At 45.3% G+C, this 288,358-nt stretch overlaps 1 long non-coding RNA gene across 1 annotated transcript; it reads right to left on the bottom strand.

The window, feature by feature from the left end:
• Positions 1-77,881: 77,881 nt before the first annotated feature.
• Positions 77,882-216,341, bottom strand: LOC138249119 (uncharacterized). The gene is made up of 3 exons (XR_011194728.1): positions 216,258-216,341; positions 188,357-188,403; positions 77,882-77,993 (listed from the first exon to the last, which is right to left on the bottom strand). It is a non-coding gene; the product is annotated as an uncharacterized lncRNA (long non-coding RNA).
• Between the last annotated feature and the right edge of the window lie 72,017 nt (positions 216,342-288,358).

Genomic DNA, 288,358 nt, shown 5'->3' with positions numbered 1-288,358 from the left:
AGTGAGGTGTCATTTTACTTGGGAGACTGAGGGGAACACTGGGGAGTAGGAATTTTGTGCTGGAGCGGTGATCGTACAAACGAAAGTCAGGAAAATATGCTTTTTTAAGCAAATTTTGAGGTTTGCAGAGGAGTCTGGGTAAAGAAAATTGGGGGGATCCACGCAAGCCACACCTCCCTGGACTCCTTGGGGTGTCTAGTTTTAAAAAATGTCTGGGTTTGGTAGGTTTCCCTAGATGAAGGCCGCACCCAGGACCTAAAACATAGGTACCCCCTCCCCCCAAAAACACAGGTAGGTTTGTAATATATCATTTTGATGTGTCCACATACGTCTGTGATGTGGCAAACACTAAAATTGTGAAAAGAAACGCACTTAGGTTATGTGAAAAAGACCCCTCACCCACCAGCCAAGTTGGTGGCATGCTTCATCATTGGGGTCCCACCTGAGACACCTAGCGTGTCACAAGTGTGCTGCGACGCCTGATTACAGCGGAGCAGGATTTTAAATTTTTACCACACATACTGGTTGGATTTGGCACAAGGGTGAGTGATGGTTCAGTAGATCAAATTTTATTAACAAGAGATTTCACAAAAGTGAAATGCACTGGTAATAACTGAAAGGCCAAAAAACGGAACCAATGACTCACAGCTCGTGAGCTGTAAAGCCACGGCAAGGCACCAACCGCTTTACTGTCCATTCACACACCTTTCATACATGACATGCACAAGACCATTCACGCCGCCAGCCACGGGCCCAGCACATTACAACACTCGCATCGACAGACAGCGCCAGTCAAGGGCCCATCACTTTCATACGCCCACATGCCTGATACAGCAATCACATCAGCTGATGACTGTGTGGACTGGCGTTTGGCTGGCACCGCTAACCAAGCGCCACCCCACCCATAACACCAGCCAAGCGCCACCCCATGCACACCGCCAGCCAAGCGCCACCCCAAGCACACCGCCAGCCAAGCGCCACCCAACGCACACCACCTGCCAAGCGCCACCCCAAGCACACCGCCAGCCAAGCGCCACACCACCCATACCGCCAGCCAAGCGCCACCCCATGCACATCGCCAGGCAAGCACCACCCCAAGCACACCGCCAGCCAAGTGCCACCCCACGCACACCGCCAGCCAAGCGCCACCCCACGCACACCGCCAGCCAAGCGCCACCCCACGCACACCGCCATCAAATTTTTTTTTGTTTATAAACAACAAAGAATCACTAACTAATTATAAAATAAGTACAAAACTACAAACACAAAATCTCTAACTAAATACATGACAGTAATGCCAACCATGAAACTGAACATATGAAAATATAAAACAGGCAGCTTACGCTCACATTATTTCCCAAAAATGTTTAACTTCTAAAACAGCCGGGCACACACAGCCCAGGCTTTGAAGGGCATTCGGGGCAGTACATCCGTCTCTCCCTCCGGATTGCTCTCCAGGCACATACTCTACATTTCTTTGTGGGCAGTCTTTTTTGGGAGTGGGAGGAATGTGATCTGGAAAGTGGCGATCTTTCAATCTAGCCACTTCCTCCACCACTTCTACTCTTTGAACTCTTGCCCGTTCCACCACAATAAGGCTCTCTATCACTGACTTCTGAAATTTAACAAATGTCATCCTTGACTCAGGTGAACAATCCTTGAACACAATAAAAGCATAAAAAGTTGCCAAATGAAATAAATGTAGGGCCAACTTTTTATACCACACGTAATACTTACGAAGAGCAGTGTAAGGTTCCAACCTCTGATCTACTCTATCAACACCACCCATGTGCCTATTGTAGTCCAAAATGCACGCAGGTTTGCGCACTTCCGCAACCTGACCCCAAACAGTCACAGGGGAAGTACTCTCATCATGGATGGTAGATAGCATGTACACATCCCTCCTGTCTGAAAATTTCAGAGCTAGTAGCTCATTATTCCGCAAGGCACTGCACTGTCCCCTCTCAAGTTTTTTACAGACAAGCTCCCTTGGATAGCCTTTCAGGTTAGAACGGATTGTGCCACAAGCAACAGTGTCCACTCTAAACAACTCCTTGAACAACTGCACTCCAGTGTAGAAATTATCTACGTACAAATGGTGACCTTTGTTAAACAGTCGTCTACCAAGTTACCACACAACTTTTTCGCTAACTCCAAAAGTGGCCGGACAACCAGGAGGGTCAATACTGGAATCCCTACCAGTGTAGACCCGGAAATTATACGCATATCCTGTACTGCTTTCTGACAGCATATACAATTTAATCTCATACCGTGCCCTCTTACTAGGAATGTACTGCTTAAAAACGAAATGCCCCTTGAAAAGGACTAAAGACTCGTCCACACTTATCTCTTTGCCTGGAAGATAGACCTCTGAAAACCGATCTACAAAATGATCAACGACAGGCCTAATCTTAAAAAGACGGTCACAATCAGGGTGATCTCGTGGCAAGGCTAAAGCATTGTCTACAAAATGCAGCATACGAAGAAGAAGCAAATAGCGATTACGTGTCATAGTTGCAGGAAATATAGCCATTACCATCAAGGGACTAGTAGACCAATAAGAAGCCAGTGACGGCTTCCTGATCAACCCCATCAAAAAAGTCAAACCTAAAAACCTTTTCATCTCTTCCAGATATGTGGGAACCCTCTGAGTAGCTCTAGACTGAGGCCTAAGTCTGGCAGCGTTGTCCCTCAAATATTGCTCTGCATACAAATTAGTCTGCTCCACAATCTCTTCCAAAAATACATCGTCCATAAACAAGTGGAAGAAATGGACAGGCAAAAAGTTTTCCGTATTGACTCTACACCCTGGGAGACCAGTAAATGCAGGTAACTGTGGCTGCTCCATGTTTGGGGCAATCCAGGTGTCAGGTCTTCTAATGGGAAACCCTTCAGCCCCAGGCTGCTGCACTCTTGGCACATCAATGTCCTCCTCTAAAACAGGCCCTTCATCTGCACTGAGAGTAGCTTCCTCATCAGAAGAATACTCTTGGACAGAAAACTCACTGCCAGAATCTCTCACTTCCTCCTCTGCCTCAGATGCAGAGTCAGTCTTGTAATCATGGTCCGGAGACGACTCAAAGAGCATGCCAACAACCTGCTGAGCGGTCACTCTGCGGCTAGCCATGATCCTCACTAACAACAAATGGATTGCCAACAACAACTAGCACTAAAATATGTAATATACAAAGTGTAGCTTTATCACAAAGAGTTATGTACTAAAAAACTATACCACTCACTTGCCTGAAAAAGCTACTCACCAGCAACTACTCTGCACAGACACAGCAATCACCAATGATATCCCACTAAAAAGAAAAAAGAAAATTAGACATATGACAACACAAATATCATTGTGCTCAAATCTAAGGACAATTTCACACACAATACTGCATTTGGTACACCACCTACAAACATGTCATTCATGCATGTCAACAATACTCCTTTGGAGTAAATTGCTTTCACTTACCTAAAACATGCAACTATGCAAACCGCAGGGCAACTACTGCCAAAACCGCAAGGATCCACAGCAAAGGAAGCAAAAGCTTTTTACTAGAACAAAAAGAAGAAATAAACTGTAATAATCACAAATACAAATACTTTGCCAGTTGACAAACACCCGCCACCAAGAACTTAGAAATTGTCCCTGGTGCCTAAGTGGCTTCTGCCCCACTAGGAGGCAGATGGGCCTAAAAACAAATAGGCTGATCTGCCCCCAAGTGGGGCAGAAATGGCCAACAGCTCTGTACTCTGTTTGGGGGGGGCGGCCCTTGCCAAAGGGGGCGAATGGGGTGCCCCAGCACAAAAAAAACAAAGGGAACCACAAAATAAAATCTCTGACATCTTGGTGCCTTCTGCCCCCAGGCCTAAAAAAAACTAAAGGGGGCAAAAGGGGGCACCCCCAGCATTAAACAAAAAAAGGGGAACAAAAAAAAGAATCCCTGCCGTATTGGTGGTTTTTGCCCTCCTTGGGGGCAGATGGGCCTACAAAAATAGGCCCATCTGCCCCCAAGGGGGGCAGAGATGGCCAATACGAAATTCCCCCCCTTTGGGGGGGAGACCCTTGCCCAAGGGGTGCCCCCAAACACACAAAACACACACCACACAATCCCTGGCGCCTAGTGGGTTTCGACCCCCCCGGGAGCCAGATTGGCCAAAAAATGGCCGATCTAGCCCCAGGGGGGACCGAAACATATAAAAAAATGATTGCCCCCGGGGCAGCGACCCTTGCCTAAGGGGTCGCTGCCCAAAAACAAAGAAAATAATTTGCCTGGTGTCTAGTGGTTTTCGGCCCCCCCTGGGGGAAGATCGGATGAAAAATCAGCCTATGTGCCCCCAGGGGGGGCCGCAATAGGAAAAAAAATTAGCCCCCAATGGGAGCGACCCTTGCCCAAGGGGTCGCTCCCAAAAAAACATGGCCAACATAATTTCCCTGGTGTCTAGTGGTTTTCGCCCCCCCCGGGGGCCGAAATAGGAAACAAAATTAGCCCCCAAGGGGAGCGACCCTTGCCCAAGGGGTCTCTCCCAAACAAAATGCCGAAAATAATTTCCCTGGGGTCTAGTGGTTTTCGGCCCCCCCTGGGGGCAGAAATAGGAAGATAATAGCCCCCCATGAGAGCGACCCTTGCCCAAGGGGTCGCTCCCAAAACTAACAAACAAAAGAAATCCCTGGTGCCTAGAGGGGATTCCTGCTCCATGATCGCGGGCCCCGCCCGCGATCGTGGAGCAGGAATCCACTGAAAACAGGCACAGGGGGAAAGGAAAAACCCTTTCCTTTCCCCTTGTGTCTGTTTCCCCCCCCCCCAAACCCCGAAAGAGGGAAGGACTCACCTGCAAGTCCTCTCTCGCCGACGCGCTGGAAGCAAATGGCTTCCAGCGCATCCCTCGGCAATACTTGATGACGTTGGCACGCTGTGAGCGCGCTGACGTCATCGGATTGCGAGGTGGGGGTCGGGGGTGGAAGGGTAAGGGATTCCCCTTCCATCCACGACCGGGCCAGGTGCAGGATAAGGTGATCTCGTCCAAGGCACCTGGGAACCGGTGCCTTGGACGAGATCATCTCGTCCAAGGCACCGTACCGGTTAAGTAGCTCCAATTAACTCTGCCAAACGCCTTTGTCACGTCAACCATTACGACAGCTAAGGGGGCTCGACAAGTGGGAGCTAAGTCGATCGATCCTCCCAGAGCGTGTATCAGTTCATGCATATGTCTCCCTTTTAAAAACCCTTTCTGATCTGTATGTATGAGCTTTCCCATAACATCCCCTAATCTATCTGCCAGAATTTTTGCAAACATTTTATAATCACAGCTTAAAAGTGATATTGGGTGATATGACTCACAATTTCTAGGGTCTTTACCTGGTTATAAAATTATAGTAATAATGGCTTCCCTCCAAGAGGAGGGTAGCCTCCCATTGGCCTCTATGATGTTATTACATAACTGTCTTAAAAAAAATCATAACACTACTTCCCAGTGCTCTATAAACTTCAATGGGTAACCCGTCTGGCCCTGGCGCCTTTCCCAGTTTACCTGATTTCATGGCCTGCTCTACTTCTATCATCTTAATCGGTTCATTAACTACCTTATTTTCATCCTCACTCAGAGCAGCCAACTCGAAAACCCCTAGCCATCTCTTCACTGACTCCAATGGCACTTCTAACTCCTCTGTATATAATTCCTTAAAGAAATTAAAGAAGCTTCCTTCCACCTCCTTCATACTTTTCCTAACCTCTCCTGAAATTCCATCCCGAATTTCTGCCACCCTATTTCTTACTGTATCAGTTTTTATTTTCCAGGCCAACATTTTGCCACTATTTTCACCAGACTCAAAATGGGCCACCCTATTTAGCTCACATCTCAATTTAATCCTTTTATCTATAACCGCTGCCAATTCCGAGCTGGCCTCCTATTCTTGTTTATATAACTGGTCAACTTCTCCCTCCTCGAGGTCCATACATGTCAATCTCTGCTCGACCTGCTGTATCCGATTTTCTAACCTACTTATCTCTTCATTATACATTTTCCTCCTATATGAGGCTATCCTAATCAGCCGCCCCCTCAAAAAAGCTTTAAAAGTGTCCCATACTAATGCTAGCAGGGCTGACCCTTTATTAAGATTAAAGAATTCTTCTGTTTCTGCCTGCAACTTTGCAACTACCTCTTCCTCTAATAATAGCATTCTATCTAAGGTCCACCTTCTCTGCACCTTATTTACCGGCCACCTATGCTTCAAACTAACAGCTGAATGATCAGATAGGTGAGCCCCAATGTGTATTACTTCCTCCACAAACTCTTTTAGGCTACCATCTATTAAAAAATAGTCAATCCTAGACTGATGTCTATATTTTTTATTGTTATAGGTATAACCTCTCTCAAACCCCCTCTTATATCTCCATACATCATATAGTCCCATTTGGGTCATCATTACTCGCACATGAGCTTGCATTTTCTCATTAATTCTCGACCTGCTACACAAGGACCTATCTAACTCATAATTCAATACAACATTGAAATCCCCGCCCATATTATAGGGTCCCAATATTGCAGTAAAAGATGTGACAACTCTCTCAATGGGGCTATTTCATCTCTGTTAGGACCATAATATCCCAGCAATGAGAAGGCACGATCGTAAGCAAGTAATTCCCCCACCACCCATCTCTCAGATTTATCTGTAGGGCCCTCAACAAAGGTGATATTAGTATTATTCTTGATTACAATGGCCACCCCCTTGCTACCTCCCATGCAATTGGAGCTAGCTATCTGCTGTACACATCTGCATGGCTTAAAGACTTCAAAACATTCTTCCTTAGAGAGATGAGTTTCCTGCAAAATCAACACATCAAGTGGCGCATCCTTCAAATATTGCACCAACCTCTTCTGTCTGCTCTTTACCCGCAGGCCATTAATATTCCAACACAGGAGTTTCAGATCTTTTAATGCCATCCTTCCAAATAGGACCCGAGCCTCCCCCTTGCATCTCTTCTTCCCCCAGCAACCTCTCTTTCCACTTCATCAAGGACCTTTTCTTTCTTGTACACAAAGAACTGGGAATGGAGTATCTATCAGAGCAGGTGATTGATTCTGACCTCTTGGCTCTCTGGATCACAATTTGGTCTAATCTGCTCTTGACTCAAATCTGAACATTGTTAAGGATTGTCTGACCCTGGAGAAAGGAGCAGAATACGTTGGTTTCAGCACATAAAAAGCTTGTTCAAGAAACTATGATGCCTGGAGATATATGAGTCTCCAAGCACGCTCACTAACAAAGATTAGAAATGGATGCAAAGGCAGGCTAGTGGCCAATATGGAGTGTGAAGCAGCAGTTAGCCAAACCCTCTGCGGTCCTTTATTGTGCTAAAAAACGGTTCCACCATTGAGCCCTATCTGCTTGGAATCAGGAATCCTTACCATAGATTTTTTTTGACCAGATTCAGGTTAAACCTTCTGCATTGGTGGCTAGCAAAGCCCCAGGGGGTACACAATCTTGAGGAGGTAGGCCCGTGTTTGTGCGATAAACGGTCACTTCAAGATATGCTTCACTTTGTATTAGTGTGTGAACGTTACTGGGACCCTTTGTCAATGGCTCATTGTATCTCTGTTAATGGAGAAGGGGCTCATACAGGCAAGACCAGCTTTGATATACCTCCAGATGTTGCACAGTGTGCGGGAAATGGTCCAGATTGACAGTTTTGTAGTAGCTATGTTGACATGTAGGAGGAGGGCAGGCCCTCAAGATAAATAAGCGGGAAGATAGGTGGATCACACCTTTGGTCAGTAATAGGATGGATGGTTTCAAGATGGTGTAAGATGTATGCAGTTTTAGATATAAATGGATGTTAGAAGCACATGTTTTTAGTTTTTTATATAACTTTAACTTTTTTTACTTATTGTATTTTATGCTTGCTGATGTGGTTTTAATGAACTTAATAAAGCAGTTTTTGACTCTGGGCCTCATTACAAGTTTGATGGAGGGGATTAGTCCATCACAAACGTGACAGATATCCCGTTGCCATATTACAAGTTCCATAGGAGATAATGGAACTTGTAATATGGCAGGCAGGATATCCATCACGTTTGTGACGGTGTAATCCCTTCTGTCAAACTTGTAATGAGGCCCTTTGATTTTTGCTTAGTAAAACCAATTGCTCCCTGCTCTTTTTGGACAGAAAGTCCCGGATCTGGAGATATTTAAAGAATTCTCTCTTGTCAATCCTCTAATTAGGTTGTAACTCCCCAAATTATAGTATTTTATTCCCAACAAAGAAGTCATACATTAGCAGTTAAAACTGAACTACATCCTAATTGTGACTGAAAATCATGTGCACGAACTGTTCTTAACACAATCTTGTTTGAAATCCTTATTATTGTCAGTGAAGTAAGGCTTTTACTTTACTTACAGTCCCACACCTACTGATTTAACCAACCATTTCATCCAGAGCTGTCTTATCTTGATCTTATAACAAGATCCTTTAAAGGTTAATAGGCCAGTACTGTTAATGTATCTGAGCAAGGCCAGCTTTAGCACTGGTGGCGCCCTGTGCGACAGTCTATTTTGGCACCCATATTGCCCACCCCATGACCACCTCCTCGGATTCCCTCACTGCCATCCGGCAAATGTGCCCCTCATCTCGCCATAGCCCCCTTTCGCATACATTCTTTTGTTTAAAGCGCTTTTAGAGGCTGGCTTTACTAATTCACTCAGCTTTCCACATAAAATATAGTTCTTTTATTTGCAGGAGGCATATTAACCCTCTACGCTACTTTATGGCGAGTCAAAACTGCTGATAGCCAAAACTCCCATCTCTCTCCCTAGCAGGAACATTAATCACAAGAGGAATCTTGACATTTTAATTGCTGACTGAAGGCTGGACCCACAAGGATCTTTTCAACAGGTGCTTTTAAGTCGCAAGTTTTATTAGTTATTGCTAAACACAGCGCCCCCCCTAAGGTCAGCACCCCCCAATCCAGGACAGCACCCTGTGCGGCTCCACCGCTCGCACCGCCCTAAAGCCAGCCCTGTATCTGAGCCATGTATTTCATCCAAGACTTTCTTATTTGGAACTTCTTCTGAATCACTGTTACTGTTTTAACATGAAATTCCTATTTTTTTTTCACCACTGGATATATAACTGAGCTTAGTCCTGTCTACCTTTTTAAGGAGCTAAAACTTTGGGGTAGATTTAAGAGTCTCTAGCACCACCGGAGATTCACTTTTCGTGATGCTCTGGTGGCGCTAACCACTGCTCCATATTTACAAGTAGGTGGAACGCCACTTTTTGTGGCATTACGCATCCTTGTAAATATGGGCACCTCCAATGCAGTTTTCTGCGTCTGAGGGGTGTGCAATGGGTGTTGTGGTGGGCATTCCACCGCAACACCCATTGCTTTTGACACTGCCCCAGATTTATGAGAAATTGTAAATCTGTAGCAGCGCCAAAAACAAACGCCACCCCAGGGGTGGGGTTAGCATGGCAAAATGAGGAGGAATGCTTTCATTCATCCTCGTTTCTTGCTCTTTCGATGTGTGCTGCATTCTGCAACACACATAGAAGAAGCAAAATGCCATAGATGATTGTTTATGTGCAGGAAGGTCGCCCTTCCTGCACATGAACAATCATTACAGAATGGGGCTTTGGTAATTCTACGTGTGCTGTATTATGCCTCACACATGGAAGTGCCAAATCGCCAGTATAGATTGTTAATTAATAGATTGTTTATCCCCTCAACGCAGACACTCTTGTACAATGGTGCAAGTATGCCTGCATTGGCGCAGGCAGCTTAGTTCAGCACCAGCGCAGGGGGAAATGCAAGGGTACGGCATATTCCTGTAAAAATGGAGCTTCCCTGCGTTTCAAAAGTGGCGTGGCGCTGCTATTTGTGGCGCAGCACGTGCTGCACCACATTAGCATAAATCAGGGCCTTTGTGTCCAAACTCCTTACTGTTGCATAGGAACACACATGTGCCACCCATGGTGCGCCCCCTTGATGTGAAGTAGCCTAAAGTACTGTGTATCACTATTTTGCATTAATTTAGGCAACTTTCCAAATCAAATCAGGATTTGCTTTGGAAAATAAATCCCAACACAAGATTCTGCACTGTGTTTGCATAACTTTTGTAATACAATCCTAGAGCAAAATGTTAGTAAATTTCCTTCTGTGTCGTATGTTGGCAATGCACATATTATTGTATACACATACTAATTTATTTCTACTAATTATATGAACATTTTATATTTGTTCTTCCATCTAGAATGTCTGACTATTTTACCATTTATGTCCATGTTCTTGTCATTGTGGTCTCATTGTCATAGGCAGTCGCACAGTGACCTGTTCAAGCCACTTCTCTTTTATCATATTTTCAGGAAAATAACGTAAAATGCATTAACTTTCCAATGCTTTCATGTTTTTGTTTTAATACCCTGATCAAGTGGGGTTAAATCAATACGTAATATGAAGGCACATTTTGCTTTACTCAGGTGTGTTTTTGTCTTCTGCTTGAACAATGTGAATGTTATAAACACTGCCCTCAGGTGAAAGTGAGTAATGAACGCACCTGACACCGATACTGTGGGAACAAATTTGTTGTCATTGAAACAGCCTGGCAGAGATGCCAAGGAAGAGTCGATGAAACCCACAGACAAAACGCATGTGAGCGTGCTGTGCGCAAACACATACATCTACACATCTTGCAGGATAGGTCTTAGCAGGGCCAGATTCTGGGTCCCACCTACTATTCTAATCAGCCTCTTCAGGTACTACTGTGACAAAAGATTACCAGACAGTCCTCGTTGGGTCAGCTAGGCCTACACAGATGTGCGCATACACGCAGACACAGCCACACACACAGAAGTGGTATATTTGACATTTTGCCCTATTGTGAAGTATTGGGGAAACCCCATAACAGTACTCCAAATACTAAAAATAACAATTGTTATACTACCAAATCATCATCAATCAATCAATCAGTTTTTGTAAAGCGTGGCTACTCCCCTGTGAGGGTCTTAAGGTGCTGGGGGGGGGGGGAGGAGGGGCCTCATCTGAAGAACAACGTCTTGAGGTTCTTCCTGAAGATGGTGAGTGACGGGCTTTGTCTGAGGCGCAGGGGGAGGTTGTTCCATCTCTTTGCTGCAATGTAGGTGTAGGATCGTCCTCCAGCTGTGGTTTTGTGGATGCGAGGGTTGGTGGCCAGGGTCATCTGGGCAGAGCGGAGGGATCTGCCAGGGGTGTGGAAGGAGATGTGGTGGTTCGGGTAGGCTGGTCCTGCGTTGTGTATGGCCTTGTACATGTGGGTGAGTAGCTTGAAGGTGATTTGCTTCTCGACCGGTAGCCAGTGGAGGGTCCTCAGGTGTTGGGAAATGTGTTCTCGGCGTGGGAGGTCCAGAATGAGTCTGGCGGCAGTGTTCTATATGAGTTGAAGTTTTTTTATGTTTCTAGTTGAGGTGCCGGCGTAGAGGGATTTGCTGTAGTCGAGCTTGCTTGTGACTAAGGCGTGGGTGACTGTCCTGCGACAGTCTGCTGGGATCCATCTGAAGATCCTCTGAAGTTTGCTGGGTGTGTTACACCAGGAGGAGGCGACTGAGTTTACCTGGCGAGTCATGGATGTGAGAGGGGCCATGTAAACATTGAACAGTGTGGGGCTCAGTGAGGATCCTTGGGGGACTCCGCAGTTGACTCCTGTGGGTCTAGATGTGTAGGGCAGGAGTCTGACCTTCTGCACCCTCCCAGAGAGGAAGGAGTGGATTCATTCCAGGGCTCTTCCGTAGATTCCTATGTCGTGGAGTCTGGTGTGCAGGGTGCTGTGGGAAACCGTGTCAAAAGCTGCTGAGAGGTTGAAGAGTATGAGCACTGCAGTGTGGCCGTGATCTAGGAGTAGTCGAATGTCGTTGTGGCTGCCAGGAGGGCTGTCTCCATGCTGTGGTTGCTGCGGAATCCGGATTGGGAGCTGTCCAGAGAATTGTTGGCCTCGATGAAATTCCGTAGTTGTACGTTGATTACTTTCTCCAGTGCTTTGGCGGGGTAGGGTAGCAGCGAGATGGGCCAGAAATTCTTTAGTTCTGATGGGTCAGCCAAAGGTTTCTTCAGAAGAGGGCACATTTCGGCAGGTTTCCAGTCCTTGGGAAAGGTGGCAGTGTTGATGGAGCAGTTGATTGTGTTCCGGGGCTCGGAGCGATGGATGTGCCAGCTCTGATGTATATGTGGTGCGGGCAGGGGTCTGTGAGGGCTCCGGAGTGGGTGCTGTTCATGGATTTTCACCTTTGGAATCTGTACTTAATTTGTAAAACAGTGAGTGCCAGTGCCCAAAGCTGCGGTTGGAAGTCCACGACTTCACTATTAAATGTTAGCGCGCTGAATAGCAAGGCTGCATAATCTTCAGTCCAACTCAGACCTTTTAGATAACTTGCAGACACCCTTTCCCCTTTATCTAACTCTTGAGGTTCCTCTTTTGTCTCTTTGTGATGGTTTAACTGTCTTTCTCTTCCTCCTTTTTTTCTTTGTGTGTCTTTCCCTCTCTTTCACTTGAGAAATGTCCATTCAGTCCAAGTGCCAGTCCCCAAAAATGGGTGCTGGTGGCCCCCACTGGCAAACACCAGCTCAAATTAAGCACTGTTTGGAATGAGGAATTATCTCAGAAATTGGTGTTTGTGCAACGATTTTCAAAGGTTTTCTCTGTAACATTAAACTCTTCCCACATACATTCTATACACATTCCACCAGTGAAACATACTGGAAAACCTCAAAGGCACACTTTTTTTTAAACAATTCAAGGCATCATGGGTAATACAATTTTATTTGGTTATACAAAGATAACCATAATACATAAAATAGAAAACAGTTAAAAAATAAAAACATACAGAAAAGAAAAAAAACATGATTAAAAATACCTTAAATAATTACTAGTTCACAGAATTGCGCCAGCGTAATGCACATTTTAAGGACCCTCCCCCACATCATGCTAATTCAATGGACATCATATGCAGATAATGATAAGCTGGTCGGCATTGTGAAAAACCCTTCCCTTTCAAAATAGGCAATAACCTGCCTAAAAACTCCAAAGTGCATTAAGGTTTGTAGAGAAGCACCATGACAAGGACATATGAGAATGCTCTTTGGATCAAACTAACCTAAAGAAAAACACAAATTGCATCTATTGGAGCCTAAGCGAAATCTAGTAATAAGCATCCTATCCCATACATTTTTGACCTGAGATAAATAAGGCCCAAGCTCTGGGTACATTTTAATCATAACAAACACCCCCACAGTGGGTTTCATCAGTTTGTATGCTTCCCTTCTTACCATCACAAGTTTGTAAAACTCCATCTTGACCCAGTGCTTATCTGATCTTCTTAGTAACTGCGAGGAAGAATATATCTCTGGGCAACCCAAAAGAGATGCAATATTTTTAATATGACATAACCAGGGAATAACCTGTCCCAGGTCACACGACAAACAATCTAAGATCACTTCCCTATTAAGGGAAGCCTGCTCTCTAGTCCAAATAGAGATCCAAAGGAGTAAAGGTGCTTTCTTGATGCTAACCTCTACATAGCCCAAATCAAGCTCCTCATGCATGGAGGAAAACTCAAATGTTGCACCAACTGCAGCATTGAAGCATGCACAATGCTTAGAAATACAGGGGTGCTGAAGTCCTTTATCATCAAAGGTCACACATAAATAAGGATATTTGTGCTACACATACCAAATAATGAGTTTTAGAGATATTCACTTCCAGGTCTAAACCAGTCATGAGCTCCACAAAAGCATTAACTGCTCTGCGTAAGCCATTCATGGTATGCACCATTAAAACCGCATCATCAGCGTATACGAAGAACAGCACACTTTTCCTATTTATCATTGGTGCATCCTTTCACCTTTCCACAAGGAAGTCATGCAATCCATTAATATATAAGAGAAATACCATTGGGGCAAGTTTACAACCCTTCCGCACCCCTCCATGAAGGGTGAAAGAGTTGGTACATTCACCTTTCTGCCCATGCGTTACGGAGACATTAGTTCCGGAATGGAGCATTTGCAAAAGATCTACAATTTAAATCAGCATCCCCTTCTTAGATAAAGACCCAAACAGCTTTGCCCAGTTCACTCTGTCGAAAGCGCTTCTGAGGTGCCTAAAGGCCAAGTAGAAAGTGCCTTTATTGGCAGTCGTATTTTTACCAATATGCAATAACACATTTAAACACTTCTCCTGAATCCCCAACCCTTCCCTGACCCCGTGCTGTACCCAACTCATTAGATCCTGTTCCTCCACCCAATATTAATACACCACAGAATAATGCAGCACAAGATCTTCACCAAGGAATCTAACAAAGAAATAGGACGGTAACATTTAGGGTCACTACGGTTTCCTTTTTTAAACACATCACTATACATGCAGATTTCCACAAGGGGGGAATCCCAAAATTCATTGCATCGTTTAGCACATTGACAATAATATGGGCCCAAAAGTGGACATTCCCTTTATAAAGATCCATGGGAATATTGTCCGGCCCTGGAGCTTCATTGGCAGGACTCTCCTGAACAGCAACAATTACCTCATCTAGGCTGAACCTAATGGCTAAACTATGACAGGGATCACCCAAATTCTCCTGAGATGTCCTGAGAGCCTCATATGAATAAATATACAAAAATGGTAATCCAACTATTAGGTGGGATATTACATCCCATCCCTTCAGAAGGTCCTAGAACAAAACTTCTCCTATTAACAATGCTCCAGAACAACCCTGTATTTTTTAGGCAGCAGGCATGTACTAGATCCCCCCGCATCTGTTCTGTCATCTCCAAATTTCCCGTTTTCAGAGCAAGCTTATACAGGATCCTTGTCATGTTCACTTTGGCTTTATCTCCAGGCAACGATTTTAGCCCCTTGTGCAGAGTATTCCTCGCAGCCAGACATGATTTATCAAACCAGCCACCCTGATGCCTGCTGGGTGGCCCACCAACGGAGTTAATTATAGCTCTAATAGAATCATTCAACCTGATCAAAGCATCCATGACCTCCACCGAAGAAGCGTTTTCTGTCAAAAGTATCCCTAAAAAAGGTTAAAATTACATTTCACCATGGTCTCTAAGACCTGAGGAATATCAGCCTTGCACCAGCCCACCCTTAGACCTTGATCCTTAACTTCCAAGTCTATAGGGCCCAAAATAGAAGACAAATGTCTGCCAGAGGGTAAATCAAAAGTCAACACAAGAGGGTTATGATCACTACAAACCTGCTCCATTTGGACCTCACCTTGTCGGACATATTGGCTCATAGGCGCTGACACAAAAACATAATCAGTAGTAGTACTAGCACCCGCCCACAAAAGTAGAAGCCTGCCTCCCTGAATTATACACCAACTCGGCGGTATTGATCAGACTCAGTTTTAAAAGAACACTATTTAAAGTCTCACCTCTATTATCCTAAGATCTGTTAGCAGAAGAAAAACAGTCCTCCCTTTCAAATGGGTTTCACCAGGTAGGATAGGCACAAATGTTGGCATTAAGGTCCCCTCCCACAATAATGCAAAATTCAGTCGAGATAGTTTCCATTCTGGATTTCAGTTTAGAGAGGGCTGAAAAAAGTGCTTGGATTGGACATCCTAATTCCCACAGTGCATTATACAAATTAACAATCAAAACGTTAGATTTACTGGGAAAAGCTACTCAAACAATTAAAATGCACTGATGTTTACAACCAATATGATATGCCTGATAGATCTTAAAAATATGGATAAGTGTCACTAGCGGGATACCAAGCCCATTCAGCCTCACCCTCTGACCAAGTCTCTTGAAATAAAACGAAGTTAAATGAAGAAATATAACCTACCCATATATCATCCTGAAGCTTGGTATCATACCCTACAATATTCCAACAAATAAGAGTTGACAAAGGCAGGGACAAGATGTATTTTGTTCCCATACATACATTCCGCATGAAGCACATCATGAACTGAGGTTCTAGCAGGTCTCAGAAGTCAATCATTGTCCTCTAGGCTGGATAGGGCAGAGAATCTATTCTCAAGGCTGAGGAGAGGCTGGGCACTATGCGGTCTAGATGCCACACATGAGTGTAAAACCCCTCGCTGGGATATATGACTGTAGAAAACCCCCCAAAGGAACCAACCTAATTGCATCACCCAACACAGAACCTAACGCAGAGGAAGAGAACAAACAGTGGTCCAGCCTTGGGTTTCTGCGATATAATAACAATGCAGTCCTCTTTCAAGTTCTAGCCCACCGGACCCACCCACCCAGTCTGCCTTACAAATTAAAATGTCCTTGAAATCTCTACGACAGAAAACACAGTTTTTACCCAGCCAATATCTGACCTTATTTTTCAGCTGCTCTTTAGACCTTACACCTCATGATAACAGTGGCATATTTGTAAGAATTACAACATAAGGGGCACAATCAGGTGGTAGATCCAGTCTGGGATGGTGAACTAACTGAGTGTTAACAGCCCTAACTACTGGGAGGTCCCCCTGTAATGCCCGACCAATATTATCAGTATTGCAATCGATAGTGCTCTCAATAGGCAGGGACCCAACAGTCCCAGCAACCGGATGGTGTGAAGAACCAATCGCAGAAGTTCCTATGTCCGTATGAGACGGCTGACTGGGCTGACAGGGCAGATCCTCTTGGGGGTGGGGGGACTCGGTTGGTAGTCAAAAGGGTCTCCTTTGCTGAAGAGAGACCAAAAGAACCATTAGAGCACAAAGATTTGGGGTCAGAGCCTTGACCCTGCCCGTCCCCAGTCTGGAAGCAAAAGGGTAATTACCATCTCTAGGGAGTGGAGTTTGTCTTTCAAAGGTGCCAAGCAAGATTCCACCAACTCTTTGATCTGGCCTAAAAGGTTATCTGTGCAGTACAAATAAACCTGATCCTGATGGGGAGCTCCATGCAGACAAGGAAGAACAGCCTGGTCATTATTGTTTGCACAGGAGATGCAGGCTCTACTGTTGTTTTCACATTTCTTTTCAGTGGTCTTTTCCTTTTGGCAGGGGGCTTCCAATGCTGGGAAGTGTAACAATCAAATCAGAGGAGTTGGCCGCACGACACTGAGCCACCCCACCTAACAAGGCATTAGTATTCTCAGCCGGAAGAGGCCTAGATGGACCATACTGGGTTGCAATTGCAGTGGGCTCTCCAACATCAACATTTGGAAGACAATGTTGATGGAGGCTCTTTGACGATCACTCATTTTGAGGGAAAGCCTCCTCTCAGCCAAAACAATCTCCTTAGAGACCACCCCAACAGCTCTAGCCAGGAAAGAGTCAAGAGTAGAACTAATAGGCTCTTTGCTTATGACTGACGGATCTTTAACACTTTGCTGTTTTCTCTTCCCCATCTTGACGGCCAAAGAAATCATAAAATACCGACAGCCCAACTGCACCTCTAGCCCCACCGAACAATTTTGACCAAAAGCTTAGGGACATAAATCACTTACCCCGCAGCCCAGTCCAAAGATGGAAAAAACCTCAAGGGGGGCCCAGCCTCGTCTTGCCATGGACAGGCACAGATGGGCCCGCTCTTCCCCGGGCCAAGTGCGGGCACGTCCCGTGCTGCGAGGGGCGAGGCAGCACTATGTAGGGTGATGGTGAGCACCTCCCCCTGTCAGCAGCTGCGGCAGATTCCTGCAGTGCAAAGTGTCCTGGGACATTGAGTCCCACTAGGGCAGAAAAACACCAGGTGATCCTGGGTATCATTTAAGGGTCGCCAGGGGTCACAGCTGCGACCTCTGACTTGCCCCTGCAACTCCTGGTGTTATCTTTATGATCCCTGACCTCAGAGGTGGCCAAATCAGTGCCAAGAACATAGGGCTGGCTCCGCATTCCTTATTTTCTGCCTGTTTTCATTATACTAATGGTGGACAATATAATATGGAGATTTTTTTTCTCCCTGTGTGGCTGGTGCAGTTTGGCAGCCATGCCCCAATACACACACCCTTGTGCCATAGTGCAAGAGTGTGTGCATTCTCTGAATCACATCTTTTGTATTGGAAAGAGCCCTTTCCAGTACAAAAGCTATGTTTTAATGTTTTTTCTAATTTTCATGTGTGCTGTGCAGATAAGCAAAGTTGGAAATATTGAGGAAAAATGAAAACATTTCTCCTTGTTACGCCTGCCTCGAGGAATCCACGCATGTAACAACCCTTTGATGCAAAATAATGCAGGACAGCTCATAGCCCAATTTTGCGTTACTTTGGGATACTATCCAACAAAAATAAGATTTTATGTTCAATAGTAAATCCCACCCTAACACTCCGCTCTGGGTTTGCGGCACAAAAGTAGCTCAAACACAATGCAAAGCTTTAGTAAACCTGGAATTGAGTGTCAGTAAGTGTGAGTGAGACTAAAAGTGAATACAAGTGAGTGGGTTAGAATGAATAAGGATAAGTGTAAGGGGGTATAAGAGAGTTTGAGTGTGATATTAGAGTCAGGTGATGTCTTCCCAGATAAAATCAGGGTCAAGGGTCATATGGTGTCACTTTCTGTGATGTCATTAAGGTCAAAGGGTTTTATGTTGTCACTTCTGCTACCCCTGCATTTTGGTGAATCAACACCCTTGACATCTCGTAACATTTTCACACACCTCTTGGGGAAAAACCTGAATTTTTGTGAAAATCTGGCTTCACGTGAGGTTTGCAATAAGGTTGTTAACATCATTCACCCCATGCCTGGTGATACAGTACAATGACAACTGTATTGCTTTCGGATTAATCAATATATATTTTTCATCTAAAAAAAGACATTACTGAAACCTCTAATGCATTGAATTATTATCTATACGTTATGTTGAGAGCCTGTTTTTTCCATTTATTTGTTATTGTATTTTGTAAGCACGAACATGGCCAAAAGTAATTTAAGCGCTTTAAAATATAACATAGAAACTGTCAAATTATATCAACATGAAAAGAGGGAAGAGTAAGAATCAGATACTCCAGAATAGTTCTTGAAGCAGTGGAGACATATAAAACCCGAAATTTGCTCAGCTGAATATTCACCAAATCATGTTTAGCTTCAAACCATGGAAAAACCATAAAGTAATTTAGGTGCTGATCAAATGTTGATAGTAATAGAGCGCAATTTAAGTAATGAGAGGATTACGAGTCTTTTAAATTCACATAATTTGCAATAACATGGAATTTCAGAAAAATTAGGAAAAATTATGCATAATTTCCTGAAGTGCAAAACCGACATTTGGCGCTATATTTTTCCACAAAATGTATCCTCATCACTATTTGGGATGCGAGGACAGAGTTTGCAGAAAAAATAGAGTGAAAAACACAAGCGCTACGAACAACAACCACAGTGCGTGTTCACTGATTTTTTGCAGTTAATCCCACATAATTTTTGCTACATGGCATAATAAAATACTTTAAGGAATTCGGCATAACAAGCGTAATGGAAGATTATCGAAATTACGTGAGATTATGCCAGAGTAACACATTTCTTCTGGGTCTATCGGGGTTCCCGTTTCTCTTACTCTAGGTAACAGTAAAAATCTCACAAAATCGTGTTTTTGGTCACTTGTAACTACGAGTAATACATGCAATCTGCGAACAAAAACAAAATCCTGATGGTGTGAATCAGATTCTAAAGCGCACATGACACCTTTGACACATGAAAGGTTAGGATGTAAATGAACCCCAGTTTTTGTGTTATTCCGATCTGAGAATGATTTTAAGTATTAGGTGTTCTGAGGAGAAAGTCTAGAAAGGTCGGGAGTTCTACGTGTTCTGGCAATAAATTTGAGAGCAACGTAGGATATAAGACTTTTGATGCCCTGAGGGTGCTAAACGATAACACACAAAATCAACAATCATTCATAGCAATATGCAGGAACCTCTTACTCTCCATGAGGGTTGAGGGATAGAGTCAATTTTAACAACGCGTTCCTGATTCCTGACAGAACTGACAGAAACTGCTATGTGGGACATAGTGATCTTGTATCAAACAAACAGATGAAAACCTGATAATCAGGGATGTCAACATAGAGCATGTCTTTAGCCCCTTTGCAGCCAGGCCTTTTCCCCTCAGGTGCCAGGCCTTTTTTTGGCTATTTGGGGCAGTTCGCGCTTAGGCCCTCATAACCATTTGTCCACATAAGCTACCCATGCCAAATTTGCGTCCTTTTTTTCCAACATCCTAGGAATTCTAGAGGTAACCAGACTTTGTGGGTTCCCCTGAAGGAGACCAAGAAATAAGCCAAAATACAGTGAAAATTTCGTTTTTGAAAAAAAAAATGGGAAAATGGGCTGCAGAAGAAGGCTTGTGTTTTTTTTCAATGAAATGGGCATCAACAAAGGGTTTGCGGTGCTAAAATCACCAGCTTCCCAGCTTTCAGGAGCAGGCAGACTTGAATCAGAAAACACAATTTTTCAACACAATTTTGGAATTTTACTGGGACATCCCCATTTTGACTATTTTTTGTGCTTTCAGCCTCCTTCCAGTTAGTGACAGAAATGGGTGTGAAACCAATGCTGGATCCCAGAAAGCTAAACATTTCTGAAAAGTAGACAAAATTCTGAATACAGCAAAAGGTAATTTGTGTAGATCCTACAAGGTTTTCCTACAGAAAATAACAGCTGAAATAAAAAAATATCGAAATTGAGGTGAAAAAAACAGCCATTTTGCTCAACGTTTTACTCTGTAACTTTTTCTTGCCATGTCAGATTGTTTAAAGCAATATACCATTACGTTTGCTGGACTCTTCTGGTTGCGGGGATATATGGGGCTTGTAGGTTCATCAAGAACCCTAGATACCCAGAGCCAATAAATGAGCTTCACCTTGCAATGGGTTTTCATTCTATACCGGGTATACAGCAATTCATTTGCTGAAATATAAAGGGTGAAAATTAGGTATCAAGAAAACCTTTGTATTTCCAAAATGGGCACAAGATAAGGTGTTGAGAAGCAGTGGTTATTTGCACATCTCTGAATTCCGGGGTGCCCATACTAGCATGTGAAGTACAGGGCATTTCTCAAATAGACATCTTTTTTACACACTGTCTTACATTTGGAAGGTAAATATGTAGAGAAAGACAAGGGGCAATAACACTTTTTTTGCGCTTCTGTGTTCCCCCAAGTCTCCCGATAAAAATGGTACCTCACTTGCGTGGGTAGGCTTAATGCTCGCAACAGGAAACACAACATGGACACATCACATTTTTACATTGAAATCTCTTTTTTGCAAAGTGCCTAGCTGTAGATTTTGGCCTCTAGCTCAGCCAGCACCTAGGGAAACCTACCAAACCTGTGCATTTTTCAAAACTAGACACGTAGGGGAATCCAAGATGGGGTGACTTGTGGGGCTCTCGCCAGGTTCTGTTACCCAGAATCCTTTGCAAACCTCAAAATTTGGCAAAAAAAACACTTTTTCCTCATATTTTGGTGACAGAAAGTTCTGGAATCTGAGAGGAGCCACAAATTTCCTTCCACCCAGCATTTCCCAAAGTCTCCCGATAAAAATGGTACCTCACTTGTGTGGTTAGGCCTAGCGCCCGCAACAGGAAATGCCCCAAAACACAACATGGACACATCACATTTTCCCAAAGAAAACAGAGCTGTTTTTTGGAAAGTGCCTAGCTGTGGATTTTGGCCTCTAGCTCAGCCGGCACCTAGGGACACCTACCAAACCTGTGCATTTTTGAAAACTAGACACCTAGGGGAATCCAAGACGGAGTGACTTGTGGGGCTCTGACCAGGTTCTGTTACCCAGAATCCTTTGCAAACCTCAAAATTTAGCTAAAAAAACACTTTTTTCCTCACATTTCAGTGACACAAAGTTCTGGAATCTGAGAGGAGCCACAAATTTCCTTCCACCCAGAGTTCCCACAAGTCTCCCGATAAAAATGGTGCCTCACGTGTGTGGGTAGGCCTAGCACCCGTGACAGGAAATGCCCCAAAACACAACGTGTACACATCTCATTCTCCCAAAGAAAACAGACCTGTTTTTTGCAAAGTGACTAGCTGTGGATTTTGGCCTCTAGCTCAGCCGGCACCTAGGGAAACCTACCAAACCTGCACATTTTTGAAAACTAGACACCTAGGGGAATCCAAGATGGGGTGACTTGTGGGCCTCTCACCTGGTTCTGTTACCCAGAATCCTTTGCAAACCTCACAATTTGGCCAAAAAAACACTTTTTCCTCACATTTCGGTGACACAAAGTTCTGGAATCTTAGAGGAGCCACAAATTTCCTTCCACCCAACGTTCCCCCAAGTCTCCCGATAAAAATGGTACCTCACTTGTGTGGGTAGGCCTAGTGCCCGCAAAAGGAAATGCCCCAAAACACTATCTGGACACATCAAAATTATCAAATACAAAACTACCTGTTTTTGTGGGGGGCACCTGCGTTTTTGGTCCTGGTCTCAGCAGCCATCTAGGGAAAACTACCAAACCCAGACATTTCTGAAAACTAGATAGGCGAGGGAGTCCAGGGAGGTGTGACTTTCGTGGATCCCCCAATGTTTTCTTACCCAGAATCCTCAGAAAACCTCAAATTTAGCTAAAAATCAAACTTTTCCCACATTTCTGTTTGGGATCACTGCACCAGGACACATTTCCTACCACTCAACGTTCCCCTTAGTCTCCTGGTAAAAAGGATACCTCACTTGTGTAGGTGGGTCAAGTGCCTGTGACAGGGAAGAGCCAAAAACATGTCAAAATTGAGGGGGAACCAAAACGGGTCCAAAAGGGCAGTTTGGAAAAAAACATTTTTAACTGACAAGTGCAGCAGAATCTTTATCGGTATAGATGAGACAATGCTGGGTGGTAGGAATTTGGTGGATTCCTGCATATTCCGGAAGGTTCCATCAAAAAATGTGGGGAAAATGTGTGATTTCCTGCAAAGTTGGAGGTTTGCAGGGCATTGTGGGTAAGAAAATGGTGTGAAGCACACCACCTTGGAACCACCCAGATGTTTCGTTTTCAGATGTGTCTACCTCTTGTAAATTTTTCTACATGGCAGCGTCCCAAAGTCCAAAAAGTGCAGCCCTCTCCATTCCAAGTGGGACAATTTTTAAAGTTAGCCGAGCTCTCATGGCCCAAATGTTAAACCAAAACTCAAAATAATCAACTGCCCTCTTGCTTGCTGTGGGATAAGATGTTTTAGTGTGCGGGGGAGAGCTGAAAGACCGTCACTCCCTTCAGTTGGGGTGGGGGCATAACCAGGCCCATACTGGTTGATAGGCACCACCCCACTATTTTATATATTTTTTTATTCCCTGGCATCTAGTATGCTTTCTGCCCACCCCCCCGGGAGTGGATCCGGGGTAATTGCCCCATCTTCCCACCGGTGGGCAGAACAACATTGGCCCCATTTATTTGGGGTGGGGGTATGGCCATACTCTTACCCTCTTATTTTGGAAAAAAATCTTCCCTGGTTTCTGTGGGCTTTCTGCCCCCCTTTGGGGCAGATGGGCCTTCCAAAAATAGGCCGATCTGCCCCCGGGGGGGGGGCAGATATGGCCATCAGTAATGTGCCCCCCATGGGGAGTCACCATTGCCCAAGGGGCTGCCCCCCAAACAAAATACACACACAACAATCACTGGTGCCTAAGTGGTTTCTGCCCCCCTGGGGCAGATTGGCCTAATAGAAATAGGCCGATCTGCCCCCAAGGGGAGCAGAAATGGCCTAAAATAAATTTGCCACTCCAGGGGAACGACCCTTGCCTAAAGGGTCACTCCCCTTGCGTGAAATTGGCGCAACAAAAAAAAATCTCTGGTGCCTAGTGGTTTATGCCCCCCTTGCGGGCAGATCGACCTGATAAAAATAGGCCGATCTGCCCCCAAGGGGGGGCAGAAATGGCCTAAAATAAATTTGACCCCCAGGGGAACGACCCTTGCCTAAGGGGTCACTCCCCTTGCGGGAAATTGATGCAAAAAAAAAAAAAAAACTGGTGTCTAGTGGTTTCTGCCCCCTTTGGGGGCAGATGTACCTAACGAAAATAGGCCGATCTGCCCCAAGGGGGGCAGAAATGGCCTAAAGACAATTTGCCCCCCCAGGGGAGCGACCCATGCCTAAGGGGTCGCTCCCCTCACATGAAACTGACAAAAAAAAAATCCCTGGTGTCTAGTGGTTTCTGCCCCCCTTGGGGGCAGATTGGCCTAATAAAAATAGGCTGATCTGCCACCAAGGGGGGCAGAAATGACCTAAATACAATTTGCCCTCCAGGGGAGCGGCCCTTGCCCAAGGGGTCGCTCCCCATATAAAAAAAAGGAAACATAAAAAATATCTCCCTGGTGTCCAGGGGTTTCTGCCCCCAGGGGCTGCTCCCCTTATGTATAAACATAAATAAAAAACAAACTCCCTGGTGTCTAGTGGTTTCTGCCCCCCTTGGGGGCACATTGGCCTAATAAAAATAGGCCGAAGTGCCCCCAAGGGGGGGGGGGGGCAGAAATGGCCTAAAAATAAATTCCCCCCTGAGGAGAAGCCCTTGCCCACAGGGCAGCTCCCCTTATTCAATTGCAAAAAAACAGAAACATTCCCATGCCTCTCTAGCCCCCACTACGTGATCAGAGGAGAAATGCAAAAGCATTTCTCCTCCGAACCGCACTGGAAGGGGCAGCCTCTGATGAGGTCAGCGCGAGATTGTGCGCTGACGTCATCAGACGCCACGGGGGACAGGGGTGGAAGGGAAAGAGATTCCCCTTCCATCCCTGCCCAGGGGAGGGGGGAGCCAGGACCCCGGCCCCTGTCTGGACGTAACAGTTACGGGCACCCGAGGGGTTAAATAAAGGACTTATGTGATTGAGTTAGGGATTAGCATTAATATCTTGTACTGTATATGAATTTGTAACAATAAAAGGAAAAAAACATTTAAAAAAAAATACTTTTCTGAGACATGTCCTACATCATTTGGAGACCAAAACTGATATGAGGGTTACTTTTGTTATTTAAACGGCTGTGATGCCTATGTTATGAGAAGGAGCAGCCTTAATGTGATAATCTCAATTACGTTTGTGATCTTGGGAACACACCTGGTGCTCCACCATATGTGGTGTGTGGCACTGACCTGTGTAACAGTGGCCGCTTACGTACTGAGGGCCAGATGTAATGTAGCACCACTTTACCGCCACCATGTGTGCGCTGTCTTTAAAATACAGTGCACCATGGCGCGGAGTAGGGCGCAAAAGCATCAGAATTTCTGATGCTATTGATGTACTGTTCAGAGTTAGCGCCAGCATTTTGGCGCTTGACGTGAACAGTACATAGGGGCCTATTGTAAACAATGGTGTTTCCCCTTTTAACACCTGCTCTGAGCAGGAGTTAAAAGTGCCCAAAAAAGTGACGCAAAGAAATCTCTTAGATGTTTTGGGCCATATTTTTGGCCCCCCTAACAGGGGAACGCCCCCTTTGCATACAATATGCCTGGCTCAGGCATAATTTAGCGCAAAGGGTTACAAAGTGGCGACACTGTGTAAATATGGCGCGGGGAAAAGGCCATCTTAGCACTGCCTTAGCGTAAAAAAATGGCGCTAAGGTGGAGCTAAAGTGGAGCTCTGCCCTCTTAAATCAGGGCCTGAGTCCAGTGGGGGAGGGGAGAGGTGGTGGTGGTGTTGTGTGTGTGTGTGTGTGTGTATGTGTGTGTGTGGGTATGTGTGCGTATGTGTCTGTGTGTGTGTGCACAGAGAGAGCAAGGATAGGTCCAGGCTGCGTTAGAGGGCGGGAATAGAGGGCGCACAGGTGGTGAAAGAGGTAAGGTGCGGAGCAAGAAGGGCAGGCTGAGAGAGGTGCCGATAGAGGAGGGGGAGTAGGCAAAGCCTAGGAGGATAGCATGGGTGGTTGGTGGGCCTTAGAGGAGAAAAGGGGACAAAGATGGAGTAGGGGGAAGAGCAGGAGTGGGTGGGGTCACAGAGGAAAGGCAGTGCAAGGGATTCAGGGGAGGAAAGGGTCAGAGATGTAGGAGGAGTCTAGGCCACAAAGCAAGTGGGGGTGCAGTATAGTGGAAATAGGAAGCATACTGAAGCGGAGTCAATTGCTGGCAAACAAACAGAGCCCACCCTCTCACACACAAATGGGGTGATTACAAAGGATGGGGTTTTGGTGGGGAACTCCATCATTTTTATGCCCCCCACCCTCTGGGCGATGCGGAGGAAGAGGGGGGGGGTCAACTTCAGGTGAGCATTGTTAAAAGGGTTTTTGGGGAGCATTATTAAAGAGCTGCTAGGAGGCACAAAATGGTGCAGCCTTTGGTTTTTTGTGGGTGCTACCCACATTCTTGTTTATTGCACTCTTTCTTGGGGGCGGGGGTACCCCAAAAGATTAGGGGCAATGGAGGAGGGGAAGACTTTTGGATCAGGTTTGTGACAGTTTCTATTACCACCCAAAAGGATGCCTCGCACAGGCCTACTGTGGTTATGGTATTGAGAGGAGAAACAAGGAACATGTGGTAGGATTCTTTGGGGCGGGGGGATTGTCTCCCCATGATTTCATTGCCCTGTTGCAGGACGTTATAAGGTCTCTTGGGATGTGTTTCTAGGCCTCATAACTCCAAAATACTGCCTGACATTTTGACTGTAAGGACACTTCTAAAGAGTGTGCTATTGATATTCTGGGAAGAGCCTAACCAACTGTGCACATTTATGCACCAAACATAGTAAATCCTTCAACCTTCAAAGCATCATATTGCACATGGAAACTTTGAGATGGTGTAAGTGTATTCATTTTAGGGTGAATATTATTCCATGCTTCTCCCACCTGAGGACTGGGGATCTGTTGTTCTTTCACGTCACTTCAAAGAGACAGATGACACACTCACTTCAACTCTCAGCAAGCATTTATACTTTGACACTTTTATCTTACTGTTTTCCTTCCAAATCTCTCACCTTCACCACAAATACAGGCTAATCATTCCTCAATAGTCATTCACTCAGTCATTGCAGTCCTCCTGTCTATAGGCTCATCAAAAACCAACATGAACAAGAGGTAGTTCAGCAAGCAGATTTAAAACCTCTCTGTGGCCTTATGTTCATACTGCTGCCCTCTAGTAATGCCACATGGCAACTGCAGCATTATAATAGGATTCAGAAAGTGGCTGTCCTATGCAAATAATGTCCTCCCATGCTTACTTCGGTCTGAGACAGTCACTGGCTTCCGCCATGATACGACCTTCAACATATGGTCTGATTTCTAATGTTGCCAAACTGTCTTAGGCTAAGGATTTTTCCACCCGAAGGCTTTCAGATAAGGACCCCAACCTCATTTAGCAGGGTTCAGAATTACCTGCTGTAATCCTCTATTCAGAACCTGCGTTTATGGGCTTATTGTAAAGGCTGCAGGCTGAGACTGGGGTGTTTCAAGTCCCAGTCCCATGGCATGGCATGGCATGGCATGGCAGCACACAGCAAGGCAGCACCCAGCACAGCATACCAGAGCAGGCCGGGCCAGGCCAGGTCATGCCATGTTAGGCCAGCTTCTCTATCCGCACACCTGCATCATTATGCATCTTGAAGATATAGTCAGTCAAAGGCCTGACTTTGTCCTTTCATAGCACTTCAAAAATACAACATGCTAGCTTCTCACTGCAGCTAATAAAGGCTCAATCACCCGCACACAACCTTACCCAGCATTTTATCAGCAAGCTCTCATACTCTGCCTTTATGCCGAGGCATCATCCACCCAATCTCAGAGCTAGGCTCACACCAATAATGAAAAATCAACATCATTCAATCTATTTTGTTATCTGGATGGCACCCTCCTCACATAATAGAGCTTAGTTATGTTCCCCCTTGGGCCATATTTGTGTTCTGCAAAACACAAATTTGAAGGAAAAAAATGAATACATTGGCAAATGAATTTAAGGCTTTTCTCCTATTTTACCTACTTGAGCAAAAGGGGGGGGAGTTGGGAGGGACAAGATTTGTCATTTTGGAGCACTAGTGCAGAAAAAATGGTTACTCAATTTGTTCCTGTATTTTTAAGTAAAAATAATATTTCTAAATGAAAAAAATGAAATGCTGGATATTTTGCCATCAAAATCTATTGTAAGGGCTTTGGTTGAATTCAAACTCCTGTACAGGGGTAGGCTGCTTTACTAAAGGAACTAAACCTTCCCACTGAGCTATAGCTCCGCAATGAACTTTGGCTCTGCAAGTGACACTATCAGCAACACAAAGGGCTTGGGGTCACTGCTTATGGTTTCTACTCCGTAGGATACGTCATAGCCATGATAATAGAAAGATATGACAAGCTACAGACCTGAATGCCAGTCTGGCCCAGTGGGCATGTTCCCGACTTCCAGCCAAACAACCAGAGTTCAAATCTTGGGCTCGGCACCAGGTGACTGATGGCGGCAAAGCAGAGGTAAGTCGGAGATGGCTGCTCAATTGGTAAGTAAAATGGCTGTGTATGTGTGTGGGTGGATAGAGCATGGGTGGAGCTGTGCCTGGATGGTGAATGGTGGATTGCAGAACATTTGGTATTTGGGTGCGTACAGAGAGAGCAAGGATAAGTCCAGGCTGCGTTGGAGGGCAGGAATAGAGAGACAACAGGAGGTGAGGTAGGGGTGTGGAGCAGACTGAGAGAAGTGCAGATGGAGTAGGCAGAGCTTAGGAGGATTGCATTGGTGGTTGGTGGGCCTTAAATGAGAAGGGGGGACTGAGATGGTGTATTGGGGCAGTGCAGGAGTGGGTGGGGTCAAAGAAGAAAGGCATTGCCAGGAATTTAGGAGAAGAAGGGGTCAAATGTGTAGGAGTAGTCTAGGCCACATAGCAAGTGGGGGTGCAGCATAGTGGGAATAGGGAGCATAGTGAAGCAGAGTCAATTGCTGGCAAACAAGTAGAGCTCACCGTTTTGCACACAGATGGGGTGATTACAAAGGATGGGGTTTTGGTGGCAAACCCCATCATTTTTATGTCCCTCAACCCTTTGGGGGGGAGGGAGAGAAGGAGAAGGAAGAAGAGGAGGATGGGGTAGTCAAATTTGGGGGAGCATTGTCAAAAGTGGTGTTGGGGTGCATTATTAAAGGGCGACTAGGAGACATAGAATGAGCAGCCTTTGGTTTTTTGGAGGTGCTACCCACATTCTTGTTTATTGCGCCCTTCCTTGGGGGTGGGGGTACACCAAAAGGTTAGGTGCAATGGAGGAGGGGAGGACTTTGGGATCAGGGGCCAGATGTAGGAAAGGTGTTTCACGTCGCAAACAGCGAATTTCGCTGTTTGCGACATCCAAAGTCCACATTACGATACCCAATTCCCGTTTTGTGAGTCGGTAACTTGGTTACTGACTCGCAAAACGGGACTGCGAGTTGCAATTAGGAAGGGGTGTTCCCCTTCCTAATTGCGAGTCGCAGCGCGATGCTGCATTGCTTTGTGACCGTGAACGCGGTCGCAAAGCAATCACAGTTACCACCAGTGTCACACTGGTGGTAACCCATTCACAAAAGGGAAGGGGTCCCCATGGGACCCCTTCCCCTTTGTGAATGGCATGGAAAACATTTTTTCAGAGCAGGCAGTGGTCCTATGGACCACTGCCCGCTCTGCAAAAATGAAACAAAAACGTTTCATTTTTTCATTTTGTAATGCATCTCTTTTTCCTTTAAGGAAAACGGGCTGCATTAAAAAAAAAAAAAAAACTGCTTTATTTAAAAGCAGTCACAGACATGGTGGTCTGCTGTCTCCAGCAGGTTACCATCCCTGTGAGTGCTGCGAGTCGCAAGGGGGTCGCAAATAGCGACCCACCTCATTAATATTAATGAGGTGGGCCTTTGCGACCCCCTTGCGAGTCGCAATACAGGATTTTCCTACATCTGGCCCCAGGTTTGTGACAGTTTCTATTACGACCCAAAAGGGTGCCTCACACAGGCCTACTGTGGCTATGGCATTGAGAGGAGAAACAAGGAACATGTGTTGGGATTCTTGGGGGGATGGTCTCCCCATGATTTCATTGTCCTGTTGCAGGACATGTGAGAAGGTCTCTTGGGATGATTTTTCTAGCCTCATAACCCAAAATACTGCCTGACATTTCAGCTGTAAGGACACTTCTGAAGAGTCTGCTAAGAGTCACCAACTGTGCACATTCATGCACTAAACATGGCAAATCTTTTAATCTGCAAAGAATCATATCGCACATGGAAGCTTTGAGGTGGTGTAAGTGTATTAATTTTGGGGTGAATATTATTCCATGCTACTTCCACCTGAGGACTGTGGATCTGTTGTTCTTTTTTCAAGTCACTTCAAAGAGACAGATGACATACTCACTTCATCTCTCAGCAAACATTTATACTTCAACACTTTTATCTTACTGTTTTCCTTCCAAATTCCCCTCCTTCGCCACAGATACAGGCCACTCATTCCTCAATACTCATTCACTCAGTCATTGCAGTCCTCCAATCTATATGCTCATCAAATACCAACATGCACAGGAAGTAGTTCAGTAAGCAGATTTAAAGCCTCTCTGTGACCTTATGTTCATACTGCTGCCCTCTAGTAATGCTGCATGGCAACTGTAGCATATTAATAGGATTGAGGAAAAGGATGTCCTCTGCAAATTATGTCCTGCCATGCTTACTTCGGTCTGAGACAGACGCTGGCTTTCGCCGTGATACGACCTTCAAAATATGCTCTTCAGCAGATTTCTGAAGTTGCCAAACTGCCTTTATTCACTTGAAGGCCTTCAGACAAGGACCCCACCCTCATTTAGCAGGGTTCAGAATTACCTGCAGTAATCCTTTATACAGCATCTGGGTGTTTGTAGGCTCGCTGTAAAGGCTGCAGACTGAGACTGGGGTGTTTAAAGTTCCATTCTCACAGCATAACATGATATGGTATGGTAAGGCAGGCACAGCACAGCATGCCAGAGCAGGCCAGGTCACACCGTGATAGGCCAGCTGCTCCATCCCCACAACTGGGTCATTATGCATCTTGAAGACATAGTCAGCCAAAGTCCTGGTTTTGCTGCCATGCGCCAAAGCAGCAACCCTTGCACCATTGTGCAAGGATGGCAGCGTTGCAGGGGAGATTGTTTTTGTGCAGGAAGGAACATCTTTCTACACAAAAACAGTCTTAAATGGGGATTTGCTCTTTCTATGTGTGCTGCAAAATGCAGCACATATAGAAAGAGAAAAAACTGAGGAGAAAGCATTTCTCCTCGTTGAGCCTCGTAAATCTGGGGCAGTGTCAAAATGCAATTGGTGTTGCTGTGGCGTGCCCACAGCAACACCAATTGCACGCTCCTTCCATGCAAAGTGCTGCACGTGAAGGGGCCATACTTACAAGGTGGCGTTAAGCCACCAAAAGTGGCTTAACGCCACCTGGTAAATACGATGCAGTGCATAGTGCCACCGGAGCATCACTAAAAGAGACTCTCCGGTGGTGCTAGGGGCTCTTAAATATGCCCCTTCAATATCCTACTGCTTTTGGCATAGATCACTTTAACACCTTCAGTTTCAGATGTCCCTAATGACACCCAAACCTACCTCCTGATTGAGAAGGGATCTTGAGTGTATATTCTCCTGCAAGAAGAAATGTTTTCAATGCTTGACTGGGTACTAAACATCAGTCTTCCATCAGCTGCCTTTTCCATGTCAGACTTCACTAGACCAGTGGTTCCCAACCCTTGGTCCAGAGACCCCTGCTGGTCCACAAAGCCACATCAGCGGGTTCATGGTTGCTTAGAAAATTAAATAATATTAACAGACTAATTCCTCAGCTTTCAGCAATGACTCAGTGGGGGGGTCTCTGAATTCGAATTATGATTAAGTGGGTTTCCCCAGGTTCCAGTAATGATAAAGTGGAGGTCCACAGAAGTCAAAAGGTTGGGAATCACTGCACTAAACTGTACCCCAAATTCCAAAACAAAAAGTCTAATATTTTATTTTATATTGAAAACTCCTTCATTCCTCTGGTCAACACTGTGGTCCACAGTACAAATTAGTAACTCTCACTGTTGAGAAAAAAATGCCAACTATCCTATCAAAGTACCAAAAGTACATCTTTGCTAGCTTACCCAAATTGTAGATCTACAAATTGCAGTGAATCCTGAAGCAGTCAATCAAAATCTATCTTTTAAAACATAAGCATACCACCAATGCATTGTTATTGTTTTCTGGCTCCCAATACAAGGAGATGTTCAATGCAAGTGTTGTGTAGCATGCACAAAATGTTCTGGAAAAAAAGCCAAACCGCTAGACTCATATTCAGGCACTGAGCTGCTAGTTTCATGAATCTCATTCTGTTTCATGCTACACCCTTCAATATTTTGAGAATGCATACACTATCCTTAAATCAGTTGTCCTTTCACAAAGCTTTAAGGCATCCTAACTGCGAAATACTACTCTTGTTGCTGCAAAGACCTGGTTTTAGTCAACAGAATCTCTGGGTCTCATATACAAGGAAAAACAAACAAGCACTAGCAAAGCCAATAGCTCTGGTGTTGGCTGCCAGTCTTTTCACATTGGATGTTTGGACAAAAAATATTGTGATACAAAAATATTGTTTCAGGAATGTTATGACTGAAAAATATTGGGGACATAAATATCAAAGGTAAGTATATTGTCTATAGACTTGTTCTTAATTTTGCTGTCTGGTCTCGTTTCAGACCCACTCAAGGCACAGAAACTGCTGTCATCACTGCCACAGATGACAACCGCAAGAGTCTGGACAGAGGAGACACTGCAACGCTCAGCCTCCTGGCCCTCTCTACAGCATTTGACACAGCCTTTCACCTCACTCTCATCCAACGCCTTCACAACATCAGAATCCAAGGACACACACTCCGATGGATCTGCTTCTTCCTGACTAGAAGGACCCAGTTCATAAGCCTGGCACTGTCCACCTCAGATGCCCAGTAAGGATCCTCTCTCAGCCCAACTCACTTCAACACATACATGATCCCTCTAGCCAGTATTCTCTCTCACAACATCAATATCATCTCCTACGCAGATTAGGTACAACTCATTTTCTCCATCACAGGCAAGATGCCCAGTACCCGAATCAAGTTCAAATCCTGTATGACTGAAATCACCCACTGGTTGAAGACCAGCTGCCTAAAACTGAACATTGACAATACCAAAATGTGATCTTCGGAAAGAGCACATCACCGTGGGACTCCAACTTGTGGTACCCACAGAGCTAAGACCGACAATGCCAAGAACCTCAGGATCATCATTGACAGCAAACTCGACATGGCTGCCTAAGTCAATGCTATCACCGACTAATGCTTCCAAACCGTGAAGATGCTGAGGACAAGTTTAAAGAACAGCACCTGGAAAACCATCACGCATGCCCTGGCCATAAGCAAGCTATGCTACAAGAACACCCTCTATGCTGGAATCAATAAAAAAATCACCAGAAGGCTGCAGACCATTTAGAACTTGGCAGCCAGAATCACTCTCAACCTCCCATGCCACACCCACATCACACCACACCCAAAGGAGCTTCATTGACTCCTCATTCACAAACAAGCACAATTCAAACTCCTCACCCACACTTTCAAGGCAGTACATAACACTGGCCCACCATACCTCAACAATAGCATCTGCTTTCATAAACCTTCCAGACACCTCTGCTCGTCCAGACTCCTACTTGCACAAATCCCATGCATACAGAAAACCAGATTTAGCGGTCAAGCCCTCTTTTACAATGCTCCTAAAGCATGGAACGACCTGCCACTACACATAAGAGCCTCCTCCTCATGTCTTGAATTCTACAAGAAGCTGAAGACCTGGCCCTTCAAGTACTCCCACTAGGACGTAGGTGTGGCTAAACTCACACCTGCTTAACGTCAGGATACCCTCCTGAGTTATAGTGCACTCTACAAATCTGCATAACGTATGTTATTTAACTAAAATATCTCGTAAATAATGATGTTTTTACAATATTTTTGTTAAAGAGTTGTGGTACTTCTGAAATGTATTATACATATTTAATTTTAAAATAGTTTGATGTTATGCATTTGTGTTTGAAAAAGTTTTTGTAATGCTTATTGTATTTAATATAAAAATGCATTTATTATAAAGTTTTATAATAAAGATATCAGTTTAAAATAATTTTGGTAGCAGGATGTTGGGATTATAGGAAAAAGAGTAGAGAGATTATTAAGGTATATTTATGTAATTTGTTCTGTAAATTAATTTTTTTTATTTTATAACTTAAACATTTTGGAATTCTAAATTTAAAGAAAAATAGATTTTTTTGTTGTTTTTGATAATATTTTAATTTTTTAACATATTTCAGAACAGTTAAAAATTTAAATTCAAAATAGTATCTCTAAATTTCTTCTAATTAATGTTTTTTAAATTTACGGTTATGTAATGGCATTTTATCTAAATTTTATGTTTATGATAATATAATAATAAACAGAAACATTTACAATGTATTAGTTTATTACATATTATTTTAAGATAACATCCATTACAAAATTTCATAACAATTTTAAAATGTATTTACATTTGTTTTGTTATTTAAAAATGTATACTTAATATAAATTTCATAAAACTTTATTTTATGTGTTTATTCTAAATAAAATGATTGATGATATTTTTATTAGCAGGATGTTGGGTTTGTAGGGGAATGAGGTTGAGGGATTTTTGATTTATTTGTTGATAGGTTTATATTATATTTAATACTTTACATTTTTAATTATTGTATTTGTAAGTTTTTTTAAAAAAGTTACATTTTGAAACTTGAGGTTTAATATTGTTATTTTTCAATTGTTAAAATGTAAAATGTAATTCAAATTTTACGAACATTATTAAATCAATTTTAACATTTAAATAATTTTTATCGATGAGTTCATAATGTATTTTAGTTTTGTGCGTATGTCTAGTTATTGTATGTTTATAGTGTATACATTTTGAATAAAAATATGTCATTTTAAAATTGAATATATGTTTTTAAAACATTATTTTTTATTGAATAAAATATATAAATTAAATTAATTAGTTATTACTTTGTACTTTTCTGATATTTATATTGTTATTAAAGTTGCTGTACAATACACAAATGTATTTATAAAAAAAATCAGATAGATAGATAGATAGATAGCTAGATCATTTTATTTAAACAACTTTCAAATGTTGGGTTTTATTGGTTTATAATAGGTGCTCATATTTTTTCCTTAGTTTGTTTTATATTGTTTTATAGTTTTTAGTATGGTTGAAAATCATAATTATTTATTTTAAGTGATATTTCTTTGAGTTTATTGCTGTTCATGATTTAGAAGAGTAATGTACTGTCCTGCACTAATAATAAATGCTACCCCTTTAGCGTCGAACACCTTCCCCTAAATGGTTTAGTGTTTGTGTGGGAACAGTAAATTTAACCCCTCTAGCGCCCAACACCTTCCCCAAAATGGTTTAGTGTTTGTGTGGGAACAGTAAATTTAAGCCAACACCTACCCCAAAATGGTTTGTAGTTTGTACATTTCTAAAGAGTGAAGGCTTTTACAATAATGTCCAATACATATCAAGGTTTTTACATATTTGTTATTTATGTTTTTTATTTACTTTATTAATGTACATTTTAGTTAAAAATACATTGTTTTCATGCTACAGTGGTACAAACGTTTTGTGTAATTTTGTGATAAATGATCACATATAAGGAATCTTTTAACACTCTTTTAAGACATGTTTTTCAACATTTAGCCAAAAATTGTAACTAATTCTTTTTTAGGCGTAGCACTTTGTATTTTAAAAATTTAAAATACATTCTTAGTACATATTAATTAGTACTATTTAATGTAGAGTTATATTCTTATAGTATTATTTAATTTATGCTTTATATACATATTTATGTTTGTTCAATATATTCACATTTTTTAAAAGTGTAAAACTTTTAATACACATATTTTTTACACATATGTTAAAGTAACATTTCTATTGATTTCTTTAGGGAGATCATTTTTTTTATTTTTTATTTAATAGCCATTTATTTAGCGCTACCTCCATTTTGTAATTTCTTACTTTTGGGAATTTTGTTTGTGTTGGTCGCAATTCCCTGTTGCTGTTTGAAAAGACAAGATAAGACCACTTTTAAGTTTTTATTTAAGGTTGTAGGTGTGGGGGGAGTGGGAAGGTATAGGTAATGGGGGGTATGCTGTTAGTTTTACTTGCTAAGGTTGTTTAATGGTAGTTTGTGTTGCATAGTTATATATTATAATTCAGTAGGGCTAACTATAGTTTCGTAATAGTAGTATTTGATATACAAATAGTTATGTGTTGCACTATGTAGAGTTGTAATGTAATTTTTCCATTATATTTGTGATGTATGTATAGTGAGCGTGGGCATGTTATAGTTTAGGAAGTCGAAGTGCAATGTTTGAAGCTATTTTTAATAACGTTTTTTTTTTTTTTTAAGAAAAAGGAAATTTATTTGCTTTAATTGAAACCAACAATATTTTTTAATTTGCTCAGACTTTTTGGATTTCCCAAAACAATTTCAACTTTCAATTTTTGTCTTTTTTATGGTTTCCAAAGAATGTGCAGTACTTTGGTGGATTTAATTTAGAGAATTCTTTTTTGCTTTTTTTAAAACATTTTTTACCTTTTGTTTTGGGATTTTATGTGGAGATGTAAGTGGATCAAGAACTTCATCTACACTACTGTAAGTACGGTATATTTATTTGGAGTTGGCCTCTGGTTCCAGAGTGGTGCAGTCTGCCAACCCAAGTGCCTTCAATGTAGTCCTTTAATGGACTGAGGGCCTAATTACAAGTCTGGCGGTCGGAACACCTGACCGCCACACTCGTGGATGAGGAGACCGCTTCAGAGCTGGTGGTGTCCCCACCAGACCCATTACGAGTTTTCCACTGTGCTGACGGTTGAAACCTTGCTTTCCGCCTGTCAGCCCAATGGAAAACATGCAGCCGAGGCCAATGCCATTGCACAAGGGGGCCGTCCAACACCCTCGGAGTGCACACTGTCTGCAAGCAGGGGACCCCACTGCAATTGTTCTCTGCCAGCCTTTTCATGGTGGTGAAACCACCATGAAAAGGCTGGCGGAGAACAAGGTTGTCATCAGCAAGGTGGCTTTGAGTTCAGCGCTGTTGTGGCTGATTACACCCAAGACAGCCGTTAGCCCGTGGGGAACTGAAATCCTGGCAGAGAAGGCGGTCTTTTGGCCAGTCCGTCTGCTATTCTTTGGCAATCGGACCGCCACAGCCATGGCAGTCCAACCACCACAGGAAGTCTGGCGGTCTTGAGTCTGTTAGACTCGTAATCAGGCCCTTCGTTTTTGTTCTTTTCTTTGGAAAAAAAGAGGATTCTATTAGCATGTTGTAGTGGTTAGCAACATCTGTTGCAGTTATTCATAGGCCAGAGCTAACAATTTTTTTCTAATTTCAAAGGCAAACTAGATGTTTATTACATATTCTACACTTAGAGGCTCATTATGACATTGGCAGTCCCACTACGGGACAGCCAATGTAGCGGGGAGGACGCTGCCACCAAGCTGGTCCCCCCCAGTGTATTTCAATGTTCCTGCCAGGCTGATTGGCGGGAACATTGTATTATGATGTTCTCACCGTGCTCACTGGCAAGAACAGTGCTATGGTATTGGCAGGGAGTCGAGAGCAATAACATAGCACACTAGCACCCTCAGAATGCGCTCACTCTGCAAACAGTGCCCATTCCAATGGTGCTGGACGGGGAAGCCCCTGCACTGTCCATGCCATGGGCAGTAAGGGCCCCCATGGCCCCCGGCATTGGCTTTCTGCCAGCCTTTTCATGGCAGGGGCCCGGCCACGAAAAGTCTGGCAGAAAGTTGAGTTGTAATCAGCACGGTGGCGCTGAGTGCAGAGTTGCCATGGCTGACCACAACTAAGACAACCGTCAGCCCATCGGGAACAATGTTCCTGGTGGGGAAGGCAGTCTTCAGTCAGTCCTGGTCACCTGTATTGTAATGTGGCGGTCAGACAGCCTGGAGTGAGGCAGTCCGACTGTCTCCGCGGGGCTGGCAGTCTCATGACCACCAGCTTCGTAATCAGGTCCTAAGTGAAGATTTTTGCAGATGTTTCCAAATGCTTTGGTTGAACTGGTAATAGCAGTGACTGTGTATGGCTGTAGTTTAAATAGTGTTTGTCTCATTGCCTGCTCAAAGCCTATTACATTTTTGTGTGGAGCGTACTTGTTAGTTTTTACTTTGAATTAGTTTAAAAGGTCATTTTAAGTTGCACTTTGTTAGGCAGCAGTGTATGAATGAGGGGTAGGTCAGTGTTATGATACTCACCATGTATGTTGTATATCTGTGTGTTGGACTTTTGCTTATGCAGGGTCATCCCCAGTCTTTTTGCCTCCTGCCTCCTATTTTTTTCTGACCTGTTGCTGTTGGCTTTTCAACTCTGAGCACTTTACCACTGCTAACCAGTGCTAAAGTGCATATGCTCTCCGTGTAAATTGTATGTAATTGGTTTATCCATGATTGGCATATTTGATTTACTAGTAAGTCCCTAGTAAGGTGCACTAGAGGTGCCAGGGCCTGTAAATCAAATGCTACTAGTGGGCCTGCAGCACTGGTTGTGCCACCCACATAAGTAGCTCTGTAATCATGTCCCAGACCTGCCACTGCAGTGTCTGTGTGTGTATTTTTACTCTGTAAATTCGACTTGGCAAGTGTACCCACTTGCCAGGCCTAAACCTTCCCTTTTCTTACATGTAAGGCACCCCTAAGGTAGACCCTAGGTAGCCCCAAGGGCAGGGTGCAGTGTATGGTTAAGGTAGGACATATAGTAATGTGGTTTATATGTCCTGACAGTGAAATATTGTTAAATTTGTTTTTCACTGTTGCAAGGACTGTCTCTCTCATAGGATAATATGGGGGCTACCTTTAAATATGATTAAAGCGTAGATTCCCCTAGAGAGTAGATGGACATGTGGAGTTTGGGGTCCCTGAACTCACAATTTAAAAATACATCTTTTAGTAAAGTTGATTTTGAGATTGTGCGTTTGAAAATGCCACTTTTAGAAAGTGAGCATTTTCTTGCTTAAACCATTTTGTGACTCTGCCTTGTTTGTGGATTCCCTGTCTGGGTCAGTTTGACAGTTGGGTTGTTTTTCACCTCGCACTAGACAGTGACACAAAGGGGGCTGGGGTGTAACCTGCATTTCCTGATTAGCCATCTCTGCTAGGAGGGAGGGGTGGAGTGGTCACTCTCATCTGAAAGGACTGTGCCTGCCTCTGACAATGCCGGCTCCAACCCCCTGCTGTGTGTCTGATGACTTGCCTGGGCAAGGCAGGATTTCACAAGTAGGTGTGAGTCCCCTTTGAAGAAAGGTGACTTCAAAGACTAAAATGGGTATAAGAAGGGCACCCAAATCTACAGACTTTAGAAACACTTCTGGAACCAAGAGGAACCTCTGCCTGGAGAAGAGCTGATAGCTGAAGAAGACGTGCTGCCCTGCCTGTGACTGTGCTTTGTGGAGCTTTCCTGCAGTGCTGCTTCTGCCAGAGTAAGAGGGCAAAGACTGGACTTTGTGTGCCTTCCATCTTGTGAAGAAATCTCCAAGGGCTTGATTTAGAACTTGCCTCCTGTTGTTTGAAGTCTCAGGGACAGCAAAGACTTCTCTCTGTCAGCACCTGGAGTCTCTGGAGAGACTCCTGCTCTGACAAGTGGTGCCCTATCCAGTCCCTGGGCCCTTGAAAGGAAAGCTGGTGGAAATCCAAGGAAATCGACTTCGGACGACTCCGGACCGATGCCGCTGCTGAATCCGGTAACGCCGCCTGCACCTGACGCCGTGACCTTCGCTGGAACGCGACACTCTTCGCAGGCCCGTCGCTGCAGCAGCCCCCCTGACGTCCGCGACTCCGTGGAAGTCGCCGTACCACGTCGTGACTGATGCCGCTTGAAGTGCACGGATTCAACGTTTCGCACAGACGCCGCGATTCCTGACTTTGCGCCTCAGCTTGTTTTCACCCTTCACCAAAGGTACTGTACTTGGGGGTCTACACGACTCCGTGTCCGGCGCCGCTGGTGTCGGCTTGTTGGGAACGACTCCGTCACGACGCCGTGTTAACATCTCATTGAAGCATTTTTGTTTCTAAGTGATATTTTTGAGTTTAATCTTTAAAAAATCATAACTTGACTTGTGTATTTCGGATATTTGTAGTTTTGGTCTTGTTTTGTTTAGATAAATATTTCCTATTTTTCTAAACCGGTGTTGTGTCATTTTGTAGTGTTTTCATTAAGTTACTGTGTGTGTTGGTACAAATACTTTACACCTAATGCTCTGAGGTTAAGCCTACTGCTCTGCCAAGCTACCAAGGGGGTAAGCAGGGGTTAGCTGAGGGTGATTCTCTTTTACCCTGACTAGAGTGAGGGTCCTTGCTTGAACAGGGGGTAACCTGACTGTCAACCAAAGACCCCATTTCTAACATTGGTGGCAGCGGTCGGGATTTGGACTTGTATTTGTACTTGACATACAGTAATTAAGTGTACACTACTGTTTGAGTTCAGACCACTACGTGACCACATACTACTTGTTTGGTGATCTTCGATTTTTCCTCTTTGGGACTCTTTTTATTCTACTTCCATGATTTTGCTGATCCCTTGACTGATTCTTTTTACGTCATTGGGAACGTATTTTCTGCCTTTGGAACTTTGCACTTGTGACCATCATGTCTCAATCTGGAGATACAATAGCGGGAGCTGTGTTTGAAATGGAGAAACTGAAGGAGTACTCAGTTGCTCAATTGAAACAGTTCCTTAAAGATCTTGACTGTCCCACTGAGAGCTCCACCAGGGAGGGGGAGCTGCAAAAGGCACAGAGGGCCTGGGTGACAATCAAGAAGGCTGGAGGGCACACAGAGGAGGAGAATGTGGGTGGGGAAGTGCAGAGGATACACAGTGGTGTAGTGGAGGTACCTGTTACGCCTGGGGGGAGGGTCCCCAGGAGGGGTAGCAGGGTGTCATCCAAGGGTCTGACTCCTGAAGAGTTACAGGACAGACAGGCAGAGAGGGCTCGCCGGTTCAAGGAGTTGAGGATGCAAAGGGAGAAGGAGTTGGAAGAAAGGAGGAGGGACTTAGAGATCAAAAAGAGGATTTGGGCTTATGAGCTCAAAATGAAGGAGCTGGAAGTCATGAGGGCTGAATCCAGCTGGAATGGTGGCAGCAACAATTTTATATCTAGTGCTGCTGAAGAAGTGCACATGCCCAGAGATTTGGTGCCCTACTTGAAGGAGGGAGTTAACACACACCAGGAGGTTCAGGGGTATGAGGTAGCTCCAGTGATGCACAGGGTCCCTGAGGTGGATTGGGGAACTGGCATGGGGAGTCATATTCCTACTGGTGGGAGGGACACTCTACTGACTCTAGGTGAGAGTGACAGGGAAAGGTGTTCCCCCCAGGTAGAAGTCCTGGTTATGGAGTGTGAAGACATCCCAGAAGAGTGTGGGTTGAGTGTCAGGAACAGTCAGGTACTGTCTCACCAGTCTCAGGAGGGTGATGTGGGGTGCTTTTTCAAAGCAGAGTCACTGGATGGTTGGGTGAAGGGTACTTTGGTTAATTCATGTGAGGGGCTGAGTGATGTAATTGCTGGAGAGCATATGTCTAGTCTTTATTTTCCAGAGCTACGCCAACACCAGGTGGATTGTGAGTTCTCTGACCCCAGGGAGCTTACAATGGAGGCAGACCTCTTGGTGAGTACCAGAGAGTCTGAAGAGGCATTTGGGGGGGCTCCTGAGAGGAGTGGTCTAGGTATTTCCCAACCAGGTGAGGTAGGGAAGGATTGTAGTGTCCCAGGTAGGTCCCAGTGTAGTGGGATGGGTGAGGGACCCCATGTCCAGTCTCTGAGGAGAGGGAATGGGGATGGGCTGAGGTCCAAGGTGCCCGAGATCCGGTCCCAGGTCCTGGAGGGTTCCATGAGGGAACACCAGGAGGGGAGCCTAGCCTGTACCATAGGGCCATCTGTTGAGGGAGATCCCACAGTGTCAGGAGAACTTGGGGGGGCGGCTGTAGCCAGCGTCCCACCAGTTCTGGTGTCTGGCAATACCACTCCTAGTGAGGGGGTGCAGAAGTCCAGACAGAGGGTTGAGAGGAGGTTGCGGACCCCAGTGGAGAACCTGGAGGGTCAGGGGTCAGCTCTGAGAGCAGAGCCCCCCAGGAATGACCTTGGTGAGACCATTTCTGGGTTGGGGGGAATCCAGACTCTGTCAGATGGGCAGAGGTCAGGAGACCGGCGCCAGCCAGGCTCTTGTGTGGCCCTTGGGGACAGTGTGTCCCTTGAGGGGTGTAAGTGTGCCCCCCTGGAAGTCCTGGTGTGCCAGGCAGTGGTTCAACTGTAGGGTGGTGACTCTGGGTTGAATGATCAGGTTCAGGGGGTAAACTCTGACCTGATGGGGAGTAAGTGTGCTCCCAAGGAAGTCCTGGTGCGCCAGGCAGTGGTTCAACCGCAGGGTGGTGACCCTGGGTTGGATGACCAGGTTCAGAGGGTAAACTCTGACCTGGTGGGGGGTAGGTATGCCCCCCAGGAAGTCCTGGGTTGCCAGGCAGTGGTCCAGTCTGTGGGTACAGACCCTGGACTGGAGGATCAGGTGCAGGGGGTAAACCCTGACCTGAAGGGGTGGGCGGTTTGCCCAATCACCCCCCCTGGTGTGGTTTCAAGGGGTACTCTCCCTGAGGGGTGGGTGCAGAACCATGAAAGTAGGGGAAGGGGAGAGAAAGACTCACCCCTGACCCCAGAGCAATCTAAGGGTACAGACCCTGGATTGGAAGGCCAGGTTCAGGGTGTCCCCCCTGACCTGGAGGAAGGGGCTACTGCTAACAGTGCCCATCCCATGTTGTCTTCTGAGGGGACCACTCCTAGTTGGGGGGTGCAGGACCCCAGAAGGGAGGGCAGGGGGAGGGAAGCCTCACCCCTGGCCCTGGTCCAACCTGAAGGTACAGACCCCAGGTTGGCGGACCAGTTGCAGGTTAACAGCCCTGCACTGGTGGAAGAATTGTGCAGGACTGCTTCTACAAGCACCCTGACAGTTTTTGACTCTGGGGGTGCCGCTTCTGCAGGGAGGGTACAGAGCCCCAGAGGGGAGGACCAGGGTCAGGTTGTCATCCCTGACCTGGTGGAAGAGAGAGTGGTCAAAGGGTGCCAGGCACCTGGGGCTACCGCCCCCCACTCTCCGCAGTCACAGTGGTTGGAGAGGCCTGAGGTTGGGCTCTCATCCCTGACAGTTGTCCGGGGCCACCGTGGCTTGCTGTCCTGGTGGACAGAGTTGCCCCTGGGGGGGGGGACGAGAGTCACACCCCGGGGGTGGAGTGGGCAACACCACTTTGTTGGCCCTGGTGGTACTATCTGCCCATTGCAATACATCTGTGAGCAAAGTAAAGTTAGGTGCTGCACAGATGGTGTCTGTAGATGTGGAGAAGGGTTCCCTATGGGTTAGCTTAGTGGGCCCTGAGAGTATGGACAGAGGGATCCAACTGGAGTCAGGAAGGCGTAGAACTGGAACATGCCCCTGCTGTTGTGGGCCTGGGTCCTTGTTCTATCGCCCCAATCAGGGAAGTACATCAAGGTATTGATTGTTCTCCCCTGGCTTTAGGCTGGTAGGGGGTCGTGTTGGACTTTTGCTTATGCAGGGTCATCCCCAGTCTTTTTGCCTCCTGCCTCCTATTTTTTTCTGACCTGTTGCTGTTGGCTTTTCAACTCTGAGCACTTTACCACTGCTAACCAGTGCTAAAGTGCATATGCTCTCCGTGTAAATTGTATGTAATTGGTTTATCCATGATTGGCATATTTGATTTACTAGTAAGTCCCTAGTAAGGTGCACTAGAGGTGCCAGGGCCTGTAAATCAAATGCTACTAGTGGGCCTGCAGCACTGGTTGTGCCACCCACATAAGTAGCTCTGTAATCATGTCCCAGACCTGCCACTGCAGTGTCTGTGTGTGTATTTTTACTCTGTAAATTCAACTTGGCAAGTGTACCCACTTGCCAGGCCTAAACCTTCCCTTTTCTTACATGTAAGGCACCCCTAAGGTAGGCCCTAGGTAGCCCCAAGGGCAGGGTGCAGTGTATGGTTAAGGTAGGACATATAGTAATGTGGTTTATATGTCCTGACAGTGAAATATTGTTAAATTCGTTTTTCACTGTTGCAAGGACTGTCTCTCTCATAGGATAATATGGGGGCTACCTTTAAATATGATTAAAGCGTAGATTCCCCTAGAGAGTAGATGGACATGTGGAGTTTGGGGTCCCTGAACTCACAATTTAAAAATACATCTTTTAGTAAAGTTGATTTTGAGATTGTGCGTTTGAAAATGCCACTTTTAGAAAGTGAGCATTTTCTTGCTTAAACCATTTTGTGACTCTGCCTTGTTTGTGGATTCCCTGTCTGGGTAAGTTTGACAGTTGGGTTGTTTTTCACCTCGCACTAGACAGTGACACAAAGGGGGCTGGGGTGTAACCTGCATTTCCTGATTAGCCATCTCTGCTAGGAGGGAGGGGTGGAGTGGTCACTCTCATCTGAAAGGACTGTGCCTGCCTCTGACAATGCCGGCTCCAACCCCCTGCTGTGTGTCTGATGACTTGCCTGGGCAAGGCAGGATTTCACAAGTAGGTGTGAGTCCCCTTTGAAGAAAGGTGACTTCAAAGACTAAAATGGGTATAAGAAGGGCACCCAAATCTACAGACTTTAGAAACACTTCTGGAACCAAGAGGAACCCCTGCCTGGAGAAGAGCTGATAGCTGAGGAAGACGTGCTGCCCTGCCTGTGACTGTGCTTTGTGGAGCTTTCCTGCAGTGCTGCTTCTGCCAGAGTAAGAGGGCAAAGACTGGACTTTGTGTGCCTTCCATCTTGTGAAGAAATCTCCAAGGGCTTGATTTAGAACTTGCCTCCTGTTGTTTGAAGTCTCAGGGACAGCAAAGACTTCTCTCTGCCAGCACCTGGAGTCTCTGGAGAGACTCCTGCTCTGACAAGTGGTGCCCTATCCAGTCCCTGGGCCCTTGAAAGGAAAGCTGGTGGAAATCCAAGGAAATCGACTTCGGACGACTCCGGACCGATGCCGCTGCTGAATCCGGTAACGCCGCCTGCACCTGACGCCGTGACCTTCGCTGGAACGCGACACTCTTCGCAGGCCCGTCGCTGCAGCAGCCCCCCTGACGTCCGCGACTCCGTGGAAGTCGCCGTACCACGTCGTGACTGACGCCGCTTGAAGTGCACGGATTCAACGTTTCGCACAGACGCCGCGATTCCTGACTTTGCGCCTCAGCTTGTTTTCACTCTTCACCAAAGGTACTGTACTTGGGGGTCTACACGACTCCGTGTCCGGCGCCGCTGGTGTCGGCTTGTTGGGAACGACTCCGTCACGACGCCGTGTTAACATCTCATTGAAGCATTTTTGTTTCTAAGTGATATTTTTGAGTTTAATCTTTAAAAAATCATAACTTGACTTGTTTATGTCGGATATTTGTAGTTTTGGTCTTGTTTTGTTTAGATAAATATTTCCTATTTTTCTAAACCGGTGTTGTGTCATTTTGTAGTGTTTTCATTAAGTTACTGTGTGTGTTGGTACAAATACTTTACACCTAATGCTCTGAGGTTAAGCCTACTGCTCTGCCATGCTACCAAGGGGGTAAGCAGGGGTTAGCTGAGGGTGATTCTCTTTTACCCTGACTAGAGTGAGGGTCCTTGCTTGAACAGGGGGCAACCTGACTGTCAACCAAAGACCCCATTTCTAACACTGTGTGAATGGTGGTGATTACATTTTAAACGTTTCGTCCATCACCCATGTTTCGCTTTGAAAACATTTTTCATGTTTTCATTTTCAGTTACAAATATTATTACTCTTCTGTCGTTATTCTGGTTGTCATGTATGAGGAAGGGTTTTCCATTCAGTGTAGTTATTAGGTGTTTTGGAATTTGCATGTCTTGGTGTGTTAAAGAGGTAGCATAGATTTCCCTTGTGACTTTTGTAATACCATACTAGTCATTTTAAAGTATGTTTTGTTGGTAGCTGATCTGTTATGTGCTTATTCATTTAGAGATGTAAATTTAGTTGTGTGCTCTTGGGAACTAGTGCTTGCCTCTTTTATATCATGAAGTAACATTTTGGGGCTGGTTGGGCTCTCATTGATTGGAATATTGTTTTTGTTATAACTCTCTCATTACAAGCATTTGCATGATATTTAATACATTTCTAATTCACATTCTTTTGCCTTCCTGGCTGTATTTGTATACCATGTGCAAAAGCAATGGTTTGCCTTGCTGTGATACATATGGCACTTTCTTCAATTCTGTCTAAAAGTAGCATCATCTTAAAATTAATGATATTGTTTAGAAAAGTTTCTTTTGTTTGCTAATATAATTTAAACATTCTCTTCAATGTATACTTACGTATGTGCTGGTGCTTTCAGTTCCACCGGATTTTCTTCCATTTCTCTTTGATGTCATTGAGATTGCAGTCAGGTGGGCTTTCCTTTATAGTTGGTGAGAAGTTGTTTGTAGTAATTGTGTGTTAAAGATACAGGTTTGGTAAGTTTTGGGGATGGTGGGGTTTTAGGTTTAAGTTTAAAGCATAGGAGTTCCTTTATTTTTATAACAAGTGTGTGGTTGGAATTTTCAGTATGCAGTGCTTCTTTTTTGTTAAAGTGCTTCTTTGGAATCCACAAATTAATATACATAATAGAAGAGAAACTTAGCAATTTTTTTATAGATTTACATTGTACAACTACGCTAGGTTATTGTAGTTGTTTTAATTTTTTATTTTGAAGCTCACTTTTGAAGGAACCTTATTATTTTCTTAAAGTCTTCCTTCTGAGTTTAGTCATACAATCCAGCAGTGTTGTTTTGTTGCAGTTGTTAGTTTCTTTCCTTTTTGTGTGTTTGATATTGTTACATGTAGATAATTCTGATGGCAATATTTTTGCAATTGATATTTATATTATTTTTTAGTAAATACGGGATGGCAATATTTTTGTAATCAATATTATTTTGACAGCATTTAGGTGAGTCAATATTGTTCCCACAATATTTTGTCATGTAACCTTTAGTCTGGTGTTGCTTGTTTTGTTTTGTTATGGTTGTTGCAAAACTTTATTGTTGGGGAACTGCGCAGGCCTTTATTAATATATAAAAAAAATGGCTAAATGCAAAAATATTCTTGGTCTCAAAAAATTTAACTTTGGCACTGAAGCAACTACTTTGTGTGTAGATGTGCTCCATGTGAAAGAACAGAGGGGGTGATTCTAACCCTGGCGGTCGGTGATAAAGCGGCGGCCAACCCGCCAACAGGCCGGCGGTCGAAAAAATTGAATTCTGACCCTGGCGGGAACCGCCAACACAGCCCGCCACATTAACACTCCGACCGCCGCGGCGGTGCAGACAAACAGCGTGGCGGTCACCGCCAACAGGCAGGCGGCAGACAATGTACCGCCCACACTATCACAACTCACCAATCCGCCACCTTTTCCGGGGCGGGAGCCCCGCCGATAAAAACACGGCGGAAACAGACTACGAACGGGAAAACGCGCACCAAAACACACTCCACGAGGAAGGAGGACAGCATGGAACCCGAATTAAACATCCTACCTGCTCTCGTCTACCTTCTCATCTACCACGAGTACGAACTCCGGCGCAGACGACAACGGTGAGTACTGCACCTACGACACACGGGAGGGGGGAGGAGGGAAGCTTACGGCACACACATATGCGCCCCCCCCAAACTATGTACACACTAATGCAGAGCAACAATGCACAGTGACACCACCCAAACCCCCCTTAAGAATGCAAAGACAGAAATAAATTGGGATGAAAAATTTATATAAAAAATAGACTCTGATATGGAGCGGTCAACTACGCAAAATATCCATAACAAAATGATACTATATACACTGGCATGGAGAGCCGAGGCAATTAGTCCTGTACATGAAAGTTAAATGGAACAGTCCGTGGGCTACAGTGTAGCGACACAAGGGCAAAGCCCACACAGGAGACCTGAGTCCTTTGGAGAGAACACTGCAGGGGCATCTGATGAAAAAATTACAGGCACCTCAGGGGGAAGGGAAGGGGGAGGCACTACAGCCACATGAGTCCACGACGCCAGATCCACGAAAGGGCCACCATGCCCATTGATGTATCCTGGGGAGTGGAAAGCCACAGTCTCTCAAGTCTCCACAGTGGGTGGGTTGCCCACTTCACCATCCTGGGGAGTGCAAAGCCACAGTCTCTCAAGTCTCTACAGTGGGTGGGTTGCCCACTTCACCATCCTGGGGAGTGCAAAGCCACAGTCTCTCAAGTCTCTACAGTGGGTGGGTTGCCCACTTCACCATCCTGGGGAGTGCAAAGCCACAGTCTCTCAAGTCTCCACAGTGGGTGGGTTGCCCACTTCACCATCCTGGGGAGTGCAAAGCCACAGTCTCTCAAGTCTCTACAGTGGGTGGGTTGCCCACTTCACCATCCTGGGGAGTGCAAAGCCACAGTCTCTCAAGTCTCTACAGTGGGTGGCTTGCCCACTTCACCATCCTGGGGAGTGCAAAGCCACAGTCCATCTGGTGGATGACAGTGTCCACTGCTCAAGGAGGAGGCATGGTGGGCACAGTGAACCATAAACAGTGCTTGACAGGAAGGGCCCAGCGGAGCGGTGCTTGACAGGAAGGGCCCAGTGGAGCGGTGCTTGAGACGGCGGGGCCCAGCGGAGCGGTGCTTGACAGGAAGGGCCCAGCGGAGCGGTGCTTGAGACGGCGGGGCCCAGCGGAGCGGTGCATGAGACGGCGGGGCCCAGCGGAGCGGTGCTTGACAGGAAGGGCCCAGCGGAGCGGTGCTTGAGACGGCGGGGCCCAGCGGAGCGGTGCTTGAGACGGCGGGGCCCAGCGGAGCGGTGCTTGAGACGGCGGGGCCCAGCGGAGCGGTGCTTGACAGGAAGGGCCCAGCGGAGCGGTGCTTGAGACGGCGGGGCCCAGCGGAGCGGTGCTTGACAGGAAGGGCCCAGTGGAGCGGTGCTTGAGACGGCGGGGCCCAGCGGAGCGGTGGTCTTCTGCAAGGCGGGGCCCTGTTCAGCGGTGCTCTTCTGCACGGCGGGGCCCTGTTCAGCGGTGCTCTTCTGCCCGGCGGGGCCCTGTTCAGCGGTGCTCTTCTCCACGGCGGGCCCTGTTCAGCGGTGCTCTTCTGCACGGCGGGCCCTGTTCAGCGGTGCTCTTCTGCACAGCGGGGCCCTGTTCAGCGGTGCTCTTTTCCACGGCGGGCCCGGTTCAGCGGTGCTCTTCTCCACGGCGGGCCCTGTTCAGCGGTGCTCTTCTGCACGGCGGGGCCCTGTTCAGCGGTGCTCTTCTGCACGGCGGGCCCTGTTCAGCGGTGCTCTTCTGCACGGCGGGCCCTGTTCAGCGGTGCTCTTCTCCACGGCGGGCCCTGTTCAGCGGTGCTCTTTTGCACGGCGGGGCCCTGTTCAGCGGTGCTCTTTTCCACGGCGGGCCCTGTTCAGCGGTGCTCTTCTGCACGGCAGGGCCCTGTTCAGCGGTGCTCTTCTCCACGGCGGGCCCTGTTCAGCGGTGCTCTTCTCCACGGCGGGCCCGGTTCAGCGGTGCACATCCAGTAGGTCAAGGGAGCCAGACCTGGCCTGGACTCCCTGCTCAGTCACCCTCCGACCGTCATGCTTCTGGACCCTTCGGGGACGGAGTCCTGGGCCCTTTGGTGTCCTCCTTTCCAGCTGGGATGTGGCATGTGGGGCCCACCTGCTCCGCGCTCCTGCTGCCTGACTTCTCCGCCCTGCTGCCCTTACGCTCCTTAGATGGGGCTCTCGGGCCCTTGCCTCCCCTAGATGATGTGGCTGGTGAAGTGGGCGAAGTTTGCTCCTTGGGGGCAGCCGTGTCAGTCCTCGCACGGCGGCCCTTGTGTTTCCTGGTCCTCTTGCCGGGGGGGGCTGGATGTGTCCTTGCTGCTGATGGAGGTGTCACTGCTGGCAAAGGGTGGACTCCAGAACCCATGCACAACAGTGACACCCGAAGCTGGGCTGGTGGTGGCTGTGGTGCTCTTGGGACTCTTTGCAGATGGAGGGGGTAGGTCATCGGAGGGAAAGAGGTTAAGATTAGCCATGAAAACTTTTTTAGGGCCAAGGTAAAGGGTAGGAGAAGTGGTGATGGGAGTGGAGGAAGAGGATGTGGTTGTAGGAGAGTCAGGTGTGCTGTCATTGGGTGAAGGTGCTGGTTCTGTAGGCTGTCGTGAGGTGGATGGCTGTTGGGTGGGTGGCTGCCTGCGTTTGTGTGTCTTGGAAGAGGGGGTGACAGACACAGTGGGAGAGGACACAGGGGACGTGTAAATGGCAGTGGGGGTGGTGACTGCACGCGTGCGGACTGTACAGGAGGGTGTGGTGGTGATGGAAGCACTGGCTGATGTTGGTGTGCATGCAGGTGTGAGTGTAGACGTCACAGGGAGGGAGGAGGGAGACGAGGAGGAGGGGGACACAGGGGTGGCAGTGACTGTTGGAATGTCTGCATCTGGGTGTTGCTTGGGTGAGTGTTTGTGGGATCTGTGGTGCTTGTGTCTGGATGAGCTGCCCTTGGGTGTTGAGGTGTGTGCAGGCTGGTCAGATGGTGTGGATGGGATAGGCTGAGGAACAGGAGACAGAGACAGGCTGGAGGCAGTCAGAAGAGGGAGGCTGGAAACAGGGACAATGGCTGCCGTCAGTGCTGAGGCCAGAGCAGTGAACGATCGTTGATGGGCAGCCTGACCCGAATGAATGCCCTCCAGGTAGGCATTGCTCCGATGCACCTCCCTTTCTACACCCTGGATGGCATTCAAAAGGGTAGTCTGCCCAACAATGAGCGTCCTCACAAGGTCAATGAGCTCCGCACTGAGGGCAGCAGGGGTGACAGGGGCAGGGGCTGAGGTGCCTGGGGCGAAGGAGACGCCCGCCTTCCTGGGCGAGCGGGCACGGAGCGTAGGCTGAGGGGCTGCAGGGAGGGCGGGGCTGGTGCGCTGGGTGGCGGCTGTACCTGTAGAGGCGGGGGTCCCGGATGTTTCCGCCACCGCTAGGGAGCACCCATCCGAGGACGTGTCTGTGTCGCTGCTCTCACCACCGGTCCCCGTTGTGGTGCTCCCCTCGCCCTCCGGATCACTGGTGCCCTCGGTGTCTGTTCCTGGGCCCACCGGGGCCTTGTGACTTGCAGCTCCCTCGTGCTCCGATGCCAAATCTCCTCCGCCTGATGATGCTAATGCACACATGCACAAGAAGATGAAGAAGAAGGGGGGGGGAGAAAAAAGAAGACCAGGTTGAGTGCATGCAATGTCAACACCGTTGGCGGAGAGGACAGACACAGGAGCCTCATGCACTAAGCCACGCATTCGGGGTACACTACTCAGTACTTCTGACTAAGACAACAGGTCAAGAGAGGACAAACGTGCAGATGTGTGAGGCTGGACCATCAATAGCTGTACTTGTCACCCTACAGAGGTGGGGGCCGGGAGCACAGGGCCATGCCTAAGGGAGAGGACTACACTACAGAAAGCGCCCTGGCCTAATGTCACCCACAACCCTCCTCCCCCACCCAGACGCCTCCACTGCGCAGAAAGATAGCAGAATGTGCTGATACTCACCCCCTTGTGTCTGCTGTGATGCTCTCAAGCGCCCATCCAAATCAGGGTAGGCCACCGCCAGGATCCGGGACATCAGGGGGGTCAGAGTACGACTGGCACCCCTCCTAGGTTGGGAGGCCATCCCCAGCAGTGACTCGGCGGTCTTCCTGGTTCCGCGGCGGATGTCCTCCCACCTCTTGCGGCAGTGGGTGCCCCGTCTGACGTGGACCCCCAGGGCCCGGACTTCCTTGGCGATGGCACGCCAAATCTCGACTTTCTGATGGGCGCTGACCTATGTGACATGTACAGGGTGGGAAGGAAACATTCATCAACTTACTGCATGTTAGATGTGATTGGCCCCCCCTCCCCAACCTTGCCATATGGCACATGCTCTCATCTGTCGTGCGTTGCACTCCTCATTCGCCCCCCACCCAACCAACTTACATCCACCCCACTCCACACGGGCATCGCCCATTCCATGTGCACCCGGTGTACTTACCTGTTGGTCTGGAGGACCGTAGAGTAACGCATACTGGGGGAGGACCCCATCCACGAGCTTCTCCAACTCTTCAGACGTGAAGGCAGGGGCCCTTTCCCCAGTCGCAGCAGCCATTGTCACTTCCAGACCGAGGTCACAGCAGCACTTGCAGTATAGGTCCTCTCCTGTGGATAATCAGGTCTCGAGTGATTAGGCAGATAGAAAATGGCGGTCACGCCCGCGGCGGTGCGTACCGCGGCGGTGCGTACCGCTACCGCCAGCGCACATCGTCATTGGCTCCTGAAACCCATAGCATTCAATGTTAACCAATGCGGCTCCGTGTAGCGGTCTTCGACCGCCTACCGCCACGGTGTGCTCCGCCAGCGCATTGACCTCACATCCCATTGTCCCACTTCACAGGTCAGGCAGCCGCCATTTCAAGGGCCCACATGGCATAATTTCTACTGCGACACACAGGCCTAGGCCTTGCATTGCCACACATACACACCTTTCAAAACATAGTTAACCGTGTGCTATGCAAGCTGTGGTGAACGTACCAGTGATTGGCTTGACTCTGTGCTCCATGTTGTCCTTCCTAGGCACCGTCCGCTGGGACTTGCGAGGAGAAGGATGAATCCTCGCGTGTACCGACCACTGGTGGACCTGTCGACAATGGAAGAACGCCACATCATACTACGATACCGACTTGACCGTGCCACTATCCATGAACTGTGTGCCCAGCTGGAGCCAGCCCTGATGTCCCCCATCCGCCAACCCACAGGAATTCCCCCTCTGGTGCAGGTTCTGTCAGTCCTCCATTTTCTTGCAAGTGGCTCATTCCAGACAACAGTGGCCATGTCATCTGGAATGTCTCAGCCTATGTTTTCCAAAGTTTTGTCTAGAGTGTTGTCTGCCCTGACGAAACACATGCGGAGTTACATTATATTCCCTGAGGAGGTTGATTTGGCCACTGTGAAGGGTGATTTTTATGCCCTTGGACATATTCCCAACATCATTGGTGCCATTGATGGGACCCATGTAGCCTTAGTCCCCCCAAAAGACGATGAGCAGGTGTACAGAAACAGGAAAAGTTACCATTCTATGAACGTCCAGGTGGTCTGTTTGGCTGACCAGTACATCTCCCATGTGAATGCCATGTTCCCTGGGTCAGTGCATGACGCGTATGTGATGCGTAATAGCAGCATCCCTTATGTGATGGAACAGCTACAGAGACAACGTGTGTGGCTAATAGGTGACTCTGGTTACCCCAACCTGCCTTGGCTATTGACCCCAGTGAGGAATCCCCGGACCAGGGCTGAGGAACGGTACAATGAGGCCCATGGGCGAACTAGGAGAATCATAGAAAGGACCTTTGGGCTCCTGAAGGCCAGATTTAGGTGCCTGCATATGACAGGGGGATCCCTGATGTACTCACCAAAGAAGGTGTGCCAGATCATCGTGGCCTGCTGTATGCTTCACAATCTGGCATTGCGACGTCAGGTGCCTTTCCTGCAGGAGGATGGTCCAGATGGTGGTGTTGAAGCAGCTGTGGAACCTGCGGAGAGTGAAGAGGAGGAAGACTCAGAGGACGACACAGACAACAGGGACAGAGTTATCCAACAGTATTTTCAGTAGCACACAGGTAAGAATCAACCACGCCATTTTACTTTTCCAGCAAGCCTCCTGCTTCTCAACTTTGTCTATGACCCCCCAGTTCTTTTAAACTGATGTTTGATTTTCCCTTCCCTTTTCAGTGCTGTATGACCCACTCCGTGACTACTGCTTGGTTAGCCCATGGACTAATGCTTATTGATCTCGGTATGTGTTCAGCACAAAGTTAACAGAACATAATTGATCGGTAATGTGTTATACATTTGTAAATAATACAGCCTGACTCCTGTTTGATTTCAGTGCATTGAGTGATTTCTTTTTTGTGCTAGATAATGGTACATGATATAAACACGGTGATGGGTGGGGGTGGAGTAATGGCCATGGCAGAGTCCAGTTCTCAGTCTCACAGGTGCATTTTCCATATGCCTGTGGAAGGATGGAGCAGGGGCAGTTCAAGGTTGGACAGGGTGGCAATGTGGGACAGTGGGATGACTTCAGGGGGTGTCTCATGCTGGCGGGGGTCTTGACATCCTACTCTGTTGATTTTTTTGATCTCAGGCTCCTCTTGCGGGGTGGTTGTTCTTCAGCAGGAGGTGGGGTTCTGGTGGCCTGTCGTTGTGGTGGGGCCTCCTGTCCACTAGCGCCGGCGGAGGTGGTAGGCTGTTCCTGGCTAGTGACAGGGGCCCTGTGTGGTGCCACATGGTCCCGCAACGTGTCTTCTATCCGGTTGAGGGCCTGGACTATGCTCCCCATAGCGGTAGAGATGTTGGTGAGTTGATTGGTGAACCCCATGTAGCGTTCCTCCTGCTGTGCCTGGATCTCCTGGAACCTGGCCAGTACCGTCGCCATCGTCTCTTGGGAGTGGTGGTAGGCTGCCATGATGGTGGTGAGGGCCTCTTGGAGAGTGGGTTCCCTGGGCCTCTCCTCCCCCCCCTGTCGCACAGCAGCCCTCCGAGTTGCCCTGTTTCCCCCGGCCTCTGTCCCCTGGACGGTGTGCCCACTACCACTGCCCCCAGGTCCCTGTTGTTGTTGGGGTGGTGGGTTAGCCTGGGTGCCCTGTAGTGGCAGACACACCGCTGATTGACCTGTCCTAGAGGCAGAGGCATGGGCCCGCTGGGTGGGAGCTGTGCTGTTGTTCCCAGAGGGGGTTGGGTCTGCTGTGGCCTGTGTGTGGGGAACCGACTGTCCAGAGGTCCCCGATGGTCCGGGCTGGTCATCAGGTTCCAGGTCGACAGAGCTGCTGTCATCACTGGGGGCCTCTTCCGGGGGGGGGTGGACATTTCTGGACCCTCCTGGCCGGTGTGTTGGCGTTCGGGTCCTGCATGGGGTAAGAGAGTATGGTTATTGTTTCTGTGTGTGCTATTGCGTGCCATTGATTGGTGCCCTTGTCCCCCAGTGCTGCCATTCTCTTGGGGGAGGTATTGTGGGGGTGTTTTGGGGGGGGTATGTGCAGTGGTCATGCTTGGGTGATGGGTGTCCATAGTTTGTGGGGGCATGCAGGGGTTGGTGTTGGGTGGGTTGTGCTGGAGAGACATTCTCAGGGAGGATGTGTGATGGGGGGTTGGGGGTGAGGGTGGTGGTGGGGGTTAGCATGCTGGGGGGGGGGGTGAAGTAGTTGAGATTGTACTTACCAGAGTCCATTCCTCCGTGTACTCCAGCGAGGCCATCAGGATGCAGGATGTTTAGTACCTCTTGCTCCCATGCTGTGAATTCGTGTGGAGTGGGTGGGGGTCCCCCGCCAGTCTTCTGCACTGCGATGTTGTGTCGCGAGACCATCGAGCGCACCTTTCCCCTTAAGTCGTTCCAGCGTTTGCGGATGTCGTCTCGATTTCTGGGATGCTGTCCCACTGCGTTGACCCTGTCCACGATCTGCTGCCATAGCTCCGCCTTCCTGGCTATAGTGGTGTGCTGCACCTGTGAGCCGAAGAGCTGCGGTTCAACTCTTATGATTTCCTCCACCATGACCCGGAGTTTTTGGTCCGAAAAGCGTGGGTGCCTTTGGGGTGCCATGGGGTGGTGTGGATGAGGTGTGGGGTGGTGTATATGGTGATGAGTGTGTTGGTGTGTGGTGCTTTGTGCTTCTATGTGGTGTGTGTGATGGTGTAGTGTGCCTCTGTGTGATGTAGCTCTCTATTCTGTGATGTGTCTCTCTCTCCTTCGTCTCTGATCTTCGGTCGTAGGGGTTTGTGGGTGATGTGGGTGTGTGTTTTATAGTTGTATGGATGTGTGGGAGTGTTGTTGGTATGTGTGTCAGGTGTGTGTATTTCAAATTGCCCAATGTGGCAGTGTTTTGGAGCTGTGTGTGTATTTTGACCGCGGCGGTGTGTACCGCCAATGGAATACCGCAGTTGAAAGACCGCCGCGTGGATTGGTGGGTCAGAATGGCATGGGCGTGTTTGTGTTGGCGTGGCGGTGGAGGTTTGGTCATCTCCAGTTTTCCGCGGCCCGCTGATGAGGCGGCCTTCCTTGGATGTCGGGTTTTTGGCGGATTCGCAGTTGGTGGTCAGAATGACCGTGGCGGTTTACCGCGTCCGCGGCGGTAGTATGGCGGAGTTCTGACCGGCGGTATGGCCCTTTTACCGCCAAGGTCAGAATGACCCCCAGAATGCCATCACAAGCAGTGAAGTTAGCCAATGGTTCAAATGGAGTGACCCACTGCCCCATGCTGTATGCTGTAGTAGGTAGAAATAAAAAGGCAATGGCACAATAAGGGGCTAATGTATGAAGAGGGCTGGCTGAGAGTCCCTATAATTAAGTATACTATGCACACAATTTAATAAAATTGAAAGGTCTTATCTAACACTGGACCTAAAAAGAGAAAGAAGCAAAGATTTCTTTAAAGGTATTACGTGTGGTGCAACTATTTGAACTAAGGGCCTCATAACGAGTTTGGCAGTCCATGCACCACCATGGCGGTGGTGGCAGGCCGACCGCCATTCGGTTTGCGGTCAGACCACTGTATTACGAGACATAAGGGCCTATTGAGCAAAGACCACTGCAGTTCCGCCGGCACAGCCAGGCAGCGCAGATCTCCGTGGTGATGAGGCAGCAAAAGCAAGCCGGTGGAGCCTGTGTTTTCTGCTGGACACATTAGGAGGTTGCACACTGCCAATGTGACTGTGGCGGTCCAACCACTACGTCCCAGCAGGCAGAAACCGAGAGTATAAAGGGAGCAACTCACCTACAGGCAAGGTTACATGTCCTGTGCCGCAATGGAGCCCATCACACATGTTCTGCCACTGTTATTGCTTATCGAAGGTGCACAAAATCCACACCGCAGTGGTGTCAACCGAGGGTAAGTACACACACCTACCTGTATCATTAGGCTCCACAACTTGTCATTGTGTACATCATTCACAGCGAATGACACATTCACAGCCATTAAACGCCCCCTTTGGTCAGCTCACTCACACTGCACTGCCACACTACACAAAGACACACATCTGCACATCTTAGGGACAGTGAACCGTATACAACATTGCGTCACACAACACCAACAACACAGCAACATCAAATCTACCAATACAAATGACATATATGTATGGATGTGTCATAGATTACAAATACCCCTCCCATGAAACATCCCTGTCATGAACCCACACATATCACCCACATTGCAACACAATGGAAGGACAGTTGGATGCACAATAGTCAGAGAGACAAATATACAAAGCCCACTATGTAAACAATACCTGCACAATAGGGATGGGGGCATCAGGAGCACTCAGGGAATAATGTTGCAATGGAACACATATCACTGCACACGATCCTAAAACATTGTTTGCACAGGAACTGGCCCTACATGTATCTCAGGGACAAACAATGCTAGAGCCAAGTGGCATGCCTATCTGCATAATGTGGAAGTGCAAGTCAAGAAAGCACATACAACAGCAACTGCATGGGACATACATCTAGATGAAGTAACTGCAAGGCACACACAGCAAAATGGACATGTGCACAGTCAAATGCAAAGGAAGCTAGCACAATTGAACACCCTCAATGTCTGCACAAAGAAAACTCAAGCTGCCACACATGAGACGAATATACAATCCATATCAGGGGGACAAGTGTAAGACCATACATGCTGACATTGGATCACTTAAAATGAAATACTTACCATATCAAACAAAATACAATCCAATGGCACCTCAATGGCATTAACAAACACACATCCATAGAGTCAACATCTACCTTTGTCGGGGGTGAAACCAGCACTGCCCATAAAGTCAGATTGTCATAACAACAGCAAATGGATTACCAATCAGGCTGAAACACACACAACTATAGGCAGAGATCACAAATTAATCAGGAACAACAAAAAGGTAGAAAAGGAATTGCATGACAAATGTATAACCAACAAAACAACAACTTGGGATTATTGAACTAGAAATCCTTAATAACAAAGCCCATTGGCCAGTCTGTCTGTAAGTCTCTGCACAGTACTGTGCCCACACTTGACTCCTATCAGTGCCAGGGAATCTCCACAGAAAGGGGCATCAAGTGGGCAGGCAGGCAGGCACCTCAGGGATCATCCTTGGGGGGGTCAGATTTTGGGATGGGTGGGTTTGGGAGGGATGGACTGTTTCTTAGGAGGGGTGGGCTTCTTCTTGGGGGAGGGCTATGGATGCTTGAAGTGGGGGCATGAGTGACAGGGGAGGACTTGGATGCAGAAGGGATGGGTTGGGATGTGGGTCGGGATGTGGGTCAGGGCCTATTGGGTTTGAGAAGGAGGGTGGAGGGAACAGGGAAAAGTGCAAGCTCAAAAAGGAAACTCTCCTTTGGTACGGTCATCAGAAGGGGTTGCGGATTTGAAAGTTGAGGGAGTGGTCATCTGGTGTGTGGGTGTACATGTCCTGGGTGTATGCGTGTGTGAGGTATGCTTCTGTTTGGGTGGTGTCTGTTGCATATGTGAGTGTGGGCATTTGTGTGTCTTGAATGCCTTCCAGGAAATCATTGGTCTGCTGAAGTTGGCTGGCCAACCCCTGGATGGCATTCACAATGGCAGTCTGGCCCACAGAGATGTTCCTCAGGAGATCAATAGCCTCCTCACTCAGGGCAGGAGGGGTAGCAGGGGCTGGGGCAGAGATGCCTGCAGCAAAGGAGACGCCCACCCTGTTGGGTGAGCGGGCACTGCCAACTGGGTGGGGAGCAACAGGAGGGTGGTGATAGAACGATGAGTGGTGGCCCTGATGGGTTCGCCACCACTGGGTGTGGCCACTGGAAGTTGAATCCAATGATGAGGATGTAGATCTGGTATCCCCCGTGGCACTCCTCTCACTTTCTGGTTCACTGGTTCCATCAGTGTCGGTGGTGTCTTGGCCAGATGCTTCCCCACTTGGTTCTGCCCTGTCTCCTTTGCTTGCCTGGGCTGATGCTGAAAATACAAGGAGAAAAATAGTCACTACATGTTCCTGATCGCAGTTGAGGAACAGCTCTGATTAGCAAACTTTACCATGATGTCAAGTAGGCCCCAGCAACAAGCTCCACCAAAGAGGCCCCAACATGTACCATACCATATGCATACATGCCATCTGAACTGTCAAGAGTTGCCCACAGGAAAATCAGGATCTCAGACAACTACAATTGCATGGCTGAAGTTGTGAATCACAGTAACCATTGAACAAGTAGGAGACAACATCACCTTCAATGTTTTGCCTCATGGAGCATACCTCAGATATCTGTTGTCATACAATAGTAGCCCAATGCCAACTTCATTACCACAGATCCCACACAATGTCATGCAGACAACAATGTGAAATGATGCTTCCAGAACATGCCATGTTATTGACAGCAGTACAGTAGCCTGGAGAAGGTGACATGGAATTACTCATGTCACACTGGAAACATATCAACAATGCACACTTCACCAAGTGGAATTTGTTCCAATGGAGTCATAGAGGTGGTACTAATGTTGCTCAGATATGCCACATATTTGGCATGGAAATGTACACTATAGACATACTGTGCAAATTGACAGGGAGATATGTCCCTAAAATCCACAACTCAATGAATCAGCAAGCCCCAGGGAAATCACCACTAATGTCTGGCACCCCTTACAATGACATACTCTGATTGCATCAGCAGATGCCATTAGTCCTTTGTATGCTGTTGGAGGGGTCCAGAGAGGTGCAAGAACTATGGGGGTCATTCTAACATTGGCGGGCGGCGGAGGCCGCCCGCCAATGTTCCCCCTCCAAAATACCGCTCCGCGGTCGCAAGACCGCTGAGGGTATTTTGGGATTTGCCCTGGGCTGGCGGGCGGCCGCCAAAAGGCCGCCCGCCAGCCCAGGGCAAATCAACCTTCCCACTAGGACGCCGGCTCAGAATTGAGCCGGCGGAGTGGGAAGGTGCGACGGGTGCAGTTGCACCCGTCGCGTATTTCAGTGTCTGCAAAGCAGACACTGAAATACTAAGTGGGGCCCTCTTACGGGGGCCCCTGCAGTGCCCATGCCATTGGCATGGGCACTGCAGGGGCCCCCAGGGGCCCCGCGGCACCCCCTACCGCCATCCTGTTCCTGGCGGGAGACCCGCCAGGAACAGGATGGCGGTAGGGGGTGTCAGAATCCCCATGGCGGCGGAGCACGCTCCGCCGCCATGGAGGATTCCCCCGAGCAGCGGAAAGTTGGCGGGAGACCGCCGACTTTCCGTTTCTGACCGCGGCTGAACCGCCGCGGTCAGAATGCTCGAGGGAGCACCGCCAGCCTGTTGGCGGTGCTCCCGTGGTCGGTGACCCTGGCGGTCACCGGCCGCCAGGGTCAGAATGACCCCCTATGTGTAGAAGGACCTCAACATGTTGCCCAGTGGGAAGATACATCACTGTCTCCATTTTGGTCCTGCAAACCCAGATGTCTGTGGATGAATGGTTGTACCCAACCATATGTGATTCCCACATAACTGCAAGTCACATGATGATGCATGCCAACAGTCATGTTACAAACCTTCCCCATTACACATGTGCAGTGCATTTTGCTTCATGATACCAGTCAATGCCATAGAAATGCACATTGTGGCTAAAAAATCAAAAAATCTAGTCATACATGTCTTGTCCCTCATTGCTACTGCAGTTGCTCATGCCAAATGACATGCACTGACGGTTGAGGGTATGTGTCAGTCTGCAATCAATGGTGACACACTCCTGTCTGTGACACCACATGAAATGTAGCCACATTGCAAATGTCCTATTCCACACACAGGTTGGCGTATGTGAGGAAATACAGAAATCATCCCATTAACACAGGCAGACCATGCATGAAACATCAACGTACACATTTTGTCAAAAGAGAAAGGGACACATGCTAACATGTAGATGCAAGTAATGTTGGTAAAGTTGATGCAACATAAATCATGTAAATTGAAATTCCTACTTACCAATGAAAAGTACTGATCTGGAACTGCACCCAAAGAACAATGTATGCTCTGTCACATGTATGGTGACCATCCTTACCTTACAGACAGTAGTGAGGCTGTAGTGGATCCTATTTAGTTTTTATGGGAATCAGGAGTTTGCTTATCCTTCTGGCTTGCAGGCCTGTGCCCCCATCACCCAATGACTTTTAACCTACTTAGCCTACTCTGTTTTAGTGCATTTATTTAATTATTTCTCCCAAGATGGCTGCTATGTTTAAAGTTAGGAAGATGTTTTGATTTCACGTTATCAGTGCCATTCTGTGAAAGAGTCATTATCAGTGTCAAAGACAAGTGTTATAAGTAGGCATTCACATCTTGTCCCTTTCCCACTTACGTGTGACAGGAACATAATGTACTTTTGGAGGGAATTGTTTATATAATTGCTGCGCCGAGCATGTCTCCTTATCTATTGTTTGGGAACATACCTGTGTCAGGGTTCCCACTAGATCTGTATAAATACATCTCACGCAGTCAAGGTTATCAGAGAGATTTCTACCAGATGCCATCAACGCTATCTATGCTGCACGTCACCTTGATGCAGACCCAGCCTTCGTGTCCTCATGAAGTCTGATCTAGAGACCTCATTCAAAGGTAACGAGGGTTGGGGGGCACTTCTCATGGACACGTCACTGGTAGATTAGATTTATTACACCTAGCTCTCTTCAGGTTAGAGATTAGGTTCTCCATGCTAAGGTTTTAGGAATATTTTACATCTCATGTTATTGCAATATGGTGGTGGTCTTTGTATTCACAACTCTCATTGTTACCATTCTGCTTCTTGCATTGTTCATTATCCTCATCATTGCAGCTCATACATTTTACTGTAAATTGCGGTCTTGTTAGTAAAACCTATTGAAAACTTCTCTGGATCTCCTTCATTGCCTGTGTGTGACTGAGACTTGTTGCTCACCTGAGAAAAGGGTAATCTCCATTTAACCATGATTCCACTGAGATGTCACACTCTACAGTCCATGTGTAAGGCTGCCAGAAATCACCTTTTACTGTTTGGGTATATGTTGAGGTACTGCTTGTGAGCCGGGAGGGTTAGGCTGACAGTTGCAACTTGTTGTAGGACTGGCTTAGTCACCTACAAACAAAAGTGCTGGCATCCCTAAACCAGCAGTCTCGCCTAGGAGTGAGTCCAACTACGGCAAGGCACCAGCACCCTTCACACGCTCAAGACAATTAGCCTCTGGGTGGCAGATGCCAATATAATCATTTAACCAGACCCATGGCTGAGGTCAGTGATCCATCACTTCCTAACCTTTGGCCTGTAACACTGAAGAGTAGAGGTCTGTTGCCTAGAATTTGAACCCACTACAAAAACAAACATTACTTGATTGATCAATGTACACAGCCATGTGTTGTCCCTGGAGAGTACATTTTTGTGGGTTGTACACAGTTGTGGCCATGGTCCCTGGGCCAATAGGTAAGGCACATCAGTTTACACCACAAGACATATGTACACGTTTAGTCACTCATCTACTGGGTCACACATGGCTCATCCCTAATGGTCAGGGGGAGATGTCAGACCCTAACACATTAACTTGGCAATGTGACATGCAGAAATATGTCCTGTTCTCACCCCTTGTGGCTGCTGTGCTCCCCTCAAATACCCATCCAGTTCTATGTACACCACTGCCAGAATGCGGGGCATTAGTGGGGGACATTGTCCGATATGCGCCCTGTCCACGTTTGGAGGACAACCCCAGCTGGACCTCCACGATCTTCTGGGCCCAGCGTCTCAGGTCCTTCCACCTCTTGCGACAGTGGCTGCTCCACTGGCTGTTGACCCCCAGGGTCCGCACCTTCCGGGTGATGGCTCTCCATATCTCCTTCTTCTGATGGGCATTGATCTGCATGGATGCAAGAGGAAAAACAAGAGATTGCAATCGCAATTTTTTAAACAAATGGTTGAGTCACACATGTCAGAAACACCAAGCTAGAAATTTTCAATTTGTTAACACACCACAAGTGTAAAGCACATAAGCCAATAAGCACAGGGACATGACTACAGACATTTACATAAATCTGCAGACTAACCCACTACCCTTCTCAATGCCTACAATAACTAAGCAAACCTACTGACATCAGGTAGCCCATGCTCCGGCAACATTTACTGTGATGTGAGCCCCAATGAAACACTACTCACATATGTGGCTTCTGAAGGGTAAACTTGTTATGCCTGAATGGACCAACTCATTCGCACTCTGCAAGATTGACTCACTGCACACAGTCCCTACAGGCAACTTCCATAGTACAGACTTCACCATTACACTTGAGTGACAATGAAGTAACTGGCATGGTGGGTATAGAAAGTGTATTTCATGTGCATGTGTGGGCATGTAGCCTATCAAATGCAGACTCATGCCACCTTAAGGGGGTGGGTTCTGTAGTATGTACCACAGAACACTCCTTTGGACATGTGTCTATCCTACAGCAATGGCATCCAACATACAAAGGTATGTACTGTACAATTTCTGCTATGTGACCAAGGTACTGACTTGCATATCATGGCCTCCCAGGAATCAACACACTGCACTGTGGAACTGGCATTAGTGCAATAAGCCTGGATAGGACAAATATGACTTCTTTGAAGGTGACAAAAGAGCTGTGGGAGTAAGGGACCTGGCATGAGTCAAAGACACACATAGACAATGATGCAAAATGCACATATGGACTAATTCTGGCATGTACCTCAGTACCCATTCTTAATCTAGTCAATGGACTGAGGCATTCAGGGCACGTTTTGCCACTAGATTATCATATTGCCCTAATGCCAGGATCTGCTGGCGCACAGGGAGCGGGCACAATGCCACAGTTGCATAGCCACAGTGACTCTCCCACAGCCTGCGCTAGGTTGCATACTGGGAGATACATCTGGCAGGCCCTGATCTCTGCAGGCTGAGCATACTGGACCTACATGCTACTCACATTTCCATCACTTCTATGAATGACAGTACATCATGTGGCCATCAGAAATTTGGCATGTGGTTTGTGTGGCAACCTGAAAGGCAGAGTGAGTCAGGATGTGGAATCCAGACAACAGTTTGTCAAGGCCAGATGTGGGTTGGGAGATCTGTGGTACTATACACATTGCTTACAAGATCCTCAAATGACTGATACAAGATACATACTCAGCTCATGCTGCCATGCACATACATGCTGTCCAACATTTACAACAATCATGAAGAAAGAGATGTCATCGAATGGCAGTAAAGTCTCCTTACCTAGTTATGTGCATCCAACACAAGGAGAATTTAGGACTTCAAAAACCTTGCACAACACAATGTGACTGAACTTAACATACAGTACTGACCACCAATACCTGAACAATGTACATCCCATTGATGCCACACAGACTGCAACAAAAGGCACACAAGAAGTCTTACTGGTACACAGGGGCACATTGAAGCCTGTGTGGAGGGAAAGGATGGTGTCAAACAGAATCAATTGTGCCTATGCAATTCTTACCTGCTCTTCTGGTGAGCCATAGAGCTGTTCATACAGGGGTAGGACCTCATCAACAAACCTCTCCAGCTCCTCTGGACAGAATGGCAGGGGCCCTATCACTGGCTGGATGTGGCATAATTTTTCCAAGAGGCGGCACACAGCAGCTCAGGTAGTGGAGGTGTTGCTGGCACCAGTATCAGGAGTCAAGTGAGTGAATGTGCACAACATGGTGGTCACGTCTACCATGTATGGGGTCATCACCGCCAGCAGACACAGCAATTAGGCCGCGACTACCACAGGCAACAACGTTAGCCTATGACTGTGTCCACCACATTGGAACCACCTACCGCCCTAATGGCTTCCACCAGTGGTCGCAGGTGGTTCCTAATGTTTAGTGGAGTAGTTCAGACATCCGCCATTTTGGCAGCCTGAAATACTGTATTTGACCTTGTAAACTGCATCACACTTACAATATATGTGTTGTAGCATGAGAAACATCTTTATTCTATCTTGTCATGTAGGGCCTTCTACACAACCACCAGTGTAATGTGCTGCAGGGCACAGATGGTATTTGACGGCGGGGCATGGTCCACCACTGCCGACTGTCATTTTGGTGGATGGAATATACAGTCACATTTCGAGGGGCAATTGTGTAGCACATCTTTGAGTTGTGTCCACATCCATGTTGTGGACACGTGTTGACAACCATGGGGGTCACATGTGACCCTTTTGTATTTGCCAGTTATGATGTATTCTAGATGTCATATCCATCCAGTCAGAAATGCTTTGTCAGATGATAATATTGGCATGCATCTTGTATGTTGCTGTGGACACACTGACTAATGTTACAAATCATGTCTTGTCACACATAGGTACCCTGGGAGAGGGATGATGTCACCACCTTCAGTCTACTGTCCACTGCCAGACCTTCGAACTATGGAGCAACAGTATATTATTATGTTATACTGCCTGGATAGGTAAACAATAGTGGACTTATGCCATCAGTTGGTGCCAGATCTGATGCCAGCTATTAGTTATCCAACCTGCATGCCACCCATTGTGCAGGTCCTGTCAGTATTGCACTTCCTAGCCACAGGGTCCTTCCAACATACAGTGGCCCTATCTGCTGGTATGTCCCAACCTATGTTCAGTCTGTTGTTGAAGAATTTCATCTTGGCAATGTTGAAACACATTGACAGCTATGTCAGGTTCCCCCGACATGAGGATTTAGCCAATGTGAAAGCTGACTTTTATGGTTTTGCCTACCTCCCACATGTGATGGGGGCCATTATTGGCACACATATTGACTTGGTACCACCACAGGCCACTTAACAAGTCTATCACAACTGAAATAACCCTAATTCCATCGCATGCAAGTTGTCTGTTTGGTGGAACTCTTCATCTCACATATGTGTGCCCATAATCCTGGATCAGCCCATGATTCCTTCATAATACAGAACAGCACCATACCCCAGCTTATGTCACAACTGCACCCAGAAAGGGTCTGGCTGGTTGGTAAATCAAGTCTGTCCTGATTGTGTGTGTGCAATGTCAAGTGCTACAATCATGAAGTAAGTGACTCATTGTTGCACTTATGCCTCATTCCTTAACAGGAGTCTCCGCATATCCAAACGGTCCTTGGTTGTTTCCGCCACTGAGGAATCCAACTATGGCAGTGGAAGTCTGCTTCAGTGAGGCACATGGAAGGACACAGCAGCCAGTGGAATCTGTTTCTGGGCTCCTAAAGCCCAGATTTAGGTGTCTAGACTGGGCTGGTGGAGCCCTCCTCTATTCACCCAGGAAACTGTGTCAGATCGCTGTGGCATTCTACATGCTCCACAATATGGTCCTGCAGAGAAATATCTCTTACATATCACAGGAGGGGGGCCTGCAGTGACACCAGGTGAGACTCCTGAAGTACGAGTGAAGATGACAGTGGTGAGGAGGAAGGAGATGGCTTGCGAGAAGATCTCATCAACAGCTACTTTTCATGAGTGTATGTCGTGTGATGTAATAATTGTGACTGTACAATGAACTGTAGTTGTGAGAATGTGTGAAGTTGAGCATTTTGGAAACAGCCAGCGAGCTGATACTCTGCAATATTTAGCCAAATGCCGCTTGATAAGATAGCTTTTGACATATTCCTACCTTAATGATGTTGATTTGTTTGTGTCAGTTTCCTTGCAATGTACTTTGTTTTCCAGTTGCCTGCTATGTGACTTGTATCATGGGTATGGTTTCAATCCTATACTCCTTGTTTTGTTCTTTGTACAGGTATGTTCACCATGACATCTTCATGTGGGCATGTCAGAGTTGTGACATTGGCAGGTATCTGATGCTGTTCTGACATACAAAGTGGACATGGATTGTTTCAGGTAATGTAGGTCACAGAGTTTGGATGTATGAGATCTGTACCAAGACAGTGTGCACAGTGTTTGGGTGGCGGTACAGAAGTGCCATTTGCACTTGTTTTGTGTGTTGTAATGGGTCTGATGTATCATATGCCATCATGTGGTCCAAAAATATGTAGTCCTAGCTTTTGACCAAGTCAATTTTCTTTCACATTGGCTAAACACTTTTTTGTATCACCTGTATATCTGTAGATGTGTTTCATCATTGCAGGCCGTAGTGCCTGTGCCACAACACTGACATATGTTTGTGTCATACAACAATATGCATGGGAATTGGATTATGATGTCCCTGTGATCAGAAACTGTTGTGCTGCCATTTGTCTGTATCTTGGATTATGTGATGTTGGATTACTTTGGTGTGGTATGTGATAAGGCTCAAGCTGCTGACATCAACCACTTTAATGTTTGCCTACAATGTCTGACAAATCACTTCCTCCCGTGCTCTGGCGGTTTGTACCTGTAAATATGTTAATTTACTCAGTATGAGTCACTTATTCTTGATTTTCAATAGTAGAGACATATTGACAGACTATGGCCCTCTTTATGACATTGGCAGGCTTTTTCGAAGACTGCCATGGTGAGGCCACCAACAGACCGCTGCAGAGGTGGTAATCCACCCGCCAGATTATGACACACAAACCCGACAGAAACCAGCCACAACCACAAGTCCGCCAGACCCAACAAAGGCGAAAAACTGTCGGACTCACCACCCTCCCCGCTACGCCAGCAATACACCGCCCTCCAAATTATGACCCACGAATCACCGCAGCGGACATTCATCGGCGGTGCACACTGCCGTGGTGGAATTGGGCACCCAACACCACTAGAAGCCAACATTGGCCAGATCAAAAAACCCACACCTGACACATATGCACACACCCTACACACACCCACCAACATCACTATTAAAACAGATCCCCACATAACCCACAATCCTTTGCAAACACAAAAGACTGCTACACCGTGCCAGGCCAAACCCTTAGAGAACTGCTCACACACACCACATCTACCTATACACCCGTCACTCATCACACACCACACACCCTACCTCAATACCGAAGACCCTCTGCACAACACACACACCACACAATAGGCATGTCCCCACAAAAGCACCCCTGTTTCACTGATGGTGGAAGAAATCATCAGGGTAATGCTACAGCTGTTTGGTACACAGGTCCAGCTGATCTCCATTGCCAGGAAGATGGAGCTTTCGCGGAGGATCGTGGACAGGGTGAACTCCATGGGACAATATCCATGCACAAGGGACGACATTCGAAAGAGATGAAACGACCTACGGGGGAAGGTGCGTTCCACTGCATCAAGGCACCAGGTCGTCATCATGAGGACTAACGGTGGGTCCCCACCTCCTCCTCCTCCACAGTTGACAGCATGGGAGGAGCACGTCTTGGCAATCCTGCATCCTGAGGGCCCCACAGGAATCACTGGAGGGCTGGACACTGGTAAGTCACCATTACTGACCTACGTCCACCGATACCTGCATGTCACTCCCTCACCCTGACTCCCTACACCCCACTCCATCCCATACAATGCACCCCCAATTGTATACCCCTGCATGCCCTACCCACTGCAAGCACACCCCTCCCAGCTCTGCATGCACACACAACAGCAATGCATGGACAGCATGTAGCACTACCAATCCCACAATCCATCACCATACCCTAACCAAAGGTGGGAGGACAACACCAAACCCATAGGGAAAGCCGGAAAAGTGGAATATGTGATGGACAATGACACTAACAAATCACTTACATCGCCACAGGTGCCCCAGCCAATGTCAGCGGCGAGCAGGTGCCACAGCCAACCAGTCCTCCACCAGCTGATGCCTTCAGTGATGACAGCAACTCTGGATGTCCCAAGGTGGATGAACTACCACAGGTCAGTCGGCTTCCACATCCCACACCCAGTCCACCACATGGCACCCCCTCCAACTCCAACACCACAGCAGCCAGTCAACGTCCCCAAACCCCTGTCATCAGGACACATCGATCAATAGTGTGCCCACCTGTACAGGGACTTGAGTCGACACCACACAGGCAAGACAGTGAAGGTCCTGGTGCATGTAGGAGTGGGCACACCATTCAGGGGACACTGTTCATGGGGCAAGGGACAGTGGGAGGTCAGCTGTGCGCCAGGGGGAGGCCAGGCCCAGGGAACCGACTGCCCAGGAGGCACTCACACATGTCCTGGGGGCATACCAAAATCCCAGGACAGGATGGGCCAGGTGATCACCATCATTCAGGAGAACCAGCGACTGCAGAGGGTACACCAACAGGAGGTCATGCAGCAGTTGCAGGGCCTAAATGCCAACATGGACTCCATTGTAGGGGTGTTGGGTGACATGGCCAACACCATGTGGGAGAACAGAGTACACCAGCTCCCCGCTTCCACCAGCCAATCCACTCACCAGCCTTCAACATCTGCTGCAGCTAGTGGGCAGGAGGACCTGCAACATCACCCACAGGCCAACAGAACCCCTCCCCCACAGAAGGTGAACCACCCCGCAAATGTTCCCTGCGACCCAGACAGACATCAGAGACTGTTACGAAGACCAAGACCACTGCCAGGAAATGAGCCCCTCCAGAAGGTCCCCCTTGTGTGCCACTGAGTCACCTAGTTCACTTTGGACTGCCAATGCTCCTTTTCCTATGGCCCCATGGACATTGGACCTCTGCTACAAACCAACTGGGCCATTACACTGAAGTTTTTGTCCACCATCATCCCACTCTATTGCACTATCCCTTCCTTTTTGTCACTTCAATAAACACCCTGGAGTATTTTTGCTTTATCATACAAAAAATTGCAATGTATTGGAAGGTATTATCCTGTGCAAATGTCCTGTAAGATGTGAATCCATCCAACAAATGTGTTTAAGCAGTCTGTAGTCATCACATCAGTACACAGTTGTGACCACACCAACATCTGCAAAAAGGGAAATCATAAGTGACAGTCAATTGAAATATAAAGGTAGTGATTGGCAAAACACAGCTGGCACACAGCACTTAACTGAAATTGAGATATGAACAGAATTACAGTCTTACCTGAGTGTCATTGGAAGTACTGCTGTATGATATGTGTCCTGTTGTCCACATCCTCCTCCTCCTCATCACTGTCTTCAGTGTCCTCTGCTGCCACAGGTGCATTGTCTCCACCCTCCTCCTGCAGGTAGGGCACATGGCGTCTGAGGGCCTAATTGTGCAGCATGCAGCAAGCCTCCACTATCTGGCAGACCTTCTTAGGAGCATAGCATAGGGACCTGTTCAATGGAGGCACCGGAACCTGGCTTTCAGTAGACCAAATGTGCGTTCAACAACCCTCCTGGTACGGCCATGTCCTTCATTGTACCGCTTTTCGGCCCCTGTTCTCGGATTCCTCACAGGGGTCAACAGCCAGGACAGGTTTGGGTATCCGGAGTCACCTGGAAGTAGTGAGGGACACACATTTCTCATGTACAATGGTATGGAGTACAACTCCAGTTGGCATACCCTGACATACACTGTGTGAGGACTCAAGCTCACCTATGAGCCACAATCTGTGCCTCTGTAGTCGTGCCATCACCTGTGGGATGCTGCTATTCCTCAAAACATAGGGCACAGATCCAGGAAACGGCAGTGACGTGGGAGAGGTATTGATCAGCAAGGCACCCCATCTGGACATTTAGAGAGTGGTAACTCTTCCTATCGCTGTAGACCTGCTCATTTGCCCTGGGAGGGACCAAGGCAATATGGGTCCCGTCAATGGCCCTAATCACATGTGGTATGTGTCCTATTGCATAGAATCCAGCCTTCACAGTGGGCAAATCTTCACTCTGAGGGAATGAGATGTAGCTGCTCATATGTTTGAACAAGGCAGCCAAAACCCTTCCAAGCACAATCGAAAACATTGGCTGTGACATTCCTGCAGCCAAGCCCACTGTCACCTGGAATGAACCACTTGCCAGGAAGTGGAGCACTGACAGTACCTGTACTACAGAGGGAATTGCTGCAGTGCTACAGATAGCAGGAATCAGATCTGGCTCCAATTCTTGACACAGTTCAGTAATTGTGGCCCTGTCCAGACGATAGTTGAGTATGATGTGCCGGTCCTCCAGTGTAGGCAAGTCCACTAGGGGTCTGTACACGGGTGATTGCCTCCTCCTCCACAGTGGTTGGTATCTAAGTAAGCCAAACATGAGATGTGTGTGACTACAGGAAGTATGGACACACAATATCACAGTACACAGAGCATGTATGTATGTATGTAGAAGACTGGAATTGTCTTGCTGTGTACAATCGATACCTATGACGCACATAAATTTGTCCAACATAAGTACCAGCATAAGGAAATGAAAACCTTCTGTCTGTGTCTCCTCTGCAGGTCAGCGCCCATCAGAAGAAAGGGTTGTGGCATGTCATTGCCAAGGACATGCTGACCAAGGGGGTCCTAAGCTGGCAGACCATCCACTGCAGGAAACAGTAGGAGGACCTGAGATGCTAAGCCCAGAAGACCACGGAGGCCCAGCTGGGGACAGCCTCCCAACAAGGGAGGGGTGCCCGTCGGAGCCTGACCCCCCAATGGCCCACATACTGGCGGTGGCCAATCCTGAGTTCGATGGGCGCCCTGAAGGCAGCACAGCAGCCACACGGGGGCGAGTACAGACTGTGTGGTATTTTGGTTTTGTTGCCTGTCATGGGGTTTGGGTGCAAGGTTCTAGTCAGCGGATGCCCCAATATGCAGGCCTATCTATTCTTGTGTGGTCCTGCTTAGCAATGTAGGGAGGTATGTATATTTGGTATTGGTAAGTAGCTAGCATACCATGGCAGACATGGCTTAGTGAGTCCCAGTAGGTGTGCAGGTTCTTTATGGCTGTTGTACCCAGGTAATGGTTTGTCATTGTGGTCCATACTACACAGTGTTAGTCCCAGTAAGTGACTGTGATGTGTATGCCATATGTGCTGTTGTTGCTGTGATTGACCCTGTTATCCCTTTATTTCTCCCCCACTCTCTCTCCTTTTCTCATCATGTCCTTGGGTGCATTAGCATCATCTGGCGAAGGAGCAGGGACACCGGCGAGTGGGGGAGCTGCAGCCCACGGGACCCAGGAGGCAGAGTCCACCGACTCCGAGGGGACCAGTGGGTTGGAGGGCAAGGGGAGCACCATGGGGGATACAGGAGCAATGACATCCTACTCAGACTCTTCCTCTGATGGAAGCTCCCTGGTGGTGGTGGACCCCTCCCAGTAGCCCCCACCTAGATGCCCGTGCTCACTCACCCAGGAGGGTGGGCATCTCCTTCGTCCTAGGCACCTCAGGCCAAGCCCTAGTCAGCCCTGCTGCCCTCACTGAGGAGGCTATTGACCTCCTGAGATCCATCTCTGTAGGGCAGTTAACCATAGTGAATGCCATCTGTGGCAGGCATTCCAGATGCAGCAATGCAATGCCTACCTGGAGGGCATTCACGGTGGCTTGGCTGCCCTACAGAGATCGTTTCAGGCTCTGGCCTTCTCTTTGACGGCAGCCAGTGTCCGTGGTTCTTCCGTCCCTCCTCCAACTACCTGTTCCCAATCCCAAAGCACTCTCCCCTAACCCACCCGACGCACACAATCTGACAAGCATGCACCCAAAACAACAGACAGGACTCGCACAGACAAACACAGGCACCACACTTCACTCCACATGCACACACACACAGCCAACACACAGATGCACATACAACAGCCATTGCCTCCACTGTCTCCCCCTCCTCCTCCTCCCTCACAGTCACATCAACACTCACGCCTGCATGCACTGCTTCATCAGTCCCATATCCTGCCACCTGTACAGCCTTGCCCACAGTCACTACAACAGCAGACATGCAGACTAGCACCCCACACACCACATGTGCAGTCAACACCATCACAACCTCATGCAGCACATCCACCTCACTTGCAGACACCACCACAACATACATACATACACACTTCCTGTTTGTCCTCTCCAACCCTGTCTCCCCCCCCGCAATAACACATAAATGCTCCCTCTCAGGCACTACACAGCCATCCACCGCATATACGCACACTGTCCATGCACCTGCACCCAAGTCCAGTACACCTACTCCTCCTACAACCACTCCCTCTACCTCCACTCCCAAACCTCCTCCCACAACCCGCCCCATTGGTCCTAAGAAACTTTTCCTTTCCCTCCTCCCACCCGCCCTGCTTATAAGAGAAGGATCCCTCTCCCCCAGCCACCTGCCACTAAGGGGCACAAGAGTGGCACTCTGGCCCCCCACACCAAGCAACCACCTCCGTCTCCTAAAAAACGGAGCAATGACCCGCCCCCTCCCAAACCCAAGTCCAAGGACCCCCTCCCAAGAAACCCCCCACCCCTCTGCCCCATGAGGTGCCTGCCTACCATCACCATGATGCCCCTGCCCAGTGGCTGTCAGGAGTCAAGTTGGGACTTGGACATTGCTCTGTGGCCATTAATTGGTTCTCGCTCTGTGGTATGTGTGTATGGTGTGTTGTGTGGGTGTGTCACTCTCCCCTCCCTTCCTAGTGTGCTAGGCGGCTGTACTCACCGCCGTCTTTGTCAGCGTTGCTGCTTCTGGACTGCCATCGCGTGGTACAGCGTCGGCAGAACTTCCAGTTCGGGTTCCATGGTGGCCACGGACTCCTCTGTGTCCCTGGAGGTGAGTGTCTCCTTTTATATGATTTGTCCCGCCCCGGAAATCCTGGCGGTCAGCTATGTCATTATATAGTGGCCAGGTCATTGTCTTCCGCCAGCCTGAAGATGTCTACCGCCGTGGTCAGGGGACGGTCTGCACTGACGGTTAGGGTGGTACATTGGCTGTCTATGGGAGGGATCACCACCATGATCATAATTTGGTGGTCTTCACCGCCAGCCTGGCGACGGTACTACCGCCATCGTCGATGTGGTGGTCAACTGACCGCCAATGCCATAATGAAGGCCTATGTGCTGAACACTGTAATAAAATGTTTATTTTGACCAGACACTTGTATGTATGTGTTGGTATGTAATGATTGTAATCCTGAGCTGGACACTGTGTACCTGCAACATATCCCTGCTTGCGCAAGTAGCTTGTATCTTCATTGTATGGTTCACATAGTCTTACAGATCTACATAGCTAAATGAGAAATTTAAGCAAGCAGACAACGAGTTTGTGATGGGTGGATTTATGCAGTGCTAATACGGAAAATACATTTTGGACAGAAAGAAACAAAAATGTAAAGTGAAGGGGTCATTCATGGTAAATGAAATCATTGGAGTAGGTGCCACACCACTGGGAGTCCAAAGTCCAGAGTACTCCTCCCATTGGAACTGGTAGGGGATTCAGGATCAGTCAACAAAGTGAATGTGTGGCACACAAAGGAGGTCCTTTAGGAAGAGGTCACTTGCTGCCAGTGGTGGGTGTCTTGCCATGCGCACCTACTGGATTCTTTGCTGGACGTCCCCGCTTGTGTGAGGGGGGGTCTGCTGCTACTGAGGCAGGGGTGTCTGTGGCTGGTTCTTCCTCTGGCAGGGCCTCCCTTCCTGTGGCTGGCACTGATGTTGAAGTGCCAGGTGTTGGTGAGCCAAAGGAAGGAACCCCTGTTAGGGACACCATGTTGGTATTGTGGGCCTTCATCTATTCCTGCATGTCTGTTTGCATGTCCCTCTGTAGCTGCTTGATTTCCCGGAGTTCGGTCAACACCTGGCACATCATGCCTTGGGACTCCTGATAGACCCCCAAGACGTGGCTAATGGTGTCCTGGCCAAGATCAGCCCAAGGGCCTCACCCTGCTGGCCCACAGTATCCCTTCCACGCACCCTATCCCCAGAGGCCTGTGCCCTTGCCATAGAGTGTCGTCTTCCACTTGTTCCTGGACCCTCATTGTTGGGAGTGATGTGCTGCAACTCAGGTTCCAGAACTGGGGGGCACGAGATGGTAGACAATGTGCTAGGTACACATGTTGGGGGGCAAATGGTTGCAGGTGATGTTGAAGCAACCCAGCTGAGATATGACGTTGCGGGCACAGTGAGACTCACTGTTGTCATCTGACCAGGTTGCCCAGATGGGCCAGAACCGTCCTCCACATCCAGATGTCCTGGAGTGTCTTCTTTACTGAAGGCTTCCTCTAGGTGGGTAGTGACAGTTCGTTCTGTGGCCTCTGTGTACCCAGCGGCAGCTCCACTTGTTGATGTAAAAAAGTACAATGTTACTGGTTGTATTGTGACATCTACCTCCAACAGTTTAGAACTACAGTAAGCAGAGACCTTGTACAAAGCTAAGTTGCAGTTAATCCTATTGTGCCAAGTAACCATGGTATTGGGTGTATTGACATGGCATGTGTGAAGCTTGCCAATTCATCTTGACTAAAGCAGCTGCTAAAATGTGCAGATCATTTGCACTTTGGAGGATAGCCTGAAAATGACTTCTTGCCCCCAGTGCAGGCAAAACAGTGGCTAGGCACAATATGGCTTCGCCCATTTGGAGGCCTAGTTGAGTGTGATGCAGGCAAACCCAGGACTTTGGTGTATATGTGAAGGGATTCATCATGTGCACACTTCAGTGTGAATGTTTCTGCTTCCAATACCAATCTGGTGATGCATCTTGAGGCCTTAAGGATACTTGTTATTCACATTGGGTAAGGTGTCATTCCTGTACTGAAATATTTCATATTGGGTCAGCAAATCAAGTTGGAGCTATGGTGATAGATATGTCTCTGATTTGGGCATGATCTGTGCTTGATCACTCCGAGGTGAGTAGACTTAATTTGGGAGTTGACAAATAAGGGTATTTGAACAAGTGGCCACTGTGCTGGTGGTTGGAGTAAGCGAAACAGGGCCTATTGGTCTTTGCAGTCAAGTCACTACATCTACTTCCCAACACTTGGCAAATAGTATCCTCCCAGGTGAGTACACCTCAATTGAGAGTTAAGGAACAGGGTTCTTTGGGCAAGTAATCACTGATCTTGTGTTTGTAGTAACAGAAACAAGGCCTGCTGGGAGTTGTAGTCAGGTTAGCCCCTCTACTTCACACACAACAAATCGTATCCTCCCAGGTGAGTAAACAGCATTTGAGAGTCAACAAACAGGTGTGTTTGAGCATGTGGACACTGGTCCAGCGTTTGTAGTAACAGAAACAGGGCTTGCTGAGAGTTGCACTCAGGTGAGTCCCTCTACTTCACACACTTGACAGTTTCCTCCCAGGTGAGTAAACTTAAAATGGGAGTTGCCAAACAGGGGTATTTGGACAAGTGTACCTTGGTCTGGTGTTTGGAATTAGAGACACAATGCCTCTTGGGAGTTGCAGTTATGTCACTCTCTCTACTACACACAACATTGTATCCTTCTAAGTACACTTCATTTGAGAGTTGAGGAATGTGGGTATTTGGAGAAGTGAACACCGGGCTGGTGGTTGGAATTACAGAAACAGGGCCTCCTGGCCTAGCAGTCATGTCAATCCTTGTACTACACACACTATATAAATGTTATCCTCTCAGGTGAGAAAACTTCAATTGAGAGATTACGAAAGGGTCTTTAGACAAGTGCACACTGTGCTGGTGTTTGAAATTACAGAAACAGTGCCTCCTGGGAGTTGCAGTCATGTCACTCTCTCTGCTACACACACTATACACACGATATCTTTCCAGGTGAGTACACTTCAATTGAGAGTGGAGGAACAGAGGTATTTGGACAAGTGAAAACTGGACTGGTGGTTGGATTTAAAGAAACAGTGCCTCCTGGGTGTTGCAGTCAGGTTACTCTCTCTACTACAAACACCATGCAAATGTTGAGTATTACATATATATGCAGACTGCGTTTAGGTTTGGGCATACATTTACCTGTTGAGACATACCATGAGTCCTGGGATTATTACTGTATATTGAAATAAATTTGGACCAATGGCATGTGATGGACCTTAGCAGCTGTGATGTTAGGTCCAACAATATAGATTGACACTGTCAACGCCAAGATACTCTGGGTATTGAATGTTGGTGGGGTACATGAACAAGACAGTGGCAAAAGGTGAGCTATGAGCATGCATGACATGGCATTTTTGTGACATTTTTTGTGTTGTGATTTACCAGACTCCACTCCCCAGGTATTACTGTCAAGCACTCAGGATGCAGGATGGGCAAGACTTTCTCCGCCCAGGGAAAGAGATGAAATAGGGCACTCTGAGTGCCACCACTTGTCTTCTTGGCCTGCAGCCGGTGCCTGGAGACCAGGGAACAGACATTGCCCCTGAGGTCGTTCCACCTCTTCCTGATGCCCTCCTTTGTGCGCAGGGTGGTGCGTACAGCATTCACTCTGTCAAGAATCCTGTCCTACATTTCCACTTCCCTACTGAGAGGAGTATGATGGACTTGTGCTCCTAACAATTGTGGCTGGACTCAGGATTTCATTCACCATGATTCTAATCTCATCTTCTGAAAAACGTGGATTTTTAGAACGTGACTTGGTGGGTAAAAAAAACGGGTGACTGACTTACTAAACAGGTGAAATGCAAAGTATTGTAGTCTGTGAAGGAGTGTGTTTTATAGTGTCCTTTGCAGGTGTGTCCACTTGGCCAATGTGTGTCAGCTGTGTGGTTTTCAAAATCATCCAATGTGCAGTTGTCTGTTACTTTGCTGACAATGAACTGCTGTGTTTTGGTCTGCCTTTGGCTGAACGTCATGAAGGGACCACCATGGCAACTGTGTGCTTGTAATGTGCTCGGTGTTTGGCCGCAGTGCTGACGGCGCTGGTAATCAGACCGTCTATTTCCAGGCCGCCGCACTACTGGCAGTCTGCCATTTTTGCTTGGCGGTCGACGGGCCTGCATGTGTAACTCATAATAGAGAAGTCTGAAAGACCGTCAGCATGACCGTCTTTTCAGAACCGCCAACATGGCGGTCTGGCAGTCCAACAGCCAAACTCGCAATGAGGCTCTAGGTATTCCTGGTAAGCTTGAAGTGTATGTTGTAGGTACAAGCAATTTGAATTTAAAAAAATGCCTTGTAACAAAGCAGACTGACGATTTTCAAATAATTTACAAAGTTAACTTTTAATTTTACATCTAGAGGAGCTGAACACAGCAAGGGATCAGAATAATATCTCTAATTGCTTTGAGGGATGGCTCCAACTTCATGCCCAGGCAGGTGACTCTGCTTCATAGGTGGAAGATGTGCATGCCTGTGCTCTGTAAATTTATAATGTTCCAGCAACAGGATCAGGAAAATGAAACCTGCAATGCAAGATATTATTTTCATCAATTTGGATTCAAAAGACATCTGAGTCAGCAAAAAGACTTTTGTTTAACCTAACATTCTTCAGTATAGCATATAGCAATGTTTGTGCTACCCATCAATATTTACTCTTTCAGTCAGTCAATTAATCTTTATTCGATCTTAAGAAAGATCATAAAAGAGCAGAATAAAAACAGTTCAAACAATATACTAGAAGTAAAATACAAAAATAAAAGTTAGAGTTAAAACAAACTAAAAATGCCATCATATTGTTTTTGCTATACGACATATTTAAAATCACAATACAACTACCAAATATTGTGACTAATAGTCATTAAATAAACCCACCCCTGAAAAGACTTAAAATCAATTACCACTCTATTGACTACCTACTGCAGATAGCCATTTTTTTAGAAAAGAACAGACGCTGAAACAAACCTGCTGATTACATAATGTCTGTAAATACAAAAGGGCCTCCCTGCACTTTTTGAAAGCCATCCGTTTCAGTATTTGCTTGAGGCAGAGGTGAAACAATTTACTGTAAAGCTTGCAAGGAAGGGGGCAGCTTAGTGTCCCACGCCTTTACCCCTTCAGGGAAGCACAAGGAGCACCACACCGTGCCTGTCGTGAAGCAGAAAAAGAGCATCCTCTCCCACCATGTAAGCTCCAAAATTAGATCTGGTGTGAATTCTCCATGCGATCAAGTAACTAAAAAGTTGTGAACAGAATGCAGGTGTAAAGCGGCATCAATTCTTCGGGAGAATGCCAATTCTTCAAAACGGGACTTGATCCACCTCTTTTCAGACTTACAGACGGTCTCTGGCGCAGGAAACAAATCTGAAAGTCCGCCAGGAACTTGTTAATATAGCTTAAGCAAATAATAGACAAACCCTTGTCCTACTTAAGACAATCACGTAGGACCTCTTTATTAAAAGTATCTTTGTTATTAGACCATACACTCACCCACAGCAATAGAGAGGCGAACTTAATAAAGGTGGACACATAGAGGGTCATTCTGACCCTGGCGGTCGGTGGCCGCCAGGGCCACCGACCACGGGAGCACCGCCGACAGGCTGGCGGTGCTCCAATGAGCATTCTGACCGCGGCGGTTCAGCCGCGGTCAGAAGCGGAAAGTCAGCGGTCTCCCGCTGACTTTCCGCTGCTCATTGGAATCCTCCATGGCTGCGGAGCGCGCTCCGCAGCCATGAGGATTCTGACCCCCCCTACCGCCATCCAGTTCATGGCGGGAAAGCCGCCATGAACAGGATGGCGGTAGGGGGGGACGCGGGGCCCCTGGGGGCCCCTGCCGTGCCCATGCCAATGGCATGGGCACGGCAGGGGCCCCCGTAAGAGGGCCCCCAAATGTATTTCACTGTCTGCCTTGCAGACAGTGAAATACGCGACGGGTGCAGTAGCACCCGTCGCACCTTCCCACTCCGCCGGCTCGATTACGAGCCGGCATCCTCGTGGGAAGGTCGTTTTCCCCTGGGCTGGCGGGCGGTTTAACTGGAACCGCCCGCCAGCCCAGGGGAAAACTCGTAATACCCGCCGCGGTCTTTTGACCGCGGCGCGGTAATTTGGAGGGCGGGATCCTGGCGGGCGGCCTCCGCCGCCCGCCAGGGTCATAATGAGGCCCATAGTCCAGATGAAGCTCGGAATGCTAAATAAAGTTGGAACTGGAGGGTGGTAAATTAATTAATCACCTGCAAATCATGTTTTCTTCTACCTGTATGGCAGTTGAATTATAATAACCCCACACCCCTGCCCCATAGGTGGCCGTGGGGACGCTTTGCAGGCTGTAGATCTTTAAATATGGGGAGATGGTACTCCTGCCGCCCTTCCGGGAAGGGTTAAATAGGGAACCTGACACCATTCCTAGTTTCACATGCGCTGTGTTCACCTGTGGTTGCCTAGAATTATTTGCATCAAACATACGACCCAGATACCAAAGGTTAAGTACTGAGCATAGATACTGCTCTTGCATCCTTAGGGAAAACAGGAACTTCTGCCTTGGCCCACAGGCCATTAAAAGTGATTTCCTTTAGTTGGTCTTCATATCGAGGCTGCCCATAAATGTTACAAACGAATCAGCCAGGGAGGGCAAAGCACGGGGTGTTCTGAACATTAGCACCACATCTTCAGAATACAGTAATGCTGGAACAAGGGAGATGTCCTTGGTTGAATTAGATAACTGGGTGGTGAGATCATTGATGTAGGTAATAAATAGCGGAGGTGCCTAAATGCACCCCTGGAGCAACCAGCTGGCTAAGAAAAAACATCCAAAATGTCTCCTGCATGACCATACTGCACCCTAACGCCCACATTTTCATGCAGTGAGTGTAAAATATTAACGAGGGAAACATTGACCCCAGGGTTAAGCAGCATCAGCCACAATTTATTTCTGTTCACCAGATCTGAAGCTGATGACAAGTCCATGAAGGCCAGGTACAGAGGGCAGCACCTAGCGATAGTATACGTACTCACAATCAGATGTAAGTTCAAGCACTGTTGTACTGTACCTATCTAAAGACGGAAGCAATACTGACAGGGAGACAGAATGTTGTTATCATTCGCCCACTCCTTGAAAAGATTAGAAATAACCCTCCCCGGGATTGTCACAGAACTGTCAACAATAAAGGAGATAGGCCTGTAACAAGTAGGGGATTCCTTTGTCCCCTTTTCTGAACATTGGAACTAAGGTGGAGAGGGTCCAAGACTCCAGAATACGGGTGCACATAGAGTTGTTAAATACATTTACAAGAACAGGAGCCCATAAGCCGGGTTTACATTTAAATAAGTCCATGGGAATTCCATTAGGGCCTGTAACTTTGCCATTTGAACTAAATTTAAGAGCATCCTCGACTTCCTGAAGGGAAACCTGAAAGGGCAGGGAGTAAGTTGAAAGTTCCCGTTAACCTACACTTGCATGCTTTATCTCCTGGCATGTGATAAAGTGCAGGAAAATGCTTAACCCAATTCTGACCGGAGAAGTTACACATCAGAAGACGGTTCGGGGAAGCCTCCCGCTGACCGGCGTGATTGACTATGTTCCAGAACACCTTACTGCAATTACGAGCAGCTGCAAGCTCAAGAGTTTCTCAATCCCTTATAAAAAGGGCATGCTTCCTCTCCTTAAGAGCAAGCTTATGCGCTGGCATACGTCTCAGACGGCCCCAGCATCTCTAGGTGTTCTGGGCAGCGACGAGTCAGGTGGCAATTAGCCAGAGTAGCTAGAATTGAACCAACGAGGATGCTCTGACACAGGGACAGCTGATTCAGGGGCGCAGCTTGGTCAGTAAGTTTGGGAGGGTGTGAGCCTCAGATATTCTGACATTTAGGCTGGCGTATGTTCAAACATTATACAACAAGCAGGGTGCATGGGAGGGGCCTAAAGGCCAGTGGAAAGAGAGAGAAATGCGGATTCGTAAGGTTACTAAGTGAGGGAAAACACAATAGTCTGTACAATTACCAATATGTTTGACAACATTCAAAAACGGAGAGGAAGAGAGTGTGTTTTTTTCTGAATGTATGTAAAAGAAATCCTGGTGAAATCTGGCAGACATCTCACCATACCAGACTGAAAGCATCTGTACCCAACTATTTTTCAGAAAATTAAGGTGTAGCACCCCACAACCTCCCCCCCCCCCCCCCCCGAAGCTACACCCATGAGCTGATTATGAAAGATGACCCCTAATGGTAACTCATAGTAGCTGATAACAATCTGCAAGGGTTTCCCATGAGTCAACACTTAAACAACCCATAAAGACTGACAGATACTTTTGGAATAAAGAGCCCAATGTGGACTCAGGATCCTTAAGAAACCACACCACTCTAAGCCCATCCCTGGAATGTTTATTCATTTGGTCACACTCTGGAGGAGGGTTATCTCTAAGCAAAGGGAAGCCCCCAACAATTGAAAGGGCATTATGATCACCCCATTGGGTTTCAACTACCTCCCCAGCTAGACACCACTCCACCAGTTGCCTGCAGGCAAAGATGGAATCTATTCCAGATGCCGACCCCCTCCTCTATATGTAGGTTTGCAAGGCCCGGTGCCCCGAAATTACTCCATAATATCCATCAGGTCCAGCATAGCAATCGATCTCCTCAGCTCCTGCCCCCTGGAATCTCCATGGGAACAAACTGCAGCTTACCTCACACAACCTAGCTCCTCTGGCACATCCCCCAAGTTGGCATTAAAATCCCCACATAACAGAAGCCATGGCTGCAAAGCTTGCTCCACCTCTCGTAATTGAAGACCCATAATAAATGCAAAAAGATCCTCAAATGGACAACAGAAAGAACTCAAAAAATCATTATTATCAAAGTTAACCAAATAAAAACAGAAATCCCTATGTTTATCTTTTATAAGCAGAGCTTGAAAAGATTGGCCTACTGTATCAACAATCAAAACTTCTATTCTGAGATTCATCTTAACCCAAATGAGAAGCCCGCCTCTAGCCCTCCCGTGTGAGGAGGCCACCGTAGGAATGGAGTAGCATGAGAACCCTTTACATACATTAGAAGAGATACTCCAGTTCTCCTGCATGACTACCAGGCCAAATGTTTCAATGAAAACTACCCAGTCGGGATTCATAATTTCATCTTTGAGCCCTGTCACATTCCAACTGATGAGGGGAGAAAGGGTCAGCAGGAGGTACACCTCCAGGAGCCAGCCCCTTGCCCTGGGCTACACCCTCCAAGAAAACGTCTGTGATTCCGTTAACAGACAAGAGAGATAGCTGCATATACATGGCTTTCGAAGAGGTATGCAAGGTTAAAAATGCACCTGTCAGAGTTGGGCATGATGAAGGGACAACATTATAACATGCAGTAAACCCTTTCCACCCACTCAAAGTAAGATGACCCCAATCTAGTTCCCCTCGTGGGCTCCTTACAGTCAGACAGAGTCAGTCCAGCTCATTTAAATCTGATAAAGGAGCAAACTGGTTCTTGCATTAGATGCATCTGTTTTCTTAGACTCTATTCCCAGGCAGGTTCAATGTTGGAAGAGGAACATCAAGGCCCAGGGACTAATGGTGTTCTGCCAAGTCAATTTCTTTCTAAATGACTCCAACTGCCCTGGCAAGGAATGAGTCAATGGTAGTGTATTTTGCAGCAGTTGAATGTTTGACACTCGCTACCTTCCTTTTGCCCATTGTGTCCAGTTATACCCACTTGTTAGATTAAATGTAATGTGCACATAGTTATTACAGATAACATCAGCAAGTGCAGGCCAGGAGGTACGAGCAAAAGAAGTGTGAGTACAGAATTCCAAATGAAGATTGGCCACTTATTTCAGAGGGAGAGTCCCAGCAGGTTCCGATGCAAACTGTTAGACTTTTCATCCTTGGCGTGGTCTCCCTTAACTTTTTGCCTCTCTTTCCCAGGTTGTTGATGTGTGCTGGACTTTGATTTTTCTGTTTTTGTTACTCTGGGCACTTTACCACTGCTAACCAGTGACAAAGTGCAAGTGCTCCTTTACAAAATGTGTATGTAATTGGCTTATTCATGATTGGCATATTTGATTTATTAGTAAGTCCCTAGTACAGTGCACTAGAGGTGCCCAGGGCCTGTAAATCAAATGCTACTAGTGGTCCTGCAGCCCTGGGTGTGCCACCCACATCAGTAGCTCTGTAATCATGTCTCAGACCTGCCATTGCAGTGTCTGTGTGTGCAGTTTTAACTGTAAATTCGACTTGGCAAGTATACCCACTTGTCAGGCTTAATCTTCCCTTTTCTCACATGTCAGACACCCCTAAGGTAGACCCTAGGTAGCCCCAAGGGCAGGGTGCTGTGTATGGTTAAGGTAGGACATATAGTGATGTGTTTTATATGTCCTGACAGTGAAATATTTCTAAACTCGTTTTTCACTGTTGAAAGGCCTGTCCCTCTCATAGGTTAACATGGGGGCTGCCTTTAAATATGATTAAAGTGTAGATTCCTTTTGGGAGCGGATGGACATGTGGAGTTTGGGGTCTCTGAGCTCACAATTTAAAAATACATCTTTTAGTGAAGTTGATTTTGAGATTGTGTGTTTGAAAATGCCACTTTTAGAAAGTGAGCATTTTCTTGCTTATACCATTTCTGTGACTCTTCCTGATTGTGGATTCCCTATCTGGGTCAGTTTGACAGTTGGGCTGATTGCACCTCACACTAGACAGTGAAACAAAGGGAGCTGGGGTGTAGTCTGCATTTCCTGATGAGCCATCTGTGCTAGGAGGGGGGGGGAGTGGTCACTTACACCTGAAAGGGCTGTGCCTGCCCTCACACAATGCAGTCTCCAACCCCCTGGTGAGTGTCTGGGGCCTGGACTGGGCAAGGCAGGATTTCACATTTAAGAGAGACTTTACTTTGTAGTAGGCCTACTTCAAAGGAGAAACTGGGTATAAGAAGGGCACCCAAAACCACAGACTTTAGAACACTTCTGGAAACAAGAGAAACCTGTGCCTGGAGAAGAGCTGAAGAGCTGAGGAAGAAGAGCTGCCCTGCCTGTGATTGTGCTTTGTGGAGCTATCCTGTAGTTGCTGCTTCTGCCAGAGTAAGAGGGCAAAGACTGGACTTTGTGTGCCTTCCATCTTGAGAAGAAACCTCCAAGGGCTTGATTTAGAGCTTGCCTCCTGCTGTTTGAAGTCTCAGGGACAGCAAAGACTTCTATCTGCCAGCACCTGGATTCTCTGGAGAGACTCCTAGTCTGCCCTGTGGTGCCCATCCAGTTCCTGGGACCCTGAAAGGAGAAGCTAGCAGCCTAAGTGGAGGAAATTCTCGCACAGAGCGCCGTGCGGGGAAAAGATCGACGCAACTCTGATCTGTGGCTGAAGAAACGATGCGCCGCCAGCTCTGTGGCTGAAAATCAACGCTCGCTGGAAACGCGACCGAAGAATCAATGCACGGAGCTAGAGAAACAACGCGCAGCATCGCTGACGGAGGCTGGGAGATCGGAACCCACATTGTGTGGTTTTCGGATCATCGTGCGGCTGGATTTCTGGCGCAAGTACCGCTGGGCATGTAAAAACAACGCAAGGCCTGCCCGGACCCGAGAGTGCTGACCGGATCGACGCATCACTCTCCTGCGGAGAGAAGAAATGATGCGCCCTGACCCGATGAAAGGAGAAACAACGCAAGGTCCCGCTCTTGAGTGGAATCAACGCATCACAAGCCCTTTTTGACGCACACTCGCCCGACTGGGGTTATTTTTGACGCACCCAAGGTACATTTTCATGCTAACAGTGTTAGTGTGTGTTTAACACTACTTAAAGACTCTTTTTGATTTTTAATTGATAACTTGGCTTGTTTATTGTTGATGTTTTGTTGTTTTGGTCTTGTTTTGTTTAGATAAATATTTCCTATTTTTCTAAACCTGTGTTGTGTCATTTTGTAGTGTTTTCATTAAGTTACTGTGTGTGTTGGTACAAATACTTTACACCTAGCACTCTGAAGTTAAGCCTACTGCTCTGCCAAGCTACCACGGGGTAAGCAGGGGTTAGCTGAAGGTGATTCTCTTTTACCCTGACTAGAGTGCGGGTCATTGCTTGAACAGGTGGTAACATGACGGTCAACCAAAGACCCCATTTCTAACACAAACTGTAAATCACAGAGAGGCCAAAGTTCAAAAACATGATCAGAAGGGCTGGGGTCAATAGAGCAACCTCAGCCACTTCTGGCCGCAGACGGACCCACTCTTGGCCCAGTCTTTGCCAGGGCATGCGCCGGGGTGTGTCCTACGCAGCAGTAAGCACAAACGGGCTATATAACACTTCCCCCAGACAGGTGCAGCTTGTTGTCAAGGGCTGCCTCCTGGGATCCTGAGGCTGTATGGAAGATGAAGTCTGCCCCACACCAGCACCGCAGCTCCAGTTTGCTGCGCAGCAATAAGCACAAACGCGCTATATAACGCTCCCCCAGGCAGATGCAGCTTGTTGTCAAGGGCTGCCTCCTGGAGCCCTGAGGCAGTATGAAAGATTAGGTCCACCCCACACTAGCACAGCAGCTCCAGCTGCTTTTTTATTTTTACATATGCTGAGGGCAGCGATCTGCGATCTTTTCTCCTCAGCTATATTACTGCAGAATATTTGCCCTTTTCCAGGAACACTTCTTGTTTTAAAGCAAAATCCACTTCACCCCAATGATATGGGGTTTACTTCTTACAACCATTACCCTACCTCTTAGTTTTAGAAAGAATGCACATTTATACTGTTTTATTTAGCATTGAAGAGATTTTACACATCTGTGTTAGGTAATTAGCAATTTTTGATTACTGGAAAGGAAGGTGAACTGTATTATCACACAATGAAAATGAGAGTTTTATTCAGCAATGAAAAGAAGTGAGGATTTTGTTCATTAAGAAATTAAAAGGAGCATGCAGAATTTTATCCAGAAATCAAATTGAATATCTAGTAGGAAGGATAATAATGATGTTTGAAAATGTTCAATTTATAAGCTCCTTTATGTATTTTTCTGTGGAGTTAATAAGATTTAGACGTGATTGCTGGGTTATTTTATGTGGATTGTTTTGTGGCTTAAAGGATAAGAGGGTGGGGAATATTAAGTGATGTATTGTTTCATTTTTTACAATGAGTAAATGTACATTAGCGGTATTTCTTTTAATAAAAATTGCTTTTCCATGCCAGCAAAAAATCAAACTTTATACATTGAATTTAATTGAAGTGAATGTAATCGAGAATGCACATTTTGGACCTAGAACCGAGAAGGAATGCTCAATGTTGTGCCTTAAAAAGTAGCAGGGAATGTGCATGCCCTATCTAATAATGTATATGAGTCCACAGTGAGGTACCTGTGCCAGTGATTCGCTCCCTCCTGCTATGTATTTTACTCTCTGGGATGTGACTATATGAAAACGCACCATCTTCAAAGAATTACTCGACAACTGTCAAGGAAAGGGGACTCCCATTTTTCACGTCCCCATGAAAATGTGGTCTCTCTGCAACACACTTCAATTAATTTCAGTCTTGCGTTATCCTCTATACCTCATCTCAGACTTGTTCTTATTGCACCAATGAACGTTAATTCAGAGGGAGGAATCACGAAAATGCCGCAAAGTACTTTATGAGAAAACTGGCTATTTGGTGTCAGGAACACACATCCGAAATTACTAACAATTGGTGGAAAGCCACCTTTGTGTAGCTCTCAAGTCTTATCTACCTTTCTCACTGAGACTACACTCAGGAAGAATAAAGTTTTCTTCTTTCCAGGTCTGGGCTTAGAAAATACCTCCACTTGTCACAGTGAGCATATGAGGACACGGTGATTTAATGCCAAAGGATGTATCTGGTGATAGAACTGGTCAGAGTTCATGTCAGGAACAGTAAGCTGCTGGGAGAGAGGGGAAGTAATTGCACGGTAGGTCTTTTGCTGTCATAATGTATCTGCTTTCCCTTTTCCTTGCTTCTTGTATAAACTGTTCTCACTGCCAACCACACACTGTTCATGGTGGTTTGCTGCAGTAGACATAGGTTTAATGCAGTCTGTACCAAAAAGGGGAATCAAAGAAACCGGCATTGGCAAAGGAAATCGGTCTGGCATTGGCTGTCATCCTTTTGGCTTTGTCAATGCTTGTTTTTTGTGTGATGCTTTTTGAAAATTGTATTGCTGGAGATGCTGCCATGCCTTATCAGCCTTAAAAAAACATTGGATAAAGTAAAAAAAATATTATTGGTCCCAAAAAAACACACGCTGCCATAGTAGTCACTAACTCTTAAGGAACTACTTTGTATGTTTCAGTAATCCCTGGTAAAGGGAAGATTACCATTACTCTCAAATAAGTTAACCAGTCACTGAAGTGGGCGGGCCCATTGCCATGGCTGGATGTTTTAGTGGGCAAAAGCAAAATGTTAACGACACATTACAAGACCAATCAGGGATGAGCTTTTGGCTGTCAGCCCCTATAAGTAACTACATTTTCATATGATTGTAGTAAAATCAAACGGTCTTGGCTGGCGCCAGAACAAGAAATACAACAATATGAACATACTGCATTACTGCAAGTAGTATCCATAGTATAGCGCCTATTGCCGTATAAGTTAGATGAGATGTAGCAGACAGTAAGCCAGTTAAGGTGGGCGACCATAATCAAAACTAGGGAAATGGGAAGGGCTTGAGTCACGATTCTATCTCATTAACACGATGTTAGGGCCAATCATGCCCTGCATCTACCTTTGGATCACCAGCTCCACCTTTATATTGCTGGCTGTAGGTGCCTGGGTCATTTGGTTGCCTCTAATGGATTTTGCTACCAGTTCTCACCTGCATCATTGGCATGGTGGTAGTGGTTGATATGTGCATTTTTCTGCTGCAGCAACTGCTGCAAACACCTGGTGCAGCCTTGCCAGCTTCCGGCAGCTCCATTAGCTCTAAAAGCTCTTTGGGCACCCAGGAGTTGGGCAATCTGTTAACCAATTGCACCAGGAGACTTCCGATTTTTAACGCCAAGCATGGCTTTAACCTTTTAAGTGAGTGTGCTGGCCGTTGCCAAAACTGGGGAGGTGAAGGCCCCTCTAGTGCTTTGAACCACAGGAAGTCCTCTATTTTTTATTTTACATCAGGCTACTTGGGACAGCATCCCGAGCAGTCTGATTGTTTTTTTTGATCTGTAATAATGATCACAGCGCAGGGAGAGCGCTGTGTAGGAAAGTACCATCTTGCCTGGCATGTTACCCCCATTTTTCACTGTATATATGTTGTTTTAGTTGTATGTGTCACTGGGACCCTGTTCACCAGGGCCTCAGTGCTCATAAGTGTGCCTGAATGTGTTACCTGTGTAGTGACTAACTGTCTCACTGAGGCTCTGCTAATCAGAACCTCAGTGGTTATGCTCTCTCATTTCTTTCTAAATTGTCAGTAACAGGCTAGTGACCAATTTTACCAATTTACATTGGCTTACTGGAACACTCTTATAATTCCCTAGTATATGGTACTGAGGTACCCAGGGTATTGGGGTTCCAGGAGATCCCTATGGGCTGCAGCATTTCTTTTGCCACCCATAGGGAGCTCTGACAATTCTTACACAGGCCTGCCACTGCAGCCTGAGTGAAATAACGTCCACGTTATTTCACAGCCATTTTACACTGCACTTAAGTAACTTATAAGTCACCTATATGTCTAACCTTTACCTGGTAAAGGTTAGGTGCAAAGTTACTTAGTGTGAGGGCACCCTGGCACTAGCCAAGGTGCCCCCACATTGTTCAGAGCCAATTCCCTGAACTTTGTGAGTGCGGGGACACCATTACACGCATGCACTACATATAGGTCACTACCTATATGTAGCTTCACAATGGTAACTCCGAATATGGCCATGTAACATGTCTAAGATCATGGAATTGCCCCCTCTATGCCATCCTGGCATTGTTGGCACAATTCGATGATCCCAGTGGTCTGTAGCACAGACCCTGGCACTGCCAAACTGCCTTTCCTGGGGTTTCACTGCAGCTGCTGCTGCTGACAACCCCTCAGACAGGTTTCTGCCCTCCTGGGGTCAAGCCAGGCTTGTCCCAGGATGGCAGAATAAAGGACTTCCTCTGAGAGAGGGTGTCACACCCTCTCCCTTTGGAAAATGGTGTGAAGGCAGGGGAGGAGTAGCCTCCCCCAGCCTCTGGAAATGCTTTCTTGGGCACAGATGTGCCCAATTCTGCATAAGCCAGTCTACACCGGTTCAGGGACCCCTTAGCCCCTGCTCTGGCGCGAAACTGGACAAAGGAAAGGGGAGTGACCACTCCCCTGACCTGCACCTCCCCTGGGAGGTGTCCAGAGCTCCTCCAGTGTGCTCCAGACCTCTGCCATCTTGGAAACAGAGGTGCTGCTGGCACACTGGACTGCTCTGAGTGGCCAGTGCCACCAGGTGACGTCAGAGACTCCTTGTGATAGGCTCCTTCAGGTGTTGCTAGCCTATCCTCTCTCCTAAGTAGCCAAACCCTCTTTTCTGGCTATTTAGGGTCTCTGTCTCTGGGGAAACTTTAGATAACGAATGCAAGAGCTCAGCCGAGTTCCTCTGCATCTCTCTCTTCACCTTCTGATAAGGAATCGACTGCTGACCGCGCTGGAAGCCTGCAAAACTGCAACAAAGTAGCTAAGACGACTACTGCAACTCTGTAACGCTGATCCTGCCGCCTTCTCGACTGTTTTCCTGTTTGTGCATGCTGTGGGGGTAGTCTGCCTCCTCTCTGCACCAGAAGCTCCGAAGAAATCTCCCGTGGGTCGACGGAATCTTCCCCCTGCAACCGCAGGCACCAAAAAGCTGCATTACCGGTCCCTTGGGTCTCATCTCAGTACGACGAGCGAGGTCCCTCGAATCCAGCAACTCTGTCCAAGTGGCCCCCAGAGTCCAGTGACTCTTCAGTCCAAGTTTGGTGGAGGTAAGTCCTTGCCTCACCTCCCTGGGCTGCATTGCTGGGAACCGCGACTTTTGCAGCTACTCCGGCCCCTGTGCACTTCCGGTGGAAATCCTTCATGCACAGCCAAGCCTGGGTCCACGGCACTCTAACCTGCATTGCACAACTTTCTAAGTTGGTCTCCGGCGACGTGGGACTCCTTTGTGTAACTTCGAGTGAGCATCGTTTCATGCATCCTCGTAGTGCCTGTTTCTGGCACTTTTCCGGGTGCTACCTGCTGCTGAGAGGGCTCTTTGTCTTGCTCGACGTCCCCTCTCTCTCCTGGTCCAATTTGCGACCTCCTGGTCTCTCCAGGGCCACAGCAGCGTCCAAAAACGCTAACCGCACAATTTGCAGCTAGCAAGGCTTGTTGGCGTTATTTCGGCGGGAAAACACTTTTGCACGACTCTCCACAGCGAGAGGGATCCGTCCACCAAAGGGGAAGTCTCTAGCCCTTTTCGTTCCTGCAGAAACCTCAGCTTCTTCTGTCCAGTAGAAGCTTCTTTGCACCCACAGCTGGCATTTCCTGGGCATATGCCCATCTCCGACTTGCTTGTGACTTTTGGACTTGGTCCCCTTGTTCCACAGGTACCCTAGATTGGAAATCCACAGTTGTTGCATTGTTGGTTTGTGTCTTTCCTGCATTATTCCTCTATCACAACATCTTTGTCTTTTGGGGAACTTTAGTGCACTTTGCACTCACTTTTCAGGGTCTTGGGGAGGGCTAATTTTCTAACTCTCACTATTTTCTAATAGTCCCAGCGACCCTCTACAAGGTCACATAGGTTTGGGGTCCATTCGTGGTTCGCATTCCACTTTTGGAGTATATGGTTTGTGTTGCACCTATGCGTCCCCATTGCATCCTATTGTAACTATACATTGTTTGCACTGTTTTCTAAGACTATACTGCATATTTTTGCTATTGTGTATATATATCTTGTGTATATTTCCTATCCTCTCACTGAGGGTACACTCTAAGATACTTTGGCATATTGTCATAAAAATAAAGGCCCGTATTTATACTTTTTTTGCGCCGCATTTGCGTCGTTTTTTTACGCAAAAACGGCGCAAACTTGCAAAATGCCATTATATTTTGTAGGTTTGCGCCGTTTTGCGTCAAAAAGCGGCGCAAATGCGGCGCTAAAAAAAGTATAAATACGGGCCAAAGTACCTTTATTTTTAGTATAACTGTGTATTGTGTTTTCTTATGATATTGTGCATATGACACTGAGTGGTACTGTAGTAGCTTCACACGTCTCCTAGTTCAGCCTAAGCTGCTCTGCTAAGCTACCATTATCTATCAGCCTAAGCTGCTAGACACCCTATACACTAATAAGGGATAACTGGGCCTGGTGCAAGGTGCAAGTACCCCTTGGTACTCACTACAAGCCAGTCCAGCCTCCTACATTGGTTGTGCAGTGGTGGGATAAGTGCTTTGAGACTACTTACCACTCTTGTCATTGTACTTTTCATAAGAGAAAAATATACAAAACAAGGTCAGTGTATATACACATAGCCAAAAAGTTTTGCATTTCCTCTTTTCACTCTTTTCTAAGTGCTGAAAAGTACTTCTAAACTTTCAAAAAGTTCTTAAAAGTTTAAAAAGTTTTTTTCTGTCTTTCTAAAAAGTTCTGAAAACTTTTTTCTCTTTTTCTATCACTCTAACTCTCTCTAAAAATGTCTGGCACAGGCCAAAATGTTGATCTGTCCAAACTTGCATATGATCACCTTAGCTGGAAAGGAGCAAGGAGTCTCTGCATAGAGAGAGGTTTGAGTGTAGGGAAGAATCCTTCCTTGGAACTGTTACTTAACATGCTTAGAGAACAAGATAAGGCTATAGGTGCCCCATCTGTTGAAAAAGTACCTAATAGTTCCCAATCTGATCCAGGGACTCCCCCAGGAAAAGATTCAGGAAAGAAACTTCCTAGCCTGCCCATTACTAGACAGTCTAGCATAGTTGGTAATGATGATGAGCCACACCATACAAATAGTGTTGTCTCACATCATAGCAAAAGCATTTATTCTCACCATACTGGTAGTAATGTTTCTGTTAGCCAAGCTGTTAGGGTGGCTTCTGTAAGGGACAGGTCTCCTTCTGTTCATTCCCATCATACCTCTGTATCTAGGAATGTCCCTCCCACCAACCCTGATGACAGAATGTTAGAGAGGGAACTCAATAAGTTGAGGGTGGAACAAACCAGACTGAAGCTTAAAAAGCAACAGCTGGATTTGGATAGACAGTCTTTTGAACTAGAGAAGGAAAGACAGAAGTTGGGTTTAGAAACCCATGGTGGCAGCAGCAGTATTCCCCATAGTCATCCTGCAAAAGAGCATGATTCCAGGAATCTGCATAAGATAGTTCCCCCTTATAAGGAGGGGGATGACATTAACAAGTGGTTTGCTGCACTTGAGAGGGCCTGTGCTGTACAGGATGTCCCTCAAAGGCAGTGGGCTGCTATCCTATGGCTATCATTCAGTGGAAAAGGTAGGGATAGGCTCCTTACTGTGAAAGAAAATGATGCTAATAATTTCCAAGTTCTTAGGAATGCACTCCTGGATGGTTATGGCTTAACCACTGAACAATACAGGATAAAGTTCAGAGAGACCAAAAAGGAGTCTTCACAAGACTGGGTTGATTTCATTGACCATTCAGTGAAGGCCTTGGAGGGGTGGTTACATGGCAGTAAAGTTACTGATTATGACAGCCTGTATAACTTGATCCTGAGAGAGCATATTCTTAATAATTGTGTGTCTGATTTGTTGCACCAGTACTTGGTGGACTCTGATCTGACCTCTCCCCAAGAATTGGGAAAGAAGGCAGACAAATGGGTCAGAACAAGGGTGAACAGAAAAGTTCATACAGGGGGTGACAAAGATGGCAACAAAAAGAAGGATGGTAAGTCTTCTGACAAGGGTGGGGACAAATCTAAAAATGAGTCTTCATCAGGCCCACAAAAACACTCTGGTGGGGGTGGTGGGCCCAAATCCTCTTTTAATCAGAACAAGGAAAAGAAACCATGGTGCTATTTATGTAAAATAAAAGGCCATTGGACAACAGATCCCAGTTGTCCAAAGAAAGGCACCAATGCTCCTACCACTACAACCCCTACTGCTACCCCTAGTGTCCCTACTAATAGCAGTGGTGGTGGGAGCAAACCTACTAATAGCCAATCCAAGGGAGTAGCTGGGCTCACTATTGGTAACTTAGTTGGGGTTGGCCTTGTTAGGGAGGCCACAGAGGCTGTGTTAGTCTCTGAGGGGGCTATTGATTTAGCCACCTTAGTTGCTTGTCCCCTTAATATGGATAAGTACAAGCAGCTACCCCTAATAAATGGTGTTGAGGTTCAGGCCTACAGGGACACTGGAGCCAGTGTGACTATGGTCATAGAGAAACTGGTCCACCCTGAACAACACCTACTTGGTCACCAGTACCAAGTAACCGATGCTCACAACAACACACTTAGCCACCCCATGGCTGTTGTTAATCTCAACTGGGGGGGGGGTTACTGGTCCAAAGAAAGTTGTGGTAGCTTCAGATTTACCTGTAGACTGTCTATTAGGGAATGATTTGGAGACATCAGCTTGGTCAGATGTGGAGTTGGAGGCCCATGCAGCAATGCTGGGCATCCCAGGGCATATTTTTGCTTTGACAAGGGCTCAGGCCAAAAAGCAAAAAGGACAGGGAAGCTTGGATCCTGGAACAATGGACCAAGTGCTCCCTAAAGCTAGGGCTAGTAGAAGCAAACCACTTCCTACTATCCCTCCCTCTACAGTGGATTCAACTTCTGAGGAAGAAGAATTCCCTCCCTGTGCAGAACCTACACCAGAGGAGCTGGAAGCAGACACTGCTGAGCTTTTGGGTGAAGGGGGGCCTGCCAGAGAGGAGCTGAGTGTGGCACAGCAAACCTGTCCCACATTAGAGGGTCTCAGACAGCAAGCTGTCAAACAGGCTAATGGGGATGTCAGTGACTCTCACAGAGTTTACTGGGAGGACAACCTCTTGTACACTGAGCATAGGGATCCTAAACCTGGAGCTGCCAGGAGATTAGTGATTCCTCAGGAGTACAGAAAGTTCCTCCTAACCCTGGCACATGACATTCCCCTAGCTGGGCATCTAGGACAAATGAAAACTTGGGACAGGCTTGTTCCCCTGTTTCATTGGCCTAGAATGTCTGAGGACACAAAGGAATTTTGTAAGTCCTGTGAAACCTGTCAAGCCAGTGGCAAAACAGGTGGCACCCCAAAGGCACCCCTTATCCCACTGCCTGTGGTTGGGGTTCCCTTTGAAAGGGTAGGGGTTGACATAGTTGGCCCCCTTGACCCTCCTATTGCTTCAGGCAATAGGTTTATCTTGGTGGTAGTGGACCATGCCACAAGATACCCTGAAGCAATTCCTTTAAGGACCACTACAGCACCTGCAGTGGCAAAGGCCCTCCTGGGAATATTTTCTAGGGTGGGCTTCCCAAAGGAAGTAGTATCAGACAGGGGAAGCAATTTCATGTCTGCATACTTAAAGGCCATGTGGAAGGAGTGTGGTGTAACTTACAAGTTCACTACACCCTATCATCCACAAACAAATGGACTGGTGGAGAGATTTAATAAAACTCTCAAAGGCATGATTATGGGTCTCCCTGAAAAACTCCGCAGGAGATGGGATATCCTTCTACCATGCCTCCTTTTTGCCTACAGGGAAGTACCCCAGAAAGGAGTGGGCTTCAGCCCCTTTGAACTTCTTTTTGGACACCCTGTTAGGGGTCCACTCACACTTGTAAAGGAGGGTTGGGAACAACCTTTAAAAGCTCCTAAGCAGGATATTGTGGATTATGTACTTGGCCTCAGATCAAGGATGGCTGAGTACATGAAAAAGGCCAGCAAAAACCTTCAGGCCAGCCAAGAGCTCCAGAAGCAATGGCATGATCAGAAGGCTGTTTTGGTTCAGTACCAACCAGGGCAGAAAGTGTGGGTCTTGGAGCCTGTGGCCCCAAGAGCACTCCAAGATAAATGGAGTGGACCCCACACAATTGTTGAAAAGAAGGGAGAAGTCACCTATTTAGTTGACTTAGGCACTGCCAGGAGTCCCCTTAGGGTGCTCCATGTCAACCGCCTGAAACCCTACTATGACAGGGCTGATCTCACCCTGCTCATGGCAACTGATGAGGGACAGGAAGAAGACAGTGATCCTCTACCTGATCTCTTCTCTTCCACAGAACAAGATGCTCTTGTGGAAGGTGTAGTTTTGGCTGATTGTCTTACTGCTGAGCAGAAAGACAATTGCATAAACCTCCTAGATTAATTCTCTGAACTCTTCTCTACTGTGCCAGGTACCACTTCTTGGTGTGAGCACACTATAGATACTGGAGACAGTTTACCTGTCAAAAGTAAGATCTATAGGCAGCCTGACCATGTCAGGGACTGCATAAAGCAAGAGGTCCAGAAAATGTTAGAACTAGGAGTGGTTGAGCACTCTGACAGTCCATGGGCTTCTCCTGTGGTACTTGTACCAAAACCCCATTCCAAAGATGGAAAGAAGGAAATGCGGTTTTGTGTAGACTATAGAGGTCTCAACTTGGTAACCAAAACTGATGCTCACCCTATACCCAGGGCAGATGAGCTCACAGATACACTGGCATCTGCCAAGTATCTAAGCGCTTTTGATTTGACTGCAGGGTATTGACAGATCAAATTGTCAGAAGATGCTAAACCTAAGACTGCATTTTCAACCATTGGAGGACATTACCAGTTTACTGTAATGCCTTTTGGTTTGAAAAATGCACCTGCCACTTTTCAGAGGTTGGTGAACACAGTCCTGCAAGGGCTGGAAGCTTTCAGTGCAGCATATTTGGACGATATAGCTGTCTTTAGCTCCAGCTGGGATGATCACCTGGTCCACCTATGGAAAGTTTTAGAGGCCCTCCAAAAGGCAGGCCTCACTATCAAGGCTTCAAAGTGCCAGATAGGGCAGGGTAAGGTGGTTTATCTGGGACACCTTGTTGGTGGGGAACAGATTGCACCACTACAGGGGAAAATCCAAACAATCATTGATTGTATTCCCCCTACCACTCAGACTCAGGTGAGAGCCTTCCTAGGCCTCACTGGGTATTACAGGAGGTTCATTAAGAACTATGGCTCCATTGCAGCCCCTCTTAATGACCTCACATCCAAGAAAATGCCTAAAAAGGTATTATGGACAGCAAACTGTCAGAAAGCTTTTGAGGAGCTGAAGCAGGCCATGTGCTCTGCACCTGTCCTGAAAAGCCCTTGTTACTCTAAAAAATTATATGTCCAAACTGATGCATCTGAATTAGGAGTAGGGGCAGTCCTATCACAACTTAATTCTGAGGGCCAGGATCAACCTGTTGCTTTTATTAGTAGGAGGTTGACCCCTAGAGAAAAGCATTGGTCTGCCATTGAGAGGGAGGCCTTTGCTGTGGTCTGGGCTCTGAAGAAGTTGAGGCCATACCTGTTTGGCACTCACTTCATTGTTCAGACAGACCACAAACCTCTACTTTGGCTAAAACAAATGAAAGGTGAAAATCCTAAATTGTTGAGGTGGTCCATATCCCTACAGGGAATGGACTATACAGTGGAACATAGACCTGGGAATAGCCACTCCAATGCAGATGGACTCTCCAGATATTTCCACTTACACAATGAAGACTCATCAGGTCATGGCTAGTCTTATTGTCCTTCGTTTGGGGGGGGGGGGGGGTTGTGTAGGAAAGTACCATCTTGCCTGGCATGTTACCCCCATTTTTCACTGTATATATGTTGTTTTAGTTGTATGTGTCACTGGGACCCTGTTCACCAGGGCCCCAGTGCTCATAAGTGTGCCTGAATGTGTTACCTGTGTAGTGACTAACTGTCTCACTGAGGCTCTGCTAATCAGAACCTCGGTGGTTATGCTCTCTCATTTCTTTCTAAATTGTCACTAACAGGCTAGTGACCAATTTTACCAATTTACATTGGCTTACTGGAACACCCTTATAATTCCCTAGTATATGGTACTGAGGTACCCAGGGTATTGGGGTTCCAGGAGATCCCTATGGGCTGCAGCATTTCTTTTGCCACCCATAGGGAGCTCTGACAATTCTTACACAGGCCTGCCACTGCAGCCTGAGTGAAATAACGTCCACGTTATTTCACAGCCATTTTACACTGCACTTAAGTAACTTATAAGTCACCTATATGTCTAACCTTTACCTGGTAAAGGTTAGGTGCAAAGTTACTTAGTGTGAGGGCACCCTGGCACTAGCCAAGGTGCCCCCACATTGTTCAGAGCCAATTCCCTGAACTTTGTGAGTGCGGGGACACCATTACACGCGTGCACTACATATAGGTCACTACCTATATGTAGCTTCACAATGGTAACTCCGAATATGGCCATGTAACATGTCTAAGATCATGGAATTGCCCCCTCTATGCCATCCTGGCATTGTTGGCACAATTCGATGATCCCAGTGGTCTGTAGCACAGACCCTGGCACTGCCAAACTGCCTTTCCCGGGGTTTCACTGCAGCTGCTGCTGCTGCTGCCAACCCCTCAGACAGGTTTCTGCCCTCCTGGGGTCAAGCCAGGCTTGTCCCAGGATGGCAGAATAAAGGACTTCCTCTGAGAGAGGGTGTCACACCCTCTCCCTTTGGAAAATGGTGTGAAGGCAGGGGAGGAGTAGCCTCCCCCAGCCTCTGGAAATGCTTTCTTGGGCACAGATGTGCCCAATTCTGCATAAGCCAGTCTACACCGGTTCAGGGACCCCTTAGCCCCTGCTCTGGCGTGAAACTGGACAAAGGAAAGGGGAGTGACCACTCCCCTGACCTGCACCTCCCCTGGGAGGTGTCCAGAGCTCCTCCAGTGTGCTCCAGACCTCTGCCATCTTGGAAACAGAGGTGCTGCTGGCACACTGGACTGCTCTGAGTGGCCAGTGCCACCAGGTGACGTCAGAGACTCCTTGTGATAGGCTCCTTCAGGTATTGCTAGCCTATCCTCTCTCCTAAGTAGCCAAACCCTCTTTTCTGGCTATTTAGGGTCTCTGTCTCTGGGGAAACTTTAGATAACGAATGCAAGAGCTCAGCCTAGTTCCTTTGCATCTCTCTCTTCACCTTCTGATAAGGAATCGACTGCTGACCGCGCTGGAAGCCTGCAAAACTGCAACAAAGTAGCTAAGACGACTACTGCAACTCTGTAACGCTGATCCTGCCGCCTTCTCGACTGTTTTCCTGTTTGTGCATGCTGTGGGGGTAGTCTGCCTCCTCTCTGCACCAGAAGCTCCGAAGAAATCTCCCGTGGGTCGACGGAATCTTCCCCCTGCAACCGCAGGCACCAAAAAGCTGCATTACCGGTCCCTTGGGTCTCCTCTCAGCACGACGAGCGAGGTCCCTCGAATCCAGCAACTCTGTCCAAGTGGCCCCCACAGTCCAGTGACTCTTCAGTCCAAGTTTGGTGGAGGTAAGTCCTTGCCTCACCTCGCTGGGCTGCATTGCTGGGAACCGCAACTTTTGCAGCTACTCCGGCCCCTGTGCACTTTCGGCAGAAATCCTTCGTACACAGCCAAGCCTGGGTCCACGGCACTCTAACCTGCATTGCACGACTTTCTAAGTTGGTCTCCGGCGACGTGGGACTCCTTTGTGTAACTTCGGGTGAGCACCGTTTCACGCATCCTCGTAGTGCCTGTTTCTGGCACTTCTCCGGGTGCTACCTGCTGCTGAGAGGGCTCCTTGTCTTGCTCGACGTCCCCTCTCTCTCCTGGTCCAATTTGCGACCTCCTGGTCCCTCCAGGGCCACAGCAGCGTCCAAAAACACTAACTTCACGATTTGTAGCTAGCAAGGCTTGTTGGAGTTCTTTCGGCGGGAAAACACTTCTGCACTACTCTCCACGGCGAGAGGGATCCGTCCACCAAAGGGGAAGTCTCTAGCCCTTTTCGTTCCTGCAGAAACCTCAGCTTCTTCTGTCCAGTAGAAGCTTCTTTGCACCCACAGCTGGCATTTCCTGGGCATATGCCCATCTCCGACTTGCTTGTGACTTTTGGACTTGGTCCCCTTGTTCCACAGGTACCCTAGATTGGAAATCCACAGTTGTTGCATTGTTGGTTTGTGTCTTTCCTGCATTATTCCTCTATCACAACTTCTTTGTCTTTTGGGGAACTTTAGTGCACTTTGCACTCACTTTTCAGGGTCTTGGGGAGGGCTAATTTTCTAACTCTCACTATTTTCTAATAGTCCCAGCGACCCTCTACAAGGTCACATAGGTTTGGGGTCCATTCGTGGTTCGCATTCCACTTTTGGAGTATATGGTTTGTGTTGCCCCTATCCCTATGTGTCCCCATTGCATCCTATTGTAACTATACATTGTTTGCACTGTTTTCTAAGACTATACTACATATTTTTGCTATTGTGTATATATATCTTGTGTATATTTCCTATCCTCTCACTGAGGGTACACTCTTAGATACTTTGGCATATTGTCATAAAAATAAAGTACCTTTATTTTTAGTATAACTGTGTATTGTGTTTTCTTATGATATTGTGCATATGACACTGAGTGGTACTGTAGTAGCTTCACACGTCTCCTAGTTCAGCCTAAGCTGCTCTGCTAAGCTACCATTATCTATCAGCCTAAGCTACTAGACACCCTATACACTAATAAGGGATAACTGGGCCTGGTGCAAGGTGCAAGTACCCCTTGGTACTCACTACAAGCCAGTCCAGCCTCCTACACGCTGCCATTACAGTAAAGTGAAAGTAAACGAAGACATTGGGATTGTTTTACTTCTACTGAATAAGTACTCAGGGTCATATCTCAGCCCCCCTGGCACTGATTCTTGTGATATAGGTATAATTAGAAGGAGGAAAATCTCCCCTTTCCAATGCTACCTCTGTCCAGTCGATTCCTGCTTGCAGAGTGCCACAGGAGAGTGATCTCCAAGCAGGAATCCACCCACTAGTCACCATACACTGGGGAAGCGGCCCCTTAGGCAAGGGTTTGTGCATTCGCAGTACATTTAAATATTTCAGTCTTTCTGCCTCTGGTGGGTGGATGTGGATAATTATACTCGATCTACCATCCCGGGGGCAGAAAGCCCACTCGAAGCCACGGAAAGCCAGAAAGCATTATTTTTTTAAACATAGCTGTTGGAGCTGCCCTCCATGGGCATGGCAATGCCCCATCCAAACTAAATGGGGCATCAGACTTTCCCTCCCCCCCACCCCCTGGAGCAGAGGCGGTAATTACCCTGATCTTCCCTCCCGGGTGGGGCAGAAATCCCAGTGGATGCCAGAGAATGTTTTCTTTTTTAATATTGGGGTGGGGCTAATTGGGGCATCAGTCTTTCTGCACCCCCACCCCCCAGGACAGAAAGGCCATATACGCCAGGAAAAGTCTTTTTTGAACGAAAAATATAGGGGTGGGGCTACCCACCATGGGCATGGCCATGCACCCCCGACCAAATGGGAAATCAGTCTTTATGCCCCCGGGAGGAGGATGGGGGTAATTGCCCCAGTCTGCCCATCTAGAAGGGCAGAAAGTCCACTAAGCAGCAGGGAAAGATTTTCTTAAAAAATATAGGGTTGGAGATTAGCCACCATTGGCATGACCATGCCCCCACCCCAACTACATAGGTCACCAGTCTTCTTGCCCCCCTAGGTGGGTGGATGGAGATAATTACCCCTGATCACTCCCCTCCCCCGAAGAATAAAAAAAAAAAACTCACTAGACACCAGAGAAAGCTTTTTTTTAAAAAATATAGGGGTGGGACCTGCCCATCATGGGCATGGCCATGCCCCCACACCAACTAAATGGGGACTCAGTCTATCTACTCCCTCATAAGGTGAACGTGGGTAATTATTGTCAACACCAGAGCATTACGCGCTCTATTGGCGACAAAAATGCAAAAGCCCAGCACTCTCAAAACAAAGTAATTTATGCATTGTGCTGATATGTTGTGGTTTAACCTTTTGCATTGCAGAGTTCAATCCTGAAAACTTATTTTGAATATGCTTACAGATACTGTTCCTTTGCAATGTATTGCTGCAGGTTTTCAGAGTGTGTTAGGGTGTGGCCCCTTTCCAGGGCTTTCCAGAGACTTTCCCTGCAACATGCCTGGGCGTGGTTCTGGGCTGGGCCAAGACTCTATAAAAGAGAGCCAGCCCAACTCCCAGTGCTCACTATTCAGAGGTCTCGGTGCAGAGTAGCAGCTTCTTCATGAGCTCCTGTCCCGGCGGCCTATTTGGATCTTCCAGTCTTCTGCCCTAATCCCTTCATTGGTGATCATTGTTCCAGGCGGTAAGATAGTGGTTCGACTGTCCCGACACCATTATTGAGAATTTTCATATTCTTGGTTTAAATTCTTAAATGAGTAACAGATTACTTGCGCGCTACCATTTCTTGACATTTATATGGTAGTTTACAAATAGGCAAGACGCGCGATTTATTTCATAAAGGTTTGACTTTGTTATTCATTGCGCGCTACCATTTCTTGACATTTACATGGTGGCTTAAGAATCGGCAAGACGCGCGATTCGTTTTATGGTGTTTAAACATTGTTGTCCGTTGCGTGCTATTATTTCTTGACATTTACATGATGTTTTACGAATTGGCAAGAAGCACAACTCGTTTCATGAGCATTTAACTTTGTTGTTCATTGCGCGCTACCATTTCTTGACATTTTACATGGTGGCTTAAGAATCGTCAAAAGAAGCGCGATTCGTTTCATTGTACTTTAATCTTGTTATTTATTGTGAGCTGTTATTCCTTGACATTTACATCATGTTTTACGAATTGGCAAGACGCTCAGTTCGATTAACGATGATTTGACTTTGATATTCATTACGTGCTACCATTTCTTGGTATTTTACATGGTAACACTTGAATTGGCAAGACGCACAATTCTCTCCTCGAGTTTAATTCATGTTGTTTATTGTATGCTACTATTCTAAGATATTTGTTATGTAATATTCGAGTTGACAAGTTATGTGATTTGTTTCCTGAATCCATATTGTGTTATTCATGGTGCACGATCCTTTTATGGTGTTTACTATATATATATATATATATATATATATATATATCTGCAATATGCGCAATTTGTGTTGAAACATTTTAAGAGTACACAGAAGGCCAGAGTTTCTAGATGCAATATTGTATGGTCCTAGTATACATTCTCAAAACAGGATTTATATGACTGGTTTAAAATTTAGTCAGAATGTTTTTTTCTGATTCTCATGTAAAGAAAAGTACTTGAATAAGAAAGTTTTCATTTAATTCATCTTGATTCCCCTACAGGTATCCGGCCATCTTGAAACTTAGTCATTTTAAACTTAACTCTTAGATTGTTCATGTTTTCAGAGTGATTAGGCTTAGAATCATAGTCTTGTATTGTTTTCAGGAGATATAATTTTAATATTGTGTGTTCTAACCTTTTTCTTACTACAGGTCTCCTTCCCAGCTGTTCCCTTCCTAATCCCCTCTTCCCCTCTTGAACTCTCTCAGTCTCTGTGATTTATCTATCAGAGTCTTGGAGCTGTTCAGTGGTGGACGTGTTGGGAACGTGCACAGACCCCGAGGATCTGGTGACTATGACAATTATCCAGATCTGCCACCCTGGGGACGGAAAGATGTGTAGGCGCCAGGGAAAACTTTTTTTAAACTACATATAGAGGTAGGGGCTGCCCACCATGGCAAAGCCATGCCCCATCCCAAAAATAAAGTAGGTAGCCTTTCTGCCTCTTGGGGGCAGATGGAAGTGATTACCCCCTATCTGCCCGCTAGGGGCAGAAAGTCCACTAGACACTCCGGACTGCATTATTGCAATATTTTTTAGGGGATGCCCCCCTGGACATGGGCCGGTGCTCCACCTGACCCAGGGCCCAATAGACTTTCTACCCCTACTGGGTCATTGATAGGGTATTCACCCCCAATCTGCCCCTCCCATAGAGCAGAAACCTCGCTAGACATTAGTGACTTCAAAATAGCACCAATCCAAACAAAATAATGTGGCAACCTACTATGCCATCGAGCCATACCCCTGACCCAGTGGGGTTAATAGTGTCTTTCTGCTCCCCTGGGGGCAGATAGGAGGCCTGTCCAAAATGGGCAGGTTGCCCCAAACTTGCCCTCAGGAGTGGGTAGAAAATACATCTAACATCAGGGATTTTGTCTTTGGGGCAAAAGAAAGTACTGCCAGCTCCAAAAGGGGGAGGTGTCCCTGAGGAGGCAGAAAGCCCAATGTATGTAAGGAATATATATTTTTTAATAGAACAAAGAGGTGAGTTTGGCCCATCCTAACATAAGGCTCCACCCTCACCCCTAAACCCTCAGTCTTTGTGCTTCTTCTAATAGGTGTTGTTTTTACATATGTGCCAGGAGAGGGTAGCTAACTCCAAATACCATCCCACTTGCAATGGTGAAAGGTTGCACTTTTTAGCCTTGGGTAGGCTGCCACCTGGAAAAACCTACCAGACCCAGACAGTTCTAAAAGCTAGACATCCGAGGAAGTCCAGGACGGTGTACTTCGCATTGGATCACACACCATTTTCTATTCACAATGCCCTGCAAACCTCAAACTTTGACTAAAAGCACAAATGTTCCTCAGAGAAAAACTTCTGGAATGTGCGGGGAGCCACACATTTGATACCACACAGCATTCATACAAGTTTCCCAAGAAAAATGGGTGGAAGGCCCTAAAGCGGCATGTGGAGAGATCAGCAAATAGAAGCAGCTGCGTGGTTTGGGGCTCAGCCACCTCCCAACAACAGACATTTTTGTAAACTATAAAAGTAGGGGATTCCAGGATGATGTGCCTTGCATGGATCCCACAAAGTTTTTTACCCACAGTGCCCTACAAACCTCAAACTTTGCCTGAAATCCCACATTTTCTTGCATTTCTGTGGCAGAAACGTCCGCAATCTATAGGAATCAACAAAATTCCTATCACCCAGCGGTGCCCCACTTGTGCCGATAAAAACGTTGGGCCACTTGTGTGGTTGGGCCTAGTGCCTGTTATGGGATTAATGGGAGTCTCCTCGCAAAGGCTTCATTTTAATCGGAAGACTTGACGGAGATTTGAGTGGAAAAATGTGATGTATCTATTTTGCATTATGAGCCGATTCCTGTTGTGGACAGTAGGCTTGCTCACACAAGTGAGGTGCTGTTAGAAATTGGGTATCTAGTTGGCAGAGATATCCACCCTTGTCCAAGTAGGGACCACAATCTCATTCAGGGTAAGTCACAACACAATCCAAATTATCCTGTGCTCACCCTCTGGTAGTTTGGTGCCGAGCAATCAGGCTTAATTTAGAAGGCAATGTGTAAAGTATTTGTGTAATAACTCAAAGTAACACAGTGAAAACACCACAAAAATACACCACAAGGGTTTAGATAAATAGATAATATTTATCTGAATTAAATAAGGTAAAAACTATGAAAATCCAATTCACACAAAGTTATGAATTTTTAAAGATTAAATTCCACTAAAGCGCCTAGAAACACAATAGCTCCAACTGCGGCTATCACAGCATCATTGATGGAGTTGTTCCCATTAGTCTGACACTATAGGCGCCAGTCACAGAGTCACACGGATCCTCAGATACTGTACCTTTGAAAACGAAGAAACAAAGCCTTGTACGGAGTCATGGAGGTCATGCTAAAGCTGGTGTGATGTCGGTCCCTTACGTCGTCCAGGAAGGTGAGGCGTCGGTTCTGTACTGCGAGGCAGGGGTGGCGAGGCATCGGTTCTGTCTGGTTGCAGTGGGAGCTGGTGGCGGCATTGGTTCCTTGTGACCCGGCAGGATCAATGGATCCAGTCAGTCAAGACATTATGTTTGGACTTCACAGTGTTGCAATCACACTGCGAGATATCAGCAGCATCGCAGTGGTGCCAGACACATTGTGGGTCACGGTCGTTGCATACAGTGAGGACCACAGAGCCAAAGCAGGCAACGGTGCAGCATCAGGCAGTGGCAGCAGTGCTAGAATCGCTGAAGTCAGTACTGGAGTCGCTGAAGTCGATAAAATAGCTAGAAGCCAGCAGATGAAGTCTTTGTTGGCCCTGAGACTTCAGAACAGTAGGCAAGCTCAATCCAAACCAATGGAGCGCACTTTTGGGGAAAGTAGAGTCCTTCCAGCAATGTCAGAGGCCAGCAGGCAGCAGAGCGGCAACCAGGGCAGTGGTCCTTTTCAGCAATGCAGTCCAGATGAGCCCTTTGGGCAGCCAGGCAGTTCCTCTGACAGATTTCAGGTGTAGACCCAGGAGTGTCTGATTTGGTGTGGTCAGAGACCCAGTTTATATACCCCAAAATGCCTTTGAAGTGGGGGAAACTGCCAGGATCCTTGTGGGGGTTATCAGTCCTTTGTGTGAGGGCAGGCCACTGTCCTTTGAAGTGTAAGAGAGAGCCCCTCCAACCTTCCTGCCCAGGGAGACCCATTCAGTATGCAGATGAATGCAGATGTGACTGAGTATCCTGTGTTTATGGCTGCCTGGGTGGAATGCACAAGGGAATGCACAAGGGGAGCTGTCAACCACCACAGACCAGACGTGGACTGAAGACAGGCTGTAAGGCACAGATGGCAGTAAGTGCAGATAAATGCCCACTTTCTAAAAGTGGCATTTCTAAAATAGTAATATTAAATCCAACTTCACCAGTAAACAGGATTTTCAATTACCATTCTGGCCATACTAAACATGACAGGGCCACTCCTTCCAGATCAGAGTCTACCATTCAAAAGTATATGCGGTCAGATCTATTGCTAGCCTGTGAGAGAATCAGGCCTCACAGTAGTGTAAAATGAATTGGTGAGTTTTTCTCTACCAGGACATATAAAACACATAAGTACATGTCCTGCCTTTTACCTACTTAGCACCCTTCCCTATGGGTGACCTAGGCCCTACCTTAGGGGTGACTTACATGTGGAAAAAGGGGAGTTTAAGGCTTGGCAAGCAGTTTTAAATGCCAAGTTGGAGTGGCAGTGAAACTGCTCGAGCAATGGCGGGCCTGAGACATGGTTAAGTGGCTACTTATGTAGGTGACACAATCCTTGCTGCAGGTCCACTAGTAGCATTTAATTTACAGGCGCTGGGCACATGTAGTGCACTTTACTAGGGACTTACAGGTAAATTAAATATACCAATTGTGTAGGAACCAATGTTACCATGTTTAGGGGATAACACATGCACTTTAGCACTGGTCAGCAGTGGTAAAGTGCGCAGAGTCCTAAAACCAGCAAAAACAGGGTCAGAAAAATAGTGGGAGGCAGGCCAAAAAGTTGGGGATGACCACACTAAGGCTGTCAAGTCTAACAGGTGTTGTTTGTATCAAGAGACTTGGGAAAATGCTGGGTAGAAAGAGGTTTGCGGCTCCCCCAGAGCTTTCAGAATTTTCTATCACTGAAATGAGGGGAAAATGTGTGTTCTTGGTCAAAGTTTGAGGTTTGCAGGGGGTTCTGAGTAAAAAAGACCTGGAAGAGCCACGCAAGTCACCTATCCCTGGATTTCCCCACGTATCTAGTTTTAAAAAAATGTGCATGTTTGCTAGGTTTCCCTTGGTGCTTGCTGAGCTCTTGCCCAAAATCCACACCTATCCACTTTGCAAAAAAGATCAGTTTTGAGTGGAAAAACGTGATGGATCCATGTTAAGTTTTGGACCATTTCCTCTTGCTGGCATTAGGCCTACCCACACAAGTGAGATAGTCATTTATCAGGAGACTTGGGGGGAATGTGGGTGGATGGAAGTTTGTGGCTCCTTACAGATTCCAGAATATGCACAAATACTTTTTCCCATAGACATAGAATGGGTAAAAACCTTTCATACATCTGGCCCTTAGTGTCTAGTTTTTTAAAATGTGCAAGTTTGCTAGGTTTCCTTAGGTGCCGACTGAGCTAGACCCCAAAATCCACAGCTATTCACATTGGAAAAAAGGGTTTGTTTTCAGTGAAAAAATGTGATGTGCCCATGTTATCTTTTGTCCTGTTTCCTGTTGCGGGCATTAGGCCTATTCACACAAGTGAAGTACCATTTTTATCATAAGACATGTGGGATCAGAGAATAGTAGAACATTTGTTTTACCAATTGGATTTGACTGCATGTGTGTCTTCCAAAAGTAAGCCAGTGTGTAACAAAGAAGAGATTTTGAAACATACCCTCTAAATCACATTGCAGTATGGGTACCCACAAATTCAGAGATGTACAAATAAACACTGCTCCTAAACTCCATATGTTGTGCCCATTTCAGAAATATATAGGTTTCCTTGGTACCTATGTTTCACTTAACATATTTCACCATATGAACTGGTCTATACTTAGTACACAATAAAAAACAATTGTACGGTGCAGCTGAGTTGTTGGCTCTGGGTATCTTGGATTTTTGGAGAACCTGCAAACCCAATATATTCCCAGCAACCAGAAGGGCCTAGACGACATAATATTATATTGCTTTTGTAAATCGGCCATTGTGACAAAAAGTACAGATGAAAATGTCACAAACAGCAGGTTTTTTTCCCTACTCATTTTCAATATTTCTTTATTTCAACTGTTAGTTTCTTTGGGAAAACCTTGCGGGATCTACACATATGACCCCTTGTTGAATTTGGAATTTCATAACTTTCCTGGACCCCCCAACAGGTTTCAGACTGGGTTTTACCACAAACTGGAAGTAGGTTGAGAGCACAAAAATAGGAAAAATGGGATAACTTTTTGAAAAAGACCAAAACTGTGGCAAAAAATAGGTTTCATTATTCAGCTCTGCCTGTTCCTGAAAACTGGGAAGATAGTGGCATTAGTAGAGCAACCCAGTTGTTGATGTCTGCTTTAGGAAAAAAACAGACACTTTTATCTTTTTTCCTATTTTATCCCAATAAACCCAAAATTTTGCTATATTTTGTTTTTTTTTCTCTGTCCTCTCCAAGGGAATACACAAACCCTAGGTAACTTTAGAATTCCCGGGATGTTGGGGGAAAAACACAAATTTGTCGTGGATACCTTATGTGGAAAAAGGTTCTGGAGCCCTAAGCTCCAAATACCCCAAATAGCCAAAAAAGAGCTCTTTGGGGGGGAAACGCCTCAACGTGTATTTAGCGTTCTCATCGCCTGAAATTGTCCACACGTCAAAAAAAGTCAAATAAGAATATATACCCACCCAATTACGTTTTTTAAAGTCTTTATGCTTTGCATATGTTGGAAGGTATGCCCGTGGTCCCACATAGCTAGTACAGTCTCCCAGCTTCCAGGATGTCCAGTAGGAATCCACTCTCCCTGCTACCCTGCGATCTCTCATCACCAGGCCGTCAGCACATGTGGGCAGCAGAGCTAAAATTAGCAGTGCAAGCAGGAACGGCACAAGCTGCACTGCAACCTGCAGGAAGTTGCCCCCTGCCTGCTCACCCTAGGAGCGAAGTAAGCTGTAAAATTATTTTTCTCCACTTTATGTTTTTTTAACAGTGCGATCCTTTATATAACACATCCTTGAATAGTGGCCGAGCTTAAGTATTTGCGATAAAATTGGCGCCTCTCCTTAATGATTACATGCCATTTATTATGTTTTATCCTAGCAGTGTAGCCGTGACAAGTAGGGAGAACGACCCTTATGCTCTCAAAACATCTGGTGGTTTAGTGGTGCAACCCAGCAAGCAGTAGAGCTTTCTTTAAAAATATCTCTGCCTCTCCACCTCAGGAATGGCTGGGTTGCTGACACAACACTAGGTGATTCTTCCTAAAAAGAGACTGTTGACAGTCTGCAAAATCTTGTGAGAATAACGTGTACACTTCCAACTTCCTGCTAGCTCAGCAGCTGCTTGGGTGGAGTGTACACAGAGTTACCACAGAAACAACAGTCTTTAGGAGAGCACACCTCATTATAGCAGCTTGGTTTCGTCCTTTCCTTATTTGTAAGTTTTCGTAAAATCTTCCAGACAACTGAGGTGCAGTTTCTCCTGCGTCAGGTGTGGCAGCCGTCTATTTGCAGACACAAGTGAAGAAATGCATTGGGCCTCAATTTGAAAATAAAGCCCATAGTGGCAGGTATTTATTTGAAACGTGAATGCAGACTGCTGTCACAGAGAACAAAAAATCAGGAGGGTAAGAAAATCATCAGGTCTGTATGACCCAACATCCGCTCGTCGGTACATACACAAACTGGAGAAGAGGGGGAAACAACCAGCTGCTTTGAGAGCCGAGAGCTTTCTACAGGGAGGTGCCCACGTTGAGGCATTGCCACACCTTTAATTTGGCAAAGTTTTCTTTTTAGTTCTGTATATACCATCTATTATTAGCAATAGATACACTGACAAAGCACAGTTACATAATCATGCATAAAATGTGCATACGTCTTTAAAGGTGTGGCCACTGACTATTTGCCAACAAATGTGAAACCATCTATTTATTGAGTCACGATTATGGCGATAAGGTCCTTAGTGGCACGTGTATATATATCGTGAATGCAGACTGCTGTCGTGGTGATCAAAAAACATATGAGGGTAAGTAAACCACCCTGCGTTCACCCGGTTTATAGTGCATTGTACCAAACCGATGGTTTCGACTTTCTTGTTAGTTCAATAAAGAGGAAAAACAAACAAAAATCCTCTAAGCGAGGTAAATGATTTTTTTTTCTTTTCTTTCCTTTTTTTTTATTTTTTTTTTTTAACAGCTGTGCTGTGCGGTAGGGGCGTGAGACAACTCAAGCAACACGTTCGCTTGTATGTTCAGAGTGAGCACAATTTGTATCCTCGCTTGCCTTCACATTTAGACACGGATAAAGACACTGAAAGTGGAAATGATACCACGTGGCATTTTTGTAAGAGAAAAGCAGCCAAAAAAGAAACAGGGACAAAGAGATGGCAAGTCTAGGCACTTGCAAGAGTGTTGTAGTCGTTGCATCGAGGTAGTGGGCATGGAGTACTGATCTTTCCAATAAGTACAGACATTCAAGGCGGGGACTGGGTGTATTAAACGGATTGAAGTCAAGATTTGTGGAGGTGACTGTGGGCTAGACAGAGCAGTGCCGCAGTGGTGGCCAGTACTTTTAACAGGGAGAGGGGCGGTTGGGGCACAACCGCTCACATAAACACTCACTCACTCATGCATTCACACACGCACGCACACACATCCGTTCACAACATTCACTCCCAAATATTCATGCACACACGCACCAAACATTGAAAATAAAATTATACTTATCTGCATGCACAGCGCTCTGACTTGGAGATCCCAGGAGGGCTTGGACTGTTGTCTTCCCTCACTGACTGACCTAAGGTCAGCCAATGAGGGAAGGCAGCAGTCCCTCACTTGTCACTGAGTGGGATTGGGTCAGTGAGACAGCTCATCCCACACAACTCTGTGACAAGGTGTCACTGATTGACACTCGGCCCTGGGCACTTCAGGGCTTAGAACTGAAGCGCCCAAGTCTGAAGCAATCAGTGATGCTTCCCCTCTTCATGAGGGGGAGGGTCTCGAGGTGCTTTGGCAGGCTGAAGAGGTCCCGCCGACAGGACATGTGACTACTTCAGCCTGGAAAAGTTCAGTTCAGGCAGCCAGGGGCCTGAGCATTTAGCGCATCTCTAGCTCCTGGCTGCCTGACCAGAAAATAAAGCTTGTCAGGCCGACCTATGTTCAATCTGGCAGACACTATTTACAGTGGTCAAAAAGTGAGGGGGCATTGACCGCAGCCCATCAGGATGGGCTGTGGCTGTAGTGTTGCACTACATTTCTTTGGAGGAGGGTTGGGAATGACATGCATGTGCACTCTTGTGTAGTTTATTTTGGACTTCTATCCACGTGTGAACCCAGTAGGCTAGTGTGTGTGTGTGTGTGTGTGTGTGTGTGTGTGTGTGTGTGTGTTTAATTGATTGCCTCCCCTTTAAACTGTATATAACATCTTGCAGTAAGTTGTGCATTTCTTTTTCTATCTTCTACTAAATTCATACCTTAGTTATATAGTGAAGCAAAAGCCAGGAATATTAGAAACAATAAAATCACATTTGCCAACATTATGTGACCAAAATGAGATACGATTATTCAGGTTTTGAAATTACTAACTGGCAAAATGATGTTATCAGCAGAAATGAAACCACATTACCTTTTTGACAGTGATGCTATAGGTGTAAATTACACCATGACATTCAGGAAGAAGTCATCCAGGCCTGAAACATGATACAGAAGCAGCCGGTGTCAGCAGATGTACTGATGGCATACCAGTTCCAACAAGTTGTGGTAACATCAATATTTTGGGCAATGACAAGCAGGTGCAATGGTTACATTATTTTCAAACATATGGCACAAGAAAAGAAAACCTGGCATCACCAAAATTTGGTGGCCATACGCTTGCATAAAAAACTGTAAACTGAAAAATAATCATGCAAGAATGTATTGGTGCTTCCCAGCAAGAAAGTGTACTTAGGACAAGTATAGAAACCCTCTTTAGTTTTAAAGCACATCACAGAAGCATATGATTTTTATTGGCAGAAAGAAACTATTGACTTTATATAACTGTAAGTTGACGACATAAGTTAAAGGCACAAAATTACAAAAAAATAAAACATATAAAAAATGGAAAACAAAAAGCACCAAAGTCTATGGACCTCATTGCGAGTTTGGCAGACAGTGGCCCGCCATGGCGGTGGTGGTGGTCCGACCACCGTCGGGTTGGCAGTCAGAACACTGTATTATGAGTCATGTGGGCCTATGGAGCAAAAACACAGCGGTTCTACGGCACCACCAGGCAGCGGTGACCACCACAGTCACGAGGCAGCACAAACAGGCCGGCGGAGACAGTGTTTCCAACTGACTCATTATGAGGTTGCACACCGCCAATGTAACCATGGCAGTCCAACCACCACATCTCAGCAGGCGGAAACGGCGAGTATAAAGGGAGACACTCAACTGCAGGCAACCTTACAAGTCCTGTGCCACCATGAAGCCCATCACACACATCCTGCCGCTGCTGCTGATCATTGAAGGTGCACAAAATCAACACTGCAGTGGACGCAACCAACCATAAGTACACACACCTACCTGGGTCATTACACTCTACAACAGATCGTCGCGCCATCATACACATGATATGGGGATTACGCTATGGGCACCAAATATACGTGTCATTGTGTCCTGTTCAGAATCATTCACAAAGAAGGACACTTTCACAGTCACAAAACGCCTGCAGGTCGCTCACACTGCACCACAACACTACACAAAAGTACATGTCTGCTCATCTCATGCACAGGGACAGTGAAGATTACACAACCTTGAGTCACACTACACCAACAACATCACATCTACAAATACAACTGACACCCTCACATTGCACACATGCCATGGACTGCCATCACATTCAACACACATATGTATGGATGTGTCATGGAGCACAATCACCACTCCCATGGAACAGCCCTGCAATGAACACACACATCACCCCCATTACAACACAATAGAAGCACAATGGGATGCACAATAGTCAGAGAGACAAATATCCCATGTTCACTATGCAAACAATACCTGCACAATAGGGATGGGGGCATCAGGAGCACTCAGGGAAGGATGCTGCACTGGGACACATCACACTTTGCACATGCCCCTTAAATAACGTTTGCACATGAACTGGCTCTACATTTATTGCAAAGACAAATAATACTAGAGTCAAGTGACATGCCTATCTGCACAATGTGGAAGTGCACGTCAACAATGCAAATACAACTCCAACTGCATGGGACATACATCTACATGAAGTAGCTGCAAGGTACACACAACTAAATGGACACATGCACAGTCAAATGCAAACAAAGGTAGCACAATTGAACACCCTCCATGTCTGCACAAACAAAACTCAAGCTGCCACACATTAGATGTATCTACAATCTATATCAGGGGGCAAGTCTAACACCATACATGCTCACATTGGACAACACAAGATTAAATATTTACCATACCAAACACAACACAATGCAATGACACCCCAATTACATTAATACCCATGTATCCATCCATTTACCTTTGTCTTGGGCAACACCAGCGCTGCCCACAAAGTCAGATACTGCCAACAACAGTAAATGGATGAGCAAGCAGACTGAAACACACACAACTGTAGGCAGACAACACAAGTTAGTCTGGAACAACATAAATGCAGAAAAGGAATTGCAGGGAAAATGTGTACACAAAACAACAACTCCTTGGGTTTATATTAACCAATATGATAATGAGCAAAGGCCATTGGCTAGTTCATAATCCATTGTCCATGCACATCACTGTGATCACACTTGACTCCTTTACTGCCAGGGAACCTCCACAGGAAGGGGCATCAACTGGACAGGAAGGCACCTCAGGGATCATCCTTGGAGGATTAGATTTGGGATGCGTGGGTTTGGACTTGGGTTTGGAAGGAGTGGACTGCTTCTTTGGAGGGGTGGGCTTCTTCTTGGGGAAAGGAGTATGGTGGGTGCTTGCAGGGGGGCAGGTGTGACAGGGGATGACTTGAAGGTGGAAGGGATGGGTTGGGATGTTGGTTGGGGCCTCTTGGGTTTGGGGCCGGGATGGAGGGAACAGGGGAAAGGGCAAGGTCAAACAAAAAACTTTCCTTAGGAACTCAGGGCCGGTCATCAGAAGGGGGTGGGGATTTGGAGGTTGAAGGAGTGGTTGTCTGCTGTGTTGGTGTGGATGTCTTTGGTGTGTGTATGTGTTAGGTATGCCTATGTTTGGGTGGTGTCTGTTGTGTGTATGAGTGTTGGCGTTTGCGTGTCTTGGGGGGCTGGGAGCTGAAAGAGCTGGGAGGTGGGAGGTGGAGTGGTGGATGCATGTGTGTGGGGTGGTGTCTGCTGTATGCTTCTAGTGGTGGATGTGTGTCTTTTGGGGTGGTGTCTGCAGGCATGGTGGATGCGGTGGATATCTGTGTGTCAGTTGTATTGGTGTCTGCGGGTATGGTGGATGGGGTGGGTGTCTGTTTGGGTGGTGTCTGCGGTTCTGGTGGATGTGGTGTGTGTGTCACTGCCTGTTGTGGTGGTGCCTGTGGGTATGCTTAATGTGATGTGTGGGCGGGTATGTCTGGGGAAGTGGTGGCTGATGTTGTGTGTGTGGGTGTATGTTGAGTGCTTGCATGCCGGTGTGTCTTGTGGTGTTTGTGTTTATGTGTGCTACTTTTGTATGCTGAGGGGAGTCCATGTAGTTCTGTCAGTGTGCTAGGGATAGGTAGGGAAATGGGTTGGGAAGAGGTAGATGGAGGGTGTGGAAGGTGGGAGAGGGTGACTGGCTGTCGTCAGTAAGGAGGCCAGGGCCTGAAAAGATCTCTGTAGGCCAGACATGGCACTATGAATGCCTTCCAGGAATGCATTTGTCTGCTGCAGTTGGGTGGAAAACTCCTGGATGACATTCACAAGGCAGTCTGACCCACAGAGATACTCCTCAGGAGGTCTATAGCCTCCTCACTTAGGGCAGCAGAGGTGACAGGGGTTGGGACGTAGATGCCTGCGGCAAAGGAGATGCCCACCCTCTTGGGTGAGCAGGCATAGCCAACTGGGTGGAGAACAATAAGGCGAGTGGTGATAGAACTGTGGGTGGTGGACAAAAATGGCACAGGAGTACCTCCCCATGGGTCCGCCACCACTAGGGAGTGAACAGTGGAGGAAGAATCTGATGATAAGGGGGATGTAGATCCGGTCTCCTCTGTGGCACTCCCCTCACCCTCCAGGCCATTGGATCCCTCTGTGTTGGTGGTGTCTTGACCCAAGTTCCCGTGGTAGATGCTTCCCCACTCAGCTGTGCCCTGTCTCCTTCACTTCCTTGGGCTGATGCAGCAAAAACAAAGAGAAATAGGGTAATCACATGTCCATGATCAAACTTGAACAAAACCTGAGATTAGCAAACATCACAATGATGTGAAGCAGGCCCTAGCAACATACTCCACAGCAACAAACTCCACCTAAATGGCCCCTACATGTACCATACCAAATGCATGCATGCCATATGAACTGTCAGCAGAAGCCCAAAGGAAAATCAGGATTTCAGACAACTACAATTGCATGGCTGAAGTTGTACAATAACAGTAACCAATGAACAAGTAGGAGACCACATCACCTTCAATGCTTTGCCTCATGGAGCATACCTCAGTTATCTGTTGTCATACAATAGTAGGTCAATGTCAACTGCATTCCCACATATCCCACACAAGATCATGCAGACATCTATTTGTCACATACACAATAACACAACAATAAGAAATGATGCTCCCAGAACCTACTATGTTGCAGACAGAAGTACAATAGCCTGGAGAAGGTGACATGGAAATATTTGTGTCACACTGTAAACATATCAACAATGCACACCTCACCAAGTGAAATGTGTCCCAATGGAGTCATGGAGGTAGTATTAATGTTGCTCAGAAATGTCACAGATTAGGCATGGAAATGTACACTGTAGACAAAATGTGCAAAATGTCAGGGAGAAATGTCTCTAAAACCCACAACACAATGAATCAGCAAATTCCACTGAGAACACCACTAATGACTGGCACTCCTTTCAATGACCTACTCTGAGAGCATCAGTAGATGCCATTAGTCCTTTGGATGTTGGAGAGTCCCAGAGATTTGCAAGTACTGTCTCTATATTGGTCATGCACGCCCAGATGTCTGTGGGTGAACGGTTGTACCCAAACACATGTGATTCCAGCATAACTGCAAGTCACTCCAAGATGCATGCCAACAGTCAGGTTACAAACCTTTCCAATTTCACATGTGCAAAGCATTTTGCTACACGATTCTACATCAATGGCATGAAAATACACATTGTGGGTAAAAACTCCAGGCCTGCCCGTCATGTCCCTCATAACTACTGCAATTGTTCATGCCTAATGACATGCTGTGACGGGTGAGGGTATGTGTCAGCCAATAATCAATGGTGGCACACTCCTGTCTGTGCACCCACATTAAACATTAGCCCCATTGTAAATGTCCTATTCCACACTCAGGTTGCCATGCACACATATGTGAGGGAATATAGAAATGATCCCATCCACACAGGTAGACCATGCATGAAACAGTAGCTTACAAATGTTTTTCAAAAGAGAAAGGGACACATGCTAACATGTAGGCACAAGCAATGTTGGCAACAGTGATGGCACATAAATCATGTCAATGGGCATTCCCCACTTACTAAGGGAAAGTATTGATATATAGCTGCACCCCAAAAATAATGTATGCACTGTCACAGGTATGATGGCCATCTTCACATTACAGACAGTAGTGAGGCACCAGGACCCATCATACACCAAAGACAAGTAGCCTCTGGGTGGCTGATGCCAATATACTGATTTCACCAGACACATGGCTGAGGACAGTGATCCATCACTACCTTATTTTCTGGCCTGTAACACTGAGGAGTATTGGTCTGTTGCATAGAATTTACACCCACTACAACAATAAACAGTACTTGATTGATCAATGTACACAGCCATATGTTGTCCTTGGAGAGCAAATTGTTTGTGGATTGTACACAGTTGTTATCCTAGGTCCCTGGGCCAATAGGCATGGCACATCAGTATGCACCACATGACATCTACACAAACAATCACTCTTCTGCTGTGTTACACATAGCTCATTCCTAATCATTGGGGGAGCTGTCAGAACCTAACACATTCACTTGGCAATGTGAAAGGCAGGAAAACACCATGCGCTCACCCCCTTGTGGCTACTGTGTTGTCCTCAAATGTCTATCAAGTTCTGGGTAGGCCACTGCCAGAATGTGGGCCATTAGAGAAGTCATGGTCCGACGTGCGCCCCGACCACGTTGGGAGGACTGCCCCATCCTGACCTCACCAATTTTCTGGGACCAGCATTTCAGGTCCTCCTACCTCTTCCGACAGTGAGAGCTCCACCGGCTGTGGACCCCCAGGTTCCACACCTTCTGGAAAATGGATCTCCACAGTTCCTTCTTCTGATGGACATTTACCTGCATGTATACAAAAGACAAATCAAGGATTACAATCACAAATTGTGTCGCAAATGGTTGAGTCACATACATGTCAGAAACACCAAGCTAGTACTTTTCAATTTGTTAACGCACCACAAGTGTGAAACACACAAGCCAATAAGTACAGGGACGACTACAGACAGATGCATTTCCATCTGTAGACTAACCCACTAGCCTACTCAAGACCTACAATGACTAAGCAAGCTTACTGACATCAGTTAGTCCATACTTCAGCAACATGTACTGTGATGTGACCCACAAAGAAACACTACACACCTATGTGGCTTCTGAAAGGGAAACTCCTTAGGCCTGAATGGACCAATACATTTCCACTGTGAGATTGACTCACTGCATACATTCCCTACAGGCAATGGCCATAGTACAAACTTCACCATTACACTTGAGTGACAATCAAGGGACTGGCACAAAGGTACATAACGTGTCTTCCTTGTACATGTGTGGACATGTGGCCTAACAAATGCTACTCATGCCACTTCTGGGGGTGGGTTCTGTGGTATGTACCTGTACCACAAAACAGTCCTTTGGACATATGTGTCTATCCTACAAAGATGGCATCCAATATCCAAATGCATGCATTCTACAATTTCTGCTATGTGACCAAGCCATTGACTCACATATCATGGCCTCCCAGGAATCAACACACTGTCTACACTGTGGGAGTGTCATTTGTGCAATAAGCCTGTAGACGACAAATATGACCCATGTGAAGATGACAACAGAGCTATGGGAGTAAGGGACCTGTCATGGGTCAAAGACACAAATTGACAATAATGCAAAATGCACATATGGACTAGTTTAATTAATTACCAATTTGAATCTAGTCAAAGAAGTGAGGCATTCGAGGCAGGTTTTGCCACTAGAGCATCATATTGTCCACATGCCAGGATCTGCTGGTGTACAGGGAGTGGGCACAGTGCCACATTTGCGTAGCCATAGTGACTCTCCCACAGCCTGGACTAGGTCCCATACTGGGAGATACATTTGACAGGCCCTGGTCTCTGCAGGCTGAGCAGACTGAAACTACCTGACACTCCATTTCCATCACTTCCACGCATGACAGTACAACATGTGGCCATCAGCAATTTGGCATGTGGTTTGTGTGTCAATCTGAAGGGCAGAGTGAGTGATGATATGCCTTTCAAACAACAGTTTTGTAAGGCCAGATGTGGGTTGAAAGATCTGTGGCACTACACACATTACTCATATAATTCTCAAATGACTCATACATGATGCATAAACAGCTCATGCTGTCATGCATATACATGCTGTCCAACATGTAAAACAATCATGGAGAAAGAGATTTAATCGGATGGAAGTAATGTCTCCTTATTTAGTTAAGTGCATCCAACACAAGGAGGATCGAGGACCTCAAAAACCTCACCAAACACAATGTGACTGAACTTAACATATGGTACTGGCCACCAATACCTGCAAGTTGTACATCCCACTGATGCCACACAGACTACAACAACAGGCACATATTGTAACCTATGAGGAGGAAAAGGATGGTCAAATACAGAGAAAGTTGCTCCCAGAGGCGGTACACAGCAGCTCAGGAGTCAAGTGAGTGAATCTGCAGAACACTGCGGTCACGCCCACCACATGTGCAGTCACCACCGGCGGACACAGCCATTGGGCGGCAGCTGCCACTGGCAACAACATTAGCCTATGGCTGTAACCGCCGTGGGTGGAACTGCCTACCACCATGATAACTTCCGCCAGCGGTCACAGGTGGTTCCTAAAGTCTAGTGGAGTAGGTCAGGCATCTGCCATTTTGTTTGCCTGAAATGCTGAATTGGGCTTTATAAATTGCATCACACCAACAAAATATGTTTTGTTACCTCACAAACATCCTTATCCTGTCTTGTCGGTCCTTCTACTCAACCACCATTGCTGTATGTTGCAGAGCACAGATGGCATTTAACAGCGGTGCACAGTCCACCACCACCAACGGTCATTTTAATTGTCGGAATATACAATCACATTTCGAGGGGCAATTGTGTTTCACTTGTTTGAGTTTGGTCCAAATCCATGTTGTGGACACGTGTTGAAAACCATAGGGGTCACATGTGACCCTTGTGCAGTTGCCAACTGTGATGTGTACTGGGTGCCATGACTATACAGTCAGAAATGGTTTGTCACAGGATATCATTGGCATGCATCAAGTATGTTGCTGGGGACACACTGACTAACGTTGCAAATCATGTCTTTTCACACATAGGTACCGTGGGAGAGGGAGGATGCAACAACCGCCTGTCTACCGTCCACTGCCAGACCTTCAAACCATGGAGCAACGCCACATTATCATGTACTATCACCTGGATAGGCACACAATAGTGGACTTATGTCATCAGTTGGAGCCAGATCTGATGCCAGCTATTAGTTATCCAACCAGCATATCACCCATTGTACAAGTCATGTCAGTATTGAACTTCCTAGCCACAGGGTCATTCCAACATACAGTGGCCCTATCTGCTGGTATGTCCCAACCTATGTTCAGTCTGGTGTTGAAGGATGTCCTCTCAACAATATTGAAACACCTTGACAGCATCTTTGGGCCAGATTTAGGTGTCTGGACAGGACTGGTGGATCCCTCCTCTACTCACCCAGAATGGTGTGTCAGATCGCTGTGGCATGCTGCATGCTCCCCAACGGAGGAATATCCCGTACATCCTAGAGGAGGGGATGCCTGCAGTGCCACGGGGTAAGACTCATGAAATGCCAAGTGGATGACAGTGGTGAAAAGGAAGGAGCTGACTTGCGGGAAGATCCCATCAACAGCTACTTTTCATGAGTGTTAGTATGTCATGTGATGTAATGACTGTGACATTACAATGAACTGTAGTTGTGAGAATGTGTGGAGTTGAGCGTTTTGGAAACAGCTAGGCAGCTGGTACTATATTTAGCCAAAGGCCGCTTGATGAGATAGCTTTTGGCACATCCTCACCTTGATGATGTTGGTTTGTTTGTGTCAGTTTCCTTGTATTGTAATTTGTTTTCCAGATGCTTGCTTTGTGATTTGTGTCATAGGTATATTTTTAAGCCTATACTCCTTGTTTTGTCTTTGCACAGGTACCTTCATCATGACATCCTCATGTGGGCATTTCAGAGTTGTGACATTGGCAGGTATCTGATGCTGTTCTCAGATACAAAGTGGACATGGATTGTTCCAGGTAATGTAGGTCACAGAGTTTGGGTGTATGAGACCTGTGCCAAGATAGCTTGCACAGTGTTTGGGTAGAAGGCCAGAAGTGCCAATTAGACTTGTTTTGTGTGCTGTGGTGGGCCGATTGCATCATGTGAGCATGAAATATGTAGTGATAGATTGCGACAAAGTCATTGTACCTTCACATTGGCTAAATACGTTTTGAATGACCGGTATGTAGCTGTAGATGTGTTTCATCATTGCAAGCCACAGTGCCTGTACCACAAAACTGATATATGTTTGTGTCATACCACCAAACGCATGCAAATTGGATTATGATGGCCTTGTAATCTGGGACTGTTGTACTGCCATCTGTCTGTATCTTGGATTAAGTGATGTTGGATTACGTTGGTGTTGTATGTACTAAGGCTCAAGCTGGCAACATCATCCACTTTAATGTTTGACTATTCTACAGTACAATGTCTGACAAACCCCTTCCTTCCGTGGTCTGAAGGACTGTACCTTGGAATATGTAATACAACTCAATATGAGTCACACATTCTTTTTTCTAAAAATCCAGACATATAGACAGCCTATTTGTGCTGCACAGTGGAATATGTTTTTGGTTTGACCAAACACTTTTACTAATGTGTTGGTGTGTAATGGTTGTAATCCCAAGCAGGACACTGTGTACCTGTAACATATCTCTCCTTACACACGTAGCTTGTGTCTTCATCATATGGTTCACATGGTCTTACATCTCTACGTGCCAAAATGTGGAAACTAAGCAAGCAGACAATGAGTTTGTGAAGGGTGAATTATTACAATACCAATGCAGAAAATATATTTTGGACAGAAAGGAACAAAAATATAAAGTGAAGAGGTCAGTCATGTTGAATGAAATAATTGGGGTAAATGCCACACCATTGGAAGTTCAAAGTCCAGAGTACTCCTCCCATTGGAACTGGTAGGTGGCTGACGGTGAGTCAAGAGAGTGAATGCTTGGCACACAAAGGGGGCCCTTTAGGAAGAGGTCACTTGCTGGCAGTGGTGGGTGGCTTGCCATCTGCACCTCCTGGATTCTTTGCTGGACATTACCACTTTTATTGGAGGGGGGAATCTGTACTACAGAGACAGGGGTAACTGGGGCTTCCTCTGGCAGAGCCTCCCTTCCAGTGGCTGACACCGATGATGATGGGCCTGCGGGTGATGAGCCAAAAGAAGGGGAAGATTGGTTTTGAAAAGCCCTGCCCAGGGCTGTGTGGATGACCCTCAGCACCCCTGTTAGGAAGGCCATATTGGTATTGTGGGCCTCCATCTGTTCTTGCATATCCCTATGCATGTCCCCCTGTAGCTGCTTGATTTCCTGGCATTTGGTCATGACCTGGCCCATCATGCTTTGGGACGCCTGATAGACCCCCAAGACGTGACTGATTGTGTCCTGCCCAAAATCAGCCCCAGTGGCCTCATCCTGCTAGCCCACAGCATCCCTCCCACACACCCTACCCCCATGGGCCTGTGCCCCTGCAACAAGGTGCCCTCTTCAACTGGGTCTTGGAACCTCATTGTCAGAAGTGTTGTGCTGCAACTCAGGATCCAGGACTTTGGGACATGAGATGGTAGACACTGTGCTCAGGAACGAATGGCTGCCTGTTATGTTGAGGCACAGTGTGAATGTGTCTGCTGCCAATACCATTCTGTTTATGCATCTTGAGGTCTTAGAGTTCATTGTTGTGCACACTGGGTAAGCTGTCCTTCTTAGATGGAGTTATTGGGCTTTGTATTCAGGTCACTCCCTCTACTTCCCACAAATATACCAATGGTATCCTCCCAGGTGAGTAAACTTCAATTGAGAGTAAACAAACAGGAGTTTTTTTTGGCAAGTGAACACTGGGCTTGTGTTTGGAGCTATAGAAACAGAGCCTCCTGGCCTTAGCAGTTGTGTCACTCCCTCTACTTCACGCACTTGACAACTGTTATCCTCGGAGGTGGGTACACTTCAACTGAGAGTTACCAAACAATGGTATTTGGACAAGAGAACACTGGGCTCATTGTCGGGAGTTGCAGACATAGGGCCTTCCTGGCCTTAATAGTCATGTCACTCCCTCTACTTCCCACATTTGCAAATGGTATACTATTAGCTGAGTAAACTTACATTAAGATTTAGCAAACAGGGGTCTTTAGACAAGTGAACACTGTTCTGGTGTTTGGAGTCAGCGAAACAGTGCCTCCTGTGAGTTGCAGTCAGGGTATTCCCTCTACTTTACACACTTGACAAATGTTATTATCCCAGCTGAGTACTCTTCATGTGTGGTTTACCAAACAATGGTATTTGGACAAGTGACCTCTGTGCTGGTATTTGGAGTTGCTGAAATAGTGCCTCTTCGGAAGTTGCAGTCATCTCACTCTCCACTACACACACTACACAAATGTTTCCCCCCCAGGTGAGTCTACTTCAATTGATAATTGTGAAACAGATGTATTAGGACATGTGACCACTGTGCTGGTGGTTGGAGTTACAGTAACAGGGCCTCCTGTGAGTTGCAGTCAGGTCACTTTCTCTATTACACACACTTGACCAATGTTCTCCCCTCAGGTGAGTACACTTCAATTCAGAGTTCACTAATAGATGTATTGTAGCAATTGGCCACTGTGCTAGTGTTTGTAGTTACAGGAACAGTACCTCCTAGGAGTTGTAGTCATGTGCGTCTCTGTACTACACACACTTGGCACATGGTATCTCCCAAGGTGTGTACCCTTAAATTGATAGTTAACAAACAGGGGTATTAGGGCAAGTGTTTGGAGTTATAGAAACAGTGCCTGCTGGGAGTTGCAGTCATGTCAGTCCCCATACTACACACACTATACAAATGTCATCTCCCCAGGTGAGTACACTTCAATTGGGAGTTGCCAAATAGACGTCTTCGGACAGATGAACACTGGGCTGGTGAGTGGGGTAACAGTAAATGAGGCAAAAGGTGAGCTATGAGCATGCATGACTTAGCATTTTGTGACATTTTTAGTGTTGTGACTTAACAGACTCCACTCCCCCAGGTATTCTTGTCAAGTCCTCAAGAAGCAGGATGGCCATGCCTTCTCCTCCCAGGGAAAGAGATGTAATGGGGCACTGGGAGGGCTACTGCTAGTCTTCTTGGCCTGCAGCTGGTGCCTGGAGACCAGGGAACAAATCTTGCACCTGAGGTTGTTCCACCTGTTTCTGATGTCCTCCCTTGTGTGCAGAGTGGTGCCTACAGCATTCACTCTGTCAATGATCCTGTCCCACATTTCCATTATCATAGTGAGAGGAGTATGCTGGACTTGTGCTCCAAACAATTGTGGCTCTACTCTTATGTTTTCATCCACCATGACCTCTAACTCGTCTTCTGAAAAACTGGGATTTTTGGAACGCGACATGGTGGAACAAAAAAAATAGGTGACAGTGACTTACTAAACAGGGGAAGTGTAAAAGGGTATGAATGGACAAAAGTGTGTGTAGGGTGTTCAATGGGATGGTGAAAAAAAAGGGGTGCCTAATATATGGACTCTGTGGACAAAAAGCGTACTGGCTTCTATGTTTTGCATTGTAAAAGGGGGGGTGTTTTATAGTGTCCTTTGCAGGTGTGTCCAGTGTGGCAATGTTTGTCAGCTGTGTTATTTTCCAATTAATCCAAAGTGCAGTTGTATCTTACTTTGCTGACTGAAAACTGCCGTTGTTTGGACAGCCATTGGCTGACCACCATGGCTTTGTGCTTATAATAAGGTTGGTGGTTGGTCCTGGTGCTGACGGCGCTGGAGGTTCTCCCTGTATAACATGTAATAGGGCACTCTGCAAGACCGCCAACATGGCCGTCTTTTCAGGACTGCCGTCTGCCAAACCCATAATGAGGTCCTTTCTTCTAGTCCCACCTGAGGCAGTAACCTAATGGGGCTTGAATCTAAGGTAAAATGTTGTGTCACAAGACAGAGGCCCGTTAAAGTGAGAGCATGTAGGTAGTGTCTCCTTGCTTTACTGCGCTTTTATTCATGAGGTAAAAAAATCAGCATAGCTATTACTTAAAAATACACAGTGGTTCCTGACACATATAGTGCCTATCTCAAAGATTAAATCCAAAGCATTTTACAGACACAGACAGTCACGGATCTCTGACACAGTATTGTGGTAAACAATGACAGTGACAAAAATACAGTGTGAAAAATAATGTTTACCACAATATTATGCTCAATCATGCTCCTCTACTTGTAAGGGTAAATAACAAAAATATCAGAAATAAATCGCTGACACTAATATTGTCAAAAAATAGAGAAAAATATCATTTTTTTAAAATATGAATACAGTTTAAATTAGTAAATGGTAAATATTTTAATATATTAATTTAATATAATGTAAATTGAATATATTCCACTAATATTTAATAGTATATATAAATATATACTTGGAGAAACACATAAAGAAATATGAGTTTATATGTACATAAATAAATATGGCATTTCTAATGTTAAATATTATATGTTAAACGTATTACTACGAATATAAATATATATATATATATATATATTTACATATATATATATATATAAAATTCATTAAAATATTTATTTTACATTGTATCCATTTTTTTTAATTTTAAATTTATTAATACAGAAATATATGTGTTTAAATATATATTTGTAGTAGTGAGGAAAGCTTTGGATTTCGGAGGGGTGGAATCTACTACTCCCACTCCAAACAGCACAACAGTAGGGAAAGTGCTGGACTTTGGAAGGGTAATTTTTACTGCTTCCACTCCAGTTTGTACAATAGTAAGGAAAGCGTTGAGTTTCGGAGGGGTGAAATTTACTATTCTGACTCCAGTCTCCAAAACAGTAGGGAAAGAAGTGGATTTCAGAGGACTAAAGTTTGCTTTTCCCAATCCAAACAGCTCAATAGTAGGGAAAATGTTGAACTGAGAAGAGGTTAATTTTACTATTCCTACTACAGTAGGGAAAAAACTTCACTTCAAACACAACAAATATATCAGTAAACCCATGAATGTAGAAAAAATATTTAACTCTATTAAATAAAAATGAATTATCAATTAATAATTATTAATAAATAATTGCTTTTCAATCAATGATTACCTTCCCACCCTGTGCCCCTACAAACCTAGCAGCCTCCACCCAAAATATAAATAAAAATACGATTCCATACCTTACATATTCACAGTAAATTTAATAATTAACAATTAATAACTGTTTGTTAGTTGTTACTCAATTAATTTCCCATCCTAGATCCCTTCAAATCTAGCATCTCACACCTAAATTAAAATGAAATTAAATTGGTATGTCACAATTTACATATTTAAAATCCAATTAAATAATTAATTTATAAATATTAAATAATTTTATTTATTACTTAACTTCCCACCGTATATGCCTACAAACCTAGCATCCCGCAACTAAAATACAAATAAAAAGTGTTTCATAGCTTAAGTAATTAAAAAAATCACTTAAATAATTAAATAACAATTAATAATAAATTGGTAATGAATTATTGCCTAATTAACTTTTTACCCTACACCCCTCCAAACCTAGCAGCCCACATCTAAAATATGAGTGAAATAAATAAGTATTCCATAAATTACATAGTTAAAAATCAAATAAATAATTACCAATAACTATTAATCATTACATAATTAACTTCCCACCCAGTATCCCTACAAACCTAACGTGAAATTAAAATGAAAATAAATCAGTATTACTGAAATTACATAATAAATGTCAATCATTTATTAAGTGAAATTTATTCAATAATTCTTCGTTATTTATTACCTAATTAACTTCCACCCTATCCCCCTACAAACTTAACAACCCACTACAACACTATAAATTACTATTAAATACCACTTAAAATTGCATGCTGTGTTTTAAAAACAATTTGTAACATTTATATTAACAATAGTGCCACATGAAATAATTTATCAACTAAAGCACATTACAATACTTAAAAAACTATATTTTTAGCTGCTGTATTAGTGAAAATGATATTAAAAACATCAATATTATTTACAACAATATATCTTACCTGAAAAATTATTTTCTTGTCAACAATATTTGTTATCACGATATTTGTGTTACATCATTGGTTTGATGATGCCATAATGGGGTTAATGTGAGTTTTTTTTTTAGGTAAAAATAATATTGTTAGGTTTGTTGGGTTTTCTCTTTCTAAGAGGTTATACGGATTTAGCAAGATGAGTTGCTAGTTGCCTTAAGTGACTTTCCCCGATTCTTGGAGACCCCCTAGATTGAAGGGTGTGTTCTTAGCGGTGTATGGTTGAACTGAGTGAAGTTATTTGCGCTTGCACAGCTTTAGCTAATTTGCAGATGGTTGTGGTTACAGGAGTAGAAATACTCAAGTAGATTTTAGATGGAGTAGGCGTACTCCTATAGACATGAGAGTAGGGAAGCAGCGTTCTTCATTTGAGAGTGGCGCTTGATGCAGGAAAAATTATCCACGTGGTTGTTGATGACAGACCTAAGGAGAGAGGTCTGGGACTCTGGAGTATATTGACAAGTGTAGAGAGACTCTTGGTATATGTTGTAATTCATTCATTTAATAGACCGATCCGTTGTGATTGGTAAGTCGAGTTTGGGAGAATTGGTGTGATTGGAATTATACTGAAGACTTGGTGAGTACTAAGTGCACTAGAAAATAGTCCAAGGAACAGTGGAGAAGTGAAGTTTGCGGGTCGAATTTTACTCAAAATTGTGGGAACTGTGAAAAAGAGTAGGCGAAAGCTGAAGGTTACTTTGAAAGGTTCTGAAGCGATTGTATTACCCTCCCTGTAGTAAATGAGTGAGTTTGTTTTCTTGGTTTAAGTTAGCTGGCAAATTAATATTGCGTTGAGTTTGTGTTTGGGTGGTGAAAGAAATTGGTACAATAGGCTTTGTCAATGTCTCAGTGAGTGTGCTGAGGAGGGGTGAATGTGTTAGTGTGACGTAGTTGGTGCCGCGCTAGGATTGGTTAATTGTTGAAAAGAGTTGCGCACGGATTTGTCAATCAGCCCGGCAATAGAGTAACGCAATTGGAAGGTGAGGGAGTTGAAGAGATTTGTGGGATCGTAGTCACTTTTAATGATTGGTTGTTCTTTCTTTACTTTTGTTTACTATTTGTACTTGTGTAGGCTAATTGAGTTTGTTAATACTTTTTGTTGTGGACATCAGGTTTGAATAAATTAATTGAAAATGACGTTTTTCAAAGCTTTGAGAAGCGTGTTGAAGGATAATAAGTATATTCAGGCACTCGAAGGAGAGGTTTGCCCGCCAGAAAATACTCCAGCATATATTGTGTTTGAGGAGAAGGGTGCAGGAGCATGTCTTTGGTTGAAACAGTGGGTCAAAATCACAAAGACAGAAGGTTGTTTGGCTTTTCCAGAACATGGTACATTAAATTAGAGACTTTTGGATTATTTAAGGTCAAAGATGTACAGTTTAAAACGTTCGCCAAGGCCAGCACCATACAAAGCTTTAGCGGTATGGGAGCTGGTAGCTAAACAGCAACAGTCATTAAAATTTCAAAAGAAAATGAGGAGAGTGGAAAAGACGTTAGCGGAAGCTAGATGGGATGAAGAACAGAAAAGGTGAAGAGTAGAAACATTACAGGGAATAAGATTATTTCCTACAAGAACAAAGAATGATAAGGATGAAATAAAACATGGAAAAAAAGAAAAACAAAAAGGGTTCAAGATAGATTAAAGAACAAAATTTGAAAGATTTGAAAAGAGTCATGTTTAATGATGACGATGAGATGGGTGAAGATGAGATAATTTCACAGATTTTAGAGACCTATCCTCCACCGAATGTGAATCAGAGGAGTGATAATAGATCGAATGGGAGTGGAATTAGTAGTACAATTCCTACTTCACCATCCACTTCAGAATCATCAAGGAGTATCCTGGACAATGAGAGAGTTCAGATGCAGGGTAGTTTCAATGACTTGTTGAGCAACAGACAGCAGTTGGAAATAAACATTCCTGAAATACAGCCAGAGGCTCAGATTGTGAGGACGACTACTAATTTAGTGTTGTCACAAGATCAGCAAGATCAGCAAGGGATGAACTTAAGAGAGCCTGTTCAAATATAGATTCCACAAATGCAGAGCATCAGTGCTACACGGATGCAGAAGATTGGATGCTTGACTAGTCCAGATGCAATTGCTGCACCTATTACAATGGGTCCGGTAACTCCATTATATGCTCGTGTAGATAATAGTGGAGTGAGCTCATTAATAAATGTGCAGAATAGACAAGGACCAAGTTTGAATGAGACTAATTCTTTAATAGATTTGTCTCCTGTTGAGAATTCTGGAACTATATTCTGCAATAATCAGGGACAGAGAGCAATGGTTCCACAACAATGGGCGAGTTCAGGACAAGAGCGAGAAGCAGGTGCACAAGCTAATGGAGTTTCGTTGAAAGGCTTGTCAGCACAGGGAATAACAAAGTGGTTGGAAGATCTAAGCAATTCAAAAGCACAAGAGAGAAAAGATAAAGAAGAAGAAACAATAAACAGAGTGAGACTGAGCATGGAAGGAAATGAACTCTTAGAAGGGACCATCGGTGTAAATAGACTTGAGTTCTATACTGAAGCTCAGTTGAGATATCTATGTAAAATAATTACAAGAGGACCAGACAGAGTTTATCAGCAGTTACAAGAAGTAGCAGACAATTATGACATTGATTTGTCAAAAAAGAAAACTTTGAAAACAAGTTACAGATTAAACATGGAACAGGAAGATTTTATTCACATGAGATCTACTGGGATGAAAACACATCTTAGAGAATTACTTGAGAAAGTACAGGTTTGGAGAGCATTAGATAAATGGGAAAGCAAATGGGTCAAGAAAAGAGAAAGACCAAAGAAAGATGATGTGACGCAGGCAGGAGAGTCAGTGAAAACACTGCCAATGAGATTAAAACCAGGAGGGAATTTTATACATGTGCCTTGGAATAGAAGTGATATTTTAAGTTTTACAAATGATTACCCAAGGCTGAGAGAGAAACCGATGGAGTGGTACCAACAGACAGATAGGTTTGTGAAACTTTCAAAGTGTCTGTGGGAAGATTTGAATACACTCTTTGATATTGTTGTTCCAGCAGATTTTTGGATTGAATGCAAGAGGAGTGTTGATTGTCCAACAAGTGAACCGCAAAGGGATTTGAAAACAGGTGCGCCAACTCCTGAAGTAATGAAACATTACTATAAGGCCATTGAGTTTCTAAAAACGCGAACAATTTTGATTGGCAACACATAGATAGAACATCACAGGAAGAAAAGGATTCAGTTCATGCATATTATGAAAGGTTGTTGAAGGCGTTCAACTAATTCAGTTGTATGGGAATTATTGAGAACAAGAGCATGAATCATTTGGTGTTCAGATTTGTTGAAGGGTTAAAACCAGAAGTAAGTCAAATGATTAAGAATCACTTAATTTGCTGGCAAGCAAAGCCGATTGATGAGGTGTTGCAGTATGCTAAATACTGTAGCGATGAAATTGAGTTTAAGCACAAAAAAAGCGATGGTGATGCAGATTAAGGCTGCACAGACAGGACTGCAAGGAAATTTTCAACAGTTGCCACAGGGAAAAGGTTTGTTTCTGAGTCAATGTCGAGGCAGAGGTTGAGGTGGAATGATGATTCCAGAAGTCAATAGAAATGTGGATTTGAGTTCAGTGGTAATGCAGGATGTGCAGCAAAGGTGTTAACTTGTCATATTTGCGGATTAATTGGACTTTGGAAAAGACAGTGCCCAATGTTAAATCAGGGAGGAATGGCACAACAGACAAACGGTGTTGATTCATTTCAGAGCATGAGAGGGCCTAGGATGGGAGGTCAAAGCCATAAAGTTTGAGAACAATGTGAATAATATGCAAGGTTTACAGCCTTTACAACCAATGCAACAGATGCAGAATGCACAACCTTAGGTAGAACAGGTACAAATGCCACAAATGCAACAAATGCAGCCACAGGTGCAGATGGTGCCTGTACAGCAAATGCACATGAAGAGATAGGTTCAAATGATACAGAGCCCTATGGAGCAGAAACAAGTAATGCTTTTGCAAGTGGTCACAAATCAGAGTAAGAACAAAAGTGTAAAAACAGCTGAACAATTTCCTTTACACAGTGAGCATGAAAAAAAAGCTGAATGGCAATTGGATAGTTCGGATGAGGAGGAGTGTATGATGGCTGCATCATTAGAAGTGGATCAGAGGGGTCCTTATGTGAGGGGTGAAGTACATAGTCATGAGGTTAATTTTTTTGGTTGACACAGGAGCGACACGCTCAACAGTAAGAACTATAGAAGTTTCAGACATACCAGTTTCAGAAAGGACAGTGCAGATAGTAGGAGTTGCAAATAAATATTTGGTCAACACTCTGACAGAACCAGTTCTTGTCAAAGTTGGTAATATTAGAGATTACCATAGCTTTGTTGTTTGTTATTCCAGTCCAGTATCACTGTTGGGCAGAGACTTACTGTGAAAGATAAATTGTTTGATTTTGTGTTCAATGAAAGGAATTAAAATTGAGACAAACAATGATGAAGAAAGTGATTTGTCAGTTGATGATGAGAAAAAGGCAATGTCCTGAGAATTTGCTTTGTTAAATATCGATGATCAGATAAATAAAAACGAGCAAATAATTGAGGATTACAATTCGGTAGACTTAATTAATTTGTTTCCAGTTTTTTAAAAGAAAGATTTGCCGACCGATTTGCAGGAAAGGGTTAAGTCAAAGGCTTGGGACCTTTCAGGTAAAGACTTTGGTTTGATTAAAGGAGTCGAAGGGGTTAAAGTGGCGGTGAAAGAGAATGTAGTGTTTTCTCAGACTGCACAATTCCCAATGACAAATTAGGTAATTAGAGGAATAAGACCATTGATAGAACAGTTTCTGGAACAGGAATTTCTGAAAGAAGTGATGAGCAGTCCGTGTAATTCACCAATAATGGGTTTGAAAAAGCCAAATGGGAAAATTAGTCTTGTTCAGGATTTGAGGAAAATAAATGAAATCGTGGTGAAGTGTTGTCCAGTTGTGCCAAATCCAGCAGTGATAATGTTTCAGATTCCATGTGATGGAGAATGGTTCACAGTAATTGATTTGTGTCAAGCTTTCTTCTCAGTACCTCTACATGAGGACAGCAGATATCTCTTTTGTTTCAAGTTCTTGACCAGAGTCTATTGCTGGTGTAGAATTCCTCAAGGGTTTTTGGAATCGCCATCGATTTTCAATCAGATTTTGAAAAAGAACCTGGAGTCATTGGTAATGCCTTACCAATCGACATTAGTACAGTATATTGATGATTTGCTGATTGCATCAAAGACAAAGGAAGGTTATAGAGAGAACACAATTGCATTGTTGAACTTCCTGGGGGATAATGGTCATAAAGTATCTCCTGCTAAATTGCAGTACTGTCAGCAAGAGGTGAATTCTTGGGACATTTGATTGAGAAAGGGTCGAGGAGAATTTCAGTTGAAAGAGTAGCGGCAATCATGAAAATGAAAATACCAAATTCGCAGAAAGAGTTGAGGATGTTTCTGGGAATGGTAGGATATTGTCGCCAGTAGATTCCAAATTTTTCAGTGATTTCAAAGCCACTGCAGAGATTGACACATATGGATGTTTCAGATCCCATAATGATGGATAAAGAGTGCATGAGAGCATTTACTTAACTGAGAGAGAGTTTGTGTCAAGCACCAGCCTTAGGTATGCCTGATTACACAAAACCTTTCTTGTTGTTTTGTCATGAGAGGGATGGATGTTCCTTGTCTGTCTTGACACAAACACATGGTGGTGTCAATCGTCCAGTAGCATATTTTTCAGCTACTTTGGATAATGTTGCAGCAGCCTTACCCGGATGCTTACGAGCAGTTGCAGTAGTCGAGCAGAGTATAACTCAAGGTTAAAACATTGTGATGGGTTATCCTCTGACAGTGATGGTACCTCATTCAATAGAAATTCTATTGACTAGGTCAAAGACACAATACCTGACAAATGCAAGGTTGACCAGATATGAGACAGTGATTCTGGGAGCACCAAATGTAACGATCAAAAGGTGCACAGGGCTTAACCCGGCAACATTGTTACTAAATGAAGGGGAAGATCCAAATAGAATAGACGATGTTAAACATGCTTGCCTGGAGGTGACAGAACTATGCACCAAGCCAAGAGATGACATTAAAGACACTTGTTTGGAGGACAACGATCAAATTCTATTTGTCGATGGCTCTTGTTTAAGAGATAACAGAGGTGCCTTGAGAGCAGGATATGCGGTGTGTACAGTCACTGGCATACTGGAAGCTTCATGGCTTAAAGGGGTAATTTCTACCCAAGTCGCAGAATCAGGGGCTTTTACTAGAGCATGCCTATTATCAGACCAGATGAAAGTAACGATCTACACTGATAGTATGGATTTTGTATTGTACATGATTTGGGGCAAATTTGGTCACAAAGGGGGTTCCTGACTTCTTCAGGTTCACCTGTGAGAAATGGAGAAATGGAGAAAGAATACATGATTTGCTACAAGCTGTACAAAAACCTGAGAAAATTGCTGTGGTCAAATGCAGTGCACACCAGAGAGGACAAGATTATGTAACATTGAGAAATGCTTATGCAGACCAGGTTGCAAAATGTTGTGCTCTGAATGGGATTTCAATCAAAGGAATTTGGGAATTGATGCCTGAAAATGATGAGATATATGTACATTTCACAATTCAAATTGTTGAGACATTAGATGAGTTGAAAGCCATACAAACAGTGTTCCAGGAGAGGAGCGTAGGGATTGGATAAGACATTGTTGCATTCAAAGAGAAGGTGAAATTTGGGTGACAGTAGAGGGGAAAGTAGTCTTGCCAAACAGTTTGTTGACACAAATGGCTAGATACCATTATGGTCAAACACACATAGAGAGAGATGCAATGATCAGGAGTTTCAATCAGTTTTGGTACAATCCGAAATTTAGACAAGTGGCGGAGCTGGTTTGCCCTGGGTACATAATTTGTCAACAGATGAACGTTGGCAAAGGAACAATTGTCAACATGGGACACATAGGTATGGTGGGAGGTCCATTCAGTTGAATGCAAATGGATTTAATTGAGATGCCTGCATGTGCTGGTTTGAAATACATGTTAGTGATTGTGTGCATTTTCAGTCACTGGATTGAGGTATATCCAACAAGGAGAAATGACAGTTTTACAGTAGCTAAATTGCTTTTACGAGAACTAATTCCACATTTTGGTTTTCCGATTCAATTCAATCAGATAGGGTAACACACTTCTATATAGAGGTGATAAAATTGCTTTTTTCTGCATTAAACATTCAGCAGAGACTACATTGTAGTTATCACCCAGAAGCTTCAGGTCTCGTAGAGCAAATGAATGGAACATTAAAATCACGATTGGCAAAAGTGTGTGCATCGACAAATTTAAAATGGCCAGATGCTTTACCACTATTGCTAATGTCAATGAGAAGCACTCCTTATAAGAAGACTGGGTTGTCTCCATATGAGGTTTTGATGGGGAGAGCGATGAGATTACCAGAAATACCTCCAAATGCACTTGTGAATATTAAACATGATATGTTGCTAGATTATTCCAAAAGTCTGGCTGATGTGGTACGTTCCTTCTCTCATCAGGTGGAAGCTGCAACAGTACAACAAACTCAAGGTTAAGGCCACAGTTTGAGAGCTGGAGACTGGGTGCTTATACAAAAGCACGTAAGAAAGTCTTGCCTGGAACCACAGTGGAAGAGACCTTATCAAATTGTGCTCACTACGACGATAGCTGTGAAGTGTGCTGGTTTACCGAATTGGGTGTATGCGAGCCATGAGAGAAAGGTGCATGATCCAACAGAAAGAGAAGAGGACCATATAAAATCTCCTATAATAACAAAATTTCCTCTCGTAACAACACTGAGAATATAGCTAACAAAAAACAGGATTTGTCAACAAGTTATGGAACAAATAAAATCTATTTGACTAATGTTCCAAAATTATCACCAGGGTCAGCTGAGAACCAAGCCTCTTTGATTAACAAAGTCATACACTGGATACGCTCCCGACGAAGTTGCCTCTCTGTCATTCGCTCTGATATAATAACGGCTGAGAGAAGTAGCATCCCAGGAACTAATTTTGATACAATTACTATTTATTTTGAAGATAAGACCTTGGTGACTCAATTAATGGACTTTGACTCTCGTACACTTTCGAACAGTGCAACAACTAGGGGGGGGTAAGACTCATGCTAGACCCACACAATTTTGGACCAGATGTGGGACCAGATGGACTAGATGGTTCAACTAGCTCCCGTGGAGGCATTGTATCCAAGGTAGCTACTGACCTTCGGTCGGTGCCTGGTCCTGTTTGACTGGCTACTGAATCAGTGACTCATGTGGTGGTCTGCTCCAAGGTCTCACATTCAAAGGGGAGTGATAAGCTACCATCATTAGACATCTGTAGTAATGATTTGGGCCTGGTGGATGCTGGCTGTCCAACTATGGTGACTAACCAAGGCAAATGCACGCTAGAACTCATGTCTTGGAACATTGCTGGCTTGGCAAAGAAATTGGATGATAGCGAATGGGCCATTTTTATTAAAGATATAAATATTTGTTTGTTTCGGGAAACTTGGGTAGAGGATGTTATTAATATAGATGGATTTCTCTCATTTAGTGCTCCTGCTATACCTCCAGAGAAGGGGTTGGGTTGGGCAAAAGGTGGGCTGTTACTACTTGTAAACAAGAATCTGCAGTGTGACTATAAGCTTCTGGAAATTGACTCTGTAGATGTAAAAGCTATGCGCATCACGTTTAAAAGAAGTTTATCAATTGTTATTGTTAATGTTTATATACGATCGGTCTCATGCAGCTCTGAGTCACACACCTTGGCTATACTGTCCGAATTTGTAGAAAGCCTCCACCCCTCGACTATTTTAATTATAGCTGGAGATTTTAATTGTAACTTCGAACCTTCCACCCTTATTAGTGGCCTAACCGACGAAGAGGATGAGTTGTGGGGGATCTCACAATTATCTATTACTCAGCCCTGTAAAAAATCTCGGGTGGCCATGCAATTAGCTACACTATGTTTAAAACACGGCCTTAGGGCTTGCAAGGGCAGAACACCATCTGATATGGATATTGCACCAACGTTTAAAAGGGGCATGTCCACAAGCACTATTGATTATTTTTTGGTTGATGTTAGGTTGTGGCCCCACTTGGAAGACATGAAAGTAGAAGTGAGGTGTGATAGTGATCACTTCCCCCTGCTTCTTACTTTGTCCGGAGAAATGTTCAGGAGAACACTTAATAATCATGTTACAATAATTCCGCCACCATGCTGGAACAATAAATTCACTAAGATTACTTGGCCAAAAGTGATGTCTAACCCATATCAGATTAGAGCAATATATAAAAAAAAATTAAATAGTTTGGCTGAGTACGAAGACCAAGCTGTGGAAAATATTCTGATTCTTAAAATACATGACAGCATGGCTATTCAGCTACGGGGTTTTTTCTGTAAAGCAAGGCGGTCAAAGTCCTGTGAAGGAAAAGGGGCACGTAAGGGATGGTTTGACGAGAGGTGCTCAAAGGTTAAGTCTGGGCTAAAAGCAGTAGTAATGTCTGGTTCCCAGGGGGAGATTAAACAAGCTAGGTCTCTATATAAAGGAATCCTGTCCAATGCGAAAAAGCGTTGGGAGGATTCACTGTGGCAGGAATTATTAGATGCCTCTAGAGAGAACAACAACAAGCGTTTTTGGGAACTTCTGTCTAAAAGAGAAAATGGAGGTAGGAGCTGCCCTAGTAATCACATACAACCAGAAAGCAGGGTAGAGCATTTTTCCACCCTTTACGCCCTACCAGAGGGTCTAATGGACACTAATGTAGTCCACTCTCCACCAATGCTATTGGATCTGAACCCCAGCCCGCCCCTCCAAGTGGGGGCCCAGTGTGTCCTTAAGGGTCACCTCATCTTCAAAATAGAAGAAACCCTTGAGGCTATAATCAGCCTGAAACCTGGCAAAGCACCCGGACCGGAGAAACTTCCTGGAGATCTTTATAGATCGGAACCAATTATCTGGTCCTGGTATATTAATGCCATTTAAAACAGTATAGCTGCAGGGGGACAAATCCCAGGTACATGGAAGGGGGCTGAGATTATACCTATCTATAAAAAAGGAAATGCTAATCTTCCAGCTAATTACAGGCCAATTAGCCTTATAGATAACTTACAAAAGATCTTCGCTAAACAAACTCTACAGAGGCTAACTAGCTGGGTTGAGGAGCACCAAATTCTTTCCCAACTACAGGCAGGGTTCCGTGCTAAAACCAGAACGGTAGACCAGGTCTTTCGATTGGCCATATTGTATTGGAAATATGTTCTTATCGTCAAGCAGCGTCTATATGTAGTATTTATAGACCTGCGATCTGCTTTTGACCTGGTCCCAAGAGCTAAATTGTGGGAAGTGCTGGGTAGATTGGGAGTCCCAGAGGACTTATTACTCCTGTTAAAACGATTACATGAAAATGCCTATGCCCAAGTGAGGTGGGGTGAACAAGGCGAACTGACAGAACAGATTCCAATTAGAAGGGGAGTTCGCCAAGGTTGTGTGCTAGCCCCCCTACTATTGACTTTATTTATCAATGAAGTAGTGAAGGCCTTGACCACATGCCAGAATGATGCTCCCTCCTTGAATACACAAAAAATTCCTATCCTCCTTTTTGCTGATGATTCGCTCCTCATTTCTAAGACACCAATGGGGTTGCAAATCCTTGTCAACCGGTTCAATCTATTCTGTAGCGATCATGGGTTGGAGGTTAATATTAACAAAACTAAATTGATGGTGTTATCCAAAGGGCCTAGTAAAAGATGTTCCATTCACATTGACGGAGTTCCCTTGAAGGAAGTTAGCTCTATAGACTACCTGAGAGTCAGGCTAACTAGTAAACTATCATGGGAAGAGCAGATCATAAAAAGTGCAGGGCTGTTACAACACAGAGCTTCATCCATACTGCGCTTTTATCAAAGTTCCTTTACAAAAGTTGTATCCCCAGCAATAAAAATCTATATAGCTAAGGCACAAGGAGCAGCCCTGTATGGAGCGGAAGTATGGGGTTTCTCCAATTGTAACAAGATCTCAGTGGGGGAAAACAATTTTGCAAGGGCTTTGATTGCGTGTCCACGCACCACACCCCTGTTTCCATTATTCCTAGATTTGGGGTTAAGTCGAGTAGCAGATCTAGTTATCTTAAGACCCCTCCTTTATTGGATCAGGCTATGGATTACCCCTGAATTAGATATATATAAGACCTCATTACTCGACCTATTAAAATGTCAAAACGCTAATACTCTTCCCTGGATTCGTCATGTGTCTCACTGGTTTCGTTTGCTGGGCTTGGGTGATTACTGGGAAAATCCCCACAAACTAGAGAGACGGCATAAAAATGTTTTAAAGTTAACTTATTGGTCTTATGTTAGGGATAACAATATAACCTGTAAATCACACGGTCGTTTAACTAATTATTTTATTGATCTTAAATGGTCTCCAAAGTTTGAATCTTATCTGGACATTATACCGGATTTGCAGGGCAAAAGTTTATATGCAAGGTTTCGGTTCGGCTCTTTGCCCCGATGTCATTGATTCATAGGTGGGGGCCGATCAGTCTTCCTCATATATGCCTCGTCTGTGGTAGTACTTTTGAAACCATTGAACATTTTATGTTCTTCTGTCCAGCTTATACGATTCCGCGATCAAAATGGATTCGCAATACTTGTAGGGCTATGGGATTTAAGAACTGTTCCTTGGCTTTACAGGTGTTAAAAAGCCATAAATCAGTCGATGTAATCCTTTCAGTAAGCAAGTACTTACTGGCAGCATGGCGCATACGTTGCCATCTTCAAAAAGCAACATAAGGTTCCATTTTTATAGATAAGTTTGATCTTATTATTGTTTTAATGATTTTAAACTAATTCATAGATGTGTAGATGCTGTATTTAAAAAGTGGCTATTTATTTATGTACTATTTACTATTTATTGTTTTTATGTTGCTTTTAATGGTCAAAATTGATCGAATAAAGCTGATGATGATGATGAGAGAAGAGGAGCTGTTGAGATTACCGACAGTTGAAAACATTGGGAACAAAGAGAAAGAAAGTGAGCAGAATGTCGAAGATGATAGAGATGTACCTACTCCTACAGTATAACAGACAAGAAAGAGCAAAATACTGAAGACGTTGAGCAGTCTGTGAAAAGAGTAGAAGAATCAGTCCAAAAAGAAAAGACTGATATCGATCCAAGCAGGGTGTCCTTGAGCGAGAGTGAATCACAAGAATCATCAGAAGGAAGATCTGCTCAGAGGAGGGTGTCCTCAGAACCAGGTGGTTTGACATACCAAACTGAAGAAAGGACAGACCTCATTGGGAAAGGAATTGAGGGTAGTCCCATCCAAGTGGATTATACTCTTCCTGAACCAGTTGTGGGAACGTCAGAAGAAAAAGGTCCAAAGGCAAGTGAAGGCTCAATATTGAGAAGATTGTTGACGAAAAAGACATTGAAAGGAGACAATTGGCCAGAGAAAGATTCAAAGTATGCAAGAATTAATGTAGTTCCACCGATTCAAGAGGAAAAAGAATTGAATGAAGGAGAACATACTAGTGGAGAAGAAGGCAAAAGTGGCAGAAGACCGAAAAGGAAAAGAGTTGCAAACAAGAGATATGCAGGACCTGAATGGGCGTACTTAAATACAAAGGATTGTCAGGAAGAATTTTTGAGCTATTGGTTTGACAGAGACATTGAAAATGTTTACTTTGGCACTTGAAGTTTGCAAGAAAAGACATTGGGAAATTAGATGAAAAGTTGTGCTTAAAAGTTTGTACTTAATAGACAAATAATAATACTTACTGGAATAGACAAATAAATAACTGGATTTGACAAGCTGCTATACTAAAATTGATAAGGAGACTGTCCCAAGTGAATAATTTTTTAAAAAAAATTAAATAAATTAGGAGAGATTTTTGGGTGATGGTTTTGAATTTTTGAGAATGTTGGGAAGATTTTTGTTTTTTATTTTTTTTAGAATATAGAAAATATGACTAACTCATAAAACCAAAACAGTAGAATTAGTTGTTGTAAAGTGTTAAGTATTGGATTGGCGGTTGTGAGTGTGTTAATATGTTTATTGTTGTTTGTAGGAGTGTCTGTTAATGAGATGAATGGAGCTAACCAAACAGCAAAGATATAGTTCTTCAGATATAACTGATATGTCACTAATGAAAGATAAATTTAGAATAGATGTCAAGTACTTGCACGAAGAGAAAGAGCTTTCTTCTAATGTTTACTATTGCTTATTGCATGAGTATGTTGAGGTGATGGACACAAAAGATTGGTATGTATGCACCCAGATTCCAACTTCAGTGGAAGAAGGAACTACTTATCATAGTCTGCCTGTAACTTATGCTATAAGTTGTAGTCTTTTGCTAACGCGTTTCTATAATCAAGAATATATTCAGTATTTCTATTCAAACTATGACATGGTACTGTAATTTGTGCCTGTCATAGGTTATTCGAATAGAATAGTCAAAGAAAATAACACAGTTATTATGAGAGATTTCTTTGAGCCTACTTTAACCTTTGAAACAGCTTTTGCTCATAGAAATAATCTAACCTGTTTACTAACACCTGTAGAAAAGAAATTCTTAGATAATACAGAAGATAGAAGAAGAGAAATAAAGGCAAAGATAGATAAGGGAATAAGAAGTAGAAAACCTGGAGTTGATTATGCTTATACCGACATTACTAAACAAGGAAAACTAACAATAGATGCTGAACATGTAGGGGGACTTTGTATATATAGACCTTGGAGTAAGAATGATAGAGTGTTTGTTGGAGAGAGTGAGTGTAGACATGTTTTTAGGTTTAGGAGTAAGTGGGATTTTATGTTGAATGGACAGAACCCTCCAGTACCTGGAATGTATTATATTTGTGGGAGAAATGCATATTACCATCTTCCTAGAGGATAGTATGGAACATGTTATTTGGGAATAGTCTTTTCGAAAATCTATCAGTTGGAAGACTTGAGTAAGATTCCTGACACAATGAAATTTCAAACGAGACACAAGCGAGAATCAATTTCTAGCATTGTGGGAGACATTTTCGGGGCTATAATTCCTTCAGTGGGTGTAGTCTTGAATTCAATCAAAATACGGAAGTTGTCTACAATAGTAGATAACATGTTGACAAGATATTCTGGAGCCACAGAAACATCTTGCGTTAGACATTCTTTTGGCGAAAGAGGGCGGAGTTTGTAAATTACTTGGTTCAAATCATTGCAGTTTATTCATACCTGACAATTCAGGTAAAGTTAAAGAGTTGATAAAAAATTTAACAAATACTAATAGAGAAGATTTAAAAGAACTAACAGAAACTACAGTTTGGGAAAAGGCTGGCAAAGGGATTAAAGCTGTGGGAAATTTGTTTAGCAATGTGGGGAGAAATACTATTTTGAGAAATGGCAAAATGGGTGTCAATAATTGTACTTTGTCTAATTGGAATTTGGGGAACATACAAAACAATAAAATTTTTGTGAGGAGAAAATTGGAAAAGAATAGAAGAACATTTGAGATTCAAATGAACAAATTCTACAGAGAAAATAAAAGGAAAAAAGGAAATAATGTGAGAATAAATGAAACAAAGTTTTGAAGTTTATGATAAATGAACTTATTATAGATTGATGTGATTACATAAATAGTCATCAGTGGAGGGATTGTGAGAGTGTGAATTTTCTAATATGTTTATTAATGATTTTGATGTAACTAAACGCAAAATGAATTAACATGTAAAACGGGTGACTTTTGAAAATGGTTGCCACAGTTCGTTTTCTGTTCCTAACTGAGCAAACTCTAACTAAATGTTGTGGTTATTTCCATAATTCAATACTTACATAAAAGTGCATTCAGAGTTTGAGTAGATGTGTCCACAGCTACCCATAGTGGGTTGCGGCATTATGCCTTACAAGGTCATGTTTTAACTGAGCATTGCATAAGTTGAATGTTTCTTCCTGAGAAGAGGTGTTTGGGAGGCGAGGAAACAATGGAGCTAAAGACGAGTCAGAAGAGGACAGATATCGTTGAGGAAAATGTTCTAGTTAATGTAGAATTGTCGTATTTTAGGTTATCAATTTAGTTGTTGATTGGCTGAAGCATAACCACCCCATAGACTGACCAATCATAAGCTTTTTAGAATTTAGTATAACAACCTGGGTAGAATCGGAGGAAAGTCAGATGAGAGATCAGAGAGAGATGAGACGAGAAGAGAGAGATGACCTGAGTTTAGATGACTAGAGCTAAGATTTGAGTGTTCCTGCAGTAGTGTGGGTTTAGCCTTTGTTAGGCCCAAATCTTCCGAAGACATAACTGATGGTGTCCCCTAGCTGAAGTAAACTGCTTGTTGCTACTACGACTGATATTGGTAATGTATGTCATTGTAATGTTATATGTGTCTCTTTTGCTTTCCAGATACCAGCTGCAACTTATGATATGAATGCTGCATTTTAATATTCTTTTATTAACACAAGTTAAAGAGTTTTTCTAAATTTGTGTAACTAAATTATTTTCACATGAAGCCCAACATGTTGATGCTAATTCGTGGTTAGTGAGGGAATTGATTTGATATGCTCATGACTTATATTGACATCTTTCGAGTGTTGTACTAATGTATACCTTACCATTATTACCTGTTCTGGTATTGTTAACAAGTGTGATTCTATTGGAGATTATTTGTTTGGTTGTCCTAATCAAATTGAGATATATAACACGTTTTAATCAACCATTACTGTGTCCAAGGCAGTAACAAAACTACCCCAAGGAGGGACAAACGTAAAGCATTTAGCAATGATAAAGGATTTTTGAAAGGCAAGCCCACGAACGAGTGAAAGTGGTGGGCGTGGTTAAAAGCCCACAGATAGATTACAATCGGTCAGAGCGCTTGCAGATTGGACCTAAAAAGCAGGCCTTACCAAAAACCATGGAAAGAAATATTGAGAATGTGACCTTATGAGTCACTAACTCCTCTACTGAGAGAGCAGCATGGAAGTAATTCTTTCTATACTTGAAGTGGACCTCACATCCATGACTATCAATATGCTTTTTTAGGTCAAATGAATTTTTCATGTATTACTTTACTGCCTTCAAACGAAGAAACCAACATCCAAGCCAAAGGTTCCATGTATCAGTTTATCTCCGACGTACTCTGTTTCAGTACTCCCACCCCTGAATATGAACCAGGTGATGAAACAGGTGTAAAAGCTCTTATCAACAGGCTTCAAAAACTGTGTGCCAAAATGTACCTGCATTTGAGGGAGCATGACCACTTCATGGCTTCCAGTGGATTCAAGGATTAAGTTGAAAGTTATCTACCGCACACAAACTTGTGCAAGGTACAAAAGGTAATTCTATCTCAAGAAACTGATTAATAATTATATAAATAACATGTACATCCGATCCATTGCCGTAGGTATAGCACATTCAGATAACTCTGCTTTAGTGTTTGAGTTTCTGCAAAACGATGTCAGATGATGTGTAGGGGAAAGTGAAAGAGGGTGGAATGTGAGCACGATGGTAAATAACATTGTAAAGAAAACAAGCCTAGACCCGCAGGACCCCAACAACTACAGACAAATCCCAAGTGGACCTTTCCTGGGCAGACTGATAGAAAGAGCAGCATCGCCCAGATGTCACAATTCATTGAAGACAATTCCATACTTTCAGACTACCAAACTGGATTCCGCCCAGGAAGAGGCACTGAATAGACACACATAGCAATCTAGGATGATCTTAAAAACACAGTCGACCACAATGGAGTTGCTGCACTACTTCTATTGGACCTCTCAACTGCCTTTGATACGGTTGACCATGACACCCTAATTCAAATACTCCAGGAAGCCAGCATAGAAGGGACTGCTCTCAACTGGATTACATCCTACCTTCAAAAAAAGTAATATCATCTATTCTCCTCCCTACTCGTCCAAACCCTACCTCACAAAAGCAGGGGTCCCCCAAGGATCAATCATCTCACCTTTGCTATTCAACATCTACATTATATCATTACCAGAACTAATCAATGATTTTCAACTCACATGCTACAACTATGCAGATACACACACATACTACTTAAATTAGAATGCCACAAAAACATTGAAAACTCACAAATCTTCAGTTACCTCAGAGTCGTTGATCAGTGGATGACTTGGAGCCATCTCAAACAAAATGCCTCCAAAACAGAAATACTCATATGTGGTGACTGGAAAAATTATGACCCACCGTGCGCCTGGCCTGACGATCTCGGACCACCTCCTCAATTATCCAAGGAAGTTAAAAACCTTGGAATTACCATGGACTCCAAGTTAACAATGAATGCCCAAGTGGACAAATTAGCACGAACAAGCTTCATCACCTTGAAGACTCTATGATGCATCTTCCCCCACCTCGGATTTCCACACAGGGTGCAGGCCACTATCTCTCTTGTACTAACCAAACTGGATAATGCCAATGGCCTCTACCAAGGATCATCTCTATCTAATATGAAAAACTACAACGTATTCAGAACTCTGCTGCAAGGCTACTATTTCATGTAAAGCCAGAAGCCCACATGTCACCTGCCTTGAGAGCACTACACTGGTTACCCGTTGCCAGAAGATGCACCTTCAAGCTGCTTTGTATCACCCACAAAGCTATACATAGAACAGGACCGCTATTTATTAGAAACAAAATAACCAAATACATTCAACAAAGAAACCTCCACTCAAGATTGGCACCCCACCTTAGAACACAACCTAACAAGAAAAAGACTATAGGTGGTACATCCTTCTCCATTCAAACAGCCAAACTATGGAATTCATTACCCCCAAATATAAGATCCAGAAGACTACTCAAGAGTTGTCTCTTTCCTTCATAACCACCATATTCAAACAGGTATGGACTGCATATGCCTGTGTTGATAAATATTTTTAATCTGATCATGTGTATATTCGAGATATGTATAGTTCTTTAGGAAATATGTAACGCTACTATGTCATAACAATAAATCACACACATTCTCTTTAAACGTGTTTAACTGATGTATATTTACTCACGGTATAAATATGTATATATATCTATATATATATATATATATGTATGTGTGTGTATTCATGTGTGTGTGTGTGTGTGTATATATATATATATATATATCTATATATATATAGATATATATACGTGTGTGTGTGTTATTCTATGCTTAACATGTTACTTATGAATCCCTGCTGTCATTTTATATCACACTGATCAAATGTTTTATTTTCATAAGCATTTGGCTTTTCAAAAATTTAGTAAAGATAAATAAATTTTAGAAAAGTACACTTATTAATTAAGTTCAAATATTACAAATCTTGAAAGTTTCTGTTTATACAATACTACTTTTCTTCTCATATTATACCATTATATTCCTTGAACATATATTCCCTTACTATGTATTTACATATCTATTTATCACTCTAGTCCTACTGTACTAGAGAAATACTAAATAATAAAATAAAATCTATAAATAAAATTCAAATTATAAATAAGTAAATTAAAAAATATATATTAATAATAATAATAATAATAATAATAATGAATACATAATTTAAATAAAAATAAGGATAAAAAAAGTGTGTATATATAAATAAAACTATAAGTAAAAAAATATTATATTTTACTCTCTTGTAGAAGAAGAAACTTTATTCGACTTTTTAGCAAGTCATAAAAGCAGCACATAAAACAAATCTTACATATAAAAGCGTAGTTAAGATATAGCAACAAATACAAAGGATCAAAATGCAGTAACATATTAATTAATCAATCATAAATATTTAAATGGCCAAATTATCATGCTACCAATTTACCCAGAGACTTTCTTACAGTTATTATGGAACATAAAAAAATTGCTAAAATTCCACATATTTCAATAGAAGTTAACGTCTGTAAGTTGAAATAGGCGGTGCGGCACTGTCGCATGATGGTAGATCTTAAAAAGGGAATTAAAAGGCGGTTTCTCTGTTTTCCATAAAATTTACAAAAAAGAACCACGTGTATCATACTTTGTACTGTCTTTGTATCACAAGGACAGGCCCCAATATTGCAATCCAATCATTCATAGTCAGAAAGGTTACTAGACAGTGGAACATATCTAGCCTTAACCTAGTAAGAACAAAATTATGTCGAGGTTTTACTACATTTACCAGGTAAGGCTGCATGCCCTCCGTAGACAAAATTAATTGGTTAGACATGACACTATGGTGGTCATTACAACCCTGGCGGACGGTGTTAAAGCTGCGGTAATACCGCAAACAGGCCGGCGGACAAAAAAAGGGAATTACGACCCTGGCGGAAAAAGCCAACAAAGACAGCCACTTTAACACATCGCCCGCCACGGCGGTACAGACAAACAGCGCGGCGGTCACCGCCAACAGACAGGCGGAAGACAATGTACCGCCCACACTATCACAACACACCAATCCGCCACCTTTTCCAGGGCGGATTCACTGTGGATAAAAACACGGCGGAAACAGCTTTTGCAATGGGAAAACGCTCACCTGAACACATCCCACGAGGAATGAGGACTCCATGGACCCGGAACTACAAATCTTACCTGCCCTTGCATTCCTGCTCATCTACGACCAACAGCGACGTAGGCGCAGAACATACCGGTGAGTACTGCACCTACGACACGGGGAGGGGGGAGGCAAAAGTTACGGGGACACCCACCAAACACCCCCACCCTCGCATATTACAACATACACACCAATGCAGTCAAAAATATTACATGAACAACCCACAATCCCCCCGGAAGAATGCAAAGACAAAGCGAATAGCGGTCAAACTTTGTATTGTGCCAATATACTACTCATTAAAAAATATACGGATATATATCACGAAATCTGTCAAAAATAAATGTACAATACAAGAAGTAGTGCAGATATGTACACAACAATGTCCGTGCACCAACAGTCCAAAAATGCATGGGCGACGCCCACAATAGACCAAAATCCGAGAGAACACTGCCAGGGCATCAGATAGAAACACTACAGGCACCTCAGGGGGAAGGGAACGGGGGGCACCTCAGCCACATGAATGCAAAGCCAGATCCACGACGGGGCTCCATGCCCATTGATGTATCCTGGGGAGTGCAAAGCCACAGTCTCTCAAGTCTCTACAGTGGGTGGGTTGCCCACTGTTACATCCTGGGGAGTGCAAAGCCACAGTCTCTCAAGTCTCTACAGTGGGTGGGTTGCCCACTGTTCAATCCTGGGGAGTGCAAAGCCACAGTCTCTCAAGTCTCTACAGAGGGTGGGTTGCCCACTGTCCAATCCTGGGGAGTGCAAAGCCACAGTCTCTCAAGTCTCTACAGTGGGTGGGTTGCCCACTGCCATATCCTGGGGAGTGCAAAGCCACAGTCTCTCAAGTCTATACAGTGGGTGGGTTGCCCACTGTTACATCCTGGGGAGTGCAAAGCCACAGTCTCTCAAGTCTCTACAGTGGGTGGGTTGCCCACTGTTCAATCCTGGGGAGTGCAAAGACACATCTTCGCAAGTAGATGCAGTGCTCAACTGGTACTGGGTGGGACTGGTGCCCAGACTGGATGAGTCTCCCCATGAAAGTACATGTCCTGTCACAGTCCCAGCTGCACATGGGAGAACGATGCCTGATGTGCCGGACTATTCATACCCACACGGTCTTTGCCCTGTTCAGCGGTCTTCACCATGGCGGTCTTGGCCTTGTTCAGCGGTGCTTTGCCATGGCTGGCTATGGACTGTTCACCGATGCTTTGCCATGGCGGTCTTTGCCCTGTTCAGCGGTCTTCACCATGGCGGTCTTGGCTTTGTTCAGCGGTGCTTTGCCATGGCGGTCTTGGCTTTGCTCAGCGGTGCTTTGCCATGGCGGTTCTGGTACGGATATTGGTGTGTGGCATGACGATCTCCACACTGGACGTTGGTGTGTGGCATGACGAACTCCACACTGGACGTTGGTGTGTGGCATAACGAACTCCACACTGGACATTGGTGTGTGGCATGACGAACTCCACACTGGACGTTGGTGTGTGGCATGACAAACTCCACACTGGACGTTGGTGTGTGGCTTGACGTTCCATCATTGCCCAGCGGGGCTGTGGGATTCTGGACCCTCCTGGGCTGTGACTCCGGCGGTGGCGGTGGTCTCCTGACCAGTAACGATACTTGAGCCCTCCTGGGCTTTGACTCCGGCGGTGGCGGTGGTCTCCTGACCAGTAACGATACTTGAGCCCTCCTGGGCTGTGACTCCGGCGGTTGCGGTGGTCTCCTGACCAGTAACGATACTTGCGTCCTCCTGGGCTATGACTCTGGCGGTGGCGGTGGTCTCTGGACCAGTGACGATACTTGAGCCCTCCTGGGCTGTGACTCTGGCGGTGGTCTCTGGACCAGTGACGATACTTGGGCCCTCCTGGGCTGTGACTCTGGCGGTGGTCTCTGGACCAGTGACGATACTTGAGCCCTCCTGGGCTGTGACTCTGGCGGTGGTCTCTGGACCAGTGACGATACTTGGGCCCTCCTGGGCTGTGACTCTGGCGGTGGTCTCTGGACCAGTGACGATACTTGGGCCCTCCTGGGCTGTGACTCTGGCGGTGGTCTCTGGACCAGTGACGATACTTGGGCCCTCCTGGGCTGTGACTCTGGCGGTGGTCTCTGGACCAGTGACGATACTTGGGCCCTCCTGGGCTATGACTCTGGTGGTGGTCTCCTGACCAGTAACGATGGTGCTGGCAGTTGTGTCTGGACCGCCGGAAATGATGGCGCACTTCTCCGCTGTGACACTCACAACAGTTTGGGGAGACTTCCTTGGGACCTTCCCCACCTTCTTTTGAGTTACAGATGACTCACCAATCGCCTTGGATCCCATTTCACTGTTTGTACCACCAGGAGTCTTGACACGGTCCCGTCGTCCACTCTCCACTTTCGGAGCCTTTACAGGGGGTGGGCTGACAGTGCCTTGGCTCTGGGTCCTACTGCCTGCCCTGGTGGACGGGGCACTCCAAAAACCTGGAACACGCACCACTGGTACTGGAGGCTTTTTGGCTGAGGTGCTACGACGGGACTGATGAATTGGAGGGGGGGTGGGGGCAAAAAGGTCAATTTGACATAGGGACAGTTTCTGACGTACACTGGGATGGGTAGCTGGAGGGGCTCTGGGAGTGGAAGAAGAAGAGGTGGTTGTAGGAGGTGTCACTTTAGGTGTTTTGGGTGCAGGTGTAGGTACTGGAGGCTGTCGTGAGGTGGATGGATGTTGGGTGAGTGATTGCCGGCGTTTGTGTACTTTGGGAGGGGGCGTCACAGACACGCTGGGAGAGGACACAGGGGACGTGTATATGGCAGTGGAGGTGGTGAGTGCAGGTGAGCGGCTTGTGGTGCTGGGTGTCCTGGTGCGAGTCCTAGTGCCTGTATATGTGGTGCATGCAGGTGTGTGTGTAGACGAGACTGGGAGGGAGGAGGGAGAAGAGGAGGAGGGGGACACAGTGGAGACAGTGGATGTTGCTGTGTCTGTATGGGTCTGATGCTTGTGTGAGTGCCTGTGGTGTGTGTGGTGCCTATGTTTGCTTGAGCTACTTTTGGGTGTTGACTTGTGTGCATGCTGGTCTGTAGGTGTGCTTGGGATGGGCTGGGGTACAGGGGATTGGGTCTGGGTGGAGGAAGTTGGAGGGGGGAGGCTGGACACAGGGACAATGGCTGCCATCAGTGCTGAGGCCAGAGATTGCAGGGTTCGCTGAAGGACAGCCTGACCAGAATGAATGCCTTCCAGGAATGCATTACCGTGTTACAACTCTCGTTCTACACCCTGGATGGCATTCACAATGGTAGACTGCCCAACAGTGAGTGACCTGAGGAGGTCAATGGCCTCCTCACTGAGGGCAGCAGGGGTGACAGGGGCAGGGCCTGAGGTGCCAGGGGCGAAGGTGATGCCCACCCTCCTGGGTGAGCGGGCACGGGGCGAACGCTGAGGGGCTGCTGTGAGGGCGGTGCTGATAGGGGAGGTGGCGGCTGTACCTGTAGAAGTGGGACGCACAGATGGTGCCGCCACCACAGGGGAGCTCCCATCGGCGGACGAGTCCGTGTCGCTGTTTGGTGATCCTGTGGGCGACGTGAAGCTCCCCTCGCCCTCCGTCCCACTGGTGAATTCAGAGTCTGTGGTGTGGCCCTCCATGGCCATGTGGGATGCAGCTCCCTCGTGCTCCGGTGCCACTGTACCTCCGCCTGTTGATACTGATGTACAGAAGGACAGGGAGAGCAGAAAAAGGGTGGAGACAGAAGAAAGAGAGTTTTAGTGCATGGCATACCGCTACCGTTGGCGGACAAGACAAACGCAGCAGCCCCCTGCATTACACCGTGCTCCTGCCCTCTGCACATGCTATATCTGGGAAATGGCCTACGTGGCAATGGTAGACATCTACCCACATGGATGGCAAAGGGGCAACTATACATCAATTTGCCTTTTTTTTGAGCTGGGGTAGAGTGCCACATGTCCTACATAACGGAGGGGCCTTGCCTACCTAACTCGCCCTGGCCTGGGGACACCCACAGCCCACCATCCCCACCCAGACAGCTCCACAGCACGCAAAGTCCATTGGATGAGGTTGTACTCACCCCCTTGTGTATGCTGTGATGTCCTCAAGCGCCCATCCAACTCCGGGTAGGCCACCGCCAGGATCCGGAACATCAGGGGGGTCATGGTGCGACGGGCACCCCTCCCACGTTGGGAGGCCATCCCCAGCTGAGCCTCCGTCGTCTTCTTGCTGCAGCGGCGAATGTCCTCCCATCTCTTCTGGCAGTGGGTGCCCCGTCTATGGTGGGCCCCCAGGGTCCGGACTTCCTTGGCGATGGCACGCCAAATGTCCCTCTTCTGGTGGGCGCTGACCTACATGACATGCACAAGGAAAGAGGAACAGTCATTACCTACTGCACCGTCGTTGTAATTGGCCCCCTCCCAACTCTATCCCTGTGGCCCATTCATCCCCATGCATGACTGTTCTATGTACTCTGCCCCCTTCCACCCCTCTCTGCCCCTCTCCACCCAGGCCTAGCCCATACAACGTGCTCCCTGTGTACTAACCTGTTGGTCTGGAGGACCGTAGAGTAGCGTATACTGGGGGAGGACCCCATCCACAAGTTTCTCCAACTCCTGTGCAGTGAAGGCAGGGGCCCTTTTCCCAGACGCAGCAGCCATCGTCGCTTCCAGACCGAGGTCACAGCAGCACTAGCAGTGTAGGTCCTCTCCTGTTGAAGGTCAGGTATCTAGTGATTGAAGAGATAGAAAATGGTGGTGACGTCCGCGGCGGTGACGTCCGCAGCGGTGCGCATCATCACCGCCAGCGCACCTGTTCATTGGCTCCTGGGACCCATAGGGTCCAATGTTAACCAATGCAGCATTGCGCCGCGCTCTACGACCGCCTACCGCAACGGTGTCCAACTGCAGCGCAGTTACCCCACAATTCCATTGTCCCATTTTAGAGGTCAGGCAGCCGCCATTTCAGGGGCCCACATGGCTTCATTTACTACTGCGTCACACATACCGAGGCCTACACTCAAAACCTTTCCCGGATGGGTTAATTGTCTGGTGTAGTCTTGTGTGTGACTGTGGGTACATACCTGGAGGAATGCTGACAGTGTTTTCGCTGTTGTCCTTCTTAGGCACCGTCAGTTGAGACATACTGGAAGATGGCGGAATCCGCCGGTGTACCGACCGCTGGTGGACCTGTTGACAATGGAAGAGCGACATGTCATCGTGACCTACCGGTTTGACCGTGCCACAATCCGGGAACTATGTACCTAGTTGGAGCCAGACCTGATGTCACCAATCCGCCATCCGACTGGAATACCCCCTGACGTGCAGGTGCTGTCAGTGCTCCATTTCTTTGCAAGTGGGTCTTTTCAGACAACAGTGGCCATGGCATCAGGGATGTCCCAGCCTATGTTTTCCAACGTCTTGTCCAGAGTGTTGTCTGCCCTGCTGAAACACGTAAGGAGATACATCATTTTCCCTGAGGTGGCGGATTTGCCTACAGTGAAAGGTGACTTCTATGCCCTCGGACATATCCCCAACATTCATAGGTGCCATTGATGGGACCCATGTAGCTCTGGTCCCCCCCCGCAGGAATGAACAGGTGTACAGGAACAGGAAGAGTTATCATTCGATGAATGTCCAGATGGTCTGTTTGGCAGACCAGTACATCTCGCAGGTAAATGCTATGTTCCCTGGCTCAGTGCATGACGCCAACATCCTGCGGAATAGCAGCATCCCTGATATGATGGGTGAACTCCAGAGGCACCGTGTATGGCTATTAGGGGACTCTGGTTACCCCAACCTGTCCTGGCTACTGACCCCAGTGAGGAATCCCAGGACCAGGGCAGAGGAACGCTACAATGAGGCCCATGGGCGGACTAGGAGGGTGATAGAGCGGACCTTCGGCCTCCTTAAGGCTAGGTTCAGGTGCCTCCATATGACAGGTGGGTCCCTATTCTACTCACCGAAGAAGGTGTGCGACATCATCATCGCCTACTCCATGCTCCATAACTTGGCATTGCGACGCCAGGTGCCTTTTCTGCAGGAGGATGATCCAGATGACGGTGTTGTTGCAGCGGGTGAGCCTGTGGAGCCTGTGGACAGTGATGAGGAGGAAGCTGAGGAAGATGAAAACGACAACAGGGAGTCAGTCATACAGCAATATTTTCAATGAGACACAGGTGAGTACAATTTCATGTTTAACATTATATTACATTTCACACGTCTACCTCTATCCTGTACCTACATTTCACTCCCTATTTGTTAACTGAGTTGTCCCCTTCCATTTCAGTTTCACTAATGTGGTAACCTACGTGTCAACAGCTTGCACCCTTGAAAGGCTTGTGATGTGTGACATTGGTATGTTGACCTTCCAATGGGTAACCTTTTTTAACACTGTAATTGACAATACAAAGTTCACAATCATTGACTGACTCCAATATTATTAAGGTTTCAAGGGTGTTTATTGAAGTGCATAAAAATGTAGGGGGGTTGTGAAATGGGGAGAGGTCATGGTGGAAGAATGTCCATGGCAGAGTCCAGTCTATTAGTCTCACAGGTACATTGCACATCTGGCCATTGGAAGTGGAGCTGGGGCAGTTCCAATCTGGACAGGGTAACAAAGTGGGACAGTGGGGGGACAATCAGGGTAGTCTTATTTCCTGGCGGGGGTCTTGCCATCTTGCTCTGTCCTGTTCCTGGATCTCAGGGCCCGCTTTCGTGGTGGTTGTCCGTCTGCAGGGGGTGGGGTGCTGGTGTGGTGGTCCTGTGGCGGGTGACCTGTCCACTAGCGCCGGCAGAGGTGGTGGGCATTTCATCGTCCTGGCTAGTGTCAGGGGCCCCTTGGAGTGCCACGGTGTCCCTCAAGGTCTTTTGAATGTCCGTCAGCACCCCTACGATGGTGCCCAGGGCGGAGGCGATGGTCCTGAGCTCCTCCCTGAACCCCAAATACTGCTCCTCATGCAGATGCAGGGTCTCCTGCAACTTGTCCTGGACCGTTGCCATCGTCTCCTGGGAGTGGTGGTATGCTCCCATGATGGAGGATAGGGCCTTGTGGAGAGTGGGTTCCCTTGGCCTGTCCTCCCTCTGTCGCACAGCAGCCCTCCCAGTTCCCCTGTGTTCCTGTGCCTCCGTCCCCTGGACCGTGTGCCCACTACCACTGCCCCCAGGTCCCTGTTGTTGTTGGGGTGGTGGGTTACCCTGGGTGCCCTGTAGTGGTGGACACACCACTGATTGACCTGTCCTGGGTAGGGAGGTTTGGGCCCGATGGGTGGGTGCTGTGCTGGTGTTACCAGAGGGTGGAAGGTCGGTGTTGGGCTGTGGCTGGGCAAGGGGAACCGACTGTCCTGAGGTCCACGATGGTCCGGGCTGGTCATCAAGATCCAGTAGGGCAGAGCTACTGTTGTCACTGTGGGCCTCTTCTGGGGGTGGAGTGGTGTTGTCTGGACCCTCTGGTGTGGTAACGTTCCTTCGGGTTCCTGCAGGGGTATGAGAACATGATTATTGCATGTGTGTGTGTAATGGTGTGCAATGGTTGGGTGTGCGTGAACCCCAGTGCAGGCATTCCTGTGTTGGGGCTTGTGTGGTGATGGTTGGGGGGTGTTGTGGGTCTGTGCAGTGGGCATGCTTTAGTGATGGGTGTCCATGCTTAGTTGTGTCATGCAGGTCTTGGGGTTGGGATGGGTGGTTGGTGTTATGGGTAGATTAGTGAGGAGTTAGGGTGATAGGGGAGGGTGTGAGGGTGGGGGTGTGTGATAGCATGCAGGTAAGGTGGGGGATATGATAGTTAAGATTTGACTTACCAGTGTCCGTTCCTCCAACGACTCCTGTGAGGCCCTCAGGATGCAAGATGGACAAGACTTGCTCCTCCCATGTTGTTAGTTGTGGGGAGGAGGTGGGGGTCCGCCGCCAGTCTGCTGTACCGCGATGTGGTGCCTGGATACTGTGGAACGCACCTTCCCCCGTAGGTCGTTCCACCTCTTCCTGATGTCCTCCCTATTTCTTGGGTGCTGTCCCACAGCGTTGACCCTGTCGACTATTCTTTGCCATAGCTCCATCTTCCTGGCTATGGATGTGTACTGTACCTGTGAGCCAAATAGCTGTGGCTCTACCCTGATGATTTCCTCCACCATGACCCTGAGCTCCTCCTCGGAGAAGCGGGGGTGTCTTTGGCGTGACATGGGGTGGTGTGTGTGATGTGTGGGGTGGTGTATGTGTTGATGAGTGTAATGGTATGTGGTGTTTTGTGCGTGGATGTTGTGTGGGTGATGGTGTAGTGTGCCTCTGTGTGATGGTGTTATCTATTCTGTGCTGTCTCTCTCTGGCCTTCGTCTCTAATTTGTGGTCGTAGGGGTTTGTGGGTGATGTGAGTGTGTGTTTTATATTGTATTGGATGTGTGGGAGTGGTGTGTGTATGTGTCTCAGGTGTGTGTATTTGGAATTGTCCAATGTGGCGGTGTTTTGGAGCTGTGTGTGTATTTTGAGCGCGGCGGTGTGTACCGCCAATGGAATACCGCGGTTGAAAGACCGCCGCGTGGATTCATGTGTCGTAATAGCATGGGCGTGTTTCTGTTGGCGTGGAGGTGGAGGATTTGTTTCCGCATATTTATCGCTGACCTTTGGTGTGGCGGTGTTGTGTGGGTGTCTGAATTTCGGCGGATTCCGTGATGTGTGTCATAATAGCTGTGGCGGTCTCCCGCCGCCGCCGCGGTGTATTTGCGGTCTTCTGCACGGCGGTAAGTGGCTTTTACCGCCAATGTTGTAATGACCCCCTATGTTTTTTTGCCTCTACTATCCACCTCTGATCTTCTAGATACTTTAAGGACAGGGACCTCAATTCTTTCTTGGTCAATCTCTCCAATAATTCTGGGTTTGCGTAATATTCTTTATGGCCCATGTTTTCAAAGAAAGTCATAATATACCTCAACCATGGGACTCTTAAAGAATAAACTGATGCCATGCAGTCCCGTAAAACTGCCCTATTTAGGCCAGTATATTCTGAAATCCAAATTTTCTGCCATAATAATATTGGCTGTATCTTTATTAGATCAACTAGGAAAGGGGCCCCTAGTTCAACATGACTAATAAATGATGAAGTGCCGTTTGGTACCATTAACAAATGTCTCAGAAAGTAATTTTCCACCGTTTGGATCGGGTTACAGTCGGTATACCCCCAGACGCCAGCTCCGTACATGGCGGACGGGATACATTTGGCTCTGTAAACTTTTAACATGTTCTGTGGGGTAATCACCCCTAACCTTTTTGAAAAAATCTTCAGGGCCGTCGTTGTCTTCATGATGTGTAATTTCTTAGTTTTCACACAGTGTACCCAGGAGCCCTGTTTATCAAACATTATGCCCAAATAAGAAAATGTTGAAGTTGTGTTAATCTTTCTGCCTTGTGTGGTGATATCATAGGTCTTACTTGATTTCCTACCACAGTTCATTATAAAGGTTTTCGAGCGGTTGACAATAAGGCCCAGGTCTGTCATATATGTTATACAGGCGATGACCTATTTGAGGGAGATCTTTACATTTACTTATGAATTCTCATTCCAGATTGTTTATATATATTGAGAACAAGAATGGCACTAATACACAGCCTTGACGTACTCCTCTGTGTGTACCAAAAGGCCTAGTACATTCCCCTCTTATCCCATATCTCACCCTCGCTCTACACCCTGAGTACAGTTCCCATATAAACTGTATTATTGTCAATTCTCTACTTGTAGTCTCTTGTAAGCTTTACTTTGTCTACCCATCACCATATGTCATGTCTCTAGCAATCTATCCTCCATCCCCACTCTGACTCATCCCAAACCCATTCTACTACTTTCATCTCCTAAATAACCCTGCCTAAGCTCTTCCCTCCTCTTCCAAAGCTCTTCCCTCCGCTTCCAAAGCTCTTCCCTCCTCTTCCACATGTAACTCACCCAAACCTCAGTTTACTACCATGATCACCCAAACAACCCTACTAAATTCTCCCTCATTTATCTCACCTTTGACTCATCCAAAACCCCTCCTGCTATGATCTCCCTAACCCTTTCCACAGACTCTTCCCTCCTCCACCCACCCTTTACTGATCCCAAGCCTCATCCTATTACAATAAACTCCCAATTAACACTTCTGGATTCTACCCTCCTCTACCCCTCCATTACTCCAGTCAATCCAACAAAAAACTCACATATCTGCGGCTCAAATTAACTCATAATAATACTAAAACTGTATTCATATTTCCCTATACTAATCCACCACTAATTGGGTTCCAGAGTAGCGTGCTACTCGCCGAAAAGCACTTTGACGCCTCATCAGGGGTTGTAAGTGCTATACAAATACAATTACAATTACAATTACAATTATTAATCATATATGCTTACCATTTGTGTTTGAGAGTTATTTTCGTGAAATTAGCATTGTTAATCTAGGGAAATCAATTTCATAATACTTCTTAATAAACTGGTGTGGTTATTGACTGAGGTTCAATATCATTGATTGTGTTGATTATTGTTGATGCTTGCATTACTCATTGATGACATCCTCTCAACCCTATGTCGCTTCGATCCATCGTCCTCTAGTGCAGAATCCATTATTCAGTGTAAATAATAGCTAGGATTCCGTGGCGCTGCAGCACCATCAATCACAAGCATATTGCCACAGGGAACAATAAATGGTTCAGTGAAGAACTCTGTCAAACAAAATATTATAGAACCGTGTTCTGGAAAGATGCTGGAATGAAACAGAACTCTCTGCTGATGATATTGCATGTTATGTACACTCCAGAGGATTTATACCGTCCGCTAACTTTGCAAAAGAGGTGCACTTTCAGGCCTTCAATACTGGTTCTAAGAACTACACCCAGGATCTCTTGTACACCTATAAAGACATAGGGGGTCATTCTGACCTCGGTGGTAAAAGGCGCTTACCGCCGGTCAGAAGCCCGCCATAACACCGCCGTGGTCGCGGTAAACCGCCACGGTCATTCTGACCCGCAACTGGCAAACCACCAAAAACCCGACAACAACAAAAGTCCGCCACACCAACGGCCAGCGAAAAACTGACGATGACCAAACCTCCACCGTCACGCCAACAGAAATACGCCCATGCTATTCCGACCCACAAATCCCCGCAGCGGTCTTTCAACCGCGGTATTCCATTGGCGGTACACACCGCTGCGCTCAAAATACACACACCTTTACAAAACACAGCCACATTGGACAATTCAAAATACACACACCTGAGACACATACACACACCACTCCACACACCCATTACAATATAAAACACACACCCACATCACCCACAAACGATTACGACCACAATTGCGACTGAAGGACAGAGAGAGACAGCACAGAATAGAGTACACCATCACACAGGGGCAAATCACAACATCACCCACACAATATCCACGCACAAAACACCATACACCACCACACTCACCACACTCTACAACACATACACCACCCCTCACCTCATCCACACCACCCCATGGCACCCCAAAGACACCCCAGGTTTTCTGACACCGAACTCAGGGTCATAGTGGAGGAAATAGTTCGGGTAGAGCCCCAGCTCTTCGGGACACAGGTGCAGCACACCACCATTGCCAGGAAGATGGAGCTATGGCAAAGAATAGTGGACAGGGTCAACGCTGTGGGACAGCATCCACGAAATCGGGACGACATCAGGAAGCGGTGGAACGACCTACGGGGGAAGGTGCGTTCCATGGTATCAAGGCACAACATTGCAGTGCAGAGGACTGGCGGCGGACCCCCACCTACTCCCCCAGAATTTACAGCATGGGAGGAGCAAGTCTTGCACATCCTTCATCCTGAGGGCCTCGCAGGAGTAGCTGGAGGAATGGACTCTGGTAAGTCAAATCTTCACTACTTCATTCCCCCCACCTCACCTGCATGCCAAATCATACCCCCACCCTCACCCCCAACCCCATCACACCAACTCCTTGCAAATGGCTCACCATCACAACCCACCCATCCCAACACCCAGCCCTGCATGCGTCCACAAAGCATGGACACCCTTCACCAAAGCATGCCCACTGCACATACCCATCTCCCCCACAAGCCACCGTCACAACAGCCCCCACAACGGAATGCCAGCACTGGGGTCCACGGCCACCCACCCATTGCACACTATGGCACACACAGAAGCAATAACCATACTCTTATACCCCTGCAGGACCCGAACGCCACCACACCGCCCAGGAGTGTCCAGAAATGTCCATCCCACCCCCAGAAGAGGCCCCCAGTGATGACAGCAGCTCTGTCTCCCTGGACCCAGATGACCAGCCCGGCCCATCGGGGACCTCGGGACAGTCGGTTCCCCTCACACAGCCACAGGCCACAGCAGACCTACCCCCCTCTGGGAACACCAGCACAGCTCCCACCCAGCGGGCCCATGCCTCTGTCTCCAGGACACGTCAATCAGCGGTGTGTCCACCACTACAGGGCACCCAGGTTGACCCACCACCCCAACAACAGCAGGGACCTGGGGGCAGTGGTAGTGGGCACACGGTCCAGGGGACAGAGGCCCAGAGAAACAGGGGAACTGGGAGGGCTGCTGTGCGACAGAGGGGGCAGGCCCAGGGAACCCACTTTCCACGAGGCCCTCTCCTCCATCATGGGAGCATACCACCGCTCCCAGGAGACAATGGCTACGGTACTGGCCAGGTTCCAGGAGATCCAGGTACTGCAGGAGGAACAGTACATGGTGTTCAGGGAAGAACTCCGAGCCATTAGTTCCGCAATGGGGACCATCGTCGTGGCTCTTACCCAGATTGTCACCACATTGCGGGACCATGTGGCACCACAAAGGGCCCCTGTCACTAGCATGGACCAGGAACAGCCTACCACCTCCGCCGGCGCTAGTGGACAGGAGGCCCCCACACAACAACAGGCCACCAGAACCCCACCTCCTGCAGAAGAAGGACCACCCCGCAAGCGGTACCTGAGATCTAGGAAGAAGACAGAGTAGGATGCCAAGACCCCCGCCAGCAAAGGATACCCCCTGATGTCATCCCACGGTCCCACATTGTCACCCTGTCCAACCTTGAACTGCCCCTGCTCCATCCTTCCACAGGCATATGGACAATGCACCTGTGAGACTAAAAAGCTGGACTCTGCCATGGACATTACTCCACCATCACCCATCACCGATTTTCAAGCATGTCCCTAAATTTAGCACTTAAATAAAATCACTTATTGCACTAAAATTATCTGGAGTCTGCTTGTATTTTGAACAAATGTATTAGACATAACGGTGCCAAAATGATCAGTTACATTGTGATGACAACATACCACTGTCACACAGCTGTAGTCCATAGGCAAACAAAGCAGAGGTCACGCAGTGGGGCCCACATCTCTGAAAACGGAAGGGAAAGTCACAACTCAGTTAACATAAACTGGGGGGAAACTCAGACAGTAGAGAGGCAGGAGACTGTAAGTACATGTAAAATGGCGGTGTTGATTCGTACCTGTGTGTTATTGAAAATACTGTTTGTATCACTGTGTCCCTGTTGTCTGTGTCGTCCCCGTCGTCTTCCTCCTCTTCACTCTCCACAGGCTCCACAGCTGCCACAACACCACCCTCTGGACCATCCTCCTGCAGGAAAGGCACCTGGCGTCGCAAAGCCAGGTTGTGAAGCATACAGCTGGCCAAGATGATCTGGCACACCTTCTTCGGTGAGTACATTAGGGATCCACCTGTCATATGCATGCACCTAAACCTGGCCTTCAGGAGGCCGAAGGTCCGCTCGATCACCCTCCTAGTCCGCCCATGGGCCTCATTGTACCGTTCCTCTGCCCTGGTCCGGGGATTCCCTCACTGGGGTCAGTAGCCACGACAGGTTGGGGTAACCAGAGTCACCAATTAGCCACACACGGTGTCTCTGTAGCTGTTCCATCACATAAGGGATGCTGCTATTTCGCATGATGTACGCGTCATGCACTGACCCAGGGAACTTGGCATTTAAATGGGAGATGTACTGGTCAGCCAAACAGACCACCTGGACATTCATAGAATGATAACTTTTTCTGTTCCTGTACACCTGTTCACTTTCACTGGGGGGAACCAAAGCCACATGGGTCCCATCAATGGCACCAATGATGTTGGGAATATGTCCAAGGGCATAGAAATCACCCTTCACTGTAGCCAAATCGCCCACCTCAGGGAAAATGATGTAGCTCAGCATGTATATCAACAGGGCAGACAACACTCTGGACAAAACCTTAGAAAACATAGGCTGAGACATCCCTGATGAAATGGCCACTGTTGTTTGGAATGATCCACTTGCCAAAAAATGGAGTACTTACAGAACCTGCACCAGAGGGGGAATCCCTGTGGGTTGGCGAATGGGTGACATCAGGTCTGGCTCCAGCTGGGCACACAGTTCCTGTATAGTGGCTCGGTCAAGTCTGTATGTCAGTATGACATGTCTTTCTTCCATTGTCGACAGGTCCACCAGCGGTCTGTACACGGGAACATTCCTCCATCTCCTCGCAAGTCCCAGCGGACAGTGCCTAGGAAGGACAACATGGAGCACAGAGTCAAGCAAACCACAGGTACGTTCCCACAGCTTGCACAGTACACGATTCGCTATGCATTGAATGGCTTGTATGAGTGGCAATGCAAGGCCTAGGCCTGTGTGACGCAGTAGAAATTAAGCCATGTGGGCCCTTGAAATGGCGGCTGCCTGACCTGTGAAGTGTGACAATGGGATGTGAGGTCAATGCGCTGGCGTGGCACACTGTGGCGGTAGGCGGTCGAAGACCGCGGCGCAATGCCGCATTGGTTAACATAGAACCCTATGGGTTTCAGGAGCCAATGACGAAGTGCGCCGGCGGTCGTGGTACGCACCGCCGCGGTATGCACCGCCGCGGGCGTGACCGCCATTTTCTCTCAGCTTAATCACTCGAGACCTGATCATCCACAGGAGAGGACCTATACTGCAAGTGCTGCTGTGACCTCGGTCTGGAAGAGATAATGGCTGCTGCGACTGGGGAAAGGGCCCCTGCCTTCACTTCTGAAGAATTGGAGAAACTCGTGGATGGGGTCCTCCCCCAGTATGCGCTACTCTACGGTCCTCCAGACCAACAGGTTAGTACACTGGGACCATGCTTTGTGGGCAATGCCTGGGTTGAGTGGGGTGAATGAACGAAGGTGCGGAGGGGAGCGTATGAGGCATGCATCAAACGACAGATGAGAGCATGTGCCACATGGCAAGGGTGGGGATGGGGGGACACTCACATCGAGCATGCAGAAAATGTTGATATTTTGTTTTCTCTCCCTGTACGTGTCACATAGGTCAGCGCCCATCAGAAAGTCGACATTTGGCGTGCCATCGCCAAGGACGTCCGGACCCTGGGGGTCCACAACAGACGGGGCACCCACTGCCGCAAAAGGTGGGAGGACATCTGCCGCGGGAGCAGAAAGACCGCGGAGGCTCTGCTGGGGATGGCCTCCCAACGTAGGAGGGGTGCCACTCGTCTATTGACCCCCCTGATGTCTCGGATCCTGGCAGTGGCCTACCCAGATTTGGATGGGCGCGTGAGGACATCACAGCAGACACAAGGGTGTGAGTACAAGCACATTCTGCTATCCTAGCGCGCAGTGGAGGTGTCTGGGTGGGGGAGGAGGGATGTAGGTATCCCTAGGCCAGAGCGATTTCTGTGGGCTAGTCCCCTCCGTAAGGCATGGCCCTGTACCCCCGCCCTCCACCTCTGTAGGGTGCCAAGTACAGCTATCCATGGCCTTGTGTCACCTATGTGTGCAGATGTCGTCCATTGGCTTGTAGGCCAAGTCTCACTGATTGAGTAGTGTACCCCAAGTGCGCGGCGTAGTGCAGGGGGCTTCTGTGTCTGTCCTCTCCGCCAACTGTGTTGCCAATGCATGCACTCAACATGTCTTTATTTCTCCCCCCCCCTTTTTTTGTCTGCTCTTCCTGTTCATGTGTGCATTAGCATCATCTGGCGGAGGAGAAGTGGCATTGGAGCACGAGGGAGCTGCATCTCACATGGCCCCGGAGGGCCATGCAACCGACTCTGATTTCACCAGTGAGACGGAGGGCGAGGGGGGCTCCACAACGGGGACACGTGGAGACATCAGCGACACCGACACGTCCTCGGAAGGGAGCTCCCTTGTGGTGGCGGCAACATCCGTGCCCACCGCAACAACAGGTACAGCCGCCACCCAGCGCACCAGCTCCGCCCTCCAAGCAGCCCCTCAGCGTTCGCCCCGTGCCTGCTCGCACACCAAGGCGGGCATCTCCTTCGCCCCAGGCACCTCAGGCCCTGCCCCAGTTACCCCTGCTGCCCTCAGTGAGGAGGTCATTGACCTCCTCCGGACGCTCATTGTTGGGCAGTCTACCCTTTTGAATGCAAGGGAGGTGCATCGGAGCAATGCATACCTGGAGGGCATTCATTCGGGTCAGGCTGCCCATCAGCGATCGTTCAACGCTCTGGCCTCAGCACTGACGGCAGCCATTGTCCCTGTCTCCTGCCTCCCTCCTCCAACTCCCTCCACCCAGTCCCACTCCCCTGTCCCTCTGCCTATCCCAGACACACCTACAGACCAGCCTGCACACACCTCAACACCCAAGGTCACCTCATCCAAACATAAGCACCACACATCCCACAAGCATTCACACAAGCAACATCCACATGCAGACATACCAACAGCCACTGCCTCCTCTGTGTCCCCCTCCTCCTCGTCTCCCTCCTCCCTCCCTGTGACGTCTCCACTCACACTTGCATGCACCACTTCATCAGCCACTACGTCCATCACCAGCACACCCACCAGAACACTCCGCACACGTGCAGTCACCACCCCCACTGCCATTTACACGTCCCCTGTGTCCTCTCCCAGTGTGTCTGTCACCCCCTCTTCCAAACCACACAAACGCAGGCAGCCACCCACCCAACAGCCATCCACCTCACGACAGCCTCCGTCACAAGCACCTGCACCCAACGACAGCACACTTGACTCTCCTACAACCACATCCTCTTCCTCCACTCCCATACCCACTGCACCTACCCTTCCCATTGCTCCTAAAAAGTTTTTCCTCTCCAAACTTAACCTCTTTCCATCACCTGACCCACCCCCTCCATCTCGTAAAAGTCCAATCAGCACCTCAGCCAGCACAAGCCCTGGACCTACAAGGACCATAGTTCAGGGATATTGGAGTCCACCACCTTTGAGGGCAGCTACATCGGCCAGCAGCAAAGGGACAGCCAGCCCACCCCCTGGGAAGAAATCCAAAAAAGGCAAGGGCCGGCGCGAGAGGACAGAGACGGCAGCCTCCACAGGCACCACCCTGGCACCGTCAGGAAGTGGGGTGCCACCTGGCACATCTCCAAAGGGAGGCAAGGGACACAGAGGATCAGGCAAGGATGGCAAGGGCAGCACGGCCGACAAGTCCGGCAGCAGGCGAGCTGCCCAGGAGGGCCCCATCAGACCCATTCCGGGGGTGAAGGAGGACACCCACTGGCACGGGACACCAGCACAGGAGGGCCCCGCAAGCGAGAAGTCGGATGGCGAGTGAACACCATATATTGGCCAGATCTGGTGCCCTGGAGACACATGTGAAGATCCGCTGAACAGGGCCCTTCAAGACAAGCACCGCTGAACAGGGCCCTGCCGTCTCAAGAACCGCTGAACAGGGCCCTTCAAGACAAGCACCGCTGAACAGGGCACCGCCGTCTCAAGAACCTCTGAACAGGGCCCTTCAAGACACGCACCGCTGAACAGGGCCCCGCCGTCTCAAGAACCGCTGAACAGGGCCCCGCCGTCTGAAGAACCGCTGAACAGGGCCCTTCAAGACAAGCACCGCTGAACAGGGCCCCGCCGTCTCAAGAACCGCTGAACAGGGCCCTTCAAGACAAGCACCGCTGAACAGGGCACCGGCATCTCAAGAACCGCTGAACAGGGCCCTTCAAGACAAGCACCGCTGAACAGGGCACCGCCGTCTCAAGAACCGCTGAACAGGGCCCTTCAAGACAAGCACCGCTGAACAGGGCCCTTCAAGACCAGCACCGCTCCACTGGGCCCTTCAACTCAAGCACCGCTCCGCTGGGCCCTTCCTCTCAAGCACCACTCCGCTGGGCCCTTCAACTCAAGCACCGCTCCGCTGGGCCCTTCATCTCAAGCACCGCTCCGCTGGGCCCTTCAACTCAAGCACCGCTCCGCTGGGCACCGCCGTCTCTGCACCGCTCCCCTGGGCCCTTCAACTCAGGCACCGCTCTGCTGGGCCCTTCCTCTCAAGCACCGCTCCGCTGGGCCCTTCAACTCAGGCACCGCTCTGCTGGGCCCTTCCTCTCAAGCACCGCTCCGCTGGGCCCTTCAACTCAAGCACCGCTCCGCTGGGCCCTTCCTCTCAAGCACCGCTCCGCTGGGCCCTTCAACTCAAGCACTGCTCCGCTGGGCCCTTCCTCTCAAGCACCGCTCCGCTGGGCCCTTCAACTCAGGCACCGCTCCGCTGGGCCCTTCCTCTCGGGCACCGCTCCGCTGGGCCCTTCAACTCAAGCACCGCTCCGCTGGGCCCTTCCTCTCAAGCACCGCTCCGCTGGGCCCTTCAACTCAAGCACCGCTCCGCTGGGCACCGCCGTCTCTGCACTGCTCCCCTGGGCCCTTCAACTCAGGCACCGCTCCGCTGGGCCCTTCCTCTCAAGCACCGCTCCGCTGGGCCCTTCAACTCAGGCACCGCTCTGCTGGGCCCTTCCTCTCAAGCACCGCTCCGCTGGGCCCTTCAACTCAAGCACCGCTCCGCTGGGCCCTTCCTCTCAAGCACCGCTCCGCTGGGCCCTTCAACTCAAGCACCGCTCCGCTGGGCCCTTCAACTCAAGCACCGCTCCGCTGGGCACCGCCGTCTCTGCACCACTCCGCTGGGCCCTTCAACTCAGGCACCGCTCCACTGGGCCCTTCCTCTCAAGCACCGCTCCGCTGGGCCCTTCAACTCAGGCACCGCTCCGCTGGGCCCTTCCTCTCAAGCACCGCTCCGCTGGGCCCTTCAACTCAAGCACCGCTCCGCTGGGCCCTTCCTCTCAAGCACCGCTCCGCTGGGCCCTTCAACTCAAGCACCGCTCAGCTGGGCACCGCCGTCTCTGCACCGCTCCCCTGGGCCCTTCAACTCAGGCACCGCTCCGCTGGGCCCTTCCTCTCAAGCACCGCTTCGCTAGGCCCTTCAACTCAGGCACCGCTCTGCTGGGCCCTTCCTCTCAAGCACCGCTCCGCTGGGCCCCTCAAGACAAGCACCGCTGAACAGGGCCCTTCAAGACAAGCACCGCTCCGCTGGGCCCTTCAACTCAAGCACCACTCCGCTGGGCACTGCCGTCTCTGCACCGCTCCGCTGGGCCCTTCAACTCAAGCACCGCTCCGCTGGGCCCTTCCTCTCAAGCACCGCTCCGCTGGGCCCTTCAACTCAGGCACCGCTCCGCTGGGCCCTTCCTCTCAAGCACCGCTCCGCTGGGCCCTTCAACTCAAGCACCGCTCCGCTGGGCACCGCCGTCTCTGCACCGCTCCCCTGGGCCCTTCAACTCAGGCACCGCTCCGCTGGGCCCTTCCTCTCAAGCACCGCTCCGCTGGGCCCTTCAACTCAGGCACCGCTCTGCTGGGCCCTTCCTCTCAAGCACCGCTCCGCTGGGCCCTTCAACTCAAGCACCGCTCCGCTGGGCCCTTCCTCTCAAGCACCGCTCCGCTGGGCCCTTCAACTCAGGCACCGCTCCGCTGGGCCCTTCCTCTCAAGCACCGCTCCGCTGGGCCCTTCAACTCAGGCACCGCTCCGCTGGGCTCTTTCTCTCAAGCACCGCTCCGCTGGGCCCTTCAACTCAAGCACCGCTCCGCTGGGCCCATCCTCTCAAGCACCGCTCCGCTGGGCCCTTCAACTCAGGCACCGCTCCGCTGAGCCCTTCCTCTCAAGCACCGCTCCGCTGGGCCCTTCCTCTCAAGCACCGCTCCGCTGGGCCCTTCAACTCAGGCACCGCTCCGCTGGGCCCTTCCTCTCAAGCACCGCTCCGCTGGGCCCTTCAACTCAAGCACCGCTCCGCTGGGCCCTTCCTCTCAAGCACCGCTCCGCTGGGCCCTTCAACTCAAGCACCGCTCCGCTGGGCACCGCCGTCTCTGCACCGCTCCGCTGGGCCCTTCAACTCAGGCACCGCTCCGCTGGGCCCTTCCTCTCAAGCACCGCTCCGCTGGGCCCTTCAACTCAAGCTCCGCTCCGCTGGGCCCTTCCTCTCAAGCACCGCTCCGCTGGGCCCTTCAACTCAAGCACCGCTCCGCTGGGCCCTTCCTCTCAAGCACCGCTCCGCTGGGCCCTTCAACCCAAGCACCGCTCCGCTGGGCCCTTCAACTCAGGCACTGCTCCGCTGGGCCCTTCAACTCAAGCACCGCTCCGCTGGGCCCTTCCTCTCAAGCACCGCTGACACATTGACAGAAGGGGCAGGCCCGGATCAGTGTCGGACAGGGCTGCACGATACACTCTGGGCACCAAGACTCCTCCAGTACCGCTGGAGTCTGTCATCCACTTGAGAGACTGTGGCTTTGCACTCCCCAGGATGGCACAGTGGGCAAGCCACCCACTGTAGGGACTTGAGAGACTGTGGCTTTGCACTCCCCAGGATGGCACAGTGGGCAAGCCACCCACTGTAGAGACTTGAGAGACTGTGGCTTTGCACTCCCCAGGATGGCACAGTGGGCAACTCACCCACTGTAGAGACTTGAGAGACTGTTGCTTTGCACTCCCCAGGACGGCACAGTGGGCAAGCCACCCACTGTAGAGACTTGAGAGACTGTGTCTTTGCACTCCCCAGGATGGCACAGTGGGCAAGCCACCCACCGTAGAGACTTGAGAGACTGTGGCTTTGCACTCCCCAGGAGGGCACAGTGGGCAAGCCACCCACTGTAGGGACTTGAGAGACTGTGGCTTTGCACTCTCCAGGATGGCACAGTGGGCAGGCCACCCACTGTCTGGACTTGAGAGACTGTGGCTTTGCACTCCCCAGGATTGAACAGTGGCCATGGAGGCCCCTCGTGGATCTGGCGTTGTGGAATCATGTGGCTGAGGTGCCCCTCCTTCCCTTCCCCCTGAGGTGCCTGTAGTTTTCCTATCTGATGTCCCTGCAGTGTTCTCTCCAATGGATTCGGGTCTCATGTGTGGGCTTTGCCCATGTGTTGAGGACCATTGGCCCACGTACAATGACAGAAAGCCAATTTTGACGGGACAATTTACATATGTGTATATAGTTATGGGATGTTCGACTTACTTATTTACTTAGCCTTACAATATATTTGAATTCCAATAACATATTATTTTGTCTTTGCATTCTTCCGGGGGGTTTGGGGGGTGTCACTCTGAGTTGTTGCTCTGCATTGGTGTGTAGGTAGTTGGGTGGGGGGGGTATGTCGCGTATGTGTGTGCCCGTATTCTTTTCTCCTCCCCCCTCCCCTGTGTCGTAGGTGCAGTACTCACCGTTGTCTTCTGCGCCGGCGTTCGTGCTCCTGGTAGAGGAGCAGGTAGACAATTGCTGGTAGGATGTGTAGTTCTGGTTTCATGCTGTCCAGATTCCTCGTGGAGTGTGTAGGGTGAGCGTTTTCCCGTTCGTAGTCTGTTTCCGCCGTGTTTTTATCGGCGGGGCTCCCGCCCCGGAAAATGTGGCGGTTTGGTGAGTTTTGATAGGGTGGGCGGTACATTGTCTGCCGCCTGTCTGTTGGCGGTGACCGCCGCGCTGTTTGTTTGTCCCGCCGTGGCGGTCGGAGTGTTAAAGTGGCGGTCTGTGTTGGCGGTTCCCGCCAGGGTCAGAATTCCATTTTTTGCACCGCCTGACTGTTGGCGGGTTGGCCGCCGCTTTAACACCGACCGCCAGGGTTGGAATGACCCCCATAGTGCACTCCCTCCCAGAATACCCATGGCCTGCTTTCCGTAAAGATCTATGAAGGGTTCTGACTCACTATCTATTCACAGACCCTCTCCCTAAGGTGAGTCCAACCAATTATGTTTTTTCAGGCATTAAAAAAAATAGTCCCCTCATTCAAAAAATCTACTTTTTGGAACATGTTGATCAGTTTCAAAGTGGGACAGAAAATAGGCCTAGGCACGAAAACAAAAGTGGTCCCCTTTAGGGAATTAGATAACTAAAAAAGTGACCCATATTTGCAAATTGAAGCTGTATTGAATTTGCAAAGACACACTGTGTAAGTGTTTTGCAAAGTATGGAAGACTGCATGGATTTGGGCTTGCTGCAGGGAATGTTTTGTTTTGTTATCAGGGAAATCAACAGTAACAACTGGCCGACCAGACCATAAAATAGGCCCACAAATAGTCTAAGAAACAGCCTACACTCTGACATGTTGACACTGCCTGATTGCCTTATAGGCCACGCCGACCCTGTGTTCACCTAAGAGTGTGACTAGAATGTTCCCTCCCATTCAGAGATAGCTATAGATCAGAATATTTTTTAGTAAAAATATTACCTGGCAGAAATATTCATTACTAAATGTTGTTTACAAAAATATTGCTCCACAGAGCGTACATTGTCACTTATTAACTTCAATGGTGTATTTGTTTTGTAAATTGTATTTAGGACTAATTCACAAAGGTAAATTTACATGTTCATGTACGTTTACTCTCTTTCACTATTCACAAAACTGTAATTTAATAGTACATTTACAAATGCTGAGACTGTCAGAGAGGAGAATTCCGCTCATAAAAAGATAGGACTGTCCTATCTTTTTATGTACGCAGTGCTCAGTGACAAATGTGGAGTCTCCACCCTTGTAAACTTACTATTAAACTGCAGTTTTGTGAATACTGAAAAAGAGTAAAGTTACACAAATTGTAAGTTTACCTTTGTGAATCAGGTCCGATATTACTGTCAGACAATAAATTGGTTATGATATGATGGTATCACACATCTTAGCTATCTAACATCCACTTGTTCAATTAGTCTGCTTGCCTGCTGGTTGCCTGTGCAAGATCATTTTTATCACTGCCATTCAGAGTCACGTTCTAAAACCCAGTAGTTCATGCTCTACTAAGCTCTCAAACTGATCCTCTTTACATATGGCGGAGAAGATGCCATCTTTCAGCCTGCCTTGTTATTCGTTTCCACATGATTACCAACTCTGTTGGTCATCACGTACAGCATGCACAGTTGTAAGACCACGCTTGCCTGTACCATGCATTCCTTTACAATGTGCACTTTACCACAAATGCGTTTACCACGCATTTACATTCAGTAACATTAAAGAAACCTTTACCACATTTCTCTTTACAATATATTTTTTTGTGATAAAAATTATTTTCTAAAACTTTAATGTTTCAGGAAATGCAGAGTAACACAAATGATAAGATATCATCAACAGTGTCATCATTATTTAAAATGTGCCTCTACCAAGATGGCAGAACCCTGTGCCTGAGAAGGTCCCAATAACAAAGTTTAATTTCAAAGTGCACTCAAATTACAGGTCCAGTCACATATTGTTTTTTTTAATTGCAAGGAAACAAACACATATTTTATTTTAAATGAATGTTTTAGCTCTACATTACTATAAAAAGGGGCAAACACCTTTCTGTGATAAGTGGAACACTGACATATGAGGTGACCATATGCACATGACTGAATAGGAGACACTACTCCAGTGACAGCATTTACACACTGACACAAATCTGGAATCATAATTATTACTAATGTATTTGTATTAACATTAGGATAGATTTACTCATCAGAAATTAATTTTAGTATTTTTTTTTATTTAATTCATGTTTAAAGTGCTTCAGACAAATTGTGGGGAGGGAGTGTAGATCTCCATGGAGAATATTCAATTCCCTTCAAAACCTCAAAGATAATCAGATTTTTGTGGGAGTAAGTTCTAAAAAAAGACTCATGTATGAATAATGTTTTAATCTTTATCTGTATTGTTATTCATGTAGAGGTTTTCTGTGTGAATACTAAAAGGGGGCAGATTTACTATTCTAACTCCAGTGAAGGACAACTCGGAAAAGATGCTGGACACTGAAAGGGACATAATTACTATACAAACTCCAAGGAGGGTCTACTCCGGGAAGCTGCTAAACACTGAAATGTGCAGATTTACTGGGAGGAAATAGCTTTGTGCCGGTTTTCCCCAACTTTTTGCCCCACTTTTGACTATTAGGTACTGGTGTAAGGACTCTGAGAGTGCACTGAAGCCTGCTAACTCAGTGCCAGTTCTCTAACTCTTAACAGTGTGTGTTTTATTGGCTTATACCTAATTGGCATAAGTTACTTTATAAATAAAGTCCCTAGTAGATGATATCAGGGGTGCCCAGGTAAGATAAAGTGCCCCTTGTGGAATGCAGCATGCATTGTTCCCCCACAACAGTGACAAAGTAAAAGCATGTCTCCTAGCCTGCCTCTGAAGACTGGTAGAGCAGCTATATGCTGCAAACTCCACTTTGCCATTTAAACTGAGTCCAGCTTGCCCTTTTTTATATATATATATATATCTATATATATATATAGATATATATATATATAGATATATATATATATAACTCACCCGTACTGTAGGCCTATTGAGTCCTAAGGCAAGGTGCTGTATACTGAAAACTAAGAGATGTGGTTTTTACTATGAGAAGGCTGGTAGCCCCATTTGTAAGGACAGGGTTACACACTGACAACTCAGCTGGGCTAACTTCTGAATGGGACTACTAAACTTGGGCCCAGATGTATACTTTTTGACGCAAAGCTGCGCTACCGCAGGTTTGAGTCAAAAAGTTTACCGCCGGCTACTGCCATTCCTAGACACCAGCCAGGCGTCAAATTTAAGGAATGACTCTAGCCGGCGCTAAGGCCTTGTCAGCTTAAAAAAACCGGACAGGGGAGGCGTAGGAAAGACTGGGAGCTGTGCATCAAAGAATGGCGCTAGTCAGGTTAGCGTCAAAGATATTGACTCTAACCTGACTAGCGCCATTTTCTGACGCACAACCCCCATAGACATGACTCCTGTCTTAGCAAAGACAGGAGTCATGCCCCCCTGCCCAATGGCCATGCCCAGGGGACTTCTGTTCCCTGGGCATGGCCATTGGGCACAGTGCCATGTAGAGGGTCCAAGTTAGGCCCCCCCATGGCACTTAAAAAAAGAAATAGAAAAACTTACCTGGACCTTCCTTGGATGGGTCCCCACATCCTTGGGTGTCCTCCAGGGGTGGGTGGGGGTGTCAGAAGCTGTCCCTGGGTGCAGGGAAGGGCACCAGTGGACTGCTTCCATGGTCTCCGACCATGGAAATGAGCCCACAGGTCCCTTAACGCCTGCCCTGACCCAGGTATTAAATAATGGTGCTAAACAGCCTTAGTGCCATTATTTATGGCCCTCCTCCTCCTGTGTGTCATTTTTGAGCGGGAGGATAAATAAGGCGCAAATGCCTTAGTAATTTTTTGCCCGGCAACGCCTACCTTCCATCTCATTGACGCAAGGTAGGTTTCCACGGTAACAAAATTATGTAAGCTCCTATATTTTGATGCTAGATGGGTCTAGCGTCAAAATATAAATAGGGAGTTAAGTTTGCCCCAGATTTGCATAAAAAAATGACGCAAATCCAGTGCAAACTGAGTATAAATATGCCCCTTGGTATTTTAAAGTATCAAAAGACTTGTTGCATCAAACCTGACTTAATGCCCCCATCGAATTTAATGTAACTTTGGAGAAAAAGGCAACCTTAGAAAGCTGCCACTCTGCTGCCCAAAGTTTTCCAGTGGCCAGCTACAGTCGCTGGTCGCAAGACAACCTTCTGCTCTCCTAGGGAAACGTATAAAGAAGACCCAGGAAAGGACAATATAGAGGTCTGCCTTTGGAAGAGGTGTTATCCCTCCCCAGCAGTAAGCCACTCAGGATGTGATCCCTTCAGGTGAGCATCAAAGGGTAAGCCGCAGTTGAAGGGCAAATGGTGGACACACACAAGAGGAGCTGCTCTTTTGTTCTGATAGAGAGGTTGGTGTTGAGGATGGAGAGGGGAAAACAGTTGCCAGACCATTTTTTCCATGGGCGAGTATCCCTCAGGTAGCCACACCTCTGGTATGGGCTACCAAGCTCCACACACCAAGAGAGGGGGTTATGCCATCTTGGGAATGGGCAGAATGTCTTACTCTGGTATAGCTAGGTGCCACACTTTAGAGGAACTTTTTATCAGGCGGGAGTGCACCTGGTAGCCCATTGGCTAGTAGTCACTGCATGCCCAAAGGAGAAGTCGTGGGCATAAAAGTGGCACCCTTAGCACCCAGACCTTAGATCACATCTGTACTGGAGAGAGTAATGAAGGGCTATGCTGTAATTCCCTGGACCTGGCAAAGAGAAGCTGCACCAACGTCTGGACTGCACTTCCTGCTACTGCACTAACAAAGAGAGGACTATGTCTGTGGCGCCCTTCTCGAGGAAAAGTCATTCCCAAGACCAGACAGAAAAGATAAAGTCAGTTGACTGACTTCCTGTTACAGCTCCAGGGCCACAAAAGCTGAAGAATCCACCTTGGCAATTGCTTGTTCACTGCTAACCGCTGAAGCACAGCATGGGAGACTGAACCTCAAAGCTCAAAAGTTACACCTGAGTCTCCTGGCCCTGGGAGAGTCGTCAAAGTGAGGTTTGGTTGCACAAGATGGACAATAGGTGCAGTTAAAGGGAAACACTGGTTTAGATGTGACCGAAGACCAGTAGAACAGTGCCAACTGGTTTTTGGCTGGACATCCCCTGGACTTTGAGGAACATGGACCTTTGTGGACAAAGTTGCCCCACCAGGTTCGTGGACCAAGAGCTGTCTCTACGAAGACCCCGTCAACCGGATAAGCATGCACAGCGTCCTTCAGCAAACATCATCAACATTCCAAACAGAGCAAGAATCTCTTCAAAATTCCAAAGTTACATACTGAAGGTAAGAATCTTTACATTTCCAAGTCAATAAATCAATAACCAAAGCTTTAATTCCTACCAGGAGCTTAACTTCCGCTACTCAGATTCTCCTAAAAGAAATCAACCCATCAACTGAAGTTTGATTTTTATTTTAAACTTCTTTTAATAAGAATTCAACATTCTCTTCCCTTAACCAGGATCACACAGAAGGAGAAAATATTTCCAAGCTACATTTTCAACAATCACCAACAACTCAAAAAGGGAAACTATCTCTTGAAAACCTCAAAGTGATAATCACAACTACTTTCTCAATTTGTATACATTAAAGCAATAATAAATGTTTTGTTCCCAACCAAAAGTAAATTAACATCAATAGTTTTCTTTTTACCACAGACCATACCGCATTAAAATTTGTGTTTTTTAATAGCGGGTTTAAAAAATATATATTTTCTTTCCCTCATCAGGTACAACAAGAAAGGAATACATTTTTTTTAATTATTTTTTATAACTGTACTTAACCTGTTCTTCTGTTCCTTTTTTCAGAACTTGAAATTATGGAAACCCCCTAAAGTCCAATATGTCATGTTAAAAAAGAGGAAACCGTTTTCTGAAATATGGTGGGTAAATTGATTATAAGGAGGGATTAAGTGAGCCCAGGAGTCTTTGGAGGTGTGGTGATTATTTCTCAACCTGTTTCAAAGGACCTTTGAACATACCCACTCTGCCCCTGCAACCGAGTTAGTGATTAGATACATTTTACAGCATAAAGAATCACTTGAGGCCACCTCCAGTGAATCCTGTGGCTCAGTATTGAAGCAGATAAGTCAGAACATCTCCATGCACATAGCTAGTAGCATGCCCACAATCCCAAATTTAAAGAGAATCGAATAAAGGTAGAAACAGGTGAGTAACCCCATCTTAAAACTCCTAAAACTTATTATGACATTAAAATCCCCCCTCATTGAACTGAATCTTATTGCCATAAACGTTTCCTTCTTTGCAAAAATAAACACCCTCAAAAATGTATATTTTTCTTTAACTCTTCATAACACAGTATCTCTGGAAACAGTGAAATTTGGCTGATGGATGGTACTTGTAAGCCCACCCCACATCAATTCACCCACATTTACACAGTGCATGCTTCCATAAATAACATAACTACTCCGTTAATTTATGCCTTACTTCCTGACATGCAATCCTCAACATATACTGAATTTTGAAATGTGATATAATCCAAAATAATTAATAAGAGTTTTGGAAAAATCATAATTGGTATTGAAATTCAAATGATTCCCACTATAAACATAATGTATGCTATTACACAAATTCAAGTGTGTTTTTTCACTTTCGCAAGGTACAGGGAAGAAAAATCCAGAAAACATAATTTGTTGAGGATTATTTGCCAATTAGTAAAATACAATTTGAATTATAAAAACTATCTTCCTTGTCTTGTCTACAACTTAAAATTGTGGATGACTTCTACACATCAATTATACAGTCAGATTTGTTTACTAAATGAAGAAAAATTGGCCCCATTTCTACATTATTTGGAGGAGACATGGATTGGTCATCTAAACAGCCTGGGTCAAAGATGAAAACCACAATTTCCAAATGAGTGGTGGAACTGCTTCTCAACCTTTTTATAGGAAAATGCAAAAACCAACAATGTCATAGAGAGTTTGCATAATTCTTTTGAAAGCTCCATTTGCAAAGTCTCATCAAATTTTGAAAAAAGGAGCAAAGTTTCCATGAAATAAGGCGGGCGCAATCCTTAACAGGTAGTCTAGAGCCTTGAGTTTTCAAAACAAACTAAAGAAATATCCGAAAGATTATTGAAAAATAAATAATTAGTTGCTCCAGTTCCCTCAAGTCATTCTTGTAAGCATAAAAGCTAGATTTAGTCCACTTGATAATTACTCTGGATATACTTTCTGGATTATGAAGTAAGCCTGATCACCCAGGAGCACAAAACATTGATTTATCAAAGGTCAAACATTTGATTCATTGTGCCCTATTCAATTTCAAATTAGCCCTTATAATATCGTTATTTAGGCATGTCCCTCTCAATACCCAAATGGATAACCATCTTAACAAGGTATGAAGGGCAAGGACATCAGAAATGTATCCCAATTCAAGTTCCTCTTGCTCTATATATGCTGGGGTAGATGGGGGAAGGGACAAGGGTCACCTAAAAATAATCCTCCACAGTTTGTAAAGTGACTAGATCATCAAACCCCCAAATATAACCCCCATAGCCGCATAAGGAAGACATTTGGCTTGATAAATTTTAATCATAGTGGACAGTGGCTTACTACCCAGCTTAAAAGAAAAATCACATACTGCAGAGATGGACCTATTCATTTAATTTTTTTTGATAGACAAAGCTTTAGACCAAGATTCTTTTATGATCGAAGTACACCCTCAAGTAGGGAAATTCAAAAACTCTCCTAACTTCATGACCAGCAATTGAATGTTAACAGGATTTTGTGGTTTTTGTACCTGCAACCATAATATGAGACTTCACTGGATTTATTGATAAATTCAAAACTCTCATAAATTCTTCAATGGTGTACAAGAAATATTTTAAAGCAACCAATGCCTGTGCTAATAGTGAAGTAGAGTGAAGAAGCGCCTGAACGGGCCTAACACCCCCTATGGGCAGATCTTCAGCATCCTGAAGTAAGGCCTGTTCTAACTTATTAATGTATAATGTGAATAAAAATGAGGCTAAAATACACTTGTCTCACCCCTTTTTTTACCCCTATACTCACCGTAAATTGGCCACTGGGTTTGTATCTAATGGTGGTTGACATTTCCTTATATAAATTTCTCAGAAAGAAGACAATATCTACATGCACCCCAACTGATATCAGCAAGTACTAATTTTTGCTCTGTTGACTTGATCAAACAAGGATGTAAGATCTATAAAGGCCATATGTAAAGCCCACTGTTTAGCAACTACACATTTGTTATAAACAAGATACAAATTCAAACATTGGTCAAAGGTGCTTTTTTCAGGCCTAAAACCATACCGCAGGTCAGAGATGACCCATTGTTTTCTGCCCAGGAAGAAAGTCTAGTCAAGAGCATCTGCAAAACCTCTTTCACCACTGACTGTGAACAAGAACTAGGCAGGCCCTTTCTTGCTGATGCATTAAGGGCATGTGTTAGTTATGGGGCCCACAAGTTAGGTTCTATTAGATATAAGTCGACGGGCACCCCATCTGGGCTAGATGCCTTGTTCTTTGGTAATGCAGGCAGGGCCTCAAGCACCTCCTCTAAGCCAAACACAATGTTTGAGACACCTTTAAAAGTACCTGTTCTGATTCAGGACTAAGGAATTGGCCTGAATTATGAACGCCTTCAAAATGATTTACCAAACGTTTGGTCCAGGATATGGGGGCATGCAGTCTTTCCATCATCCTGTGCAAATACAGGACAATTCACAATTTCCCAAAAATGGCACTCGGTGAGTGGAAGAAAGCCAGCAAAAGTTAGTCCCGAGCTTCAGAGCCTTTTTCCTATCCCTTATAGCACTTATATACAGTTGATGACAAGAAGCAACCAGTCTGCTGTGCCTAGGGTAAGCTCTTAAAGACTTCTCTAAGTCTTTGTGAGCCCAGGAGCAACTACTATCGAACCATCTGGGATGACAAGGAGGCAGGCGTGAGTCTTTCACCATTGAAGCACAACTCACTGTATGGCAGATTAAACCAAAGGCGGCTAAGATATCAGAATCATGCAACCCTATCTGGAGGCATGCATCAAAATCCATAGCACGAGAAACAATCAAGAGAGCCTCTGGGATTATCCAGGACCACTTCAACCTGTGCCCTTGAGTGACTGGGAGTGTGAACTTGTTGACCAAGTAAGAAATAATTGGTCCTGTGTCTCTTCCCTCAGATGTAAACCTAGCCTATCTTAATGGAAGGGTAACAGGATTTTGATTGATGAATACTTGCCTTAACTCTGCAAAATCCTCCATAAGTGAAACAAGGGGGTGAATAAACAAAAAAAATGATTGTTGTAGATGCAGCTCTTCCAATAAAAGTGGGCCTATGTACTGAAGGTAATTTTCAGGGCTCTCACTAAATGTAAAATGCAAATTAAATTCATTCAGCAGTGTGCTGAGAAACTCTGCTTCCATAGAATGTTCCATGCGAGAAATACTTAACAGCTCTCCATCATCCTCAGAATAATACTGGCAGGCCTCACTTCACAGAGATGCATGTTAAAGTTGCCTGCTAGAATCACAGGGGTGAACAAGGAGAAGTGATCTCAACAGTGTTCTAAAAAAGTATGTAAGGCCATCAAATGATCAGAACAATTAAATTGTGAAGGGGAATTATAAAGATGAAAAACCGGTAATCTATTTGATTTTGTAAACTGTAAAAGAACAGCTAAAATGTGTGGTGAGCCAGTATTCGACAAATGCAATTCACACCCAAGTATTAATGAAACAACCAGGATAAATCTCCCTATAGCACAACCAGCTGTAGCAGTCATGGCAGGTAAAAAGAAAAAAACTATAACAATTCAGATAAAAGGTCCTATTAGCAGCCCATGTTTCTTTCATACAGATAATATTATATTTTCCATTAAGGCTAAGCCAAAAGGCATCCTGTTCTTGGAATTTAGACTGACAATGCTCCCATGAAGAATATCCAGAACAAACCTGAGTCCCCCTTAGAATTAGTCAAGGAAGTATAAGCTACACATGAAAGACTCAAAGGGGTAGACAGTCAGTAAGTCCTTACAATCCATCAAGTTTAACTGCTCAAAATGATTAAATGTGGGAATGTTACTAACTGGAAAATACTCTGACTTTGAAGAGATTAACTGGGATGGATATAAATTTGGTGGATAAAAGAAACATAATGGGCAAACTTGTTTGAGTGAGTGAGCAATATGGGTGCCAAGAAGGCACATCAGCAAGTTTCCAGCTATCTTGGCTCAATCAAAATGGACCACCAAGCAATCCCCATCAAAAACCTTCTACCCTCTACTTATCCAATCAACTCGTCTCACCATCTTAACGTGATTAAACAGAGGTAAATTACCCAACGAACGCCCATTACACTAGTGGATAGCATTATTAAATAACTGCTGAGTGGATTTGTGCACTCCCTCCTTCAATTGAGGAACATTAACCAAAATTACCTTAAATGGCATGCTCTCAGGGGGCAACAATAGTCTAGAGGGCCGCAAATAAAGCCTAATACTACCATTGTTTGGGCAGGGCAGCTCCTTAGGGGTGAGCTTATTGAGTACCTCAGAGAGAACAGGCTGAAAGGCTGAACAATGACAAAGTAGAATTGTAGTTATAGGAGGCTAATAGCCCATGGGCCGCCATGAGAGCTCTGAGTCCTCAGCCCTAACATTTTGATCACTTATAGCCCTAAAATCAGAGCTACCCAGTTCATTATTCTTCACTGAACCAAGTATGTGACCAGTAGTAGCATCAGTGGCATAACACTTATTCTTTGAAGTCAAAAACATATTCCCAGAAGAGTTGATAGAATCCCTTATGCCTCTGAGAGTATCATCTATGTTGGAAAGCCTTTAATAAATAGTGCTTCAAAATGTTCTTCAATAGGAACTCTACTTTGGCAAAATTGTCTTTCATCAAGGTGTTAATTAGGAAGGGCATTATAGTAGGCAGATCCCCCACTACTTATTGAATACTTAGGGCCTGATTTAGATTTCAGCAGATGGGTTGCTTTGTCACAAAATGACTAATATCCTGTTCACTTACATATAAATCCCATTATTTCCTATGAGATTTATATTTTGGTGTACAGGATATCCGTCACGGTTGTGGTGGAGTAACCCATCCACCGAAATCTAAACCAGGCCATTACTCTCTATAATAGTACAGCCATTACTCATCTCTCAACCTGTCTTGATGGTTGATTTACTAATGCCAATGCCCCTTTTAGTCATCGTCAGTTTTTTCTTCCTTTTTCCAGCGGGTGGAACAGAGTACACAACTGAAACTGGTCCTATTTACTTAGAGGGAAATGCACCACTTCAGCCACATAGAATTGGATCCTTTTTTCCAAATTTAACAGAAGCTTACCAGGGTCAATATTTGAGGGTACAGCAGAAGAACTGCCTGTGGAAGGAGAAAATTTACTGGGGGCCATAATCGGGCAATTGCTGCCTAAAGCAAGTTCCTCCTCAACAGAAATAATTGAATGAGTTAGTGCCCAAACCACAGAAGTGAGAAAAGATCTAGGCCCTCATTATGACCCCGGCCAACCCGCCACATCCCCACTTATACCGCCAGGGTGGTTGGACAGCCGGGCCGGAGATCAGCATCTCCAACCCGGCGGTCCACTGATGACCACAGGTGGTATCATGATTCGGCTTTCCGCGGCGGTACCACCGCCACAAATATCCTGACGGAAAAGCTACCGGTGACATGAAATTTCTTTCCTGTTGACGGCAGACAACTCCCACAACCCCCGTGCAATTTCAATACCCCCCTTCCATACCAGCATCCCCCTCCCCCCACCCCCCATTCCAGAACAGCACCCCCCTCGCACCCCCCACCCTCCCTTCCAGAACAGCTCCCTCCTCCTCTCAGCCCCCCGCATACACGCACACTTATACCCACATGCACCCCGAATGAATGAATACATTCATTCACCAACACTTACACACATTCCCTCACATGCATACATACACGCATTCACACAAACATTCCAAGACGCACTCACTTCAACAATCATACACGCATTCACACACCCATACACACATGCATTCAAACATGCATTCAAACACCCATTTACACACGCATACACACATGCATACACACTTATATTCACACATGCAGATAACACCAACTCACACACACAACACCTCCCACCCTCCACCCCCCTCCCCTGTCGGACGATCGACTTCCCTTGTCCTGTGAGGAGGTTGCCCGGCAGGGAACAGGCGCTTCCACCACCGGCAGCGCCCCGCCATCAGGACACCACCAGCACCCCCACAAAAACCCTGGGGGAAAGGCTACCTGTGACAGGAAATTTCTTTCCTGTTGCCAGAAGACAACTCACGCAACCCCCCCTGCAATTTCAATATCCCCCACCCCACTTCCATACCTGCACCCCCCACCCTCCTCCCAGAACATAACCCCCTCCCCCATACCTCCATCCAGAACAGCACCCTCCTCCATCATGACACCACCAAGCCGTATTACAGGTCGTAATACAGCTGGCGGAGTACTTTTGGTGGGTGGGGCTAATAGCAGGCCCACCCCACTTCCATACCAGCACCCCCTCCCCCACCCTCCTTCCAGAACAGAACCCCCTCCCCATACCTCCATCCAGAACAGAACCCTCCTCCATCATGACACCGCCAGGCCGTATTACAGGTCCTAAGACAGCTGGCGAAGTACTTTTGGTGGGTGGGGCCGGTGGTGGAACTGCCCCTGTGCCTCTGACAGCCAGCACAACTACTAGAGGATTTCAACCCAAATTGTGGTGGAAATCCTTCAGTACTTGTAATATGGTGGTCGGAAGACCGCCAGCACTGGTGGGCTTCTGGCCCCGTGGCTTCAGCGGTCTTGACAAAAGACAGCCAAAGTCATAATGAGGGCCACAATGGTAGAGTTTTTACGCTTACTTGGGTTAATGTGATAAGCTGCCAAAAAGGTATTTTGCATTTTTCCCATCTTAGACTATGAAGGCGAAAAAGATGGGGTGCAACCCAACCTCATCTAGATGCAGATAGGCCTGCTCTTAGCCCGATCTTGGTTCAGGCACTTCCCTTGCCCTGGGGTACTGCAGTGCTTGTTAAACACCTCTCACTACTGAAATGGCATCCCTGCCTCTGTATGCCTACAGGATTATAGGGGACTAAGGGCCAGATGTAGCAAAAAGCAAAATTGCGACTTGCAATTTGCGAGTCCATCCGACTCGCAAATTGCAAGTCGCAATTTGCTATGCAGTACGGTGTCTCAGACACCGACTGCGACTCGCAATGGGGTCGCAATGACCCACCTCATGAATATTCATGAGGTGGGTCGCAAATTGCGGCCCCATTGCGAGTATAGGCACTCGCTAACATGGAGGCCTGCTGACGTCAGCAGACCTCCTTATTCGCGACCTGCTTTAAATAAAGCATTTTTTTTTTTTTAAAGTGTAGCCCGTTTTCCTGACAGGAAAACGAGCTGCACTGCAAAAAAAACGAAACCTTTTGTTTCTGTATTTTTTCAGGGCAGGGAGTGGTCCCTTGGACCACTCCCTGCCCTGAAAAAATATTTTGGGGTCCAGTCACAAACTAGAAGGGGTCCCATGGGGACCCCTTCCAATTTGCAAGTGGGTTACCATCCACTTGAAGTGGATGGTAACTGCGATGCCATTTGTGAACGCGTACGCGGTCGCAAATGGTATTGCATCCCACAGCGACTCGCAAATAGGAAGGGAACACCCCTTCCTATTTGCGAGTCGCAAATGCATATTGCGAGTCGGTAACGACTCGCAATATGCATTTCTGAATGCCAAACCCACGTTTGCGACTCGCAAACGGCGAATTTCGCCGTTTGCGACTCGCAAACGGGTTGCTACATCTAGCCCTAAGTCCCTGCCCCCGGAAGTCCACAGAGAGCATCCGTCAGTTAACAGGGAGCAATTAGCAGGCACAACCAGTGCCCAGTCCCCATACACAGTATATATTCAAAGCAGAGGTGATTGGGATAACTGCCCTCCCCCGTCCAACGCACCCTCATCCACCAGCATGCGCCAGGAGGAGGCAGCAAGAGTAATCTTGGGGCCGGGGGCAAAGTGTCAAATGAGTGGGCAGAAGAGAGGATGCCCCACTCTCATCCCGTTCAGCAATTTTCACAGTATGTGTGAAGGGTCCCCATTCACCATTCATCTCCTCTGCAGTCACCGTCAGCAAAACCCCCAGTGACCCCAATGCAGCATCTAGGTACAATGAAAGGACAGTTACCCCCGATCCCAGGCAGAGGCAGGCAACACCGCTTGCACCAGGTTAGGGGCACAAATTAAAGTCTCCCATTGACGACACCCACCATGAGTCAGAGGCACCATGCCAGATGCAGCCCTGGCCGCCAAAGCAGACCAAGGGGCCTGCAGTTTGCATCCTGAAGGCGTAGGCAGCCTTGTCAGTCTCCACAATATCCAGAACACCAGAGGCAGACGACGGCCCCACGAGGACGCAACATACGCTCTGTCCACATCTGTTCAACGATCCCAGCGGCTCCTTGCTCCTAAGAGAGAAGAGCTGGGTAGGCTGCTGCTTCTTGCCAAGAAGTCCCATAACCAAGAGCTCTCTTCACTCCCTCAGCTTGTACAGGCCCCAGAGGGTCTTAATACACTTCCGCAACCAAAACCCTTAAATCTCTTACATCCCGCTCCTGAAAAAATGTTTTGCATATTTTAAAAACAATATTGTTCTAATTTAAACATGTGTTAATTACTTGTAATTATTAATACTCAATCAAAGTGAATAATAACTGAGTATTAATACACTTCCCCACCTATAACCCCTATATCCCTTACATTCCCGCACCTGAAAAATAGTTTTTCATATTTTAAAAATATAATTGTTCTAATTTAAATATGTTAGAATTAGTTGTAACTAATAGCTAATTATTGACATTAATATCTGTGTATTAATAAACGTCCTATTTTTTGCATATTTTAAAAACATTATTGTTCTCATTTAAAGAAATTGTAATTATCTTTAATCGTTAATACTTGTTTATTGTGATTAATACCTGAGAATTAATACACATACCCACCTATAACATCTATAATCCCGCTCTTAAAAATGAATTTGCTTATTTTTTTCAAAAACCATGTGTTACAATTTAAATAGATATAAAATAATTATTAACATTAATACCTGAGTATTGATGCACTTCCCCACCCATAACCCCTTTATTCCTTAAATCCCACTCCCAACAAATGATTTTACATATTTGTAAACACATTAGTGAAATGAATTCAATAAAAATAGATTAATTTGAATAATTAATACTCAAATATTTTTATGTATATTTGAGCATTAATATTTCTAACACCTCACACCTATAGAAAATAGTTAAATATATCCTTACCCATACTTAGTCGTACTTGCCATTATGTGTGTTAAAGGCATGAATGGTAAAGCTATGCGTCATAAAGGTTTATACATGGGAAAGATTTGTAACAGCAAGTGGTAAAGACTGCATGGTAAAGGCTGTTTCCCGCATGCACCCTGACTCCAAAAAGATCTGACACTTCCCTCTGATGCAGCAAATATTTGGATTGCAACACTTTAGAAAAACTAAGAAAAGAAATAAAAAATAAAAAAGTAACAGAAGCTTAACATTACTGCGAACGATAATGTATTTGTGTATCTGTATGTGTCTTTGAGACTTCAAGTGACTGTCATAAGACATACGCCTGAACCGGATTTTCAACAAACTGAACCAGGAGATCCAGGTTTTGCCTGCAGTGAAAACCACTGACTGCAGATCATGCCTGGACATTATCCAGAATGTTGTTTAACTCTCATAGTTACAGTAAACTCCATATGATTCACACATGCACACACCAGGATGTCGCAATGTGTAAAATGGAGAGATTGAAAACTAATGGGAACTCTTCATAAACTATTGGGTCTTGTGATTAAAATTACTATTTTATGGGGCATAGCTTGGCTTCAGCCAAGATGGCTGAACACTGAGAGTGCTCCGCAGTGGTGGCCTCTAGAAACCCTGACATCTGACACAATCTTCGTGGTCTGAGGAAATTGGAGCCTTGCATAGTGCACCGGAGCAGGGGAGCTAGCTATCATGTAATCTGGGCCCGTTGATACCAGCAGTGAAGAAGCAGCCATACCGGACGGCCTGAATGAGAGGCTGGCTGCGAGGGGAGAGGAGTCGGTGGGCAGCACTGGCGGACATTTGTGCCCTCCCTCCGCTCTCATGCAACACTGTGAGCTGCTGCCAAAATGGGTGTTGGAAGATGAGAGGTGGAGCCACCTGCTGCAGCGGCTGCAGGGCAGTCTGTCCCAGTGTGGCGAACTGAGGCCCTCGCCTGGCGTTGACTGGAGCCCCGCAAATTCAGGGCCTTCTGGCAGTAGAGGGGGCCATGTCAATTGGGCCTCAGTGCTTATAGCAGTACAGAGCCCCCAGAAACTCAACATACAGGGCCTACTGTGAAGGGTGGTAGGCAAGCAGTGGCAGTGTTGCAGGCAGCGGTGTCTGCACTGACTGAGATCGGCAGCCTACGGATCTGGTGTATGTTGGCCTGTGAGTACTCCTGATACTGCTGTGGCAGTGGGGGACCTAACGGAAAGTGCAAGACTGAAAATCTGCCCCCCTTCTCATCTCCACTCTTTGTGACTGAGGGGGCACGGAGTAGTGAACTGCATTGTACTTGACTTGGACTGGCTGGCATGTTGTAGTCCTGGCTTGGCTAACAGTACAGATCCTCACTTGTAAAGTTCCTGAGTGCCAATCCACCCCACTAGACGGTCCAATATCCTGCCTTGCTCCTACAGGACTTGGGAGCTGCACTTGTCCCCTATTACTTGCGGTGCGTTGGGCCAGCTTTAGAAACTCCCATACAATAACGGAGTGGCGTGATCCTAGTTGCCACTACTTGGCTGTGTTCCTTCCCCAGCATGTGCCATACTATGGCGCATGCTGGGGAAGGAACACAGCCAACTAATAAGGACAACTATGTGATCCCGAAGGGGCTGGTGGAAAAAGAGGAATATGGCGCAGACTCTATATCAACGGGGGAGCCCTCCTTGAGGGCCATCATGGCAGCAATTCAAGACCTAAAGGTACACTTGAGCCTAAGATGGACATAAATGAGAAGGTGAGAACAGCGGAAACACACAATGCACATCTTCAATCTACTACTAAGAGGCTGGAGTCCCAAGTACAGTCTCTAACGCAGCACACTACGGCAATGGGGGCAAAACTTAAAGACCAGGAAGGCAGAGTGAGACGCAATAACATCAGGGTGGTGGGGGTCCAGGAGAGGGCTGAAGGCCGGCAGGTGGACCTATTTGTTGAGGATCTTATTATCAATCACCTCCGTCCTCAGAGGCTAAGTTCTTTTCATTTGAAAGGGCGAACTGGAAGCCCATTCCACCTCCTAATCTGGGTGCCCTCCGAGAATCATCATAGCCCTCATCTTCAATTACTGGGACACAGATGCAATACTTCAGACGCCACGTACCCAGGGTGACCTCAAGTATGAGAATACCATAATCCGCTTCTTCACAGATTTTACTCTACAAGTTCAGCATCAGCAGTGCAGCTTTGAAACTGTCAAAAAAGAACTTCGGGAGTGGGACCTCAGATATATGATACTCTACACCGCTAAGCTGCGTGTGATTGCTGAAGGCACAACACAGCATTTCCTTTCGCAGGAAGAAGCCTGGGAGTGGCTGGAAGGCTGGTGTACATCTGGACGACAGAGCAGTAGGGGTACCAGGGCGGAAAGTCATGGTGGTCACCCCGAAAAGGGTGCGGATGACGTAACACAGCCTGAAACTACAGATCATACTACAGAGGATAAACAATTCTAGGCTTTGTATGTGATTAACTGCCTGAGTGTGGGGTGGGGGAAAGGGACACCTCCTTCCTAACAGGGGAGACATACCTATGGAGAGCCAGGTGTCGACCCAGATAGCGGTGGGCTTACCTAGAGCTCACCCTCCACTGTGGCAGGTGAACTGCTTTGCCGTTATCAGTTTGCTGACACATGCAACGGGGGCATGCACTTAGATGCCTTGTCGTGAAGGGCGAGCAACTGCCTTTGGTGGCCCCACTGGAGGATACCTACTGGCAGATCTTCCTCATTTATAGTAAACTGATGTGTAACTCCCCGGACCCCTGATGTGTTTGAAGACGGCCTAGGAGGAGGGTGTGGGGGCGCTCAAACATAAGGATTGGGGCTAACCAATACAGAGTCCCACGGAGCCTGCCATACGATCTCACTTCAGGCTAGTCCAACTAAAGATTCTACAAAGAAGATACTTCTCTCTGACCCTGCTACATCACATGGGAAGGGCGATCACCCCACTGTGTCTCAGAGAATGGGAGCAACAGGGGACTTTCATTCACATACTGTGGGTGTTCCCAAAAATCCACAAATACTGGGAGGGAGTGGTGCATACTATGGCCCAGGTCCCAGGCCTGGAGGTCCCTTCAGAGGCAAAATAGATCCTATTAAACGTTACAGGTGAGTTGCAGTGGCCTAGGTACCAGAGGATCTGGTTGGTGTCAGTGGCGGCTGTGGCAAAGCACAACATAGCAAGGACATGGGGTTTATCTTACCCACTGAGACTGGACGATTGGGAAACACATCTTGACTGGTGCCAAAGGATGGAACTTGTAGTGTACCTCAGCAGGGAATGTCAACACAAGTGGGTAAAGGTTTGGGGAGGATGGAACAGCTAAGAGGATATGTGAATAGGGGGACAATTAAGAGTGTTCAAACATGTTATTGCTGTGCCATAGGGTTCTGTGGAGGAACTGCGTGTCAAGGGATGGACTGTGATATGTTTTGTGGGCTACAGAGATTGTTCAAAAGTTGTTACCTATGTGATAGGGTGAACCATATACTGTGCAATTTGCTGTTGTACAATTATTGCTTGGGCGACTTTCAATAAAAAAGGGTTCGAAAAAATACTATTTTAGCTGTCCACATAACCTCGTGGGCCCTTCTTCAATGACAGTACATTAACCTGAGACTCATAAACCCAATCCAAATTTAAGGTTGTTAATAAGATACAAGCAGTGGTGAAGAGAGGAAAATAAGGGTAGAACAACAGGAATGTAGCCCTGGGAGTAAACGGCATACATGAGAAATTTTGCCTGTGCTATTTATAAAAACGTGTTCACTTGCCTTTGTCTCCCTTTCTGTAGCGCAATCCATATATGATTGTGTATGTATGCGGATGTGGTAAGGTGGGGATAGAAAATAACCACCCAGGCTCTGTTTCTTCCTCTTTCTGAATATATACATGCCCAATTTTGTTCCTCCTCAACTGTACATAACGTATTGGCTCTGCAGCATGTGCTGCACATACGCATTTCAGATGACTACCAAATGTCTAGTCACATTGGCCATAGGGTTGAACTTTCAGCAAGTGTGCATAAATCAGCAGATTGGTTTTCTAGATACGCACAGACCACAGTTTCAGTTCATCCTTGGGTCAGAAGGTTAGTCCTGCAGTACGATGAAGGACTAAAGGTTTGTTCTAAAGTTCATGTCGAAGGATCAGGTTGCAGATTCACATGGGTATTTCTGCAGGTCAAGTAAAGGTCGGTTACTTGGTTCTGTTGGGTGTGCAATAAGGTAGCACTTGCATACATCAGGGATTTGGAACTGCGGATCATGTCCACAGAAATGGACTTTGGTTCTGCAGCCCCTTCACAGATCAGAGTGTTGCATCTTCAGTCTGTATTGCATATGTACAGGCTAGGTTGACCTATAGCACTTGCAAACACCTAATGCTCTTGGACAGGTGCGGCAGTGGATCTGATCTTTGGCGGGAGGGGCGTTCTGACTAGATTGTTGCTGAAAGGGAAGCCACTACTTTGCGAGGAGTGCTTTTGGTGAAGCTTTCTTACCATGTCAGCAGGGAACTGGTAATCCAGAAAGTGTGCATCTGTAGAGATGGCAGAAACAGGTTCTCCATCTTCTGAACAGTTTAGCAGCCCATCCACCTATGTATAAAGATGCCCAAGAGGGTTTAAAGTAAATGATATAGGTCGGTTGAGGGTTCTCCAGTAGGGAATATATCAGAAAAGATATGGTAGACAGTGTAATTTACAGCACATTGGTTCAGTAATGCTGGCTAAAACTAGATTGAAGGTAAGTTTAAATGTGTGAAGAGACTTGAGGATTTATCATAAAAATGCCTGGCAAATTGTGAATTTTAAATCACAGGTAGTCAGTAACATTGGTTAAAATGGGATGAGGTTTAAGATAGCTTAACAGAGTTTGGAATGTTCCCTCCCTATGAACTTTGAGAATGTGTGGAGAATTTTGAATTTGTACACACCCTGGTCAAGTGACATTCACCAAAACATGACAGGACAGATTGCCCTTTATCAATTGGTTTTTCAGACTATTCATGGCAAATATGGTATTTAGAAGCATTTGATGAAAATCATACATGCCTACAGGGACAGGAAAAAAAGGTTGGAGTTGTTTGATAACAAAACATCATTTGCAGTTGGTACCTTACTGAGTCATCTCCCACAGTAGCCCCTGTGATCAGTGCTGGTGAACACCAGGGCTTCTGTAGGTACTGTAGACTGGCCATTTGTAACAGCCCTTTAATTATCTTCAAAATCAATGTTAATATCCCACTGTGATTCATAATGTACATACCAGTATAAGCCCAAGTCTGCACGTTGCTCTCATTCATGTGCTGATCTCTGTGATAACACATAATTGTAATAATAGAGCATCAGTACATTTAGTTCAATAGATACAAATGTCTAAGTAATTTTAATTTTTGCCTGCACACTCCCCACACATCCTCAACAAACCACACCCACCCAGAGAATCATAGTCAAACATTAGATTAGAAAAAATAATCATTCCCTCTATCTCGCTTTCAAAATTGCAGGCAGCCCCTATGAGTTACTTCCCCGCATGACCACCCCAACTCAAAAATTAAAAAAAGACCAAAATGAAGCACTATATAACTGAGAAACTTTCCCAAAAGGAATAAATACTACAATGCAAGCTAGTAAACAGGTTGGTTCTACAAGTGATGTGTTGGACACCAAATACCCCAAGAAAGAAGAAAAACCATCACAGCCTGTGAGAGTGGGCCAGAAAAAGGCAAAAGATCAATCAGTTGCAGGAGAGGACCTCAGGTAGAAGCCTTATGCTCCTTCCATTTTTTGAGAATTCAAGTTGTTTCTGTTTCTGTATTGCAGAATTGCATATGTCCATCTCCTGTGATCTTGTGCATAGCCGGTTCCTGGAGGAAGGCTTACACCCCAGCCGCACTTAGCAGGTTGATCAGCTGTTTCAGCTTCCAATGTCGATCCATCATCAACTTGCAGTCATTGAGTCAATGGCTACTGGAGCTGAATGCTGAGCTTCCTAAGAAAGAGCCTGTGGAAGTAAGAAATTCTCAATATAGATCAGCATAAAATATAGAATCTTGTCATCTTCCGCTGCATTGTGATACCGTGGCAGGCAATGGGCACATTGTATTTGACAGTCCATATCCCAGTCTAAGAGATCAAGGAAGCCTTTCAGAAACAATTGTACAATTAACTTCCGGGGATCACCCCCCTTCCTTGCCTTCGGGCATTCCAAAGACTCGAAGATTGCTGCAGCACTAGTGAATCTCTAAGTTTTCGATCTTAGACTGGACCAATGTAAGCCAGCTCTCATGATATTTTAGTGTCTTTGCAGATGCCGTCCTGACCCATGCCAGGTGCTGCTGAAGTTATGCGACATGTGTAGTAAGAGCAATGACTTGCTCTGCGATCTCCTCCATAGATAGCTGCTGCTGCTGCAGAGAGTCAGTTCTCACCTGAGCATAATCTGGCAAAGCCTCTGAGCGCTGAACCTGAATCATCTGTAAAATAATGGCCAGTAAGGGCTCAGGGGTACAGGGTGCAGCAGCTAGAAGAAATGAATTGTCTGAAGCAGAATTAGCATCACAGGTAGTTGGCCCATCTGACCCAGTATCACTGGTCAGATAAGGTGCTGATGTATTGGCTAGGTCATTGCACACTCATGAAGGCATAGAAGGAGGCCCACCAGATGGGAGCAATCTGCCATTTGAAGAGACAGCTTTACAGTTACCAGCATTGTTCTGAGAGCCAGGCTTGCCCTTAATGGGATTACTACTGACCACCCTAGAAGAGACTTCCTTTTTGGAGGTGACCCATCATTGTAGTGGTCTATCCTTTGGCTGTCCTAAGTTGAATTAGTTGTCCCTGTACCCTTCTGTGAGCAGGTATCTGGTTTATGGCCCCTATTATCAGCACTGACCTCTCCGGCTCTCTCAAGGTATTAACACCTTCGCTCTGGGGCTCATCCTGGGCCCCATCGCAAGGTGCTACCCTTTCATCAGCAGACATTAATAGATTATCAGCAATAGTACTGCAGCCAGTGTAGAATCAAAACTGGTGGAGATCCCTAGATCAATCAAAGTAGTTCATACGTTTTCCTGCTCAGTGATGTTGCATTCATGGGGTGCCCTTAAATGTCCAACAAACAAGTGGGGGGGGGGGGTGCAATTATTGAAGCACAGGTCTCCTCCCCCCGAACCTCCTCAGGCCTGGAAAAAACATCTTGCAGACCCAAACTAGCACTGACACACAAAAAAGCAGGACAAGAGTCACAGCAAGATTCAGCCAAAGCAACACTTTTTCCTTGAGAAGCAGCAGTGGCAGCAGAAACATTGTAGAAAGTTCCAAAAGCAGAAGTGCAGGGGGTTGATTCAGCCACTGATCCCCCCTGCTGGAGTTTACTGGCCCCAGCCTTAGCAGGCAGCAGTTTAACTATCGGGAGTCCGATATCGGTGGCAGAGTGCCTCCTTGCCTTGGTCTGCAAACTGTGCCTGGAGACTGCCACAGCACCAAAGGAGACAGAAGCTGTGAGGCATAATCCTCCCCACACGGGGCACGCTCGACTTGACAGGAGTCCTGTCCATGGAATGAGAAACAGAAAACGAAAGACGGTTCCACCAGAGACTGGTAAGACCACCTAAAAGAATCAGAGGACAAGGCAGCCTCATTAATAAACAGGACACATCAGAGCCAAAGGAAAACGTAGGTGCTCGACGAAGATCATAATGTGGGTAGAAGGTAGAGGGGATGGAGCATCAGGGAGAGCCCACTCACGGCAAGGTCAGACCACTACCATCTTTCTTTTCTGATCTGAATTTGGGTGTTGATTCTGTTTTTGGTAACCTGGTGGAATGTCAGTTGGGTACTTTTCTATCAAGAATCATTTACTATATCTGAGCTTAAGCTAATGTGCTGGAATGTGGCTGGTCTCAATTGCTTTCTCAAGCAAAGTCTAGTCAAACAGGAAATTGCCATCTGTAGGCCCCATTTGCTGTGTTTAACGGTCTCTTTTGGTTCAGCTGGGTTATTACATGTACTAGTCAATTTCTATACGTAGGGTGGAGTTACTTTGCTCTAGACACTTTGACTATAAGGTTCTTAAATCACCTTCTGACCTGAATGTTAGATGGGCTATTGTGCAGATAATGATCCATCATAAGACATTTACTGTGTGTGCTATGTATGGTCCAAATACAGATGATCCTAATCTGTTTGATTGGTCGAATCTAGAAATATTAGACTGGACAGGCGATTTGGTTCTTGTGGGCGATTTTAATTGCATAATGATTTATGCATTTGATACCACTAACCGAGCTGCCCATCCTCGTTTGACCAGAACTAAGGCAGCTATTTTTTAGATAAACCAGGTGCATAATCTGCTTGATATATGGCGTATTTTACATCCCATGAAGCTCTGCCATGCTTTCTATTCTTTGCCACATACAGGGAGTGCAGAATTATTAGGCAAGTTGTATTTTTGAGGATTACTTTTATTATTGAACAACAACCATGTTCTCAATGAACCCAAAAAACTCATTAATATCAAAGCTGAATATTTTTGGAAGTAGTTTTTAGTTTGTTTTTAGTTTTAGCTATGTTAGGGGGATATCTGTGTGTGCAGGTGACTATTACTGTGCATAATTATTAGGCAACTCAACAAAAAAAAATATATACCCATTTCAATTATTTATTATTACCAGTGAAACCAATATAACATCTCAACATTCACAAATATACATTTCTGACATTCAAAAACAAAACAAAAAAAAATCAGTGACCAATATAGCCACCTTTCTTTGCAAGGACACTCAAAAGCCTGCCATCCATGGATTCTGTCAGTGTTTTGATCTGTTCACCATCAACATTGCGTGCAGCAGCAACCACAGCCTCCCAGACACTGTTCAGAGAGGTGTACTGTTTTCCCTCCTTGTAAATCTCACATTTGATGATGGACCACAGGTTCTCAATGGGGTTCAGATCAGGTGAACAAGGAGGCTATGTCATTAGATTTCCTTCTTTTATACCCTTTCTTGCCAGCCACGCTGTGGAGTACTTGGACGCGTGTGATGGAGCATTGTCCTGCATGAAAATCATGTTTTTCTTGAAGGATGCAGACTTCTTCCTGTACCACTGCTTGAAGAAGGTGTCTTCCAGGAACTGGCAGTAGGACTGGGAGTTGAGCTTGACTCCATCCTCAACCCGAAAAGGCCCCACAAGCTCATCTTTGATGATACCAGCCCAAACCAGTACTCCACCTCCACCTTGCTGGCGTCTGAGTCGGACTGGAGCTCTCTGCCCTTTACCAATCCAGCCACGGGCCCATCCATCTGGCCCATCAAGACTCACTCTCATTTCATCAGTCCATAAAACCTTAGAAAAATCAGTCTTGAGATATTTCTTGGCCCAGTCTTGACGTTTCAGCTTGTGTGTCTTGTTCAGTGGTGGTCGTCTTTCAGCCTTTCTTACCTTGGCCATGTCTCTGAGTATTGCACACCTTGTGCTTTTGGGCACTCCAGTGATGTTGCAGCTCTGAAATATGGCCAAACTGGTGGCAAGTGGCATCGTGGCAGCTGCACACTTGACTTTTCTCAGTTCATGGGCAGTTATTTTGCGCCTTGGTTTTTCCACACGCTTCTTGCGACCCTGTTGACTATTTTGAATGAAACGCTTGATTGTTCGATGATCACGCTTCAGAAGCTTTGCAATTTTAAGAGTGCTGCATCCCTCTGCAAGATATCTCACTATTTTTGACTTTTCTGAGCCTGTCAAGTCCTTCTTTTGACCCATTTTGCCAAAGGAAAGGAAGTTGCCTAATAATTATGCACACCTGATATAGGGTGTTGATGTCATTAGACCACACCCCTTCTCATTACAGAGATGCACATCACCTAATATGCTTAATTGGTAGTAGGCTTTCGAGCCTATACAGCTTGGAGTAAGACAACATGCATAAAGAGGATGATGTGGTCAAAATACTCATTTGCCTAATAATTCTGCACTCCCTGTAGGCATTATTCTAGAATTGATATGGCTTTTATTAGGCAGCTGCTAATTCGACTTGCTTATATTAAGGTCTGTCCTAAGATAATAAAGGAACCAGGATTGCAGTGCTGTACTGGGCCAAGGCAATGAGATAGGCAGAGATATTCTGGTGCACAGCATTTGCCAGTACCCCTGAAGGCCTTAAGCCTGGACCTTGCTTGTGCTCTACTAGCCCCAACAAATCCTAACTCACTTGGTGGGCAGGGCAGTCTTTGCATTTGTTGAATTACATAATATCACAAGATAAGAGGCAAGCAGTGGTTCAGGAGTTTGGCCAGCGAGAGGAAACAAGAAGCACTGGTCCCCTAAAATAAGGGCAGGTGGGGTTCACCAGTACCCACCTGTACAAATTAACCGCTGTCAGCAATTAGGGTTGACGTCATTAAGCTAACACGCTGGATATCGTCATTCGCAGACGTCTGCTGAACCAGGTCATTGTGTGGAGAGCCAAACATGATTGAGTGGGTGCAATCCTACAGAGTTCTCAAACTTTATCCACATCTGCAGAGCGAACTGAAGTCATTCAGTGCCTCACGCAGTCTTCTTGCAGTATCCGTCCAGGCTGTATTCAGCACCTGAATGAAACAGCCTTTCCCTGCAATATTCAAATATCAGAGGACAAATTGAAAGACTAAGGTGCACGCTGTTCATAAAAGCACCTCTATTCACACTCAAAGGCAGCCTGCTTCTAAGCAATACCCTTCTTTTTCAGATAAGGCACTGATCCCATAAAGAAAATGTAGTTTGTCCAGGATCAAGTTTTTTGACCTAGTTGTGAATTCAGAAATCCATGACATTTGTGAAGGGATAAGAGTGAGAAGATGAAGCAGACAGAGGGCCTGTATACATTTGTATATGAAGACATTGTAGGAGGGAAAAAGTAGAAAAAAACTGAAATATCAACGACTGACTAAAAGAGCGTTTTGCCTATTTAATTAATACACAGAGAAGCTCATGTGAAGCCAGATCGCCTCTAGTCTCACACTTGGGCCCAGATTTATTAAGTACTTGCATTGTCCTTGCGTGATGCAAGTCATCACCAGGCAGCGCAAGTCCTGAAATGGGTTTTACAAAGCCACACAAGGGGGTGTCTGCATAGACTTTTGTGAATTTGTAAAGAAATGTAACGCAATGCAGAGACTTGCACTGCGTTGCGTTATATTTTGCTGTGGTAAGCGCTCTATGGCAGGAGCATGGGTGTTCTCATGCATCCACTCATGGAATTTGGTTCAGTCCCAGATTTACTAAAAGTAGTAAACCTGGAATTGCGCCAAAATGGTGTGCCTACCATAGAGAGTTAGAGAAAGGGACAGGGAGTGTATGGTGAGAGATGAAAGAGGCATGGGTGGAATGAAGACTAGGCAGCTTTGGTATTCAACAACCCCGACATTCAAACAGCGACAGCCAAGGGCTTCTGAGAAAATCCTTTAGGCATTGGCACTTATTTTACAAATAAAGCACTGCCCGCCACAACATAATTACCGGTCACTCCTAATAAGGGCCTTTGAGAAGAGCAGCAGAAAGGCCGAGGGACACAGGAGGAGGGAGCGACATCTTTCCCAAGAGAACTCTGTGAAAACGAATCAGTAGAGACTCGCCAGGGAAAATGGAGGAGGTAAGCCTTAGAACAGCGGCTGTAATCAAAGTAAATTACGTAGAATTAAATAAGATTGTTAACCAGGAACACGTACACACTGGAAAGGCTTCTCCTTTATAAGTTCCAAATAACTATGAAGGAAAATTAGTCAGCAACTCTTAAAGCTGAACATGTTAACTTTCAATTACAAAGAACCACATATATAATTATGACTAATGAACGTTAGCCAACATTCACAAAAAGAACATGTTCTTTCCGAAGTGCTCACAAAATGTTGGAAATAGTGAATAATATTTCTTCTCAATGTGCAGTAAAATCCAATTGTGTTCTTTGTCCTCATCGTAAATTCACATTTATTGCAATACTTTGTTCCATTACTCTTTGAAAAATCAGTGCAATAAAAACAGATTTAAAGTGATGTGTGGCAGCTGCGCAGAACACCTTTGATTTATATCCTCATGCCATGCCAGTGAAAATAAGTGTGCTCCAATAAAACAGGTTTCTTTGTGCAAGTGTTCTAGTACATGTATATTCACCCAATTATTACTACAATTCAAAGGTCAAAGCCATGTTTTTAGTACAGTGCAACCTAAGTAACTAGTGAAAACTCTTCGTTTTGTAATATTTACAAGGCTTTTTACCTCACTGCAAGGATTTAACCCTGTGTGTCCTGGCTCAATTTAAATACTATTGTGTATAACTATTATGCATGAAAATTAGAATGATATAAAACAAACATATTCACATGCACAGGGAGTAATATGCTGTGAATTATTGTTGAGAGAGGGGGAGGGCCTAGAAATAGTAGATTGCACTGACCACTTCTCCTCATTCTGAGAGAAATGTTATTTGGGCTCTTAATGCTGGACTCAATAAATACTATTACTTCTCCATTCTAAGTTCCTCAACATAGAACGGGAATTAATGCAGCAATACTGCATGTTTTTCCTGTTCCTTGGTGCTTCATTGGAATGTGGCAGTTTTATCTCCCAACTTTATTAACAATATTTGTGGGGAAAACTACTATGTGCTGTACTTCTTGGATACCTAGAAATTGCACACATTGAAATACGAATTCAGGATTGGATTTCTGTAGCATTTACAACAATATAGTCTATGTATCATATATAAGTGTAGCCTGCAATCCATGTATGAAAGGCTGTCTCTAATTTCCTTATTACTGTCAAGTAGTAGTCACCTGTAATGAAGAAATAACATAGCTGCTCAACTGTAATATGTTATTACAATTGGGTTCTGATGTCACAGTACCTGCTGATAATACCCAAGAAGAAAAGCTCCACCCAAATAGGGGAATATCTAAATTGTTCCAACTAACACCTTTCTATTTATGCCCGTAAAGTGCACTCAAAATCAGATTTTTGAGGCACAATGTTGCCTAAAATGGTACCTACCTTAACTGCTCTAATTCTACATCAGTTTGGGACGGGCTTTTCTTCGGCTTGAACACATAGCTCGTGTGTTGATGCAATCTATGCACACCTCAATTCTTTCCTTGCTGTACCACTGGATGGTTCCTTTATTTACGATGGCTGCCTGGTTTTAGCTCTAAGTATTATTTTTATTATTTCATTTACAGTAACCGATACTTGATTCATGATAAGGCCCTTTTGTCCTGCTGAGGGTCTCAAGCACTCATGGCTCCAAGAGACCAGGACGTTGCCTTGACATATACATGTCTTGCTATCTCCATAAAAATCTAACCTCTCCCATTTGTGTAACTATTCTATATAGAAGTAGTAGGAGCATATTGTTTAGATAGTAAATTAGAGCTTTTAACACACCTTTTGTTATGAATATTTCTCTATTTCGTATATTATGTCCATTACTGTGTGTTGTTTGGTCTTCTTGTTTCCTAAGTTTATATAAACAATCTGTTTTGGCTGCTTAAATTTATCAAAAACAATTAATGTGAAAAAAAGTTCCTTTGGAAGCACTCTTATTTGAGCTATTGCCATTTTGATTCTGTGCATAGGTGGCTTAAAACCCTTCTTTGTAACCATTCTCTTGCACGAGGCCATGTTTTCACCGTTGATGACGCAGAAAAAGAGAGGCTAACAAATATTCATATATCATGTAACAAAATCGTATAAAGTAGTGTGATTTTAGCAAAGAAAAATAATGTACGTGGGAAATTGTGCCCACGACGTAGTTCGCCATTATTATAAACAAGCTTAATTAATCATGAAGAATTGACAAATGTAGTAATCTGTCATAATTGCAAATGTATTCTATGATTTTCTTGTTGAAACTGTTTTATGCTTAGCTTAAATTTAGCAGAGGCTTTGGCCTAGTTGCCTGGTCTCAAATTTAACTGCGTGGTTTTCACTTGTACTAACAAAGACATATTATTTTACTTTAAGGTTGTATTTTTCCAGTAGAAATGACTAATACACTTATCTCAAGGTTTAGTGCTAGGCTAGCTTCATCCCCTTTGAAGCAAGGTCAGTTTCTGCAGGTGCAGACAATAAAAGCTCTGATATAGAATTAATTGGCAAACTTTGTTGCAACTTGTGTTCCAAGGCTCCAAGGACACCTTATGCATAAATGAGTACTAGGAGAAAGACACTATTCATTGGTCAAAAGGAAGCCACCCTATGAACTCTCCAATGGAAGACCCTGAAGAATTTGGAATGTTTCTTACTTAAACCCACCGGACAAAGAGAAGTCAGCCATTTTCTACGATGCCATTTTGAAGCCTGATTCAAGACGTCATTTTGGAACAAACCCTTTGATGCCTTTTCTCTGTCGCAGAGAAAGAGACTTTAAAGAATTCTCACCCTAGAGACTTTAACTTGAATTTTTCCCCGTCCTGCCCATGCAGTAACTTTTGCCACATTCTCCTTGCTGCCGCAAGGAAAACTTGCTTTAACTTTGCCCCTTTGAAATCTGCCCCATGCTGATCGATCCGGTACCTGAAGGACGAAGACTTTTCTTGAATGCTGATTGTATTTGGTAAATATGAAAGGATAATTGTATTATGCATTGTGTTTTCCTTCCTAGGTACCAACTGCTTATTTTGATAGGGCCCAAGCTAGAAGTTTTCTAAATTTGTGCTGACTAAATTTGTTTTGCATGAAGCCCCACATGCAAATGCTAATTAGAGGTTAGTTGAGGTATTCACTTGATGCACCATGCTAAATTGAAATCTTGTTATGCTGACCGATGTATGCAATTAGTCAAATTCAGTTGCTTATTTTAGTGATTTGCATTGCTATAACCGAGTGCATTATAATCCAGATTTTGCGAAGATTGCGTTTCTACCGTCGCTATGGACAGCTAGTAATGTTCGTATATGTATACCATTTGATTTTGAGACTCACTTATGTTGTGCTAGCTTTGTTAATATAGGGAAATAAATTCATTAACTTTCAATAAACTGGTGTGGTTATTCATGACTGAAAGGTCGTGGTGCGTCAAAATACTGATTGTTATTGATTCCTAATGTGTAGTTTTGATCTATTAATTAAGTATTGGGTATTGATTATAATGGTTATTGATTATTGATTTGAGAGATCCGACTATTTTTGGATGAGGAGAACCCAACTCGGTTAAAAGGTTCACCGACCTCCGGCGTGTCCAAGTACACGTAATTTGTAAAGACTGGACGTGCTATCAGTAGATGGTAGCAGAGATTGATGGTTTCGCCCTATGGGACCCCAACCGAACAATAGACGGAGTCAAGTTAGAATTTTCTTTGATAAAACAAGTTGGAGAGATGATGATGCCCTAAATCCCCAATGACTTTCCCGGAATCTCGGAGCTTGCGAATGGAGGAAATGGAGGTGTGAGAATGTTTTTGGCATTTCTATTGACAGTATGAGTGAAGTTAGGGTTTACGCTTGCACAGCTTATGCCGCAGATGAATAGTGAAGTTTGTGAGGATTTTAGGGGGTTACGAACCCCAATCAAAAATTTTAGAGGAGTGATACTCCAAAGTGTGAGAGTAGGGAAGTCGTCGAACTTCATATGTGTGTAGCACTTTGTGCAGGAAAAATTGTCCACGTGGTTGTTGATGTTGAGACGGGCCCTGCGAGGTCAAGAGACTCCGGAGTATGTTGAAAAGTATATGAGACACTTGATTGATGTTGTAATCTGTTCGGTTTAGTAGGTTGATCGGGCGTGGTCAACAAGTCAGTATGAATATTGAGGCATGAAAGAAAATTTTTGACTTTGAGATTTGACAAATTCTAAGGCGCGCTAGAATAGTTCATTGATCAGTTGAGAGTAAAGTTTGCAGGTCAAATTTTGCTTGCGAAAGTGGGAAACCGAGAAAGATGGAATAACTGCCGAGGCTAGTGAAAAATCCCTAAGGTTTCTGAAGCGATTGTATTACCCTTCCTGTAGTAAACCGACAGATTTGTTTTCTTCTTTTTGGTTAGTGCTCGCGATATATTGCAGAAATTAGTTTTGAGTGAAGCTGAATGAAGGAGGACAAGCCGCAAGACTTTGTCAGCCGCAGTGTGTGGGTGTAACGTCACTAGGAGCCGCGCTGGGATAGGTTGGTTGGTGAGAAGGGTCGCGCACAGATTGGACACAGCCAGTGAAGCGCAATTGGTGGGGAAAGGCAAGCGAAGAGTATTCCAGGAATTAAAGTCACTTATCGATTACATTTTTTAAGGAAAATAAAAGACGGAAAGATTATATTTTTCAAAGCATTTAAGAGTGCCTTGAGGGGAGATGTATATATTAAAGCAAATGTAGGAGAAGAAACACCGCCTGAGGGTACACCAGCTTACATCGTGATTGAAGAAAAGGGTGTCGCACCATGTCTTTGGTTAAAGCAATGGTGTAAATTAACAGAAAAGCATGGAAGTGTAGCGTTCCCTATCCATGGGTCGTTTAATCTAAGAGTTTTGGAGAATCTAAGATTCGCGCTATACGACATAAAAGTACCTCCAAGACCAGCACAGTTTGAAGCATTAGCAATTTGGGAGCTAATGGCTAGAAGGCAACAACAAAAGAAATTTGAAACAAGAGTGAGAAAAGTAGAAAAGACACTAGCGGATGCTAGATGGGATAGTAATCAAAAGGTTTGGAGATCAGACGTGTTGCAGGGAATTAAATTGTTTCCAGCAATTACTGACGAAGCAGAGACGGAAGGAAGGAAAGCTACCTATAAAACAAACAGGAGTCAGTCCAGAGATAGAGAAGACAATAGAAATTCAAAAAGGTCAGACGAATCAGACGATGAGGAGTTAATTCTGCAATTGCTAAATGACCGCCCGCCACCATATGTGGAAAGCGAAAATGGCCCAAGCACTAGTACTGCCCCTTCAGAACCAATATAGGGTACTGTAACACCGAATTTGAGAATATCGCAGAGGCAAAGTAGTCCCGACATGCCTTTTACACCACAAATACCACAAGTTCAGAGAATATATCCTGACGTGCCGAAATTGAAACCTGTCAATGATTATCAGCCACAGGTTCAAAGGCGCTATTGTGATGAGCATAATTTGGAAATGACTTCTAGTTTAATGGTACAGGGAGGACAGAATTACCAAACACCAACATTGATTCAAGCCGAATCAACAAAAAGTTTGATGCCTCAAAAGCAGATGCAAGAAGTGCCGAAATACATTCAAATAGCAGAAAACCAGTTAGATATGCCACCAATGATGAACCATAATGTGGGAATTAACATGCCACAGAATTCGGGGAACAGACAGAATCCGGATGCAATATCTCTGCCTATCACTGTAGGTCCGCCAGTACCATTGTATATCCAGGCAAAGCCGAATGTATAAGACCGAGGGGTAATGACACAAAATGAGACAGGGAGGAAATGCATAGAAAATACTCCAGAAACAACTCCGGTAGGAACACTGCCAAATAGATCTGGGTCTTTGTTGGAATTTAGTCCAATTCCAATTTGTGCTCCGTCAACTGTGGTAAGGTCAAGTCCACCACTAACAGTACCGCTAACTTCAAAAACAGAAACGTTACAGAAACCATCAGTAGCGGTCGATGTAAGTGCTACATTGATGGGACTGAACGCGCAACAGTTAACACAATGGTTGAACAGCCTGAACTCCCCATAGAGTACAACCAGCGGGAAAGGAGAAGAATATTTGAATAAAATAAGATTGGGCATGGAAGCAGACGAACTAGTACAGGGAACAATGGGTCTGAACAGGTTAGAATCATACACCGAAGAAGAGCTGAGATACATGTGTCCCAGAATTACAAGAGAAGTAAGCAGCATACATAAGAAGTTACAAGAAATTGCAGACAGAAACAAAATCGACATAGGTAAAACCAAACACTTGAGCAGAAGTTACAGGTTAGACTTTGAGACAAAAGATTTTGAACACATGAGATCTGCAGGAATGAAAACACACCTTAAAGAGATACTGCAAAGCGCGCAGGTTTGGAGATGTTTAGATAAATGGGAGAGCAGGTGGGTTAAGAAAAAGGACAAGAAGAAAGAGAGTACCCCAGACCGGAATGAGAAAGTACAACAGAATGATGATCTGATAACCATGTTACCAATGAGAGAAACGGCAAGGGGGAAAACTTGTCCATGTACCGTGGCACAGGTGTGATATTCAATCCTTTACGGATGATTTCCCTAAATTGAGAGAGAAACCGATCGAATGGTATCAACAAACAGATAGATTTGTGAAACTCGCAAAATGTCTTTGGGAAGACCTGAATACTTTATTCGAAATTGTGGTTCCGGCAGATTTGTGGGAAGATTGTAAAAGGGCTGAAGGTTGGCCAACAAGTGAACCAGAAAGAGATAGGGACACAGGTGCACCATCGCCTACGGTAATGAGTTTATACCACAAGGTGATTGAGCGCTTGAAAACAAAGATTGCGTCGAAAAATGTGGATTGGCAGAGAATTGACAGAACAGCACAAGAGGTTAAGGAGTCGATACATGCGTACTATGAGAGATTGTTGAAAGCGTTTAAAAATTACAGTGGTACGGAAACGATTGAGGCAAAGGACATGCTCCATTTTGTGTTCAGATTTGTGGATGGATTGAGACCCGAAATTAGCCAGATTATTAAAATGCATTTGATTTGTTGGCAGTAAAAGTCGATCGATAAGGTGTTGAATTATGCAAAATACTGCAGTGATGAGATTGAGGAGGTTTTGTGAATAATGGTCCTGATTTAAATACTGTTGTGGTTCCAAACGGTATATAGGCAATGAAGAAGGTAATGCCATGTCACACGTGCGGAATCGTCGGGCATTGGAAACGGAGTGCCCAATGTTGGTGCAGGAAGGTGTAGGTCAGCAAAACAATGATGTCAATTCATTTCAGAATATGAGAGGACCGAAAATGAGAGGTCCAAATCCAAATTTCCAAAATAATGTGAATCAGATGCAGGGTTTACAACCCGTACAACCACAGCAGGTGCAAATGCCCCGTGTACAAATGGCACAGTTGCAGCCAATGCAACAGCAGTTTCCTATGGTACCTAATCAGCAAATGCAAATGCCCTTAGCATCAATGAATCAGCAACAAGTAATGCTTCCTCAACAGGTCACGGGTCAAGGAATGAATCAAAATGACGCAGTACACCAATTCCCGTTACACAGTGAGAATGGAATAAACGATGTATGGGAGAGTGAAAGTTCAGATGAGGAGGGAAATTGTATGCTTGCAGCATCTTTGGAAGTTGATCAGAAGGGACTGTATGTGGAAGGAAGAGTTATGGGTCACATCGTTTCATTCTTCGTTGACACCGGAGCTACACGCTCTACAGTCAGAAGTATCGAAGTACCAAATTTGCCACTTTCTGGGAGAACAGTTCAAGTAGTGGGAGTAGCAAATAGGTATCTGACAAACCCAATCACAGATCCAGTGCAAGTCAGAATTGGTAACTATCAAGGGTCACATAAATTTGTGGTATGTGACTCAAGCCCGATATCACTATTAGGGAGAGATTTATTGTGCAAATTGGGATGCTCGATTATGTGTTCAAATGATGGAATTAAAATTCAGACAAACAGTGATGAGGAAGAGGAGGACAGTTTAGGAGGGGACGAAGTGGAAACTGTTGATGAAGAGTATCCCCTGATTACTCTTTATCCAATGCTCACTGAAGCAGATATTCCTGCTGAGTTACAGGAAACAGTTGAAAAGGAATTGTGGGATATGACAGGGAAAGAAGTAGGATTGGTTAAAGGAGCAGAACCAGTGAAAGTGACTGTAAAACCCAATGTAAATTTTCCTCAGACTCCACAATACCATAAGTCACAAGACACTCTCATAAAAGTCGCCCAACTCATTGATGAGTTTGTGAAACAGGGGGTACTGAAAGAAGTACTAGGTAGTCTATGTAATTCACCAATCATGGGATTAATAAAACCGAGTGGAAAGGTCCGAATTGTTCAAGATTTGAGAAAAATAAGTGACATAATAGTCAAATGTTGTCCTGTGGTACCAAATCCAGCTGTGTTAATGTTTCAAATTCCCTGTGATGCAGAGCGGTTCTCAGTCATCGACTTGTCCCAAGCATTCTTTTCTGTGTCTCTTCATGAGGACAGCCAATTTCTCTTTTGCTTCAAATTCCTGGACAGAGTCTACAGTTGGTGTCGAATTCCTCAAGGGTTTTCGGAGTCACCATCAATTTTCAATCAGATTCTAAAGAAAGATTTGGAATCATTGCAATTACCTTTTGAATCAACCTTGGTACAGTATATTGACGATTTACTGATCGCATCCAAGACAGAAAATGACTGTACGGTTGACACTATTGCCCTATTGAACCATTTGGGAAGGAATGGACACAAAGGCGGTCATTCTGACCGCGGCGGGTGGCGGTCGCCGCCCGCTATGCGGTTACCGCCGAATGACCGCACAGCGGGCAAAAGACCGCAGCGGTCATTCCAGCTTTCCCGCTGGGCCGGCGGGCGACCGCCAAAAGGCCGTCCGCCGGCCCAGCGGGAAAGCCCCTGCAATGAGGAAGCCGGCTCCGAATGGAGCCAGCGGAGTTGCAGGGGTGCGACGGGTGCAGTGGCACCCGTCGCGATTTTCACTGTCTGCAAAGCAGACAGTGAAAATCTTTGTGGGGCCCTGTTAGGGGGCCCCTGTACTGCCCATGCCAGTGGCATGGGCAGTGCAGGGGCCCCTAGGGGCCCCACGGCACCCGTTCCCGCCATCCTGGTTCTGGCGGTGTCCAGCCGGCGGGAAGGGGGTCGGAATCCCCATGGCGGTGCTGCAAGCAGCGCCGCCATGGCGGATTCCCTGGGCCAGGGGAAAACCGTTGGGAAACCGCTGGTTCCCCTTTTCTGACCACAGCTTTACCGTCGCGGTCAGAATAGCCCAGGAAGCACCGCCAGCCTGTTGGCGGTGCTTCCGCCGCCCTCCGCCATGGCGGTCATGGTCCGCCAGGGTCGGAATGACCCCCCAAAGTGTCTCCTTCAAAATTGCAATTCTGCCAGAAGAAAGTGAAATACTTGGGTCACCAAATAGAGAAAGGGTAGAGAAGAATCATGAAAGAAAGAAAAACAAGTGTACTTCAAATGAGTCCACCCAAAACGAGGAGAGATGTGAGAAAATTTTTGGGAATGGTGAGCTATTGTCGCCAATGGATTCCCAATTTCTCGGCCCTAGTCAAACCTTTACTGAAACTGACCCAGAAAGATGCGCTGGATGAAATAGTGTTGAAAAGAGATTAAATGGATGCTTTTATTGAATTAAAGGAATGCATGTGCAGAGCTCCAGCTTTAGGTATGCCTGATTACACAAAGCCTTTTACATTGTTTTTTCATGAACGTGATGCATGTTCCTTGTCTGTCTTGACTCAAGCCCATGGTGGCATAAACAGACCAGTAGCATATTTTTCAGCTACTTTGGATCCAGTCGCAGCAGCCTTACCAGGATGCTTGCGTGCTGTAGCAGCAGTTGGTATAAGCCTAAATCAGAGTGAAGGAATAGTGATGGGACATCCTTTAACAGTTATGGTCCCTCACTCAGTCGAAATACTTTTGACTCGTTCCCGAACACTGCACATGACCGGTGCTAGGCTTACAAGGTACAAGACAGTAATCTTGGGATCACCCAATGTGCAGCTGAAAAGGTGCACTACGTTGAATCCAGCAACCTTTTTTCCCTGTGAAAATGTCGAAATTGAGAACGTCGAAGACATCGAGCACGACTGTCTTCAGGTGACTGAATTTTGTACTAAACCAAGACCTGATATCAAAGACACCCGATTGGAAGAAAATGATCAAATTATTTTTGTTGATGGTTCATGTTTAAGAGATGCACTAGGAATATTGAAAGCAGGATATGCTGTATGTACAATAACAGGTGTTCTGGAAGCATCTTGGCTTCAGGGAGTTTACTCCGCACAGGTAGCAGAACTAGTAGCCCTTACTAGAGCTTGCCAACTCTCCGCATTAATAAAAGTCACCATTTACACTGACAGTCAGTACGGATTTGGAATAGTGCATGATTTTGGACAATTGTGGTCACAGAGAGGCTTCATGGCCTCTTCAGGATCACCAGTGAAAAATGGTGAAAGAATAAGAGAATTGTTACACGCCATCCAGTTACCAGGAGAAGTAGCAGTGGTAAAATGCAGTGCACACTCGAAATCACAAGACTATGGGGGTCATTCTGACCCTGGCGGTCATGGACCGCCAGGGCCAACGACCGCGGAAGCACCGCCAACAGGCTGGCGGTGCTTCCGGGGGCATTCTGACTGCGGCGGTAAAGCCGCGGTCAGAAAAGGGAAGCCGGCGGTTTCCCGCCAGCTTCCCGCTGCCCCAGGGAATCCTCCACGGCAGCGCTGCAAGCAGCGCCGCCGTGGGGATTCCGACCCCCTTCCCGCCAGCCTGGTTCTGGCGGTTTTCACCCTCAGAACCTGGCTGGTGGGAACGGGTGTCGTGGGGCCCCTGGGGGCCCCTGCAGTGCCCATGCCACTGGCATGGGCACTGCAGGGGCTCCCTAACAGGGCCCCACATAGATTTTCAGTGTCTGCGTGGCAGACACTGAAAATCGCAACGGGTGCAACTGCACCCGTCGCACCCCTTCCACTCCGCCGGCTCCATTCGGAGTCGGCATCCTCGTGGAAGGGGGTTTCCCACTGGGCGGGCGGGCGGCCTTCTGACGGTCGCCCGCCAGCCCAGCGGGAAACTCAGAATGACCGCCGCAGTCTTTTGACCGCGGTACGGTCTTCTGACGGTTCCCGCCAGTCCGGCGGCATCCGCCGTCGGCGGGGGTCAGGATGACCCCCTATGTTTCTTTGGGAAACGGATATGCAGATCAAGTCGCAAGGTTTTGCGCATTGTGCTGTATATTGCTCAGAGACGAATGGAACTTGATAAATGAGCCAGAACTTGAACCAAGTGAAGCATTTGCTCTAAAAGTTGTAGATACAATCGAAGAATTGAAATTCCTACAAAATAATGTCAGTAAGGATGAGAAACTCTCATGGGGCAAACTACAATGCATAAAGAAACCGGATGATTTGTGGGTTTCAAGTGAAGGGAGATTGGTTCTACCAGACAGTCTTTTAACGCAATTGGCCAGGTTGTATCATGGACAAGCCCACCTTGGAAGGGATGCCATGATTAGATCATTCAAAATTGATTGGTTTAATCCCAAATTCCGTCAAGTTGCTGATGCAGTTTGCCATCGTTGCGTCATTTGCCAACAAATGAACGCAGGGAAGGGAACAGTAGTAAATTTGAGCCACATTGGAAGAGCAGGTAGGCCATTCAGCAGGATGCAAATGGATTTCATTGAGATGCCTGTGCATGCAGGCTTGAAGTATGTGTTGGTGATTGTGTGTATTTTTAGTCACTGGATTGAAGTATACCCTACACGCAGAAATGACAGTCTCACAGTTGCAAAACTACTCTTGAGAGAATTAATACCACGTTTCAGATTCCCGATCTCTTTAGAATCAGATAGGGGAAGTCACTTCAATAACGAAGTAATCAAATTATTGTGTGCAGCGTTGAACATCGAACATAAATTGCATAGTAGCTACCGCCCTGAAGCATCAGGACTAGTGGAGCAAATGAATGGCACATTGAAATCGAGGATGGCGAAAATATGCGCATCCACAAACTTGAAATGGCCTGACGCGTTGCCTTTGGTGTTAATGTCAATGAGAAACACACCTGATAGAAAAACTGGACTATCACCTCACGAAATCCTCATGGGCAGAGCCATGAGACTTCCAGCAGTTCCTGCAAATGCTCTTGTAAATATTACCGATGATATGGTATTGGACTACTGCAAAGGTCTGGCTGATGTGGTCCGCTCTTTTTCTCACCAGGTAGAGGCAACCACCTTGCCACCGATCCAAGGTCCAGGACACGCCCTGAAGGCAGGTGACTGGTTCGTGATAAAGAAACACATGAGGAAGTCGTGTCTGGAACCCCGTTGGAAAGGACCTTTTCAAGTGATTCTAACAACTACCACCGCTGTGAAGTGTGCGGGAATTCCCAACTGGATTCACGCCAGTCACACGCAAAGGCTGACGTGCCCCACAGAAGAGGAAGTTGAAGCGCTGAAATTACCAGCAGCTGACAGGAAAGTACCAAGCACTGAGACAGAACAAAGAGAGCCTGAAAGCGAACAAGCAGAAATCGAGACAGAAGAAATATTTTCTGAGGAAGACGCAGTCAATCCTTTTGAGGACAACAGAGAAGAAGCCTCAGGAAGCGACAAAGATCCTGAAGGTGACAAAGATCCTGTCACAGGTGAAGAAGCAGGAGAGCCTAATAAGAGGAGGGCTTTCCCAGAAGCAGACGATACAGGCAAAGAAAAGGAAAACCTGATTGACCTCCTAGGCGAAGGAGACAAGACAGAACAGAGTGAAATCGTTCAAATTCTTACAGAACCGGTTGCAGGTCCATCAGGTGAAAGCAGCGCGAAACGGAGACAAAGCATATCGCCAGTGAAATCAAAGACTAAAGAAATATTAAAAGAAAATGAAGGGCCAAAATTGAAGGAGAAAAGAAAAGAAGTGTCTATCGTAATTACATCACCGAGTGAAGAAAAGGACACAGCCAAAGAACAAGACATCAGCGAGAGAGAATCAAAAGGTGATGCAAAATTGAAAAGGAAAAGAATACCGAGCAGAAGATATTCGGGTCCAGAGTGGGCATACACAGCCACTAACGATTGGTCAGACGAATTTCTATCTCTCAGTCTTGAAAACGAAGAAGCAGAACGACACTTTGGTACTTGAGAAATGAAAATTTCATGAACATTACCGAATAAGACATTGACAACCTGATTAACTTTTGAACCGGATAAGACATTGATAACTTGATTGACTTTGAAACCGATCTTGAGACAAAGCTGCTAAACCGATAAGAGACTAAGCTGCTAAAGAAAACTGTGTCAACATTTAACTCGTTCAGCTATATATATATATATATGCAAATTTGATTTGATAGAGTGTCTTCAAACTTTCTGATTCTATATAGATCATGACAGGCTACACTACAAAAGGACACAAAATGAAATGTTGTAAATACATGTGTATAGGTCTAATAACTGCATGTGTACTAATAATTATAGCAATAGTTCTTGGAATGCATGGAGAGAATGAAAGAGACGCGAATGATGCTTCTACTTCTAAACCTACTACTGAATTAACTCCTTTGCAGAAACTCGAACAAGATGAGAAATATTTACACAACAAGAAAGAATTATATTCCAACGTCTTCTATCGCTTGCTGAATGAGTATGTTGAGACAATGGATGCGAAAGATTGTTATGTGTGCACACAAATACCTACCTCAGTAATAGAAGGAGTAACATATCATAGCATGCCTCTCACGTATGGAATTTCATGTAGTTTGTTACTAACCAGATTTTATGGCCTGGAGTCTATTCAATACTTATATTCCTATCATGATGTCATGTTTTCATATGTCCCCATAATAGAGAACTTAAGTAAAGTAGCAAGAGATTATTATATAAAAATAGTTAGGGGTTTCTTTGAACCATTATCACCTTTTTCCACAGCTCAAGCTCCTAGAGAGAACCTTACATGCTTGCTTTCACCTGTAGAGAAAATATTTTTAGATCACACTGAAGATAGAAGGAAAGTGGTGAAGGAGAAATTAGAAAGGGAATTACACAAAAGGACATCTGTAGATAACTATGCTTTTGCCGCGATAAAGACACAAGGGAAATTAGCTTTAGATGCAGTACATGTAGGAAAGCTTTGCATATATAGACCTAAATCATATTATGACACAATCTTTGTGGGAACGAGTGAATGTAAACACGTGTTTTTGTTTCAGGCTAAATGGACGTTCATGCTAAATGGCCTAGATCCAGCTACTCCAGGAGTATACTACATTTGTGGACTCAATGCCTATTATCGTCTTCCAAAAGGATGGTATGGGAGATGTTATTTGGGAATAGTATTTCCAAAGATTTTTCAACTAGACGACTTAAAGAAATTTCCAAAGCTGTCTGAATTACATCGTATTCAGAAGAGGGAGACAGCTTCTGGTGTGGTAGGAGATATATTTGGAGCGATGATTCCTTCAGTAGGAGTCATATTGAATTCAATTAAAATACAAAAGTTGTCTACTATTGTGGATAACATGCTGACAAAATTCTCAGGAGCCATGATCCTGATTGATGCTGAACTTGCTGCAGAAAGAGCTATGACTCTTCAAAATCGGCTTGCTTTAGACATTCTTTTAGCAAAGAATGGAGGTGTTTGCAAAATGCTTAGTGCACGTCACTGTTGTTCTTATATTCCAGACAACAGTGGGCAAATTAGAAAAATGCTTACAAATTTAACTAACGAGAGTGCAGATTTGAAAGAATTGAAAGAACCAGGAGTATGGGAAAAGGTTGGAAAAGGATTTGCTTCCGTGGGAAATTGGCTCAGCAACATTTGGAACGGACTATTATTGAAAATAGTAAAAGGATTAGTATTAATATTAATCTGCTTATTAGGTATTTGGGGAATATGGAAAGCTATTAAAATATTGAAATCAAGAAACAAAAGGAGAAGAGAAGAGAAGAGAAGAGAAAGAACAAAATAAAATAGTAGAAATATACAGGGAAAAATCAAAGGGAACAAAAAGGAAGAGGGAATTGACTGAAGTGCCAAATTACTAAAACAGAATTTTAATAACATTTGTGGTGGAAGATTTGATGTGATGACATAATTAGTCATCAGAAGAGGGATTGATGACGCAGAAAAAGAGAGGCTAACAAATATTCATATATCATGTAACAAAATCGTATAAAGTAGTGTGATTTTAGCAAAGAACAATAATGTACGTGGGAAATTGTGCCCACGAGGTAGTTCGCCATTATTATAAACAAGCTTAATTAATCATGAAGAATTGACAAATGTAGTAATCCGTCATAATTGCAAATGTATTCTATGATTTTCTTGTTGAAACTGTTTTATGCTTTGCTTAAATTTAGCAGAGGCTTTGGCCTAGTTGCCTGGTCTCAAATTTAACTGCGTGGTTTTCACTTGTACTAACAAAGACATATTATTTTACTTTAAGGTTGTATTTTTCCAGTAGAAATGACTAATACACTTATCTCAAGGTTTCGTGCTAGGCTAGCTTCATCCCCTTTGAAGCAAGGTCAGTTTCTGCAGGTGCAGACAGTAAAAGCTCTGTTATAGAATTAATTGGCAAACTTTGTTGCAACTTGTGTTCCAAGGCTCCAAGGACACCTTATGCATAAATGAGTACTAGGAGAAAGACACTATTCATTGGTCAAAAGGAAGCCACCCTATGAACCCTCCAATGGAAGACCCTGAAGAATTTGGAATGTTTCTTACTTAAACCCACCGGACAAAGAGAAGTCAGCCATTTTCTACGATGCCATTTTGAAGCCTGATTCAAGACGTCATTTTGGAACGAACCCTTTGATGCCTTTTCTCTGTCGCAGAGAAAGAGACTTTAAAGAATTCTCACCCTAGTGACTTTAACTTTAATTTTGCCCCGTCCTGCCCATGCAGTAACGTTTGCCCCATTCTCCTTGCTGCCGCAAGGAAAACTTGCTTTAACTTTGCCCCTTTGAAATCTGCCCCATACTGATCGAACCGGTACCTGAAGGGCAAAGACTTTTCTTGAATGCAGATTGTATTTGGTAAATATGAAAGGATAATTGTATTATGCATTGTGTTTTCCTTCCTAGGTACCAACTGCTTATTTTGATAGGGCCCAAGGTAGAAGTTTTCTAAATTTGTGTTGACTAAATTCATTTTGCATGAAGCCCCACATGCCAATGCTAATTAGAGGTTAGTTGAGGTATTCACTTGATGCACCATGCTAAATTGAAATCTTGTTATGCAGACCGATGTATGCAATTAGTCAAATTCAGTTGCTTATATTAGTGATTTGCATTGCTATAACCGAGTGCATTATAATCCAGATTTTGCGAATATTGCGTTTCTTCCGTTGCTATGGACAGCTAGTAATGTTCGTATATGTATACCATTTGATTTTGAGACTCACTTATATTGTGCTAGCTTTGTTAATATAGGGAAATAAATTCATTAACTTTCAATAAACTGGTGTGGTTATTCATGACTGAAAGGTCTTGGTGCGTCAAAATACTGATTGTTATTGATTCCTAATGTGTCATTTTGATCTATTAATTAAGTATTGGGTATTGATTATAATGGTTATTGATTATTGATTTGAGAGATCCGACTATTTTTGGATGAGGAGAACCCAAATCGGTTAAAAGCTTCACCGACCTCTGGCGTGTCCAAGTACAAGTAATTTGTAAAGACTGGACGCGCTATCAACGTCCTGGTGTCTGTCATGGCAAAGGGTTGCACCATTCATGGGTGTTACTGTTAGTGCAGTTGGACATGAAAATAACGCTGCACATAAATTACCATGCCGAATTACACTAGAAATGCACCACCAGACCTGTAGGTATGTAGATTTAAGGGGGAATAGAGAGGCAAAAAAAAATTAACCAGCCCCACTGTGGAGGAATGCAGCCATAGGGGTATGTTTGAGTCATGGCAGCCCTTCCAGCTCCGGAAGCAGCGCTCCTCACATGCAGCACCGCGGGCAAATGCCAGCATGGCCGAATGGCCAGTTCAGCCCTGAAGTGAATTATATTGGGGGAACAGAGGAGAAAACACACAAAAAGCTGTAATTCCCCATTCCCACCCATGCACTATGCCCAAAACATGCATTCATTGTAACTTCTACAGAAGAATCACTAAGTTTCACAAGTCTTTTCACCCATCAATGTTGGGGCATGACGACCCCAACACGATTGCTGTTTGTGTAAATGTTGCTTTATTCAGAAGCAAGTAGAGGTTGCATTTCACAGTTCTTCAGCTTAGCCGCTCACTCTATATATCCCTGACATCGCACTAAAAACAACTGATGATAACCCCTCACTCGTCACCTTTAAATATTTCACTCCCCCTATGGCTCCCATTTAAACGTAAACGCTTCTAACAGGTCTCGATATTTACATACAATTTTCTATTTCTAGTGCCTGTATCACCTTCAGGTCCCACTCAGTCTGTCAGCACCAAGTCCAGGATGCTCCGGTTTACATTCCTTGTTAAATTCCTTTCCTATGCTCCACTAACCTTAACCTTCCCTGTCCCGCCCCCATCCCCACCACCTTTACTTTGATCCCTCTCTTTTCTGGCATCAGCAAACTCTTCCCCTGAGGTGTTCTTGCTATTACCCAACATTTCAAGGATATTTTCCCCACTCCAAAATCACTTTCATCGACTACATCCCGTATCCAAGCAAGGCCAAGTAAACTTCATCGTATGTGGACCAAATAGACAATTTATAACCAATGACCCACTACTATGCTGTGTGCCTTGCAAAACCTGCACTTCCCCATCCACCTTACTGCAAGCCTGATTGCTAGCCACCAGTTTGTGCACTTCTTTCCAGTCTCTTCTCAGTAAGAACAGATCTGTCCTACCCCACCTGTCTCATATCTACTTCCCTTTTTAACGTTTTAGCGATTTCAATAGCATTATCCTTGATGACTACAAAAAGTCATTTTCATCCAAGTGTTTTAACATCATATGAGGCCTCGACCTCTTCTCCTCCAACTCCCACAGGGCAGGCAACAATGGGCCTCAACACAAGTTCTCCAATTTTTGCCAGGATGCCAATATCACTTCAGCATCTAGACCAAGCTGCTTGAAGCATGCTTCCCGGCCTACCTCATAATAGAATTTATGCAAATCTATATCAAATTTTCACAGGCCACTTCTGTTCCAGAGAAGACATACCTTTTAGTAGCCCATAGTCTTTTGCTTTCCCTCCAGCTAAATGTACCCCCCTCGGCCCTTCACCTGCTCAAGTTCCACATCATCTCCTATCTCTATCAATAACCTGCACATTTTGCTCAAATCCTGTACAAATGTCCAAAGCAGCCCTGGAGCCATAGCCCCTTTTTTAAGAATCTCCAAAGAATGCTCAGACCCTTCCTGTCAGATAGCTTACTCCCATCCTTACATCTGAATATCCTGCCTCATCTCTGCTCTATAACTTACAAGTGTCTCTCTTAGGTTAACTCTGGGCACAGCTCTCTCCTACCTCAACTACCCAGGATTACTGCTGTTCATGACTGTAAGGCATAAACTTCCTCCATCTACTAACAGGTTCTTCACATACAAGCCTGTTTGCATCCTAGGTCCCACGAGCGCCAATTATCTAAATGAACTAAATAGAAATGGTCTCTCAAAGTAACAATTTTCTCAGGTGGAAACGCACACATCTCTCAATTGGCTCATGATCCCATTCACAACGTGTCCTGTGGTTGTTAGCCTGTTGTTCTGTTTCCTGCCTTTCTGCCTGGCCTATCCTTCCAACATCCTTCTCCAAAGGACTCCTTCACTTTAGCTCCTATTCCCAAAAGCATTCCCTAGATAATGTTATGCCTGCCAAGTTACAAGAAATCAGTTACACGTTTTTCGCAATTCATGTCCTGACACATTTTACCAAGTCATTCCTTCTTGACATCATACCTGCTATATCAATATGATTCTTCCATACTCTCCCTCTGCTGAACTTGTGGTTGCCCCTAAGTGCACTGTGTAAATGGGGCTAGTGAACCTTCCACCAATTGTAGTGCCCTCACTGTTCTAGGTTCCACATCTTCTCCATACTGTTCGGCAGGCAGAGCCATTCATGGAGTCTCGACCACTGATTGAAAGAACATGTGTCAGCTACCTGATCAGACCAGCTAGGTGGCCTGCTCAAAACATCATATTCCAGTGCAGGACTCTCAAAAATAACCCTCAAAACTAACTCTTGTGGCACACACAGAATCCATAGGTCACTGGTGAACTGCTTCTTTATCACTTTGACCCCAACTCATCATCTATTAAAAAAACAGTCACTTTGCTGTTTTCCATTTCCCTTGCCCATAAAACCAGCAACACTGGGAAGAATTTCAAGAAAGTTATGCTATGTCTGCGACCCTTCTAACAACTTCTCAAGCAATTTTAATGCCTTCCAATAAAAGGCAGAAAATCCCACCTTAGATACATCTGAAAAATCTCTACGTTCCAAGTAATAGGGTGAGTTTGTAGCCACCGTGTCACTCCACTATGACTGTCAAAGAAGTTATTCCAAGTTAGCATGTAATGTCTCATATTCTAAAATCATATGACCTAGTGATTATGGCTTTGTGGAACCCTCTCATTTTTTCTGGTGCCAGTGGCACTCCAAAGGTACTGGTTACCAGTGTCAATATTCTCATCAGACATCCATTTTCCCCAAAGCGTCTTCTCCAGCAGAGTATTGATGAAGTAATCCAGCACTTGCTCAGGCCATGCTATGGACTTCACTACAAATTCTAGGAAAGTGCTGAATAGCTTGAGCACTAAACATACCACTGGGCAGTCAATTGGCTTTGCTTGGTCCATAATCAAAACACACTGAGAGAGAAAATGTGGGAGTAGGGGGCAAACAGGGAACACAACCGTACTCAGCTCCCAAAATACATGAACACAACTGGGAGTACGGGGTTCTTGTAACGGGGGCGAATCACTAGTATATCAATTATAACACTAGGCCCCTCGTAATCCTCAACTAGAGGCGAGACATGGGTGGACTGTGGTGGAAAGTCTGGGAGGGGAATTTCCTTTACGGACTAGGTGGTCTCACACACTCTATGGTGTCATGCTTCATCATATGACCATCTAGCCCCACCCAGGTAGGACAGTGCCACCTGGGCGGACTCAACCTCACTGTTAAAAGAACAGGAGGGAGTGCGTAAATAGTTTCTGGTTCTGGAAAAGGGATCCAGCTAGACTAAGAAATAAAAACACCTACACAGATACCCATGTGAGTTATTTAATGGAAGGTTCTGTTTGGTGTGATTAAAAAGAAGACTGGTACACCAATGTGAGAGCAATGACTCACTGGGTCGCCTATCTAAAAGAAAGACGCCAACATGTTTCTGCCCTCAAAAAATGAGCCTAGGAAGGTCTCGGGGCATTCATCAGGGCGAAGGATCCCTGTTATTCATGCCCAAATGAGCGCTGAATCATAAAATAACAGTGGTGTAGGAAATAGTAATACCCGAGTGGGCGGAGGGGCCTACCTTGCCAAGGAAATACCTGGGGAGGACCTGAAGGAAATAAAACAAATCAGACCGATACTGAGAGTGACAAGGTGACACAGCAATACACAGCAATCCACAACACACGTGCGCGAATTCATGCAGGACACAGCAGTTCTGGGTACATAGGGCATAAATCACATAAAAATACGTCATTGCGCGGAGGACAATAAGGAAGGGGAGAGTTTCTTACCCTATCACAAGAGGCTACTGGCCTCCGGTGTCCAGGAGAGGGAGTGTCCCCTTATAGTCAGACTCTAAGGTTCAGGGAGAAGAAGACAACAAGGGAAGAAGCCACATGAGAGAGAAAAGACAGGGGCGAGGAGGGGTGGAGACCCCTAAAGGTACGAGGGCAGGGCCCCTGGGGGAAATCAACCAATTCCCGAGAGTATCCAAACTCAGGAACAATAGCCCTTACTCATCATACAGTGACATGGTTCATCATCAGGCTTTGCTCCTCGTCAGGCCGGCACTGCAATGCTTGACTGGCCCCTCGAGGGGGCTCTTTACTGGAGATCTTTTACAGTTTTTTGCCGGTGGTGAATTAAGTAGTGTGGGATTGGTGAGGTAAACTGTTAAAATTGACTAGAGGGTCCATATAATAGAATATTTATTGAGAATGTGGGCCTCTGTTGAGGTTAAAAACAAAGAAAGTAAGGGGAAAGTAAGAATAAGGTATATTTTTCCCTACTCAAATGTAATGTCTTATGTCAAAGAACCTATCATCTAGGGATATTGTATGTAGAGGGCAGGGTTGGGAATTCCTACACTGCCTGAAATAGGGAAAATAGACATTATTCTATCCTTATCCTTCCACCAATTACATTAATATCACTACCCCACTGTTCTTACTATCAAACTTGCAAAACTTCACAAAAGATGCTTACCATCTACAATCCATTCTGCCTACTATCAACACACACCATCACACAGTTTCTCTCTCATACATGCTCATCAAAGCATGCACTGTTCTTTCCAATCCAGCCAGCTTACCTTGTTATCAACCACAGAGTGGACGCCTCATCCATCAAGGTAGGATGGCTTACACTGACGTTCTTGCCCTGTGTGTGAAAAACTGAGACAAGATGGCTAAATGTTCTTTCGGGATACTTTATTTGAAGCGCGTGCAGAATTGACCATTAACAAAGATCTGTTTTCGAAGCTGTTGCATCATATTATTGCAGTTGAAATATTGAAATACAGAACTATCATAACGATAATATTGTCTCCCAAAATATATTTTATGTGTGCAGCACTGAAACAGGTCTGAATCAGTAAAAATATGCAGAATTGGTTCCAGTAATTCTAGGTTGAAAATTTTATTGCAGATTCTTGGTTACTGAGGTTGGACAGAAATTGGGGTGGAGATACGACCTTGAATTAGTACCTTTGGCCTTGGTACCACCATAACAAATTACTGGCTGACTCATAATGAGATTCTATGTTTCCTAAATGTAGTTTGCCATCGCTGCGCTGCTTTCACAAAACTACCCTAAACCTTGTAGGGAGCATGTCTACTTGTGTTATTGCAAGAGCCCATACGCTCCTTTTCCATTAGAGTTCAAAATTATGCAGCTCGTCTGTTGTTTCAGCTGAAAGAATGCAATTACATCACATCGGCTCTGATATCCATTCTTTGGTTTCCAGTAAAAGAAAGAGTAACCTTAAAAACACTTGCCCTCATGCCCTGATCCATCCATGGTTACACATTGAACTGTTTTACAAAACTGTTTGTCCTTTACCAATAGAACAGACGCCTCCTGTCCACTAAGCGTGCCTACTGACGACTGAACCAGTTATATTCTAGGCAGGCCATCGAGCTTTTCATGTCTAGGGTGCCTCCTTGTGGAATTCACTGCCATTGAGACTGGAAATTGACTTCCTCAATTTCAGAAAATCCTTAAAGACCCACCTCTTCACCTTGGCTCTTGAACAATCATATCTTCTTCTCAACAGTCCTTTTGGATTCTTGAGACCTGCCCTTTCAGAGTAGCTTTACCGTTGTCATCTAGACAAGCGGGACTCTAGCTCTTTTTCGAGGTCTTTTCATGGTAGAGACTTATTTTGTAGCAACAATTTTGCGGTTCTCCCTCCATTCCGGATGAACGATCAATTGATTCTCTAGCACCTGGTTATTGCGAATTTACTATATTGCAACTCACCACTCCCTCTGCACTGTCACTGCAAGATGATTAGATGAGGTTTAAAAAAGGCGCAAATAAAACAAAAAGAAATATACAATGAGGGTTTTAAAAAAATATTTTTCTTCCTCAAGATGACAAGAACGAAGACCTTCTTAGACCTCGGCCCCCTTCCTTCCTCAATAGTCAGATGTGAAGACAGACTTCAGCAGTAAAAGCGGGCGCAGTTCTATTTTCAGTTTTTTTAACCTTGCTAGTGGAAAAGGGAACGCCAAAGTAAGGTGTGTTCAGCTTATAAACAAAGAACAGCCCAAAGAGTAACCTAACCACTGAATATGACCTTCAAATAGAGAATGCGTCATCTTTGCTTCATGTTTAAGCTTTCCACCCCTCCTTTCTTCGGCAGAAGGTACATCAAATTCTTTTCTGGCGTGTTGCACGAAGGGTGCGGCCCAGGTATGCATCAACTAAAGCGTCTTCCATTTTAATATAAGCAGCATTTTTTTTAATTATTATGAAGCCCAGAGCTCATTTCAAGAGAACAGCACCAACGCCTTACGATCCTGAGGGTTACGTGGCAGCGCGTCAAAATATAAGGCATTGCCTAATATTATAACAACAGGACAAACAAGTTTAATAAAACACGTATTCAAACAAAAATGTTTGTTGTCTCTTGATGAACAGCTGAAGTGCTCCACTGGGCCTGTAATACTGACTTCAGCTGCTGAAACTTGGCTATAAACCTTGCACTGCCTCGTGCAGGAAAGCAGCAATTGCTCTTTTGTACATTTTTGTTGCGTTTTATTTTGTTCTAAAGGACACACAGAAGCCACTTTGCACTTCTCCCTTTGTGTATCATGCGAAAACGGAAAAAACACATTTTTATGCAAGTAAAATGTGTACCAACCATCCTTAGATTATACACCATTTTACCTGAGAAATACAGTTTAAAACCAATAAAGATGTTTAGCTTAACTACGCTGCCTTTCTAATAAGAAACTACGACATCTGTTTTTGCATTCAACCAAGTTCCAGCTTTCACAAATTTAAAAGTAGACGAAAATGTATTTGTTTCTTTCCTTTTCACTTAGATAGAGCAAAAATAAAAACAACTTCAATTTGCTTCGATTTTTAACCTTGTGTAAACAAGTTAAAGGGTACAGCCCACAGTCTTGCATGGATAATAAAGACAGTTAAAATATTGCCCATAGATGTTCTTTCGAAACTTGAGACTTCCTCCAAGTCAAAGACGGGCTTTCCTCTTTTCAGATTTCTCTGCTTGCTCTATCAGCCATTTTTTTCTGACTGCCACACCTTTGCAGCTGTTGGGAGGGCAGGTAAGTGCACGTGAAAACCCTATTCGTTTCCAGCACAAGGGTCTTGGAAACCTTGCCTTGTATTTTGAATTTGGCGGAGTAAGGCAAGCTTCCCCCACCACTGCCTGGTTTCTGTCCTCTGGATCTAATCCATCAGTCTCAAGTGAGGACTGAGGCTTGGGTGCAGACAATCAGATAGTGGTATCCCTGCCACCAATCTCGTACACATAAACAGTAGGAGGTGAGTACTACAGGAAATGCACAAGCAGTAATGGGGAAAAGTGCCTCTGCTGGATTCCCCCTGAAAGTCAAAGTTTCAAAATTCAGAATTCTCTCCAATTCTCACAGGAAGAGCAATTGACCCTTCCTCATTAGGAAATGTGGGCAGCCTACCGCATGATTTTTATTTAATATAGCCTTATAACCTGAGGCAGAAGGCTTATAAGGCTATTAGAACATTCCACCCATTGAGGGTAGAATATTCTCAATTTAAAAGGGACTAACAGAAAGTTAAACATTGGAATGTTGGAGCAGAAGTCTTCTATGAGACATTATAAGCTCACAGCTATACCATTGTCTTCAATGGATCTCTCAACATTCCAATGTTCTAGGGAGATATACCGGGAATTAAAGGCCATTCCAGCATTAAAAGGATTGAGCCGAAAGCTGCAGGCCTTTAATGGCTGGCATAGCCCAGCTACAGAGGGCTATAAAGCTATTAGAACATTCCATCCCATGAGGGCAGAATTTTCTACTTAGTAAAACAAAGGCCTCACAGAGCACAAGGGGGATTTCAGCCTGAAGGGGTTGAGATCCCTCTCAGGCTCTGATACCTTTGTTCACAGCTGTTGCGAGCAGGACCATGGCTGTTAGCTGTTGAACATTCACAGCAATAGCTGTGTAGAGGTACTGAAGTCAGCTCCTGGTTCTCTTCGGCTTGGCTGAACTGCTTTTTGTAGTTCAGCCAAGCCAGGGAGACCCAGTGTAGGAGGCTGGCCTGGTTTGTAGTGGGTACTTAGGGTACTTGCACCTTATACCAGGTCCAGTTATCCCTTATTAGTGCAATGTAGTCAGTATCTAGAAGCCAGGCTGTCTAGAGGTAGCTATAGGCAGAGCAGCCAAGGCTGAACTAGGAGACATGCAAAGCTCTTGCAATACCACTGTAGTCACACAGTACTTACACACATGAAAGACAATACTCACTGTTACAAAAATAAAGGTACTTTATTTTAGTCACACAAGGCCAAAAATACTTTGGAGACTATACTCCCTTAGAAGGTAAGTAAATTACACAATATATACACTAGTAACCAAAAACAGGCAAGTACACAGTAGGAAAACAGTGCAAATAGTGAAAATCTCAATAGGTTGCAATGGGCCTTGGAGGAACACAAACCATATACTAAAATAGTGGGATGCGAAAGTTGGTTTCCCACCTAGGCAATTGTAGTGTGTAGCACTGGGAGTGTCGAAAACACCAAAGGTAAGTAAAATACCCCACCCCAGAGCCCAGGAAAGCAGGAGTAAAACACAGCAAGTTTCCTAAAACACACTAGAAGTCGTGATAGAAGACAGAGCAAGAACCAGAACAGACTGCAAGACCCAAACAAGGGATTCCTGGACCTGACGACCTGTGGAAAAAGGGTACCAAGTCCAAGGAGCACTGAAGAGTCCAGGGAGAACAGGAGCCCCTGGTAACCCGGATGAAAGTGCAAAAGAAGAACCACCAGTGAGAAGACAAAGTCAGTATTGCACCAAAGAAGATAGATGTGGGTTCCTGGTTGGGGCAGAAGATGTCCCACGCCAGATGGATGAATGCAGTCTGGTTTGCGCTGCTGGATTCGCCCCAACAAGCCTTGGTAAATGTAAAACTTACGGTTAGCAGAAAATGGCGCTGCCTGGGCCCAGGGAGGACCAGGTTGACTCCACCCAGGAGGGGGAGACAGAGGGGGCTCTCAGCAACTCTGAGAGCCTTCAGGAGACCAGGCAGCACACACAGGAGTCCCATACCATGGGGCCAAAGAAGGAGCAAATGGAGGCCCATGTAGCACCACACAAAGGATTCCCACGCTGCAGGAGAACCACTCAGGAAGCTGTGCATCACAGGATGGAGTGCTAGGGGCCTAGGCTCTGCTGTGCACGAAGAACTTTGTGGAAGGTCGCACACAAGCCTTAGCAACTGCAAGTCACTTGGTGCAAGGGGGTACTGTCTTGCGTGGGGAGGCAAGCTCTTACCTCCACCAAATTTGGACAGCTGGACATTGGGACTGTCGGAGTCACTTTAGTCCACAACCTGTGTCGCTGGATCCACGCCTGTCGTCTGGAGAGGGGACCCAAGCCACCGGTCATCGCTGCAGAGAGGTGCCTCCTGAAGCAGGGAAATGACTCCATCAGTCCATGGGAGATTTCTTCGGTTCTTCTGGTGCAGGCTGAAAACAGTCAGTCCTCGGAGGATGCTCGAGCTGGGAACTGTTGCAGTTGCTGGCAGGAGCTGAAGGTACAATGTTGAAGAAATCGTCTTAGCTTCTTTGTTGCAGTTTTGTAGAGTTCCTGGAGCAGTAAGCAGTTGATCCGTCGGTAGAAGATGAAGTAAAGGATGCAGAGGATTCCTGCTGGAGTCTTGCAATCCGAATCTGAAGAAACACCCAGAGGAGAGACCCTAAATAGCCCTGAGAGGGGGATTGGTTACCTTACCAGATAAGGACCTATCATGAGGGGTCTCTGATGTCACCTGCTGGCACTGGCCACTCAGATGCTCCCAGAGTTCCCTGAACATCCTGAATACAAGATGGCAGAGCCCACGTACACTCTGGAGGAGCGCTGGGCACCACCCCTTTCCTTTGTCCAGTTTCCCAGAGAGCATGGGATTGTGCAACCAATACTGGAATCAGTATTGGGGTACAATTCCAAGTTGTTAGACACCTTACTTGGCCATATTCGGAGTTACCATTGTGAAGATGTGCATAGGTATTGAACTATGGACAGTGCATACTTAAAATGGCGTCCTCGCACCCACGAAGTCCAGGAAAGTGGGCCTGGATGATGTGGGGGCACCTCTGCTAGTGCAGGAGTGCCCTCACACACAGGTGCTTTGCACCCAGCCTTCAGGGTTGAAAGACCTGATGTATAGGTGACTTATAAGTGTCCTGGTGCAGTGAAAATGGCTGTGAAATAGTGCAAGCACTATTTCACACAGGCTGCAATGGCAGTCTTGTAGAAGCCTTTGCTTGGGCCCCTATGGGTGGCAGAAGAAATACTGCAGCCCATTAGGACCCCCTGGAACCCCAATGCCCTATGTAGCATATACTAGGGACTTCTAAGTATGCCAATTTGCAGTGAAATACAGAGTCACTAGTATGTAGTGACAAATGTAGAAACAGAGAGAGCATGAGCACTGGAGTTCTGATTAGCAGGACTCGAGTGACAATTTAAAAAACGGTGAAACGCACTGACAAGCAGGCCATAAACCATAAGCACTGGGATCCTGACTAGCAGGATCCCAGTGACACAGTCAAAAACACACTGACATCAGGCAGAAATTGGGGGTAACATGCCAAAAAGAGGGTACTTTCCTACACCCAGGAACTGAGCAACATTCACCCCTTACTCCTCTGAAGCCCAAGTAACACGGAGCTACAGGAGGAGGGAAGGGTGAAGGCTGCGTGTGTCCTCCTGCACGGCCTCTGTCTTTCCCTTTCCTCTGTCTAAATAATATATTTGAGAGGCGGGGGAAGAGAAAGGCAGATGCTCTGTATTAGAACACTGAAATGCTGAGAGGAGCAGGCCTATACCAGTTCATATAGCCCACTGCTGTTCCCTTGTCTTCACTGGAGCTCTCAACATTCCAATGTTTTAATTACATTTACATGATATGTATTGAATTCTATTCACCCCATTACCCAGCTAAAGGGCAGTTTTTTACCGCTCTCTAACTGGAAAATGCACTATGCATCTTCTTGTTCATCTTTTACCTACAGCCAGGGTGAACTTATCATGTCTCGACGTTTGCTCCACCTTGGCCCTGATTAGATATTCTCAGACTTTTCTCTTGACTATTGTCAGCTCCCCAATTCAGAAAATTTCACTTCTCCTCCCCCTAGTTTCTTGCATTCCCCCTCATTGGGTTCAGCGATTGGCAAACAGAACTTTTGAGGTTGTACTATTGGATAATGAAGAAGGCACAACATTGACAATTAATAAACATAGATGAAAGTGATTATAGAGGACGTAAAGATATAAAAAAATGTACAGCAAATCATAAGTAATTGGCATGTTGTATTAGTGCTGTTTGGATATGTATGGACAAAGAAAATACTTTGTGGAGAACTTAAAGATGAAGCCTAATCTCACGTCTGGTTTGGTTCCCCTCTTCTCCTACCAAGCATGCCTTGGTGTCAAGAACAGGACTCACTGGCAATGCCTCTCTCTCTCTCTTTTAGGTCGCAAACAATTTTTTCCCATAGCTACAGTACTATCTTTAGTCAGTGCACCACATTTGGAATGAACACGTGGCTTCAAACAAGATCTGCAAAAGGAGGAAAAAGCCCTTAGCAAGACTTCCGAGATGAGAGCAAGACAAATGCTTTGTAAGCTTACCTAAAGGGTGGGTCAAATACTCAACCAACTTGCAGGGCTGAGAAGTAGATTAACAGATTTGAAGAATCTGCAGACCTAAAATTAGACATAAATGGGCACAAACACATATGTAAAAGAAGGAGTCTATGAAGGTGAAAAAATATACTTTAAAATGTTGCATACAAATGACCCCTTCTTACAGCTGGCAATTGCAAATTAGGACAGGAAATTACATCACACACAACTGGTGGATTATTATTAAGCGTGGATGGTAGTCCACTACAAGTAATATTGTCACTATTCTTGAAAGGGCCAGTAGAGGTTTCAGTAATTTAAACCTGAGGCGAACCCCTTGAAGCTTCGGCACAAAGCAGACAGGCTTAACTTAAGAAAATGTGTAAAGGATTTAGAAGTACTAAGACAGTTAAAAATTTGAAAACACAACACAATGAACAGTCCATTCCAATTTATAAAAATAGAGAATATTTAAATGAACAAAATTACATTGAAGTGACAAAGATCCAAGGGGAACGGGAGGTATGAATTGTTGAAGTTTAAATAGAATTAGTGCCAAATAGCACAAAGTGCCAACTGCAGGCAACTGGTTGCGCTTGACCAGGTCAAAGTCAAAAGTTAAGGCCACCGCAATCGATCCCCAGTCGGATACAGGGACTGGGTTTGTCCTGATCAAAGAGGTACTTTCTTTTCTTCTGAACAGTTCTGGACTTTGACAGGTCATCAATGGGTTTGTCAGCATAGAATTCAGTAGATAGAAGCCGAAGATTGACTCAATGGCTACGGGTTGCAGGAGAAGAGGGTCCCGAAGCAGTCATCGATGATGGCATGAGAAGTTCAAATTTATGCATCCTGAAGGACTTCGGTTTCAATTGGGTCCTCGTTGGCATAGAGGAAGGTGTCAGAGGGAGTCAAAGTGGCCTTGCATCAGTGGATTTTGGCACTGAGAGGCGAACAAAGCAAGAGTTGCAGCAAAATCAGGCTCACCGGCAATGCACCCTCAGCAGATCCGCTGGCACATTGGTCCTGGCCCCTTGACGGTTCTCCAGGCAAAAATAAGTTTGTAAAAAGTTTCTAAGTACCAGGATTTATGTGTAGTTAGAAGGAGTACGCAGTGATACAAGCCAGGGTTCCAGGACCTCAGAAAAATCACTTGGTTATCGGAACTCACTGCAACAGAATCCCCAGCAGGGGCCAGGGCAGATCCAGTTGAAATAAGTCAGCCGGCCTCACTCAGAAAAGTGGGTTTCTTGCAGCTTTTGTGTCCTTGTAGCTTAACAGGAGGTCAGCCAACTGATGTGTGCAGTCCACTTCTTACTCCTGGGTAGAAGTAGAAGCAGGTCCCTTAAGGTTCTTCTCACAGGTCACAACAGCAGGTGCAGTCCTTCATCTGTCTTCTACAGGTCTAGGGTGCCACATTTATGTCTGTCACTCGGATGTGGGTGGGGCTAGCTCCTGGCCCCTCCCTAACCAAAAGGGAAAAGGTTCCCAGGGGTCCCCAAATCCACTTTTGTAGCAGTACCCGTGTGCCATACTACAGTCAATCCCAGAGTGTCCTTCTCTAGCTAAATTCAACATGGCAGAAACTTTCTATCCCTGTGTAGAGCTCCTGCACTCATTCTAGTAGTTTGGCCAGGGAAATGAGCAACCCCTTCTCAGTGGTCACTCAATACTTGTTCTGGAGGCAATTCCTCTCCCACTTAAGTTGGAGCCTGGCTGGCTATGAAGGCAAAAGGGAGGCAGGCCCAGGTGTGAGATACATCTGCCAGTGACAGGGTAGGCATCCTTTAAAGTATGCAAATTGCTAGGCACACCCCTCAGGCCATCCTGACAAGAGAAGGTCAATCTCTCCCCCACACACAAGGTCTTTGTCTGAAATCTGGGAGTCAGTTCACACCTCGCCAATGATCTATTGAACTCCTGGATAAAAGTTGGAAGCTCAGACTAATTGGCTTCTAGAGGCTTTAAGCAGGTTATAGGTAACTTTTCAGAAGTACATTGTCTAAAATATTTGTTACAAATCCAATTTTAGTAATGTAATGGATTTGTAATAAATACTTTAAAACGTCCAAGAATTAATGCTTTATCTGGTTCCTTAGCAGAGAAAGTATTATTAACTTTAAAAATCTACTCCATTGTTTTTCTCTGGAGCAGCTAACCCTCCTACAGTGAAAAGAGTGTTAGGGCATAGCTGCTGTGAAGACATGTTTAACATAAAAATGTCTACATGTGCTACTTTTATATATCATGCACCCTTGCTTACGGGCATTTATGAGCTACTTAGGGGTGGCTTATTAATATTTGAAAGCAGAGTTTAGGCCTGTCAAAAGGTGTTATTTTGACAGTTCAAATGTGCAGTTTAAGCTACACAGCGAGGCTACTAGTAGCATGCCTAAAGTCATGTTTTTCATTGTCACTTTAGGGGTGGCATAATATGTGCTTCAGTCCTCTAGTAAAATTTAACTTAGCGAGATCAATGTTATTCAGAGCTGCCCTAGAGAGGACAGCATCCACTAGTCTCCTTATCCACAAAAGAATCTCATTCCAGTGCAGCCTGGATGGCAAACGGGGTATGTTGTTGGTAATAACTGGTGGCATGTTGAAGCGAGGTCACAGGAAATAGGAGAGGCAGGAAAGGACCTAATGAAGTTAGGCTCCAGGTCCAATACTAGGACTCAAGGGAGGCAACCCAGGTGAGGTCATGCATGTTTGAGGGTGCTTGGCAATGGAATACCCTGCAGTGCTTAGGACCCTCAGGGATTGGACCTCTGATGGCAGAATAGTCAACTGGACTGACGGTGTGAGTCTCCTCATTAACTGGACCTAGCACTGACCTGTCAGACACACGTTTACCCCAGGCCTGCTTTTCAGTCTTTCCCTGACTCTACTCACCATTTTGGAGGACCTGGTGCCTAGTGTTGTTGTGCCTGTGAAGTTTACTTAGTCACTGTAAGTTCCGTTTTTCTTCACCGCGAGCCGCAGTTTTGCTACTTTTCACATCTGACTTTTTCCGGCCAATTATTTTACCTCACTGTCATTACATAGATGTGTCCATTTTCTATGTCATTGGGTGTGGCATGATGAGTCACTGCCACAGTTCTTGCAGCAAACAGGCAAGGCAGTGCCATTGTACGTAGTTCCAGTTCAACTGGGAGAAAGAGTGGGAGAAAACGTGAGCAACTCAATGCACCAGGAGAAAACATATGGCACATGAGGCGGCAGCAACCATGCCAGAAGATGGCATGATAGCAGACAATGCAGCAAGAATACACGTGGATGCGGCACTCAGTGTGCTGGTGCAAACGAGCACAACTCATTGTTCTCCTCCTTCATGTCCATCTGTTGCACTGCGTCATACAGCTGTTCATTATTTTGATTTGCCGAGCTCATAAGTAAAGACACTATTTTTGTTCTTTTTTAACTTTCCAAGCTTTCTGTGCAGATAGGCAGAGTCTCAGAGATGGGCATGGATATCAGAGTGGAGCAGAGGTGGGTCTCGGGGATCCACTTATGAAGAGGCGATAGAAAGTTAACTTATTGCTCTGATTCTTGCTCCCTTTCCTTTGCTTTGTGTTCTATTTTTTTTTGGACAGATGGCTGGAAATGTCATGGTGGAGGTGGATGACAGAGTGGAGCAACATAAGTTGTTAGGGCTCCGCTCGAAATGCCAATGACTCTCCATAATTTTCGGTTTTCTTTGCCTGGTAGGTGTTTGCATTGTGGGTGAGAAGAGTGTTCAAGAACAGCCAGTGGAGAGTCAAAGTGTCATCTTGTGCCTTACCCTCTCTCTTTTTGGGTCCCAAGCTTTGAACTATTTGGGCAAGATGATAAGGCTACTGTGGAAACAGGGCAACCAAGTAGAGCAAGGAGAAGGAGTGACCAATAAGAAAGGACAGAATATCAATATGCCGTTTCACTCAAAGTAAGCACTGAAAGTGCTAATTTATGAAACTCTGTTGCAATTTTGAGCTGACTCATATCACACATATTTGAAAAGCTGGAGCTGCACTCTTTTACCACCTTATTCTGTGGTAAATGGTTGCATGTTGTGAATTTTAAAGACGTGTAGCTTTTGCCTGGAAAAGTGGACGCATTTGTTGACTTGTTAACAACCATAGAACGATATACACAAATCAGAATAATACAAAATATGCCAGGGCACGACAAAGCAACCAGCAAACAAAGAACGCAGCACAACAAATAGAGTTTAATTCAGCAACATCATTTTGCAATGCTGCAGCATAAAAACACAGCAGCACAAAAAATAACTGCACATCACCACAATCACAAAACGGCACACAATAAACTTGCATTCTTGACACTCAGTAGCATCTCCAGAGACCTGTTTTTATAATAGAGCGGCAAAAAGTGTTTGCACCTAGAACTGCCTAAACCTAGCACCAAACACATGATATTGCGCCAGTCAAAAATGTTTTGTAGTCTGGACCAATATGTGTCTGTCTCCCTGGCGCTCTTATTTTTATATCCTTGGTTTTGGATTGGATTGGCAAGAAGTGACAGCTGACGTTGCAATTGGGCAACTGAGTGAAGCAAGTGAAGAGGGGGTGTAAAAAGAGCCCCAGATATCAATGTGTCTCTTGTTTCCTTGCCTCTTGGACATCAGTGGTGCTTGCACTCAAATGAGGGTTCGATGTCCACATCTGATGCTGCCAAGAAAAACATGCATGCATATGGGTGATACTGGAGCTATGAGTGAAGAGGGAAGCAATCTTGGAAAATGGAGTTCTGTTAGCCCTGCTGCTGCACAAAGCGTGCCATTTCAAAAATCTAAACACCTTGCTTAGTTTGCATTGTTTGTCATACTTTCTGACATTTGTCTTAACAAGTGTACTCTAAATATTTTCCAATTCAACATTAACATTTGCACTTTAAATATTATGCGTATGAGCTTGCTAGTAGGCCTAGCGGCTTAATCACTTTAGCTAGGCAGCAGCATTCACCAAGGAGCAGGTTTAACAGGTTTGTTTCTAAAATAAATTGTTAGTGGCAGAATAATGCTGAGGTCAATGTGGAACCTACTAACCCTAATGTTGGCCTCCTCAGAAGACCTTATCAACCTTCACATAAGGTGAATACCCAGTGGATTCAGCCAAGGCTTTCCTGTGTAAAGCCCTAGAATGCTGTGCTACCGTTGAGTAGTTTATGAAGTAAAGAAGTGGCGTCAGGGGTAACACTAGCATGTAGAGTGTAGATTTCCAGTGGGTGAACCCCCACCTTCATCTGGTGGTGGGGTACTCCATGCCTGTCCTAGTAGGGACTCAGGGCATTAAGTACTCTTCATGACCTGCTAAATTGTGAGCAGATGTTGCAATCTTGCTGTATCTTTCAGGAAGCCTCCTAGACACCACGTGCAAAACACGATATTTGGTTGTTATTTACTAGGCTTAAAACACCAGTTATATTGCTTCCATTGGCAGCTGCCACAAACTCAACTTGCAATGGATCTGTTTGTAGGAAACTATTGATTATAAGATACAGTTTAAACATCACACCTGGAGCCCTGTGTATCAGTTCATCAAAACAGCATTGCCGGATCGTGGAGACTGATGTAGTGGGAAATGTCCCATGAATGTCAAGTTATCTGTGCTTTGTGCTCTTGTAAACACTCCCATGACCAGAAGCTCTAACAGCCTCATGTATAAAGCAATTTTACAGTTGAAAAGGTCGAATTAGAGCCTTTTGCAGCTGCAAAATGGCATTTTTAAATTTACAAAATACTATTTATGATTTAGTAAAATGTTACCAAATCGCAGTTTGGGTTAGCCACTAAATAGAGAAATGGTATTTGTAGAGAGCATGTAAAGGGCTACACTCCCAAATAACAATTCCTTAAGTTATGTATTAATGTTTTGCGAGTGAAATCTGGTATCAAAACATTAATCTTTTACCACCAAGCCAAAGAAGGTGGTAAACATTTGTAAATGAAAGGGGTTCCCTAAGGGACCACTTCCACTTTGTGAATGTGGACAAAAACATTTTTTGGAGCAGGCAGTGGTCCTTCGAGGAAGACATGCTGCATTACAAAAATGCTTCATTTGAAAGCAATCACAGGCACGTTGGTCGCTCACCCCAGGAGGCCAAAATGCCAGTGACTTGAGCAATGTGCAACCTATTTCATGCATATTAATGAAGTGGGGTGAATTGCTACCCACTATGATTTGGTTTTGTGAACCAACCTATTAATAGAAAAGTTGTTTCACAAAATTCCAATGCATTTGGTAGAAGCTGATGCACAAATTTTATCCACTTCTGCTGAATACATTTCAGTATATTCCAAATAGGAAATTGCAAATTGCAAATTGTTATTCGCCATTTATGATTTCGTATTTGGAATATTAGTACATGAGGCCCATAAATCTTGATCAGTGTTGCTCAGTGGGCTCATACAGTTCACTCAAGACCACATAGCAAAGTTATGTCACTGGTGTTATCGAAAAATTATGACAACTTGTTATCTTCCATTGTGGGGCCAAGAAAGGACTGAGTTGTAAGAAGCTTTCGTACTCCACAAAGGAAAATCTCATCATGTACCTAGATGTTGTTATTCTATTAGGGCAAATAAAGAAAATCACAGATTACCTTCATTGTTGTAATTGCTGAAATAGTTCCATACCAGGAATTATTCAGAAGTGGGTCAGCAGTGAGCATGCCTTAGGTAGGAGTTGGTTTTCAGTGAAATTCCAATTTTTGATCGTCGGGAGGGTGTCCAAAGATTTCCTAAACACAATGCTTTTGGCTCAGTAAAGGGGCAGAATGAGGGGACATTTAAAGTCTCATAGTATCATTCATCTTCCCAAACACTTTTTACAGACTCAGGTATGGTACAGCAGTAGTTATGTTGACTTTTTGTTGAGATGGGCTCATACTCAGAGGAGTGAAAAGAATGCCCCGTGCTACCTATTGTCTGTTTTGCTTGCAGAAAAACTTGATCAATGTGGCATTCCCTCTTGTTGCCCTTGTTGCTTGGTGTCAGAGTTCCTCATTTATATCCTAGTGGAAATCCCCTTGCCCCACCAGCATGACTAAGTAAATGACTCCACCACCCTGGAGGAGGTACCGCCTGCCAGATTTATAAATGACCACCAAGCTGGTGGTAATTTATAAAGCATTGGCAGGAACCGCTGTGATGGTGGTTCCTGTTGGTGCTTTTCGCTGTTTGGTGGGGGCTCTGCACTGAACTCTTTTCTTTTTATTTTGAAGAGAAAATCATGAAGCAGGATTTTCTTTTTCAAAATAACAAAGATAATTCCGCTCTCGCCATGGGAGTCCTCTCCCATGGCGATAGGGGAATTATTTCTTTTTTACTGTACCTTATTGGGTTTGCCTGGCGACGATGAACAGTAAAAAAATTGTTATATGTCAACTCATCCTAATTGGGTGGACTGACATATAGCCAGTTCTCAGATGGCCCTTACTCCTTCGGGCCATCAGAGAAGTTTGGCCATGTGGGTGATGGAGTAATCATCACTGTGGCCAAACTTAAGGTCTACCCCCACCTAAATGGGGCAGGCAGACCACTGTGTTGGTGGGGAGGGATATCTTTCACAGTTGCAAAGGAGTTCCTTCCCTACCAACATGTAAATCAGGCCCAGAGTCCAGGATGTTTGCCAAAGGTAGTGTAGCACTCACTCAATGTCTGGTGGCCATTGTTGTAGAGTGTGGTCTGAGACAACAAAAAGCAAACAAAATAACTATTCCCCTTAGCTGCCACCAAGTAACCAATCAATTCCAAAAAGTAAAGTAATACACTGGGTGAATACTTCCTTATGTATTCACATAGAAAGGCTCAGCAAGGAAACCATCATAAATAAAGTTACAAGAACACAAAACCATCCAACCCACAAAATACCTAAGTACAGATGCACACCTGTACCTTAAATTAGAATCATCCTAACCAAACCTATGAAAAAGAAGCACAGTAAATAGAAAGTAATTCAAATAAATGAAAAAATCCCTAGGTCCTTATTACCACTATTGGCAGGGTGTACACTCGGCACCCGCAATTACTGCACGGTGCAGTAATATCCCACAAGTATCATACAAATATGAATTAAATCTCATAAAACAGTGAATACCTGTGTTGTGTGGACCCAGTTTTACTATGCATAAAACCACATGAATTTCCCAGTTTCATGGGGTTCAGCGCTCCCAATTACTAGCTGCTAGAATAGGAGTAAGGGAATTTTGCTCCATCCAATTAGGGCCTACGTTGGAAATAAAAAGCAAATTGAAAGATATAACATATACAGGAATTTATAGTCATTAGGCATTGTATTCATTTTAGCAACCAACACCACCCCCATGTAACCACACAAAACCTAAGATCAGCCACAAATCAAGTCACCTGATAAGACTGAAGTCACTGACTTCATAGGGCACTTGACCTGTGATCTCAAAGTAGCTGTTTTGCTTCCTCTCCTGTTGCCTGCATTGTCCAAGGCACAACTGCAGCAGCAGCCGCCCTTCGCACTGCTGACCTTCAGAAAACACCTGCCCAGCCATAGTGCTCACAAACTATGATACCAATTACCCATGGCCAACTGTCTAAGCCAAGGCAAGGCAACAAGTGGACAACTGGACACCAGTAGGCTAATCTGAGCCTTTGAGTCACTGGTGAACGAGTCAAATCTCCAGTATGGGCGAACAAAAATATTTAGGAAAAATCACAAGAGCAATGAAATTCCAACTGATGAAATATATCTGCACTCAACTGGCAAATCCATCACGAGTCATGGTTTTGGGAGCTAAATGTTTTGCTAATATAAGTTCAATCACTGAATGCTCTGTGAAAGACAAACAAAAGGCAAATTTATGTGTCCGCCATCCACATATTGCTTGTGAAAGAGTCAATTTTAACTTTTCACCTCCAGGAGCACCATTTTCTATGATTAGTTCATTACTACATTTCTATTTTTTGGGGGATATCAAGTATCGCCATGAATACTTATGCTACTTAGCACTTTCAAATATCCATTGAAAAGGCCAAGCAACATTTTAACTTTGATAGGTCTTTAGAAATTGTTAGCTAATTATCTACAAATTAGGAAAGATGAAAAAAGGTGGATGATGATGATCTTTGTTTAATTTTTCGACACTGATATAGCTAAGGAAGTTGTAGCTTTTGACCTTGAATGTCATGAAAAATCAGGAAAAATATGTGATGACTTTATATACAATTATTTTGCCTAGTACTTTATGGGAAGCTGCCCGATGATGAAGCATGACACTACTCCTGGGTGTGTGATTGCTCTAGTCTTTCAGAACTAAAAAACACGCAAAGAAAGCCAGCTGATTTTCCCCAGAACTCCGAGAATCTAGACACACTTGTACCCACCTCAAGAAAATCTGGAGAAACACCAAATTCACAGAAGCCCATAGCAACTTCAGAGCCGCCACCACCGCACACCACCAACTCATCAGAAACACCAGAAATAAAGCTATACAAGACAGAATCCCCTCACACGCACACAACAGCAAGGAACTCTTCAGCATCATCAAGGAGTTCGCCCAACCCAACAGTGAAACAACGGACATCCCAGCCTCACAGGACCTCTCTGACAGCCTCAACACCTACTTCCACCACAAAATCAAGACCATCGACGACAGTTTCAGCAAGGACAACCTACGCGCAGAACCCCCTCTTCCAAAACCCGACACCAACAAACCAACAATCACCACCTGGACACCCCTCACCACCAAAGATACTATGAGAACCATGAGGTTCATACACTCCGGGGCACCCACGAACCAATGCCCCCACTACATTTTCAACAGAGCCGCAGACACCATCGCTCCCAAGCTCTGCCTCGCCATCAACCACTCACTAGCTGCCGCCACCTTCCACGATGACTGGAAACACGGCGAGATAAACCCCCTCCTCAAGAAACCCTCAGCAGACCCCACCGACCTCAAAAACTTCCGGCCCATCTCCCTACTCCCCTTTCATGTGAAAGTCATTAAAAAAAGCAGTCAACAGCCAACCCGCCACGTTCTTAGAAGCCCACAACATCCTTGACATCTCCCAATCCGGATTCTGGAAAAACCATAGCACCGAAACAGCCCTCCTGGCCGACGACATCCACTCCCTATTGGACAAGGGAGAGACAGCCAAACTCATCCTGCTAGACCTCTCGGCAGCCTTCGACACAGTCTCCCATCACACCCTGATACGAAGAACAAATGTGACCACAGCACTTAAAGATTAAGAAGTAGCAGAGTATGGGTATAAGCTTGTGTGTAGCAAATCCGTTAATGAATAGTACAGCACTCCTCTTAGTGTTCCAGAGAGCTGTTCATTCGGACCAAAGGTCGTGTGTCCAGAAGTGCAGTCAATCAAGCACAGCCAACACATGTTTCATCACAACAGTGACTTCATCAAGACTGTAAGAAATATACAATACAGAGATTTGTCTAGATCTATTAATACTGGAACAGTAGACATAAAGGAAAAGAACAAATTTAGTAAGTGTTGCAGACATGACAAAAGTGACTGAGTGTGTAAATGTGAGGTACCAACACGTATAGAATAATATTAAAACTTGAAACAAGGGTGAGAGAGAGTGGACACTGTAAAAGCAAGTAATGAACCGTGAGTGTTAAGCCAAAAAAGCTTCATAAGTTTAAAAAAGTGAAAAGACCGAAGTGTATTTGAAAGCAAACAGTTACGATATCAAGTGTGTCCCAAGTAGCTTCTAAGTGAATAGATAATGCAGAGAAGTTTGGTTTAAACCTCGACTGGTAATAAGTGGATGGAATATTCAATTTAGGTGAGGTAGGATAATGGGATAATGCTGTGGGGACTGAAAAGAGAGAGAGGAGAGAAGGGACACAGAATAAGAAGCGAGAAAAATGATTTGGTAGGTGAAATCCCATGAAAAAAGAAAGGGGGTTGTGCATAGTATAAGTATCCAAAGGTAAGGTTACCTGTGTCCTTATTGGATGGATAAGAAGGTCCGTCCTTAAGTAAAAAACACAAGTATGGAGACTCAAAGTTAGAGTATTAACAGCCAAGTACGATTGGTAGTGCCGTACCAGGTAAGCGATGGTTCAGAGGACCTTAATAGGTCCTGGAAAAAAGGGGAGGGAGGCCAATGCTGAGGCATGAAAATGTAAGCGTACTTTTCTAGTTCGGTGAGGTCACAAGGAAATTATATTACATTAAGGTGGTGTAGCCCATATGAGAAAAACCGGAATGCACCAGGTTAGGCAGTAGTCCACTAAGGTAGAAATCTCCTCGAATGGTAATGAATTTTAATTAGTCGTTGGATAATAATAAACCAAAGAAGAGAAGCTGGGAGGTTATGTGGTGGGGTGGATGAAAATGTGCCACCTTAAAACGTGTTTAGAAAACTTCGAACAAACGTACCAATGAGTGTAAAAGTGTCATAATAACGTTAAAGGTATCTGCCCATTTATGTTATGATTAAAGCAGAAAGTGTATAACAAGCAGTAAGGCTGAGTTGGGTAAAGGAAATAAATTAAAGGGCTAGGGAGTTATCCGATAATGCCCCGTCGTGGACTGCAGAGCAACAATCCAGAGTCGAAACAATAGTGTTTACAAAGATAAATAAAAAGCCATCCGTGTTAGAACGTCCATGTCACAGCCAGCGAACCGCTTAGAAAAGCAGAATGGGCATCACTTACCTAAAAGTGGTGTACAGGAGATTGCTGTCGGTCTAGTGAAAACGATAGCGTAGGGTATGTAGATGATATGTAAGAGTCGATGAATGACATAATACGAAAATGTGGGAGCAAAAGTCCATAAAATGTATTAAATCGAGTGCCAAAAGGTTAAAGAACAATCTAAATGAAGGGAAAAAAATATAAGACCTCGTGGTCGACATGGGTGAAGTATGGCCAATATTGTAAGCGAGCGACCGATTAATCGGATGAATTAGAATAAGGTGAGACGAGTAATGAAGGATTAAAGGGACAGTTGTCTATGAACGTAGTTTGAGAAAAAGGCCCAAGTAATACCGAGCAGTGTTAGTCAAGGGGAGAAGTGTGGAAATAGAAGTGAACTAATAGTAGAAGCCTGCGGTTGTAACCACGGTAAAAAAGAAAAAGTGAACAGCATAAAGATTTACAAGCAAAATTAAGAGTTCAAGATAATCGCCCAGATAGGGAGAGAGAGAGGTATTGTAAAGAAACTCCCCCAGTTGTCAGAGTCAATCACATATAGTAAGTATACATTTTGCTACAGTGAAGTGAAGATGCCAGTGGTTACAGACAATGTATCATACAGTCATGTAACGGCATAGTTAAGTTATACAAACAGTTAGCATCACACATAGAGATGAGAAAAAAATACACAGTTATGACCCATTGTGTCACAAGAATAGTAATAAGTTCATGTTGGATTACTTTGTATACAATTTAGTAAGGTAAGTAAAAGATACAAGGTTGGCATAATGTCAAAGCCGGGTATTTTCTGATGATGCAAAAGAATAAGGAGTTTAACTACGTAAGGAACACGTGAAGTTCCCTGTCAATGTTTAGACCTTTTTCTACAGCTCGTAGTTTAAGTATCCATTTTGCTTCACATTTTTGCAGTTCCTTAGTCCTATCACCCAATCTGGGAGACGGAGTGACATGAGTTATGACTTAAAATCTGATACCAGGAATGTCAGATTCGTCATGTCGGAAATTGAAGTGTACAGCAAGGGGATAGCTAGGATTGTAGTGCTTGATTGCTATAATGTGTTCCTGGATACGTTCCTTGAGAGGGCGCATACTACTACCCACAAAGATCAGTCCACATATACAGATGATGCAGTAGACTGTGTATTTCATATTGCAATTGATGAATTATCTAACATGGTATGTTGTTCCCGTGTTGTGTGTGAAGGTCAGGGTTCTGTTGAGTGCAAATCGGCACGAAATGCAGCAGCCACATGTGTAGAAACCAGCAGGTTTGTTAGGTAACCAACCTTGTATGTGAGTTAGGGGAAGAGGCGCAATGTAGCTAGGACATAAAAGGTTTCTCAAAATGCGTCCCCTGCTACGGGTGATGGATGGTGTCCGACCTACAATCTTCCCAAGCCTGGTGTCCAAAAGTAACAAATACCAGTGTTTTTTGAGTATACGAAACAAAACACCACTGGCCGGACTGAATCTAGTAATAAGGGAAATATAATTACTCCTGTCTTTTCTAGATTTGTTGTGTCCCCTAATGAGTAGTGTGTTACGTTGTTTAGAAAGTGTGCGTTTACTAGCTGTGCAAATTGTCTCCTCTGAATACCCTCTGTTGTCAAAGCGTTGTACCAATAATCCCATTTAATGTGAGAAAATCTCGTTATCGCTACAGTTACGTCTGGTTCTTATCGTTTCACCATATGGGATGGCCTTGATTTGAGTATTAGGGTGCACACTAAGTGCATGTAGGATAGAGTTGCATGCAGTGGGTTTCCTGTATATTCTTGAAGAGATTTTGTTATTGGTAATGTACAGGAGAAGATCAAGGAACTCTATATATTCACCATTTACCTTATGTGTAAAGGCCAGGTTGAAGCTGCTAGCGTTTGGATGGTCTATAAGTGAGTCCAAGTCCTGTCTATTGCCCATCCAAATGGTGACTATGTCATCAATGTATCTATCCCAGAAGAGAATGTGTTGTGTGATGGTAGCAGGGCAGTTGGTCCAGAGATGCTGTTTCTCAAACTGGCCCATATACAGGTTTGCGTGTGAAGGTGAGAATTTAGAACCCATTCCCACTCCCTGGGATTGTTTGTACCAGAGGCCCTCATGTAAAAATACATTGTTCTCCAGGACTAAACATGTGAGGTCAAGTAACATGTTGGTGTGTTCATAGAGTGGTGCCTCTCTGCCAGAAAGTGCCATTGATAGAGACTCTAAGCCTCGTTCTAATGGGATAGATGTATACAGCGAGTTCATGTCTAAAGTGACGAAACAGCAGTTGTCTGTCTAGACAATGTCTTCCAGTTGACACAGCAGATCCCTTGTGTCCTGAATGAAAGAGGGTAAGTTGCGTACCAATGGATGTAGAAAAGAGTCAATGTATTCGGAAATGTGTTCCGTAGGTGAACCTATACCTGAGATGATAGGTCTCCCCAGAGGGAAGATTCCTGGTTTATGGACTTTGGGTAGTATGTAGATGCAAGATGCTCGGGGCGTAGTGAGGTGCATGTATTTATATTCATAGTCTGAAATGAGACAGAGGTCTTTCCAATGCGAAAGCCTGGTGAAGGCGTGTGTATGCATGTGTTTCCCCTAGTTGTCTGTATATTTCAGACATATAGGTGGTCATTACAACCCTGGCGGTCGGTGTTAAAGCGCGGCAAGACCGCCAACAGGCTGGCGGAAAAAAAATGGAATTATGACCGTGGCGGAAACCCCCAACAAAGACAGCCACTTTAACACTCCGACCACCAAGGCGGTACAAACAAACACCGCTGCGGTAACCGCCAACAGACAGGCGGAGGACAATGTACCGCCCACAGAATTACAACAGTCCAATCCGCCACCTTTTCCGGGGCGGATTCACCGCGAACAAAAACACAGCGGAAACAGGACTTGGAAGGGGAAACGCTCACCTCTACACACCCCACGAGGAACCAGGACGCAATGGAACCCGAGCCTAAGATTCTTCCAGCCTTTATCTTCCTGCTCCTCTACCAGGAGCACGAACACCGGCGGCGAAGACCACGGTGAGTACTGCACCTACGACACAGGGGAGGGGGAGGGAAAAACAGTGACACACACACGCAACACGAAAAAACCCCACCCTCACCCACGACAACACACACACTAATACATCATGATACATTACAGTTACACCACCCAACCCCCATGGAAGAATGCAAGGACAAAAGGAAATGAGTCGAATGATTGCAATATATTCAAATACATGAATAAAAAATATATACATATATAAAGATATTCACACTATAAACAAATATATACACCAAGAATACAAGTCCAAGGTATTCCACTATCATAGTCCGTGGACCACTGGGCCCAAAAGGCATGGGCGAGGCCCACACAAGATACCCGAACAAGATGGAGAGAACACTGCTGGGGCATTAGATAGAAAAAAAACAGGCACCTCAGGGAGAAGGGAAGGTGGGGAGCACCTCAGCCGGATGAGTGCACGACGCCAGATCCACGAGGGGGCTCCATGCCCACTGTTCAATCCTGGGGAGTGTAAAGCCACAGTCTCTCAAGTCTCTACAGTGGGTGGTTTGCCCACTGTTCAATCCTAGGGAGTGCAAAGCCACAGTCTCTACAGTGGGTGGTTTGCCCACTGCTTAATCCTGGGGAGTGCAAAGCCACAGTCTCTCAAGTGGATAACATTCTCCACTTGTTCTGGAGGGGGCTTTGTGCCCAGAGTGCATCATCCTGCCAAGGACAGAGGTAGTGGATGCCTTTCTCCACTGGTTCTGGAGGGGGCTTTCTGCCCAGAGTGCTTCATCCTGCCAAGATCAGAGGTTGTGGATGCCTTTCTCCAATGGTTCTGGAGGGGGCTTTGTGCCCAGAGTGCTTCATCCTGCTCGTGGCGGCCTCAGTAGCGTTGGAATCTTTGGCGCTCACTGGCCTACGGTGCTTGTAGCGGCGGTGTCCTGGGCAGCGGTGCTGGTGGCGGCGGTGTCCTGCGCAGCGGTGCTTGTGGCAGCGGTGTCCTGGGCAGCGGTGCTGGTGGCAGTCTTGTCCGCCGTGCAGATTTTCCCAGACTTGCCGGTTTTACTGTGCCCCTTCCCCACCTTGGATGGTGGCGCAGCTGTCTCCACACTCCCAACTGTACCCCTGGTAGCGGCTTTGGTGGCTGATTTCTTTCCTCTCTCCCGCTGGGCACTGGCCAACTTTTTGTGCTTTACAGGTGGGGGACTGTCTGTGCTCTGGCTCCTTGCCACACTGGCTGCCCTGCTGCCTGGTGCACTCCAGAAGCCGGTTACTACTGGCACCACTGGTCCTGCAGATGTTGTGGCTGAGGTGCTGGGTTGGGACCTGGAGAGGCAGCCCTAGGAGACTGAAGGGGTGGGGGAGGTGAGGGGAAGAGGTCAAGGTTGGACAGGAAAAAAAAATTGGGAACACTGGGACGGGTAGATGGAGGGGGTTTGGGAGTGGAGGAAGAGGTAGCGGTTGTAGGAGGTGTAAGTTTGGTGACTTTGGGTGAAGGTGCATGGGCTGGAGGCTGTCGTGAGGAGGATGGCTGTTGGATGGGTGTGTGGCTGCGTTTGTGTACCTTGGGAGGTGGGCTCACAGACACACTGGCAGAGGACATAGGGGATGTGTGAATGGTAGTGGGGGTGGTGACTGCACGTGAGCGGGATGTGGTGGTGGGTGTGCTGGTGAGGGACGTAGTGGCTGAGGATGTAGTGCATGCAGGTGTGAGTGGAGACAAGACAGGGAGGGAGGAGGGAGACAAGGAGGAGGGGGACACAGTGGAGGCAGTGGATGTTGGTATGTCTGCATGTGTATAATGCTTGCGTGAGTGCCTGTGGGATGTGTGGTGCTTATGTTTGCCAGAGCTTCCCTTGTGTGTTGAGGTGAGTGCATGCTGGTCTGATGGTGTGCTTGGAATAGGCTGAGGTACAGGGGTTTGGGTCTGGGTGGAGGAAGTTGGAGGGGGGAGGCTAGAGACAGGGAAAATGGCTGCCATCAGTACTGAGGCCAGAGTCTGAAAAGCTCGCTGATGGGCTGTCTGACCAGAATGAATGCCCTCCAGGAATGCATTGGTTTGTTGCAACTGCCTCTCTACACCCTGGATGGCATTCAAAATGGTATGCTGCCCAACAGTGAGGGACCTGAGGAGATCAATGGCCTTCTCACTGAGGGCAGTAGGGGTGACAGGGGCAGGGGCTGAGGTGCCTGGGACGAAGGAGATGCCCACCCTCCTGGGTGAGCGGGCACGGGACACACGCTGAGGGGCTGCTGGGAGGGCGGTGCTGGTAGGAGGGGTGGCGGCTGTACCTGTAGATGCGGGGGCACAGATGGGCCCGCCACCGCAAGGGAGTTCCCATCAGAGGAGGAGTCCGTATCGCTGGTCTCAGCTCCTGTCCCCGCCGTGGAGCTCCCTTCGCCCTCCGTCCCACTGGTGAATTCAGACTCCGTTGTGTCGCTCTCCAGGGCCATGTGGGATGCAGCTCCCTCCTGCTCCGGTGCCACTGCTCCTCCGCCTGATGATTATAATACACACAAGAACAGGGAGACCACAAAAAGGTGGGGGAAGACAGAAGAAAGGCATGTTCAGTGCATGCAATACCGATACCATTGGCGGACACTATAGACACAGAAGCCCCCTGCACTACGCCGTGCACTTGGAGTTCCCTAATCAAACCCAGGGACATGGGTTACAAGGCTATGCCCGATTGCTGCACACATGGATGTCACAGGAGCATGACCAGGTGTAGTTGGCACTGTACACAGGTGGGGTCGGGTGCCACAGGGCCTGCCTTAAGAAGGGACCTTGCCTACTAAACTCGCCCTGGCCAGGGGAACCCACAGCCCACCTCCCCCACCCAGACACCTCCAATGCGTGCTGAATCAGCAGAATGAGAGTGTGCTCACCCCCTTGTGGCTGCTGTGATGCCCTCAAGCGCCCATCCAACTCCAGGTACGCCACCGCCAGGATCCTGAACATCAGGGGGGGGGTCATGGTGCGACAGACACCCCTCCCCGTTGGGAGGCCATCCCCAGCTGGGCCTCTGCCGTCTTCTTGCTCCAGTGGCGAATGTCCTCCCATCTTTTCCGGCAGTGGGTGCTCCATCTGTGGTAGACCCCCAGGGTCCGGACTTCCTTGGCGATGGCACGCCAAATGTCCTTCTTCTGGTGGGCGCTGACCTACAGGAATAGTACAGGGGAAAAGGAGAAGATATTACCTTCCGCACCATCACAGTCATTGGCCCGCATCCCTACCCTTGCCATGACGCACATGCACTCACCATCGTTTCATGCACGCCTCATTCTCACCCCCCCCCTATCTTTCATCCACACCACTCCACAGGCATTGCCCATACAGCATGCTCACAGTGTACTTACCTGTTTGTCTGGAGGACCGTGGAGTAGCGTGTACTGGGGTAGGACCCCATCCACTAGTTTCTCCAACTCCTCCGTGCTGAAGGCAGGGGCCCTTTCCCCAGACACACGAGCCATTGTCTCTTCCAGACTGAGGTCACAGCAGCACTTGCAGTGTAGGTCCTCTCCTGTCGAAGATCAGGTATCAAGTGATTGAACAGAGAGAAAATGGCGGTCACGTCCGCGGTGGTGCATACCGTCACCACCAGCGTACATCGTCATTGGCTCCAGGGACCCATAGGGTTCCAATGTTAACTAAGGCAGGATAGCGCCGTGGTCTTTGAAAGCCTACCACGATGGTGTACAACGCTAGCGCAGTTACCTCATATCCCCTTGTCCCACTTTACAGGTCAGGCAGCTGCCATTTCATGGGCCCACATGGCATTATTTTGGACTGTGTCACACATATCTAGGCCTTGCTTACACACTAATACAGGAATATGTCGATTTGCTAATATTTTCTGATTAAGCTGTGTTTACGTACCTCAGAGTTGGTTGACTCTCTGCTCGCTGTTCTCCTCCACAGGCACTGTCCGCTGGGGCATGTGAGGAGATGGCGGCACCCTCCGGTGTACAGACCGCTGGTGAACCTGTTGACAATGGAGGAGTGACATGTGATCATCACCTACAGACTTGATCGTACCACAATCCTGGAACTGTGTGCCCAGTTGGAGCCAGACCTGATGTCAGCTATCCGCTATCCCACAGGAATAACCCCTCAAGTGCAGGTGCTGTCAGTACTCCATTTCCTAGCAAGTGGGTCTTTTCAAACTACAGTGGCCATAGGATCAGGGATGTCCCAGCCTATGTTTTCCAACGTGTTGTCCAGAGTGTTGTCTGCCCTGCTGAAATACATGCGGAGCTACATCGTTTTCCCTCAGGTGGAGGATTTGCCTACAGTGAAAGGTGATTTGTATGCCCTGGGACATATCCCCAACATCATAGGTGCCATTGATGGGACACATGTGGCCTTGGTCCCCCCCGCAGGAGTGAACAGGTGTACAGAAACCAGAAGAGTTACCATTCGATGAATGTGCAGATGGTGTGTTTGGCAGACCAGTACATCTCCTATGTGAATGCCAAATTTCCTGGCTCAGTGCATGACGCTTATATTCTACGGAATAGCAGCATCCCTTATGTGATGGGGCAACTCCAGAGGCACCGTGTGTGGCTATTAGGTGAGGACATGGACCCAATACAGTGTGAGTAGGTGTCTGGGTATGGGGATGTGTGTCTAACAGTTGTCCCTCGACATTTTCAGGTGACTCTGGTTACCCCAACCTGTCATGGCTACTGACCCCTGTGAGGAATCCCAGGACAAGGGCAGACAAACGCTACAATGAGGCCCATGGGCGAACTAAGAGGATTATAGAGCGGACCTTCGGCCTCCTGAAGGCCAGGTTCTGGTGCCTCCATATGACAGGTGGTTCCCTATTCTTCTCACCAAAGAAGGTGTGCCAGATCATCGTGGCCTGCTGTATGCTTCACAGCTTGTCTTTGCGACGACAGGTGCCTTTTATGCAGGAGGATGGTCCAGATGGAGGTGTTGTGGCATCTGTGGAGCATGTGGACAGTGAAGACGAGGAAGCAGAAGAAGAGGACATAGTCAACAGGAACACGGTGATCCTGCAATACTTCCAGTGAGACACAGGTAAGAAGACAACACTGCCTGCTACATCTGATTTAATTCTACTACCTCTCATCTGTCTGTCATTTTCACCCAGTGTATGGTCACTGAGTTGTCACTTTCCCTTACGATTTTACAGATGTGGGTCCCACTGTGGTGACATCTGCTTTGTTTCCGCATGGACTAGAGCTGGGTGACATAGGTATGTTGACATTACATTTGATATAGCATTTTGCCACTGTTATTGCTAATACACATTTTCAAAAGCACAGACAGACTCCTGATTGTTTTGTGATTTAAGGGTGTTTATTTAAGTGCTCAATAGTGGAGGGAACTGTAAAATGGTTAGGGGTGATGGTGGAGAAATGTCCATGGCAGAGTCCAGTCTATTAGTCTCACAGGTGCATTGTCCAAAGGGGCGTAGGAAGTGGAGCTAGGGCAGTTTAAGTATGGACAGGGTGACAAAGTGGGACAGAAGGATGACAATCAGGGTGGTCTCATTTCTTAGCAGGGGTCTTGGCATTGTTCTCGGTCTTTGTCCTGGATCTCAGGGACCGCTTGCGGGGTGGTTCTCCATCTGCAGGGGGTGGGGTGCTGGTGTGATGGTCCTGTGGCGGTGCCTCCTGTCCACTAGCTCGGCGGAGGTGGTGGGCAGTTCATCGTCCAGGCTAGTGTCAGGGGCCCCTTGTTGTGCCACAGTGTCCCTCCTGGTGTTCACGAGTTCCTTCAGCACCCCTACAATGGTGCCCAGGGTGGAATTGATAGATTTGAGTTCCACCCTGAAGCCCAAATACTGTTCCTCCTGCAGCCGCTGGGTCTCCTGAAACTTGGCCAGTACCGTTGCCATCGTCTCCTGGGAATGGTGGTAGGCTCCCATGATGTTGGAGAGGGCCTCGTGGAGAGTGAGTTCCCTGGGTCTGTCGTCCCCCTGTCGCACAGCTGCCCTCCCAGTTCCCTTGTGTTCCTGTGCCTCTGTCCCCTGAACCGTGTGCCCACTACCACTGCCCCCAGGTCCCTGGTGTTGTTGGGGTGGTGAGTTAGCCTGGGTTCTCTGTAGTGGTGGACACACTGCTGATTGACGTGTCCTGGGGACAGAGGTATGGGCCCGCTGGGTGGGTGCTGTGCTGGTGTTTCCAGAGGGGGGAAGCTCTGTAGTGGCCTGTGCCAGTGTGAGGGGAACCGACTGTCCCGAGGTCCCAGATGGGCCAGGCTGGTCATCTTGATCCAGTTGGACAGAGCTGCTGTCATCACTGTGGGCCTCTTCTGTGGGTGGAGTGGACATATCTAGACCCTCCTGTCCGGTGACATTGGGTAGGGGTCCTGCAGGGGTGTAAAGGCATGATTATTGCATCTGTGTGTGCCATGGTGTGCAATGGGTGGGTGACCGTGTACCCCAGTGCTTGCATTCCTGTGTAGGACCTTGTGTGATAATGGTTTAGGGGGGTGTATGGGTATGTGCAGTGGCCATGCTTTGGTGATGGGTGTCCATGCTTTGGTGTTACATGCAGGGCTTGGGTTTTGGATGTGTGGTTTGTGATATTGGGACATACGTGAGGAGTTGGAGTGATGGGGATGAGGGTGCGGGTGGGGGTATGTGATAGCATGCAGGTGGGTGGGGGATGAAGTAGTTAAAGGTTTGACTTACCAGAGTCCATTCCTCCTGCTACTCCTGCGAGGCCCTCAGGATGCAGTATAGCCAAGACCTGCTCCTCCCATGTAGTGAGTTCTGGGGGAGGAGGTGGGGGTCCGCCGCCAGTCCTCTGAACCGCAAGGTGGTGTCTTAAGACCACGGAACGCACCTTCCCCCGTAGGTCGTTCCACCTCTTCCTGATGTCATCCCGTGTTCTTGGGTGCTGTCCCACTGCGTTGACCCTGTCCACGATTCTTCGCCATAGCTCCATCTTCCTAGCTATGGTGGTGTGCTGCACCTGTGATCCGAATAGCTGTGTTTCTACCCGGATGATTTCCTCCACCATGACCCTGAGCTCCTCCTCAGAGAACCTGGGGTGTCTTTGCGGGGCCATGGGGTGATGTGGGTGATGTGTGGGGTGGTGTGTGTTGTGATGTGTGGGGTGATATTTAAAGGTGTGTTGTGTGAGGTGCTTGGATGTTGTGTGAGTGATGGTGTTGAGTGCCTCTGGATGCTAGTTTGTAGATGGTGGTGTCTCTCTCTGGCCTTCAGTCGCAATTATTGACGTAAGGGTTTGTGGGTGTGTGTTTTATATTGTATTGGGTATGTGGGAGTGGTGTGTGTATGTGTATCAGGTGTGTGTATTTGGAATTGTCCAATGTGATAGTGTTTTGTAAATGTGTGTGTATTTTGAGCGCAGCTGTGTGTACAGCCAATGGAATACCACGGTTGAAAGACCGCCGCCTGGATGCATGGGTCGTGATAGTGTGGGCGTATTCCTGTTGGCGTGACGGTGGAGGTTTTGTTATTGCCAGTGTATCACTGACCTTTGGTGTGGTGGACTTGTGTGGGTGTCTGGATTTTTGTGGATTCCGAGCTGTGGGTCATAATAACCGTGGCGGAATTCCACAGCCACGGTGGTGTGTTGGCGGTCTTCTGCACGGCGGTAAGCGGCTTTTACTGCCAATGTTGTAATGACCCCCATAGTCATTTCTGTCTATTAATACCACGTTGCCTCCCTTGTCAGTTTCCCTTATTACAAGGTCAGTGTAGGTGGATAGTTGATTAAGGGCCCTGCGTTCCGTCGGGCTAAGATTGTGTTTGTAACTGAAGCCTTTAGTTCTGTGCTTATCCTCCAGATTTAGTAAACAATACTGACTGCTTTATAAAAAATGTCAATGTTGTTGTCCGGTGGTAAGGTCGGCATAAAGGTTGATTTGGGTCTAAGTCCACTGTCCAGATCCAAGTTAGGCTGTATGTTGATGTGTTCTAGAAATTGTTCTAAACTGGGAGTGGAGGATGATGGAGAATCAAGGTACATAATCATATGGATGTCTTGAATGTCTCTGATTGTTCAGTTGCAACTAGGAAAGGGTGTGACATAGTTTCTGTCAAAACCTAGTTTGTCCATAAAGAATTTTTGAAGTTTAAGGCGACGTATGTATTTGAATAAATCAATGTGAATATTATTGTAGTCAGGTTTGGAAGCAGGACTAAAACCAAGGCCTTTGCTTAATACATTTATTAATTCTCGGGAGAGGACATGGGTGGACAGATTAATAACTTGAACAGTGTCAGAATCAGTAGTATTGTGACATGGTATGGAATTTGTACTCATGTTCTCTGATTCTTGGCAATCAAGCGTGTTGTCACGCCTTCCCTTTTGTCCAGGCCTGTGTTTCTTCCCTCCCCTCCTGGTTGTCTTAGGTTGGGGCTTGGTGTGTTGTAATTCTGTTGTATGCCTTTTCTGTAACGTACCAGTTCCTCTAAAAAAAGGGGATGGATCGTGGGACGCGACTACACTCAAAAGATATATTGATTTGAAACAAGTGCATACAAGATAAGTAAACATGTAATTATTACTATTCTTGTGACACAATGGGTCATAAATCTGTATTTTTTTTCTCCTCTGTATATATGATGCTGTTTGTATAATTTAACTATAACGTTACGTGACTGAATGATACATTGTCTGTAACCACTGGCATCTTTACTTTACTGATGCAAAATGTATACTTACTATATGTGATTGACTCTGACAACTGGAGGAGTTCCTTTACAATACCTCTCTCTCTCCCTATCTGGGCTATTATCTTGAACTCTTTATTTTGCTTGTAAATCTTTATGCTGTTCACTTTTTCTTTTTTACAATGGTTACAACCGCGGGCTTCTACTATTGGTTCACTTCTATTTCCACACTTCTCCCCTTGACTAACACTGCTCGGTATTACTTGGGCCTTTTTCTCAAACTACGTTCATAGACAACTGTTCCCTTAATCCTTCATTACTCGTCTCTCCTTACTCTAATTCATCTGGTTAATCGGTCGCTCGCTTACAATTTGGACCATACTTCACCCATGTCGACCACAAGGTCTTATATTTTTTTCCCTTGAATTAGATTGTTCTTTAACCTTTTGGCACTCGATTTAATACGTTTTATAGACTTTTGCTCCCGCATTTTCGTATTATGTAATTCATCGACTCTTACATATCGGATGTTGCTTCTTTCTCTTCCAACATGGCCGCCATTTTAACCTATTCATTCTCATGGTCCATACGTGCAAGGTGCAACTACTATTTAAATCATCTACATAACCTACGCTATCGTTTTCACTAGACCGACGGCAATCTCCCGTACACCACTTTTAGGTAAGTGATGTCCATCCTGCTTTTCTAAGCGGTTCGCTGGCTGCGACATGGACGTTCTAACACGGAAGGGTTTCTATTTATCTTTGTTATCGCTACTGTTTTGACTCCGGATTGTTGCTCTGTAGTCCGCGACGGGGCATTATCGGATAACTTCCTAGCCCTTTAATTTATTTCCTTTACCCGACTCAGCCTTACTGCTTGGTATACGCTTTCTGCTTTAATCCTAACACAAATGGGCAGATACCTTTAACGTTATTATGACGCTTTTACACTTAGTGGTACGTTTGATAGAGGTTTTCTAAACACATTTTAAGGTGGCACATTTTCACCCACCCTACCACATAACCTCCCAGCTTCTCTTCTTTAGTTTATTATTATACACTGACTAATTAAAATTCATTACCATTCAAGGAGATTTCTACCTTAGTGGACTACTGCCTAAATTGCTGCATTCCGGTTTTTCTCATATGGGCTACACCACCTTAATGTAATATAATTTCCTTGTGACCTCACCAAACCAGAAAAGTACGCTTACATTTTCATTCATGCCTAAGTATCATGCCTCCCTCCCTTTTTTTCCAGGACTTACCAAGGTCCTCCGAACCGTCACTTACCTGGGACGGCACTACCAATCGTACTTGCCCGTTAATACTCTAACTTTGAGTCTCCATACTTGTGTTTGTTACTTAAGGACAGAGCTCCTTATCCACCCAATAAGGACACAGGTAATCTTACCTTTGGATACTTATAGTATGTACAACCCCCTTTTTTCATGGGATTTCACCTACCAAATAATTTTTCTCGCTTCTTATTCTTTGTCCCTTCTCTCCTCTCTCTCTTTTCAGTCCCCACGGCATTATCCTACCTCACCTAAATTGAACATTCCACCCACTTATTACCAGTTGAGGTAGGCTTTTAAACCAAACTTCTCTGCATTATCTATTCACTTAGAAGCTACTTGGGACACACTTGATATCGTAACTGTTTGCTTTCAAATACACTTCGGTCTTTTCACTTTTTTTTTATCTTATGAAGCTTTTTTGGATTAACACTCACGGTTCATTACTTGCTTTTATAGTCTCCACTCTCTCTCAACTTTGTTTCAAGTTTTAATATTATTATATATGTAGCAGCTATAACGGGTAGTAAGGGTGAGAGTTGGCCGCACTCAAAGGGATTAGTACCTAAATGTTATATGGTCTGTTGAGTAAAAAATGGTGCACGTGACCATGTGCCCTACTACCCTTGGGCAACAATAATGTGTAATGTGGATACACACATAGAATATGCAAATAGAGATCACAGCACACAGTATGCAAAGTAGTAAAAACAGGATCTGTGTGCTGTGATCTCTATTTGCATATTATTATATATGTGTTGGTACCTCACGTTTACACACTCGGTCACTTTTGTCATGTCTGCAAACCTACTAAATTTGCTCTTTTCCTTGATGTCTACCGTTCCAGTATTAATACATCTAGACAAATCTCTGTATTGTATATTTTTTACAGCCTTGATGAAGTCACTGTTGTGATGAAACACGCTTTGGCTGTGCTTGATTGACTGTACTTCTGGACACACGACCTTTGGTCTGAATAAAAAACTCTCTGGAACACTAAGACGAGTGCTGTACTATTCATTAACAGATTTGCTACACACAAGCTTATACCCGTACTCTGCTACTTCTTATGCTTTGAGTGCTGTGTTCACATTTGTTCATTGTACTTGGTGTATACTTGTATGCACTATTTTTGTGCCTTTGGGTAGTAGGGCACCTGACCACGTACACCTGCTTTTGTTTGACTATATTTCTTTGTATCGACTGTTGTGGACACCACTTGGAAGTGCGAAACAACTTGCCATTTACTACCTCTTATTTCTGGGTACACCCTGATACGAAGGCTCCACAAAGCCAGCCTCAGAGACAAGGCCCTAGACTGGATCCAATCCTTCCTCTCCGGCAGAACTCAACGAGTGAGACTCGCCCCTTTCCTCGCAGACCGCACACCCACCACCTGCGGAGTTCTCAAGGGATCCTCCCTCAGCCCCACACTGTTTAACGTCTACATGGCCCTGCTAGCCACCATCGTCAGGAGTTACGGAATCAACATCATCTTCTATGCTGACGACACCCAACTCATCCTCTCCCTCTCCAACAAACCCAACAAAGCCAGACCCAACTTCCACAAAGGCATGGAAGCAGTCACCAACTGGATGAGAAACAGCTGCCTTCACCTCAACGCAAACAAGGCAGAAGTACTCATCTTGGGCCCTCAACCCAACGCGTGGAACAACTCCTGGTCCGCACCCACCGTCAGAAACCTGCCCACCCCCACCAGCCAAGCCTGCAATCTTGGGATCATCCTGGACTTCAATCTCAGCATGAACCATCAAATCAACTCAGTGACCTCCACCTGCTACTGCACCCTCCGCCGCCTACGAAAGTCCTTCAAATGGATCTCCCTCAAACATAGAAAGACCATCACACACGCCCTCATCACCAGCAGACTGGACTATGGCAATGCACTCACGCCGGAATGAACAAGAAACTCATCTGCAAACTACAAAACATCCAGCTCGCCGCCGCCAGACTGGTCATCGACCTACCTCCCCACTGCCACATCTTGCAACACCTATGTACACTGCACTGGCTTCCCATAGAGAAAAGAATCACCTTCAAGATCTTCACCCACACACACAAAGCCCTCCACAGCACTGGACAAGACTACCTCAACCATTGACTAAACCTTCATGTACCCTGCAAGACCCTACGCTCAGCCCAGCTCTCTCTCAGAGAAGTACCTGCATCAGGAAGACAGAACAGGAGGACGCTCCTTTTCCTACCTCGCAGCCACTGCCTGGAACCCCCATTGATCTCCACATCAGACAAGCCACCTCCCTCCTCTGCTTCACGAAGGAACTAAAGACATTCCTTTTTTAAGAACCACCGGTGAACGCTACACTCCCCCCCCAGGGCCTTGAGACCCTAACTTTGTGAGTAGTCATGATTTACAAGCATTTATTGATTGATTGATTGATTGATTGAAGCAGCAATGAGAGAGATCTGATGCAAGGGTGTGGTGAACCACCAGCTATCCCAGCTTAAGCAGGGGTGATACTGAGGCAGATTAAACTGTTTTATGGCCCTTCTTAACATTTAACTTTGACTCGTAGGTCTTTGAAAGTCACAAGTTAAAACTAATAAACTGTGAGAATAAACTATAACAACAAAGCTGTGGTTTGGAAACCTAAAGAAAACCTAAAATCAGCCTAAAACTGTGACAAAGAGAAAGACAATGTTAAAATGACAAAGAAAAAAAGGTAAAGACCAATGGAGTAAGACAGCACAAAGGAAAGCATGTAAAATGCAAATAATGAACAAAGGAAACAGGAAGCATGAAAGAAAGGGGGTACAAATGAACACAAGAAATATGGAAAAAAGGTGTAAAAGAAGAAAAGGAAGAAGAAAATACAGAATGACATGTGGAAAGGAGAAAAGATCAAAGAAATGAAGAAAAATGAAAGGAAGGAAAGAAGGAAAGCAGAAAAATATAATGAAAAAACAAACAAGAAATGTGAGATGAAAGGATGAGCGATAGAAGTGAAGAAGAGAAAGAATGAACGAATTAAAGGAGTACAAAAAGAAACTATACAAAGAAGGCATGAAATATCACACGGAGCAACATAAGAATAAAGAGATATAAAGAAGGATAAAAAGCTAGAAAAAATAATGGTGGAATGAAAAAATTAAGCAGAAGGAAAGCAATGAAAAGAAGGAAAAAACAAAAAAGAGGAAGGAAAGGAAAGGAGGAAAGAAAAATGCATAGAAAGACAGTGGAAAGGATGAATGAGAGAAATATGTCAATTCAGGTAAATGTGCAGTTTTAGGCCAAATTCCTTTAAAATCATACTATAATATTCATGATTTTGCATCATTTTCTGCACATTTTTCCCAGGGGTACAATTCCAAGGACACCTCATAGGAAGAGTTAGGATTGCTCACTTTGCTCGCACATTTATTGCTATGTATGCGTCAAAGTGGGAGGTATCTTGTTTTTCTGGCTACTCCCTTGCTCTGATGTGCTGTGGTAGTTAGTTCCAGGCTTTGGGGAGATAATGAGAGTTTAGCTGATCGAGGTGCTTGGAGGGTTGGTGGAAGTGTATGCTCCTGTTGGGGTAGGCGGGCCTATGTTGTGTTATGCTTTCTATGTGTGTGTGTGTGAGGAGTTTGAAACGAGTGTGCTTGTGTATGTGGAGCCAGTGAAGTTCTTGGGGGGGTTGCTGTGATGTGGGTGCATGTGGGTGTGGTGTGGTAGGCTGAGGACAAGTCTTGCTGCAGCATTTTGGATGGTTTGGAGCCTGTTCGGGACCTGTTTGGTGATTCCAGCGTAAAATGCATTGTTGTAGTCAAGTCTGCTGGTTATGAGGGCATATGTGACTGTTTTCCTAGAGTCCTTTGATAGTTACTTGTGGATTTTTTGCAGCATCCGCAGGATGTGGAAGCATGTGGAAGTCACCATGTTGACCAGGGCTGTCATGTCGAGCTTGCCATCAAGGATGATTCTTAAGTTCGGACATGATTGGTAGGGTTTGGTGTGGGTCCCAGGTCTGGTGGCCACCAGGTGTAGCACAAAGGAGAGTTCTGGCACTGTGACTCACCTGGACCCTCGCTCAGTGATAGCTGAAAGCCTTGGGGCTTTGGAGCTAGAAGTAGAAAGGAGGGGCAAGCTGAAATCCATAAATGTATACAGAAAGTCTACAGAGGGATTCTTGCAGCAGGCAGGAATCTGAACATGAAAGGCAATGCAGCACAAAAGTCCGAAAATACAGTAACATTCCAAGCAGTGTTCTGAGTGATAGCAGCAGTTTGCAGCCTCTGGGGCTGAAGGTCCCTTCTAGGGTACATGGCCTACAGATAGATAGGTGGCTCCCTCTGGACCGATACTGAAAAGAAGGAAATGGAAAAGCCCTCACAGTCTCTAATAATCTTCCCAGGATACAGGCCTGACTTACTGGATAAATGCCCACCAGCACATGCTGGGTGGGATAAATAGGTGTTTTCCCAGTTTCCAAACAGAAGGGGGTTGAGTGCTCCATGCCAGTCCTATCAAAATCACGGGAATGTCCCCTCATTCCAGGAACTGTGATGATTCTTACTTTATAAGGTAGACCCCTGGGACTACAGAGGCAGAATTAAGCCGCAAGCCACACCCTTCAACAAAAAGAGGAAAGAAAGCGAGAAAACTCTGGCTGTAGGACTCTGCATAGCCTCATATCTCCAGGGTGACTGCTAGCAGTAATCTGCACCGGGTGGTGGGCTTTTTCTAACTAATGAGGTTGATGGCTATCTCAGAGCACTTCACCCCTTGTGAAGTGAACCAGATGATTCTTATGATATTATGGTTTACCTGATACCCCTCCTGATCTGTTCCTTTTTCCTGTACATTGGTTCTTTATGATGAGGTTTAACCTCAGGTTGGGTATCTTCAGGACCAGACCCTCCACAAGGTGTCCTGCCCACCCAGGCAGCTGCCCTGTCTAATGACTGCCTCCCACCCTCCATGTATAGCAACCAGAGGTGCACTGCAGCAACAGCTGTCCCTCTCCAGTTGCATGGGTGGACCTTGGCCTTCTCCTGCTTACTGATCATGACATAGATGTGCTTGTCTCATGCCCCCTTAACTAGCCCACTACAAAGGAGAGAAAATGGATAGTAAGCACTGGTTCCCCAAGGCTAGGGGGAAACCAGAGCTGTGGGAGCGGTGCAGTAACAGGTACCTAAGTGTGTGGGGGGGGGTATGGAGCTCCCCTCTCAGAATGTACGTATTCTCAAGGGTTACTCGTAACAAACACATATCTCCAAGAGTAACACATATCCGTAGAAATAATTACTTACACAAAAACTCTACGATTAAGAAGTGCATTGAAGCCATACAAATGGCCTCCTATGTGTGTTACTTCATCTCTATACATTACTTAATGTGTAAACGACAATCTCAAGAACGCTTATGCTAACTGCTTTCAAAAACTTTAGTGAGTCAAGGCTTGATTTTTGTCCTTCTCTATTTTTATCTAGTTAGGGTCATAATTCTGACTAGGATGGACAACGTATTCCACATAAACAATGTTTAAAACATAGACAGAGAGCTAAGTGTTGTTGTATGTCGACAACGTGATACGTGTCTTTATCTAAGACATTGTGGGAGCTGTTTTTTACTGACAATGATGGATACAGTTTCTCTTCACCGGATACTACACCTGCCCTTTTGATGTGGCTACGGACTGGGTGTCATATTAACAGAAACTCAAAACCTCCCCAAGCGGGTTAATCACATGCTTAAGGGGAGAGTGAAGACCTTTTCACCCTGGTGGCCAGCACCCCACCGAGCCTCGAGTATGCTGGGATGGCAGTTTCTTTCAAGTTGCAGAAGGCTTGAGACAATGCAGTAACCAGATGACCTGCTGACCTTCCGTACACGGAGACTGATGCAACGAGTGGAAAGTCATGAAATGGCCGAAGTGCATGGAAAGGATTTCTGCTGTCAATCTTACCTGGAAATGACAGCGCACTAATCTGAACTGAATTGAATGTTTGCAGTTAAAAAGGAAAAGATAATTCTAATGTTTAGAGACTGTGAGGCATGTACCCACGACTTACTCCTAACTCGAAGTAGAAATAAAAGGAAGGCAAGAATGCATTTGTAAATTGACAGGTAGGTCAATATGGCCTGTTTCCTCGTTTTAGTTAAGCATTTGCATATGGTTGTATGTATTGTTCTGTTTTATTTCTTTGGATGTTGTGTGCTTTTCTAGTAATGTTTGGAATGCTTTACTTTCCTAGTGATTTTGTTTTTGGTTCATACGCTTGCAGTGGCCTTGGAAACTCCCAGGGTGACATGGATGCCTTCCCTGACAGCTTTTTCTTTGCTTCATTGCAACCTAATATTGGTAGTTGATGGTTGTACAGGAGGTTGTAGGGATCGACCGGGTTTCTGTCTGTTCTCATGTCACATAATGCCGTCATCATTTATTCTGTGACTTTCTCAGCAGTGAGGACTGTAAATTGAGTTGATTGTGTTTCTAATCCTGTCATCAATAAATAATAGATTCAGACTGCGGTTGTGAAATTAACGACGCCATATATCCGCACTCTCAACCATCTCACTCTTATCAAGAATCTCACCTTTCCGGTGCTTTGAGGACACATTTACCAGTTCATGGCCTTTCCTAAGGGAATAGCTGGAAATGTAAAACACTCTCACCCAGTTGCGGCTGATGACTGCCAATCAGTGGTGGGGCACAAGTTTGAGCATGGTATAGCACCGTGCAAGTGAGCATAGCGAGCAATCCTACCACACTTTTGGAGGGTTGGGGGAAGGTCTCTCCTGAAAATTACTTATGAGATTTGGATAAAATTGCGCATTTTCCATCAGAATTTATCTAAGTAATGGACCAAAAGGCCCTATTTTTCATAAGCAATTCTAAAGGGAAGTGCATTAAATATTTTGATGAATTCCTGGATGGACAAGTATGTAGGATCATCTTAAAGGGTGCATGCACCAGGCAATATTGATTACAAGATTATCAGTCACCCACTGACATGTCTATGTTTCATAAGCAACCACGCTTAATTGTGATATGATGATCATCGAACCTCTAGTTGAAAACCAGTATCACTCGTTGCACAATGTGATGGGAACAGTCACTGCTGGGATGTTAAGGTTGCATATGGAACACTGGATGCTGATCGGCTATTTAGCCTTCTTAGAGCACTAGCATTTTGCATGCTCTCGTTTGCAACCTGAGAAATGTCAAAAGCTTAACCATACTCTTCTGATGCAGTTTGTGCCTGTGTGTGTGTGTGTGTCCCCTCCATTTCGGTGTCCAGTTTTTGTGCTGGTCTACACTTGTGTGTAGATCTGTGAATGTTTGTGATTACATGTGTGGTCGTTTTGTGTCGATGACTGCATGTGTGTGCATTTGTGTGAATTTATTCATGTGCCTAATTTTGTGTATGTCTCTCGACGCTTGTATCTTTTTGTGACTATTTATGACTGAATGTGTATCTGTTTTGTGATGTTATGTGTTTTCACTGCACAGAAAGAAACGTGCTCTGCAATGAAAGTGCCATCTTGTATACATTCTAAATTGAAGAACAATCATATTTATTATTCACCAGTAGCAGAAATCATGGCCATGATACCAAGAAGAGTAAGAATGAAGAATTTGTTGACTCCATAGTTCATGAGTAAAGAAATCCAGCAACAGAAATAATAATACCAACTAAATATATGTATTTGAGCACCACATTTTACCCTTGGGTAGGTTGGAGCTGAATAAAAGATATTAATTGCTGCCAACTTAAGAGTTATCTTTTAATGATCAGTGGAGGTTAAAAGGACAAGTAGACATTCCAAGATTCGAACCTTTCACATGGATTCAAAAACAGATCCCTGGAATGAGTGCATTAGTCCACTGAGCTTTCAGATCTTAACCTACCCATATTCACCTACCTAGCTACTCGCATTTACCTACATTAAACATATATTTTTGATGCTTATCTTATTTCACCTGTGAAGTGAGGCATGTAGTTATCAGTCTATCAGTTAGAGCAGGGAGCAGGGAGCATTGAACCGGCTGCTGCTAGAGAGGCGAGAAACCAGCACTTAAACTGGGGAAGACTTGGGTCCCGTGCTTACTATGCCACCAGATCCAAGCTAGCCTGGCTGATGAAGGGTGATACCCTGAAACCGGTCCCAGGACGCTTGTTTCTGGTCCAGGGAGGACCTGGCCTGGCAGTTCGGGCTGGACTGTTCCCATGGGAAACCGGGTCAAGACTGATTTGCATATGGCTGGGTCTGAGCTGGAATGGCATGGCAAGCGAAAAAATGGATGGATTAAAACCAGATCTGTGACTGGGGGTGAATGTTTGATTTGTTCTGCATTCCGTCCATCTTCTGTTGTTTTTGCATTTGTCACCCCAAGTGGGAAGGGTATGCCCAGACTTGGGTCCCGTGCTTGCTATGCCACCAGATCCAAGCTAGCCTGGCTGATGAAGGGTGATACCCTGAAACCGGTCCCAGGACGCTTGTTTCTGGTCCAGGGAGGACCTGGCCTGGCAGTTCGGGCTGGACTGTTCCCAAGGGAAACCGGGTCAAGACTGATTTGCATATGGCTGGGTCTGAGCTGGAATGGAATGGCAAGCAAAAAAACTGATGGATTAAGCCCAGATCTGTTACTGGGGGTGAATGTTTAATTTGTTCTGCATTCCTTCCATCTTCTGTTGTTTTTGGAAAGTAAAATGCACAAAGCTGTTTTTTATCAACACTTTATGTGGTGTAGGAGACGTGGAAGGAACCTGCGCTTTAGCGAAATGCAAGGGCTATGTGTAGGTTAACCCGGTCCACCATTAAGTGCACCATCATCACACACTCACACTGGTGCAGTGGCCTTGTGAAAAGGCCCATACTCGCTTGAGGGTCAGTCAGTAAGCCGTAAACAAACAGTACTATTTTAAAATTACATTAATTTAAGTAAATGCTTAAATAAGGAGGCTACAAAATATGTGCGCGGGTGTGGGGTAGCCTGGCCCTCTCATGCCCCAGCGACATTTGCCCCACACTTTGAATGATACGTCTACGTGCAAAGACCAACTCTCCTTGAAGTGTCCCTTTCACCCTTCATCCTTCCACCCATCAATACTTTTACCAATTCATCCTTTTGCACATCCATCTATCTTTTACCATTAATCTTTTATTCCTTCGTCCTTTATTTTAGGCCTCTTCTTTTCATCTTTGGTCCCATTCCACAGCTCTGGCATGGTATTCCCTACAGTGTTAGTTATGAACGTTTGTCTGCAGGCATGCAAACAAAAGAGTTCAATAAAAAAAACTAGTAAACCTAGCACATTAGCCCATCGGGCCCAATGCCAACCCCTGCTTTAGCTGATACAAGTTCACAATGGCACTGGTAGAAAAAAAAATGTCCATATCTAATATTGAGATGAGCCCTTTCTCCAAAAAGGCCCTTTGTAGGTGAGCAAGACAGAAGAGTTCCAGTTCTCCTGAGAACCTCAAACACTGGAAGCAGTGCCACAAGTTCACCTTTCTTATGAAAAATATCTACGTTATTTACAACATTAGTAGCATGGCCTGACTGCTGAAAAGGACGGGTGCATGAATGACGATCTCCCCGGGTCCCAGAAGGACCGGAGGCCCACCCCCTACAAAATACCATTGGGCTGGGTGGTGTGCGGGGGTGTTCGCAAAGACCTGGTGCAGGGACATTTCCAGACCAATGGAGCTGGAGATCGAGCCGCATGGCCTGATGTTGGTGTTGGATGTAGAGATATATATATATATATATATATATATATACACACACACACACTAATAAACAGTAAGAGGCATACAAAAGGATGGAAAACAGTGTAAAATAGCAATAAGCAATAGTAGCCCTGGGGGAGTGGAATGCGAACACAGGGCCCTCACCTAGGTAGGGAAATTGTGTAGAGGGGAGCTGGGAGTACTAAGAAACCACACAGGTAAGTAATATTTTACCCCCCCCCAGCGACCAGGAATGCAGGAGTAAAACACTGGATTTCCTCAAAACCACCCCAAAGGATGAAAAGGAAAAAAAGACACCCAGAACAGCCTGCAAGGAACCAACGATAGATTACCAAAGATGGAGACCTGTGAAGGAGAGGGGACCAAGTCCAGAAGTGTCTGTGGAGTCCAGGTGGAGTAGGAGATTCTACCCACCCAGTGGTACCTTTTGGAGTTGGTCGACTAAGAAGGAAGACAGGTCAGCACTGCAGCAAAGAAGCTGGCGAAGAGTTTCTGAAGCATGCAAAAGGTGTCCCATGCTGGAAGCTGGATTGGAGATGGATGTCAGAGAAGGATTTCCATCAACAAGCCTTGGCAAAGGCAAATTTGTGGTTGGAGGAAAAGAGGTGCTGCCGGGAACCAGCAAGGGCCAGGAGGGGGAGTCACAGGGGACCCTCCACATCGCAGAAGGCCCACAGGAGCAGAGGCAGCATCCACAGGTGTCCCGCAGGACAGGGACACAGAAGTCGCTGAAGCAGCCCACACAGCACCACAGAAGTTGCTCTCATGTCGCCGGAAGACCACGCAAAGGCCAAGGAGGGAGGGCTGGGGGCTGGAGCATGAAGTTCTCCATCGAGGTGAAGCAAATAAGCCTTGGGAGCTGCAAAGGATGTGGTGCATCGGGGTGCTGTCTTATGTGGAGTGGAAAGGACTTACCACCAAAGTGCGACAGCTGATAGAGAGGACCAAGGGGACCCCTCTGGACCACCATCCATGATGCAGGATTCATGCCACTCAGGATGAGGAGAGATCCACGCAGCCAGTCGTCAATGCAGCCAGGAACCTACGGATGCAGGGGAATGATGCCTTTACCCCAAGGAAGATTCCTTCTTCTTGTGCAGGCTGAAGAGTTGCAGTCTTCTGAGGATGCACGGCCGGGGAAATGTTGCCAAGCTGGCATGAATTCTGGATACAATTTTGCACAAGAGTCTTCCTTGTGGATCTGCAACTTGTAGGTTCCTGGAGGGTCTAGTCACTGTTCCAGGGGCCAGAAGTCGAAGCAGAGGTTGCAGAGAAGTCCTGCTGGAATCTTGAAAGCCGAATCTGAGGGTCCCACCCCAGAGGAAAACCCTATATAGCTCTAAGAGGGTGCTTGGTCACCTAACCAGATAACTACCTATCAAAGGATGCCTCTGACATCACTTGCCTGGCCACTCAGATGCTCCCAGAGTTCCCTGCCAACCTTGGAATCAAGATGGCACAACCCAGGGACCCTCTGGAGGAGGTCTGGGCACCACCCCTGTGGTGGTGATGGACAGGGGAGTTGGTCACTCCCCTTTCTATTGTCCAGTTTCGCACCAGAGCAGGGACTGGGGATCACTGAACCGGTGTGGACTGGTTTATGCAGGGAGGGCACCAAATGTGCTCATCAAAGCAAACCAGTGGCTTGGGGAGACTAGCCCTCCCAAGCCAGTCACACCTATTTCCAAAGGGGGGAGGGTGTTGCCTCCCTCTCCCAAAGGAAATACTTTGTTCTGCCTTCCCGGGCCTGATCAGATCAAGCAGCAGGAGGGCAGACACATGTCTGAGGGGTGGCAGCTGGGCTGTCCGGAAAACCCTGTAGTACCCTGGTGGTAGCAATGCTGGAGGTCCTCTAAGGAGCCCCCAGAGTGCATGGAATCATACTTCCAAATTTGCAGCAGTATTGTGGTATGATTCCGATATGTTTGAAACCAAACCTGCTCAGGCTCTGAGTTACCATTATGTAGCTGGAAATAGGTAGTGACCGGTACACGTATCGGATGGTGTCCCCACACTACCGAAGTCCAGTAAAATTGGGTTGGAGTTTATGGGGGAACCTCTGCTAGTGCAGGGGTGCCCTCACACACAGGTACCTGCACCCTGCCATAGGGGTGACTTACAGTGCCTGTAGAGAAACTGGGTGTGTGCACCCGGTTCACGCAGACTGCAATTGCAGGCCTGCAGAACCCTTTGCATGGGCTCCCTAGGGGTGGCAGAATAACTGCTGCAGCCCATTGGGATCCCCTGGAGCCCTAATGCCCTGGGTACCTAGGTATCATATGCTAGGGACTTATATGGGGGACCAGTATGACAATTACGGGAAGAATAGGTTACTAGCAACCAAATTTAGAGGAGAGAGCATAATCACTGGGGTCCTGGTTAGCAGAATCCCAGTGAACACACTGATAACAGGCAGAAAATGGGGGTAACCAGGCCAAGAAAGAGGGCACTTTCCTACAGCCTCCAGAGCTGGAATGAGCTGCAGCTCTAGCTCGCAGAACTCAATCACCTTTTTTACGCAATTGAAGAGTGCATCAGGGTCTACCATTGTTTGGCGGGTGGGTTACTGGATAGGCCTTCCTTTCCTCTTGGGGATCTAGCAAATCTCAGGCACTAAAAAAGATGGGCATCTCTGACAACACTTGCCTCTGCATGTTATGGTGTGTTCATCTTCTATTCCTCCGATGGCGAACAACCTACTTGCAGCAGAAGGCGAGCCGGGGATCAGAATGCCTTACAACACTTTTTAAAGAAGCAGAGCTTGTAGATCTTATGGTAGTTGGATCGGGGGTACGTTGTGTTATACCTAGGACAAAAGTGGAATGGAGTGCACACCATAATGTTTTCCTAGGTGCATTCAAGAGCCCTCGGTCGAGTCCGGAGGAAATAGCAGCTCAAGGTCACAATGTGCTGAGGTGCCCGGTGCAATGGTAACAAAGTTTCTTACCTGTCGGTGTAGTTTTGAAGCTTGAAGAATTTTCCAGATACACATGCGGTGCATCACTCTGCCACATAGTGGTTGGGTCCGGAACCTCCACTTCCTTCAAAAACAAAAATTCTCTGTCCTTTTTCTACTCGTTTGTTGGTGGGCGTCAACCGAACCTCCACTTGATGCATCCGCGACGCTCTTGCACCTCCTCTGGATGTTCCCACCCCGGGCCGCCATCCTCAGACCCTCCTTCTCCACCCTCCACCATCATCCCATCTTGTTGGTGGAGGTGAGTGGGTTGCTTGTGAATCCAGAAATTCTTCAAGCTGAAAAACTACAACCTACAGGTAAGAAACTTTATGTTTTGCATTGTGAATATTTTCTGGATTCACACGCTGTGCATTGATTTTAAAGCAGTTTCAACTACTGAGGAGGCTGAGTTAAAGATGGGCACTGACTTGTATATACATGTTTGAGCACCTTTTGTCCTACGTGGGCTTCCTTATTCATTTGAATGTCAACACAGTAATGCTAGGTAAAAGTGTGCACTGATGACCAAGTTGCTGCCATGCAGATCACCTGCAATGGAGTGCTCAACATAAAGGCAATAGTTGCACCCTTTTTCCTAGTTGTGTGCACTTCGGGTGCTATTGTTAAAGTTTCTCTTGCGTTGGTGTGACACCACTGAATCAATTGTGCAATCCATCTTGCTATTGTGTTCTTTGTAACTGGTTTTCCCCAGTAACTCTGAGAAAGATAAGAACAATTGCTAAGTTTTTCTAAACAATTTTGTCCTTTCAATGTAATATACAATAGAGCATCTTGCCCCCAATTTGTGTATTATTCATTCTGCATTTGTCTTTGGATTTTGGAAAAAACTTGGGATTTGAATAGATTGGTTAATGTGGAACTATGAAACCAACTTCGATAAGACTTGTGGATTTGTAAATAGGGTTCCTGAGTCGAGTGCTTGAAGCTCACTAACCCTGCGTAGCAAAGTAATAGCTACCAAAAAAGTAGTCTTTAGGTTTAACATCTGTAAAGAGGCCTTGTGTCGTGGTTCCAAAGCTTCTTCATAAGCTGTGTAAGAACCAAGTTTAAGTTCCATGTGGTGCTGGTAATCATCTTGGTGGTGCTATTTGTTTTGCACCTTCCAAGAATCTCTTGACTACTGGTGCTGTAATGAAACATCTTCCCATTGGTCCTCTTGTATATGCCACAACATCTGCCAGATGGACCTTTAAAGATGCGTGTATTACATCCTCTTGTAAAAGGTGTCAGATATTTTAACACTGTCTTTTCCTTTGTAATCCTTTTGTTGAACTTATTTTTTACACACCACATTGAAAATCTTTTCCATTTTGCCATATAACATTTCCTCGTTATGGGTTTTCTCGCTTCCCTCGAAACTGCCATTGTCTATTCTGGTAACTTCATGTGGCCAAAGCCTAAGTCTTCAAGATTCACGCCATCAGTTTTAAATATTCTAGCTCTGGGTGTATCACCATCCCGGTTTCCACTGATAGCAGGTCTTTACGATTTCTGTATTCTTTTAAAATTTCCCTGAGCTAGTTGTACTATTTCCGAGAACCACTTTTGTCTTGACCATAACGGCGCAATTAAGCTCAGGGTCATGTGACTCATGTTGCATTTGCTGATGGCCCTATGTAACAGTGGAATTGGGGGAAAAGTGTATGCAAATGTCCCTGACCAGTTTATCAAAAGGGCATTCCCTTGAGAGTTAGAATGTGGTCGCCTCGAGACGAAGTTTCAGCATTTTGCGTTCCCAGAAGTTGCAAATAGATCTAATGTTGGTGTGACCCACATCTTGAAAATCTTCTGTACCACATTCTGATTCAGCTTCCATTTGTGTGAGCATGAGACCTGTCTGCTTAGCTTGTCTGCCTCACCATTGTCCTTTCCTGGAAGATGTATTGCCTGTATTTCTATGTTCTTCTGAATTGCCCATATCCAGAGTTGCTGGGCTAATCTCAAAAGTGGGGGAGATTGAGTCCCCATTTGTTTGTTGATGTAAAACACTGCTGTTGTGTTGTCTGCCTGAATTAATATTGTCTTTCTCTGAATGTGTTTCTGGAACGTTTTCAAAATTAGAAAAACAGTCTTTAATTCCAGGAGATTGACGTGTTGTACTGCGTCCTGTTTCTTCCAGATTCCCTGTAATTTTCAGTGTACCCATATGAGCTCCCCATCCCACAGGTGATGCATCTGTGGTTATTGTTACTGAGGGAGTTGGCTGCTGAAGGAGTCTTCCCCCATGTAATGTTTTCTCTGTTGAACCACACAATTGTCTCCTACACGTTCTGCATGACAACAACTAGATCGTCTCAACTCCGTCACTTATGGCAATTGAAATTGCAGCCACTGCTGTAATGGTCTCATGTGCAGTCTTGCATATGGTATCAAGGGAATATATGACGCCATCTTTCCCAACAGTTTCCCCACAGTCCTCGCTGTCCGGGATTGGCCCCTCCGGTAATGGCAAATCTCCTCCAAAAGGGACTGAGTATTCTTTCTTGCTGGGGGAATGCCTTCCCCAGGACTGTATTCAGATTTGCTCCCAAGAAAAATGTTCCCTGCTCCAGTTCTGGCTACAACTTCTCTATGCTTAATTAAAACACAGGGAGTACAATGTGCTCATCACAATTTGAATGCCCTGCTTGCATTTTTGGTGGGAGTGTGCCCTCGCTAACCAGGCATCGAGATATGGACATGCATGATTACCCATTTTTCCGAGGTGCAATGCTCCTGCCGCCAGGCATTTTGTGAACACTCTTGGGGCTGACTTTATTCCGAAGGCTAGTACCTTGAATTGATAATGTTTATCACAAACCTTAGATACTCTGTGTTGTGCATTCACCCGAATATGGAAATATGCCTCTTTTAAGCCTATTGTTGCCATTAAATCTACTCTCTGATATTGGGGGACTACTACCTGTAAGGCTGTCATTTTGAACTTTATGGTCCATATGAATTTGTTGATGAACCGGAGGTCTAAGACTGGACGTAAAGATCCATCTACCTTTGGAATTAAGAAATAAGATGAGTAATTTCCCTTGTTGATTTCCTGAAATGGGACTTGTTCTATAGCTTGTTTGTCTACCAGTTTTCTGACTTCCTTGAGGAATCGATCTTTTTCCTCCTTTGAATGATTCCTCTTCTTTGGACCTTTTGCTGGAGGGAATTAGTCTAGTTCCATACAATACCCGTGTTATTTTAAATTTATTACCTATTTGTCTGAATTTATTTTCCTCCACTCTTGGAAAACATTTTTTATTCTCCCACCCACCAGTGATTGGTGACGATAATGCGAGTCTTTGTTGTCTTTTACATCTGATAGATTTGTGGATGTTATTGTTTCTGCAATGTAGTCATTTATTAGATAGGGTTGTACCTCCTCTTATAGATTGTTTTCTTCCTCTGAGACTACCATGAACTGATCCCCTTTCTTGCTGTTGTTGGTTTTACCAGCTTGTTGAGGTGCAGACGTTTGAGTACTGCTGTGGAATCCCTGGTGGGAACTTCCTGCCTGAAATGTTCGTCTTGAACTCAGCCTTTGACGCAAAGGATCTCCTTTGCATTCCTTCTCTAAATTGTAGAGCCCCCATAGGCTTTGCTGTCTCATTGTCCTTTCTGAGTTGGTTGAGGTTTTCGTCTATTTCCAAATACCTGCTGGCCATTAAAAGGGGCATTTATTGTATTTGCTTGGACCCCTGGCTTAAGTTCTGAAATTCGCAGCCACGAACGGCGCACCTTAAGGTAACCTCCTTGATCATTTGATGACTAGAAGTGTCTGCCACATCCAATGTCGACTTTAAACAAGCGCTGGCTATATTCTTCCCGCTTTCCACCAGATAAGCGGCCCTCTTTTTGTATTGTGCCGGGAGATGTTTCACTAAATCTCTATGTCACACTGACCTATCTGTAGGGCCGGAGGCTCCCTGACGCTGATTTACTGCTTCAGCATCGTTCACTGGGGAGTTACAATGGTTTGGGTGCTCATTCCCTAATCCTTTCCCCTTTTGTGATGATTTGTTTTTTTTTTCCCTTTTGTTTGTGTTATCCCATTTTACTGGACAGTTGCAGGTTAGCTGTACTCTGGAAGCAGGCTTGCATCCATCTAGGATCGGGTTCGTGCTCCCTTAGACATGCATTCTCTCACTTGTCATGTCCTCTCGCAATGGGGACTTCTACGTCTCCCAGATCGCCTGTCCACTGGCAGATACATGTACACACCTATCTTTTTCTATACAATGACTGTCTATAGCTTTATTACGTTGAATATCAGGGGTATGAATTCAATACATAAACATTATAAAGTGAATGCAGTCTTGCTCTGTTGGAAGATACATATTGCCTTGCTTCAAGACACTCACATGGCAGCTGTGAAGGTGCCCAAACTACACTCCAAAGTGACAGGGTTAGTATTTGGTACAGGCTACTTGGCCTTTGCCCGAGGGGTGGAATTATGGGTCAGAGCTGGGACACCACTTAGGGTAGATGGAACATACATAGATGCGGACAGCTGATTTGTACTAGTAGGAGGGGCCTTCAATGGTCACAGACAGAACCTAGGAGTTCTTTATGTACCACATCTGGAGTACCTGTCCTTTTGGTCCTATATTATGTCCATTATGACTGACTGGCCAAATGTCCTTTGGATTGTCAGGGGGGGTTTAAAACAATGCTTGATGCCTCCTTTGATTGCTCAAATCCACCACTTTCTCAATTCCCTATAATGTTGAATGCCACACATATCCGTTGATGGCTCACTCATTGGTCCCTCATTGACCCCTAGCAGGTTAAGTACCCAATGTACAGTGAATTCTCGTTTTATTCCCTGGTCCATAAATTACCTTCTCAACAGGTTTGTTTGCTCTACATCCATAATTACTGCAGTTTCATCTATAAAGTACCACCTTTGAATACTTCTGAATCATAATTCTTTAATTATGGAGTTGGCTTGGGGAGGCCTAGCCTTTCCATTTCCCATGTGGTGGCTCTCGATTACGATGCTAGAGGACATAGTCCTCCGCATGACACTGTTCAACCACTTAGACTCCTTCTTTTGGGACAACACTGGGTCTTTCTCCTTCCTGTTGATTGAATGGGAGGCTTTTAAGTTTGTCACAAGTGGACTCTGCATTAAAACCATGGTCAGGATTCGCAGTCATGGCTCGAAATGTTCAGGAGGTGGAACAGGCAGTAATTGCCGACCCAGAAAGCATGAATGCTCTAAGTGCTGCATGCGCTGATTTCTATGACAAGCTCAAATTGCTTTGTTGCCATATCTAAGCTGCCTATTCTGCTAGATATCATAAAGAGAGCAACAAATCTAGCCGCTTGCTGACACGGTTCATCTCGCCTCCCTATCCTGGCTCAATCTCTCTCATTCTTAACCTCCCACCCTGGAATATCGCCCATACTCAACAATCTATTAAAAACCTTCTATAACTATAGGAGACTATGCACGCCCTCTACCATTTTCAAACACTGAGTTTCAACTCTTCATGTCGGAGGTCCCTCTTCCCATTATCCCCCTCCCCCTGACACTCAGGTGCACTGGATGAACTAATCACTCCTAAGGAGACATGTCTGAAGGAACTCCCTTGCAGGGAGGTCACAGGAACTAATGATTTGCTGGCCGAATTCTATGCCCAATTTGCTCAAACTCTAGCATTCAAGTGGCAATCGCTTTTTCAGGCCATCTACACATCTGATTCTCTTCCACCATCCTTAATCACTGCACTTATCTCCTGGTCTCTAAACAAGAGCACCAGGAAGAGTTACCCCTGTCCCCACTTCTGTTCACCACAAGGGGTTGGTTTGACAGGTCGAATTTGTAGTTCAAACCTGCACAGCCAGGGTATTGGGGGCAAGCCTGCAATCATGTTTGAATTGTCACTGCAGTGGATGGCACAATGAATCCTGCAGCCCACTGGTGACATTTAACTTACAGACCCTGGGTACCCTGTGGATACCATACGCTAGGGACTCATGGATAATTTAAATTTGCCAATCTGTGGTATGTCAAATTTATCGTGTTGAAAGAAGGAGCAGAAGCACATTTCACTGGCTAGCAGAGGTTAAGTGCATATGAGTTCTATAGCTGGCAAAGCATTGGGTTCAGTAAATAAGGTGAAAAGTCGGGGTGACCCTGCAGAAAGAGCAATTTTCCAACAAAAGCACAAATATTTTTGAGTTCACTTCTGCACTTTGCACTCATTATTATCATCAACTCTAGGCTGGTGCACAACAACAGTGCACAAAAGGCAAAATATCAGAGATTGTTGGCAAAACCATTTTTGAGCCTGTAATTTCAGGATTCCAGTGGGAAATTCTAATTCTGTGGATACATCAAGGCACAAATGGGAAAAAACAGATGGTTGTGGCCAAAATGTTCCAGTAACTGTCATTCATGGGCCCATGGAGCATTTTAACTGACAGGCACCCATTGGGAACAAAGTGGTATCATAGTTTGGGTTAGAGGGTCAGCAAATCTCAAACACAATAGACCAAGAAGGATGAGTTTTCAAATAGTTCAGAGCTCAGTGCATCCCTCTGTAGCCAATGGAATACACTAAAGGGCGCTCGGTGAAAAGGTAGATACCTTTATTTTCATCAAGATCTCAGGATGGGTTCGTAGGCTCCAAAAGAGCCAAGTGTTTTAACCTTTAATTCAAGTCAACCAAGACTCGCCCCCCTATTTGATAGTGGGCCTAACTGCTAGATGCTGCACTGCATGGTGCATTTAAAGGGGCGGGTTGAGGAACAGAGCACACAGACCAGTGCTTAATTTGTGCTTTTTGTTTCCGGTGCTGAGCACTGGCACTTATTTTTGCGGGCCAGCGCTTATCTTTCTGCCTAAAGCACTCACTGCGAGCAAAAGACACATATGGGAAAAACGGAGGAAGAGAAAAAAGAAAGAGTCACTATGGGAGAAAGCAGAAAGGTGCGAGAGTGAGCTGAGGTGCAGGGAGTACGTTAAAATGGATTGAAGAGGCCCGAGATGGCTTCAGGATTATGCTGCCTCAGTATTCCGTGTTCGCACATTTAATTGCAGCAGCCGCGTGTTTAAGAGGTTGAGCACCGGCACCTGTTTATTTACAAATTAAGCACTGACACAGACCAACATGTGCAATTCTTCAGTCGTTGTGATACACCCTCAACCATGTTGTCCTAAATAAGGGGTTGGGTGGAGGTTAAAATCTTCACAACTTGAGCACCCAATTTAGGACAAAAGGCTAAATAAGTCCTTTAGCAGCAGCTACACAGGCGCTAGCCATGCAAATCTTTCTTTCTGAACTGAAAAACAACACATTTGTTCAAAAGCTATGTAGCAGATATGAGGCTTTTTTTTTTAATTGTATTTTAATTCTAGTCAGATATTTTTAGAGCAATTTCCTGCCTGACAAATGTAATGTAATTTCATATCAGGTGCTTATGTTAATGAAGCACGTACAAAATCAAGAAACACTCTTCTTCGGGTGATCTTTTTAATTATTAAGTGTGTAATGAATTGTTTTTTTTGTGTATAATCTTGATTCCAAATGCAAGTTCGAATTGTAGTTATTTATAAACGCGCTTTTGCGAAACCCAACAACAAATGCAGCACCTTGAACTTTGGACCCTTGTCAACGCAAGCGAGCCCACGTGCTGAAAACAGCAGTGTGTGCCCAGCAAGAGGTTTGTGGTTCACACTCACTGAAGTACCCGACAGGCTTAACTCGTTGCTCACATGGATCATCACTGAAGAGCAACCAATGACGTTTCCTAAAAATAAAAAAAATCCACTTTAAATGTACGTGTCCACTGCTCACTGTAAATGTGGCCAGCCTGGCGATTACTCTGAGGTTTCTGTTTATCGGTGAAACACAGCCGTAACTGATTCAATCCATGTAACCACGGAAATTCTATAGTGCGCTAAATGTAAGAGGTGGGATTCTACTGCCAGCCTACTATTGCCTCCTGCTGCAGTCTGGTCTTGACTTGTGTGGCACGTGTGAAAGTACATTGAGGGGCGGCTCTATGGTCTCTGGCAGAGCGTCAGATGCCTTTTTTCTTCAGGTTGTGTGGTGGTCAGAGGTCACTGGATGATTTCCTGGAGTTTAGAAAAGTACCGTATTTTTGGATTTTACTGCACACCAGTTAGATAACCTGATACTTTCTTTATGCACCTGACTCTACTGGTAGTCTAGACGAGCAGCTAAGGCTTATTTCAGCAGCTGATAAAAGTTTCCAACAGTATTACAGGTTATTCACAGATAATGTCATCGAGGTAAGGTCATAACTGTACGTTATCAAAAAGAGTTCATTATTTGTATGCAGATGGCAAAGCAGAGAAAATAAGTTGCAACACAACGGCTAAGAGATGACCGCACACGTTACTGCAGCGCTTAGAACGTGATTGTGTGAAGGACCAGATCTCTGCAGAGAAATGGTTATGCTATACACTATGTGACCGTGAATTTCAATGTCTTTCGAGGTAGTTTTCTGTCTTCATATGATCCCATGACCCACTCAGATCCTTGCAAGCGCCTAGTCAGTTACACTACAGTCAAGGAATGGATAAAATATACACAGGATACAATGATACATCTACCCCTGCTTTCTACTTTTCTGAGAAACTTACGATTCAAGAAGGTCAGCACAGAGAGCCTGGGCCAGTGCTATACTTTCAGTGCCTAAACCCAATTGTCCACCAACCAAAAGTGAATGTGGAACCCAAAAAACACTGAAATCTGTGCTTGCACATAACATCACTCACGCAAGCACCGGCCACTTCTCTTAGGAACTCCAGTACAGCTCTATCTTTGGGATGTCTCTGTTTCATAAGAACAAGTAACAGCAGTTGCAGAATCCGGAGCATGTATTTCAGAGGCCAGAGCACTCCAGAAGAAGTTTGGTGACTGCCAGGATACTGCTAAAGTCCCATAAGGACACCAAGACCTTGCAACATCAGAGGGTAGAACAAATGGCTCATCCTCAGGTACTGCTTTATCACCTCTATCATCACGCTGAGGTAATTCAAAGGCCTGAGAATGAAACAGATTACTCTAGGAGTACTAACAGACTCTTGACACAACTAGTGCTGAAGGAGCCCTAGAGTTGAAGTCAACGGTGACACTGAGGAGTGGTGAGCAGACTGGCTATAGGTGCCGAAGCAGAGGGTTTTGTGTAGGCACGGGTCCTCGACAGTACCCTTCGCTCTGTAAGGAGTGACCCTTGAGCTATGAGAAGCCACAAGTGGCATTTATTCATACAAAGCCGTGGGTCCCTCAGAAAATAATGTGCAGCAAAAGGGAGAAATCATTACTTCTCGCCAAGGTCCCTGAACCCTGATGAAGCACAAGCAAACGACTAAGAGTCCAATGGATAAGAGTCCGATTGAGGCTTCAAAGTTACCCTCATATGGTGAGAATACTAAATAAAGTCACTCACAATAGTACTGGAAGACACTGTGAGGCCAAGGTGACCTCTTCTGCTGAAGTATTTGAGGAAATTAAGGATCATACTAAAGCAACAGAGTAAATTGTGGGGACAGTGGCGTGCCACCTGACAACAGTGAAATAGTGTATGTACAAACATGAAGGTAATGCCCTGGAATATCAAAGATTCGAAGAATGCATGCTAGGTAATATAAGCTACCTGAAGTCTAAGGTTGAAGAACTTGAAAATTAAGTAGAGGCAACATGGATATGGATTTCGGGCATGCCCTCCCTGGCTGAAGCTGGAAACTTAAATAGGTAGGTGTGGAACCTTCTTAAGAATTTAAGGATACAGTGCTTGATGGAGATAGGAATAATACAGTGTTAGTGAACTGTACTCCATTGCGTGGTTCCCTTGCCAGCCTGGGTGGGGGGTGGGTGGGAGGGTCACGAGTATACGGTGTTGTGCAGGTGATGTGTTTAATACATCAGTGGCGATCTTATAGGCCTTTTACCATTAACCTTCAACCTATAACCTTTTACCTCTTACCTATGTATCTGATAACTATGCATATTACCTACATCATTTTCATGCAAATCTTTTTTATATATGATTCATTTTTTGTATCTGCTTTCTGAAGAGCATTGCTGCGTGCAGATAACCCATGGCTCTTCTATTGTGGTTGTTTATTTACTTTGTACTGTAGGTCTGTACTTCCAATGAACACAGGTTCTGATGTTGGCCTGTATACAATCAATCTCCATGGTGTGTTGTTACCTTGCAGTTTGTTGCCGGGCCCACAAAGCCTGTTTACCACGACACCTCACCATATGCCTGTTTTTTCATTATGGGAATAGTATAAAACCAACCGCTTGGTAGGTAAGAGAAGAAAGCGGACTTCATGATACTAGGAGCCATACTTCTGAAGGACCTTTGTGCTGATAAGCAACTTGTTTTGGACTTCTGTAGAATGCAGATGCAAGTAAGGTATCACTGCAAGGTGTGGAAGGAGATTTTACATTTCTCTCTAGTGGATGACAGAACTATTATTTCGCTAGGGTGCATGCACAGCATTTGGGGCCAGATGTAGGTAGGCTTTTGCACCTCGCAAACGGCGAAAAACGCCGTTTGCGAGGTGCAAAAGCCCTCAAGCGATGCAGAAACACATTTTGCGAGTCGGAACCGACTCGCAAAATGTGTTTCCGACTCGCAAATAGGAAGGGGTGTTCCCTTCCTATTTGCGACTCGCACCGCGATTTAAGTTGATTTGTGACCGCGAAAGCGGTCGCAAATCAACTCGCAGTTACCATCCACTTGAAGTGGATGGTAACTCATTCGCAAAGGGGAAGGGGTCCCCACGGGACCCCTTCCCCTTTGTGAATGCTCACAAAATTATTTTTTCAGAGCAGGCAGTGGTCCTATGGACCACTGCCTGCTCTGAAAAAAAACGAAACAAAAGGTTTCGGTATTTTTTTCTATTTGCAGCTCGTTTTCCTTTAAGGAAAACGGGCTGCAAAGAGAAAAAAAAAAACTGCTTTATTTAAAAGCAGTCACGGAGATGGTGGTTTGCTGTCTCCAGCAGGCCACCATCCCCGTGAGTGCCTAGACTCGCTATGGGGTCGCAAACTGCGACCCACCTCATAAATATTTATGAGGTGGGTCTTTGCGACCCCATAGCGAGTCGCAGAAGGTGTCTGAAACACCTTTCTGCATCGCGAATTGCGAGTTGCAATTTGCGAGTCGCTTTGACTCGCAAATTGCAACTTGCAATTTGTGTTCTACCTACATCTGGCCCTTGGTGTTTTTGTAATCTTCATCTTACTAGCATTCGCCTGGGCTAATGTCATAATAATTCTTACAGTAGTTCCAATGCACATACTCCAAACTACAAGGATATATAATGAACAACCATAACTACTATAACTTGTTTGTGTGTGCTCTGATTTTGGGGGCTGCTGGAGAAAATAACTCTAATCAAATTTCCTGATAAGTGTCTTTGGCATGTTCTGTTGGTTCTCTATATATTCCTATCCAGTCAGCATAGCTCATGGGATGCTTTATAACAAACCTGGAAGTTTTTGAAGTCCGAAAGGGTAAAAGGATATACCTAAGATTCCTGGGGCCACAGAAGATGAACTGCTGGGCGAGCAACTATAGCTGCAACAAAAAATGGAACCTTGATGCTACGGAATTCCAAGATCCACATTTTTCCTGGTATTAGCCATTCAACTGTAGTATGGAGACACAACTTGCAGTCATTCAAAAATGATAATCTAGCACACTACTGAGTGTTAAACCATGACACTGGGGTATCAAACGAATACTGGATTGTATGTGATTGCTGTGTAGGATGTATTTGTGTGTTTATACTGTCACAATCAAGGAAAACTCTTCACTCTAATGCTGGAGAACCTGTACTTAGGTGAAATCTATGGAAGGGGAAATATGTAATCCTTATAGTAGATATCAGGGCTCTGAATTTTGGGTTGGGAAGGAAAAAATGCTCTTTTCATTCATTGTTTTGGGGACAGCAAGACTGAGATTTTAAAAGCTTGCAGAACTATGAAAACAATAGTTCCAAGAAGCAGCACCAAATTGGGCCTATTCACAAAAGTAAATTGACACAAGTAAATCTACGTGTATACATATACTCTTACACTTTGTTTTACATTTACTACTTTGACTATTCACTATATCCCAGGGTAAATTTACAACGAAGTGTAAGCTTACATGTCCCCACCCACTGAAACCAGGGAGTGGAATAAAATTTCCAAGTGTAAAAGTACTGCTAGTAACTTTTCACATGTAGGTGGAGTTCTCCGGCAACGGGACAGAGATCTTCCTTTGGTAAAGTATACAGGAAATTTGTAACAGTTTATTAAACTTAAAAAAAGTCAAAATATTTTTATGTTACATATAAATGTAAAATAATTTATATATTTATTTGAAGTGTAGAACAAAATAAAATAAAAGCTATGGCAATATTCAATTTATTTTTAATTAAATGTGTATTAATTTAAATATATTACATTACATTTAAATTATTTTCCTAAAAATGTACTTAGGAAAATGTCCCCTAAAGTGAACATGTGCATATCTATATATTATGTAGTAAAAATGACTAAGCATGGTGTATAGAATTCATTTAAATTAATTGTTTTTTTTTAAAAAGACAAAGTTACGTTCATTTTTAAATAATAAAATGATCATTGATATATTTCATAACAAAACATTTTTTTCTTTTTATATCATTTTTACAGCATTAAATGAACTTTATTTATATTTTTAAAAATTCGAAATAATCACATTTAATGTAATATAATTTCCTATGGGGTTTTATTTTAAGTGTCTTCCTCAATTATTTTCCATGGGAGGTTGTTGCAGTATCAGTGCTTGCCCATGTTTGGTGCTGGACTTAATCCAGGTTTGAGCTGTAGTATATTTACAACTGTTTTGGGACCTTTTTCGCTGTGGTAACTATAGAAGTGTGGTTTGTCAATTGAAATGGACTTACTCTTTTGTGGGTTGATGTTTGACCAACCCTAAACCCCAGCTTAACTCTCCTTCAGCTTTTACTTACCCTTCTCTAAACACCTCCCATTTTGCAATAATTATTCCTCATTTTCCAGCTGCCACTCCTCCTAGTCCCTCACACATTTACTGCACAAAGGTAGGCAGATGGGTGCAGAGATCTCTGCAATTGCTTCAGCGATCTCTGTATAGAAAAAGGAGAGGCAGAGAATTAGGGCCAGATGTAGCAAGCAGTTTTGCCCATTCTGTATCTATGGGAAAATGTGTTCGTACTTATGGCCCCTAGTCCTCTGCCCATAGGTTTTTGAATAGCATTTTGTACTATGTAAGCACTACTACTGTACTACTTCTAAACATACTACAAAATGCAGTTTGTGAATAAGCCCCATTCAGTCTAATGAACATGCAAGGAAACAGGAAAATTACTTTTACTCTAAGCAATGTGTTATTGTGAAACTGTATCATTTTGTATTGCAAGAACAGAGAATGTATGACATGGTGGCGGTATGAGAGATTTGACAACAACCTTCAACTTCACTGAAAGGTTTGATGATCACACTTGAGATCAATTTGCTCTGAGGTACAAATTGATTAGGATAAGACATCACTGGCCCAACGTACTATGAGACAAGTTGCAAATAGTGGGTGCAACTTGATCACAGACTTTTTGTCACCTGTCTGTAATTTTGCAATGCAAGCTAGCTACTAACAGGTCAAGGCATAACATTTCTAGTTTCCAGGAGTTGCAAAACAAACTGTCTAGTATCAATTAGGCAGGTCGCTATTTGCAACCCATGTGTTTGGCTCCAAACATAGGGATGGTGGCCTACAAGAAACAACAAACCACAATCCCCGTCTTCATATTCACAAATGGGAAGCACCCTGTGCTCCTTAAGAGTCCCCTGAATCAGTGCATACTCCTCCTGAGGCCACTGTTAGATTGGCCATAGGTGGAAGGACTGCATGTCTCACCCTCATTCTTACAAAATGTTATACTGTAAAGGAGCCTGCAAGAAGCTTTAAACTATTTATGTGCATTGACAATTTCTTCTTGGACCAGTTTCCTCCAGTCTAGAATTGCCACTTGGGGGGCGTGGCTAGGCACCGAGCGAGGATGGCTGCCTTTCTCGGAGCTCTGTGACGGCGACAGGAGTTGGAGGAGCCGGCTCGTATTCTCTGGTATTTTGTCAGAATACTGCAGAGAGGAATAGTTTGGGGAATATGCCAGGAGTGCATTATTCCCCTTAAAATGGCTTGAAAGGTATTTCTTATGCCCTATTTCACTGACTTAAATGGCAACCGTTTGAAGAATCGATAGCGACCGCCATTTTGTTTTTGTTTTCACCTCACAATTTCTTTTTTTTTTTGCTTTATACATCCATGAATAAGAGAGCTAAAATAATCCTCCATCTCCTAATAAAGTTGTAGATACCATATCTATGGAGTTACTTATTGAGGAAATAAGGGTTCTTGAACCATATATGGAGGATACAAATAAACAATTACAAATATTGGATGACAAATGGTCTCTTGTGGAGAACAGAGTCTCTCGTGTAGAACGAAGAGTAGAAGTGCTTGAGGACTCAGTTGCGTCTATTAAGTCTCTACAATCTGCAGTTGCTATCTTGAAGAAGCATGCAGAAGATATTGAAAATCGGAACCGAATAAATAATCTACGTATTTATGGTCTACCTGAACAAATTGAAGATTCAGACTCATTACCTTTCTTTCAATAATTTCTGCCCAAAATTCTGGATCTGCCTACTTCCCCTGCTTTAAATATACAAAGAGCACATAGACTTGGTCCTCCTTCACATTTGGCTTCGACATCAAAGAAACCAAGAGGAATAATACTTTATTTTCTGGAGTATGAAGGCCTGTTAAAGGTTCTCAGAGCAGCAAGAGCTAAAGGTCGGATCACATGGTCAGGTTCCAATCTCTTCTTTGCTCAGGATTATGCTAAGTCGACAGCGGACAAACAAAAGAAATTTCTGGATATGCGTTCGGCATTAAAGTCGCTTAATGCTCGATATGGTCTCTTCCATCCATGTTTGTTCAAGGTGACTTACAATAATAAGACCACAACATATGAAGATCCATTGTTACTTCAGCAATTTCTTGATTCTTGTAGAGGTGAAAAAAAGAATACTTCCAAAATATCAGAGACTTGACTATTGTATTGATTTTTGTTTTTCTTTTTGTCTATTTAATGGGTATGCCCATTACTGAATCATGTAATCTTAAAAGTGCCAGATTATCTAAGGGATTTGAATGTTTCCTATTTTCCTCTCTTTTTAGATCTTAATTCATTAACATACCCGTCTTTTGTGGTACAACCTGTATGGCCAGGTTTCTCTTCCCTTCAGTATCTGCAGTCGTGGAGTGAAGGTCTTCCCTTTGTGGTTTCACCACCCTCACGTTGTTTTTGTCTGATAGGTATGTTTTTATTACTTGCTCTGCGTCTTTTTCTGTAGTTTTAATGTTTCCTTCTATATTAAATTCTGTTTGTTTTCTTCTTCTTTATTTCCTCTTCTTTTACTATTTTTTCCTCCTTTCCTCTTCCTATTTCTATTTTCTCATGTTCATAGTTCTATTCTTCTCATTCTGTACATCAAATTATTTCTTTTGGTTCAATTTCTCCATAATATTACTTGGTTTACATGCGTTAATTCATGGTTATATTACTTATTCTTTATGTTAAATGACAATTCGATTTCTTTCATGGAATGTTAAAGGTTTGGGATCCCCAATAAAGCGTCAAAGAGTTTTAACACATATTTTAAAAATGAGAGCTGATATTGCCCTGCTGCAAGAGACTCATATAACAGGTGATGAGGTAGCCAAACTTAAAAGACAATGGGTAGGTCATGTTTTTGCGTCACCGGGTATGGGAAGAGATATGGAGTTATTATACTGTGTCATAAAGCTCTGTACATTTCTGATATTTCTCAAGAATTTGATGAGATGGGTAGGTGGGTTATAGTTTCAATGAATATTAATAAAGTACCTTTAACTATCTTTAATATTTATGCTCCAACCCAACCGGATAAATCTTTTTGGAATGAAATATTAGCTTAGTTAATGACTCTTTCAGATAAATATTTAATTTTTGGTGGTGATTGTAATATGGTTATGGATCCTTTTATTGATCGTAAATTTAATTCTGGATTTGTGCTATCCACCATATTTTCACAGTTTACCGCTATGATTAAACAAAGAGCATTACCAGATGTTTGGAGATTGTGTAACCCCACATTAGAGGAATTTTCTTTTTCCCCCCATACATTCTTCCCAGTCGAGGATTGATTATTTATTTGTCTCACAGCATCTCGTACAACATGTTTTGAGTAAGGAAACTGGCTCCATATTAATTTCGGATCATGCCCCAGTGAGTATGGATCTTGATCTTATCGCAGATAATCAGCCAAGTAATAGATGGAGATTTAATAATTGATTACTTCTTGATACTAATTTTACCCAGCTGTTTGAGAAATTTGCAGCACAATTCTTTGTAGAAAACGATACCCCTCAGCTATCTGTTCAGATCATTTGGGACCCTTTCAAAGCAGCCTCTAGGGATTTTATTTTTTCTTATGTTGCCAATAAAGGGAAAACGGCTAATAAAAAATTACTTAATTTAATGGATCATATCAAACAATTAGAAAACCTAGATTACTCTTCCAAGTCTACAAGTAGTCTTAATGAATTCCTTCACGCTAAATTTACTTTCAATTAAAACTCGACTGATATTGCCAATTCTTATCTTCTTAAATCAAGTGCTAAGTATTATGAGGGCCAAAATAAATCAGGAAAACTTCTAGCAAATTACCTTAAAATTAAAAAAGATAGAACAAAGATAGAATCTATTTGTACCTCGTCCAATTTTGTATTACATAAGCCTGTAGAAATTTTGGATGAATTCCTTCATTTCTTCACACAGTTATATACTCCTGAATCTTTTCCCACACAGGATCTTATTGATCAATATTTGCCTACCATTAATCCCCTCTATTTCCCTCTTCTGAATTTTCTGCTCTTGATAACGATATTTCCATTAAAGATATTCTCAATGCACTAAACCTCATTAAGAAAGGTAAAGCTCCAGGCCCCAGATGCCTTTACTACTGAATTTATTTACGTTTTTCTAAATTATTAGTTCCAAGATTATTTAAACTTTTTACCTATTTTGTTAACGCAAAATCCTCTGGAGATCTTTTCAAGAGGCTTTAATAGTTCTTATACCAAAAGATAACAAAGATCAAAAGTTTTGTAAGAAATATAGACCTATATATCTAGTAAATTTAGACTATAAAAGTTTTGCTAAAATTATAGCTATGCGTTTGATATTGATTCTCCCTAAATGAATTGGTAAAGAGCAGTCTGGCTTTATTAAAGGACACATATTATCTGACAACACACAATTATTTCTTAATGTTTTGAGTAAGTCTGTGACGTATATATATCTGCAATTGCTCTTGATGCTGAAAAAGCTTTTGATCATGTTAATTGGGTCTTTATTTTTTCGACGCTTTCATGGTTTGGCTTTGAAACTAAATTCATAAATCTAATCTTATTATTGTATTCTCCTAAGGCTGCTATTTTTCTAAATTGTCTCATCTCCCCCTCGTTCTCACTTCATAGAGGAGCTCGTCAGGGATGTCCGTTGTCAGCGCTTTTATTTGTTCTTGCCTTGGAACCCTTTTTACTGAAACTTAGAGCTAATCCAAATTTACATGGTTTCCGGTATGGGGAAAGACAGATACAATTTTTGGCTTATGCTGATGATATCTTACTTTTTATCTTGAATCCGAAATCTTCATTTCCTTCTTTTCGAAGTACAGAATTTTGCTTCTATTTCAGGGTATCGGTTAAATAAAGATAAGAGTGAAATACGTACTTTAAATAAATTCTCTCTTCCTGAAGATTTGTAATCTTCAAGTTTTCACTGGAACAATGATAAAATTAAATACATGGGTCTTTGGTTTAAACCTTCTTTTAAAGATACAATTTCTTGTCATTTTTTGCAATTATTTTCTATTCTTGATTCTCTTATATCTAAATGGAACTCTTTATTTTGTATCCTGGTGTGGTAGATTAGATTCTCTTAAGACGATGTTACTTCCTGTAATTCTCTTTTACTTATCAAACATTCCAATTAATATCCCAAATCTTTATTTTAAGAGGCTGAACTCTATTTTAACCAAATCCTTATGGAATAATTAGAGACCCAGAATGTCCCTCCAAAAATTGATGAGACCTAAAATATGAGGAGAGGTTAATTTTCCGAATCTTCACTCTTATCTTATGGCTTTTTCTCTTAAACAAGCTTCTTGTTTATTGAATGAAGATGGTTCTGCTATTTTACCATTATGGATTGAAGTTGAAAAGTCATTTGTTATCCCTTTTACATTGCCGGAGGTATTAACACTGTCAAATAAACAAATATCTATCTCCCTTCTGATTTTGAAAAATTCATGCAGAATTCTGCAGCCTATTTGTGCTTCATACAATGGAGATAGAGTACAGTTTCTAAGTTCGTCAATTTGGTATAATAGACACATCAAGTTGAAAAGTAGAACCATCTACTGGAAATCGTGGCATTCAAAGGGGTTAGGATGGATGGGTGCATCAACTATTTGAAAATGATTTCCCTCTTTCTTTTGTACAGGCACAACTTTTTTCATTTCCATCCTCTTTTAGTAGAACATATGATGCTTTAATATATGTTGTAAATAGTTCATATCAATCTTTTCCAGTTCAGCAAGCACCTTCTGTCCATCCTTCTCCTATTAAGAATCTGCTATTACAGTCTGCATCAGCTTCTTGTATTTATCAAACAATTACAGCTCTTCCTGATGATAGAACTAAATCAGCAATAGAAATACAATGGGAGAAAGATTTGGATATTTCATTTTCACCTTCTTTATGGAATAAAGTGTGGATTAAAATATGAAAATCCTCAAGAGCAGCTAATGCAATTCAAACTTTATTTTTATATATAGTAGGTTATTAATTACACCCTCATCTTTACATATAATAAATTCTAACTGTTCGTCCTCTTGTTGGTTCTGTAATAAACTGGTCTCAGATCTTAAACATATGCTTTTTGAATATCCATATACATCTCAATTTTGGGTTAAAGTATGGAGTCAAATTAATACCCGCCAACTCACACAGTGGCACTGTGTGTCACACGATTTCCCTCCCTTCACAAGATCACCAGGTGAGAAGCCGAAATCACACGGTTTCCAGCTTGTCTTTTGAGGCTGCACTCAGGTGATGACCATTACGGGGTGTAAAAACACCCCAGGACATCACCAGCAGCCTCAAGAATCTATTGTTCTAGGTTTTCTTTTTTATGGAAGAAGGTCGTCTCAGGGGGCAGGAGAGGGGGGGAGGCCCTCTCGGGACATTCATGGCATAAAGCCCCACCCCCTTCAAGGCTATGCTCCCTCTTCATATGACCGATTTTGTGCGCAAGTTGGCAGGTGTGGAACTCCCCATACAGTATTTAGGTCATAGTAACAACTAATTTGTAAATAAAACATATAACATACTGTTGGGACAGAAAAGTCTCTAGGATGGTGATGGATGTGCACCCCTACTTTAAGTACCCCAGCTGGATGAATAAGTGGAGTACGATAATGATTCTTGGTCATGGGTGAACATGGAACATACGTGTGTGCCATGACCTAGACCTGTCTCACAGTAGTGCAGTTTTGTTAGACTGGGAGGAATGCACCTAAAGCTTCCCTTGTGATGGTAGAGGGCTACTGCCCCTACCTGGAGTTAAGTGACACAAGCATGGTGGTAGCAGTATATCGGTTTTATGTTCAGTACTAATCAATAGTATAAACAGTACTTTTTACCTGTGTCACTAGAGTGGGGCTTACTAACATTCATGTAATGTTCCATAGCTGTGTAATAAACTCACCCCTGGCCTGCATGAATTGTGTGTAGCTCCAGACAGTGCATTATACTTGTGTGTTGAGATGCTTGTGTGCCTGTGTATGGTACATAACATTGTCACGGTCCCACTGTCACTGTCTTGATGCCTGGTTGGGTTTCTTACAATACTTACCACCCTCAATAGCATAGTCTTCACAGACTATGGGCCTGATTTAGAGTGGGCAGAGGGGTTACTCCATCACAATGGTGACAGATATTCCATCCGCCAAAATCGAAATCCCATTGGATATAATGGAATTTATGTTTTGGCAGATAGGATATCCATCATCGTTGTGACGGAGTAACCTGTCTGCCAAAATCTAAATCAGGCCCTAAGTCAGCCAGATATAAGGATGACCCCTTCCAGTAGCCACGATCCTGCCTACACAGAAAAGTGCTTAGCAGATAGCACCTTACCAGAGTGGCCCAAATATTGAACCTCCAAAATAATCCACAAACGCTTCCAAAGACTGAAATGACTTGACTTCAAAAGACACCAAGTGATGAGCTGAAGATAAGCTGGATGGATGAAGCTGGAACTGCTGTCTTGAACAATGACACAGAAAAAATAACACTGGGAGTAGAAGACTGCTGAAGTGTGGAGGTATAAGGGAAAGGAAAAGAGTGAAAGGTTCAGGAAGAAATCCAGGAGCAAGGAATCTGACAAACTACCACTCAAAGCATTGCGACGCAGAGTAGAAAGAGACACTTCTTTTTATAGGTCAGGAACCAGGAAGTTATGTTATTTGCAAAAGACCTTCAGTATCTTGGAAGGCAAAAACCACCTTAGGTTAGGGTGAGACAGCTAAAACCTTCTCCAAAGACCCCACCTAGGAACCCATGGATGGAAAAGGCCAAGCAGGCAGATCACATGGTCCACATTATCTGCAAGATGGCCCCCACAGAGAAGAATGCTGCAAAGGAGGACATCACTGTCCGGGTGGCTGTGTGCAAGTTAATCATAAGGGAAAATGCAGAAATCTGAGATGCACAGAAAAAAGGCATCTTGTCCACTTCAAGACACTCTCTACAGAATGGTGGGCGGGACGGTGGCTGAACTGGGAATTGCCACAGAGGCATGATACCTGAGGGTTCCTTTTTAGAAACACAGATCTTGGGGAGGCTAGGGAAGGTAAGCACTGCAACCCCAGAGAGAAGATGTGGATTGCTGATATTCCTGAGGGCTGGTTGGGGATACACACAGTGGAGGAAGAGGAGCAGTGCATCCTCTGTGCACATTAGAGGTCTCTTTGATTCCAGGAAGAGTTACTGGTAAGTGGGGCTTGGACTAGTTGTCAGAGAGATGGTGAGACTGCTAAGGTTGGCACTGTGGACCAGACAACCGTAACAGAGAGGAAGGCTAAGGCTTTTGAACCTTTCTGAGGCATTTTTAGTGGAGTTGGGGCCAGCCAGCATGTACAGTTGTTTACATTTTAAAACTTGAACCGTTATGCTCCATATTAACTTATTATAGTAAAAATGCCCAACGTGTGCTAACACAATTAAACTAAATACCACCATTTTGTACACATGCTTAACATGCACTTACTTAACTCAAGCAGCAAGAAAAGAGGAAGCCGACTTTGGACTACTTCTCCTTGTAGGGAATGATGTATTTTCTTTGCTGTCACTTTCTGCCAATGGGAAATGGAGTGTACTTTGAATGTTTTATGTAAACTAATCATGAGGAAGAGAGACTTAACATTAGAGTTTTCTGTCTTGTAATAAAATTGCAATCACAAACAAATGTTACAGGTCAATGCAAATCCCTATTAGGAAGGAACTCTCCTTCCACAGCCCCTCTTAATTGTGATATGGAATTAGCAGGAAAATCCCTTTAACATTTTGGAAAGGCTTCTCTAAATGGCAAAGTGGTTTAGTACGTTATGCCATTTTTCAGTCGCAAACCACATAATTTTGAAAACATCTAAATGCTGTATTTACAACAACAAAATGCTTTCAAACATCTGCCCTCAAGTTTTGTTGAAAGGGGGAACACTACAGAAGAGGAAATTGAACAAAGTGTGGAACACACTCTCAAATATATGAAAATTCTAGTACAGAGACATGGTTAAGGATCAGTGGAGGGGATCGAGGTGGTCAAAATCAAGACTGTAGTTAGAAAAGTGAGAGAAGACAAAACCAAAGTGAAGGTCTAGGGTCTAAGATATGCTACAGTTTATAGTATTTAATAGGTAGCCATGGATTCTAACTAGACTTGAGAGCAATGTACACCATGATGGAGAGAGAGAGAGACTATTGAAAGCTTGCCTAGGGATAGCTTGAATCTCAAGGTGCTTATGGGGTGTAGTAAGTTCTTGTGTTGAGATACTTTATTACAGATTTCAGATTTAAAGCTAGAAGTCTAAGGGCCAGGTGTATTTTTCAGAAAAGGGGGTGCCACTTCATGGGTTGACATAACAGGCCATCTTAGATATCTTGTCTATTGTAATGCAGTCTGACTATCTGCACTGACAAAACGTATGACAAGACTACAGGTGATCCAGAATGCAGCAATTTGGCAACTCTGTGACCTGAAAAAAGTTTGACTCAGTTACCTCAACCAGAAAGAAGTTGCATTGGCTACAAGTGCAGGACAGACATAATATGTTTTTTTGGTCCTCATAACCACATTGCATTCAGTGCTCATTAGCACACTGTGCCATCTCTCGGCAATCCAAACACCTCACTGGTAGCATTGAAAGGCTGCTCACCACTGAGTACTCAGCGGAGATCGATTGTTGTCCACCTGCCAGCACACACCAGAAGATGGTATAATCATAGGACCGTCTAGTTCCTAGGCTAATAGCTTAGCTGCTTCCAAAAATAAAATATCCTACTTCCAAAGCATATACAACCCGGCATTATCACTCTCCAGACAGCCTTTAGCCATTTATTTACATCCAGCAGCGACCGCTCAAACTACTTTTTAGGGGTTGAATGTCTGGCGATCAGCATTAAATAAAACACCAGCTTTTCCTCATTTTGCCCATCCAACACAAATTCCTATTGATGTTTATGCCAAATAGCACAACAGTTGAACTTACCTCAAATGTACGGCGTATCACCACTGAAATGATATTACTTACTGCTTCCCAGAAAGAATAACGCGCTAGACAAGTGGCAAACAAAGGTACATCATCTGCATCTAAGGTTCCACACTTCTTGCATCTCACATCCCCACTCCTAGACCATTTTGCTATCCTTTTCGGGGCCCAATGCACTTTATGGAGAGAGAAGATATGGTTGCTTTTAAGGGAAGGTGTACTGACAACAGCATCAAGAATGTTCAAACATATTCGCCATAACATCATCGTTTCCTTGTCCGGCAAATTCCCACTTCAGGCTTAATACATAGCAGGCCTAGGAGATTAAACTCCTGACTTATTAGCGCACATATTTTCTTCTCATCACTCTTTCAGATGTCTATAGTGGTGGCTGGTGACTTTTAAAAGTGGTGGGGGCGTGAGAGTTGTTTCTAACCTTCACACTTGGACCAAGAGAAGCGAGCGAGACAAACAGCCACAAGGGCCCAAGGTCTGAATTGCACAATGGGAGAAGGAATCCTGTGCCTAGTCCTGGCTTCCCTGTTGACCAAAGTGTGTGATCCTGGGCAACTCTGTTGTTTCACAAAGCCTCCTTTTTCTTCATTAGGGCATTTAGTGCACACTGAAACACAAAAGTTCATGCTGTACTAAAACTTAGTGTTTGATTTAATATAATATGGCATTGCTTCGTGTATATTATTCTAGGTCATATTTACTTGGACATGGCGAGTGACTTGTTTCTTCATTAATGGCAATGTCGCCAAAGCGAAGGGGGAATGTTTCTAAAGTCATTAATGTTTCTGCCAGTTAAAAAAATACACTGTGTTTCATTTTGAAGAGAATTTATCATATTCTAGCATGTCTGAGGCACATTTTTTACTGCGAAGATTTTTCATGCCACAGATCGTGCAGGAATTTTAGAGCTAAGACTGACCTTTGGCTCAGCTCTTCCTGTTAATTTGTTGGCTGACTTTCTGTTATGAGGGTCTTTTCTCTAGAGTCCCAATCCACCCATCAGACAAAAGAACTTGTGCCCATATACAGAAAGAGCAGGTGCACGCTGTCACACACACGCACACTCACACGGCCACGCATATCAGCGCCATACACAGGTGCAAGGGCACTGCAGTCTTAAACACTTCAAATCGCAGAGCAGTGTCCGCCTGGCATCACACTCCATACAGCCGTCGCAAAGAAGAAGGCTTGCCTCGCAAGAGAATAATTGTGGTGCACCATGATCAACAGAATAATTGGGGCGCATCATCATATCAACAGTCCCATCATGTTCAGCCACCTTGTTGAAAATGCTCCATGAACCCTAAGAGATGGGAGAAAAAATCTCACATGTTGCAAGACAAAACACTCACCAGCAGCGTACCCGCATTCCCAGTCAATGGAATAATCAATATACACGTGCACCACAGCAATTCCGTATTTGCAAAAGTAACAGTGACTCAGCCCAACCCCTCCCAAATCCAACCAGTTTCAAATAAATATTGATGGGAGCCTAATATCAATGCCATTCCTTCCTACTTTATCCAGAATGGCACCTGAAGGCAGGCAAAATGAATAACACGTAAAGCTAGATCACACCCTGCACCTGACGTAACTGCCCTAGCTTCTATATCGAGGGCGAGTGGATCACAGGCCCGTGCATACGCATTTACACTGCCAAGACACAGGGGTGGCCCCTCCATAGGGGCAGAAGAGTGTCACCCCACGTCTGCAGTGGCAGCTGCAAAACATTTTCCAAAGAACGATCATAAACTGTGTTTATGGTTGCTTTTTTGGGGAAAGGGGGTGGGGCCATGAGGTGACGTGGACTGGGGGGAGCGCATAGCACTCCCCTTCAGAGCGCATGTGTGCTTGGCTGGCCGTCTCGTGCCGGCCAAACACACATGCGCATAGGGCTCTCTCGGCTGGAGAGAGCCTGCACAGACTCCAAGTCTGCCTGGGAGCGCCCAGCCAGGGCACTCCCAGCCAATCCCCACGCTGCTCTAAGCGGCATCAGGATCGGCGCAGGGGAGGCTGGGAGCCTGTGCCTGCAGCACCAACAAGACAGGAGGAGGCAGAGAAGCGGCGCAGCACAGGAGCGAAGGGTAAGTGTTTTTTTTTTGTTTTTAATTTAATTCTCCCCCAACCTCCTCCCCCTGCTTGCATGCACACCACCCCGCCTCTTTCAGTTAGCGCGAAGCCGCGACTGCCAAGACAACAATCTGGAGCCTATCTAGGGAACAGCCAGTCTGTTTTGGGCAGATCGTTAGTTCTCACTTCTGCTCCCCTCCCATGATTAGTTAGGCCATGCGCATCATGCTCACATACGCCAGCCATTGCTGGATGTCTGCATACTAACTGGGACCTTTTTTCTAACGATACCTAAAGTTCGGATTCTACTTTTGGTAATCAAGCATACACAGTGACTGCTGCTAAACTGTGGAATGCCTTGCTGGTACAGAATCAATCCTCTATTTTACTCTTTATGAAATATCTGGAGATACCAGTGCCTAATTTGTAAATAAAAACGTGCTGGTCCCCAAAGCCTTCCTCTTAAACATGCGGCTGCTGCAATTAAATGTGCGAGCACAGAGTACTGAGGCAGTGTAATCCTGAATCCATCTCGGGCCTCTTAAATCCATTTAAACCCACTCCCTGTCCCTTCAGCTCACTCTTGCAGCTTTCTGCTTTCTCCCATTGTGACGCTTTTTTCGTTTTTCTCTTCCTCTGTCTTTCCCATATGTGTCTTTTGCTAGCAGTAAATGCTTGAGGAAGAAAAATAAGTGCCAGCCCTCAAAAATAAGTGCTGGTGCTCCGCACCTGAAACAACAAGCACATATTAAGCACTGGGATATACACCTTGTTAAGCAGTACCAACTTCACAGCCATTCATTCAATCTTAAGTAATTCCAAGAAACCTTTCTGGTGAAAGTTATGTTTAATAACTTAACTATATACATACATAAACAGGATGTCAACGTTAAAGAAAACATTGCAGGTGAACGTACAAAATCAAAAGTGAAAATGTCATATCCCCAGACATGTTCAATGATGAACTGGGATTTCTCAATAGAATTTGCCACAGAATATTTTAAAGAATGCTGAACCATGTGTGAGTAATTTGAAAACTGTAGCAGCTGGAGTTACAGAAGCAATGTCATTGAGCACTTGGAGGCCACTGAGTGGGTCATACTAATGGATACGTATTCTAGATACTAATAACAGTGACAACAAGGGATGAGGAGAGGGTGACTGTGCATTGACCTTACGTAACTTGCAAGGAAATGCCTCCTTGGCATGGCTACCCCCTGACCTTTTGCCTTTGCTGATGCCAAGTTATGATTTGAAAGTGTGCTGGGACCCTGCTAACCAGGCCCCAGCACCAGTGTTCTTTCACTAAACTGTACCTTTGTCTCCACAATTGCCCCAACCCTGGCACCCAGGTAAGTCCCTTGTAACTGGTAGCCCCGGTACCAAGGGCCCTGATGCCAGGGAAGGTCTCTAAGGGCTGCAGCATGTCTTATGCCACCCTGGGGACCCCTCACTCAGCACATACACACTGCTTGCCAGCTTGTGTGTGCTGGTAGGGAGAAAATGACTAAGTCAACATGGCACTCCCCTCAGAGTGCCATGCCAACCTCACACTGCCTGTGACATAGGTAAGTCACCCCTCTAGCAGGCCTTACAGCCCTAAGGCAGGGTGCACTATACCACAGGTGAGGGCATATGTGCATGAGCACTATGCCCCTACATTATCTAAGCAAAACCTTAGATATTGTAAGTGCAGGGTAGCCATAAGAGTATATGGTCTGGGAGTCTGTCAAACACGAAGTCCACAGCACCATAATGGCTACACTGAAAACTGGGAAGTTTGGTATCAAACTTCTCAGCACAATAAATACACACTGATGCCAGTGTGCACTTTATTGTAAAATACACCCAGAGGGCATCTTAGAGATGCCCCCTGAAAACATACCCGACTTCCAGTGTGGGCTGACTAGTTTTTGCCAGCCTGCCACACACCAGACATGTTGCTGGCCACATGGGGAGAGTGCCTTTGTCACTCTGTGGCCAGGAACAAAGCCTGTACTGGGTGGAGGTGCTTCTCACCTCCCCCTGCAGGAACTGTAACACCTGGCGGTGAGCCTCAAAGGCTCACCCCCTTTGTAACAGCGCCACAGGGCATCCCAGCTAGTGAGATGCCCACCCCTCCGGCCACTGCCCCCACTTTTGGCGGCAAGGCTGGAGGAGATAATGAGGAAAACAAGGAGGAGTCACTCCCCAGTCAGGACAGCCCTTAAGGTGCCCTGAGCTGAGGTGACTCTTACTTTTAGAAATCCTCCATCTTGCAGATGGGGGATTCCCCCAATAGGATTAGGGATGTACCCCCCTCCCCACAGGGAGGGGGCACAAGGAGGGTGTAGCCACCCTCAGGGCCAGTAGCCATTGGCTACTGCCCTCTCAGAGCCAAACACACCCCTTAATTCAGTATTTAGGGGCTCCCAGAACGAGGAAGATAGATTCCTGCAACCTAAAGAAGAAGAAGGACTGCTGACCTGAAGCCCTGCAGTGAAGACGGAGACGACAACTGATTTGGCCCCAGCCCCACCGGACTGTCTCCCTACTTCGAAGAAAACTGCAACAGCGACGCATCCAACAGGGTCCAGCGACCTCTGAAGCCTCAGAGGACTACCCTGCATCTAAAGGACCAAGAAGCTTCCGAGAACAGTGGCCCTGTTCAAGAAACTGGAAACTTTTTGCAACAAAGAAGCAACTTTTAAAGACCACACATTTCCCACCGGAAGCATGAGACTTTCCACTCTGCACCCAACGCCCCCTGGCTCG

This window comes from Pleurodeles waltl, chromosome 8 (genome assembly GCF_031143425.1).
Source record: "Pleurodeles waltl isolate 20211129_DDA chromosome 8, aPleWal1.hap1.20221129, whole genome shotgun sequence".
Classification (NCBI taxonomy): Eukaryota; Metazoa; Chordata; class Amphibia; order Caudata; family Salamandridae; genus Pleurodeles; species Pleurodeles waltl.
This window is presented reverse-complemented; position numbering and strand designations above follow the sequence as displayed.